At 43.2% G+C, this 233042-nt stretch overlaps 2 protein-coding genes and 1 non-coding gene across 9 annotated transcripts; 2 read left to right on the top strand and 1 right to left on the bottom strand.

Moving 5' to 3' along the window:
* Window positions 1–10621: 10621 nt before the first annotated feature.
* On the top strand, window positions 10622–44430 carry Ssr1 (signal sequence receptor subunit 1). 3 transcript variants are annotated; one of them, XR_007109378.1, is made up of 9 exons: window positions 10622–10790; window positions 12809–12921; window positions 15603–15690; window positions 16114–16376; window positions 18436–18512; window positions 19009–19087; window positions 20724–20817; window positions 27314–27562; window positions 43521–44429. XR_007109378.1 is itself a non-coding variant. In XM_047557437.1 (9 exons), the coding sequence occupies exons 1-9, from the start codon at window positions 10712–10714 to the stop codon at window positions 43543–43545; spliced, it is 882 nt and encodes a 293-aa protein (XP_047413393.1). In that variant the 5' UTR covers window positions 10622–10711; the 3' UTR covers window positions 43546–44430. The 3 variants fall into 3 exon arrangements, 2 of the variants coding, with proteins under 2 accessions (XP_047413393.1, XP_047413394.1); XM_047557437.1 differs by having other exon boundaries at window positions 27314–27377; window positions 43521–44430; XM_047557438.1 differs by lacking the exon at window positions 43521–44429 and having other exon boundaries at window positions 27314–29083.
* Window positions 39755–39858, top strand: LOC124989851 (small nucleolar RNA U13). Its single transcript, XR_007109664.1, has one exon. It is a non-coding gene; the product is annotated as a small nucleolar RNA U13 (small nucleolar RNA).
* Window positions 44431–59433: 15003 nt separating the features above from the next.
* On the bottom strand, window positions 59434–194967 carry Rreb1 (ras responsive element binding protein 1). Of its 5 annotated transcripts, none has more exons than XM_047557645.1 (13): window positions 194746–194966; window positions 133576–133694; window positions 130387–130507; window positions 129547–129758; window positions 124723–124812; window positions 123583–123746; window positions 96023–96167; window positions 95367–95503; window positions 80100–80289; window positions 76262–79199; window positions 68888–69049; window positions 63012–63833; window positions 59434–62234 (listed from the first exon to the last, which is right to left on the bottom strand). In XM_047557645.1, exons 4-13 carry the CDS (start codon window positions 129715–129717, stop codon window positions 61759–61761), a joined length of 5295 nt encoding a protein of 1764 aa, XP_047413601.1. In that variant the 5' UTR covers window positions 129718–129758; window positions 130387–130507; window positions 133576–133694; window positions 194746–194966; the 3' UTR covers window positions 59434–61758. The 5 variants fall into 5 exon arrangements, with proteins under 5 accessions (XP_047413601.1, XP_047413599.1, XP_047413600.1 ...); XM_047557643.1 differs by having other exon boundaries at window positions 194750–194966; XM_047557644.1 differs by lacking the exon at window positions 194746–194966 and adding an exon at window positions 194109–194433.
* Window positions 194968–233042: the final 38075 nt, after the last annotated feature.

Raw genomic sequence — 233042 nt, 5'->3', positions numbered from 1 at the left:
AATTAAACCACAAGAAACACAATGAGTTGCAGCTATCTATGGCAGTAGCAGTGTTTGATTTCAGAAAATTAAGCATTGGCGTGATTCAAGTTGTAAAAAGAAACACATGCTATTATTTTCATGGGTTTCATGGGATCCTCTAGGGAAAACAAGAACATGATAGGAGAAAGGCAACTATTAAGGTAAAGATAACTAAGTATAGTAGGGCACAGTGGCATACACCTCTAATCCCAGCAACCTGGGAGGCCGAGGTAGGAGGATTGCAAGTTCAAGGCCAGCCTTGGCAATTTATGGAGGCCCTAAGCAACTTAGCAAGACCCTGTCTCAAACTAAACAATTAAAAGGGCTGGGGATATAGCTTGGTGATAAATCACCCCTGGATAAAATCCCTAGTACCAAAATAAAAATAAAATAAAAAAACAGTTAAGTAGCTGGGATGTTACTCAGTGACAGAGTATCCCAGTATTTAAAAAAAAAGATAGCTAAGTCTGGAATCTGCACACAAATGGAATAAAACAGGTGGAAAGGAAGCAGTGTGTAGACAGGTTGTCTACAAACAGGGCTCTGTGAATAAATACTGATTTAATGTGTATTATGAAACATTTATATTCTCTTACCTACAGGTTATTTCAAAATGAACAAGCCTCCTTTGCATGACTCAAGGATGCAGAGTCTAAGCCAGTCTTTCTTTCAATAAACAATGACTTTCAAAAACTATGTCACAGGCTCTGTATCAGCTACCAAGGATACAAAGAAAACATGATGTGAACATTACAAGTAGTATTTAATCTATTGGGGAGATAAGTGAACTGTTCTAGAACCATGTGCAGTGTGATTGTTCAGGGTGCTGTAGGAGCAGATAGGAAATGGCCCTGAACCATGTGAGAAAACTTCAGGGAAGATTTTACAGAAATGATAATACCTGAGCCAGGTCTTCAGCGCTAACTAGATGTTCCCAAAATAGAAAGAGGAAAGCCACAGTTGGCACAAGGCCTTGAGGCCTGAGATACCTTGTGACATTCCCTGAACACAGGTAGTTTCTAAAACCCAAGTTGTTCATAGGGCAAAAGATGAGGATGATCATGAAGATCATTAACTACCAAACTAAAAAATTTGAACTTGATCCTGATGAAAAGCACTGAGGGATTTTAAGTGGAGAAGCGATGTGGTCAGGTGTGCATTTTTGAAAGATCACCCTAACAGTGACATGAAATGAAGGGTGTGGTAAGCCGACCTTATTTAGCAGAATCAGACTAGGTTGAGCCATGGGACACAGAGACCTGACTTCTAGGAACTGTCAGGAAGTATGTGGTGCTGTGTGGGAGTGGTTCCCTGTCTCCTCCTAGAATTTTCCTCCTAAGAGGATGACTTCCTCTAACTCCACCCTATCCTGTCCATCACAGAAGAAGTTCCTCTGGGTCCTGGCCCCCTTTACTTGTATATTATAAATAAAGGAGAGTTGGGCGACTCCATGTTGTTGTAAGAGGCCAGAGCTGGTATGACCAGACCCATCATGCCCCCTCTCTCAGATGAAAAGAGTATTGGCTCTTGTGTGTTCATTGAGTAGATAAGTTTTTTGGGTAGTAGGTAGAAAAACTACCAACAACCTCCTCCGGCAGTTAACCGTTTTCTCCTCCATGTGGGATGTGGCAGAGAGGCCCCCCCACAGAAGGGTAGGTTGATGATGGAGCTACTGGAATCAGGAGCATCCATGAGGCTGCTGGTATGGTGATCCAGGCAACTTACAAACGGAGCCAAGAATGAAGATTGTGCCGGGGACATAAAGAGGGAGATGTGGATGCAATGTGATTTCAGAGGTAAAATGAAAAGAATATGGTGATTGGTTAGCTATGTGAATGAGAAGATAAGGATCCAGGAAACCTGGCAGAGCTCTGGGTGGATGGTAGCCACCTTAACAGGTAAAGACAAGGGGAAGCCTTCAGGTTTGCAGGGAAAGGTCTGATGAGTTTGAGGTCGCTTCAAACATCCACGTGAATGTATTAGATAAGCAGATATTTTCTAAGTTTCCAGTAGTGGAGATGGGACTGAAGGTAAAGGAGAGAACAGAGATAGTTGATGAAAAAGGTCTCAGAGAAGAAAAAGGGACCAGGTTCCACAGCAAAGCCTAAGGACAGGGGCATCTCTGAGGTCGGAAGATAGGAAATGAGAAGGGGCATGTTCAGGGCAACTGTGAACAGCTGAGGTAAATTGAGGGAGCCCATGGCTGAAAGCTTCACTACTTTCTTGTAGTAAGGAGGCTCAAGGGAGAGGTGAAGATTGGAATGGCTGCTGCTGCTTCTTTCACAGAGCAAAGCTTTGGCTCTCACTGGAGATTACAAGAGGGCACAGTTTCTTTTCCCCTTGAGGTTCCTGTGTGCTTACTGGCTTTTTGATCCTTTTGTCCAGTCTCTTGTCCCCTTGATTCTCACTCATCACATCTCCTTAATGACTTGCTTCATGAAATAGTTTTATCCTCTCACACCTTTAATTTATAAATTTTTATTGAATTCTTATCCTAGTCTTATATGTTAGTCAGCTTTACATCCCTATTGGCAAAAATAACTTGAGGATTTATTTTGGCTTACAGTTCCAAAGATTTAGTCCATGGTTGGCCAAGTCCATTGACCTGAGGTGAACAGAACATCATGCCTGAAGGGCACGGTGAAGGAAAGCTGTCAGCTGATAGCAGCCAGGAAGCACAGAGGGAGAAAGGGACCCAGGGGAAGATTCACCCCGAGGGTATGTCCCCAGTGACCTACTTCCTCTAACTAGGTCCCACTTCTCAGTAGTCCATTAATAATGGACCTTATCTGATAAGGTCAGAGCCCTCATGATCCAATCACTTCCCAAAAGTCCCACCTCTGAACCTTCCTGCATTGGGGATCATGCTTTAAATACATGAGCTTTGGGGGGACACTCCAGACCTAAACCATAATAGCTTTTTTTTTTTTTAAAAATCCCTCCTTCAAGCCTCTTTTCTCCCAAAGATCATGAGTCTTCTCTTTTCACTCCCCATTATACCTCCTGAAAGACTTAGAGTTTACAAAGCACTTTGACATATTATCTTAAGTAAGGTATTTAAGCTCAGTGTACTTCATGACAACTATTGTCCTATCATTGAGTTATATCTGTCTTTATAACTTTTGTCTTAAAAGCTGAATGATATTTCATGGAAAAATTATTTCATGCACAGTTTTTACATCCTTACTCTATAATCCACCATTCATTGCCTTCCATGCTCTGGCTCAAATGACTTCTTGTGCCTTTGCCTATCTTGTTTCCTTTTTCTGGAATGCCGGTCTTACCTATTAAATGTCCTTTTCCACCTCCACCACACAGTTCCTAATTTTTTAACTATGTGTATCTTTTAAGACTTAGTTTAAATATTACCTGAGCTGGTCATTATGCCTTTAATCCCAGGGATTTGGGAGGTTGAGACAGGAGGAGCACAATTTTGAAGCCGGTCTGGACAATTTAGCAAGACCTTCAGCAACTTAGACCCTGTCTCAAAATTGAAACTAAAAAGGACTGAGGAGGTAGCTCAGTGGTTAAGTGCCCTTGGGTTCATGCCCCAGCATCAAAAAAAAAAAAAAAAAAAAAAAAAAACCTGAAAGTAATACCTCTCTTCTTTTTATCCTGACTTTCTAATGGTGCTTTGCACTTTTTCCTTAAATTAAAGTACATGGGAAATGGTATGGAATAGGAAAAAGAACACTTGACATGGAATTGTAAGATTTAGGTCTGCTGGAACACTTGAGGCATTGGGGCTACTACGTGGTAAAGTTTTAGTATTCCATTGTCATCTGCCATGACAGTAGGGGCCCACTGGCAAATTCAATTTGAATTTAATGGAGATCACTATCCTTTTGAGGGGTGACACCCACCTCTACCATTCCCTAGGAATATAGTTCATTCTCTCTCTCTTTCTCTCTCTCTCTCAGGCTGGAGATTTAATCTAGGGCCTTGCACATGCTAAGCATATGCTCTTCCACTGAGCTCCACCCACAATCCCTGATGGTTGTGTTTTCAATTTACCCTCTTGGCTGGGAGGGGAGTCATGGTAGCAGTTTCAGAAGCAAATTCTTTTTTTTTTTTTTTTTTTTGGTGCTGGGGATTGAACCCAGGGCCTTGTGCTTTCAAGGCAAGCACTCTACCGACTGAGCTATATCCCCAGCCCCAGAAGCATATTCTTAATAGGTATACCCACATAGCAGGGACTGGTACAAGGGTTCTTTTAATCACAAGGATGTCCTCTCATCCCATCTATACTTTCAGAGACCAGATGTGGGTGGGTGTGGTGACCTGAAGGGTTCACTGTTAGCTGGATCTGGGCTGGGACTCTATTTAGTGCTGGGCTGACATATACTCTCCCATTCTAAAAGGGGACCATGTTGGCACCTTGAGTCCAGATATGTTCATTCAGACTTGTGTTCAACAATCCTTACTAGGTTATTCAACGCAAGGATTGTGTTGTGTAAAGGACCACAGGTTCCTTTGAGGAAGTATGGGGTATTAACGGCTGAACAGCAATTATTGTTTCATAAGAACATGGCTTCTGCTTCAATTACTGGATTCTGGGACTGAGAACTTGCTTAGGCCCTGCTGAGTAAAGGAACTGTTATAGTCTATTCCTGCTGCTATAACAAAATACCTGAGACTGGTGATTTATAAAGAACAGAAATTTATTTCTTACAGTTTTGGACTCTGGAAATCCAAGATCAAGCCACCAGCATGTTTGGTATCTGGTCTCTGCTTCCAGGATGGCACCCTATTGCTTCATCCTCTGGAGGGAACGAACACAGTATCCTCATGTGTCAGAAAGGACAGAGGGGACAAAAGGGCCTAGCTAGTTCTCACCAGCCCTATTATAAGGTCACTAGTCCCATTCATGAGTGTTCTTCTCCTGTGACTTAATCTTCTTGTAAAGCCCTCATCTCTTAATACTATCACACTGAAGGTTAAGTCCCAACATGTGAATTTTAGGGGACATATTCAGACCATAGCAGGATCATAACTTTTTTACTGGAATGACTGCCATCAACCTGCTGGTATTCCTTGATTTCTTTGATTGTATAAATGAAGCAATACTCTTTTGGGGTGCCTTTCCATCTTGGCTCTAGGAATGTGTTTTGTTAACTACTATCCTAACTCTCTTCAGGTTACTCCCCTGCCCATTCCCTGTCATCTCCTCTTCTGACTCTGCAGCCCATTCTGACCTGCTGTGATCATTGTACCCACCTCTTTTCAGCTGGTCTCCAAGCCCAGTTCCCTAAAAGCATCTAGTGCTGGCCTCTGGAAGGCAGCTGACCCCTGACCTTCTTGGCCCCTCTCACCAGAGCATTCTTTCTTATCTTGGTAAAGGAGTGTCCAAGGCCTCACCCAGAACATACCTAGGTGGGTTTTCTAGCAGGTTTACATTGAGCAGCCAGGCAGGGGAGAGTGCCCACCGAGATGGAAGGGAAACCAAGGAATGGAGTTGTCATTGAGCCTAGAGAAACAGGTGTTAGAGGAGGAAGGGGAGGAAAGGTTTCCATGAGGATCATTAGATTTAGCAAGTCTTAGTGGAGTGTTAAAAATTAAAGCTCAGTTGGAGTAGGCAGAAAGAAAATTGAGAAGTAGGATAGCAAGATTTTACTGTGTTAGGGAGCAAAGAAATGAGAATGAATTGAGAGGCCAAGGGAGAGTTTTATTTTTTCAAGACAGGCAATATTATAGTCTCTTTGTATGTTGGTGAAAGTGATGAATTAGAGAACTTGAATTTATTGTGAGGTAAAGAAGAGAAGGCTATTTTCAGAGTCACTTGTCTTTGAGCAGGAAATGGGATTCAAACCACAAATGGTTGCTGGCCTTTGATAGGCCTACAACCAATGTTTTATTGTAACAGAAAGGAAGGCAGAGCCTGTGGGTAAGGAGGCAGGTAAGTGGTGGGTTTTGTGGTGAGCATCTGGTGGTGTGACCTGCCCTATTGAAGCATGAACTGGGGAAAGAATGAAGGCCCTCCTTCTAAATGGGGAGTCAGCCTGCAGAACCAGCACCTCCCCTTTTTTTAACCAGTACTCCTTTAAAAGTCATCCTTATTTTCTGTTTCCTTTTCCCCTTTATATAAGGATTAAAAAAGAATTTTTCCCTCAGAGGTATAGTACAAAAATTTTTTTTAAGCTTTTGCTAGGTGAAAGGACATTTAAGTCTTTGCTTAAACATAGTAAATGTAACATTTTTGTTTGGTATTTTTTCATTTCTCACTAGGTGTGTTAGTTCACTTTCTATCACTGTAACAAAATATTTGAGATAAACAACTTAAAAGGGGGAAAGGTTTATTTTGGCTCACAGTTTCAGAGATTTCAGTCCATGGTGGCTTGGCTCCATCACTTTGGGCCTTGTTGACATGTCCCTCTGGCTGCCAAGCCATGCAGCCAGCTTACGGATCCCCACTGAGGAGCAGCAGCAGAGCATTGCAGCAGCAAAGTGACAGAGGGGCACCCAGGTGGTTTGCAGGGAGGGTGTCAAGCACAGCCTGTGACCACGTGGTCCTGCAGAGCTAGCCAACACTGAGGTGAGCTGAGGAGCACCAACATGTCATCCTTCGGCGGCCAGGCCTGGGCACTGTACGGGATGCCCGCTGCCCTCTGCAGCTCCATCAGATGACCTCAACCTCCCACTTCCTGATCTGCCGTGAGAAAATGGAGGTGGGGCTCAAGAATTAACCAATAGCATTAGTGAGTTTCCAAGCCCTAATTAGCATAAATTTGGACCAATAGCAGTGGCCCATGCACTATATAAACCCCTAGACTAGCACATTTGGAGGGAGAAAATCTGCTATCAGGTATCCTTTTGCATTGCAAGAGTTCTGTTCCTCTGTCTATTCTTCAGGAAGTCCTACTCTTACATTCACTCATCCTGGTCTATGGATTTCATTCTTCGAATTCATGAGACAAGACCCCAGAATGAAGAAGACAGGGATGGCAAGCTGCTGCAGTCTGCTACAACACTGGAGGGTGTGGCCCACCATCCAGAGCTGCGACACTTCTTGGCTGCAACCTTACATAGACCCCACCCACCAGTGGAAGCAGAGAATCAGTTTCATCTCAAAATTCTAGTTTCACTGTGGTGATGAGAATATCATGGCAGGGAGTGTGTAGTGGAACAAGCTGCTTACCTAATGGCAATCAGGAGGCAAAGAAGGAGAGGAAGAGGCTGGGGGGTTCCAAGTCCCCTCGAAGGGCACACCCTCAATGACCTGAGTTCCTTCTACTAGACCCCACCTCCTAATGTTTCCATGACCTCACAGTACCACCGGTGACAGGCTGGCAACCAAAACTTTAACATATGGGCTTTGGTGCACTTCAGATTCAAATCTTATCATTAGGTCTACAATCAAAACTGGGTTGCAGATTCATGGAGGAAAGATGTGATTATATTAATATCATACCTTCATTGACTAAACAAGAATTTTCTGAGTTCCCATTGGGTGTCAGGCACTCTTTTATAACAAGGAGTAAGAGACGTACTGGTTGCCAGGTGTTCACAGGCAGAAGACATAAGAGACACAATGGACTATATATTGTATGGAAGGGTAACAAGAGCTATGAAAAGGAGGAGTGTAGTGGGGACCTGAAAGTGTGGGATGCAGGAGAGTTATAATTTTAAAGAAGGGGGTCAGGGCAGGCCTCAGTAAGAAGGTGACAAATGAGCAAAGATTTGAAGGTCATGCAGTTACCTGGGGGAATACAAAGAACAAAACCATGCTCAAAAAACACATTTGCTAATAATTCTCTGCTCTTACAAATTTTGAAGGAATTAAATTCCCAAAGTGGAGAATCAACTGTGAATATGCCTGAGATGTGAAACATTCTTGGGAAATAGATACCTTCAAAGAGACGGGTGCACAGGGGAGACCGAGGACACAAGGAGAAATATTCAAGAGGACTTAAATAAATTAGTAAGTGGAAGTCTTAATTTCAATTCCTATTGGAGTTCTCCAACAGCTGGGAAGAGTTCCTAGGTAGGCACTGAGGAAAAGTGCTTATGTGGGGAGAAGGTGCATCATAAAACGTAGAATTGGTGAGCACTCAGATCTGGGAGACTATTTTACTTCCCTGAAACATATGCTACTGTTTTTATATTAAGTGAACACTCACACAGGTCTCTTTGTTTCTGTTTGTATGTTTTCATTTTCCCCAAGTTCATCATATCAGTAACATCTAGAGTAGAAAACACTTTATTGGTACTCCTGCTGCATCTTTTGTAACTGACTGTCTAAAATCAAGCCCCAAGTTAGGCATAGTGGTGCACTTGGGAGGTCAAGGTAGGAAGATCACAAGTTTGAGGCCAGCCTCTGCAACTTAACAAGACCCTGACTCAAAAAGGGCTGGGGATATAGTTCAGTGGTCTGGATCCAATCCCCAGTACCATAACAACAACAAAATAATAGTATAAAAAATCAAGTCCCAAATAAAATCCACAAGGAATTATTGATAAAATCACTGGAATGAAGTTGCAGGGTAGGCCTAAGCTGAATTACCCTCACAGTTTCTGGGTGTGTCTACATATGTCCTGAGAAGTGATGAGACCTTCTATAATCTCTTTAACATAAGGAATAAGAAGTTCTCCCCACCTGAAGTCACTCCTCTGAAGAGAAAAAGAGTCAGGGGACACTGTTGGTATAGTGACGACGTGCAGAGGTAACTTTGAGTACAGCATGATGTCTCTAACTTTAGCTTCTGGTATAATCCCCATCTGTTTCTTTCTTGTGCTAGGAGAGAAGAGCAAGTTAAATAGAAAGATGTGTTTGTCAAAAATGAAAAAACAGCTGGGCCAGGTGGTGCACACTTGTAATCCCTGCTATTCATGAGGCTGAGGTAGAGGATTGCAAGCTTGACACCAGCCTGGGCAACTTACGGAGACCCTGTCTCCACAAAAGAAAAAAAAATAGGGTTTAATCCTCAGTACAAAAACTAACAACAAAACTGTCAAACCTTCTGAGCACACTGCAGGACTGAACCAAAACTTATAAAACAGAAAGTGCTTCAAAGCAGGGAGGGAGATTCTTCCTGTCAGTGGAGAATTCAATGAGAATCTGCACCACAAAAATCTGGGTCAGCAGCCTCAGGGTCTTGGCACAGAGTGGCAACTTTATTAGCTGTGCAAAGAGGCAACATGGGGGGGGGGGTACCCTAGTAGCAGCACCACCACGAGCAGTCAGTGACACTGGTGGCCTGGCAGAGTGGCTGAGTTGATTCAGCCCAGCACTATCAGGTTGAATTTAGCAGATGGAGATAGTGGCAGCAAGCACAAGCTGCCTTTACAAAGATCCCAGAATTGTGAGATCTTAGCTGAGGCAATGCAGGAGTAGAATAGCAGATGCCTTAGGGTTACGGAGTCTGGAACCAGGCTGTCCTGTCAAAGCTTGCATCCGCCATTTGCTATCTTTTTTTTTTTTTTTTTTTTTTTTTTGTATTGGGGATTGAACCCAGGGGAACTTTACCACTGAGATACAGCCTCAGTTCTTTTAACGTTTTGTTTTGAGATATGGTCTTGCTAAGTTCCTCAGGGCCTCGCTAAATTGCTGATGCTGGCCTGGAACTTATGATCCTCCTGCCTCAACCTCCCAAATTGCTGGGATTACAGGTGTGTGCCACCATGCTCAGCCCATTTGCTAGCTTTTTGAAGGCCCAATACATTATTAATTTCTTGCCTTTCTCCTCAGTAAATAATAATATCCAGCTCATGGAAATGTTCAGAAGATTAAATGAATTCATGAATGAAAGACATGTCTAAGGAAAAGTGATTGATAATAATAAACACCAAGAGCTAACATTCTTTTCATCATATGACATCTTACATTGGTCCAGTCCAAAACTACCTGGTATTTAGATTAAATGCAAGAAAATACATTGATAAAAAGAAAGAATAGATCATTGCACCAACCCAAAATCCAACACAGACGATAAAGAAACCAAAGAAAAGTGTACAGTCATGACTGTACCCATTATAAGTTACTGAATGCTTACTACGTGCCAGGCACTTTTCTAAGTAATTTATTGTAACTTTAGAATGTCACATAAGAAAACTTCATAACTGTCATTATTATTATTATTTTTTACGGTGCTGGGGATCGAACCAGGGCCTTAGTGCTTGCAAGACAAGCACTCCACTGACTGAGCTATCTCCCCAGCCCATAACTGTCATTATTTAACGATAGGAGAAGCTGTGGGCACATAGGGGACAGATTTTTCCACTGTGTATTTTTATTAATTCTTTTTGAACAATGTTATTTTCCTTTATTTTTAAATGCCACATAGGCAGTTCATGTTCCTACATCACCGTTACATAAAATTATGCAAAATCCTTTTCGTGCCGCGCAGCAAGCGAATCTTCATTCAAATAATTATGCACTGACTAATTGAGATCCCAGGCCTGGTTAAACCGCAGGGGGGCCGCCATAACTACCGCGGGCGGCTAAATCTCGCGGGAACCTGAGGAGCAGGCAACCGGCCACGTGACTCCGCGGGCGGCCGGTATTCCCCGCCTCTCGGTATCGGGCAGCCACGTCGGCGACGTTAGGCAGTCAAGATAGGGGCGTGGCGAAGGCCCGTGCGTATTACGTGCTCCGCCCCTCCCCTGACGGAGCCCGGATGAAGAGTAACGCCATTACCGCCGGAGCCGCCGAGAGCACTCGCGGACGGGGACTGGACACTGGACCGGCCGCGCCATGAGACTCCTCCCCCGCCTGCTTCTGCTTCTCTTGCTGGTATTCCCCGCCACCGTTTTGCTCCGAGGCGGCCCGGGAGGTGAGGCGAGGGGAGTGGGCTGCGGGGTTGGCCGTCAAGGAGACGCCAGCTACGACAAGTTTGAAGTTGGAGGCGGCGGTGCTGCGGCTCCCGGGGACCGCGTCCACCTCCCCAGCCTCTCCCCTTGCTCCCCAACCCCCGGCTCGTGGTAGGCGGCCGGCGCGCGTGCGGAGCTCACACCCCGCCGAAGCCTTGGTCCGTTCCGCGCGGAGGGCCGTGCCGGAGCAACCTTGCTCCTCCGGCCCGGACCTGCGCCTTGCAGAGGTGACCAGAGCTGGAGGGTCCGCGGCCCGAGCCGCAGGCTAGGAGGCAGCGGGCTCCGCTGTGCTGGAGAGGGCTGCAGGCAGCCCCGCTTTATTTCTTTCGGCCGCCTCCGGCGCCGCTCCACCCCCATCCTCTCGCTCTCTGGGCTGACGTGTCTTTTAGCTGCCACGCTAGGAGTCCGCCTTAATTCATTTGCTGAAACTCCTGTTTTCTGCACACCCATGCTGCTAGAGCATCTTTTTCTGGTCTTCTGTCTTCGCATATCGGCATCAGATTCCTGTGTGTTATCGGGAGGCTTGATTTCCGAAAAACTCCCATCCTCACCCAAATTGTCTGCCTGTGCTCTGGAGAATCCCTGCGGGTTGTCTGTCTGTAACCACTTTTTTTGATTGGAAATAACGTATTGTACTGGGGATCGGGGAAGTGGACTTGGAGCCTTACCTTTTTTTTTTTTTTTTTTTTTTTTTTTTGCATAGGTTTATTCATTCCAACAGTTAACCTTGGGTGAAAAAAACTTAAAATGTGGAACCTTGGCTTCTTGCCCTGGTATCATGAACTTCGGTTTTCTAACTTGTAAAGTGAAAGAATTAGTCTAAGTGGTTACTAGAATTTCATTCCATAAATTTAAGCTGTCTGTGTGGCCTAATGAATGATAATGACCAGCGCCCACAAGCTGTTTGGCAAAGAAGAGTGAAGTGACTGGTTTCTATTTAGTGGCTTGTATAACTAAATTACTATGGCCAGAGAGGTTTTGGTTTTTTTTTTTTTTTTTTTCTTTTTTTACTGAAAATGACTTGTAAATTTAGGAATGTACCATTTTGGTTCTTGTTAGCAGTAAGAACTCAAAAGAAGTGAAAAAACTTGAATGCTTAGTAATTTAATATATACAGTTTCTCCTGGGCTTTGCACATGCTTCTCTTCCCACATTTTTTCCCCCTCTTCTGAATGCCACATCATCATTCTTTCTGAGAAGAGTTGGAAGAGTTGCAGGAACTTAGAAATGCTTTTGAGGGTCTTGCCAGAAATATATTGTGACTTAGAACACTTTTGCCTACAAAAGTGATTTATAATTTCTTGGCATTATGATTATACATAACTTTGCTTATGCTGTTTAAAAAGTATCTTAAAATATGTTTGTATCCATATGCAAAAATAAGTGGACTCTTTATTTGCTCTCAGTCCTGAAGTTTCCAGTATGTTTTTACTAAACAATGTGTTTTGTGCAAGCTAGTTTTTACCATGGATAGGATACAGGTATTAGTCACTTTGAGTTACTTGCTATCAGATTCTAAGAGTTTCAGCTGTTGTCAGCTCTAATGTTTCTTGTCTAGATATTGAGAATGTTGTTTTCTTTCAGACCTAAGTGGTTTTCCTTTTTTTATTCTATATGATTAATGACAGGGATTAAATTTAGGGGAGTTTCCTACTTTTGTATCAAATTTATTTGTTTATTCGCTTAACCAAATCACTTGAAGTTCTTTATTTGGGATTCCGGGGATCTTTGGTTTCTACAGTCCAACTGTTGGATACTTTTAAAATTAAACAGTATTTCCCATTAAAATTAACAAGCAGTTGTTAGAACTACTAGTAAAATAATACAAGTATTTTTTAGGTGCAATGTAATTATTCCTCATTCAAGTGGCATGGGAAACTGAGTTACTCCAGTGTGAACATTCTGTTGCTTATACCTGATATTTAAAAAAAAGGGGGGGTATTCCAGATAAAGGTCAACTGCTTACTTTGTATTTTATTAGGCTCATTAGCAGTGGCTCAGGATCTTACAGAAGATGAAGAAACAGTAGAAGATTCAATAATTGAAGATGAAGATGATGAAGCTGAGGTAGAAGAAGATGAACCCACAGATTTGGTTAGTGTTATATACTGTTTAATACAAAGTTTGTCCTTTAGGTGGTTTTATTATTGATCAAAGTGGATTGAAGTTGGGAGAATAGGAGCTAGTCATTGAGGATAGAGCATGTATATTGAGTAGGGAAGGAGACATGATGCATTTAAAGAATGATTCAAGATCATACAGACAGGCATGAGTTTAGGAGGCTAGTGGTATAGTGGGACTGCCACTGGACCGGGAGTTGACAGGTTTGGGTCCATTGTGTTTACCCTGCAGCTTCTCTTTTTGGGTCTCAGTTTTCTCTTGCTTATTTTCTTTCTTTCATTCAACAAGCAGTCATCGAGTCTCATGTAGTGAGTGTTTGCTATTCTGGATGCTGGGTTGGACAGATGAGATATTTTCTCTCATAATTCATGTTCTTGGGCAGTGTGTATGTTGTCTTGGTGGGAGGAGGTAATGAACAGATGATAATAATATGTAAAATATGTTCTGTAAAAACTAAGGGAGTTAGAGAGGATCTCTTAGTTGTCCAGCCATGAAATTTTTTACTGTATAATTATAGTAAAACAGAATGGCAGGCTGGAATCATGATCATTGCAACTTGCTTCTAGATAATTTCATTTCCTCTTTGGGACTGCTGTCCTATTGTGAAGAATAGATGTTTTACATAGTTTTGTTTTTCCTTTTGGTACTGGGGATTGAACCCAGGAGTAGTCTACCACTGAGCTACATCCTCAGACCTTTTTTATATTTTCATTAGACACAGGTTCTTACTAAGTTGCTTAGGGAAGTTGCTGAGGCTGACTTTGAACACACAATCCTCCTGCCTCAGCCTTCCCAAGTCGCTGAGATTATAGGCCAGCACCCCTGTGCCCATAAGTTAAAAAAAAAATGTGTGTGTGTGTGTGTGTGTGTTCCTTTACCAGCTTCTGCTTTTTCATCTTTCTATTACCTTCTCATTCTCTGCTTACTCCCTTAATGTTGGTGAAACCTATGGTTTTAACCACTACCACTCTATGTTAGTGACTTTCTAGCTTCCTGCTTTATTGAGCACCATACCTATATTTCCATCTCTTCACAGGATAACAGTATCTGGGTGCTGCATTAAGTACCTGAAATTTTATGTCCACAAAGGAAGTCAACACTGAATCATCCATCCATCCTTCTTCATATTTCCTGTTTTGATAGACTCCAGTAATTTGAGCTGTTGTCTTGTTACTTCTTCCATTTCATTTAATTCTACAACCCATTAATCAAATCTTTGATATGATTTCTCTCAGTTTTTTTTTTTTCAGGTAACTCTTTCCACTTTATTCCTACAGTTTTGGGTTCTAGCCTTCCTTTCTCTGATCTTTTCCTACTTGAGGGTCTTTTTTGTTTTTTTCCCTGAGATGGGTCTTGCTATTTTGCTCAGGCTGGTGTTAAATTCCTGGACTCAAACAATTCTCCTATCTCAGCCTCCTATCTAGCTGGGACCACAGGGGTGTGTGGCCCACTGCTGTCTCTTAGAGCCCTTCTTGAGAGTCTCTTTTCCCAAAAGTAAAAACTTTAGTAAATGAATGGTATCATTAAGGATATTTAAAATATAATACAGTTTCTCAGTCATTGAAAGGTTTTATTGCCTTCTGTTATATGGACTGGGTCTGGAGAATTTTAAAAGTATAATACGGTCTTTGTCTGTTAGAAGTCTTATTTGTGGGAGAAAAGTATTTTACATATATAAAATGTTCAGTGCTAGTGAACAATGGCACCTATAAGCATCTCAGTTTATGATTATTCAACTGGAGAGATGATGCTTCTCTGAGGTTTAACATTTTAAATGTCAAGTTTGTTCACATTTTCATTGATATACAGTTTATTATAAAATCCCATTTAAAGTATACAATTTGATTTTTAGTAAATTTACCAAGTTCTGCAAGACAGCTCGTTTTAGAATATTTCTATCACCCCAATGAGATCTTTGATCACTTACTCCTTCTCTTCTCTCTCTCTCTTTTTTTTTTGCACTGGAAGGTTAACCCAGAGGTGCTTTATCACTGAGCTACATCCCCAGACCTTTTTATTTTTCACTTTGAAATAAGATCTCACTAAGCTGCTGAGGCTGGCCTTGAACTTGTGCACCTCCTTTCTCAGCCTCCCAAGTCACTGGGATTACAGGCTTGTGCCACCACACCTGGCTCGCTCTTTAAAACATTTCTTCCAAATTATGTGGCTGATTCTTATGGGGAATTCTTCCTGTTAATCAGAAATCAGAGTGGAAATCGTTGTAGACTTTTAACAAGATCCTTGAACAGGGGTGGGCAAAATTTGGCTCCAGGACAGATGCTGCCTTGCTTGTTCATTTATTTTCTGTTACCACTTTCAAACCTTGAGCATTTTCAAGAGGGATTTTATGGTTTGCAAAGCTGTATTTGCTATTTGGCATCTCCTAGATGCTTTTGTTAGAAATGCAGAATATCAGGATTCACTCTAGACCCTGAATCAAATCTGCCAGATTCCCAGGGAATTGGTATGTATATTTAGATGCACTGTTCTAGAAGTTTAATTTAACTGATGAGATACAGTGGCATTCATACCACTAATACTGACAAAGCCATGAAGAAGTAATATTTTCCCAAATCTGTTGAATTCTCCACATTTAAGTGATCTTTTTAAAAAAAAAATCTCATAGTAATGCCTTTTTAATGTCTTTATCTTAGGCAGAAGATAAAGAGGAAGAAGATGTATCTGGTGAACCTGAAGCATCACCAAGTGCAGATACAACTATCCTATTTGTGAAAGGAGAAGGTAATACAAAATTGCTAGTTTCAATTCAGATATAGGAATTTTTGAATGCCAAACTTGTTTTTATTTGGGTCGGGGATGCATCGGTGCAATATTTGGTCTTTTTCATCATCATCTTTTGTATAAGAAGTATTGTGCCAAAAGGGCCCATCTTTTTCTTAGAGCACAGAATTTGCATGTTATCTGAAGTTGAGATGCTTAGTTCAGCCCCTAAGTTGGAGTGCCCGAGTGTAGACAAAAGAGTTTCAGCATATACCTAGCTCCAGTCAGTTACTAGTTAGTATGTGACTGGAATGCTCTCTTGAAAAGGAGTCTGAAACCAAGTTCACATTTGGCAGAAAAGTGTGCCAGAGTCCATTAGTAATGTCTGTGTTGCATTTTTTACTCTGAATATGTTCTAATTTCCTTGTCTCTCTTGTTTCTCAGATTTTCCAGCAAATAACATAGTGAAGTTCTTGGTAGGCTTTACAAACAAGGGTACAGAAGATTTTATTGTCGAATCCCTAGATGCCTCATTTCGTTATCCTCAGGACTACCAGTTTTATATCCAGAATTTCACAGCTCTTCCTCTGAACACTGTAGTGCCACCCCAGAGACAGGCCACTTTTGAGTACTCCTTCATTCCAGCAGAACCCATGGGTGGACGACCCTTTGGTCTGGTCATCAATCTGAACTACAAAGATTTGAATGTAAGGCCTTCTAAACCATTTTAAATTTTAAATTTTTTTTTTAAGGTTAGAGATTGCTGGGGATAATTGACATTGTTAAACATTTTTTAATACAAGCGCCTGTTTTGTCGTTGAAACCTTGATAGGCACCAAGGATGTAAATGTAAATTGCACACGTCTTCAAGTTTATAATTCAGGGAGAGGTGGTTGAAAACAGCAATGAAACTGCTAAGTGATCCACACTAGAGCTATCTGTGTGATTAGGTGCTGTTGCCTCAGTGTGGAAGTGACTTGAACTGGATCTTAAAAGGAAAAGGAACATACGCCACACAGAGTCTACTGCTTATTTAGATGTTAATATATGTAATTTGCTCCTGCTGTTGCCTGTTTTTTTGCCCATTTTACCACTTCTAGACTTTTTGTAACTGTTTTTCCATCATTTTATATGCTCAGATTAAATAAAACCAGCTCTCTGCGGGGTGGGGAGTGGGTAATATAGGAGATTGAACTCAACTCAGGGCACTTTACCATTGATCAAGCTATGTCCCCATCCCTTTTTTATTTTGATTTCTTTCTCTCTTTTCTCTCCTCTCCTCTCCTCTCTTGTGTTCTCTTCTCTTCTTTTCTTTCTTCTTGGTACTAGAGATTGAGTCTAAGGATGTTTTATCACTGAGTTACATCCCCAGTCTTTTTTATTTTTGAAACACTAAATTGCTGAGGCTGCTCTCAAACTTGCAGTCCTCCTGCCTCAGCCTCCCCAGTCACTCAGATTATAGGTGTGCACCACTACATCTGGCTTATAAAAACAATATAGCAGCAGGTTTATGGGTTGACTTTAATTTATGAGAACCAAATGTCCTTATATAAGCTTTGATGTTTTATGATTTTTTTTTTTAATGTATATCCAGTGACTGAACGAGAGAATCCACTAAACTTTTACTTTCGGCAGTTGACCTCTTGGTGATACCTATTCTTCAGAGGAGAACACATCTAAACGATTTCCTTTTCAAAGTGTTTTTTCTTGGAAGTTGTTCGTGGTTTTCATCACCCTAGTATTAACATGTTTATTTCTGAGTTAAATTTCTTGTACTTACAATTAAATTTTTCATTTTTAGAGTTATTTAGTAGAAAGTAGGAAAGTTTTTTCATACTTTATATTTTCAAAATATGATATTAAGTTCCCTCAACTTTAGAGTTATGTAGTTATGTAGTTTCATTCTTATTTTCAAATAGAACTAATGAGTAGTTTTAGTTCCATTTTGAGTGCTATTTTTATCAATATATTCTGATTTGTGGGATTGTTCTCATAAAACACATTGAAATACCTTGAAATAAAATTTACATAATTACTATTTATCAATAAGTGGTGGATTTGAAAATGTAGAGCGTTAAACATTGAGAACAACTGTCTATGTCCCATTGATTTCTTCAAGACCATACAGGCAAATATTTTGATACTGAAAATCAGCAACTCATTTATTATGAAGGAATTGGTTTTCAGCCCATTGTCAGTTTAGAACATAAATTTGGGCTGAGGAGATAGCTCAGCTGGTAGAGTGCTTGCCTTGCAAGCACAAGATCCTGAGTTCGATCCCCAGTACTGCAAAAAAAAACAAAAAAAAAGAACATAAATTTGACTCTTGTTTAGGTCTGTATGACCTGCCACTGCAGCTACTGTTGTACATTTTCATGCATCCTTCCATGTCGGAGGATTGCAAGCAAACTCAGACTACAGGTATCAGAATGCTGTATGAGTTTTGTTTCTTTCTGCAAGTTTTATCTCATATTTACTCTCCTTTGGTTCTACATGCTACCTCCCCACTCCTCAAAGAAAGTGGAGTATAATTTTAACAAAGTTTGAGACACATTTATTTTATGGGATAAATTAACATCATAATGTTGAGTCCCTGACATTGAATAATGCAAGTGTATGACTTTGTTAAATTTCCTTCTACGTGATGGGAAAGATATATGAAATTTGTTAGGGTATCAGTTTTAAGAAATCTTATATAAAAAGAGTTCCTTTCTTCAGTGCATTTCAGATTTTTGTAATTTTTTTTTTAATTTATTCTTTAAACAGGGCAATGTATTCCAAGATGCTGTCTTCAATCAAACTGTTACAGTTATTGAAAGGGAGGATGGGTTAGATGGAGAAACGTAAGTGAAAGTTATAGAACTGATCTCTCAGGGTAGGACTAAAGGGCATGTTCTGATTTCACAGTATTGTTTTAAATGGTCAAAATGGAATGAGGTATACAGATTTGGTGAAATCTTTACTACGCAGATCCATACTGTATGTGATTCTTGTATGTATAATACCAAGCTAGGTAGGATGATTCAAGCTGACAGAAAATCCTTTAAAAAGTAGTAATTGACTTTCTGTCCTAAATTCTTTTGTACTCAGTGCTCTCAAACTGATCATTAGCCTAAAGCCGAGTTATATGCCTCTAAAATTACTAATTTTTGTAAATTAGATTTTATCTTGAAAAATGTGAATCATTTCTTAGTTCTTACACATGTTGACCTAAAGTAATTTTTAAATCCGGTTATACAGAATAATCTAAAATTATGAAATGTTGAGAATTATAGTTGTAATTAGCAGTGTTATTTCTTACGAATTAAAGCCAGTATGTGTTTTTTCCTTTTATGCCAGAATCTTTATGTATATGTTCCTTGCTGGTCTTGGACTTCTGGTTGTTGTTGGCCTTCATCAACTCCTAGAATCTAGAAAGGTAATTTGAACAACTCTTAGAGCCATTCTTTAAAAATTGTTACAGCACTAAAGTTAAGCTAGATCTAGTACTTCATGACTTATTACTCTCACTATAGGTTTCTAGACTTACAGCTTCATTGTACCTTTTAAAAATGAAACCCAAAGATGAAACCCTGGATATGTGACTTGAATTTGTTGAAACTTTGAGACATGCATACAATTAGTGTCCTTTGTCTACATCCTCCAGTGTGACCTCTGTACCTGTCTTTTCTTTTTTTTTTCCTCCCAATACTGGAGATTGAACTCAGGGGTGCTCTACTACTGATCTACATCCCTAACCCTTTCTTATTTTTTATTGAGAAAGGATCTTGCTTGCTGAGGATGGCCTTGAACTTGACATCCTCCTGCCTCAGCCTCTGATTAACTGGAATTACAAATATGTGCCACTGCACCTGGATGTTATTTTAACACTAGAATTTTTAATTCCTCAAATTCAGAAAGATTTGTTACATATACTTACACTTTTTCATGCTGTTTTATCTGTAATCCATCCAGCTTTTTATATTTACTTCATTATTCTTAATTATAGGGATCATTCTTAGTGAATGAGTCCTTTCATTTGAAAAAGAATGAATTTGACTGTGTTTGTCCTATTGGTCAAACATCTACTTGATTAAGTGGTAACACTAACGTACCTGCCACAGTCATGGTTCTCTCAGGACTTGGTGACTAACTCCTCCATCACATCTTCACTGCCCTCATCCTCTCCCCCTTTCCCTCCCTCCCTCACTCACTGTCTTGCTTCTTTCCACCCCACAGAAAGAAAAACCCATACTGTTCTAGTGGGAATGTATTCCATAAAATGTGTCAAATACTGTTATATAATCCTTTAGATCCCAAACAGTTACTCTCCATTTTGAGATTGTTTATGACTATCTTTGTCTTGATTTCATAACAGTTGGAATTTTGCTATACATTTACATATTTGGTTTGCTTTTTCATTTAAACAAATCCATTTTTTAGTCTTTGTATTTAGAATCTAATTTATGATCTAAACAAATAATTCTGCTTATATAGATAATGAATTTTGCTTGTTTAGTTGTATCTAGCTTACAATGTCAGGCTCTCTATTTGCAGCTTTTGAGTAATTATTCTGAATTTTATTGGCCAGAAATTTATTCTTTGATTATGATTTTGATTCCTAAGTGGAAAGAAAATCATTGTATGAGTAGATGTTCTTATTTGTCCACCAGTGGTATAATATGAAGTTTTATAGCAAAGATAAAAGGTCTTTTTTATTGTTATTTTTTGTAGTACTGAAAATTGAACCCAGTGGCACTTTGACACTGAGCTACTTCTCCCAATCCTTTTTACCTTTTTATTTTGAGACAGGGTCTCAATAATTTGCTGAGTTGATCTCGAGCTTCCCAAGTGGTGGGGATTATAGCCATGCACCACTCTATCCAGTTAATTCTTTATATTAATGCTAGACATGACTTTACTCTTCTAGTGGATGAAACATTTGTGTTAAGAGTAGTGTTTTAACTCTGGTAAAGAGCATAATTTATTTACTGAGATATCAGATTGAATTTTTTATTGTGTTTTAAAAATTAGAATAATGGAACTCTTTTAAAATACATATTTATTTCTCTTAGCGCAAGAGACCCATACAGAAAGTAGAAATGGGTACATCAAGTCAGAATGATGTTGACATGAGTTGGATTCCTCAAGAAACTTTGAATCAAATCAGTAAGTAGTCTTAATAACTTGGTGAGAAGTTTTTCTCTTAAATGGAAATTAAATATCTTAGATTTAGCAAAAAATACGTGGTCAGTACTTTTTAGCATTCATCTTTTCCATTTGTGTAGAATCTATAACAATGATTAATGAAGACTTTGAACATTTATTCTGTTTGTAGTATTTTTTTATGCTTTCATCTAGAAATGCCTCCAAACCTGCAGTTTACTTACAAATATGTGAATTCTTTACATTCCTAATCTTTTTTCTGTCTCTTTTCTTTCCTGTTGCTTCAGTGCAGAGTAGAAGAGGTGAGGCAATTAATTTTTCTAATAGTGTTTGCTAGAGTTTTGGGGGCTCTTGTATAGCATATGAATGCTTTACAGCAAATTTAATGAGTAATAGAACTAAATTTTATTGGAAAAATCACTCCCTAAACCTAAAATATTACCTGATCGTTTACCTAACATATCTATCTTGTATTATTACATAGGAAGTTTGTTAAAATATCAATTTATTTATTTATTTATTTTTTTGTAGTGCTGAGGATTGAACCCAGGACCTTTTGCTTGTAAGGCAAGCACTCTACCAACTGAGCTATATCCCCAACCCAAAATATCAGTATTTAATGTAGGATTTTTTTTTTACTCCAGTTGATGAACTTTTTTTAAAAAGCATTTATTATAAAGCAGTATAGCCTCATTGCATAATTTTAAGTTGTACAGTATTGAAAACATCAACTGGCTTTACAAATCCCATTTTCAACAAATGATTGGTGTTAAGTTTACATATGTATTGTGGGTATTTTCTGTACATCAGTTTCTTTGTGAGTATTCAACACAAATGGTTTTTCACTCTTACAAATAATGCTATACTAAATACCCTTATGTATAAATTCATATGATGACTCCTTGAATATAGAATCAGTAGGTCTTAGATTATATGCATTTTTAATTTTTGTGGAAAATGTCCCATTTCCATCCCAAAAGTTAGTGCTAATTTATATTTTCAGGAGTGTGTTCTCATTCTTAAGTATTAAATATTAGGAATGTTTAAATTTATCATATAAGGTGGTATCTTAGTGTTCTTTACATTTTTTTAAAGAATGAGGTTCAGCTTCTTTACACATGCATTTACTGACTTTAGTTTTTAGTTCTTTGTTTTTTTCCCTTTGAATTGGTATTCAAGCACTTCTTGGTTTTAAAAATTGAACGGTTTTCCCTATGACTTTCTGTGAGCTAGCTCTCTATTCAAAATATAATTACTGTTTGACAGGTACTTTAATAAAAGTGGGTACAAAGTAATGAGAGCTTTGCAGATCTTCTAGGAAAGTAGGAAATCACTCCCAGGAACAGTTGACCTTTGACTGGAGACTTGAACAGTTGGAGAAGGACTCTTCAAGGTTTTTTGTGCTATGCAAAGTACTTTTGAACTATCTTCTGGGTAAAAGGAGCCATCGGACTCTTTAGAGGAGTAACATTTTTATGTTTTAAAAAGAATTTATAATAGCTTTTGTGGAGGATAGCTGGCATGTAGGAATTATTGGAAGCAGGGATGCCAGTTGATGATTTCAGGAATGCACAGGAGATATCATTAGGGCCTAAAGTGAGGCAGAAGTCCTGAAAGATGGTGCAGAAGTGGAGAAATTAGGGCTTTTGATGATTTTTTTTTTTTTTTTTTTTTTGGGGGGATGCTGTGGGAAGGAGTGAAAGAGCACTCTGAACTTAGGCCGCTGGATACATGGGGATACCATTAATGTTCCATAATCCGAGGAAGCAGACAGAACACATAGAATGAGCAGGGATGAATTTGGATTAGGTGTGTTGGTTAGGGGTTTGGAGGTGTGGCTCAGTGATAGTGTGTTTGATTGGCATACACAAATACACAAGGTCCTGTGTTTAATCCCCGGGAAACACGAAAAAAAAAAAAAAAAAGACATGTTGAGTGGGAAGATCCTTGGAAACTCCTGAAAGTGTTTAAAAGTTGCACAAGTGAGTCAGGATTTGGAGACATTGGGAAATGATAGCATAGGTGGTAGCTCAGTTGTAGGAGTAAATAATTTGTATAAGGAGTGTCATTGTGACACTCAGTATATAGCTTGAAGTAGAGACCATAACCTATTTATAGTGCATCGGATTTACTTATGAAGTCCTTATATTTCAAATACACAGTTTTTAAAAATAGTTAAATTCTAAAAGTCTTATAGCAGAATTAACTATCTCCTTTTTTAAAAAATAAAAAAGTTATAATTAAAAACTAAAGTTGTTGGGTATGGTAGTGCATGCCTATAATCCCCGTTATTTGGAAGCCTGAGGCAAGAGGATCGCATATTCAAGACCAGCCTGGGCAGCTTAGTGGTAGAGCACTTGCCGTGCATGTGCAAGGCCCTGGGTCTATCCCCGGTACTGGGAAAAACAACAACAACAAAAAACTGCTAAAAGACATAGAAACAGCTGTGGAGCCCACCCCTCAAAAAATATATATATATTACAATAGATTGGGAAATTGATTTCATTCTACCTTTCTCCTGAACATATTCCATGAATTTAAAAGCCAAGAATTATTGCCCTATGAAGCAAAATTCAAATATTTTCATTTGGCAATATTGAGTATTTGCTGTTATAATACTGTTTATTATCATTCAGGTGCTGAATGATAAAAGTGTATGTTTAGAATATTCCTGTTTCAGTGATTTACATTTTTACTTAATGAAATAAAGTACATGTGTGAAATATTTGAATAGTCATGATTATACATGAGAATGAATAATATGGGTAACTTAACAGGAAAAGGGATCCAGTTAGAATCAGGGGAGGACTTGATGAAGGAAAGGATTTAACTACATTGGGTGCTTTCTGCTCATGTGTCATTTTAACTGCAAGGTGAGAAAGCTGTTACATATATATATATATATATATATATATATATATATATATATACTGATGAGAAAATTGCTCTCAAAAGAGGTAGTTGCCAGGAAGTAGGCAAAGTAGGTTTATTTCATTCATGTATTTCCCCAATGAGACATAATACTCAAAGATGGTTGAAATTATTTACTTTTTTGAGATAGAGTCTCGCTGTATTACCCAGGCGGGCCTTGAATTCTTGAACTTAAGTGATCCTCCTGTCACTACCTCTTGAATAGATGAACTGTACGTGCATGTCACTATCTGATGAAATATCACTTTTCAAGAACTATTTTATTTCATATAATACCAGTTTGTGTTGAGATTTCTTCACTTAATTCAAATATCCTTTACAATTTTTGTTATTGTTGTTGGTTTGTTTTCAGTTCAGGATGATGAATTGCATTGGTTGTTAAATCTGTTTATGTCCTTTTAAATTTATAACAGCTCAAGTGGTGGATCACTTGTTCATAGAAAAGTGCTTCTCGGGCTGGGGATATAGCTCAGTTGGTAGAGTGCCTGCCTCGCAAGTACAAGGCCCTGGATTCAATCCCCAGGACCGAAAAAAAAAAAAAGAATAGTGCTTCTCAAACTGTGTACATATCTCTGGGAAGTCTTGTGTGGAGGCAGACCTGGACTCAGTAACTCCAGGGTGGGGCCCCAGCTTTCCTGTGCCTGACAAGCTCCCAGGCAATGCGGTGTTGCCAGGTCATACTGAGGAAAGAGGCTTTGAGAAGCCCTGCCTTCCCGCGTTGTCTCATTATTTTCTCCTAGCATCTTTTAGCTAAAATTTGTGGAAGCTGGTAGCTAAATAATATTAGGTTTGGTTAGGTTTAACGGAATCATTTTTAGCTCATAAGCAGTTCTTCCTGAGTCTTATGTCAAAACATGGCATCTGATTTCCCCACCCTGAGTGATGCTAAAGTGAGTGTAAGCGCAGGGTGCCATCCTCATGATCTTTCTTGAAGAGATTAGGTCTTTCCTCTGCAGATTGGAAGTTAACTGTGTAGTGTTATTTTGACATCATAGAGATGTCCAGTTCTCTAAACTGCTCACTACCAGTTTATAATTCTTGCATAAATCAGCAGTGTGTCACACAAGAGGTAGAATTGATGATTTTCATTTGTAATTTCTTCTGTTTTTACTAATTGCTAAACTTTTATAAAGTAGCCCTTTCATCAGCTGAAACTCTTGTCACAAGTTTCCACTGGAAAGGCAGGATAAAACCTTCTCTTTAAATAATATTCAAAGTAAAGAGTTATTGTAAAAACCACCTAAACAGTGACAGGAAGTTTTTCTCATTTTCTCTCTTCTTTAAATTGCTGTATATAAACTTGCATTTTCATGAAGTCTGTACGTTTCCGTCAACCATGTACTTAAACTCAGATTATTAGTTTTTGACTGTTTGGATCCCTTTTGAACTGCCTCCAGTCTTAACCTTTTGACCTTCAAATGACTGGTTACCTACTGGAAATCCTGATCTGTACTTGTCTGCTCAAGACATGGAGGTGTCTTTGAAGACCTGAATGGTACTAGAAACTAAAACCTGGGCTCTAGGGATGTCATTAATATTGGGCTTCTTGTTTCAGATACAAATCTTTTTAAAATCACGAATTCATACTGATATTTTCCACTCAGTTTTAATTAATATTTTTATTTGATTTTGTATTCTTGGATTTTTTATTTTCTCTTATGCTTGATTTTTTAGAGCTCTAACTCTCAAACATAAGCATTCATCAGAATCACCTGGAGGACTTGTTAAGCACAGATTGTTGGGTCTCCCATCATTAGAGTTTCCAACTGAGCAGGTATAGGGTGAGACCAAGAAATTGAGCATCTAAGTTCTCAGGTGATTTTGATAGTGCTGCTCCAGACCATACTTTGAGAGCCACTGTGGTAAAAGATGGTTTCAGAGTAAAGAACTTGAGCCAAATTGCAGATGGCTTAGGAAAAACAACTTGTTTCTTTCAAAGTTGGGACATGAACTTTATATACTTGAGGATAGAAAAAAGAAAAATCAAAAGAAAATTGTGAAGAACTTGGAACAGAGGGTATGTGTGGCAGCAAGAGGCATCCTAAGCTTTTAGGGCTTAGTTTTACAGAGGAGCAACCTGACACCTCAGTATGCAAGAAGCTGGGAGGTCAGAGAACTCTCCTCTCATCACAGTGTAAGAGACTTTGAAGCAATTTGAACCCAATACTGAGGAGGTTTTACCTGATGGATTTATTTATTTATTTATTTATTTATTTATTTATTTATTTATGGTGCCAATGACTGAACTCAGGGGCACTCAGTAAATGAGCCACATCCCCAGCCCTATTTTCTATTTCATTTAGAGACACGCTCTCACTGAGTTGCTTAATGCCTCGCCATTGTTGAAACTGGCTTTGAACTCAAGATCCTCCTGTTTCAGCCTCCCACGCCACTGGGATTATAGGCATGTGCCACTGGAATTACAGGCATGTGCCGCTGTGCCTGGCTTTCCTGATAAAATTTTATGTTTTGGGTTCTTCCCCAAAACTTTTTTCTTTTTTAACTGTAAAGTGATGTTAACTAATTTTCATAAAGTATGGGGGTTTTGCTTAATAATTGTAATTTAAATGTCTACATAGAGAAACCTTAATCAGAAACATTGAGAATATAGCTTTATGTAATTTAACTTTTGTTTTTTGTGTGGTGCTAGGGATGAAACTCAAGGCTTTGAGCTTAGGCCGTGAGTTGGTGATACACACCAGTAGTTCCAGTTTCTTGGGAGGCTAAGGCAGGAGAATCATAAGTTTGAGACCAGCCTAGGCAACTTAGAGAGATCCTTGTCTCCAAATAAAGGCAATGGAATTTAACTCAGTGATAGAGTACTTGTAGGTTCTGTCCCCAGTATAGCAAAAGATAAAGAAAGATACCAATAGAAGATATGTCTAGTCTTTCTCTTTTTAAAGCAATTTCTACCCCCAGTACTTAAAAAAAGAAAGAAAATTCCAGATGATTTCTCTTACTGAATCAGAGTAGAAAAAACTCAAACCAAATTTATTTTCTGTTAAACCCTAAAAATCTAATATAAATAAATGAAGAGATTTTTAAAAATATGCTTATGTGCATGAAATGACTTTATTCAATGTACTAATTTCCTTTTATCTGATGGCTTATTCCAGATAAATTTATATAATTGCCAAAAATGCAAACCACAGGACTGCATTTATATATTTTAAATCTTTGTTAGGAGCCAACAAGTGTTTTTTTGATCTAGTCATATCATACTTTAAACTATTTTTGAGTTTGTGCATGAACATGTTAAATTGTAGAATTCAGGATTTTGCATGGTGTCTGCAATAATGTAGAAACCAAAATCAGATTTTTTTTCTCAAAAAAATGTTGCAGAATTTTATTTTAACTGTAGTTACCCTTAAGAATTATCTTATAGGTTATTTTAAAAGCCTGTAGCTAGATAGGAGACTATACTGTAGATGTCATCTTTGCATGGATGTGTTCTGAACTTGGTGATTAAATTGAAGGAAAATGCTTTTTGTATATCTTTTTGCATGCAGTAGGTAAACAGGCAAGCTTAAAATATTCTTTTTTTTTTTTTTTTTTTTTTCCCCCCCAGATAAAGCTTCACCGAGAAGGCTGCCCAGGAAGCGGGCACAGAAGAGATCGGTGGGATCTGATGAGTAAATGTTCCTTTGTGCAACAGTTCAGTCTGTACTTACCCTGCCCTAATGTTTTTCGGCCTGATGGGAATTAGTGCAGAGAAGCCATGTCACCATAGAAGGCAACTACTACTTATGTGTGGACTGAGCAATCAGAGTCTGTGGCGATAATATTGCTGAAAATGCACTGCATTCGTTTTTCTAAAGTAACAAATTTTGGTTTTTTTTTTTAAACCATTAAAATCTATGTGTGTGCGTGTGAATGTGAGCGGTTGGTCTTACCAGAATCATTGTTGAACTGCCTGAAACTTGCCTTTAGAATACTAAATATAATGCCATATCTCTTCCTTTTAGCTGTTTTTTGATTTTTGTGCCCAAATGCAATGAATATTTGCCTCCAATATGATTGTAGATATCCTGCCTTGAACTATTTTAAGGGAAGAAATAATTTGTTTTCTTCCTTGGAATTGCTCACATCCCAACTGATGGCACAAGTCAGCATTTTTATTATTGTTGCTCTCTCATAATTAGTATTCTAAAGGCACAAGCAGGAGACAACTGCTTTTTTAGCAGTAGAATTGTTTTTGGTATTTTGATGTTTACTGTAATGCGTACCTTCAGGAAACTTCCCATATGGATTCAAGGAATTTTGGTATCTCTTGAACAACAAAATTGTGAAACATGAAAATTCTGACATTGATATATAGATCCTAATCCTATCCCTTTTTTTAACAAAAAGAAAATAGTACATTTGTACAAACTGAGGAGTTGTGTGGGCCATCATTCTGTTGTAACCTAGGAAGAGGTCTGCAATGATCTTAGACCTACTTGGGTTTTTTGTTTTTTGTTTTTGTAGTGCTGGGAATCAAACCCAGGGCCTTGTGCTTGCTAAGCAAGTGCTTTACACTGAGCTATATCCCCAGCCCCTTGTTTTGTTTTTAGAAAGAAAATTTTGCTCTTCTTAATAAGAGTATCCTTAAGAAAAATTGCCTTGTTCTACAGACCACACAGATCAAAGTGTAGGAACGATATATTCCAACTAATCTTAATCTACAAAAACATGAAGTGGAAATTTTTAAAGAAGTCACACAGTTGTTTCTTATATAATATTTTGGGGATTTTGGTCATTGACATACCTTTTTTTGGTTAATCGGGGAAATTCCAAAAGTTTAAACACTTAAGACCTCAGAACCAAAATTAAATTGGACTTCATAAAATCCTCTTATGAAAAAATACCAAAATATAAAATCCTTATAGAGGGTTACTCTTGCCCTATGAGGTAAATTAAGTTAGCATTATTGTCAGACTGTATAAAGGATAAAAGTTAGTATGAAGGAGCCAGGCTCAGTGGCACAGACCTGTAATCCGAGTGGCTCGGGAGGCTGAGGCAGGAGGATCACAAGTTCAAAGCCAGCCTCAGCAAGAGTGAGGCGCTAAGCAACTCAGGGAGACCCTATCTCTAAACAAAATACAAAAAAAAAAAGGGCTGGGGATGTGGCTAAGTGGTTGAAGTGCCCTTGAGTTCAATCCCCAGTACCCGCCCCCCCCAAAAAAGTATGAACAAATAAGATGTTTTCCCTCTCTGTCTTTAAGCCACATTTTCCCACGTACATTTTGTAACAAAATGGTAAATGAAATTTTAGTGGCTCTTTAATTCCCGACCTGTGTTCACTCTCATCTTCCTTCAGTATAATTCCCCTGCACACACACACTCACGTCCACACATATAAAAAAAAAGAAACAAAAGAAAACACAAATATTTTCCAAGCTGTTTTAAGTATTTAAACATCTGAGCCAAAACGAGTGACATTAGAAGTTATTGTATAATTGTTGGTCATTTTGCAAGTAGGGACTGAGATGTCGCATTACCTATTTTGGCATTGCTGGCCTATAAACTTTCTAAACCTTTAAAGTGTTTGAGTTTTTAATTGGGATGTATGTTCAGTAGTTTATTTTGATAAGTTATGTGAGATCTAAGTAACTTGTAATATAGGAGACTATTCTTCCTCTTAAGGATCATTTTCCAGAATACTTTTGTGAATATCTTCGTTTGTGAAACAACTAGGACATAATACAGTAAGGTTTCATTACAAAATCTAAATGCCCTCTAGAGAGTATTATTGAATATATAGTCAGTACAGAACCATACTGAGTTACAGCTGCCAGCCCTTCTCACTCCTGAGTAATTTGCCTTATATACCAACCCTTCCATTTCTGAGGTTCAGATTAGTACCCCAGAAATCCAGAATGTATTATTTGTCATGTTTTATTTTTTATTATAGATTGGTAACAGTTGAAAACTCTTAAATCTCAGATGCCAGGGGTCTACTATAGCATCAGTAAGTATTTAGCAGAAACTAACTCCATAATGAATGGAATTCAATTCCACACATGGTTTGTTCAAGCACACTTAATAAGTAGCCTATTTTTAAATGTCTTTTTTAAATGTAAATACTTGGATGACGTTTTCTTTGTTTTAATATATTCATTTGCTATACCAACCATGGTTTCAGAATTTACTTTATGAACAGTTTGGTTTTAGAATTTGTAATATGAACGTAAGCATTGTGAGTGTCTAACCTTCTACTTCCACACGGGGGAATGTGCTCATAAGCATAGAGCTCGCTCTGGTTGTGTAGCTTTATCATTCTGTTCGTGGTTGTACCTAGTTAGGGACGTTTAGGGCCGATCCTACCCTCAGCCTGTCTGAGGAGAGGAGAGGGAAATGGGACCTCTGAGAAGCATAAGGGAAGAGCAGAAGGAAAGAAACATTGACATGATGTTAATGAAGTTTTTAATCTTCAGTAACTTTAGAAAATGTGACTTTGAGAGGCAGAAAAGGATTATTTAAACCTTAAGAAAATGTTAAAGAGCTGTTGCCTTAAAAGTGCATTTATGCAGGGTGTGGTGGTATACTCTTATAATTCCAGCAACTGGGGAGGCTGAGTCAGGAGGATCAAGACCAGCCTGGGCAACTTGGAGAGACCCTGTCTCAAAATAATAAATAAAAAGGACTGGGAGGTCACTCAGTGGTTAAGTGCCCCTGTGTTCAAACCCCAGTACCCCGCTCCCCACACCAAGGAAAAAACATGTATTTGTAGCGCATATACAGTGTATTTTGGCTAAGTTGAAGAAAAGTAAATAATATAACACTGAAGTCTTGAATGACTTATTTTAGAGATATAGTAGATAATATAATAATATGCAAGGCACATGTGTTATTATTTTGCAGTACAGTGATATCCAGACCCTGGGTATGAGGAGAGGTTTGCTTGGATAGTGCACTTAAATAATGAACAAAAAAATCTTTTTTGAGACAGGGTCTTATCATATTAATTCAGGCTGGCCTCAACTCCTAGGTTCCCCTGCTTTGACCTCCTGAGTAGCTGTCACTGTGGATGTGCACCATTGCACCTGGCATGAATTAATTTTTTAACTCCAGACAAACATATCCTCTCTTGCAAAGATTTTGATAGACTACGCCTTTGATTTTTCAATCTTTAGTTCCAAAATTAGATGTTGGTATAAACTTAGGGACATTTCTAGGTACACTTGAAGTTATTCATGTGGTTTTGAATGGCATTATTTATAGCTATAGAACTAAAGTCAGTACATTTTTTTCTAATTTTCTTTAATAAAATCCCACTTTCTTCGAACTACCATCTCCGGCTTAGTGAAGAGCCACCTAATGTATAACCAAGATCCTTGTTACTAGGGTATATGGAATGTTAGGTTTCATTGTTAGGCTGTTGAGAACATCACCTTCAAGGATTTCCCTGCCTTTGTTACTAGAGATTGAACCCAGAAGCATTCCACCCCTGAGCTACATCCCCAGCCCTTTTTATTTTTAATTTTGAGACAGAGTCTCACTACATTACCAAGGCTGGCTTCTAACTTGCTGTCCTCCTGCCTCTCAGCCTCCTGAGTAGGTGGGAATATTATGTGTGTGCACTACCCAGCTTCTTGGTGAATATTCAGGAAAAAAGAACAGCGGGAACTGACTCGTAGACATCTAAATAACAATTGCTTATGAATTTTGCTAATTAGTATTTATAGGATGTTTTTCCTTTTTTGTTTACACAAAAACCTGAGATCTTTTGGTACTGAATTATATTGTCTGATGTTCTGGGATTTTTTTTTTGATTAGTTGGGTTGGTTGGTTTGTTTTAGGTTTTGAAATTATTTAAGAACACAGCTTAAGGGCTGGGTTGTAACTTAGTGGTAGAGTGCTTGCCTATCACATGTGAAGCACTGGGTTCGCTCCTCAGCACCACATAAAAATAAGTAAATAAAATAAAATACTATGTCCATTTGCAGCTGAAAAAAATAAGACAAATACAGCATGGCTGGGTGTGGTGGTACATGCCTGTAATCCCAGTTTCTTTGGAGGCTGAGATAGGAGGATCACGAGTTTCAGCTCAGATTGGGTAACTTGGCAAGACCCTGTCCCAAAATAAATAGGTCTGGGAATATAGCTCAGTGGTAGAGCACCCTTGGGTTCAATCCCCGGTACCTCAAATAAATAAGTAAAATAGAGTGCTTAGGTTTGGGTACCATGTGTAGATGCTTTTTAAGGAAGCAGAAAGGGAACTTGTGAATTAAATGTCAGTTGTGTGCTGTGTTCTGTTGGGCCTTGCCAACACCATCTCTAAACCTTCATAGCTCACTAAGGGAAGCAGTAATGTTCATGTTTTGCAAAAATTCCTGAATTTAAATAACTGCTCAAGGTTACCAATTATTGATTCAGAGTTCTTTTTCTAAAACTCAGTGTTCTTTCCCTATTCCATGTATAAGTTGGAAATATTATAAAACCAAGCATTTGGACATCTTAAAAATACTTGTTTTTTCAGAGTCTAGCAACCAGAAAGTTTAAATAACCTTGCTACTGAATATATGTGAATGCTTGCTATACTGTATAGTAGTATACACCTTCCACTCAACTCCAGAACATCATAAAACCCTAGTCTTCTACAGTATTCTAAATTGATTTGTTCATGGTATGTATATGTAGCTATTTGAAAGTTGACATTTTATTGTTGTGAAAATTCAATTACAATACCCTGTTTAATCTCTATTATATGACATATCTCTAAGTGTAAAGACTACCTTCCTGGTAAACAGAATAGTAGTCTTTAAAAACATCTTATGCAAGATAGATCTTAAATAATTGATTGGATTTTAAGCTGTGTAGGGTTGAAAGATGTTTGCAATAGAAAAGAAAGGTATCTGCTTGGTTGGTACTACCAGATAGTACCAGATCTGTGGTTATAGTTTAAGGCTTCTTTCCAGTCTTCTTTTTCTTTAATTATTGATTTCCCTTAGGCACAATGGAATATTAAAAAAAAAAAAAAAAAATCAGTGTAGCTGGAAAGTAAAGTGTAGCTCTTATCTCTAAATCATAGTCAAAGATAATTTGTGTCTTGTTTTGTACCCCTGCTGGCCTTTATGCACACTTATGTAGTGCCTCTGACAATCCATCTCTCCTGATACTGAACTGAGCTCTGTATCTTGTTTGTTTTTTATCCTGTTTCTAGCTCACAATTATGTGGAAATCCGTTATAAGTGTTCAAAGAAAGAACAAGAATCTGTGGCCTAGTTTTCACTTGCATTCTTGCATGTGATTAATATGGCTTATAGATATATTCCTGGTGATAATCCAACATCATTGAGAATTCCACGAGGTTGAACAGGTGGTATGGTGTAGTCCGCTTACCTGGGAATTGGGAGACTTCAGTCTTGATAGTATGCCTTGGCAACTAGCCAAAGGGCAGTTTGCCCCCAGAAGTTCTGTTTGTTCTTTAATAAATTGAAAAATCTTGAAATGTCATTCATAAATTATATGGTTCTGTTGACCTTCACACCCCTACTTAGTACAGTATTATTAAATGAATATAGCCTAGCAGAGTGAGTGGTGCACACCTGTAATACTAGTGACTTGGGAGTCTGAGTCAGGAGGATCACAAGTTCAAGGCCAGCCTCTGCAATTTAACAAGACCCTGTCTCAAAATTTTAAAAAAGGGCTGGGGATGTAGCTCAGTGGCAAAGTACCCGCGGTTTCAATCCCCAGTATCCACCCACAAAAAAAGGTTATTTAATGGTTCTTTCTTTAAAGCTAGTTGTTTAGTAAAAGAAGAAAGTACTACTCACGTTGCACTGCCTTGATTCAAATCCCAGCTCCCCTCCTTAGGTGGAGGCAAGTTGTGTGACTTCACTGTGTCCGCGTCAGCGCTGTCTGGTGCCTGCCTCCTAGGGTTGTATGTCAAGTACTTAAAACCACCTGGTATGCACTAAGCCATGAGTGATTGCTCTTGTTGTAAAGTGCTGTATTAAAACAACATCCCATGAAGCACAGGAGTCAGGCGAGTATATGGTACTTCTTGGACTTCAGTGTGTGGTACATTTTACTAAGTGTGCAAGCTAATGTTCTTTTTTGGGTAAGGGATTAAAGTTGTGAGATGGGTATGTAATATGGCTAGCATTGTGGATTTCATAATGTGATAAGGCTGGCAAGGGAGTTTTGTAATCAATCTATTAGAACCTGTACATCTTGCGGTTCTTTTTCAGAACATTTGAAGAGACTACCTATTTTCCAGTGATGCTCTTGGTGTTCAAAGCACTTTTGAACTGTCAGAATTTTCAAGAAAGTCTTATTTCTGAATAAAGTTGTTTTCAGAAGTCTTCCTGGTCTGTTACCTGCCTTCCATTTGTCAAAACAGATACTTAAGGTCTAAAGGCCTTTTGGGAAGGAAGATGAGAGGTTCTTTAGGCAAGGATAGCAGGCAGGTTGAGTCTGTCCAGTACCTGCTCTGTGCTTTTTCTCATGATTTCACGTTGTCCTTACAGCTAGTGGACCCTCTTGTTCCTCATAAAGCCCTAGGAGCCCTGAGGCACCCATTCTGCATGGGTGCCTGTTCTTTCCAGCTTGGTTGGCGTAAGGTGGAAGAAGGAGTCATGCTTACCATGCACAGAGTAGACTCGCTGCATTCTAGTTGCAATGCTTGGGACTTGCCTGATACCTCATAGACCTTGAGTGGCTTTCTGTATTTTTTATCCTGTCACAATCCGAGTCAAGGGACATTTTTAAACACTTTCTCTGGATAAGTTTGTAAAGACCCATTGCCTTCATTGATGGTAGAAAATGGAAAGCTATTGACCCCAAGTACATCTGAGAATGGGATTTCATCCCCTGGGTCTCCTGAGCAGTTTGGTCAGAGCTGTGTGCATTTTAAGGTCATATATTTAATACTTTGTCCTGTGACCTTTTCATAACTGATGTATTTTGTACATTTGGCTCTACAGGTCAAGGGCACACTCTGCAGTGTGGGAAATCAGGTCTAGAGCAGGCTGCATGCTGCTCTGCACAAAGCCAGGTCCACAGGTAGGAGCTGAGGTGGCTGAGGGCCACTCTAATGGCCGCGTAAGTGTGTGCTCCTGGTTTCTTAGTTGAAGTTCACCTGAGTAGCAGATAACCGGTTTGTCCTGAGGCCTCTGCTAAGAAGTCCTCACATTTCAGGAACCACTAGGAAGAGTGATGACCACCCTTGTTGACAGTACCCTCCATCTGGTCTCGAGGAATAGCCCCGTCTGTGAGCACTCATGGTCCTGTCCGCACAGGGACTGTGCTGCGCTGCCCGCGCTCCAGGGTGCACAGAGGAGTTGATGTTGATGACTGGGCCTCCTCACTGTCAGCAATGCTGTTCCTCCAGGTTCCGAGAGCTTCCTTATCTTTATATGTAAGCCTCCTTTCCCTTGGTCCCCATCCAAGGCTCCTTTCCTTTGTGCCCACATAAATGGAAACCTTCCTAGTCTGCAGGATTCTCTGGCCTCCATCTGCATTCCTGCCTTGCCCCCCACCCCACCCAATCTCCTTACACTGTTGTCCTCTTTTCTTAAGGCTTTCAGACTTGAGGTTCCTTCTGATTCAGCTTCTGCCCCCAAAGCCTGCTCTCAGGATCTCATGGCACCCCACCTTCCAGAGCCTTGTTTACTCTCAGTATCCCGCCCTTCACTTGTGCATTTGACCTACCGACCACCAACCCTCAGCCTCACCCTCACTTCCAGGACCCTGATCTCAACCCCTTTTTCTTTGGGTGAGTTGTTGACTAGCCCCAAACTCACTCAGCCTCACTGTCCTGCTTAGCGGACTGGCCCTGTCAGCAGCCAGGCTTCATCTCGTCCGTGTTCATTGCTTCAATCCGCGTGCTTTAGCTCTCTTATTTTCCTTCATGCCATTCTAACCCCCCCCCCCCCCATGAGACAGTTTCACTTGGAGTCTTTATTATAACCCAAACAATAGCACAGATGTTCTCTTCCCTCCACAATCTCCCCAACCCAGCGTGCCGTCATTCCTCAGCGTATGGCTCTCTGCTTATGCAACTTTGAATCCTAGAGGCCTGAATATGGTGTTTTGCAGTAAGTATTTAATAATAAGTGGTTACTAATTTGAGCCCTGCTATAAATTAAAATTAGATTTCAGTTCTATCCACTTTAACAAAGAATTTTAAGGAAATGTTCAGTTTGGGCAAAATCTCTGTTCAAAATACCTTTTATCTTTCCTAATTCACTGCAGAGATCTTGGATTTGCTACTTTAATTTTAGCACTTGCATACTTAAAATGTGTTCTGGCAGCATGTTTTAATCAGGTTTATTTATTGTAAAACTTCTACAGGGTGAGGTTTCCTCTGGTAATTATGTCAGAAAATGTCATTTAGGTGTCGTTTGGGTCTTGTCAATGAAAGTAGGAATAAGGAATCCATAGAATTCTTGTGCAGCTTTGAGAAATATTCTTTGAGAATCTGGAAATGACAATTTTTTAAAAGTCTGATAAACCTAAGATGTAAGTGAGTGCTGTTCTTTCTTGGTTATTTCCATCAGTCTGACATACTGCTGAACTGTTCCATTGTTCCCTCAAAGGCATCTTTATATACATGTCCTGTAATTAAAGCTGATATTAAAAGTGTCCATGTGCAATATGAAATGTTTCCTAAAGTGCCAGCACATATTATTGCTTGGACTTAAAGTTGAAAAGCACAAAGGGAATCTAAAACACTAAACAAAAAGTTACAATTTAAATTTCCCCTTGGAAGTTAAAAGGTTTACACATTTTCTGCATATAAAATTTTGCCATTTCAAACAATGGTGATGTATAGTCCAGGTGACTCCAGACGAGTGTTCTGATAATGATGCTAAGTGACTCCCCTTGCTCCTCCCATTCATGTGGAGAGTTTGGGTTCCTCCTAATTGCATCGACCGCATACTCTGGCCAGTGAAGCATCTCTGAGCAAGCTGGGGTTGGGGGGCCCGGGATTGAGTTCTCTCACCTAGATAACCCAGTAAGGCAGTAGTACCCAGATTTCCTTCAAGAGTTGTTCTGAGCTGTAGGACTGTGCTCTTCACAGAAGAAGTAACTTTTGATTAGAGGCTGCACAAACTTGGGAGAACCTGTCTTTGTAACTCTGTAATGTTTTTGGTCTTCTGCAAAGAAAAAAATGCTCTGAAGAATAAAAAAAAAAATCAGGACAGTAAGAACCAGCATTTTTCTGTCTTCTCTAACAGTGCTCGAAACACTCAGTATTTCGGATTAATCCGAAGTCTAAAGAAATATACCAAAATGCTAAAGCAGTTTTTGTGCTAGCGTGGTGAACCTTTTTCCTTTTCAGAATGTTTGTAATGTGCTTATATTTTATAATGGAAGCAATAAATGAGAATGTTAAATTTATCTGAGCCTCTGACAATGAGTATAATAATCACAATGGTTGTGGGCAGTTTTCCTATAGCCCCAAAAGAAAATTGCCAGTCTTTAAAACTTGGACATATTGTCACTTTACACATTTCAAGAAAGTCAAGGTAGATTATTAGAAAACTCTCGGGTGTGTCCCCCCCCTTTCCTGTCTGTCACTCCTGGGAGTCATCTGCTCTGAGCCTGCTGGTGCTGGCCCCTGCTCCCTGGTCCACCCGGTCTCACCCAGCCTACCAAGCCTGAGCTGAGCCGGAGCTGGAGCCTGCCCTGCTGGAAAACCTCCACAGGCTGCCATTGGCCCCGTGTGAACGCAGGCACTCCCACCTCTGCAGGGTCCTTCCCTCCCTTGCCTCCCACCTGTACTCCACTCCTCACCCTCCAGTACACCACACTCTCCAGCAGAAGGCACCCCTCTGCCTGGGCTTAGCCCCTCTCCCTGTCTGCCTCCCTGACCAAGGTTCCTCATGGTGAGCATGCGCATCACACAGTCAGCTTCGTTGTCCTTATCCCCTTTCCTCCTCGTCCTTCCACTGTGAAGTGTTAGCTTTAGGACAAGAATTGTTCAAGTCATCAGGTCGTCAAGTCTTAAAACAGTACCTGGCACAGTAGTTACTGTTGAATAAATATGAGTTCTTAAACCATCACAGCTGCGCAGTGAAATAGGTACTTCCTTATTTTCAAAATGAGGAAGTTTTCCCTCATTTTGAAAATAAGGAAGTTAAATAACTTGCCAAACAAACCTCAGTGGTGGTAGACTGAGATCCGAACACAGGTATGTCTTGTCCAGAGCCTTCCCATGGTTAGGCCACCTCCCTCCTAACATGGAGGGTTCTTTGCCTCCCAGTCACCGTTCACTGAAAACCAGGAGGAAGATAGGAGTTGAATCCCCATGCCAGGACTCAGATGCACAAACCTCAGGCTGGAATTTCCAGACTCGCCAGTGCACCTTGAGGATTCTGTACAAAAATGAGATTGGAATGGCATTTTGGTTGTATATTGCAGCTTGGCCAAGAGGCATCTACCAAAACAAAAACTAAGAAAACTGGCAACAGAGTGTAGGAGTGGTTCATGTGCAGTTCTTCTGTGAGTTCTATAAAAGGAAGTTGACTGCTGATCTTGAACTTGAAATCTTCTGCCTCAACCGCCCCTGACTATAATTAGAGAAAGTAAAACAGTAGGAGGTAGAGAGCTCTAGCTTCAAAGTGAAAAGTTCCTAACTTGTGAGTGAATTGCAATCTCAAATATTTCTCCTTAAGTGCATAATGACAAGCTTACCAAGTGATACCAAGTGGAAACAACTAACCTCTCTCAGGTGCACAGATGTGCCCACTGACCATAGCAAGAACACCTGGGGGAGAGAGATCAAATACTTAGAGAAGTTCAAGTTCCCTTCAAGTATAGTTTGGAGTCAGAAGACTAACTACATCGTAAATATATTTTAAAATATATCACTGTTTCTTGTAAGGAAATAGTTATTTGTGTCTGCAGTTTTTGGTTTCATAATTTTGAATCAGTAGTCTCCACTGCAAGAATTCTCCACAGGATATGAAAAAATGTTAACTAGTATCCCAGGTTTCCAGTCATCCCAGTCAGGCATGGCTACCTAGGTGTGTTCTGCTGCCCTCTACTGCCCGCAGGTGGCACAGCATGGTGTTTAGTAGTGACTTAACCCATTCCCATGACTGTCTTTTGGTGTTTGCCAGAAAGCGGGAGAAATCCAGGAAGAAGATAAGGTGGTTAGCAAGTTTTAGCTCCTAAAATTTAACTGCCTCGTCCAGCGGTCCACGCCCACCAGCCTGCATGCCTTTGCTCCGGCCCACTCCAAACCATACATCACAGTAAAGGGGAAAATCCTGCTTTGCTGAGATGTCAAGGAAATGGTCTTGGATTTTTAAGTTATTTGAGTGGTTTGTGTCAGTAGAAAGACGAATGCTTTTAAGAGACCCTGTCCCCATGGGTCACCTTTAGAGCTGGTCAGCCACACTTAAAATGTGCTCTGTAGATTCATATTGTCTCCCCAAAGAGAAACCATCTTAGGACAGACAAAGCCAACCACCCCTCTGCCTCCATGTCCATACCTGCATGTGCACAGGCTGGCCCTGGATGAACAGATCAGATGTTTTCACTCATTGCACATTAGTGTTGTATGATGGTTAGTAACTGCGGAACTCAGTGCTTGTCTGAATCAGGACTCACCCACTTACTGCCTGGATAGAGTTAGGCAAGTCACAACGTGTCTCAGCCTGTTTCTTCCGCTGTAAGATGGAGATAATCGTATTTGGAGTTATTGGTTAATCCAACGAATATTTATGAATTGCTTGCTGTATATCAAGTGTTTTTGGTACCAGGGATTGAACCCAAGGGCATTTTACCAGTGAGCTGCATCACCACACCTGGCTAAGTGTTCACTTTTTAAAGGAACTGAATGCAAAAGAAAAACAAAACAAAACAAAACACCTGATACCAATGCCTGACCCTGCCCCCACCCAGCTTTCACTAGAAGGAACATTTATCTCCCTACATACGCTGGTTCATTAGTCAGCCTGCTAAAAACCATTATCACCCACCGACCCCCCTCACACCTGTGAACCTGTTTTAAAAGGTTTGCCCCCCTCTCGTTTTGCCCTACTCAATGGCGCCTCAGAATATTAGAGTGGGGATCCTTTTCAGTTCAAAAGCATGATGATTGGGCATTCACGCTGTTGTGTGAGATGTGCCTTCCTCCAAACTTAGTTATAATGTAAACACGTTACCTGTCTGATGTGGAAAAAAAATACTACAGTTGGAAAGAATCTTAAATGTCATCCAGTCCAGCTCTGCCTAGTGCAGGACCAGCTTCTGTTAACACCCTGCCAGATGGCTCATCCCATCTTTGAACAATTTAACCATTCGTTCGTTTTGTACCCAAATCAACTTCCTTGTTAAATCCTAGTTCTGCTCTGCAGATCTTAGGAAAAAGTCTCTCCCTTATGATAGCTATTTATGTGTTTGAGCAGAGTATCATTGCCTTTGTCAAAAATCATCTTTTAGGGCTGGGTGTATCCTAGTGATGGAGTGTGTTTGTCTAGCACATGTAAGGCCTTGGGTTCCATCCCCAGCAGCACCAAAACACAAAAAGAAAAAAGAAAATTTACAACTCGGTGTGGCCCACACCTGTTAATTCCAGTAACTTGGGAGACTGAGGCAGGATGATCATAAATTAAGAGGCCAGCCTCAGCAAGATCCTGTTTCAAAAAATAAATAGGTCTGGAGTGGTAGAGTGCTTATCTAGTATGTGTGAGTCCCTGGTTTTCATTCCCCATCACCAAAACAAAAAAGAAAAAAGAAAATTCATATTTTATCCAGGATAAAGTAAAAGGCAAATTTAGAATATATATTTTTTCTGAAATATTCAAGGAAACACTGCCATTATTAAGATGCTGGGAACCTTATGTATTTTGTAAAATTAGCTAAATTAAATGGTCTGCATGGCTTGGGATGAAAGATGAAAATAATCTCCACAAAATCATCTCTGCCCCCCAAATGCATTACTTCAACAGTGAGTGCTTTTTCTTAGACAGATTTGTAAGCAGAGTTGTCCATGACCTTGGGAGGGGAAAGGGCTGGGCTTGCTCATGTGCCGCGGCTGGGGTGCCATCCCCAGAGTCTGACTCTGTGGCTTTTGGCTGGGACCTGGGAATAGGCATCCAAACAGTCCCACTGGCCCTCCCACAAAAATTCTGCAGGTCACTCCGCAGGAGGCTCTGGGCCCCACCCGATGGCACCACCTGAGCTGCTCCGCCCTGCATGAAGCCCCTAGCCTGCCATGCAGGACAGCACACACACACACACACACACACACACACACACACACACACACACAGGCCACCGGCATGTCAACTTCCTTATTATACTAGGATTGAACCCAGAGACACCACCACTGGGCCACATCCCCAGCCCTTTAATTTTTTAATTTTGAGACAGTGTCTCACTAAGTTGCTTAGGGTGTTGCTATGGTGCTGAGGCTAGCCGCAAACTTGGCCATCCTCTTGCCTCAGCCTCCTGAGTCCCTGGGATTACAGGTGCGCACCACCACCCCCAGCATCAGCCTCAACCTTACACAGAACCCCTTTTCCTGATGTCTCTCATCCTCCTGTGAGAACATGAAATTGGCGGATGTGGGGGGCATAATTCTAAGCATTCCGCCCCCTACCCCCACCCAGGGAACTGGGGATGGAGCCAGGCAGCCCCTCCCACCGTCATTAGCTCTCTATTTGGGGAGGTCCTGATAGCACTGTTTGACTGCTGAGGAAGTTGAGGCATAGAGCAGTAAAATGACTTGTTGCGGGCCACCCAGCTTTAGGAAAGGAAGCTGGGACATGGACACAGGCAGGCTGACCCCAGGGGTCCCCCACGCACCCTGCTGTGGCACACGGCTCTCTCCAGGGAGTGCTGCCCAGGCAAACACCCCAGGGCATCTTCCACTCAGAACAGGAGCTGGTGGCTTCCTGTTCTCCACCACTTCCTGTTCTCCTCCCAGGTGGGGCCATCATTTCCACAAGGAACTCCTTTGGACAGGTCCCCTCACTCCTCCCGTTCTTAACTCTTCAGCCCTTCCTCCTGTTAAAGCATCCATGTGCTGTGATGGGGTGGGGTTCAGGGGATACATGGCGTGAACCTGCCGGCGTCCCCCTCCCAGCCTCCTTTCTTCCATCCCTGCCACCAAGCCACTGCAGGAACGGTGTGGGACGCACTTCGTCCCTGTGTGTTGAGGGAGCACTTGCCAGATGCCTGCAGCCCCTTCCTGCAGCGCTGGGAGAGCTGGGACCCACACTCGCGGTTGCCTGTCTCACCCCTCCAGGCCCCCTCAACCCACAAGCTGCCACTGTGTCACTAAATGGTAACCTGCTCCGTTGCTGTCCCCAAGAACCTTCTAGCAGTTCTCCACAGCTGGCAGGAGGAAGGCCACCAAACCCTGCTGTTGGCTTCTGCCTGCACTTTGAACCTGGGCCCTCACTAGTCCCAAGAGCCCCTCATCTAAACTTGTAGCTCATGTGATCGCCACCACCCACCCCACAGGCTGCCCTTCCCCTGGAGGGATGATCCCGACACCCTGCCCTTCAACACCCAATTTGGGGGTAACCTTTAATTTTGATACAATGTTAGATTTACAGAAAATTTGCAAAGTAGTGTAAATTCTCCTTACCCTTCACCTTCACCCAGACCCCTGTAGGCATTTTGCTATGTGTATGCACATGCACATGCACACACGCCACCTATTTTTTTCTTCTAAGCTATTTGATGGTGAAATTCAGACATATTGTGCCCCTTTACCCCAAATACATCAGCACGTGTCTTCTAGAACATGCGTTCTCTTACATAATCAAATTATAGTTATCAAAATTAGTAAACACTTATGTAATATTTTCTAATCTTCAGGCTATGAGCAGATGTCACTAATTGTCCCAGGAATGCCCTTTTACAGCTCTTTTTCTTCTGGTTCAGGATGCATTACATTGATTGTCACATCTCACTATTTCCTCTTACGTGACACTGCATTTTTAAAGAGTTGAAAATGCAGTTATTTTGCAGAAGGCCCCCTGGTTAGTTTGCGTGGCATCTTTTATGGAATTATACACAGTCTGAATGCTTGCCTGGAACAGCCCAGTAGCAATGCTGGGCCCGTCTCACCAAATCTAAGGGCCACATGCTGCTGCTGGGTGGTCCCACTCTTGGTGATAAGGACACTGATGACTTATTTTCTTTCAACCTCAGTTTTCATTTCACCTTCTAAGGAAGCCTTCTTGGTTAGGTAGGTGTTCGTTCCATAATGCCCAGGTGCAGAATTCTTCCACACCGACCCAGGCAGCCTGTGTGTCCCCACGCCCCTCGACTGCAAGGGCCACCTCTTGCCCACTAGAGCGGCCTCAGCTCTGCACCCGGTTCTGGCACAGAATAGGCTCTTAAAACGTATTTATTGAGTGAATGAATGAGTGAGTGAGAGAATATTTGGGAGCGGATTCGGTTTACAGAGCAACAATCTCCAAATGTCTCCAGCTGTGTGTCTGTCTGGGCTTTTTCTCTGCTTTTGTTCATGAAGCATGGTGCACTTTGGGGCTTTCTTTTTGTGCCAGATTGTCACTGAAAGCATGAAAGTCTGACTCTGTCTCAGTTAAGAGGCATGGTATTTACCCTTCCTTTTGGGAACGACTCGGCCAATTTTAGAAACTTTGAAGCCCCAGCCTAGAATTTTCCATTTGTCTCTTCCTGGGAGGAAGAGTGGGAGTGAGGGAGAACCTCTGGGTCTTTGATGGTGGGAAATGTCTTTTACCATGAGCAGGCCTGCGCTCCGCAGCCTCCGTCCAGCCGCACGCGTCACACCGGGAGGGAAGTGGCCGAAGGGACGTGCTGCAGCCCCTGGGTCACCGTCTCCTTTGCTCTTTCAGACGCAGGAGGAAGGAGACACACTGATGGCATCCGGGAGCCTCCTCTCGCTGCTCAAGTCCCAGGTGCAGGGCCGCACCCGCTGCCCCGGCTGCTTCTGGAAAAGCCCTGGACGCGCGGTTCCGGAGGCCGGGCCGCCTCTCCTGTACTGTTCTGCTCTGCGAAACTCGGGACGGCACCAGCCTGCTCAGCTGGATCCTCGCGGGGATCCCTCTGAAGTCACCGCTGGAATGGCTGTCTCTCGGGCTTCTGGCTGATGAATAACCGCTGCTGTGCTTTGTTTCTGGGCGGCAATTTCCCAGGAAGCCAGGCCTCTGCTGCCAGCCGGGATTGAGACATGGGTCCCCGTAAGCCAGGACTAGGTGACCTGGGCGGCCGCGCTGTAGGCTCATGCAGGGCAGCTCGCTCTCACCCCATGACACCAATGGTGGCTGGGGTCAGGAGACGGGGGCTCTGTGTGAAGCCAGCTAGCGCATCCCCGTGACGTGATGGTCACAGTACAGACCTTGGCAGCTTCCAGTTCCATCTGAGGGAAATGCTCACGATGCGTGTCCTCAGGGGCTGGCGGGGAGCGGCCTCGGCAGGGGAGTGTACCCCGGGCAGCAGGGCCTGCGTGGAGGTCGAGCTGGGCCCAGCCGTGCAGTGCTCCGAGTGAACGCTGGCTACATGCCTATGGACCAGCGGCTCCCGCAGGCCTGGTTTCCGTCGGTGCCCCGCATGGGCTCCTGGGGGCCTTTCATTCTGCTGACGTGAGTGGAGTTGAATTGCCTTGAATCAAATCAGACTAAAATAAATTGAATGGAAAGGCCTACAAATAGGTATGAATGCCCAGTCGAGTACCAGGCCCCAGGGGCAAAGCTGAAGGAGGCAGTCCTTGTCTCACACCAGCTGGGCCTGAAGCGCTGGGCTGGCAGCAGGAGCACATTCAGGGAGGACAGGGTGGGAACGGGGAGGGAGGAGTAGAGAGGCCCTTGGAGCCGGGCCTTTGAGTGCAGAGTGGGGATTTGACAGAGGAAGCAAAGGCAGGAGGAAAGGAAGGGACACGAGAGAGGCTCTCCACCTGATCGGCCACGCAGGCTTACCTGTGCTTGGGCGTGCCCACACCCAGCCTTGCCCCTGCACCGGATCACCGGGAAATGCCCCCACCACAGCTGCTCAATCGGAATCCCAGGCAGTTGGCACTGGAACTCGCATTTTGAAAGATACTGTAAAGTGAATTCAAAGATTGAGACGGCCTGGGGGGGCGGGGAGGTAACCAGGCTCCCTACCTTTGTCCAGTAACTAATCGTCCCACTTCCTTGCGCACCAGAACCACCGGGAGGGGCCTGTTGAAACCGCTGGGCTGCAACCCAAGATCCTCAGCTGGTCTGTCTCAGTGGGGTGCAGGGTGCGGATTTACTGATAAGGTCCCAGAAGGGATGCTGCCGCTGCTGCTGGCACAGGGGATTCTGAGAGGAGTCCAGACAGACAGAAGGAAGCCCCAGGGGCTCTTCTGAGACTCGGAGGATCCAGGACAGTGGTGCTATTAAGATCCCTTAGATTTGACCGGATGAACCTTTCCTAATGGCACACCCAACCTGGGTTCTAAGCTCTCTATATAGAAGGCACTCTGGACATGGAGCAGATGCTCAGTGTCCCGGATCTGAAGGCGGGTGAGCCTGGGTCAGTGGTTTCTTGGACCATTCTGGGGCCCCTTACTCTAAGTGATGCCCTCCCAAGCTATCCTTCGGATCCCAGCAAGCCTAGCTTCCTGCAACAGAAAGCAACTGCTATTCACTCTTGGGCTGGTCACTGCCTGGATCCAGAGCCGTTATTTATTGCCAGGCTACACAGAACTGAGATAAAGCCCCTTGAAATGGTAAGTCTGTTGGTACTAGTGTCCCCCTTCCCACCATCAAGGAGCGGGTACTGTGCTCAAAACAAAAGACGCAAGCGCACCAGTTCTCAGGTCTCACCTGGCTGGTCTCGCTCCTGGAGTCCCACTCTGTACCCGCTCGCAGGGCCCACTCTGTACCAGTCAGGGTCCTGTGCAGGGAGGAAAGCACGGGCCGATTTGACTAGGGACATGGATGTAGCTGTAGTGGCATTAGAGGAGGGAGGGCGCGGCCAGTAGGCAGTAAAGAGAACTCCAAATAACCAGGCAGAAGAGCTGTGAGGAGCAGCTGCTCCCTCTCCCCGGCTGAGCTCAGCCCTGCCTGAGAGCAGTGGAGAGACTCATTGGGTGACTAGTCGTCGCTGTTGGGCCACACGTGGGGCCTGCTGGGAGTTTTGTGGTGGGGAAGCTGCTGGGTGTAGCAGGGGCCTGGTGCTGGGGACTCCATGAGCCGGACCAGAGTGAACCAAGAGGGCGCATGAGAACCAGGAAGGAAACCCCTTCCTCTTGCAGTGCCTCATCTCTGTCCACTCAAAGGGAAAATATCCGAAGGGGCCGGATCCATTTTCTCAGAGCAGATCAAGTGTGAACTTGGAGCCATGGGACACTCAATCCATAAGGGGCACAATTCCCAAAGATGGGTTCTTCACTCAGGAGCTCAGGGTGTGGGAGTTTGTCAAAGCTACTTGAGTGCTCCTCTGTCAAACCCCTTAACCCTGTAGATACCAAATGACTTGCTCAAGGCCATACAGCCTGCTCTCCATACCCCCTCACTCTGTCTCTCAGGGAAGGCCTTTGCCATTAAATTGTGTGAGGAGACTAGTAGCATCCCCTTTGCAAATGGGCACCAGAGCTGAAAATCCTGTTTGGTTATTTATTCTGGTACCAGGGATTGAACCCAGGAGCACTTTACCACTGAACCACATCCCCGGTTCTTTTTATTTTTTATTTTGAGACAGAGTTTCACTAGGACCTGGCTGAGTTGCTGAGGCTGGCCTTGAACTTGAGATCCTGCTGCCTCAGCCTCCGGAGTTGCTGGGATTACAGGTGTGCACCATTGCTCCTGGCAAAAATCTCATTTAAAATGAATATTCCCAGCCAAGGAGAGCTCAGACACAGGGGTCTAGTATAAGGACAGGGAATTTCCTGACTTTCCCACTAACAAAACAATCCTTTCTCATTCCTTTGAAATCTGTGAACTTTTTAAATGAAATGTGAGGAGCAGACAGTGTAAGTAATACAGCCCTTCCACACCCAGCATAGCCACTGGAGGTACCTGGCAAAGACTGGTTGCTTTGATTCATAACTTGGCTGCCACAGTCTTTGGATCTTGTACCGTGTGTTCTCTTCCTGGGAACATTTCACAGTAAAGATGGTAACCGTCCCTAACCCTAAGCCTCGGCTTTGGGTTTTGCAAGCGGCAGCCCTCAAGACTCCAGAATGAAGAAAATCTTTTTTAGTACACGAGCAGAAAACCAAAGCAGGCCAGTGTTCAGTCAGCCACACTGCCCTGTGACAGGGTGCCACAGATCCAGGGACACCACACATTTATCCTCTCAGTTCTGGTGATGGAGGCGTGGCCAGGGCTGGTTTCTCCTGGCCTCTCTCCTGGACCAGGGACACCTGCTTTCTCCCTGTGTCCTCATATGGTCTTTCCTCTGTGTCTGTGTCCTAATCTCTTCTTATAAGGACACCAGTCATATTGTGGCATTAGGAACCACCCCTGTGAGCTCTTTTTAATATCTACCTCTTCAAAGATCTCTCTCCAAACACAGTTTGGAGGTACTGTGGCCTAGGACTTCAAGGAACAAATGGGGCTGGGCGGGGGGCACAATTCAGTCCGTAACTGATTGTATTTCCTTTGTTATAAAAACTTGATTATTTAAAAAAAATTTTTTTGCAGTGCTGGGGATGGAACTTTACAAATGGTAGGCAAATGCTCCGCCTCTGAGCTACATCTCCTGCCCATAAACTTGAATATATATATATATGGGCGTTAAATAATTTAAGATATACCATCTTTGGTTTAAGCTGCCCTTCTTAAGGTCATGACCCAGTTCATTTCGTATTCAAATAAACACGAGATTTGTAGTCTCTATGCACTTGAACATATGTGAAATCCCTTCCACTTTTGGAATTCTAAGCCAGTTGTTGGTGGGCCACACTCTAGTATCAATAAAAGGTTGAACTCAGAAACTGGGCAGGGTTGTTCATGCCTGTAGTTCCAGCTACTTGAGCCCAGGGGTTTGAGGCCTTCCTGGGCAACACAGCAACAACGCCACTTGAAAAAATTTTAAACAAATAAGCACCAAACATTGAATTCAGCACCTGGCACGTGGGGTGATAATGTAGAGGATGTATGCACACAACCCTGGGACACACATGGACCAACATTCTCCCCCCCCCCCCCCCCCCAGTGTCTGCTGGTGACTAATGGTCTGACGCCAGAGGGAGAAGGGCTGGCGCCACCTAATGGACAGATGAGAAATGTTCTGCGGGAGCCTGTGACACATCCACAGAGCAATTCCAGAGCAATTCCAGGAGCCACCATCAGAGGGCGCCAATACCAGGCGTCTCACCAAGCTGGCCACACCCCAAATTGCCTGGTGGGCTCCCCTGTGCCACAACTTCCCCTGCCCTTTAGAAAAGGACAAATGCAAGCGACGTTGGCCTTGCAGATGATCATTTTGCAAAAAGGGCAAACTCACTGATAGGTCAAGTTAGGGAGATCGTGAATCCTTTACTGTATACTCAGAAGTGAAAACTAAGACTTTTCCCAGCTCTGTAAAATGACCATGGATGATGACATTGTTGGAATCACCTTTTTTGGCAGGGACTGCATTGTCCCCATATATCCCTGGACACAGGAGATGGAGGGCCTACCTCAGTGAAGTGTAACGTGCCCCTGAGGGCCTAGAATGCTCCCAGGTGACATGAGCAGCCAGGGCAGAGCACCTCCCCCTTGGAGGAACGCCCTCAGGACCTCAGAGCTGCAGAACCTCTGTGCCACACAGGGGAAGTCTCTGATTGGAAACCCGAAGATCCACTTGGCTTGGGGGAAAAAAAACAAAAAACACCAGTCACCCACCACACTGGCCTGCTTTGAACATGAGCCAAAACCTGCTGTCCCCACCCACTGTCCTGTCCACACTCAGTCCTGTAGGGACTGAAAACTGGGCTTTGTCCCAATCTATGACAAGACGGAGTTGAGCTGCTAAAATAGATAAGGTGCTAAGTTTGGGGGGTGGGGCACAGAAAAGAATAATTGTGCCCTTGTGCTCCGCCAGGCTCTGTCTCTCTAGCTGCAGACACACCGCTTAAATAAATAAAGACAACTGTGCTCCAGGGGGTGGCGAGCACAAGCAGAGGGCTGGGGAGCCAGGGAGGGCCTCCGGGAGGTGGCGAGAAGACCCAACAGGCAGAACCAGATTTGGGAGAACAAGGAGAATTCAGAAGAGGGCTAAAGAGGGGACAGGTGTGTCACATGTGCCTGGGAGTGCCAGCCAGGTGGAGCCCAGGGTCCACTGAGGGTGTCCATCCTGAGCCCGGCTTGTGGAATGGGGGCTGGCCTGGGATGGGTCTCAGCCCTGGCCGTCTTGGGTGTGGTCATCCACGAGTGGGGTCCATCAGGAGACGGGCAGGCTGGGCCTCGATTGGGATCCTCCAAGTCCTAGAGGCCCCTGGAGGAGTTGGTCACGGAATCACAGGAGTGAAGAGGTTTCGAAGGATTCACTAGGTGGGAACCCACTTCAGTTTGTCCTGGTGTCGTGTGGCGATGGTGGACGCAGCCCGCATCCCCTGCCCCATGCACTCTGCCCCCTGCCCCCTGCCCCAGGGTGGAGTAGACAAACTTTTCTAGAGAAAAGAATGTGAGCGTTGTTTCCTGCTGCTTCCGGTTGCTCCGCAGGCAGCAGATGGGCACTATGGTTGCTCTGCCCACTGTGGAACCCCAAAGAGGGCTATTTCAGACCCCCATTTCTTTGAGGCAGGACTTGGGGGGAGGCCACAAATGAAACCATTCTCTGGATCCCAGGACTGTTTGGACCTCTGTCCTCAGCGAGGCCCGTCTGTGAAAATCAAGAGGCGTCCTTGGGACCTGCTTCCCACGGCTCTGGCACTCTCTGGAGCTTTGCTGTCACCCCCTGACCTGGGTCCCAGGCGTCTGCCCCTCTGGGGGCAGTTGACTTCCTCATAAGTCCCCCTTTTCTGGAAACATCTAAATACCCAGGAGCACTGTTTGGAAACCCAGCAAGGCCGATCAGAGGTGCTTGCCCAGGGATTCCAGAAGCGACAGGAAAGACCCAGAGCCCCTGGGTGCGACACTGCGGAGAGAAGGGGCTGTGCCTGTTCTTTCCTCGTACTTAGCCAGGGTCCTTCTGTCGTTTTGTGTTCAACAGAGCCTAAGCCACTGCACCGCTTTTCCTTGGCTGTGGCTGCTGCTCTGCCCACCCCTGCCATTTGTCCCCATCCGCTGCAGGCCGATCCCTCCTCAGTCCTGCCCTGCCACATGCCCAGCTCTGTGCCCCAATCACTGGCTTCAATCACTGTTCCCGGACACTGAGAGATGGGCCAGGGTTCCCTGGGTCCCACTCGTCACTGAGCTGCTTGTTGCTTTGCAAAGCTAAGTGGGTTTTGGCCTGCATCGTCTTGGTCCAGCTCTGGTGTCCGTTGGTCCCTTCAGGGCCACTCTACACCTGCATGTCCCCAGCCTCCTAAACCCTTGCTCTTTGCAGATTATTGCCCATTTCACAGAAACCGGAAGACCCTCCAACCTGACCTTCTCACCAACTGTCGGGTCCTATATTTCCCTCCCTTCCCGTGTCCCCATTTCAGAGGGCTGGGGCACCTGTTCTGAAGCAGGTCACCTTCCTGCCTTTCTCCCCCAGGACCTTGGCCACTGGTGCCCCTTCCTCTCTTGCTTAGGCAATGAAACTCTCCATCTGGCTCTCGTGCCCCACCCCCAGAATGTTCTTGCGTCCTTTAACCCTCAAAGTCTCTTTGGGACCCTGCATTCCTCTCCAAGACAGTCTTACTTTTCTCCTCCCTTCGCTGTCGAAGGCCCCAACTTCACGCCTCGGTCACCCTCCTGTAGGGGCTGCAGCCCAGCTGTCCAGCCCAGGGCCCATTGGCACGCTCGCCCTCAGGTGGCCGCAATGGCCTTTGCCTCTCTCTCAGGCCGTGTGTCCTCGCCCACTTTTCTGGGCTCCCAATTCCTCTCACCCTCTGACCCTTTCCTCCCCAGAGGACCATGTCTCTCCTCTGTTGCCCCCACTTCTCCTCCTTTCCTCTCACCCCCTCCCCATGTGTGAGCTCCTTCACTCCTAGGGCCCTACCTCCCACGGGGACAGGCTGCCTGTGGCTCCTCCCTGTTCCTGAAGCTTCAGACACCCCAGTGGATCTGCAGTGGACCCTGCAAACCTTTCCCTTCTCCCAGCAGCAACCCCGCGTTCTCTGGGGGAGACACCCTCCAGGCAGGTCAGGGAGAGCTGACGCCCCCTCTGCTCCAAGAAGGGCGTGTGACCCAGAGATGGGCACCTGGCCTCTGATGAGGACGAGCAGCGGAGGTGGCTCTGCTGGTTGGATGAGGGGTGTGCTGCTGGGGCCACCACCGCTGCCACATGGGGAACCCTAAGCCAGGAGCGAAGCAACACGGAGAGAGCGCAGGGGGATCGCGCGCCAGCCCCGGAGTATCTGGATCTGCACGCGCGGAAGGTCACCGTTTCTGGACTTTTCGGTGGTGTAGGCCAACACGCTCTCAGTTTCCGAGAAGCTGGTCTCAGTTGGATTTTTGTTACTTGCTAGCAAAGGCTCCCAACTGGCACCTCCAGCAACTTGGAACCTGCGGCCTCCTGACCCATCCACCCGGGGCCTGGCTTCCCGGGCCCCGCTGGCCCTCACCCTCCCTCTGCCGCAGGGGGCTGCTCCTCAGCTCCCACTCCCGACCCGCACTCCCTGCCCGGACGATTGTGATCATCTCCCCACAGGCTGCCTGTCTCCCGCTGCTGAAAGATCATTCTAGAGCTCGGCTGGAGCCTTCCCTGACGCCCCTTCTGCTGGAAACCAGCTCGTGTGTTCAGAGTCCTCGTGACGCCTGTGGGCCAGGCAGCCACCGCTTCCAGCCGCGCTCACACCTCCGCGGCCAGTCCCGCCCCGAGCCACTCCTCAAGTCCCTCCAGGCACCTTTCTCCATGAACTCGGGCTGAGTCCCTGACCTTCAGGGCCTTTCTCCTCTGACACCCTCAGGCACTGTGCTTTCTGCCCCGTTGAGCAATGTCCTTGTGTCCCAGGGTCACCTACCACATCTTTCCTTTCCGTGGCTTCTGGAGGGCGGAGTCTGTCCCCTCACCTTCAGTTTCCTCCCAGACTGAGCTTGGTACCTGCGTGTGTGCTGCTCAGCAAACGTGCTGGGTAAACGAAGGGACAGAGCCCAGACCTGGACACCTCCTGCTCCCCAGCCCTGCGCCTTGTCTTTGCTGGCCTCTTTCCAGGTGGTTCCAGAATGTTCCAGAGCCCTGCTTCTCACCTGCTGGCCAGACTCCCACCCTTCTCCAGGGTTACTTGCAAAGCCCACCTCCAAGGAAAATGGTCATTCTTACTCTGTCATCCTCCTAATTAAACATGTTTTTAAAAAGATGTGGGTAACAGGAAAATGGTCATGGTGTAACTTAGCTTTGGTGAGAAAACACTGGTGCTCTTCCTCTTTTTTTCCCTCCCATGACCTCTGCTTTCATTTCCAGTCCCTCACAGGTCCCCTCTGACTCCATCTTCCCCTCCTTCTCTCCCGGGCAGCTTCACCTTTCACTCTGCCCTTTTCCAGCAGGACGCAAACCTGCAGGAATCAGGACTTTGATGTAACTTGGGTGGAGGGGTCAGCTAGGAAGCAAGGCAGGTAGGAATGATCTGTTACTTCCAGAGGACAAGGGCAAGAGAGGGACAGGGAAGCTCTGCTCACCTTTCTGGCTCCTTTGGGGTCTGCCTGTTTGGAGCCAGAAGAAGGGAGGGTACCCTGGGGTGAGTGTGGCAGGGCAGGGGCGTGGGGGCGGCAGGGGGTTGAGTTCAGAGCCCCACTGAGCTTGTGGGCAGATCTTGGCACAGGGTTTGTGTGAAGTTCCCAGGAAGCGAAGTGCAATCCCAAGTGGCAGCCTGACAGAGCCTCACTGGTTCTGTTCATGAAACTGGAAGACCAAATAGGACTAAGGATCTCAGGAAGGGGAGTCTGAGCTGAGAACAGGACTGGCTTCATGCAGCGTGACCTGCTGTTTTGCCCAGTGCTCAGGCTGGGAAGCGGCTCCGCGTTTGAAGTGTAATGCTTCCGGGGCGCCATCTTGAAATTCTCAATGATGTTATCTTTGCTGGGCTTGGTAAGCAGAGTTGGATGAACAACAGAATGTGCACAGAGGCTTGGAGCACGTTTTTTGTTTTGGTACAAGGAATTGAACCCAGAGGTGCTCTACCACTGGGCCACATCCTCAGCTCTTTTTATTTTGACACAGGGTCTCACTAAGTTATTAAGGCCTTGCTAAGTTGCTGAGGCTGGCTGTGAACTCGAGATACTCCTGCCTCAGCCTCCCAAGTCATGGGATTACAGGCGTGCACCACCACACCTGGCTAGAACTTTTATGTCCTCAGCTCACTGTACTTGGGTGAAGACAAGAGACAAAAAACCTCAGGCAAACACTCTGTAGTGTGCGAAGTACTATAGAAACAACTTAGAGTGAGGAAGGAAAAGAGTCGGGCCCACCTAAAACAGCACCAGCCAACACAGAGAAACAGTATCTGAGAAGCAAGAGGAATATCTTCTTCTTCTTTTTTTCCTGTACATTTTTCTATCACCTCTACATTTTCCCCCACTGAGCAGGCCTTACTTTTATGTAAAAGCCCCATAAAAGAGCTGTGTTAGGCCAGGCGCAGGTGGTACTTGCCTATACTCTCCAGTGACTGGGGAGGTTGAGGCAGGAGGATTCCAAGTTCAAGGCCAGTATGGGCAACTTAGTCTGCCTCAAAATTAAAAATAAGAAAAAAGCTGGGGATGTAGCTCAGCGGTAAAGCACCCTGAGTTCAGTCCCTAGTCACACACACACACACACACACACACACACACACACACACAGAGCCATGCTCCGTCCAGCAGGAAGGCAGGGCTGGCGAGCCCTGCGGCCCCTCGCTGGCCTCCTGGCCTGGGAAGCAGACGCCACTGTGCCCACTAATTCCTGCCCTGAGGCAGGCGAGTCTCGGGCAGCCCCCCACCGGGGCCAGCCATATTGCTTCCCCGTTTGGCTGTGGCTTCCTTCCCTTAGAGTAAAACGGGAAAGGAGTGACCACTTGTTTCTTATTTCGGACGTGGACTTTGGCAGCTGAGACTTGGAGGGAACTGTTTTGTTGTTGTTAACGAGCAACCTTCAATTATAAGTTTAAAATAAACCCAGTCCCCTCCCTGGTTCCCAGCCTCCCTGGGGACCTGGTGATGGAAAGAGAAAGGCCTGGGCGGCCAAGGCCTGCGGCTCGGCACCAGGTTGAAGCCAGCAGGCAGCTGCGGCCCGCCGGCCAGCGGGGGCTCCTCTTGCTCGTTGGTCCCTTCAAAGGAGCCTTTGGAATCCATTAACATGGTGAAAATGCAGAAACCACACACAGGACTTCTGGGTGACTTGTGTGATGTGGCTGCCCAGGATCTGTGCTCGGAAACCATGTCAGGGTCCTGCGCTCCTCCTCCTGAGACAGTGCTACACTTCCGGTCAGGAATGTCCCCCAAGGCCAAAGGTGTGAAAGCAAAGTGTGGTGCCCAGTCTGTGGTGCTACTGGGAGGCAGTGGAACCTTTAAGAGGCGGGGCCTCGTGGAGGGAGGTTAGGTCAGTGGAGGTGTGCCCTTGAAGGAGATATTGGGACCCTGGTCTCTTCTCTTTTGCTTCCCAGTTGCCATGCAGTGAGCAGCTCCCTCATCACACATTTCCACTGTGATGCACTGTCACAGCCCAAAAGCCATGGACCAACTGAGTAGGGACTGAAACCTCTGACACTGTGAGCAAAAATAAACTGGTCCTCTTTATAAGTTGTTTTGTTTTCTCAGGTGGTTTGTTACAGTAACAGGAGGCTGACTAACACAGGTGGATTGGATTCGCTCTTGAAGAGCTGTCTCTGCAGCTGGCTGTTGGGTTCATCTTCTGTGAATCTCACTTTGGACTCTAGACCAGAGCTTCCCAAACGTCAATGTGCTCATGAATCCCCTGGAGCGCTTGTTAGATTGTGGATGCTGACTCAGCACATGTGGGTGGTCCTGAGGTTCTCATTTTTAACCCACTCCCAGGGGATGTGGATGCTATGAGTCTTCAGATCATACCCAGGACAGTGAGGTACCAAGAGGTGAGCCTCATCCTGGGTGCTAGGTCTACACAGGTGGTTCCTCCCACAGTGAGGCTGTGACAGGCCTGGCTGCAAGGAGGGAGGGCTGAGCAGGTGCCTTCCCTTCCAACTCCCAGGGTGGGGACATCTGATAAGCATCAAGGCCTGAAGCAGTCCTAAAGGACAAGAGGGAAGGTGACCAGGTTATGGAGCTAGAGGAGGCCAGAGAGGAGAGGCAGTGAACCCTGAGAGGTCTCAGAGGGCAGTGGCTGCATCTCCCACAAGCCCCTGGTCTGACTGCTCCCCCCACACATTTGTGGAGTGAAGGTGTCCCACGGAAGTTCAGGACAATGGTCGAAGCCTTCCAGGCCAAGACTCCACAGAAGTATCAGACACCTCCTGCACCTCAACTCACCTGATCTACGTGGCAGGCACTGCAACTTCCCGCTCTTAGGGATGGGGGTATGAGGCCCAAGGCCGTTCGCCAGGCCAGAGGCAGAGCTGGGATCTGCAGGCCAGCCATCTGGCCCTGCAGGCGGGCTCTTGGCCCTGTCCCCAGTTGCCCGGGTGCCTGCAGGGGCAGACTGCGGGCTGTGTCTTCAGGTTGAGCTTGGGATCCCTTTACCAGCGCAGGTTCACCTCCACCTGGACGAATCCCCAAGTCCACATGCCCCTCACCCGAGCTCCCGCCAGCCAGGACCTCAGTAAATGTTAGATTCTCTGTCTTTCAAGCGTGATGTTCTTCCCACTCATGAGAGGTCCCCAAAGGAGTCGCCTTCGCTGGGACAGAAAGCAGGGGTGGGAGGAGGGAAGGGGCATCCGTGCTCAGTGGTGCAGAGTGTCAGTTTGGGATGATGAGAACATTCTGGATTGGATGTATTTAACACCACCGAGTCGTACACCTGGACAGGCTGAGATGGTCAATTTTATATTACGTGCATTTTATCACAAACACAAAGACGTGCTGTTCTAACTTGAAATACCAAAGGACCCATCAGAATGGCTTGGCTTGGGCCTAAATCTGCAGGGCACAGAGGGGCTGGTGGTCGGTCACCCTGTAGGTCAAAAACACTGCAATGGTTTGGATAATGTCCTCCGAAGGCCCCTGTGTTAGAGGCTTGGTCACCAGCCCATGGCACTTTTGGGAGGTGGAGGAACCTTTAAGAGGTGGGGCCTAGAGGGAGGTCTTAGGTCAGTGGGGGTGTGCCTTGAAGGGGATATTGGAACCCCAGCCTCCTCCTTCTCTTCCTTTTTTTTTGGTACTGGGTTTGAACTCAGGGGCACTTAACCACTGAGCCACATCCCTAGACTTTTTTGAATTTTATTTAAAGACAGGGTCTCACCGAGTTGCTTAGGGCCTTGCTAAGTTGCTGAGGCTGGCTTTGAACTCGCAATCCTCCTGTTTCAACCTCCCAAGCGCCTGGGATGACAGGTGTGCGCTGCTGCACCCAGATCCCAGCCTCTCCTTGTTTCTCTCTGTTTCCTGGCTGCCATGGGGTGAGCATCTCCTTTACCTTGCACTCCTTCCATGATATTCTGGGCCACCACAGGCCCCCAGAGCAACTGGGGAAAGCAGCCAGACTGCAGCCTCTGACACTGTGAGGAAAAACAAACCTTTCCTCCTTATAAGTTGCTTACCTCAGGTATTTGATCACAGTGATGGAAAGCTAACACAAGTATCGGCCTGAGTCAAGCAAGCTAAGGTCAGCACAGGCCCACCATTGAGTAGTCGTGGTTCTTCCTGTAAGTCTGTTTCTCATTGTTAAATTTGGGGTTCTTACTTCAGGATTACTATCAGGGCTGAACAGGAGTGACCAGTACAAACAGGTGCTCCAGATGCTAGACGTAAGAGTGTGTGTCTGTTTCCTCTTGGGCATTCATTTTGCTCTCTGGGGAAGGACTGTCACAGAGCAAGGGCAGGGGCTTAGGGAGGTAGCTCGGTGGAACAGTGCTTGCTCAGCATATATGCAAGGCCCTGGCTCCTGGGCTTCCTTCCCCAGCATTGCAAAAGGAATAAATAAACAAAAATAAACACCCCAACCAAGTACCTACCTGATTTTTTTTTTTTGAATTTTCTAAATTTTTTTTGTGGCGCTGGGGATGGAACCCAGGAGGTGGGGCCTGCTAGACAAGCATTCGTTCTCCCACTCGGCTACATCCCAGCCTACGCAGATTATTCTCTTTTCTTTCTTCTTGGCTACTGGGACTTGAACCCAGGGGTGCTGTACCATGGAGCCACAGTCCCAGTTCTTTTTATTTTTATTTTGAGACAGGATCTCGCTAAGTTGCTTAGGGTCTTGCTAAGTTGCTGAGGCTGGCCTCCAACTTGCAATCCTCCTGCCTCCGTCTCTTAAACCAATAGAATTACAGGCATGCGCCACCATGCTCAGCTGGATCATTCTTAATGATGAGACTTGTATGAATCACTATCAGAGCCAAAAAAGTCTGCAAGAATTGCCTGCTCTGCACGTTCCAAGCTCCTTTCCTCCTCCAGCACAGCCGCCTGAACAAGGGGCGAGGCGTGGACACCTGTGGGGCATGCTGCCAGAGTGCCACTGTGTACCACTCCAGTGTGGCTCAGCCCTGGGCAGAGATGGGATGCCAGCTCCTTCCCCGAGGCTACGGTACAGCCTATCATCAGCAGCAGTTCCTCCCTGAGCAGAAACCAAGTAACATTTGCTCAGCATCGGGCTCCTTTTTAAGTAACAGGCAGAACTCTGTTGATATATTGTCTTTTCACTTCCTAAAGGCCTCTTCCCGGGGTCAGGGTGACCCCGGGGACTGTGCGCTCTCTGAGCACCAAGGTGGCTGGGTGTGTTGTGGGGCCTTGGGCTGCAGCAGCTTATTCATCACACCTCACAGGGGCTCACTGCTCTTCAGTGACCAGGTGTGCAGCCCAAACTCCATCAGGACACCGACTCCATGCTTGCAGCGGGGGCAAACGTCTCTCATGGTGGCCAGCGGTACCATCGCAGCTGGAGGGCTGTCCCTGTGAGTGCTTGTTCACGATCTTCATCCCCAAGTTCTGCAGTTGTCAGGATCCTCACTGGTGTCTCATCAGAGCAGTCCCTGGGCCTGCTGGGGGAGGGGTGTGTGTGGTCCAACAGAAGAGCCTGGAAGGCTTGGGGACCCCCGGGGCCAAAACTCTCGTCAAGCTGTGATTTGGCACTTAAGAGGTACAGGACACTCTCCTCTAATCCCAGCTACATGGGAGGCTGAGGCCAGAGGATGGCAAATTTGAGGTTAGCCTCAGCCACTTAGATTCTATCTCAAAATTAAATAAAAAGGGCTGGGGTTGTAGCTCGGTGGTAGAGTATCTCTGGGTTCAATCCCCGCCCCAAAAAACAAATAAAATTTAAAAAATAACAAGATGGTCAATGAGTTTGTAGCACTATCTATAGTCAGCTTCCCCTGCAACCAGCTTCCTTTGGGGTTGCGTTTAAAGAAACACTCCCTAGGTAGAAGGTACAGGACTTGTCGCTGTTCAGCGAGATGCCCAGCATGGGTTTTGACCAGCCCCGGGGTCACTGTCCCCTCCCCTGGCTAAAACCTGCTTGCACTAACATATTTTGAGTTACTGGAGTTCCCCTTCCTTTTGCTGTGGACTTGATCCCATACACCTGGGCTGGGGAAGGAACGGGCAAGTCACTGTGGCACGGAAAACAGGCTCGGCTGTGGCTAACCAAGGGTGCAAAGTGGCTGCAAGGGGTACCCCAACACTGGTGGTCCCTGTGGCTGTCCCCTGGGGTCCCCCCAGCCTGCCTCTGAAGCTGACTATGGTCTTCCCACCTGGTCCACCCCTGCTCACAGCAGTCCCCACAGCTTCAGACAGGTGTCTCTGAACGATGCTCCTATGGCAACAAAGCTTTCCACAGATGTCCTGTGGGCAGGAAGCAGCCTGCGGTTCCTGGAAGGCACCCGATACCTATGACCTGTGCGGAGCAGGCTGCGGGTTTGGGGACAGGATTAGAGTGAATCACAGGACAGTGTGACCGGCAAACTGCCATTTTTAAAATATAATATTTATTGCTTAGATGGTTTGATACAGAACAGCTTTCTTTTCATTCTGAATTTGGAAGTTCTATACAACTGAGTACAAAGAGGAACAAAAAGTACCAAAACCAAACTTGTGATTCTCTGTTCATGTGGCATAAACCAGTTTTGTACATAACATGTAGCAGCAGTTTTTAAGTTCCCTTTAGAAAAATATGAAATCTACACATTTATTATTGTTTCCTGTTTAATGCATGGGCTGAAATCACTAGGATCAACTTCCTTCTTGAAGAAAGAGAGGAGAGGAAAGAGACGCACGTATGATGAATCTGTCTGAAACTGGCATCCGGCTGCCACGTAGCTTCCCCAGAGTTGTGTAGAAAACAGCCCTCTGGGTATTTTGTTTGTTTTGTTCACACAGCCAGGTGTTTCATGTAGTGATTGAATCTCAGCACTGTGTCCATTAATTAAAGAGAAAGAAAAACTTGCACCTCAAAAAACTTTTCAAAAGATCCATATATATATATATATATATATATATATACATACATACATATATATGTGTGTGTGTGTGTGTGTGTATATATATATATATATATATATATATATAAAAGCCCTGAGAGAAGGAGAAAGAGAATCAAACAAAATGTATAGAAACAAATTAGCTGGACATGCAAACTAAGCTATGATTCACCCAGCGTTTAAACAAATCACAAATTTCACAGTTTAATATAGGGGAAGTGGGGACAGAACAACAAATAATACATTTGTCAACCTCACTAATAAAATGTGGCAAGACCTTATTGACTATGAGGGTACAGATCATGGCTAAATAAAGCTTTAAATCAATAGTGATTATTGCGAGCTGCAGCCCCGGCTACATCCGCGGCTGGGAGCGGATCCCTGCTACATCTCACCGCAGCGTAGAGTTTAGTCATGGCTTCTCCCCACAGTATTGCGAGTTTAGTGTGGAGAGTTGCAAAGAAAAACAAACACAAGGAACCCCCAATAATAATAACAATGAAAATAACAATAACAATTGTAATAATAATAAAAAAAAAACAACTAAGGGGTGCATGAACTGGTTTCAACTTAGAAGACCAAGGGATCATTGGTTCTGACCTGCATTCATCTCTACAGTAAATAAAACCTCATTTTTAAACTGGTTCATATATCCCAATACAGTTAAAGATCATATATATACCTCAACCTTTTTCCTTTCACATGCAAAGATATCACTTTTTATTTTTTCAAGAATATCTATCTTCCTTTGAAGTCAGGGCGGGAAACTGAAATGGAAAAAGGGGATACATGTGGCTCTGTGCACAAGTATAAGCAAAGGAAAAGCCCGTGGAGCCAGAAAGGGCCAGAAGGAGAGGCCGGGCAGAGGGGCGTGCTCCCTAGGGAAAGGTGAGGGGCTCCACGGGGGTGCAGCAAGCAGGGGCCCCCGGCAGCAGTCTGGCTCGGGTGTCCTTGGGGGCTCGGCTCAAGGGCAGGATGCTGGACACAAGGTCAGCTGCTGTAGGATGTTTTTCACTGCTGCTACAGTGAGGGAATCTGTTGCCTGCACAAGATGCTCACAAATAAAAGGAATCCTGCCTTTTTTGCACCCAGGGCTTCGGGCCACTTAAGGAACTAGTGACAGCACATTGATCTTTGAGCACCAACCCTACATCCCAGGAAGGTAAATAGAAACCTCTCATCTTCAACCTTGCACGTAGTTTAGTTACCAGTAGTAGTATTTCCTTACTTTTCAATGACAGTAGCACAGCCGGGGGCAAGGCTTGGACTGGGCTTCGCAGGAGGACTGGGATAACTTGCTCACGGGTGACACGCCTGTCTCCACCTGGCTTCCTCCAAAACCACCCCGTGGCGCCTCGGGCCTGGCCCGGGGTCTTGGACGCCTGCTCCCTGCCACACTTGCGGCCTTGCTCTCCCCACTCTGAGCCGTCCTCGGCTGTGTTCTGAGGCCCGGCCCCTGCTGCCGTCTGAGTACAGTAGAAGAGCGATCACCAGAGCGTGCGAGGAACCTGCAGGCACAGGTTATGCGGGGACCTGGGGGTGGCGCAGGTCTCCCAGGACAAATATTGTCCATTTGTTTCTGCTGACTGCAGAGCCCAGCAAACTGATGAACTAATAATAATAATAATAATAATATTAATAATAATAATAACAACATATACCAAATGGGAAGGGGGGAATCAAATAGATGACATCCAGGTATGTTTTCCATAGGCTAAGTGGTTGGGGAGGTAACTCTTCTCTGTAAATTAAGAATGGATGTCTTGGAACTTGAATAGTAACTATTTCTAACATGGAAAGAGTGGAAACAAGCATGAGGTTGAAGCTAGAGATCTTCCTGATTTTGGCTTGAGCCCACTGGAGACCTTCATCAACCACATTCTGTAATAACAAGGACCAGATCACAGCTCCTCTACATAGCAACAGAAAAAAAAGAAGGTCTAGTTGAGAAATCAGCATCACATCCATCTTCCCTCTGGTCATTTACATGAAATTATGAAATTCACATCATTTTCTTCCAGTTATTGGCTATGGGTATCCCAGGGTATGTTTTTTTCCTCCCGTTTCCAGCTCACAGAACAAACAGTACTATCACAGATTCACAAAAACAAGCTCACACACATCAATACGAACGGTAACATTAATGCTTAAATGAAGAGGCCCTCCCCATACAATTCGTTAAAATATCTGTTTTGTTAAAAAGTCATTCTGGGAAAACACAACACCCACGGTGACACAGGAGGATCCGTAAGTAGTTAAGGCACTGGAATCGGCACATGCTGCGGCCGGCGCGGCGCACGGTGAGGCTATGGCACAGAGCTGGTTGGCCACGCTCCTTTCGTCTCTCTTGCCCCCTCTCTCCCTCCCTCTCTCCCTCCCTCTCTCCCTCCCTCTCTCTCTCTCTCTCTCTCTCTCTCTCTCCGACAACTGAAGGACAATGAAGAAACCTCATGAAATATAGATCTGAGACGCTATGCTCCGCTGGCTTGTCTGTGTGCGAGGGACGAGGTGGGATGTCATTCCATCCCCAGGAGCTGAGAGGTACCGTCCGCAGTGGCCAGGACGGGGTGGGCAGGCCTCTTGCTGCACAGCTCCAGCAGGTCTTGCACGAGGGCATCTGGGCTTTCAGGGTCAGGGTCCCCCGGAGGCGCCTGCTCCTTGGGGCCGCTGTGGCTGGGCTCGGCAGCCCGGCCCTTCTCCTCCCGGTGGCTGCAGTCCTTCCCGGTGCTGGCCAAGCTCTCTTTCCGACTCCGGGTGACGGCGACGTGGTTGCTGGTGCTGGGAGCCGACTCGGCCTCATTCTCTGAGATAGGGTTGTTGCCGCTGTGGGTGGACTCGTCCTCGCTGTCCTCCTCGGCCCGCTCGTCCTTGTCACTGTCCTTGCTGTGGTGCTTGCCGTGCCTGGCTTTCTGGTGGATCCGCTGGTGCCGGACCAGGCTGTGCTTCAAGGTGAAGGTTCGCTCGCAGGTCTGACACTTGTATGGCCTTTCCCCTGAGTGATGGGACAAATAAATGTCTGTTATCCCCAAGGCCACTGGTCCTGCCTCCCCTGCTCTGCATGAGAGCAGGCAGAACGGAGCACCTAGGGCCAGGGCTCTCACCCACCCAAGGACAACCCTCCTCTTTGTCTGAAGCGGCACATGGAACAGATGAGTTCCAGGGGCCACATCGTCTCCTTCCCCTCAACCCAGGTGTTCTACAAACTCATCTTGGAAATCAAAATCCCAGAAGCAGAAGCCTCAGATACGCAGGCTGGCCTTGCCTGGAGACTAGGGAAGAATCTCACGGGAGGGCAGGCTGGCCCTCTCCCAGGGCTCTCCAGGGACAGCAGCGTCTCCTAGTCAAAAGCACGAGTTCTCTGTGTTCCAAGGTGGAGCAGCTGGGCCTTTCCCGATGGCTCACAGGCTGAGCTGCCAACAGCTGAGGACAGCACCTGTCAGGAGCCCAGAATATCTCCCTGCTGAGAGCCGGGAGCACAGGGCCCAGCTGACTGTGCCCGAGGCTGGCGTTAGTGTGGGGCCCGTGGGCCTGAAGGGGGCTGCAGCTGAGAGGGAGGGAAAGTCGAGATCTCAACAGGGGCCTGAGTGACTTTCTTTGGGAGAGAAGGGCAGAGAAGGGATGTCAGTACCTCTAGGCTTCATAGCTTCACCCAGGCTACCTGCACCCTGATACAGTCTCCAGTGGCCTCTGGCACTGACCACATCACTGCTCTGGAGGTGAGTGGGTCACCCTCGTCTCCCCTGGTGGCCTGCCCTGGGGTCCTCCTTACCTGTGTGGGACCTCATGTGCCTGGTGAGGTCCTGCAGGGACCAGAAGCGCTTGTTGCAAACGCTGCAGACCTTCTTCCTCTTGTCTGCCTTGCTGGCCACACTCTTGGGGGAATCTGTCTTTGGTTTCTTGTCATCGTCACTCTTCTCTGAGGACCTCTTCTCGGCTGTGCCCTCCCCATCAGAGGGGCCCTCTGTCTCCTCATTCTGCTTTTCCACTGAGGCCTCCCTGGTGCCTGGGACTGACTCCACCATGGGGGGTTCGGTGGGCTTCTCCTCAGGCTCAGGGGCAGGGACAGATGGTGGCCTCTCGGCTGCCCTGCCAGTGTCTTCTCCCTCCGGAGGCTGTGTCTCCTCTTCATCCTTGGGCTCCTGGTGGCCATGCGCCTTCCTGTGGCGGCTCAGGGTGCCTGGGAACTTGAAGCTCTTCCCGCAGGTGTCGCAGGCGTGCTTCTGGTCCTGCTGGTCTGAGCCTTGGCTGCCTGTGGGGCCTGCCTCACCCTCAGCCAGCTTGAAGTCCATCAGCTTGCTGGCGAAGTCGAGGTCCAGGCTCTTGTTGCTGGCCGTGTCTTCCTCTGGGCCATCCGCGTCCCCAGCGCTCACCTCCACACCACTCTCTTCCTCCGGCTCCTGCTTCTCCCCAGCCCCTTTCTCTTCCCCCTTCCCAGGGGAGGCTGCCTCTGCCTTGGCCTCCTCCACAGGAGGGTCCACTGCAGCCTGGCTGAGCTCCGTGGCTCCCTCTGATAGCAGTTGCTCTCTGTCCCGTGCGGTGAGGTCCAGCACCTCACCTGCCACCGCCAAAGTTTCCGAGTCCGACTGGCTGTCTGTGTGAGCAAGCACAGCAGGGAAGGGTTCAGATGGGATGCCACCAGGAAGGCTCCTGTGAAGGGCTGTACTGGGACTCGGCTGGATCCACCCTGGCAGCCTGGACCCCAAGCTCAGTAAGGATTTCTCATCCCCAATCCTCATCACCCCTGACATCCCTGAAGAGGGCCAAGGAGACTTATGGAGGGCAAACTAGCTCCACATCCCTGCAGGTGTTTCCCGGGGCTGGTTGTGCCTGGAACTCCTGGCCTCCATTGCCACACCCAGGACGCTCGGCTGCCCCGCCCCAGGAAGGTGAGTGACTCAGGCAGTGCAGACAAAGGGCTGCAAGATAGGAGAGGGTGCATTCCAGAGACTGGCGGCACCAGGGAAGCTGAGGAAGCCAAGTTGTAAGTTATCTTTCCAGTGCAAAGAAATCATACAAACATGCATCATACACAGCACCACCCTCCGAGTCCTCTAAAACGTGGTCTCTGACAAGTTTCACAGAGAACAACCCTAAGCGTGAATACTGTGTATAAAGTGTACAATCTTGCCTGACAGCTCATCTCCAGGTAGAGGTCAGAGGCAAAAGGAGACGCATGCACACCTGCAGCACCACATGGGTGGAGAAACATCCCAAAGGGGAGGACCCCCTTTATGCCAGGATGGGCAAGAGCCAACAAGGAGGGCAGGAGGCCCCGAGGGGCCATGAGTGTGAGTACATGTGGGGATAAGGAATTCTGGGTTGCAGGCATCTCAGACTCTGACTTCCTGCCTTTTGACTTGCGCCCATCCGTCCTCTCTCCAGAGCACAACTAGACGTGGAATGTCCCCTGGCTTTTAATAACCTTCTTAAAAGACAGCACTGTGGCAACATTAACGACTCCAAGCAGGTCAGGAGCACTGTCAGGTTGAATGAGGACTTAGTGACTTAAATAGTGCTGTGACAGTGAAGCAGAAGCTGGCTGGGACCTACTAGTTGGGTGTAGATTCAGTGTCCCTTACTGTAGGCATTCAGAGGTTCCTCTGACAGAGGAAATCCACTGTTTGACAGCACACGCTCAACATGTCCCATCTCTGATCACAGTGCTTGAACTGAGCAAAGAGCTGCACACCTGACCAGATTCTGCTTGCTGTGGCCAGCCACACCACAGTGTCACCCCATGCCCATCACTCCTCTTCAGTGTCACATGTGCCATTATCTTCCATCAAGGTGGGGCCAGGGTGCGGAGCTGGTACTGCCTCTCCTGTGATCTTTAGCGATCACACCTGCTCTTCACTCCCCTGGACTTTTGGGCTCATCTGCAACCACCTGTGCAGCTGCTATTGGGTATCAAGAGATTTCAGAGGGAAATGTGATTCATGGTGAGAATACAGAACTTCTGACAAAAGCATAAGATTTCTGAGAGATACATGCTGATGTCTAGGCCACATTTCAAGGAAAACCCAGATGCTCATTTTCTGGAAATATCTGAATAGAGAGCATCTACGGAATGGATTTTGGATAAACTCTACAACAAAAATGCCAAGTAATTTATTTGTTGGCTTTGTGGGTAATTTGTTTAAAATGGTTTAATCTCTAGTTATTTCCACTTTTCCCCAGTATATCCTAGGTTATTTATCATTATTTTTTCAGCAAAAAAACTTTTTTTTTTTTTTTTTTTTTTTTTTTTTTTTTTTTTTTTTAAGAAAGGGTCTTGTGGGGCTGGGGATATAGCTCAGTTGGTAGGGTGCTTGCCTTGCAAGCACAAGGCCCTGGGTTCAAATCCATATCACCGCAAACAAAAAAAAAAAAAGAAAAGAAAAGAAAAGTTCTTGCTACTCGCTATGTTGCCCAGGCTGGTCTTTAACTTGTAGACTCAAGGGATCGTCCCACTCAGCCTCCTGAGCAGCTGGGTCTTTGGGCACACACCACGTGCTGTACATGAATGAATTGCACAAAACATTGCAGATGATAAACCTAGAAAAAAATTAAAATAAATTCTGAAACACTAAAGACTATACCATTCCACTCTCAGGTCCTTCCTTAGGGTGGACAATGGAGGTTCTCCCTGTAAGTACAAGGACAGGTCTGCTTACTTCCTCTTTCAACAGAGTGTGTGGTTGTCTTCCACCAAATTTCCGCTAGGGGGAGTGTTTTAGCACTTTAAGTTCCAAGCACTCTTGACTTTCATTAGTGATTCTTGAGAACAATAGACTTAACCTGCTCACATACCATTAAAATCCACCTTGAAAGGCCAGGTACAGTACCAACCTCTGCCCTCTTCAACACCTACATTCCCAAATGCAGGGAGCTGAGTTGATGGCTTTTTATAAGCAATGCTACTTTTAAAAAGCAAGCACTGTCCCCATCAGTCCCTCACCCTATTGTTAACTCCTAAGAAAACTGTGGGGAAAAAGCAGGAGAAATCCTGGTAAGTAATGAACCCACAGTTCCTCCCGCAGGACAGCAGACACTTTCCCAGGCTGCTAAGTTAAGGGTCTGCTGCTCCTGGAAATGAAAGGTTACCTGACGGATGCAACAGACACGACCAACCTGAATAGTCACTCTGGGGGGCAGAGCTGCTCTGTCTGCGCTTCACCTAATGGTGGGGTCAACACTGGGGCCCAGTCCACATGGACACAGGGGATTTGGAGGTTGGTAAAGGTACCACCATCAAGGGAAAAGCTTAAAGAACTTTCACAGTTCACTGATTAAAAACAGTCTTATCCAGGTGCCTATACCATGGCTCTTCCAGGCAGCACCTGGGGAGAACCAAGGGCACCCTTCAACGGCAAAGTGGGCTAAAGCACCTCTGCCCAGCAGAGTGCAGTTTCAGCTTAAAACTTAACATTTAATACGGCCCCTTGAAGGGAGAACTGCTCCCCCCATTTTTAGCACCATTTTGGGCAAAATATCTGGGGTGCATTTTCACGAAAGATTTTATGGGACTGAAAAAGTTACATGGACGTTAGAAAACATGTTTAGAGATTTTAAGAAAATGCACAGCCTAGGCATATAAACCTAGAAACCTCAAGAACTTCCTAGGTCATTTCCTGGCTTTTTAAAAATAGTCTGTTTCTCTAAAGTCGCACTTTTAACTGCCCAGGAGGGCGCACCCCCACCAGACTCACTCCACCAGCATCATGCCCACTTGTTTGTAAACTTCTTCTTAAAGTCCCTGAACCATCTGCCTCCCTGACCTGCCTTCTTTCCCTCTGGAATCTCAGTCTTTTCTCACCATGAACTGTGATCACAGTTAAACCAAACCTATAACCTCTCTCTGCTGGCTTCACATTACAACATTCAGTGACTTTTCTTTCCCAGAAGTTTTGTCCCTTTAAGAAAATCTACACAATTTCCGGGGCAGGGCCTTGAAAAAACCAACTTGTCACTGCAAACTTAAAAGGCGAATGCACCCACAGGCTAACATCTGGTGCTCAAGCAAAGCTTGGACTACGAATTCTAATTCAGCTTTGTGTCTGTGTGAGCTACAGCTATCCCTGTGGTCATGAGAGTCCCCGTGTCTTCCTTCCATGACAGGGATGCTGAGTGCAAAATGAGTATCTGGCACACAGCACACTTAAGACTTGTGTAAGACACGGGACCCAAGCCCCGCTCTGCCCCCATTATCAGCTGTCTTCCCTCCTTCGGCTGGTGTGGAAAGGCTCACATGCTGCTTTGTAAACCAGGCTGCCAGAAACCATTCTGGGCCAACAGATGCCATGGCAGCCAGGGCTAAACATTAAAGGGCAGGTCTGCAAGAAGGTAGGCTCTGAGCCGAGCAGCAAGCAGGTCCTTCTTGGCTCACAGTGCTCTAAACCAGGGGCTGGGTAACGCGGGCATCATGCCTTTCTTTACTAAAGGACCTTGGTAATTTTGTGGAAATGGAATCTAAAAGATAGAGCCAGTAAAACCAGCACTTTGCTACCCTTATGGGGTCTGAAGTGGAGGGAAGGGCTGGTCAGTCAAGGGTATTCAGAATCTTTCATTCGGGTTTGGTGGGAGGTATACGGAAGGGCAGAGCTGGTTTCCCCCACTGGGGTCAATTCTCGTCCTGGAAATGGTACCCACTCTAATGTGACCCGTTCTCTCTGACACTGAGGTACAGACTAATAGTGTGGGGTGCCTCCTATACTATACAAACCCCATTGCACTCAAGGCTGAAGAAGAGGAGCCTCGGGACACAATTACAACTCTAGAAAAACATTGTTGGGGGAACCTCCATGGCTTGGCTTCAAGTAGTGGGAAATCTGGAAATGCCAAGCTTTTAAGATCTGCAGAACTGGACCCAGTACCTACACTACTCTAACTGTTCCTTGTGTATGCTGAAGTGACCTGCAGTAGCCTATTTTTGTTTGTTTTGGGGGTGGTGTACCCCAGCATCTGAGATGATGGAGGGTATGGAACAGAGGACTTGAGTCAGTACAGAAGCTGTAGGAAAAAGGTGGCAGAAGCTGCAGGGCAAAGGTGGCAGAAGCTGAGTGGGCTGTTAATCGCTCTGTAGGGACTGGAGGGAGGAAGCACACATCAGCAGAGAGATCATACCTGGGTTCAGGTCAGGCAGAGACGTGAATAAGAAAGGACATGCACAGTGCTTCCCAAACAAGGACAGGCTTATACTGGGAAGAGAGTTACTGAGAAGAAAAACACCCCACCTTGCCCTGCTTGGCCCCTCCCTGTTGAGGGCTCAGCACCCCCAGTTCCTGTACATGGTTGTCCCAGTAAACCCCTCCCTGCTCCAGGATGTTACAGAGGCTAGGGGTCCCCAAACTTTAAGGCTTCACATTCCTTCTAGAGTTGTTCATACCCAGAGCTAAAACTGTACACCCCCACAGATCCCACCTCCCAGCATCAGGAGCAAAGGCCATCTTCTGCCAGGAAGGTGTTGATCTTCCCTAGCAGCTTCGACAAGTCACTTAGGGGCACCGCCATTGTGTCCCGAGCTCCCTGGGCTTCTGGCTCCAGCCAGTCTTGCTGTCTAGGCCAGTCTGACCCAGGTCTGCTCCCAATCCTCAGCAGGGCGCCTGAGCGGGCTCTGGGCGGCCCTCCGCTCTCCCTCTCAGGTTCTCCATCACCTGGAGGCACTACCTGTGCTATCATGGGATCCAACATCACTCTCTTTTGGGGGGATAAGCCCGTTTCTTCTCAGGGAACAGGTGGTAACTCCGTGTTTGCGCAACTGGTGGCGTTCACAGTTAGATTTGGTAGAAAAGAAGGCATCGCATTTTTGACAAGGGAAGGGTTTCTGACCTGAAGCAGGAAAAAAAATATATATTTATCTGGCTTTCTACTGCAATGAAAAAGAAAAGTCGCTTTTGATTTATTCTCTTGGGATTGCTGGCATTTGTTCTCTCCCACCCTCCACCCCCCCTTTTTAAAAAAAAAAAATTTAACCTTTATTTATCTATTTGTTTTTATGTGGTGCTGCGTATCAAACCCAGAGCCTCACCCATGCTAGGCAAGAGCTTCCTTTTAAGAAAATAAACAAAATACATAAAAAAAACCCTGAGAAATACCAGTGACTAAAATGATAATTTTCCCTCAATCTGAGTGAAATGGAATGAACCTTTGTCTCCAAAACACTAAAAGAAATTTAACAATGAAACCAAGCTATGTATGTTGAAAGTAAAATGATAGCACTATAAATAAAAATATTAAATAATGACAACAAAAAAATAAGAGTGAAGGGATTCGAGAGCATAGCAAGACAACACCTATATTCAACCACAAGGAAAAGGCAGGGATTTCTAGCTTGGCAAAGAGTGAAGATGCTGGGGAATCAAATGGGATGAGTTGGCGGGCAGAGGTCTCCAGAAGGGTCCCTGGATCCCTGGGTCATCTCAGGGGCCCACAGAAGTCAGGGAGCCCACCATTTGGTGCAGCAGGTCCCCAGCATTGACCACGTGGCTGTCGCTTCCCATGGGGTACAGGAGCCGTGCGTCCCATCCTCCCTGGACCCCACCTGTGCGACTTCTGCCCAAGGCCATTGTGGTCCTCGTGGATGGAGACTGGAGCCTTCTTGTCCCATTGAGACTCTTTGCTCTCCCTGCTCTGAGCTCTGCGACCAGCACACAACTGCGTGTGCTTGCTCCACAGATGTGCAGCAGAGAGGAGACACTGAGCTGCCCCGCCCCACGCCAGTCCCACCCCAGCTCTACCAATGGGCAGAACGCTGAGCGCTGAGCGAGAGGCCCTCCCTCCCCAGGGGAGTCTTCAGCTTTGGTCTGCCTATCCTCTCCTTTTATTTGGATTCCTTTTGTACTGTAAACACCATGTTTCAAAATGCAAGTGAAGTTCCTCTGCAACTGGTCCTATGTTTGTGTGGACCAATGGGAGGGTAAGGACGGGTGGGGGTGGGGAGGGAGAGCTTGGGGAGAAAGAGGAGGGGAAGAAGGAAGGGAAGATGGAGGGGGGTCAGAGTAGGAAGAGGGAGTAGGAGGGGAGGACAAAGGATAGGAGGAGGAGGAGGAGGAGGAAGAGGAGTGAGAAGTAGAAGAGGGGGAGAGAAAAAGGCAGTGGGGAGAGGGAAGAGTGAGAAGAAAGAGGAGGAAGGGGAGGAATACAGCCAACAGGAAGAGAGGATGGGAGGGAGGAGGAAGGGGTGGAAAAGGAGAAGGGAAAGATGAAGAAGGAAAAAAGGGGAAGAACGAGGTGGATGAGGCAGGCTTCATGGAAGGAGCAAATGGTGGTTCATCAGGTCCATCAGTTGCTATATCACTAATTCTTTTTCTCCCAATCACACATTTCTAGATTCTAGTTTCCAATTTCACAGAGGGAAACATGTCATGTACTGAACCTTGGGACTGCCAGGGCCAAACACAAGGGTGCAGGCTTGCAGGAAGAGTCACTGGCACAGCTCCCTGGAGACACAAATCACGGACTTTTGGCCTTGGGTTTAGATCAATGCTGACATGTCAACGAAGCCTGGGCGAGGGCAGTGCCTAAGGTCAGGGACTTCTGCAGTGCCTGGGGGTGAGCAGGAGGGCTGCAGGGTTCCCAGGGCAAGGAACGGGCACAGCCAGGTTGCACGACTCCAGGTTGCACTGTTCACAGGGCATGTGGCCAGCAACACTGAAGCGGCAGTGCAGCCAAACTTGTGTGCCAGCAGTAATCAAAGACATGTATTCCTTTCTGAGCTCAAAGACTTTAAGATGATGCTTCCAAATCTCCTTTGGAGTTGTTTGTGAACAGAGACAGGCTGGGGGTATAGCTCAGTGGTGGAGTTCTACTTAGGATGCGCAGGGCCCTATGGGAAACCTGGAAAGGGCTGAATAGAAACCCAGAATCCTGGTATGTGTACTTTTGGGGAGACACACAAATAATGCAGGACCCACCAATTGCTCAGAAGAGTCTCTGACTAAGTTTTGTAGGTGTTTTCTGCTAAATGTGTAAGAAAAAATGCACATTAACTTTTTTTTAAAATCATGCTTTTCTGTGACTAGTTGTAAAGTACTGGTGCATCTTCCTATTTCTACTTTCACCAAGAATTGAACATAATATTTAATAATTACAAGTAGGAATAAAATACTTTTCCTTTAATATTTTATTATCAAAAGGCAACATGGAGTCAAGTACAGTGGTGCACACCTGTAATCCCAGCAACCTGGGAGGCTGAAGCAAGAGGATCACAAGTTTGAGGCCCTTTCTCAAAAATAAAAATAAAAAGGACTGGGAATGTAGCCTGGCAATATAGCACCCCTAGGTTCAATCCTCAGTACCAGAAAGCAAACAAAAATCAAACAAGCAAGAAAACTGCCTCACATTTCATTTCACTGCAGATGTCCTTACATTTTAAATAGCAGTGTTCTCCATGCCTTGCAAGGACTGTAGAAATAGTATTTTAGTATTTTAAAACAGGTTTCAAAAACACCTGTGACTGGTCACAAGATTTTATTAACCTGGTAACTGCCCCACATTACTGCCTTAGAGGGGGTGTTTGTAAGAGTATCTATAACTACAATGAATTACTCTTGTACCCAGGATCAATCACACCCCGCAACTCCAATGTGAGCATTAAAAGCATCAGCGGGCCAGTAATCATTTGCACAGACCAGTCAAGAAAGGAAGAGAGACATTTTATGTGAAGTGGTCTTCTCTGGAAGGCACTGGAGCAAAAATGAACAGTGAGAGCAAGTCTACCAAGGAGATCAGGACCTTGTCTGTCAAGACCAAGAACACAGACTGGAAATATTTCTGTTCATTTTCCAAAGAAAATCAAGGTTAGGATAGTAGGTTATGACTTGGATGGAAAACCTTGCAGTTGCTGTTCTTTTTTTTAACAAGACAACACAGCTCGAGCCCCTGGGCTTACTGCCATTGCTCCTCTACCCTTGAGGGGACGGTGTCTTCCTTTTGGTATTTTTTCCTATTTGGCAGAGGTATACACAGGGCTGGGTTAAAAGTGGCCAAAGTTGCCACTTAAGAAAGTTAAAAGCAGTCAAGTACAACTGGCACTCAAGGTGCTTTCCGCATTTACGTGAGGACATCTTGTTAATTTAAACCTTCAAGCTTGCGGCCCAATAGTAGTGGGAAGGAGGGTCTTGAATGGGAAGTGCCCTGAGCTGGCCAAGGAAAGGAGCTTGAAGCACCAGTGACAAAGTGAGCAAGCCAGGGACTCTCAGAATGTCAAGAGCTGGAGGGATCTTGGACATCACATGGTCCCAAACCCGTCACTGTGGGACGAGGAACCCGAACAAAGGGAAGGAGGAAGAAAGTGAGGACAGAGGGTGAAAGGGACTGGCTGTGTCTTCTGGCACACTGTCCTCCACCTGCAGCTTAAAGGTACAGGATGAGATGCTGACGAGGGTTAGTGTTGTCTTCTGAGGTGGCGACATGTTCAGGGAGGGAAAGGTTAAGGAACCAGGAACTGTCCCCATCGACAGGAAGCTCTGGGCTGTGAGAAAGCCAGAGAGGTGGATAGGAGGAAGAAGGCAGGTGTGTGTGCAGAACATGCCAGGGGACACGAAAGATGCCAGCTTCCTCATGAGACAGTTCCTGGAACCTGAACAGGGGAGAGGAAAGCTGAAGCCATGAAAGAGTGCTGGCAGCTGGCAGGTGGATCCCCCTAGTGGAACATCTTTCTCAAAATAAAAATAAAAAATAAAAATAAAAGTGAGACCTGATCCCCTTCTAGGTGCCCTTGTGCTGGGGTGGGCAGACTGGAGGCCGTGCACATGAGACAAAGGAGAGGCCTCGAGTTCCCATGAGAAAGCGTGAGAAGGCTGACCTCGGGGATACAGGCAGTTCGCTTACAGCAGAAAACTAGGCGCTGCCAGTGCTGTTCCCTGGAACTCAGCTAGGTTTTCTTTATTACTTACTATTTCTTTCTTGTGATAGGGTCTTGCTATGTTGCTCAGGCTGGGTTCAAGTGATTCTCTTGCCTCAATCTCCTGCGTAGCTATCAGCTAGATTTTAATATTACACTTAAAAAAACTAAAACTGAAACTAAAAAAAAATTACAAAACATCTTTCGTATTATGCCACCTTCGTTTACAGGTTGCTGTTGAGTCTTAAGTGTATGCCTTCAGTCATTTTTTCAAGTTTTGAAGGGAGCATTTCACAGAAGCCTATGAAGCCAGGGAGCTAAGTGACTGATGGACAGCAGAGCTGCAGACCAGGGAAATTTTAGGTCTGTGGGAAGATGATTTCCCAGGCTTTTGCCAGCTCTAATGCTTGATAAATGGAAAATGTTCTCATACTGCACCAGACATAGCAGAGTGCTCAACATGACAAGATTTAATCAAGGCAATGCCAAGGCTATCCCTGGAAGCTGAGGAGCAGTGCACTGTAAAGGAAGCTAATGGAAACCGGTGGGCAACAATATTTATATGGTGTACAATACAATTGTGCAGCCACTAAGATTTTAATCAACAGCATGCTGATGCCCAGCTGTGCTCTCCCCTAGTCTCAAACCACTTCCTAATCTTCTTCATGCAGGCATGTGCAAACACAGGGAGGCACAGGAAAGCCTCCCTTAGAGCACCAGCAGGCTATGATGGTCATGGGGCAGCTGCAGGGAACTTTGGCTCTGGCGTGGAGCTTTGGCTGTACCTCTTATCAGCCATAGGACTGCTGGTGAGTAACTTAGCTTGCCTAAGCCTTGATTTCCTCATGGCAACATCACCCTCATAGGAATGTCATGAATACTAGCTTTCAGAGGCTTCTCTACCAAGAACACAATATGATTGGATGCCAGGGACTGGGTCCAAAGAGACACCTCTAATTAAGGTTACTGGTAACTATGAAGGGAGAAGTAGCAGAATGTTTATATTTACAACCATCCTACCCCCCTGGAACAAGTCCCACATCTTCCTTGCTCAGGTTCAGATGCTACCAAATTTTATTTTATTCTATTTTCTTTTTTTGGTACTGGGGACTGTACCGGGGCACTCTACCACTGAGAAAGATTCCCAGTTATTTTTATTTTTATTTTAAAACAGGGCCATATTAAGGACTGGCTTGAACTTGTGATCCTCCTGCCTCAGCCTCCCAAGTGGCTGGGATTATAGGAATGCACCACTCCACCTGGCTCAGATGCTACCAAATTTTAAACCTATGATGACATTCTGGCATTCACAAGCCAGGCAATCACAATGTTGGATTCTCAAGTGGGAATGTGTATCAGGCATCTACTCTAGCACAACTCTTGAAAGGAAATTCTGGCTGCTCCAGCTTCTTTAGGGTAATTGCCAGTTTACTGGGAAAAGAAATGTCTGAAGATAAATGGTCTCAATACATTTGAGGAAAATGTGCACAATGTCTACCGAGCACAGGACCGACATCTGGAAAAAGATGGGAGGTTGTGTGATGGCAGGGGCAGAGGAGAGAGGGGAGGAGGGTCAGAACCAAGCTGATTACCAGAGCTAGATCATTTGCTTTCTGAAAAATGGTAACAGAAATACTCGCTTCTCCAAAGATTCTGCAGGCAACAAAGAGGTGTCACCCAAAAAGGGCAGCAAAAGACACTGCTGTGTGGGGGCACTGCTCTGAACAGCTGTCCTCCTGAGAACTGTTACTTTGGCTTAAATTATTTCAGCAGGAAGAAACCGAGGGACTGAAAAGGTAGCATGTACTTTATGAATCTAGAAATTCTGGTTCTACTGAATCGACACTGCGGACTTTCTGGATTTGAGGCCCTACATACCTGGAAGAGAGGCTGCAGCTATATGACAATCTCTGGAGACTGGCACCTCCGAGAGACCCCCATCCTTCTAGCCCTGACTTCTCAGCTTCTGCTCCCTCCCCACTACCATCTCCACACACTCTTGCTTTGCAGTGCTGCCTTATGAACTCCTTCCTGCTGCTCCATCTGATGTGTGTCTTAAAGCTTCCAGGGATACCAGCCCTACACAGTGCTTCCCCCAGGCACAGCATGGCTCACACCCAATTCCCACTAACTTACTTTCACCAGACTGTTGTAAACCTCCTAACTACCTCAGGTTGTCGGATTTAGCAAGCAAAAACACAGGACTCCCAGTTAAAATGTGAACTTCAGATCAACAAATAATTTTTCATCTACCCCCAAATACTTCAGGGAAAACCCCTTAAAAATCATTTGTTGTTGATCTGAAATTCAAACTTAACTGCTAGCCTGTAATTTATCCAGCAATCCTGTACCACACATACACTAGCATTTGGTTTTTGATCCTACTAATAGCTGGGCTGTAAACCCCAAAGGGTTAAGGACCTCACTCAATTTACTATTAGTTCAATAAGTCCTATGAGAATATTCAGAAAATTATAATTGAGAATTGTGTGATCATTTAAATACTTTGCTAATTTTACTATTATTTAGAATATTAGTCATATCTGGGATGTGTCCCTGGAATAGGTAACAATTTTAGTATCAATGAAACAAAAAATTCTATCACCATCCATCTCTGATTTTCAAAATAAACAGGGGAAAGTGCAACCAGCTTAGTGAGCTGAGAGAAAATGACCAATGTTGCCCTTTGCAGTACTTCCCTTTATAGATAGATATATGGCAGCCAAAAGAACTCACAGAATGTTCAAAATTTAAAGAGCTGCATCGAGGATGCCAGGATGGAATTTCTTGTGACAAAACACTGAGCTCATTGTGCCCCAATACCTTAATACAAAGTCCCACTTCTCTGGAGCCACCTCCCCTGCTTAACCCAGCCAGTAATCTCAAAACCTTCTTGGGAAGGGCTGAGAGGAGGGAGGTGAGGGGACCAATGGGCACATGACCACCTGTACTGGACACTTCTCACCAGCAGCCCTCAGTGGGTACTCGTATCATGGGCACAGGTCACTATGGTCACTAAGAACATCAGGGGACTCACAGGATCCCCAGCAAGCCTGTGGCTCCTACAAGGGGAAACAAGGAATGAATGGAGCATAAAAAGAGGGTCTTCCACTTCTGACTTCACCCCTTGATCCCCCACCTGGTCTCCCTGCCAGGAGGTAGGCCTCACCACCTGGCGAGTCCGGTGGCTCTCTTACCAGTGTGTGTGAGCATGTGCCTCTGGAGGGAGCTGGCCCAAGGGAAGACCCGCGGACAATGGGGACAGTTGATCTTCTGCAGGCAGTTGGCATAGGAGTTCCGCTTTGCCCTCAGCAGCTTGTCTTCTGGAGGGCTACCCTGCTCTTCATCACTGGGCCCGTGATGGTCAGAGGGGGCTCCGGCCACTTCATCCTGAGTGTCGTCCTCTGCAGTCTGCAGAAATGGACTGAACTTGTTGGTGTCCGTGGTGGCCAGCATCTTCTCGATGCTGGCAAACTCCCCACTAGAGTCCAGGTCCACCCCACCACTGTTGGCACGGGGCCGGTTTCTCATCCCCCTTCTCCGGCCCCTCTTCTTGGACGAGCCAGATGGCCCCTGCTCAGTGGGCGAGGCTGCCTCTGGGCTGCTCACTGTAGGGGGTGGGTCGTTGGATTCTTTTGGGCTTGTGGTGTCAGTGGGGGTGGCAGCAGCTTTAGGGATGGTGCCTCCTAAGTTGTCTGCAGCCACAGTGTTACTGCTGGTGCTCGAAGGCCCTGGCTCGGCCACCTTGGTTTTCAGCAGAGTGGGGGCTGAAGACACAGATGAGATGATCTGGGCAATGGAGGCCAGTGGGGGCAGCTCTTCCGTCACTGGGGGCTTTGGCAAGAGCAGGGGGGGTTTGGGCCGCAGTGGCCGCAGCAAGGCTGAGTTGCTCAGGAGGGTTGAGTTGCTTATGAGGGCAGAGTTGCCCAAGAGGGGAGGGTTGCTGACGAGAGCTGAGGAGTAGATGGGGACAGCAAGCTGAACAGAGCCCTGGAGGGGTTGAGCATGGGGTTCCAGCGTGCCAGCTGTGGTGGCAGCCACCACTGTGGTTGTGGGGTTTTCCAGGATTCCACTAGGCCCCAGAGTCACTGGCAGGGTAGGGCAGGGTGGTGGACAGGGAGAGAGCGGCTCACTGCTCCCCACTTCCTGCTCCGGCTTCTTGGCTTCATTGAGAGCACCCATGTCCTTGTCTCCTTTCCTTAAGTTCTTGGGGATGGATAGGTCAATAGGCTCCATGGAGCAGTCATAGGGGACCAAGGAAGAAGGGCTCAGGAAGGAGGACATATTTTCCTGCTTCACCTGGACCAAGGCCAGGCCCTTCTGAGAAAAATCCAGGGGCTCGTTGAAGTCCACTGCAAAGCTGCTGGTAGGCTCCAACTTGACTGACACGTGGGGAAGCGGGGGCTGGGCGGGGCCCCCATGAAGAAAGCCATTCTGGGGCTCCAGGAAGGCGGCAATGGGCTTGCAGTCACTAAAGGCAACACAGCCGCTCTCCTCTTCCCTTCCCGAGGCCTCGGCAGCCACGTCCGCAGAGCCCAGGCCGCCATCCACTGCCAGCACGTAGCTCTCAATGTCATGCTCTGGCACGTGTAGGTGCTGCTTGAGGATGTGGTGGATGCAGTTGCGCTTGGCTGCGAAGGCGGCGCTGCACTCCTTGCACTCGAAGGGCTTGCGGCCTTTGTGGCAGCCGCCCAGGCCTCGGCCGCAGTGCGTGCGCATGTGGATGCGCAATGCGCGATAGTGCTTCAAGTCCTCACCGCACAGCCGGCACACCGTGTCAGGAGCACAGAAGGCATCTACCAGCTCTGCTGCGCTGCTGCTCACATACTCGATGTTCTTTTCGATGTCCTTCCGGGTGGCCTTGAGGTGCTTCTTGCGCAGGTGCCGCTCGCAGTTGGCCTTGACCGTGAAGGGGTAGTGGCAGATCTTGCAGATGTAGGGTCGCTCCCCACTGTGCGTGCGCAGGTGGCGGATGAGAGCGGCCTTGTCCGCAGCGATGTAGTCGCAGATGTTGCACTGATAGGGTGAAATGCCCAAGTGGGAGCGCACGTGGGCACGCAAGACTCCCGAGAAGGCGAACACCTGGTTGCAGAAGCGGCAGGGATATAGCACCTTGCGCATTGCAGGGGTCTTCTTGCCACTGGGTCCCGTCATGATGGCCTTCAGATCCCCCTCTGTGATCTCCTGCTTGATCTTGGCCTCCATGCTCAGGGGCAACAGGGCCTCAATGATGCTGTCCTGTTCTAGCTGCGTCTTCATCTCAGGCTGGCCTGGCAGTTCTACTCGAGGCTGCTGCAGGAAAAGCTGGGTGGCTGTGTTTGGCTGGGCCCCCGACTTGGACTGCAGCAGGTGGGCATTGGAGGCTGCCTCCACTGAGCCTTTGAGGAGCTTAAGGGGTGGTGGGGGGAGGCTGGGGCTGATGCATCCTGGAGAGGCCTGCTGAGTGTTGATGAGAGGAGGGGGTGTAGAGGTGGCCACCACTGTCCGGGGTGTGACCAGGGGCTTTGGCTTCAGAGGGGGCATGTGCTTGAAAATTGCTTGCAGAGGGGTGGCAGGGGCCTTGGAGAGAGGAGGAAGACTGATTTGTGGAGGAGCCGAGGCTGCCATCTTCAGAATTTGCTGAATGTCTGCCAACTCGATGGCTGACTCTCCTGAGATGGGCTTGACCACAATACTACTATCTGGCTGGATGATAAAGCCCTTCTGGAAGGGTTGTAGAGACAGATGCTTCATGCTCTCCTTGGTAGCTGGAAGGACTGTGAGAGAACCACCTAGGGAAGCAGCTTCAAAAGGAGACAGACTGAGCACATTGGTGCAGCCGGGGTCCTGAGGTAGCTGACACTTGAGGGTCTGGAGCTGTATTGCTTGGTTGTCATCAGGCAGGGGCTCCTCAGTGGGCACAGGCTTGATGTCTTTGGTGTGCTGCAAGCCCAGCAAGGTCAGGAAGGCCTTCTGGTCCAGGACATCACCAGCCAGGGTCTTGGCCTGCAGCTTTTCCCGTCCCTGGTCTGAGGCAACGTGGGTCTGCTTGTGCAGAATGAGCGACGAGAGCATGGGGAACGCCTTGTCACAGGTGTCGCAGACAAAACGGTGCTGCTCGCTGATGCACCTTCGTAGGTTTGTTTCACACCAGGCCTATGTGGAATCCATCAGCAAAATCAACGGAACAAAGGTAAAGATTTAAAAATCATCACCGAAGGGGGATGCAAGAAGTATTTGTTGCATAATTGCCCCAGTGTGCGGTCTTTATTAATAGACAAGGAGCTGATCTCCCCCTGATGGCTAACCTGGAACTCAATCAGGAAAACTACAAAGCCCCTAAAGAATCATGTTTGCCTGACGAAAGACATCATCACCAAGGAGGTACCAAAGTATAGTGAAGTAGCACTACCTTGAAGGTAGAATTCTTTATCTTTTAAAAAATTGGTGCCTCATAAAACTAATGTGACAGAAGCTGGAGAACTGGCTACCTCTGTGTTTGTAGAAGAGGGAACACTGCTTGAGAGCGGCAGGAGGGAAGATCATCTGGGGGCACTGATGGGTGTACACAGAGCAACAGTCCACTAAGCTTGAGGCTCGTGCACTGAAGAGCCTCTCTACTGCTGCAAGCATCTCCCGTTGAGCTACACCCTCCAGCTCCTAAATCATTCCTCACAGAACCTACAATGTTAGAAATACTCAGTTTTAATGCAGAGACAAAGAATTAAAACAAATTTGAATAACAACAGGGCTTGGCTGGGGGTGGTGAACAATTTATAACTTTATATTTCAAAGCCTCAAGAATGGGTTGATGAAATAGACTTACACACAAGCCCACAGGAAACTTATCCCAAATAAAATATCACTACTTCTCTCCATCCAACCACCCAAGGAATACAGAAAGGGGCAAGGGGAATTTTAGGAGAAAAGATGTTATAAAAAAGATAAAATCCAACCGACAACACTTTTTAAAAAGGGACCCTTAGGATAAGGGAGCTTAATCCAACTAAGCAGACCTCAGAGGCAACGGCAGGTTCAATAGGCTGATCGGTATACCTGAGAAATGCGAGGAAACTTTCTACAGGAGAAGTCAGTGAATCCTAAGTCATGGAAGCCAGCAGGAATCGAAGGATTGTTCTGGATGAAAGGCCTTCCCATGGCGTCCCTGGGAAGCTGTTTGTGGACAAGTGCGTTGTGGCGCAGTAATCCTCGATGTGTTCGAAAGGTGACACAGCAAATGTCACATCTAGGAAATGGGAGGGATAAAGATATAAAGAGGTAGCTCGGTCAGTTTCCACTTGTCTGTTGGCTTTATTATGTCTTTTGTTGCTTCCTTTCAACTGAAAAAATTAAGACACCAAGAAGCCAGTGTGCTTGGGGTTAACATCAAAACACTCTTCTGTTTAGTTTATATTTTAAAAATTATATTCTACTAATCCTGGACACCAAATCTTTGCAGGCTGTACAAGATGTATCTATGACCACACATCTGCAGAAGACAGCTGGGATGTGAAGCCACTGCTACAGACCTACTGTTACCGGAGTCATGCAACCTCAAGGGATAACTTCAGAAGTAGTCTTCCCTCAGCTCAATGGATTCTAATTGTTGTAAATATTTAAAAGGCAAAAAGATACATTTAAGTAGTGCCTAGAGCAATTGTATCAGCATCCTTGGGGACAAGCTCCCAGCAATATTCCTGATATGGATAATATAATTCAATTCCCCCACCGAATTGGTAGCAAGTAATAATAATTACTTATTAAATTCTAATGTTACTATGATTATCTAAAAAATAACTGTAGTGCCCACATACTGAGCCACACTAAGTGTAAGATCTGCCAGGACAGTGCATATATCACAGCAAGGCAAATGGGTATCACAATCCTCTTCTTACAGATGAAAACACAGAGGCTCAAAAATGTTAATCAACTGACTGACATCACAGAGCCAAGAAGCAAGACAAAATGTAAGGCCTAGTTCTTACTCCCATCCTTGCCTATCACAAGGCTGTCTCCCTTCCTTGAAAGAGTCCCATGAATACAGCCTACTTAAAAACTGTGGACAGGCTGGGGTTGTGGCTCAGTGTTAGAGTGCTTGCCTAGCATTTGTGAGGCACTGCATTTGATCCTCAGCACCACATAAAAATAAATAGAAAAAAAGGTATTGTGTCCATCTACAACTTAAAAAGAAGTGACTGTTAAAGAAAAAAAAGAAAAAAGAAAAAAAAAGGTCATGATTCTTCACTTTAGAGATGATCTTCGACAACTTACAATGTTCTGGACCACTCAGATGTGAAGCAAACACCATTTTCTAATATGGTCTCTACTTTTCACACCAGTGTTGTTTTCTGGGTCTTCACTGAGAACCATATTAAAAATGATACAATAATTATATTATCAGCATCCCTTAGATCTGTACTAAATAGCCACTGAGACCTATGTGACTATTTAAATAAAAATTAATTAAAATTCATCATTCACCTTAGCCTCCTTTCCAAGGTTCAGTGGCTTGGGGCAGTCCAGCCAATGGCATATTTCCATGAACGCAGAAAGTTCTGTGTACCAAGCATCATTCCATGTATTTACATGTGCAGACACCTTTGCAGAACTTCTAAAGTAGGTCTTACTGCTACTGTGCTTACAGAGGTAAAGCGACTGACTCCCATTTACACTGCATACACTTTAATGGAAAGTTTTCTTGCTATGAAATTCTTCTCTGGAAATAAAGAGATAATGCAATCACCCATGAAGCAGCTGAGCTCTCTTTGATGAAGCGTTGAAAGAGAGAAGTGCCAAGTATGTGCAGCTCTGTTTGCTTTATCACTTGGTGGAGGTACACAGTCCTGTTGTATATCCACCTCTCTTCTCTCCTCTGTTAACTTGTGGACACCCCCCTAGCAAGATTCCTGTCATTGTTCAACTACATTTAGAATACTAGGTTCTCAGGAGCCATTCAAAGCACAATGCTCCCTTTGAGGTGAGTCTCTGAGAGGCGCAGTTGTGGTCAAGGTCCCCAGGGAGGGAATGAATTCAGATAATCCAAACACCTTTAGGGACTGAAGTTGTCACATCATGGGCCCAGATGGTGTGGCTTGAACCTCCAAAGTTAGGCATGCCCCGGAGGACAGGCTCTGATCCACAGGAACCATTCCTCATCCAAGTGCCCAGAAGTCTAAATCATAGGTTAGAAGACACAGTTAAGTAGGGAAACAGCATGGACACAGCTGCTCTGGGCCAGGGTCTCCATGGAACATATTCCATGTTCTAGCTGCATACACAGAGGGGACAGTAACCTTGGAGGTGGCTGAGACCTCTGTCCTATTCTACCACACTAGAAATGGAGCTCCCTGACTGCAGATCTTCCAGTTTCAAGTTCAACTGCACATGATCACCAATACATCACCTTGGCACTTGTCAGCTGAAGCTATGTACTGGACTGAGGATGAAAGAAATGTCTGAATCAGGGAAACTGAACTCTAACCAGACATTTGCTATTAAGAAATTACTGTTAATTTTTAGTTATTATGATAGTAATGAGCTATGCTCTTTTTTTTTTTAAAGCTCCTATTTTTTAGAAACAATGAAATATTTATAATGAAGTGTGGTATCTGGGATTTGTTTAGAAATTATCTGGGTTGGGGAAGAAATGACACAATACTGACTGAGTTGTTAATTCCTGAAATTGGGTGCGAGATACATGGGGGTTCATTACATTATTTTCTCTACTTTTGTATATGCCTGCAAAATCCCTTAATACATTCAAGAGAGAGAACTACCTTACGGCAAATAGCGAGTTGGCTGACTTTTTCTATTTCTTCCATTTCGACAACATCGAGGACACCATCTGCAACAGGTGTGTTTGAATGGGAGGTTCCATTGATAAAAACTGCAGAAGGGAAGTACCTACACTGAACCTTTGTGGCACACATAATTTGAAGGAGCCTATTTCCCCAGCAAGACCATGTTTCTTCCTGTATACCTACTAAACCACTGGAGCTATTGAAAGAAGTCTGTTCGTATGTGTGTGCGTGCACAGGGGTGGGAGCCAGGATCTCAAGGGAAGTGCCAAATCCAGGGGTCACGAAGGCTACACAGAACTTGGGATTCATACTTGGGGCAAGCTGGGCACTCAAGCCTCTGACACAATTTGGTCTGGTACTTTATGAACTGGAGATGCCAGGATGAAAGCTGGGCTTCACCCTTCCCAGAAAGTTGAGAAAATGAGGAGGAGGAAAGCAAGATGCAAGCAAGTGTAAAAGCAGTGGGGGGTCCTGCCACCCAGCAGATTCTGCAGGTGTTTCCACTTGCAGTCAGCAATATAACTTGTTCTTCCCACGTGTAGAAAATAGCATTTACTACAAATATTTTTTGTAGAATATTTGCAGTGTTTTAAATTAGGTTTTACTAGTGTTAGGCACTGTCCTGGTTGCTGAGATGCTGCAACACATATATAAGCTCATTTCAATGACAATGAGATAAACATTAGTAAGCGTCAGTGACTACTGCATCACAGCAGAAAGCCTTTACCTGTGAAGCCAGCAGGGTTCACACCTTGTAGAGAGGGGCTTTTTATTCAAAACCAGGTAAAGAGTTTATAAGATAATTTATACATACCTTAAAAATTTAACCTAATACACACACCCCCACAAATATGTCTGAAACACAACTATAACAACATCATAACATATAACAATCATAACAAAAGTGATTCTCATTATTTGTGTGTTCTGTATTTGTGAATATCTACTTTGCTAAAATTAATTTGCTAAAATTAATTAATTTTGCAAAATTGATACTTGTGATGCTTTTGTAGTCATTTGCAGACATGCACAAAGCAGTGCAAATTTTAGTTACCCAATATACATGTTCCTAGATGAGGTTGAAGGATACTACTTTGCCTTGTTCAACTCTCATGCTATAAATAAATGTCCTTTGTGCTATTTCATGCCATGTTCTTCACATTTTTGTGCTTTTTATTGGTGACTTCAGTGTTTACAATGGCCCCTGCTGTGGTCCTGAAGTGCTGCTTTGTGTTCTTAAGTACAAGAGGTTGTGATGTGCTTTATGGAGAAAAATGTGTGCATTAGAGAAGCATGAGTTGCTGTTATGTTGGCTGTGAGTTCAATGTTAATGAATCAATAATATATATTAAATAATGTGACTTTAAAAAGAAACACACATAAAACAGGGTACTGCATCGATTAGTTGATGAAAACGTGACTGGAGGTACCAGAGAACCTAACCCTGTATTTTCCCTAGCGAGCATGGTTGAGTATTTGCTACTTCTGTGTTTGGAGTGACCTTAGAAGAACCCAACTATTTCAAATAATGAGACTCAACTAAGTACCTGGGTCCTCTATATACAAAGGTTCTGCATACACAGATTAAAATATTTGGGAGAAAATGCATCTGTACTGAACACGCACAGTTTCTGGGTCATTACTCCCTAAAGAATACAGTATAATAAGTATTTATACAACATTTACATATGTTAAGTATTATAAGTCATCTAGAGATTTAAAGTATATAGAGGATATGCACAGATTCTATGTAAATGCTGCACCATTCTATATAAGGGACTTGAGCATCTTGGGATTTGTGGATCTTCAGGGGTCCTGGACCCAAGCTCCCATGGACACTGAAGGACAACTGCACATTCACTGGACAATCCTTCTACAGAGGGCCAAAGTTTTATGCTCAAGTCTAGTTCCATTTCATCATTACTGCAAGAATTATACTCATAATACATCTTTGATTTCCAGTTTTAGTTTCTTTAACTTGAGCAAGGACTTAAGATTTTTTTCAAACCAAGTTAAATCATAATCTCAAATTTCCATGATTATCTCTTCCAACTGTTTTTAAGTACTTGACTTCCCTAAATTTGACATTAGTTAAAAAAACACTGTCCAATCTGCACTGTTAATAAGTCTATTCAACTTGGATTCCACAGAAACTATTACTTCTTTAAACAATAATTCATTGGCATATATAAATAAAATTAAATTATAGTAAATTATGAGTATTATGCATGTAAGTAGGTCGGGAAGAAATAATAGTGGTTCTTGGTGGCATGTGAGCCAACTGCAAAAGGCAGACAGGTGAGCCTGGGAAGTGGGCTGCAAACTCTGTAACACCTTATCAGTAAGGCAACTTAAAAGGAATTTATTTTTAATTGACAAATAAAAATTGTATACTAGTAAGAAGTTTTTGGGCATGTACCCCACCTATTGTTTAACTGAGAAATATATACACACTGTAGATATAAAAATATATACATACATATATATTTATACACACATATGCATTTATATACACATATTTACATGTACATACAATGTGCTAGGTTTACCTAGAAATTCTTATGGGGGAAATAAAAAAAGTTTTTTTTTTTCCTCTCTATGCCCTTGAGATTTCTCTGAACACATCCTATTTTTGGGACTATGACATTAATGTATAACCCACCTATTGGCCATGAATATTCACTGTGAGTGGCATAAGAGGCAGGTTTTATAAAAGAAATGGAGAGTGGCTCTTAATGTGGCAGTGAGAATTTGCTGTATGACAGTCACCATTTTTTAATAACATTGCTTTTTATATAGGTCCCCTCCAGTCTCTTTCAAATCCCTCCCCTTTATGGACAGTTTCAAACAGTGGGCACTCAATAAACACAAAGCAAAAAATACCCAGCACCAACCACAAGCTCTGTGTCCCAGTGGAAGGCAGTGTGGAGCACTGGGGGATGGGCTCAGGGACGCCAGACTACAGGGATGGATAGCAGTGCTTCAGGTTGTGTGACCTTGGACAACTTATTTACATCTGCTTTTCGGCTGCCTGCTATGTAAAACTTCCCAAACATGCCAGAGATAAGAATGCCCTCATGACCTTGTTAAAAAAGCAGATTCCTGGATGCCAACCCAGACCTACTGAAGTCAGAGCATGAGCCCAGGAATCGGCATATGAAAAAGCACACCAGGTGATTCTTAGAGTTGGACCAGTTTGAGAAACAAATTATAGTAAGAATTCACTGCCAAAATGAAGAATCTGGAAACATCTTAACCGTTTCCCCTCTCACCTATGATAGCAGGATTTTGGGGGTTACCTTTGAAAAGGTCAAAGCACTATTTCACAGTTTTTAACTATTACTTTAACTTGTAAGGGGGAGAAAAAAAAATCAGGAAAAGGCAATGTGCTGGCATGTGTGGGCAAATATGAAAATGCAGGGAAAATTGAGTCTTAATTTCAAATGGATGTGTCCTTTCTTTTCACTCAAAAACTTCACAAGCTGCCCTTAGTGCTTCTGTTTAAACTTGAGACTTGTGGGAAGAAACAACTAAGTGTATTCTACCATCAGTCCTGTCCTATCCCTCCTGGAGTCACAGCTAGGAAGGGAAGTGCATACGCTCCAGCCTCACACTCACATGAAGCCTTCTTAGCGCAAGTCTAGGTCTAGGCCAGGCTTTCGACCTACATACTCCTATTCAGGTTTTTATTTTTCTTGAGATGGGGGTCTCATTAAGTTTCCTAGACTGATTTCCAACTCCTAGGCTTAAGAATCCTCCTGCCTCAGCCTCTCAAGTACCTGCTGACCACAGGGGTATGACACCCCCACCCCCCACCTATTTCACTTCTGAAGAGACACAGAATATTGGCTCACAGTAAAGTTGCTGAAAAATGGCAGAGGGGGAAAAACATGCTGCTTTGAAACCAGAAGCAGGCTGCCAGGCTGGTTAAAAGAAAGAAACACCCACAGAAAAACACTCGCCTCCCTGTCTCAGACTCTGCACCTGTTGGTAGATATTAAATAAAACCCATGCGGAAAACCCATCACCCAGGAACATGTGATAGGCCTTTATCAAGCAGACACTGCACTGGGGTTCAACCAGCCCTCCCAAGGCCCCAGGAAGAACATTTTGCAACCTTGTTTCTAAGAAGCACTTCAAGGACAATGGAGGTCATTGTAAATCTGTGGCCCCTGCTGCAGGATGCAGAGCCCCAACAAGCACAGCTCTTAGGATATTTGCAAACCTGGCTTGGACTTGTCAGTCTTTGTTAAGGCTACCACCATTGGCAGATGGTCCCCAAGACTCTGTCTTCACCCCACTCCCTACCCTGCTTGTGGAATATCTCAACTCCGTCAGGAATTCGTAAGAGAGTGATTGCAAAAGTATTTAGATGGGGTAGAACTGCACTTAAAGAACCACCACAGAGGGGACACGGGGCTGTGGGACAATTTCATTTTGCAAGAGATTTTGACAGTGTGCCAGAGGGAAATTTTACAAATCTGGTAGTCTGCCTTCTGATTTTCTGGCAATAGAAATGGCCTTATGCTGGAAACTAAGAGTAAATTTTCCAAATGAAAACCACTGGAAACAACTTTATTGCCACACAGATAAATGAAGAAAAGCATATCTCTTCGTAGGATCTAAGAAGCTAACAGAACCCCCAAACAAAACCTGTGTTTCCTTTTAAAATCATACTGAAATAGATTACTTCGAGGAAAAAGAAATCAGTGGAAAAACCTCCAAAGGATGGTTTGGGAACAGATTTAACCATTCCCCTGCTTCACAGTAGGGGTTCCTGCTGCTGGTGTGGGGTTCCAGCCACTCTCAGAGGAGGGCTGTGGTGTGGGGTGTGCAGTCAGGGGCTCTCTGGGACGGAGGAAGCAGCTGCCTGCAGCTTATCTCCTCTTCTGGCTTCCCTGAGCACCACTTGTAATATCACTGAAGGGTACTGGGTAGGTGTGAAGCACAGACAAGAGGGTCTGGGGGTCCCAAGGGCAGGAAGTGCCTCCCAGTAGTAGGAGGTGAGCCCAGTTTTTGATTGTGGCTCTGGTATATACCAACCCTTGAGGCCATGATCACAAAGAGCCTTTGATATATGCTTAGAGAAGTGTCTTTTGATTGTCAGGTACAGAGGGAGATGCTGTCACGGGGAAAATTGGCTATAGGAGCTGGGGGTACAGTCAGTAGTAGAGCTCTTGCCTAACATGCATGAGGTCCTGGGTTAGATCCCCAGAACTACAAAAACAAAAACAAAATCATATTCATAGCCTCTCCTATCTTTTCTTCTTTAAAAAAAAAAAAAAAGAATCAGAAAAACAAGCAAAATCCCACCGCACTCTAGTTCTGACTTTCACTGGGTTGGAAAGAACTCAGTGCCAACATGCTTGGAGAAGCCGAACTCCCACAACAGCTGAACTCTGCTCCATTCTCAAGTCGGAGAGACTCAACCCCACCAGCCACTCTTGGACCACGTGCCTCACGTCACCAAGGCAAGAAGTGGAGCCAGCCAACTCCAACAGATCTAGGAAATACTTATTTGTAAGCTGAGGTTTTGTCTTTCAATTATCAAAGGACTTTGATACAAGAAGTAATATTCTTGTTTGTATTCAGATTTTAGTCTTTAAAAAAAAGAAAGGTTAAATTTTAAAATTTGAATTTGAGAACTGCCATGTGTAACAACAGTATGCCTAATTAGGGAGGGCCCTGTGGTATCTGTCTTTTTTTTGACAGCAAAATGTCCTTGTGAAAAAGACATGATATCCTTCTTTCTTCTGTTTAGTTTTAAAAAAGAAAACAGCTTAATGCTGAGCTGGGGTAGAGAATGTGGTGTGACAAATGTGCTATTCTGGTGTGGACATTCACTGTAGAGAGTAAAGGTAAAAGAACAAGCCAAAATAGACCAGCAGTTTTGATGGTTCACAGTAGGGCCAACAGTTACTTATCAGAAATGACAATCACTATGAACAAAAGGCACTGGCCCTGAAATACCAACGCAGAACTTATAACCAGTGATTGGAGTGGTTTTCCAAATAACCTCTGGGAACACCTGAAATGGGAGAGGAGCATGCATTCTGGCATGGATTAAGAGCCAAACCTGAGGGCTGGGGCGCAGTTCTGTGGTAGAGAGCCTGTTTGGCACGTGAGGCCCTGTGTTCAATCCCAGGCACTGCTAAAATGAAACAAAAACAAACAATGCCCCACCCCAAGACTCAAGTTTGAAGGTAAATTGTCAGTAATATGATTTATGGATGTGGAAAACAAGGGCACTAACAAGTCCTTTTCTGCTTTTTCTTAACCTGAGGCTAAACAATTTTGGGATCAGCTTCCCTAGTGCCTGCTACAGTAGGCCAGTATTCATCTGGTCACCTTAACTCTCCAGAACAAGATCCTGAAGTCAACAGAAAAGGCTTAACAGAGCAGCACAAAGAAACAAACCACTTAGGTGTTCCCTTAGGTGTCTTCGCTGTTATATAACTCCACAGGGTCTACCACGCAGCAACGGAAGGACAAATGTTCTCCCTCTCCAGTCAGCAACAAAGGGTTAATTTAAAAAAAAATTTTTTTACTAACTACACAAAACACATTTTCCAAAAGACTATTGGCAAATTTCAAACATTGGGAAACTCATTTCTGTAGAATCTCAGGTTTCCCCAACAATCTAAGAAAAATGATGTGTGGTTCTATTACTTAAAGGCGTCAAGTCCCTTCAAGCTTCTAAATATCAGCCTTTCGACACAGTTTACAATGATTACAAAATCTGGGATGCAGGACTCAAACCAAATTTAAATAGCCACTTGGTTTCCCAATCTTTACAAAAGCGAAACTAGATAAAAGTGGCTCTTATGACAATAAAGAGTAAAGAACAAATTGCTTTCATGTTCTCTGTCAAGTCAATAGTACTTAGGAGAAGTCCTGGAATTTGACTCCTCAATTTCACTGGAATGGAATAACCAAAGAAATGCCACAACAAACCATAACTGTAATGTTGGAAGGCTTAAAATATTAAAAAAGACATGCAGCTAGTTGTGGTGGCACATGCCTATAATCCCAGAGTCTCAGGAAGCTGAAGCTGGAGGATCACAAGTTCGAGGCCAGTCCCAGTGACTTAGCAAGTCTCTGTCTCAAAATAAAAACAAAAAATGGTCGGGGATGCACATAAGTGGTAGAACACCCCTAGAGTCAATCTCCAATACCATGAAAGAACTTAAAAAAATTAAAAAGCACACATTCTAAATAACAGTATCAAAAGAAAAACTCATTTAGTATTTGGTACAGTTATTATCCCCCTTCGTCCACATACTAGTTTTTAGTCTTACTTAAAAAAAAAAAATGGGGGGCTGGGGCTGTAGATCCATGGCGAAGCACTTGCCTAGCATGCGAGAGGCACTGGGTTTGATCCCTACTACCACATAAAAATAAACAAATAAAATAAAGGCATGCTGTCCATCTACAACTACCAAAAAAATTAAAAAAAATTTTTTTTTAAATACTGGGGGATTGAACCTTGGGTTTTCCATGTATTAGGCAAATACCCTACAATGGCGCTACATCCCCAGACCCTCACAAGTTTTCAAATTTATTTTCTAGATGGGGAAACTGAGCCTCCACTGGCCTGAGGTCACAAGAGATGCCAGGCAGCAGTCTAGGATGGAGTTGTCTGCTACTCTGTTTATTCAGAGGACAGTTATTTGCCCCAGCTTCTTATGAGACCCACATCACATCACATCACATCCGCAAAGCCCAGACACTGGCCATAATAGCACTTCCTAAAACTCACACTCCCCACTCCCAGCAACCCCGGCAGCAGAACCTGAGAAATACCTGCTGGGAGGCTGCAAATCAACCAGAGCTACCTCCCTGCGATATTGAATTCCTTGCTCATTATAGTGTTTTAATCGAGAAACTGGCATTCCTTTAAAAAAGGGATTTCATGCTTCATTTTTCCGGCTCTGTCTCCAGAGGCCAGCAGGGGTAAGTGCAAACAATCTCTCCTGAGGAGCCCCACCCGGCTCAGACATTCTTCTAGAGCCTCAGCCCACCCTTCCCAGCCCATCCCAGGGCAAGGGAACTGACATCCACAGCTGCACTAATCTCTCCCAGTTGCTGTGAGCAGCAGCAATGGGCCTGGCTGGGAACCTCCCCATGTCCCAGGAACCTGCCCAGGCTGTCCTCTGGGACCAAGCCAGCTCAGTGTGAAGTATGGGGCAGAATTTAAGGGCTTTTACCAAGGGCAGTGTGGAGTGGGGGAAAAAAAGGGGGTGGCCTTCCCAGCTATAGCTGTGCTTAGTTTTCCCCAACACAGATCTGTGGGTACCTACCCCCTTGTATTGCTTCCAATGTATTCCCAACCTTAAAATCACCTTGGGACAGTGGGGGGAGAAATCACCTCAGAGACAACCAAGATCAATAATGTGGACCAGCCAGGTAGGGTGGCGCAGAATGTGATCCCAGTAACTTGGAGACTGAGGCTGAGGGATCATAAGCTCAAGGTCAGCCCAGGTAACTTAATGAGATCCTATCTCAAAATAAAATAAAAAGGGCTAGGGGGTGTACCTCAGTGGTAAAGCACCCCTGGGTTCAATCACTAGTGCCACCAAAAAAATAAAATTAAATTCAAAAAATAAAAATAACGTTGACCAAACTGAGAAGAGCCTTGACTTGGAGAGAAAGCAGTGAAGTATTGCAACACCTGATACACTCAAAGGAGAAACTTGAAACTTTATACCAACCTATCCCTCTGCTTGGCCGAGAGGCAAACGTGCCTTCTTGGTCCTGAATTCATCTCCTTGTTTTCTGACTAGCCCATGGCCTCTGTCTTGAACAATGTCATTTTCCTCAAGTCTGGTAGATGCCTGGCACTAGTTTGAGGATTCAGTCATCTGTTGGGTACATTTTAACTGAAACAATGTTAAAATTACTTATTACCTTATCTCTTTTAATCAAGAAGCCACGTGAGATTATACAATAACTCGGGCCAAGTTTCACCTTTGGCAGCAGCTTCATCAACATAACCATCCAGCTACTGCCCCTCCTGGCCCACCCAGGAGGAGAGAGTCATTCACACAGGAGGCCAGGGCTTCACTGCCCTCCCTACTAATCTTACCTGCTCTGCAGGCTGCTGAGCACTTGATATGTGGCTGGTTTGCCCTGAGAGGGGCTGTGACAACACCACATGCACCAATTTTGAAGACTTGGCATATGATAGGAAGACAGCAGAACGTTTCATGGAGAACTCTTACACCGATTTTATGTTGACACTGTCTCGACTATATGGGTCTAATTAACTAAAGCATTATTAATTTCACCTGCTGTTTTTTTTTTTTTTTTTTTTCCTTGATGCTGGGGACTGAACCCAGGACCTACCTCACACATCTAAGCACATGCCCTACCACTGAGCTACACTCCCATTCCGCTCTTTACTAGAAAGATTTCAAAGGACATGTGGGGCTCACATTCCACTTCTGCTGGATGACGATGACCTGGATGTTTCCTCAGCGGACTTTATTCCCAGCAGTGGACAGCCTTTTGCTTCACTCTATTCTAACAACCAAGCAACGTATTTGATGTCCGGCAATATCCTCACACAAGGGATGCCCCCTTCACATCCATTTGCTTTTGAACACCCAGTCCCTCACCTAGGATTCCAAATACCAGCACCCAGTAAGCTCTATGCCACTTCCTCCCCTGCCCATCTGGGGAGCTGTATAGAAAGGGTCACAAGTAATACCTCACCCTAAGAGCTAGAATCTACCATGGGTTTTGTGTCTTCCTTTTGTTCAACGCTAACACTTTGTTAATCTGAAACACAGCAGAAGGAGGGAAAATGGACTCAGTGTTTACATGAGTTTGGATTTCCAACACTTTATTAAGGAACAACAGGCACTTTGCCAGATTGGTGGAAGGGGAGGGGGGTATGGGTAGGAGAGAGAGAGAGACTAACAGCTGTTTTGAGTTACGGACCTTCTGTCTAAACTGGTAGCATCCCACTGTGGCTCTGTTGCCTTTGGGGTTTGAAAATGAAGTTGGTGTCTATTTTAGTTCTGGGTTAAAAAGCAGTCTCTCCCACCAGCTACTGTCACAGTTCACAGTCTGGCTGGGCCCCACTGGCCCATGCCTGCCCCCAAGGCCTCCTCTGATAGCAGGCTATTATGTGGAACAGCAGAGCAGAGGAGAAAAGGGAAATTAACAATGTTCTGTAATCAACTCCCTTTTGGTTTCCAGATGCCAACCCCACCCCACCTAGCAACAGTTACTAGATAGTACCACTAGGCAGGGGCTAGCCTGCTCACCCCCGACAAAGAAGTCAGGTCACCTCTTCTTACCAGCAACCCTAAGGACAGCCATTATGGGACCAGGGACAAAAGCCTGCCTGAAGGGGCCAAGACTATCAGGCAAAGAAACTTCTTTAGCCAACCCCTCAGCAAACAAAGGGCATTATCACTGAATAGGTGAGAGAATCCCCTGCTCCATTAGCTGGATCCACAGGGCTGGAGGTTCAACCTCACAGCCTGTCTATAACGCCTGCTTTGGAGACATAGTAGGTGATTATCCATCAAATTATGACTGTCCTGCACATGGACTACATGACCAGTGTCCAGTGCAATTCCCAATTCCACCCACTCTGGGGATGCCCACCTCTGCCCTGGGAAGGGGTCCTGGTCTAGCAGTCCACTCCACGAGACCCACACCCTCATCCACACCAGCATTTCAGCAGGGAATATTTGATCTTCCTCTGTCACTGCTGCACATTTGCCATGCAGGCCCTGGGCTGTCCAGAAATCTCTTGAAAGCCAGATTATTCTTCCTATAGATGGGGCAAATGGGTAGTTCCTAAGATGCTTCTAATTACAAAATAAAATAGGAAGTGAGATAAAACACATAGAGGAGCAGAGACAAGCAGTGACTTCACGGCTGCATGGCAGGAATGCTGAACGGGAGCTGGGGTCTCAAGCGCTATTCCTGCCTCTGCCCACAACTCTCCTTGTGAGGCTTGTCTGTCAACATCATAAGCTCACATCCTCCGTCTAAAGAACTATTTTAATATTCACCACTTACCACAAGCCCACATCCTGGGGATGCTATGGATATTAATGAAACTATAAAATCAAGTTCCTCAATCTCAGACTAAGAGGGCTTACAAAAGAACAAACCAGATGTGTTATCAATGATTAAGAGAGTTTTTAGAATTACAGACCTAAAGAAAACACAGGTTCATCAGCCTTCCTTCAATTTGAAGGATGAGGAAACTGAAATTTACGTGTGAGCAGAAACAGGCCTGACAACCAGCCCATGGTTGCTCCAACGCATTGGCCAATTTTCTAAGACTGGGGAGTTTCATAAAGACATTATATAGTATTCGAATTATTCTTCATAAATTCTTTCCTCTCCATCCAATGGTGAAATATCAAGCTAACACAATTAAGGATAATGATATTTGACCTGGCTTCCAGTTACCATAGCACGAGGCTTCCCTTCTAATACTGAAGTCTTTAGCACATCTTTGGCTTGTTTAGATCTTTTCATTCCTAGGTCACAACGTGACAAATGTGCTCAGGAAGGAAATCTGGTCCACATATCAGAGATTTGGGCAAACAGATGCCCAAATTCCTATACTCCCAAGCTTTCTTCTAAAACCCATGTGGGGACCTGCCCTCTGCTCTTAGATGAATATCTTCAGCTGTGTGTGACTTCCAGGATGGGCTACTTTCAAGTCTCTCTACTACAGAAGAGGCTCCCACACAACTCTTTTGTTCTTTTCAATGCTTAAAAATCAATGATAGTAACACAGGTTAAGGAAAAATTTCTAAACCGATCTGCTCATAAAAACACAGAACTTTTTGCCTGATGGAGAGTCATCAGAGATGGTAACAAAAGACAGACAAGTTTCCCCTGGATTTGGGTGGAAAATTACATCAATGTCCATGTTTTCTACTTCGCAAAGTTGAAAATCAGAAACCCTAGAGCCAAGCAAGATCTAAAACTGAAGCTGAGAACGATCACCTGACACTGTGTTATTGGGATGTGACAGGCTTCACTTCTCACATCAGCAGAAGTCTTTTTCAACCCATGATGCTTTCTCAGGTTTCTGTGGTATTGGTTTGAACTTTTCTGAGCACCTCGTATGTGCCAGCATTGTGCCAGGGGCATGTACCACATAACTGTCCCTGCCCTGACCACATATCCATGTACGGTTAATAATCATGTGGGTTGCAAAACATTTTGTGAAGAAAATGTCTGTTGTCCAAAAGCTCCTGTGACAGCAGACTCCCCAGTGTCTGGGGGGCTCAATGGATTGCTGAAGGGGCCTGGCTAGGAGCAAAGAGGCAGAGTGAACATACCCTGTGATTACAGCTACCTTCTCCCTGATGATCCTTAGTCCGACCGCTCCCCTACCCCTTACATGTTTAACTTAAACACATGTCTTCCTACGCAAGTTTAATCACTAAAATTCAGTTTAAAGTAATGAGAAATAAGAATGTAATATGCTATAGGAATGAAAAGCAGTCTCCCAGACCACAGTCTAGTTCACTTTTTCTCCTACCTTAGTGGGTTATCTGAATGGGTCTCCATATGGGTCTCCAGTCCATACTTGCAAACAAACTCCTTGAAGCATATTGGGCAGTGAAAGACTTCATCGGCCTTCTTCTCCAAGTCACCTGACTGCCCATCTTCTACCATCTTAGGGAAAAGCAGAAAGTGAAGTCATAAAGGTTCTCTCATGTGGGTTTGCTTCAGAAAAGAGGCCGTCACCAACCCAGTGACTTCTAAAAGGGATGTGTACCTCACACCAGTGTTAAGGATGTGACCCCACTGCTTCCCTCATTCACAGCAGACAAACTCACCAAACACTTCCACTCACCCATTCACACCCTCAATCTCATTCCTCAATCTTCTCATCTAATCAATAAGTACTCATGGAACACCTAGTATCTGCCAAGCACTTGGAATAAGAGTGGGGACTAGTGTCCCTGACACTGATAAAACTTCATTTTAGCTACAAAGATAACACAAAAAATGTGAAAATAATTTTGGGAGTTCTTTGTTTTCTTAGACACTTTAGAAAACAATTTGTGAAAACACAAGTCAAAAAGCCTAGCATGGAAGTCTGCCAAATCCCTAGACTGTGAAACTGAAGATGAGAGGTAGATCTGCCCAAGCCCCACGATGAGACACGCCCGTGCCAGGCGCCCAGAGGACCTTTTTAGCTGGTGCTGGGTCTTCTCTCTCTGACTCAGCATCGTGACTTAGCTTCCTCTTGGAGGACAGCCGCCTGCGCTTCAGAGGGGATGGAGGGGCTGTAGCGGTAGCACTGTTGGGGTCCTTCTCATGAATCTTCATATGTCTGAAAGGGACACACACACAGACAATGCGATATGATGACGACAACAACAGATATCTACTTCATTCGTTTCTTCTAGACTTTAGATTTTATATCTAGGCATAGGTCTTGGATTTTATCTTTTCTTGTGTGGTGCTGCTGATGGAACCCAGGACTTTACTTGTGTGAGGCAGGTGCTCTGCTACTGAGTTATAGCCCTCGTCCCTGCATTTTCATTAGTTAAGCAATGTGGAGTATAATTTGTACAGTGACTCCTATCTTTCCAAAGCTTTATAATCTCCTTGACTCTTTCTTCAAGCTCCTGCAAGTGCTGTCCAAAAGTGCTGCTGTGTCTCACTGCTTGTTGAAGACATTCATGAACATGACTGGCATTAGTGAGATGGAAACAATTAGCTGGTGACTTGTTCTATGTACTCAGGCAAAAAGTACTATTTTAGGACACATGATTCTGCAGAATGAAGAATTCACAGGTTCCAAAATTCCACTAGTTCGCAGGCTCAGCCATAACTCTTTATGACCCACAGAAGCCATCCTCCATACACTAGTTGTATTGTCTCTCTCTTCTGCCTTTGGAAGCATTTTGAGGATCAAATCTGAACTGTGACACGTCCATAGTGTCAACATAGCACACGTCCAGAGTGCTTAAGACCTGAAAGTTTTTCCATGTTGTTCAAGGTATTATGTGGATTTTAGATGATGAGAATAGGTGGACAGTGCAATAAACGACATATTACAACTCTGATATCTAGAGGACTAGAATACACATATAATATGAAAATGCTATATGTATGTATGTATGTGTTTGTTCCAGAAAAGTGAGTCTTATGGGTGATGTGATTTAAACGACCTTATCTTGGGGTGGGAGGGGTGGGGGGGAGAAAAAAAATAACAGAATGAATCAAAAACTATTACCCTAGGTAAATGTATGATTACACAAATGGTATGCCTCTACTTCATGTACAAACAGAGAAACAAGATGTATCCCATTTGTTTGCAATAAAAATGAATTAAAAAAATAAATAAATGACCTTATCTTATCAAGTTCTAAAACAAACAATCTAAGAAGAAGGTCCCAGATTACAGATAGTCTCAATTTCATTTTTTTGCAACACTAAAAAGGGTTTCAGTTTGCTAATGACAATCGTCATCACCACCACCACTGCCATCATCTGAGTGGGGTTAAACTGTGTCAGATGTAGGAATGCAGCTGTAGCTTTTTATACAAAACTATTAGTTAAATTTTTTTTTAGTTATAGATGGACATAATACCTTTATTTTATTTATTTATTTTATGTGGTACTGAGGATAGAACCCACTCGTGCTAGGTAAGCGCTCTACCACTAAGTCACAACCCCAGTCCCAAATAACCATTTTATAAGATGATTTTACTTGAGAATTTCTTTCTATTCCCTCCCCTGCACTGGGGACTGAATCCAGGGCCTCATGCACACTAGGTGAATGCTCTATTACTAAGTTATACCTCCAGCCCCCCAAGAGGTTTTTAAGAATATGAAAGACAGCAAAACTCTCATGCATTGTCCGGTCACACTTCTGAAAAGCATCTCAGCTCACTTTTTTGCTGTACCTTCTGTAGAGGAGTGAGGTTGTGGGGTGAAAAGGCCATGCAGCTTGTGAATCACAGGCAGCTACATGCAGAGGCTGCTCAGGCCAAAGATCAAGATGGCCAGGATGTTGTATTATCCAGACACAGGTGCTGCCCCACGGCAGCAGGACTCCCCTTTTCTAGAAGTTTGTGGATGAATGATGCTACAGACTGCCATGGGACTTCTCTCATTCTGCTCCACAGAAATACTCTAGAATGAACCCCTTGCCTAGACTCTGCCCTGACCGAACGGCACCAGTCCTACAGGTATCCGCCAGCTGGAACTGCTGAAGATGGATCCTGACCTTGAGGACAGGGGACTCAGGAAAGGAGACCAAACCTCTGTTCTCTTAGGGGGAATCCATGTGGTGGAGCAGAAAGATCTAGTGGGAGTAAATGGATGAGAATCACAATCATGCTTACAGCCACAAAATTCCTTGCCCAGATTATTAGGGAAGGATACTTTATTATTTAATTCTTGGCCACGTGAAGCCTTGAAAAAGTTAATAGATACAAATAGTTTTGTAAAGTATAAAAGCGATTGTGATTTGAGAAGAAAACCCCTTGACATCAAAGTTTGGAGGTAAAAAACTGAAATGGCTTTTTTCAGCATTTATTATATGGCTCATATGAATTTTAGAAATGTTAATTTAAGAAAAAAGCATCTAAGAATTGAGAAAGTATGCTAATACTAAAGGATGTAAATGAGTACCAAATTTGCCATTTCAATAGCTTATTCAAAATCAATTTAATTGACAAAATCAACATCCTATTCATCACCCAATGCACGAGGTTCACCTCCTGACCGATCGTCCGACAACAGTCAGCAAACTGATCCCCAACCTCCAGTAGAGCACCAACTGTGACAGTACCTGCAAGTTTGATTACACGTGGCTGAGGCCATTTTGAGACAACAGCCAGGCCCCGTAGGACCCCTGGCCAGACTGACTGAGCCCCATCTCCAGGATCCCTCAGCCCGACTGATCACTCTCTGCCTCTGGGACCCTCACATCGACTGACTGCTCCCTGTCGCCAGGACCCCCAGACCAACTGACTGCGCCCTATCACCGGGACCCCAGACCGACTGATCGCACCGGGCCTCCAGGATCCCGCAACCACACCAAACACACCCGAACTCCAGGACCCCTGCCTGACCAACCACACCCCACCTCCAGGACCTCCAGCCGACCACGTCCACACCCTGAGCTGCAGCTCCCCATTTGCCAACACATTTGGAAGCCAGAGTGGCCATCTTGGATAATCCTGGAAGCCGGAGCTCCTATCTTTAGGTGGGGCAAATCTCATCCTGAGACGCCTGCTGGAGACTTGAAGCTCAATGTCAGGTACCTCTCATGCATCAGCTACTGAACACTGGGAGGTATCATTACTATATGACTGTTATATTATAGATTTTCTTTTTTCTCCTTATTAAAAAATTTTAAGTTTTTATTTCTTTACTTTTCTTGCTCTCTTTTCCTTTTGTTTACCTGTTCCCTCAGAGTCTCTTTCTCCCTTTTTTGCATGCTAACATCCAATTTCTTTTGATAACACTCTCACCCTTTCTATTATCTAGAACTTCTGTATTTTTTTTTTTTTTTTTTTGGGTGCTGGGGATCGAACCCAGGGCCTTGTGCTTACAAGGCAAGCACTCTACTGACTGAGCTATCTCCCCAGCCCCTGTATATTCTTTTCTTATCCCATTAATAGCCACATTCTACATCCCTCTGCATCCTCTTTGTCCTCCATTAGAAACTGTAGACCTTACTGCAAACCTGTTTGTTTTACTGAAGATAATATTTGAACTCATTCTGTTTATTATGACAATTTTGTTATTGTCCTCATAGGGGCTATTTGGTCTAGAACTGCATAGTGTCTGAATTGGGCACTGCTAATATTGATCTCCCCTTAAAGAAAAGGTTTTGGAAACCTATAGGGCCACTATAAACCTATAGGGGGAAATCTGCAATACCCCAGACCGGCACTGCTAGTGGGGAAGATACGAGAACAACATGAACAAACAAGGGAAGAAAATGATCCAAACAAATCTAGATTCCAATGACGCTATGGTAGAAGAAATGTCAGAAAAGGACTTCAGATTATACATGATTAAGACGATTCACGAAGCAAAGGATGAGATAAGAAAGCAAATGCAGGCAATGAATGATAATACCAATAAGCTGACAGAGCAACTGCAGGAAGCAAAAGATCACTTCAACAAAGAGATAGAGATTCTCAAAAATAAACCAAATGGAAATCCTTGAAATGAAGGAAACAATAAACCAAATAAAAAACTCAATGGAAAGCATCACCAAAAGACTAGACCACTTGGAAGACAGAACCTCAGACAATGAAGACAAAATATTTAATCTTGAAAATAAAGTTGCTCAAACAGAGAAGATGGTAAGACATCACAAACAGAATCTCCAAGAACTATAAGAACATCATGAAAAGACAAAATTTAAGAATTATTGGGATTGAGGAAGGCACAGAGATATAAACCAAAGGAATGAACAACCTATTCAATGAAATAATATCAGAAAATTTCCCAAATCTAAAGAATGAAATGGAAAATCAAATACAAGAGGCTTACAGAACACCAAATGCACAAAATCACAACAGATCCACACCAAGGCACATTATAATGAAAATGCCTAACATTCAAAATAAAGATAGGATTTTGAAGGCCGTGAAGGAAAAGCATCAGATTACATATAGGGGGAGACCAATACAGATAGCAACTGACTTCTCAACCCACACTCTAAAAGCTAGAAGGGCCTGGAACAACATACTTCAAGCTGTGAAAGAACATGGTTGCCAACCAAGAATCCTATACCCAGCAAAACTAACCTTCAGATTTGAAGATGAAATGAAATCCTCCCATGATAAACAAAAGTTAAAAGAATTTACAAATAAGAAAGCCTGTGCTACAGAATGTTCTCAACAAAATATTCCATGAGGAGGAAATGAAAAACAACAATGTAGGTCAGCAAAGGGAGGAACTACCTTAGAGAAAAACCACTCAAAGGAGAAACCAAGCCAACTTAAAAACCAAAAATAAGCCCAAATGACTGGGAATACAAATCATATCTCAATAATAACCCTGAACGTTAATGGCCTAAACTCATCAATCAAAAGTCATAGACTAGCAGAATGGATTAAAAAAGAAAGACCCAACAATATGCGGCTGCAAGACACTCATCTCATAGAAAAAGACATCCACAGACTAAAGGTGAAAGGATGGGAAAAAACCTACTATGCATATGAACTCAGTTAAAAAACAGGGGTTTCCATCCTTATATCAGATAAAGTGGACTTCAAGCCAAAGTTAGTCAGAAGAGATAAAGAAGGCCATTTCATACTGCTTAAGGGAACCATAAATCAGGAAGACATAACGATAGTAAATATTTATGCTCCAAACAATGGTGCATCCTTGTACATCAAACAAATCCTTCTCAATTTCAGGACTCACATAGACCACAACACAATAATTCTGGGGGACTTTAACGCACCACTGTCACCACTAGATAGATCTTCCAAACAAAAACCAACCAAAGAAACCATAGAACTCAATAACACAATCAATAACCTAGACTTAACAGATATATATAGAATATTCCATCAATCAACGAGAGGATTCACTTACTTCTCAGCAGCACATGGAACCTTCTCGAAAATAGACCATATGTTATGCCACAAAGCAGCCCTTAGGAAATGCAAAAAAACAGAGATACTGCCTTGTGTTCTATCAGATCATAATAGACTGAGAGTAGAAATCAGTGACAAAATAAAAAACAGAAATTACTCCAACACCTGGATAACAAAAAATGTCAGGGAGGAGATAAAAAAATTCTTAGAGGTCAATGAGAATGACGATACAACATATCAAAATCTCTGGGACACTATGAAAGCGGTACTAAGAGGAAAATTCATTGCATGGGGTGCGTTCCAGAAAAGGATGAACAGTCGACAACTAAATGACCTAACATTACAGCTCAAAGCCGTAGAAAAAGAAGAACAGAATAACAGTAAAAGTAGTAGAAGACAGGAAATAATTAAAATCAGAGCTGAAATCAAAGAAATTGAAACAAAAGAAACAATTCAAAAAATTGACAAAACAAAAAGTTGGTTTTTTGAAAAAAGAAACAAAATAGACAAACCCTTAGCCACATTAACAAAGAGAAGGAGAGAGAAAACTCAAATAACTAAAATTTGTGATGAAAAAGGAAATATCACGACAGGCACTACTGAGATACAGAACATAATGAGAAGCTACTTCGGGAAAATCTGTATTCCAACATAATAGAAACTAACGAAGACATTGACAAATTTCTAGAGACATATGCTCCTCCCAAACTGAACCAGGAGGACATACACAATTTAAACAGATCAGTATCAAGCAATGAAATAGAAGAAGCCATTAAAAACCTACCATCCAAGAAAAGCCCAGGAGCAGACGGATTCTCAGCTGAGTTCTACAAGACCTTCAAAGAAGAACTCATTCCAATACTTCTCGAAGTATTCCAGGAAATAGAAAAGGAGAGTACCCTACCAAACTCTTTCTATGAAGCTAATATCACCCTCATACCCAAACCAGGAAAAGACACATCAAGGAAAGAAAATTTTAGACCAATATCCTTGATGAATATAGATGCAAAGATCCTTAACAAAATATTGGCAAACCGTATCCAAAAACATATTAAGAAAACCATGCACCACGATCAAGTGGGGTTCATCCCTGGAATTCAAGGATGGTTTAACATTCGTAAATCAATAAACGTAATCCGTCATGTCAATAGACTTAAGAATAAGAACCATATGGTTATTTCAATTGATGCAGAAAAAGCGTTTGACAAAATACAACACCCCTTCATGCTCAAAACACTAGAAAAAATAGAGATAGTAGGAACATACCTGAACATTGTAAAGGCTATTTATGCTAAGCCCACGGCCAACATCATCTTAATGGAGAAAAACTGAAACCATTCCCTTTAAAAACGGGAACAAGACAGGGATGTCCTCTTTTAGCACTTCTATTCAACATTGTCCTTGAAACTCCAGCCAGCGCAATTAGACAGACTAAAGAAATTAAAGGGATACAAACAGGAAAAGAGGAACTTAAGCTGTCACTATTTGCTGATGACATGATTCTATATTTAGAGGATCCAAAAAAACTCCTCCAGAAAACTTCTAGACCTCATCAATGAATTCAGCAAAATAGCAGGCTATAAAATCAACATGCATAAATCTAAAGCATTATTATACGCAAGCGATGAAACATCTGAAAGGGAAATAAGGAAAACAACTCCATATGCAATAGCCTCAAAAAAAAAAAAAAAAAAAACTTGGGAATCAATCTAACCAAAGAGGTAAAAGATCTCTACAATGAAAACTACAAAACATTGAAGAAAGAAATTGAGGAAGACCTTAGAAGATGGAAAAGATCTCCCATGTTCTGGGATAGGCAGAATTAATATTGTCAAAATGGCCATACTACCAAAAGTGCTATACAGATTCAATGCAATTCCAATTAAAATCCCAATGATGTACCTTACAGAAATAGAGCAAGCAATCATGAAATTCATCTGGAAGAATAAGAAACCCAGAATAGCTAAAGCAATCCTTAGCAGAAAAAATGAAACAGGGGGTATCACAATACCAGAACTTCAACTATACTACAAAGCAATAGTAACAAAAACGGCATGGTATGGGTACCAAAATAGAAAGGTAAATCAATGGTACAGAATAGAGGACACGGACACAAACCCAAATAAATACAATTTTCTCATACTAGACAAAGGTGCCAAAAATATGCAATGGAGAAAAGATAGCCTCTTCAACAAATGGTGCTGGGAAAACTGGAAATCCATATGCAACAGAATGAAACTAAACCCCTATCTCTCACCCTGCACAAAACTCAACTCACAATGGATCAAGGACCTTGAAATCAGACCAGAGACCCTGCATCTTATAGAAGAAAAAGTAGGTCCAAATCTTCAACTTGTTGGCTTAGGATCAGACTTCCTTAACAGGACTCCCATAGCACAAGAAATAAAAGCAAGAATCAATAACTGGGATAGATTCAAACTAAATAGCTTTCTCTCAGCACAGGAAACTATCAGCAATGCGAAGAGAGAGCCTACAGAGTGGGAGAATATCTTTGCCACTCATACTTCAGATAGAACACTAATTTCCAGAATATATAAAGAACTCAAAAAACTCTACATGAAGAATACAAATAACCCAATCAACAAATGGGCTAAGGATATGAACAGGCACTTCACAGAAGAAGATCTACAAGCAATCAACAAACATAAGAAAAAATGTTCAACATCTTTAGTAATAAGAGAAATGCAAATGAAAACTACAATAAGATTCCACTTCACCCCAATTAGAATGGCAATTATCAAGAATATAAGCAACAACAGGTGTTGGAGAGGATATGGGGAAAAAGGTACACTCATACATTGCTGGTGGGGATGTAAATTAGTGCAGCCACTCTGGAAAGCAGTGTGGAGATTTTTTAGAAAACTTGGAATGGACCCACCTTTTGACCCAGCTATCCCACTCCTTGGACTATACCCAAAGGACTTAAAATCAGCATACTACAGAGATACAGCCACATCAATGTTCATAGCTGCTCAATTCACAATAGCCAGATTGTGGAACCAACCTAGATGTCCCTCAATTGATGAATGGATAAAGAAACTGTGGCATATATATATATATATATATATATATATATATATATATATATACACAATGGAATATTATTCAGCTATAAAGAAAAATAAAATTATGGCATTTGCAGGCAAATGGATGAAATTGGAGAATATCATGCTAAGTGAGTTAAGCCAATCTCAAAAAACTAAAGGACGAATGATCTCGCTGATAAGCGGATGATGACATATAATGAGGGGTGGTGGGGGGGGAAGAATGGAGGAAGAAGGGACTGTATAGAGGGAAAAGAGGGGTGGGAGAGGTGGGGGGGAAGAAAAAACAACAGAATGAATCAAACATCATTACCCTATGTAAATGGATGATTACGCAAATGGTGTGCTGTTACTCCATGTACAAACAGAAACAACATGTATCCCATTTGTTTAAAAAAAAAAAGAAATTCTAAAAGATGCTTTATTATTTTGTCTTTGGGGTTTATGAGAGAGGCTAGTTTTACAGGGAGAGGAAGGGCTGAAACCAGTACTCAGTGAGGGTTTAGCAGAAACTTTACACAGATTGTTATTTCCATTTTACAGATGTGTTGGTTGATGTATAGAGGGGTCTGCCATTTCCAGTTAGAATGAAGTTTTCAACAATCAGGGCCTTTCTCCTGCTCCAGATGGCCTCCAAAGGCCACATCAGTCAGTCAACTCAGTTCTGGCTCACTGGTTGGAATCTTAGGGCCATAACCCAGGCACTTCCTCTACTGGTGACTGGCCCAAGGTCAAATAGTTGGTATTAAACTGACAAAATTCCACCAGGAGACAGAAGTGGGTGAAGAGTCCACAGGACTGCAGAAACTTGATCACAGTCTGAAGACCTGGGGTGGCCCTTGAACAGCCTGACTGCTGCAGGTAGAAGAAAGAAGGAAGGACAAGGCAGTCCTACTGGTCCCACGGAACTGATAAACAGAGTAATCTGCTCTAGCTCTCTGAGTCCTGCTGGAGCCTCAGGTTCAAAACACAAGCACAGCTCCAGTCTAGGATGAACTGTCTAGTTGTTGGCCACAACACAGGGAGTCCCACGTCATGTAGCTGTAGTCCCTCCAGCTACATGATGACCAATAGAAGCAAGCTGATTCAAGAATTCAACTTAGTCAGTGGCCTGAGAGGTCCACACAGGTCCAACACTGGATGTGATCTGCACTTACAGATTCCCTTTACCCCAACCGGTTCTGACTCCTTAGCCTCCAACAGCTTGGGCAGCAACTTTATCTGTTCATTTCCTCCCTAAGGCTCTCAGGAAGTGGGGCGAGTCATCGTGATGAGCCATTAACGACCCCTTCCCCTCAGGCTAAGCAGACAGAGAGAAGTTAGGTGTAAGGGAAGAGAGAATAATATTTCTGGTGATTAGAAGGCTGGGGTTTGTTTTCTTCTTAGGTTTTATTTCTAGGGTGAATCTGCCTAATTTCCATGCATCTGAGACTCAGTGAATGACAAGTTCTGAGCTGGAAGGGAGCTAAGATATTATCCAGTCATGCATTTGGCACAGAAAGTCCCTCTCCAAAGCACACGAGAGAGTGCATCACCTAGTTATGTTTGAATGCTTCCAACAAGGACTTCTCCATTTTGAACAGTTGTTCTCACTGTAAAGAACTATCTTCCTCATATGGAGTCAGAAATCCTCTCTTTGAAGCATCAGGGGTAACACGGCATGGACCTGTACCCTTCCATGTGTCTGCTCTTCCAATGGCACCGGAGGACCACTTCATTTCTCCCAAGTTCTCCTCTCAAAATTAAACAATCCCAGACTCCCAAGTGCCACCTGCAAATCCGTTGAAATATACAACTCACTAACCTCAGACTACTCTACAGTTTGCAGACCTCCTGCATCAGTATCTGGATCATAGTGGATCCAGCAAACACACGGTCTGAGAGCTCAGAGCACATGGGTGAGACAACGAGCTCCAGAGATAGTTCTGCCGTTATTTTTTAAATTATTTTTTAAAATTTTGAGACAGGGTTTCCCTAAGATGCTGAAGGTCTCACTAAATTACTGTGATTGGCCTTGAATTTGTGATCATTCTGCCTCAGTTTCCCAAGCCACTGGGATTACAGGTATGCGCCACCAGACCTGGTCGCCGAATGTGTTTAAAAGTGACATTACACCCCCAATTCCTATGAACTGAGTTTGTTGTCAACTAAGATGCCCATGATTCCTTCACTCAAACTGTTAGCAAATCACATCTTTTCATTTTCCATTTTGGCAAATATGATGGGGTCTTAAGATATGCAATGTGGTGGGAGTGAGAATTGCTAACCGTCTCCTGCAAGGTGACTAAGCAACAAGGACCGAACTTCTAAACGTATATATCCTCTACCCCAGTAATTCCACTTAATGAAATTTTTCTTAAGGACTAATAATTGGACAAGTCATTTTATAATGATAATTCACAGATAGATACCCTACACAAACACTGACTACTACAGGATGACTCACCCGCAGGTCTTGATACCAGAAACTGCTCCCAGTGCTTTTCTTCTTGCCCTCGTTCCCTATCCAGCAGCCAGTAAGCTTCTAAAACAGGTCACAGCGCATCATTCCCTGCTTAAACTCTTCCGGTAGGACTGTCTCAGCATTAAATCTGGCCTCAACTTATTTCCTGGGTCTCACTGCTGAGCATCCTAACCTCTTTGTCCCAAGGTCCTTTCAAGTTTTACTTCCTTCAAAACCACACAGCAGAAAGGGAAGAGATCATACATTTCCTTTTTTGACCCCTTACCCCCATTCAAGTTAGTTCTATTATCGTGAACCTGATCTATCTCTCTTGTTCTCTGCACTAGCCTGTAGAGACTCACAGGTAGTTGACAAATATCCACCAAATGGCTAGATGAAGAAACAAATGAATGAATGTTTATTAATTACAGAATAAAAAATGAAGAAAAGAAGAATGAAGCATATGCAGAAACAGTTCCAGTGGAGTACCACTACATCATACATTCTCAGGTTCCAGGGCATTTTAAAATTTACCTCACTGGAATTTAATGTGAGCAAACTCGATACCTGTGGAATAACTAGTAATATATCCAAGTATCCCAAAAACAAATGTACAGGATATAAGCTATTTTGTCTCTTAACAGAATTTGTGCTCATTCATTCAAAACAGTATCTATACACATAGTAGAGAGAGATCAACATAAAAATCAAAGTACACTTGTGCTTTTGCATAAAATTCTAAAAATTTCCTTCAGAGGCAGGTTACTTCAACAGTAGGAATCCTGCCACTCATGTTGGCACATGCCTATAATTCCAGCGCCTTGGGAGGCTGAGACAGGAGGAGGATCTTAAGGTTGAGGCCAGGTTCAGCAACTTAGTAAGACCCTGCCTAAACAGACAAACAAACAAATAAATAAATAAGCTGGGATGTGGCTCAGTGGTAGCATACCCCTGGATTCAATCTCCAGTACCTCAAATCAAAACCCAAAACTGACAGACTAACAAAACCAGTAGGAATCCTGCCATACCATGGTCTAAGGAAGGAATTTTATTAGCACTTTGGGAGTCAAGAGAAGTTTCCTGCCATCCGTAACACCTAGAGAGGCTTTTATAGTGATGAAAAAAAAATATTGCAGATATTTTTAAAACTAAGGAATAAAATCTAAATCTAAGTACCTTTTAATAGTGATAGTGCAAACTTTGAATTCAGGGGTGGATTTTGATATGACTTAAAATATTTCTTCCTTTAAATGTAATCATGTCTTCTAAAATTTAAGATTAATTTTATTTATTTATTTAAATATTTATTTATTTAGAGGTGCCAGAGACTAAACCTAGGGCTTTGTGCATACTAGGCAAACACTCTACCACTGAATTACATCCCCAGCCCATTCTGGTAAGGTGGGAAGTCCATGAGCATAATGAGGAGAGATCAGTGCTAAATCAAACAGACCCCAGAGCTGAATCCCAGTCCAGTAACTCCAGGGAGAAACATCAGCAAGTGGGAATTTGGGGTGGGGATGTTATAGCATAAAGAGAATGTGTGATGGCAGTGAAGTCACAGGGTAATCTTTGAGCTGTGATGCATTTTGGATGTTAGATTCTGATTCTGCCACCTGCCACCTAGTAACCATGGTGACTTGTTACTTAGTCTACCTCAGTTTCAGTGTGCACATCTGTGAAGTGGGGGGATGATACTGCCATTCTCCTACAGCACTGGTTGCCAACCATGGACCTCTGACCAGCAGCGTCAGCATCACCTCTTGCTTGTTACAAATGCAAAGCAGACAGACTAGAGGCTCTGGAGCAAGGTCCAGCAATATGGGTTTCCACGTCTTGCAGGTGACAGTGATGCCTGCTCAAGTGTAAGAGCCATGGGATCCAAGAGAAATTCTTAAGCCTTGATACTTACTGCAGGTTTTGGTTAACCATCTGCCTAGGATGTCCATAGATTTTATATTCATGCATCAAACCTCTTTCAGATTCATCTTCCAATATACCAGTAGTCTCTAAATTTACCAGGCACAAACACCTAACAAAGCAAGTTGGGAAATACAACTTTCTTAAAATTCCTTTAGGGGAAAAGTGCTTTAGGAAACTCTCAGCAAGTTTAAATGAAACCCAAACTAAGGATCACCTAGTTGAAGCGGCATTCTTTAAGCCTTCTCATGTCTAATTTACACACGAAGGTTAAAGCTCAGGAGAGATCTAGACATTTCCAGTACCTGCTAACTTTCCAGTCTTAATTTCCTGAGAGGCTTATTAATGGAGAAGTTGAATTATTTGATCCCCTGAGTGAATGGCATAAGAAAGGTCACTCCATCAGTACATGACTCTACACAGAAGACACTTGGTACTGCTGGGGCCATCAAACTGAAGGCAACCAGTTCAAACAGGTTCTGGCAGCCTGGTTATAGATACATACCCATATATACTGGTACTAGCTTTTCTAGTCCAACAATGCCTTGTGATAAATCAAGAGGGAATGAATAAGATTAATAAGCATCACAGCTCTACAATATACATTTCTGGCCAAAGAAAAGTACGCCTTCAGAAAGATTTGTGTTTATGTTTTCATAGCAAATGCCTAGGAGAGGAGTTTAGGGTAGAGAGTTACGAGTGATACTTCTTATGTCAATCAATTCTGTGCAAACAATGGGGCCCAAAGTCAGAGTGGAAGAGGGTTATGGAGAGGGATGGCAAGGCATCAACACAGCGAATCCCAGTGTGCCCCACCTGTCAGTGCAAAGGCACCTTCTAGTAATTCAGGTGTTGTTCACGTTCAGTCATGCTTGTCCAGGAGGCAGGCCATATCAGCTGTGCCAGGGTGTGGAGGAAAGTTTGTTGATGCCTAAGCATAAGCAACTGTGCTGACCCAACAGCCAACACGCTCAGAAAAGTCTAGAAGTCAGCCAGGTGTGAGGTACAAATCTGCTGTCTGCAGGCTTGCTGTGGGAACACCTTAGCTGGGCTGCTCCCAGGGATGCTTGTGTGAAATGCCCATGACACTGTACCCACCCCACGAGCGGCCAGTAGTGTTCTCTCACTAGGATGTTATGAACAGCAGAGGCTATGACAAAGTGGAGCCCTACACCCTAGTCCTGATACTGAAGTTTCTTCCTGTTGCCTCCACTCAGGGATACGTCTGTACAAGGCTCATCCTCCAAGGCACAGACTTCCTCCTGCAGACACACTTTCCCGTCAAGACTGGGGTAACATACCCAAGAGTAGAGGATTTCTCTTACCTATGACTGGCACTCTGATGGCACTAATGTAAGGAGAGAGTTCAATTTTATTCAAATGAAGAGATCTTAGTTCAGAGTAGGTGTGCACCAGGGTTCATCCTCACAGTCCTTGTTAACAAACACTTCTGGGTGCTTGGTATCTCCACTCCTTTCCAGCCCAGCGCTTCTCTCTAACCCCAGATTCTGAGGTCCTGGTCTTTCTGGTTGGACCACTATTTCCATCTCCTGTCTCAGGTTCCTTGCAGTGTTTGGAGAAAGCAGCTCCTTTTACTTATTTATTCTTTTTTTTCCCCCTTCTTAAGCAGTTCCTTTTCCATCTTGATCCTGGGTAAGATCCTCACGTATTCTTGGTACAAAGACGACCTCATTGATGGACTGAGCTGGAATTTCCAATACATAAAGAGTATTTTTTCTCAAGGTCCCAGCCATCCTTTTAGGGGCAGAAGGGCACCTTTGGCACCTAAATTCCTCTTTCCATATTGACCTGGAAGCTGCTGACTAAGGAACAATGACCTCTAGCTATTGAGTGTCTATTTAGGAAAGAGACTGCCACTAGCTCTCCTTCTCTCCTGACTTTCACATCTAGTAGGAGGGGCTTGGTGGGCAGCCCAGGTACATCGATATCAACCTTTAAATAACCTTTACTCTAAACACTACTCCTGTCAGACCTTTGAATCAGTATAGCCGGAACCTTCTTGCACTTTTTTCTCCTTTGCCTATGCTTGTTTATTGGAAATAATTTCTCGGTTGTTACACTCTGCATATATGATTTGATCTTTCTATGCCTTTATCACAGACTCAGCTGGGCATGGTGGTGCATCTTTGATCCCAGCAACTTGAGAGGTTAAGAAGGAGGATTCCAGGTTCTAAGCCAGCCTCAGCAATTTAGTGAGGCTTTGTTTCAAAAGAAAAAAAAATAAAAAGCAGGGCATGTAGCTCATTGGCCAAGCACCCCGGGGTTCAAACACAGCACCAAAACAACAACAGCAACAACAACAACAACAACAACAACAACAACAACAACCACAATCAAACAGATTCTTGAAAAGCAAATCAAAGACCTCAGAGGTTGGAATGAGATCGTTCATTTATGGTGACAAAGCTGAACCTGCCTGGCTTGTGCTTTCCCTATGTAAATCCAGAGAAACAGTCTACAAAGAATGCTACCTAAATATTGCAGAGCAGTCATCACGATACAATGAACTCCTCTTCCCCAAGTTAAACTCCCTTGATTTCTTCAATTGCCCCATAAATCCTGGGGTCCAAATCTCACATCCACAGCAAGTCCTGTCCCAGTGACTCCCACCTTAAGTGATGGGGCCCAAATGAAGTCACCACTCCCAAAGTGGCCTCACTAACCCAGAGCCATTACCTTTGAGGGAAGTCATCACCAGGCTCACCATGAAGAATGACTTCCTGTGGCAACTGCTAAAATAACAATGTCCAACCAACCCCAGACCTAAGCTTCATGGTAGAATGGAAATGCTGAAGTCACCAAGGCCATTTCTCACTTCAACCTTGCAGGGGTTCACTGTAAGTTTCTTCAAGATGGTAGAAACTTGTCACCCACTTTTGTCTTCCTTTTGTAGAGAAAGAAGAGATGAACATCTTCCTAGTAAGATAGTGCTAAGTCACTGTCAGTCCTGAGCTGTGGGTGCAGGGAAGAAACATTAGGGGCACCTTGCTATACTGTTTAGGGGCTAGTGGAAAACACCTGAGAAGGCAAGGGTAGCCTGTATCAGAGAGACAAGGCACAACACATGAATCTAAAGAGAAATATTCACTTGCCCAAACCAACAAGGCAATGGAGCCCTCCTCAAAGACCGCAGAGTTTACAGTCAGTCACTTCTCATCTCAAGTGGAATGGATGCAGGATGAGCAACTTCTGCTTATGGGAGACAACAGAATCAAACAAGGTGCACCAAGGGAGGAACTGCATACTGTTCTACCAACAGCAACCCAGGGAGGGAGGATAGCCAGGAAGAATAGCTTGGGATCATGGCTAGGACTACAGCATCTCAGACCTCAGTTTTCCTGCCTGTAAAATTGGAGTAACAATTCTGAGTGAGCTGAGTTATATAAGCATGAAAAATAATAACAAAGTGCTTACACCACATACCAAGGAGCCCATTATGCAACAGAATCTCTGGTTTAAGGAAACACAAAATCTCTTTCCACTGAAGGCAAACAACCTCTCCATGAAGGATCCTATAGCCCTAAAAAAAAAATGGAGAAAGACTCACAGGTGCACATGCACAGCAAAGAAGACTGGGAACCCGTGTCACAAACATACAGGCTAACATTTCTGCGATTATTGTTCACCATTCCTTTTTAGGAGTAATGGTGTGTGTTTGGGGGGGCAGATGTTGCTGCTAACCACCTTCTTTAACAAATCAGAAAAACGTTGACAGTGAGTGGGCACGTTTGGGTGTTTGCTAGCACCAGCTTGTTCAGCCCAAACAGGTTGGACAGGTTGGATATTTAAACAAAGGCGGAAAAATGCAAGGTATAAAGCCCAATGAAGTGCTGCCCGGGAAATCAGGTTCCTCCTTCTTGACTTTGCTAGTTTCATGTTATAAAACTAAACTAGATACACATTCAGGATCTGTTCAAAGTTCTAAGAACATCAGGTCAGTAACAAGGTAGGAGAGGAGATGGGGTGTGTCGGTAGTTCTCCATTTCTTCTGCCCCCAAATCCATCCCTGCCCACTGTGACCTAATTTTCAGCTCTGGTAACTACCTGGCTGTTCAAGTGTGGGCAGGCACGATGCTCCAGATTCTGATGCCATTTGCCAGTTTTACCTGGGAAGGCAGAGCTTTTGAAATATTTCAACAAGATATGTCAAAAACACTACACTGACTAGTTTTGCATTTGCTTCATCTTTAAAAAGAAATGAACAGACCAACACCACCTCTGCCAGAACAGACAGAAGCCTAATCAACATTAACATCTTGTCAGTCCAATGATAAACGAATTATGAACCAGACTGTAAATCTGAGAAGTAGTGATAGGACAAAAAAGGCATGATTGCTGTTTAACACACCCAGGTGTGTGGACAGTTTCATAAGTGAGCTCTTTCTTTGCAATGACCAAACTCCAACTAGTCTTTCAAAAGAAATAAGAAATAAGCAATAGCCACAAGAACATTTTTAACTGCTCTTTGAAAAATATAAAATAAGCCATGCTGATGGTTAAGGAGTAGTACAGAAAGAAAAATTCAAACATGAAAAAGAAAACAATGTTCTAGCAAACCCAAAACAGGCTACGTGAGATTGTCAATATAAGTCAACTTTCAGCTTTGATGTTTTCTTAGGCTTTTTTAGCATACCTGAACAATAAAATTATGTGACAAGTCACTCTTGCCTATGCCTACTCTTTTCTTTAAAAAAATACTGGTAGCTTTCTACTATTTGCAGATTTCTAAAATGCAAAGTAAAATTCTAAAAATGGACCTGAAATGAACCCCAGAATCTCATCTAAGAGTATAAATGCAAATCCACACCAAGAAAAAACAACCACAGAATCATCACATTAAAAGGGGAGGGGATATTCAAATAATAATGAAGATTTGCACAATTCAGAAATGGAAATTAAGGCATATGGCACACAGCTACTCTACAAAGTTCTTTTCTCAGCCTTGGATTCTTAGGATGTGGCCTATGTTACGGCCATTGTTAAAGGGCACAGAAGGGACTGCTGAGTTAAAAATCTTAAGGGAGAAGAGGAAGAATGGGAACCATTTGTTGAATACCTAAAGTGAGTTGGAGGTTTAGCATTTAATTCTCATAACAGACTGTGAGTAAAGTTATCTGCATTAAAGATGAAGAAATTGAGTCTCTCTCAACCATTCCGTGGAGTATCCTTTATCATTTATCGCCAGAAAGGAAGAAAAATGATCAGAGAGGCCTCAGAAGCATCACAGAAAATGTCACCTTTATTTAGATACTATTGAGGTAAAAATAAAAAAGCACATGGGTCTCAAATTTGACTAATGAAATATTAAAAAGGCTAAAAATGTTTATTTTAAATAAATAATCAAGCAATAAACATTTGGAAAAAACTTCATAATGCTATTAGGGGGAACTGGTAACAAAGACATTTTTCTGTGATTAACAGATTTGTAAATGTTCATTCTCTGGGAATGATGGGCCATTTAATGATGTGGACTCTCAAGAATATTAAGTGGAATGTTTATAGAATGGGTATTATACTTAAATTCTGTGTGTATACATACATACACACATCTATTTATTTATGAATTTATTTATTTATTGTGGTATTGAGGATTAAACTCAGTGGCACTCTCTCACTGAGTCAAAACCCCAGCCTCCTCGCCTACCTCGTTACTGACCTGATATTCTTAAAACTTCAAACTTTTTAGGGCTGGGGATATAGCTCGGTTGGTAGAGTGCTTGCTTTGCAAGCATAAGACCCTGGGTTCAATACCCAGCACCGCAAAAAAAAAAAAAAAAAAAAAAAATTTATTTTGAGACAGGGTCTTGCTAAATTGACTAGGCTGGCCTCAAACTTGTGATCTTCTGCCTCACTCTCCCAAGTTACTAGGATTATAGACATGTGCCATTGTTCCTGGCTTAAATGAGCTTTTCTTCTGGTTAAGAAAAAAATCTTTTCTTCTGGTTAAAGAATAGTCTTCTGAACTATACCAGAAGTAGGTCTACTTTAGAATACTGAGTACCAGATATGCTGAAAATTGCTTTGATACCCCAAATACTATCATTATGAGACTAACCAAGCATTCACTGAATACCCAATATATATAATGAGATACACGCATAGTGTATAAACAGTCAGCACTGTTCATGTTATGCTGTGTTCATAACATTAAAATCTCATTTACACTAACCCCTCGGTTTTCTCAGTACAGAGCTCCATGTGAGGTTATAGAACATTCACGATCTTTTCACTAGAGTTAAATGTGGGAAGATCTCTAAGTGTTCTTGAAAGATGTTTTCTTCTAGTTGGTCTTTTCCCCTAAAAATAAGACACCTTCTTTGTAGGGAACTGAATTTTTTTCCCTTCCTTTTTTTATAGAACTACTAGTGGGGCCCAATAGAGTGGCATGCACCGGTAACTCCAGCTATGTGGGAGGATGAAGCAGAAGGATCTCTTGAGCCCAGAGTTTGAAGACAGTCTGGGCAACAAAGTGAGACCCTGTATCAAAATAGAGAGCGGGTAGGGGAGAAAAATTTCAAAGCAAATAAAATGTTCACATAATCCTGGGCAGGGTAACCCACAGATTCTTATCCTACAACTAATTTCTTGCCACATTAACTGCTGATACCTTCCTTCCTGCAGCAGAAATATAGAGGCAGGGTGAACAGGCAACCAGGTGATTAAGAGACTCATTTTGAGATGGGCCTGGCTGAACCTTAAAGTGGTCACCTCCATCCCTGCGAAGCAGCAAGTACCAGAAGTTGTTACAGAATGTCCTCAGAAACTCAATAAGACCATGCTGGATGTTCACAGGGCTCTTCCTCTTGCTGAGTACTCAGGGTTAAGAAGTGACTGTCCCCTCCTCTTGGAGATACTGTCCTACCTCTGCTCCTTCTCTTGTTTAATACTGGCCACCTGTTCCAGACACCCAAGTTCAGTTGTGCATGCCAAGGAGTGGCTTAGCTTAAGCATCTGAGAGTAGCATGCTAAATTCAGAGCCCCCGGTCTCATTTGTCATGGAGTAGGTCACATTTCTGTGCAGCTAAGATTTTCTTCAAGCACAGTAAGAACACATAAGCCTCTGTTCCTGAAGTCTATCTGTTATCCAGCAGCATCCTCAGGGCCTATGTCTCTTATATTTAGCAACGGTAAAAACTATGCCCATCGCTTTAAGAAACAAAGACTGACAAAGCAAGTAGATGACGTTCCAGGGATATTCCTTCCTATTCTCACCTTTCTAATGACAGTTGAAATGAGAACATATTCCTACTTTAAAGAATAAATGGGCAAGATAATCATGAAAGCTTGCCCTATGACAGGGTCTTCAGCAAGTCCTTACGCCTAACACACACCCACACCTCTCTTTAAAGCTTCAAAGTCTGTGGTCTGCAAAATGAGGAACAAAGGGAAAATTAATTTTCTATTTTTCCAAGGCAATCATGGTCTGCCAAAATTTTTTTAAACACGTATTTTAGAGACAGGATTTATTTCAACAGAGGTCTGTTTCCATCTCTCTTTCAAGTATCACTTCTTTATAGCTCTGTAGCCCAGCACTTTCTGGAACAAGTTTTGCAAATTGCAAAGCTTAATGCCCTTTTTCCTACACTGAGCTCCCCCAAAGGGCGTGCTCTGGCTCAGTTTCCCAAGTTTGTTTTGGAAGACAAGCACCACTCAATCCAAATTTTCAACGTGAGAACAGCTGATAAAAAGTTCTGGAAAGTTAGAAGTTGGAGCTACACTGATGTTTCCATGAAACATGTTTTGTACTTGATGGGAACCTACTATAGTGCTCAGGAACTAAGCTGTGGTTAAAAAGGTTTGGGATAAAGGATTTTCAAACCTCAAAAACCTAAGAATCTGCAACTTGAAAAATTGCACCAGATATGGCAACGTATTTAAAAAGGTTTCTCATCGAAATTTCTCATAATGAATTGGAATTAACATTACTTTATCTTCCTGTTTACTAAAATATCTTTACTTTTAAACAATATCTTATGCCAGGCATAGTGGCACATATCTGTACTTCCAGCTGCTCAAGAGGCTAAGGTAGGAGGATCATTTGAGCCCAGGAATTTGAAGCCAGCCTGGGCTTTGCAATGAGACCTTGTCTCAAAAATAAATATAGAGATAGATGAATAAATAAAACACCATGTAAATTTACTTACTAAAAACAAAGTATAAGAAGTAATGGGCTTCATCGGTGCTTCAAAGCAACTGATTAGGGTTGGAGTTGTAGCTCAGTGGTAACAGTGCTTGCCTACCATGTGTGAGGCACTGGATTCAATCCTCATTACCACATAAAAATAAATACAATGAAGGTATTGTGTCCATTTACAACTAAAAAAATTTTTTTAAAAAGGAACTGATTACTCATAACATTTTGTGACCATTTATTTTACTTTATTAATATAACAATCCTACTGAGGATTCTCTTTTAAAAAGATAAAGGAGACTCTATAAGAAAGAGTAGTTAGCCTTAGAAACAAGGATGACCAACATGTAATCATCAAATGACCAGGTAATAGAATGGGGTGCTTAAGAGCACCTCAATACCAGCTAAGAATAGCCTGAAACTTGGAAAGAATGCAGTCATTGTAGTTTACATTGTGAACTGTATAATGAGGTCCTCTGAGCATCTCAGCAACAAAAATTCTGGGGTGTATCCTGGATCAGCCTCACACAGCAAACAGCAGAGGGCCAGGCTCAGAAAGACTGAGCTCAGGGAGGGTGCATCACATACGTCCATGTGGATGGTTTCCAGAACAGGGCTGAGCAGGGCTGAGCACAAGTGAGGCAAGGGTGAACTGCGTGGTCCCTAAGACACTGTGTCCAGACTTGCCTAGTGGAATCAAGTCCTTGGAGAGATGGAAATCTAGAAATCAACACTACAGGGAACCACGCCACAGCAGAGATTGTACCCCATCGGTACCCCTCAGAGAAGAGACTAAAAACCAGAGCATGGACCATGTCAGAAGAAAGAGGCACAGCTGAGGGAGGGACTAGAGCAAGTCACAAACAGGATGGAAGAGACACCTGGGTGTGGGCTCCTGGAAGCTGTGGCAAAGTTCTCTGCCACTGAGTTCAGCATCAGTTCTGCAGCCTCCCCCAAGGAGCTCCCAGGTACTCCTCAACACCAGCAGCTCTGACAGACCTTGGAAAGTGGCAGCAGTGGAAGGGAAGTGGGAAAAAGAACTTTGGTCTTGAGCACCGAACTCAGTCGACTGACTCCTTCCACGCTCATCAGAACCTGAGTGCTCCTTATTCTTTTCAATTCCTGCACACATGGCCCAGGGCAGTTCTGGCTCCTGACTAATGTAACGCAGGTATGTGGTAGGGAAAGATCACAGTTCACTACTGGAGCCTCAGATTCTGGAATAGATCCATCAGGGCAAATAAATCTAACTCCACTCTCTCTGGCACATTTTTTAAGTGTTTTCACATTTTTATAATTTTTCCAAAGGTACAGTTCTGCTGACAAAGGAAGGTGATAATGGCTTTACTGTGATTAACAAGAACACAAAAACCTTTCTTTTAACCCATTATTTGTAATTTTCTGCAGAAAAGAAAAAAATATAGTGTGATAGTCTCAAATAGTCCTAAATAATAAGTTTTTGTTAATTAAATATTTAGAAGAGTGAAAAGGAAACAAACTTTTTTTAAAAAACCTCTCATTTTCTGGAATTATATAAATGCTTCCTCAGTGTATTTTTCCATCTAAGCACATATAACAATAATATTAGTAACTATTTATACATACTAATTCAACAAGCATTATCTTAAATACTTTGCTTGTATTAATTCATTTATTTAAAGACACAATATTCCAACAAGGTAGGCATGGATAATACTAGCTTTTAGCGATGAAGTAACTTAGACAGAGAGGTCAGGTAATTTGTCTATAGTCACACAGCTAACAGAGTAATACACACACACACACACACACACACACACATTTTTAAAATAGATTGTCACTATAGTGTTTTCAGCTTTAACAATACACACTCAAAAAAGGTTTCTATTCAGGGCAGGACCACAGTATACTATAAGCCTTCAAAACCCTTTCACAACCATTATTTCATTTGTGCCCAAGTTCTAAATGAGGTATCACTAACCCATTTTGTTACAGTGTCAAAAAATTAAGAGATTTCCACAAAGTTCTGCAGAATTAGAACTAGCACTCAGTCTCTAACAATTTAGTCCTCTTTTTCCAATCAAGATGTCTTACAATAAATACAATCAGAACCCCCAATTATTAGGCATCCTAAGGCCTACTTTTTAAAAGATATTTATCAACAATTCCAATATACAATATTATGAATAAGAAATGCACCTTAGGATAATATCAAGGGCTATGGCATAAAAAATTCAAGATCACTTCTGAGTCCATCCATGTATTCAAAACAACACAGTAATAAAACTTGGTTAAAATGGTTGCCCCAAAGCTGTTCCATTTCAGACCACATACTAGTGGACCATGCTACCAGGATGACAGAAATAGTTTAACATTGAAAAGAGCACTACAGGGCTGTGGAGATAGCTCAGTCGGTAGAGTGCCTGTCTTGCACAGGTCCTGGGTTCGATCTCCAGCACTGCCCAAAAAAAAAAAAAAAAGAAAAGAAAATAGCACTATAACAGCATGATGTTGAGAATGGGGACCAGAGTGATGAAAGTGCTTTTTTCTAATAGGCAGTGACAGGAAAGTTTTATTCATTATTTCTCACATGGAAAGTAAAAGTGTGGCCTCTGAAGCTGGAGAGCCTATATTCAGCTCCCAGTACTGCATGTTGCTTTGATCCTTTCCTCTTCTAAAAAATGGGACGATCCTAAATAAATCTTCAAGGTACAGCACATAAAAATAAATGGAGATCAACAAGGAAATGGAAGACTTGAACAATGCTATAAACCAACTTGACCTAACGCACACCTATACACTCCACCCAACAGCAGAACACACACTATTCTCAAACAGACGTGGAACATTTCTGAGGATGGACCATATGCTATGTAACAAAACAAGCTTCAATAAATTTACAAGGATTGAAATTATGAAAAGTATGTTCTTCAAAGTATAAAGGAATGAGTCTAGAATCAATAATAAGAATTAGGGAAGTCACAAACCTATAGAAATCAAACATGCCTGAATAACCAGTCTGTCGAAGAAAACAAGGGAAACTTGAAAATATGTTGAGCTGAATCAAAAAACACAACATACAAAAATTTAGGGGATGTAAGGAAAGCCACAGTTAAAGGGTAGTGCACAGCTTTAAATGCCTGATGGAAGACAAAGTTCTCAGTTCCTCTACTCTCCGAGAGGACCCAGTATCTCCTCCCCCTTTCCCCTTTTCTATCCCTATAAATAAATTCATACCTATTACTCTGAGCGACATGACTGAAAAAAAAAAAGAAAGTTCTCAAATCAACAATCTAATCTTATTCTTTATAATACTGGAAAAAGAAGAGCAAACAAATCTAAAGCAAGAAGAAGGGGGAAAGAATGTTCAGAGCAGAAAATTAATGAAATGGAGAACAAAAAAAAACAACAGAGGAAAATCAATGAAAGCAAACACTGGTTCTTTGAAAAGATCAATAAAACTGACAAATGTTTAGCTAGACTGACTGAAGGAAAAAGGAATCAAATCACTGAAATAAGAAAGAGATACAATACCACTGACGTTCCAGAACAAAAGGTATTAGGAGCTACTATAGATACCTGTCTGCTAGATGCAATGTGATTGTTTTCAATGAAATAGCAAAATTTTCTAGATACAAACTACACAAATGACTTAAGGGGAAAAAAAAGAAGAAGAAAAAGAAATCTGAACTGACCTATAATAAGTAAAGAGATTATATTAGTTATTTAAAAAACTACCAAAAAAGAAAAGCCCAGGTGGTTTCACTGGTGAACTCTACCAAACACTTAAGAATTAATACCAACTCATCACAAACTTTCCCAAAGAGCAGTGGAAGAGGAAACACATCTTACTTATAGCTCATTGTACGAGGCCAGTATTATCCTGACACCAAAACCAGACAAAGACGGCACAAGAGAACTATACTGTCATGAATATAAACACTAAACTCTTAACAAAATACTAGCAAACCCAACCCATCAACATGTGAAAATAATTGTACACTATGACCCTGATAGGATTTATCCTAGGAATGAAATTAGTTTAACCTCCAGAACAGAACAGGACAGAACAGAAAGCAAAATAGCTGGGCACAATGGTACACACCTGCAATCCCAGGGTCTCGGGAGGCTGAGGCAGGAAGATGCCAAGTCTGAGGTCAACCTGAGCAACTTAGTAAGACCCTCAGCGAGTTAGTGAGATTGTCTCAATATAAAAAATAAAAAGGGCTGTGGATGCAGCTCAGTGGTAAAACACCATGGAGTTTAATCCGAAGGAAGGAAAAGAAGAAAGGAGGGAGGGAGGAAGGAAGGGAGGGAGAGAGGGAGGGAGGGAGGGAGGGAGGGTAAAAACCATAGATGGAAAAAAAAAATCATTTGATAAAACCCCACACCCTTTCATCATAAGTATACTTAAAAAACGAGGAATAGAAAGGAACTTCCTCCAATTTCTAAAGGGCATTTATGAAAAAACCCACAACTAACAACTTATTTAGTTGGGGAAGATTAAATGCTTTCTTTACCCTAAGATTAAAACTATGATAAAAGCATCCACACACTTCACTTTATTGAACATTATATTGAAGGTCCAGTTAGGTCAAATAGGCACACAAAAAAAATAAATACATCCAGATAGGAAAGGAAGAAGTAAATGTATATTTGTAAGTGCCATAATCTCATATATATAAAATCCTAAGTAATAACTATAGGAATGAATAAATAAGTCAGTAAGGTTGCAGAAAACAAAGTCAATATATAAATTTAAACTGTATACCTACACACTAGCAATGAACAATTGAGAAATGAAATTAGAAAACAATTCCACTTATAATAACCCCATATAAATAAAATAGAAATAATAAAATAAAATATAAAACTAATACTCTGAAAACCAGAAGACATTGTTGAAAATAATCCAGGAAGACCTAAATAAATGGAAAAATATCCCATGTAATTGTGCCAAAAGGCTTAATAATGTTAAGTGGCAGTACTACCAAATTGACCTATGGAATGAATGTGGTTCAAAGGGCAAAGAGACTGAGCCATCAGGAATGTCATTTACCTGGGGAAATCAAAAAAGCAAACCACTTTGTGAAAGTTCTTTAAAATATTCACACTTTTCATGAAGTCATACTATACCTCACTTCTAGCTTAGACTGAGAAATCCACAGGCTTTAAATTACTACAGTATTACTTAGAAATGAAAATATTTATCAAATGCTTACCAAGGGCCAACAATTGTGTGCTAAATTCATTATCTTCTAATCCCCATCTAACTGTTTTAAGCAGATACTATTAAAAACCTCATTTTAGGGTGGGGGGTATTGCTCAAGGGTAGAGAGTAGTACGTTTAGCATTTTGTGAGGCCCTGGGTAAATGAGGAGACTGAGGTACCAAGAGATTCAGTAACTTGCACAAGGACAGAAAGTTTACAAGTGGCATGGAGACTTGAATTTAGGTATGTGATTTAAAATCAGGAAACTTAGTGATATTGCAATACATCCCTCCAAATGTATTGCTGGTTAGTGGCTCTTAAAATGAGTTTAGGTAGAATAAATTGGATTATCTCATCTTAATAATTATAATAACCAAATATAACTAATGTATCAATTATATTATGGTCACATAAGGTTTTCCTTTGAAATAAGTACATAAAAATGTAATTCACCTTTTTAAAAAAGAAGGATGTTGATTAGAAAGGAATAAAGAAAAAAAAAGTTTTATTTTCTGAGAGAGTAAAATTCCTGAGTCTCCTTTTCCCCTTTTTCTTAGTTTCCATGTTCCTACAATGTTTGTATAAAAAAGATAAGCATTTAAAAATTCTTTAAATACTCAAAACAATGCAATTACTCTAAGAAGAGTCAGTCCACTGGATGAGTAATTTAATATGCCCATCCCTGAGTAAGGATCCTTCTCACTCAGGAAGTAATTTCCTGACATTCATCAGATTTTCTTTTTCTCCATTTTACCTATCTTTCCTGAAGCTCCGGGACCAGGACACTTAACTACTCCCTTAAAGGCCTCAGAAATTCTTTTGCAAAGAAAAAGATTTTGGGGGATCTAGTAGGCACATGCAAATACTTTTCAAAGGGCAGGGTTATGTGAATGTGTCTCCCTGGCAGTCCTGCTATATACATGTACGCTGCCCACCTGTGGTGCTCAAACACACTCCAATTGGCAGCAGGGTATGCCTGTAATCACAGCTACTTGGGAGACCAAGGCAGGAGGATTGCAAGTTTGAAGTCAGTATGGGCAATTCAGTAAAACCCTGTCTCAAAATAAAATAAGGGCTAGGGATATAGCTTGGTGGTATAGTGCTTGCCTAGCATGAGGCCCTGGGTTTTCCTAGTACCAGGGGGGTGGGAAAAAAAGAGAGAGAAGAAAAAAAGAAAGGAAGGAAGAAAATAAAACTAACTCCAAATGGCCCAGGGGAATGACTGTTTCATCCTGAAAGTTTCCCATTATCAGATTTGCTGATACCCCAAGATGGTAAACAAAACCATTTCTGGCTTTTCTCTTGGGCAACAAAAATTTAGGACTTTTTCAGTCCTCAGGTGAGTCCTCCATGGCTCAGAGGTACCAGCCATCTTTGAGGAAAAAGGTATCTCACCCACCTGTGCATGTTCCCATTGGTGGTGAAAGACTGGCCACACACAGTACATTTGTAAGGCCTCTCTCCAGAGTGCACCAGCATGTGGCGATCCAGGGAGCTGGCCGAACTCAGTGACTTCCCACAGATGCTGCATGAGTGGTCAGCTCCTCCAGTGTCCGTGTTGTGCTGCAGAAAGTACACAGTAGTTACTTTTGCTGATGGGCAAAACCTCAGCTATTAGGAAATGCAGATCTAGAGCTTTATAAAAACTAATAAAATTTCTTGGCTCTTTCTTTCTGCCTTTCTTTCTGCTTTAACTATCTTTCTAAAGGGTCCAAATGTATCAGGAACATGGACAAATAACTGTTTTGTATGACCTTCCTGTGTTCCAGTTTTGAAAAGCAGTTCTGGAAGGCTGAGAGAAAGGTGAAGTCTTTGCAGTCTTTCTTTGAAACATATAGATTAACTCACCACATATACTAACTTTATGGGCAGAAGGACTCAACTACACAGCAAATGTGTAAAATAGGGTCGTCTCACAGAGTCACTAACCCTTCTCAAATTCGATATTACAGGCCTGCTGTCAGAGAAAGAGAACTGAAACCTGCAGAGTGGAGTTTTGGCTTCTCAAACATGGCAAGGAGGATTTTTATACAAACCCAAGTCATTCTAGTAACTTGATGTTGTTATTAAGCAGCATGTTATGATCTTAATAGATTATCAATCCTTTACTATTCTATACCCAACAAAAGTCTCTTATAGCTCAGTCATGGCAAGTGAGGGAGAAGGATAAAAAGATAACTGAGTAAATTCGCAGCTATATGATATAAACTTAGAAGAATAAAGAAAAGGGAAAGACGTCTACAACCTCAATATAGCATAAGGAATTCAAATCATATTGACAAGTCACATATGATGAAAAGTCTTAATATAAGTGGGCAGTCTGCTAAATGCTTATTAAATTCTAAAAAGTTATTCTTTGCTGATCTGGGCTTTGCCAAAGTAACATGAATACACAAAAATTATTTCATAACTGCCTCAAGTTATAAAATATTAAATCAAAATTAGGCACCATTCACAATTCACCCATTAAAATCAAATCACCTAGTCACCTTGTTAATTAAGAATAATTTAAAACGAAAATATAAAAGTAGCAGCTAACCTGACGAATGTGCATAGTCAACTGGTGCTGCGTAGTGCAAATCTTTTCACACAGGGGGCAGTTGTAGGAAGACTTCTCCTCTTTCATTTCCTAAAAAAGATTAAAACAAAGTATGAATTTCAAATCACAGTAAACTAGTACCTTCTATTTCTGTCCTAAGCCCCTGCGTCTTTAGAGTTGGCTATGAGTAACTGAGAGCAGTGGACCAGAGCCTGTCCAGGGGTCAGCGTGAGCAGGTCACCTCCCTGCCTGCCCTCAGTTTCCCTGTCTGTAACTGGGAAAAATAATAGTATCAACCACATCATGATGTGATATGGATTAAATTTATAAACTTAAAATGAAATTAAAGCATTGAAACAGTGCCTGGTACAGAGTAAGTGCTTAATAAATAGTAGTGTTTTATTACATGGATACCATTTAATTGTCAGTGATGGTGAAAAAAATAAAACCCCACCCTAACAACAGCAGGAGCCATTAGTGCCTGGTTATGTACCCTATAGGCATTAACACAGTTCTTGGACCAATGCTAGCATCTGCTTGACATTGTATCTAAGAAATGAAAAAAAAAAAAAAAAATGCTGTCCCTGTCAAAACTTTGATAGGAATGACAGTGTAAACTGGACATTTCCACAGAGATGACAAAGAACCAGCTCACTACTTGGTGAAGAGTCTTGTTTTATGTTCTCTCAAAACACACGGGACAAGCTTCCTTTGAGGCAACTATTTTACTTTTTAAGGAAAAGGCCAAAGTCAATCAGTAACCCTTTGTTAGAGCTCCTCTTTCCAAGTAATTGAAGGAAAGCTACTGGGATGTGCCTGTCTATCATGGCCTCTTTATTCACAGTCCCTACGCACCATGGGTCTCTGCCTCTGTCTCCACAAAGTAAGTAGATCCAGACTTCTCCCAGGAATTGAAAATTGGGATGCTCAGGGAATGCCATCAGTAGGATCACCAGGCGGCTTTGTAAAATACACATTTCTAGATGAGACTCTCAACATAATAGATCAGAATCATTGTGGGGGAAAAAGGAGGGGAGGTGAAACCTAGGAATCTGTTTGTTTCATAAACTTCTCAGAAGATACTGACAGGTGCCTGGGTCTGGGAATAACGAAGTTGCTAAGTTAGGGAATCATGAGCACTTTGAGATTTCATGTAGAGCTGGGGCCACACAGAACACTGTGGCACGTTCAACATGAGAAAGCAACTGAGAGAAGATGTCAATGCTAACTGGAGTGAGTGGTCAGGCAGCCTTTGAGATAAAGATATTGGGCGGGGGGTGGGCAGCCCACATGCCAGCTCTCTAGGGAGGGCAGACACTCTGGCCAGGCTATGCGTCATTTCCTGTCCTCGAGCCTCTTTTAGTAGACCTCTTTTTACTTGAAGTGAGCTTCAGTAAGTTTCTGCAAATACCAATTATTGAGCACTTACTATGTGTAAACTCTGAATATACAGAAACATAAGGTTTCTTTTTTTTTTTTTTTGCCCTCTACAACCACTAGGAGAGACACCACTATTATGGACCCCATTTTCTAGATGAGGAAATTAGAGTACAGAGGGGCAAGTAACCTGCCCCAAACTGGAAAACAAATAAAAAGTAGACATAGGATTAAAACTCAGGTCAGCTGCTCTACAGCCCATGCCTTAAACTATATAAAGTCTGTCAAAAAAAAAAAAAAAAAATTAACCCCAAGGCACAGAAAGTAAACACCCTGTGGTTGTTCATGAGATGATGAAAATAAAAGTCACCCTTGTGCACTATAAAAACAAATGGTACCATAAACCAGATGGGTGGAGTGAATGCATGACGATGTCTAGTTTGTAGCTGCCTTCCTTCTCCCTTACTCCTTTTCAGAAACTAGCAAGTCTCATTCTAAGCAAGATGACCCGTCATCAATCTGTAGAAGTGAGTCTGAGAACTAGGTATGCCAGTCACATATTTTCTCACACTCACATTTAAAAAGATTAATGATATGAATTGTATAAAGAAGCTGAAAACCCCAGAAACCAAAAAATTCTTGGCTTCACCCAGTTACTCATGTACTTCTAAGTCCTATCAAAGGTATAACTGGAGGGGGAAGGGGGTCATATCTTCCCAGCCAGTTCTACAACCATTCAGATTGGAACTGGCCAAAGACCCCCATAAAAACAAACATCACCACCACCAACAAAAAAATAACTAGAAAAAAGAAAGAGCATTTGCTGTAATAGTGAGGGATGCCTCACATCTAGGTCAAAATTAGCCTCAAGTCCAACCACTGGGGCAGTTTTGTTAAATTATTAGATAAGGCAATTCTATATATTTAAAAAGTTTTTTAAAGATAAATTCACCAGTGTTATGTAAATATACATGAAAAGCCAACCCTCAGCCAGATTCAGCAGTACATGCTATAGTCCCAGCTACTGGGTAGGCTGAGGCAAGAGGCTTGCTTGAGCCCAGGAGTTTGGGACCAGCTTGGATAACCCAGTGAGAGCCCAGTTCAACACCAACACCACCACTACTGCCACCACCAGGAAAAAAAAAAAAAAAAAAAAAAAAAAAAGGCAGGGAAAAGAAAAAACAAACCAACCAGACTCTTGAGGAGAGAAAGTATTCTGAAAAAAATTTTCTTGCATTCGGCTTGAAACAGACACCAGATACACTGTGTGAGCCTTGTGTAGCTGACTGATAATGACTCTAAGGTTGATCATTAACTGCTGCCAAACCTGAGGCTGGCAATGGTGCCATGTAGACCATAATACATGTTCATGAAATCTCAGGTGGCCTGGGAGAAGGTCTGTGGACTCAGATTAAACCTTCAAAACTAAACTAAATAGAAGAGATCATTGAGATGCTGGAAAAGGCCTACTGGAGGATTTTGAATCCAATTATTATGACTGTGCTGGTGGAAGAAGCACACTTCCTGAGTTGAAAGATAAAATTAGCAGCTAATGTGATAACTAACCATTCCATAGTGAAACAATCTGGCACCCTTGTCAGCATCCGGCTGTGCCTAATCTGTCCTGGAACTCTGCTCAGGAGGATGGGACTTTTCCTGGCTCTCTCTCTCCAGCCTCCCTGTCCAGTTCACAAGTAAGGAGGCTGTTTCCTTCTCCCCTGTACTCTCTTCTCACTGCATTTTGTTTTCTTAATTAGGCACTGTATTTAGTAAGCTACCGCTGGCTCAGACCTCTCATTGAAAAATGAAGTCAGTGCACTAGATTTCTGGAGGAGAAAGGAAGTAGATGACAAGTGGTCCAGTTATACCTGCACGTTGGCTTCCTCCAGAGAGCAACCTCCACTCAGCATGCAGGAATGGGAGGAGTCCTGGGTATCTTCTATGGCCCTAACTGCTGTTTCTAAATAACTGGGAAGGAACTGGAGCCTGGACCTGGGCCAGCTCTGCCTGGCTCTGGGGGTGGGAGTGGGGATGCTGTGCTACTTAGGGAAATGTTCTGGCCTACACTTCACTCATTCCTGAGCACAGAAGGATAAGGACAGTGACCTAATCTGTCTTATTCATCCCAGAATGCCTGGCACCAGGCACAGCAGCTAGCTAGAAGAAGCTGGGTAAATACTGTTACATGAGTTGATGGATGGAGAGATGGACAGATAGATGGATACATGGACAGGCACATGAAAATGGAAGTAAACCTTTTCTTCCCAGAGCTAGTGCTCCTTCTTGACTCAGGCTGCAGTCATACAGGCTGAGTATTTTCTCAGGTACCCATAGGAAGAGAGGCACAGGAAGGCAAGGGAAAAAAAGAGAAAGAAAGGTATCAGCGCTCCAACTCTCAAACATCACTCAACGATGCCGAGTCTTCAGTCATAAACTAGGTGTGGAGAAATGGTCCCACATATTGCTGGTGGGATCTGGAGTTGGCTTCATATTTCCTGGAGGGCAAGTTGTATCAAAACCTTAATTAAGGTCTACTACTGAGAATTTATAGAAAACCAAAGAGGTGTGGTCAGAGGATTCTGTCTGAGGACAGTCATAGAAAGATTATTAATAAAAAAGAAAATTCGTGAAAGCCCAATGGGCTTGCTCTCTTGTTCATCCCTTTGTTCCTAGACACTCAGAAGACCTCCTTCTTTCTGAAAAAAACCAAACACTAAACATGAAGAAGTCAATCCATACATGAATTCAGAGAAGAACTGAGACTTATTTGCCCTCTGCCTCCCTCCTTAATCCACTTTCAAAAGTGTCCCATTTGTCCACTAATTAAAAAATTCATCTTAATTTCCAATGCTGGAGATAAGGACTTCTATAACAGTAATCATACCTCCCAATCTCTGTCTACTCATTTACTTTTTCCCCACTTCTCCTGATCCTGTGTCAAGAGGACTAAACAGAATCTTAAGTGGAATTCTCCGAGTCAAATTCTGTGCATTTTCAAACCTGGAAAGTTGAACAGCAGCCCCTATACAAATAGGACTTATTTGCCACCTAATCTGAAGACGTTTAAAAAAAAAAAATCAAGGAGTTGCTTTGAAAGTTCAATTAACCATGTGCGAATAAGGAAAGAAACCACATCACAACAGAGGAATCAGTCAAGTTCACTGCCTTGACCATCATGTGAAGAAAGCTTGTGTTTAAATCAAATCATGGGGCAAAGAATAAGGGTGCTTTCACAACACTGGCACCACAGCAAAGAAAATTTCTTCCATGAAAGGAAACTGACATAAGCTATGAAAAATTTGCTCCTGAAAAATGATTAGGCCTCTGGGTATATCTGTTCGATTCAGAAAACATTCAACGTTTTGTCTTAGGGAGCTGGGAAACTTCCTCCAACATTCTCACAGACTGAACCCACCAGATGCTACCACCCAGTGTACAGAAGCTTACCTGGTTCCTTCTGCCAATCCGATTTGGTCCTGGAGGCTTCGCAGGGGACTTGATGCCCTGGGGGCTCCCTCCATTCTCTGTGACATTCCCTACACTCATTACTGCTGACATCATGGTGTTGATGGAAGACAGGTCTGGGCCTTCCAAGCCAATAGGCGAACTTGACGTCATTGGGACAGGGTTTATGCTTCTAAGAAGCCTCCGTTGTAGAACTGAAAACCAGAAATTGCTGATATTATTAAGGAAAGTTCAGATTTCCTTCATAGCCAAGTGTAACTGGCCATGGTTACCTGAACTATAAGCTGGGTCAAACACAAACAGCCTCCTTCTAGTTCAGCTCAATCTCAGGATGGTGCCAATGATGTTTTAAGCTTTCATCTAATGACATCTTGGCATACTGAAGACAGACCACTGATCTTGCTTCCTTTCTGAGTGCATGTCACAGATAGGACTATGAGTCACCTGAGGCAGGTTTCTTTGTCTTTCCTAATCTTTGTAAGCAGAGGTAGGAAAGGCTAAGGCAACAGTGAGGAAACCCAACAGGCTCCATTTGGCTGGCTGGCTTCCTTCATAGAACCATATATTCATTTTCTGTGACATAAAGGTCTAAATACTCAGGATGAGAAACTTCAGGTTTTATTTAATTCCAATGCTGCAATAAAGTGAATTTAATGGGCAGCCCCCAAATTTTATAAGAGATTAGAGAAACCAACCCTGTCAGGATCATTACCAAATTTCAAATCAACATAAAATAGCCTATTTCTTAAAAGACACAAGTAGGTAATATACCTATACCCCAGAAAAGAGAAAGCAGAAAACTCCACTCCCATTATTAATTACCTCCATTTTTGCCAACTGATAAACTGTGAAATGTCCCCCTGCAAGAGCTACCATCCACACGCAGGAGGAAATGGCTCTATGTTTACTTCTTTTTTCCTCTATTGGTTATCACTGGTTGATACTGGAGGGAAACAGATATAGAAAGATTCAGTGAATGTCTATTTGTCACAGTTTTACTTTCTGAAGCTCATATTTATACACCAAATTTTCTTTCAAACTATGCCTCAGTTTCTTACAAGGAGCCTCATACCCATTCCCCTTGACCCACCTTGTGTCTCAACCTGAAACTGACCAAAGACAAAACAATTAAGAATTCACCAAAAGGTCAGAGTCTAGATGGTATTAGGCCGGACCTAAAAGAAGCATGATAACCTGAAAAGAATGACCAAAGGGAAAGTGATGGCCCATTTCACACCAGGATTTACTTCTGTAGGCTATATGCATTCTTTGCAAATAGAAGGACTATGGCTATAGGTGTAGTCAGTAATAAGTCCAGACATAAAATGTTTTCTTCATTTAATCTAGGAAAATATTTTATACTCTATAGCTGAATCCTTGTTGGTAATATTATCTTAGCATCCTATTATTCCATGATTAGCATTAATACATTTCAGAAAACCATGGCAGCAGCCTAAGATCAAGTTCATCATTTTAGCTGTAAAGAGGTTACTTAAAAACAACATAAGAAAGAACGTGATTTCATGTGGTTTTTTTCCACCAACATTAGCAGCTCTGACAGGTGGTCAGGTGGTCACAAATGACAGGTGATCTATCCAGAGCAGCTCCAGATGTGCAGCCCTCCAGCAGCAAAGCAGGAAAGGGGATAAAACATTATTAAGTAGATTCTAGCTGCTAAATCTCTAACTATAACCCTATCAAAAGGGACAAAGACAATCTTAGAAACAGAAATTTCCTTGTCAAGAGAAAAAATATGGGGCTGGGGTTGTGACTCAGTGGTGGAGTGCTTGCCTAGCATGTGTGAGGCACTGGGCTCAATTCTCAGCACCACATATAAATAAATGAATTTAAAAAAGGGTCTATCAACATCTAAGAAAAGTATTTTAAAAAGAGATAAAATGTGTTTTACTTGCTATTCTTTTAATATGTCCCCCAAAAGATCATGTATTGAAAATAATCTTCAAATTCATATGTTAATAGTATTTGGAGTGGGGCCTTTGGGAGGTAATTAAGATTAGACAAGGTCACAAGGGTGGAACACCCATGATGACATTAGTTGATTTATAAGAAGAGGAAGATAGAACTGAGCAAGCACGCTTGCTCTGTCTGGCCATGTGATATCCTCTGTCATGTTATGATACACCAAGAAGGCCAAGAAAGTGCCACGCTCTTGGGACTTCCCAGCATCCAGAATTCTGAGCCAAATAACCTTTTAGTCTTTATAAATTATCTGGTCTCAGGAATTCTATTATACCAACAGAAAATAGTCTAAGACAACTGTTAAGAGAAGTTTTGAAGATAACCAAATAGTTTCCCAAATAGTAGGAAAAAGGAGTAAATGCAAAAGCATACAAGACTCCTGATCCAATCTCACCTCCCACATCTTTCCCTATAAAGACAGGAAAGCCAGACTATTTCGACATGCCAACAGCCATTCAGATCTATTAAAAATTATGCTTCTTACTTCCTGTTTTTGTCTTTGTTTATTTGGGTAATTTTTCTTTAGGGAAAAAAACATGCAAACACAGTATGCACGTATAAGTATATCTATACAATACATACCACTCTTCTCTTCCCCGACCCCCCTCCCCATACTTGGGGTTGAACTCAAGGGCAGTTTACCACTGATCTGCATCCTCAATCCTTTTTACTTTTTATTTTGAGACAGGGTCTGGCTAAGTTGCTGAGACTGGCCTTGAATTAGCAACCCTCCTGCCTCAGTCTCCTGGGTTGATGGGATTATAGGTGTGTACCAAGCCTGGCAGACTTAATGAATTGTCAGCAAAAGTATCATCAGTTCCCTAGAATTTTTAAATTAATCAGCATAAAATTATGTATCTGGTTCCAAAATAGATGCCTTCAGTACTGAATTCACCACAATCTTTAAAATATATCTTCCCTATAATTTTACTATACAGAAAAACATAAAATAACTGCCTATAAATCTATCTTTACTGTAATTATGTTGTATTGATAAAAAGAAAATGAGTCTTTCTACCAATTTATATGAAGAATGTGGAAGATAATCTCACTTTTGTCCTAACACTAAATTTAGAGAAAAGTGGTAGAGCTGACTCAAATATGTCAAGTTCAAGTAAACACCTTTGTGACTAAATGGCCAATAGGTAAATTGACAAAAATATATTCACTAAGAAGATCCAATCTGTCAGTGGGAATTTTTTCAGTCATTATGATATCAAAGATACATTCTTGCAAACTAAGTCAGAAATAGAGCATGCCTAGCAGAGTCACTACGGTTAACTAGCATAAGAGCTGAAAGTTACAAGGACTTATCCCATTAGAAAAGGAGAAAAGCCATGCTTTGGGACTGACTGTAAACTTGTTTCCCATTCTTCTGGACAGGAAGATAATTTAACTAGATGCAAGTTGGCCAGTATTAATTGATTCTACCTACCCACTACCCCATGCCACAGACTACAGTGGAATAATCCAAACTAATACACCTGAACCTGCTGATACTTGATATCACAGAATAAAAGATATTTTAATAGCTTATCATCTTTTGATTAAATACTTTCCCTTTTATGAATATTTATAGCTCTAGAATTTTCATAAAAATAATCACTGGCCCCAATCTAGTACAAACCCCTCCAACTGGAATCAGAGAGGACTGGGATCCCAGATGAGGTTCCTGAGACACAAATGTGATCTGTATCACCAGGTAGACTAGCCTGGTATTCCAGTCTCTACCCCACAGAACGAACTGTGGGGTGGGGAAGAGGAGAGAAGAGAGGAAGATGGTGTCTGAGGTGCTGCTTCCTGTGAAGCATCCTTAGCATCCTCAGGTTTCTCATCCCACACCACTGGATCAACATATTAAGAAAAACCAGCAAGTTGCAATTTCAATTTTAAACGATTTTGTACCAAGCCTCTGGGGGTCCTAGAAAAGAGGGAGCACAACTGGGAAGGAAGATGGAAGAAGGGAGAGCATGGGAAGACTCAACATTTACCATTATTCAACTAAAGGAAAGTCTATGACGCTTAACTGACCTGTTTTTCTCGTCTTATCAAGTCAACCTCCTTATTGAGGAGCTGGCACTGGTTGGGCCCAAATGTGGGCAGGGTCACACCTCAAAGTCACCACTTCTAGAGCACAGAGTCGAAGCAACCTGTAAAAACAGAGAAGTTGATGTTAAAGGGGGCTAAGACAAGAAGTGATCCATTTTCTGCAAAATCTCCTCTATTCAATAACACCAGGAGTCACAAAATGGGACAAGAGCACATTTCCCATGCCCTGCCTGCAATTAAATGTGAGCTGTGAGGTGATTCCATCCAGAGTCGACCTGTTAGCATCTAAGCAAGAGTGGCTGGAGCTGAGCACAGGACCCCCCTATATCACCACCACACCAAGCACGTTCCAACAATGGCAAGGGCGACACCACAAGAGAAAGGCTTGGATGACTGGCTGTGACTGTTGGCAGAGCTGTGGCAATCCTAATGGCATGTTAATAGGAGATGCTGATGGTCCCTCAGCTTAAAGGAAAGAGAAAAACAGGATAGCAGTCAATGCTCTAGAAACAGGAAAAAAGAAGCAAGCTAAAGAAAATAAGAAACAGGTAATGAACAGTGCCTTAAGTGTTGAGACTATCTCATATTTTCCCAAGCAAATGTTTGTAACTCATGTCAAACAGGACCAAATGGTAGGTATCTTTTCCTTTCTGTAGGAAGATGTGGAAAATGTCTCTAATTACACATGCCCTTCATGAGGTTGAGAAAGTCTTCTCTGGGGTGCTATGGCCCTGAAAAGCCCCCAGCTGGGAGAATGTTGTGTCTGGACCTCAATACTGTCAGAGAAAGCTAGAATATGGCATTTCCTAGAACAGCATCTGGTATGTTTGTCTCTGGCTCTTAACACAGCATCCCTCAGCTAAGCTGAAAAGTGCCACACTGGGAGAAGATTCAAAAAGTTAATAAGGCTGGGGATGTAGCATATAAAGCACCTGCCTAACATGCACAAGGTCCTGCGTTCTATCCTCAGCACCACATTAAAAAGAAATAAATCTTTATGCACATGATACCCAGCACAGCAGAAAGGGGGGCAGAGTGAGCAGCAGCAGAATAAACCCATGCGGATAACACTTGTCTAAAAGCAATTGTGTGGCACATTTTTTCACTTTCATCCCTTTTTGAAGAGTCTGGAGACAAGTTGTCCAAGTGTGTCATACAGCTATCATCTTGACTCTTACTCGAGCTGCCCACAGATAGCTCCTTAAGCACCTTGGGCCCACAAAAGCCAGGGCTAGGCTGCTCTAATAGGGGGTGAGAAAGCTCACCAGCATTTTTTTTTTTATTAAATCAGAAACAGCTCCCAAGTGATTTCTGATACCATGATGCTCTCCCCAACTTTTGCTTTAATACCTCACTGCTTCAATTCTCCATCTTCTTTATGCTATTCTCTTTTGAAAAGTTACTTGGATTCTAAAGTATCAAGAAACAAGGAAGGTGGTGCATGCCTATAATACCAGTAGCTTGGGAAGCTGAGGCAGGAGGACCGTGAGTTCAAAGCCAGCCTCAGTAACTTAGCAATGCCATAAGCAACTTAGTGAGATCCTGCCTCAAAATAAAAAATAAAAAATAGAAAGAACTGGGTTCAGTGGTTAAGTGCCCCTGGGTTCAATCACCAGCACGCCCCCAAAACCCCAACAGAACAACAACAACAAAAATAACCAAAACAAATCAAACCAAAACAAGGAATAATTCATAGGGACAAGCCTCTGAATAGGACAGACATGAAGATCCTCCATACTACAGACACCCTGATAGTTCTCCATGTTTCCTGGGGCAGGACCCACCTTGAGAATCTGATGAAAATTATGGACTCTCCTCTCATTTATCTTCCTTCTCTAAGATACTTTAAAAAAAAAATGTATATACTCTAAGCTCAACATTTTCATTTGTATTCAAGAGGATCAGGGACCCTAGAAACATACCCTAAAAAAGCAAGGTAAGAATTCTTGTTTTAGTTCATATATGACCCCCCACTTCCTCTAAACCACGAATCAAGCTAATTTTGTTACGATTCTCATGCAGTTTTCAAAAATACACAAACCATTTTTTTCACATTATCTCTAACTATATAAACTTACAGATATCTAAGGAGAAATTAAGCATAATTTTCGAGGTTAATAAAAGCAAGCAAACTTTCCCTGTTTTTTAATTCATTTTTAAATTATTTGGGGGATGGGGGCATAGATCAATGATATAGCACTTGCCTACCATGTGTGAGGTCCTGGGTTCTAGTCCCAGCACCACAAAAATAAAAGAAAAATAAAAGGAAAAAAATACATGTAGTTTTAAAAAAATGGTAAATTTTATTAGTAAGGAAGTCTGGAAAGGAGTAGCTCACAGGTTTCCCCTGCCTAGAAACTGTCAAGATCTCCAAATAAGTTCTATATATAATTATAATATAGTTCTATACTGCAGTTCTATGTATAATTAAAATACACATACACATACACATGTTTCAGAGTTAAGAAACATGTTTATGGAATGAACATTCTCCAGAATATAATTAAGACGGTTATTAAAAGTCAGTCCTGAGGCTGGGGTTGTGGCTTAGTGCTAAGAGCACTTGCCTGGCATGTGTGAGGCCCTGGGTTCCATACTCAGCACCACATATAAATAAATAAAATAAAAGATTCACTGACAACTTAAAAAAAAAAAAAAAAGTTAGTCCTGCTTTCTCTTCTCATTTAAGATGCTTTAAAAAAATCAAATCAGTTTCCCCTCAAATATACAGGGAGAACCAATGGGAAAGAGGATCCTTTCAGAGCAAAAGGGCCAAGCTTAGACTTGACCTTGAAACTTCATCCTCTGATCTTGGATATAAATTATCTGAATATTGAGAATGTCCTGTAATTTAGTTGAATAAAAAGAGTCACTACCCTGTTTGCTCTGGGTTCCCTCAGGTCTAAGGGACTCTTAGAACTTGGAGAATGGAGAAGTACAAAAGAGTTTTTGGAAGAAACTTCAAGACACCCCTTACCTCCATCACATCTGCCTCAGGATAAAAAGAGAAAACAAAACAAACAAACACAAAAAGACCAGTATGTCCCAAATGATGACTCCCGTCGGTGAAAGATGACAAAGACAGGCTGGGATGTTTGGGGGATGGTCCTGGATGCTGGTTTTCTGGATTTTCACTCCCACAGGCTTTTTGCAAAGCCAAGGAAGCAGGATGTCTGGGAGAGGGCAGAGGTCCCTCTGAGAGGAGGAGAGGCAAGGGAAGGCCAGCCCCTAGTCCCTGAGGAGATAAGGGACAATGCTATGTAAAGCCAGAAAGAGAAGATTAAGGAGCCTGTCTCCAGGTCCAGTGAGATAGCAAAGAAGAGATGAAAGATAAAAGGGAAGATGGTTTAGAAGCAAAGAGCGGCATCCCGGTCTCTGAAAAACCCCAGGGTTTTTGAAGTGAAATCTAAAATCTGTCCTCAGACCCTCAGGAAATATGGAGTAAGTTGAGATACCTAAGATGATGGCAGAGGTCCTGGGATTCACAAAACTTGACCTGAACAGCTGCAGTGTGGAGCCTCCTCGATATTCATAAATGCTTGGGATGGCTGATGAGTTCAGACCAACCCAGGACAGGCTAAAGGAGTTTGAAGTAAGAGGAGCACAGACACAGAATGGTCTGGGCTACTAGAGCACTTGACCAACAGCCAAAGCCTGCTCTCTCCCTGCCTGCAAAGCCTGAGGCCAAACTGTCTCCTCTAACCAGGATGGCCTTGCATGTGCGCTGAAGGCCGAGACAGCTGGGATGACGGCTCTGAGTTCCAGGAAGTTGATGTGTTTCTTGGCTTAGGGTGCAAGCTATGCCTTGGATAGGGCGGCAACGCATGAAAGTCGCCCGCCCCTCCCTGCCCATGGCTGGCACAGGCTTTGGTAAAACGGAGTCTCAGAGTGTCATGTAATGCCTTCAGAATTTGAGCAGACCCTGCCCAAACGGGCACTGTGAACTGCTCCAGTTAGCTTTGCATCTTCTCCCCTTGGCTAAGGATGGACTGCTGAGAAGAGGTGGGAAAGGTACCCAAGGGCATAGGTCACGTTCAGGAGATAAGTATAAAAGTAAAAGGGTGGGGGGTGGCAATCCTAGAATTCAAGATATGTATGTGGACCTCCTTTTTGGTTGTATCCCAAGCTCCATAACACTTCCCCATTCCTATCCCAGACTACAAGAAATGGTCAGACTTTAACCTGCTACTCAAGGCTCTTCATGCTTTGGCTACAGTTTGTCTTTTGGCCTGAGGACCACCAGTCCCCATGGTTATCTCTTTACTCAGTTCTTTCCCCTAGAACTTCCCCCTCTTCTTGGTTACTGTGCACATGGCACTTCCCAGACTCCCAATGACCCAGGGCTCTTGATTTCAAACCCTAGGACATGATGACCTTTAATTCCACCATCGTACTTAGTAATATTCACAGTCAACACATTTTGTGCACTATGTACCACATACCAAGAATACTGCCTTGTTTAATCCTAATAACAACAATGCTATGAAGATAATCTCATTGTACAGATGAAAAAACTAAGTCACTTGTCTCCGAAATTGTGGGGTTATTACGTGGCACAGCCAAGTGAATCCTCTTTCTGAACTTCGTTAAGTTTCTTTTGAATGAAATGTGTGGCCCTTGGCACAGGGCTTGACAGCACAGATGTGCTTCTTTAGTTATGTTCTCTGGCTTCTCCAAATCTTGTTCTGAATAGTTTCTGTTCTTTTAAATGCTCAGCACCTGGCCTTCCATTCCTGCCTGTGTCTGAGCAGGAAAAAATACTCCTCTTACCCCTCACTGCTGTCCCCTACTCTTTGGCAAGAGGCAGGTCTGGACTTTCACCTCCATGGAAAAAGAAACATTCCCCTTGCCACTCAAAGGGGACAGGGAGAGGTTTTCACATTCTGTACCCTCTGGTTCTAGAAGTAGCCAGGCCAAGGAGGCAGGAAGAAGCCCTGAGGCTCAGCCTGAAATACCAAACAGCCCAGTCCTGTCCAGTGGTTGATGACACAAGCCCACCAGGTCACCTCTGCTTCCATGAAAATCATGTACAGACTTGAAGCAAGAGGAGCTGTGCCTTAGGTTCTGGGGTGTGGGAGAAAAGGTTTGAGATAATAGGCTACACGCCAACAAATTGCATATGTCTGAAGAAGCAGGGGACAGGAGTTGCGGGGTCAAGCACGTTGACTGCACAGATGAAAAACTAAGTAAACACATGCACGGGACACCTTGCCAACAGTCTTATCTGGTCAGCAAGAAGTAAACTGCAGCTGACCTGTCAATACTGCCACCCTAAAGAGCACACACACCCCTTGATCCACAACGTGGTCCATCCCAATAAACCCATTCTAAGCTGGAAATGCACTGAATGCACCTGCAGTGCTGAACATCCAAGCTCAGAAGCGTAGCATACAGTACTGTGCCAGTGCTCTCCTTGTGATGGCAAGACTGGAAGCCATGAGAGAGAGGTACCTCAAAAGAGGATTGGACCCCATATTGCTAGCCTGGGAGGAGAGTCAAATTCAAAATGCCAAGTGTGGTTTCTAATAAATGTGTATCATTTTCATGCCATTAAGAAATCAAAAAATTGTACAAGTATAAAAAATAGTTTTTAAGCTGGGAACCATCTGTAGTAATTTCATAGTCCTTCACTGGAAATGCAAATTCTCCAGCTCTACCCCAAATCTACAGAACCAGAAACCCTTCTGGGGGCAGGTCCAGCAGTCTGTGTGTTCACAGCTCTCCAGGCATTCTATCCAGCCCTGAGAACCAGCTCATGAAGGGTAACAAAAAACCAAGGATTTCCCTGAAAACCTCCCTTATGAGAGCTGAGCAAAAACCAAGGCACTGGAGATTCCAATTCCAGCTTTGCCTTTACTTACCAAAACGAAAATAAATTAATAAATATGAGAGGGGAAAAGGGATTCATCTATGCAAGACCTATTTCTATTTTCCTCAGGAACAAGGACATTGGATATGAGCTTCAGACAGGGCAGAACCAGTCTGCAGTGCACAAGTGGTCAATCCACCGAGCCTGGGCCTTCACAAGATCCTAAAATCCATCTCTCCAGCAAATGGCATTCTTTGAGCCTGTGCTACTCTCTGAAAAGCTCCTTTGAGGGTGCTGTGGAATAGCCTCCAATCTTGAGCCCTTTGGTCAAGATTTCTGGTGGCCCTGGACACCCTCCCTCTCTCTCTCTGCTGCTCCTGGGCAGTAAGGAATGTGCAAAACAAAGGACAGAGGGGTAGAAAGCAGTTAGGGAGGGTCACTCCCAGGGAAGGCAACCCTAAGCCTCCTTCCTTCAGCCTTAAATACAGCTTAAGATCTGCTGCAGTGTGCCTCCTCACAGAACCCAAGGAAGGAAGAAGAAGAGATCATTTCTACCCTCTGCGGCTACTGCTCCATACTATGATTAGATTTCAGGTGCCCCAGTGGTCTTGAGGGGGAACATTTCACCAGGAATAACACAAGGAGTGTCCATGGTCCTTAGGTAAAGGAACACTTGTTCTCCTTAAAGATTAAAAAAAAAAAAATCATACGGACATTTTAACTGCCACCTTAAATTCGATTTAGCAGAGAAGGGAGGTGTTGACTGGGAAGATGACGTCTGTGTCTGACAGTTTCATCTGTCAAATGAAGCTGAATATTTAAAGTGTGAACAGCTGGGGCTGGGCATTTAGCTCAGTGGTAGTGTCTGCTTTTAGCATATGTGAGACCCTAGGTTCCATCCCAGCATCACAAAAATAAAATAAAATAAAGATGTGAACTCCTGGAAAGGTGGATTTTCTGGTAGATGCTAAACCAAAGCATTCTACGACAGCCACTCTTCTCCCGGTACCCCTCTGCAGGGTTCTGTGCATCTTCAGAGGAAGGAAACAGGGCTGAAACCTGAAAATGGCCTCTGTTGGTCCATGAAGGCTGAGAAGAAGCTGACGCCACTTCTTACAGCTCTTCTCCTGGGAGTGTGTCTTACTGACAGAATCTAACTATTGCCAAATTCGAGAGGCCAAGCTGCAGCTGCCACCTGGCAGTCATTTGTCACAATGTGCCCTGATCCCCTGGGAAGGGTACACAGGCAGCTCTTGGCACCCAGCTATGGGAAGAGCAAGTCCCTGGCCCTTTCCACAAACAGGCCAGACTTCTCCTAAACACTGTTTTTCTCTTTGGCCACCACAACCTGGTATTTCATCACTTTCTTGCCTAACTTAAGCAGAAACCTTTATCATTCTCTGCTCAATGCAGTTGGTGGGGGGGAGTGAGTGACCAAGGTGACCTCCATCTAAACAAGGTAGTGCCCAGGCTGGGCAGAAGAGACAGAGGGAGGCAAGGTACCCTCACATATCCCCAGGGCAGGGAGTTAAATTTAGCATTCTTACCTATCCCACCTTAAGATCTAATCTGTTGACTTGCCAGGTAGATACAGGTATAGGAAAGAGCGGGAAGGGGCAGGGCCTCCACAACCAACTTGGGTTGAGGAATTTTAAAGATGAAAGAGAGTTTTAGTATAAGTAACAAAAAACAGGATTCAAGTGAGAACATATCAGATGTCTGGTATATCCAGTTATTTTTCTTTCAGAGAGTAACTAAAGGGCTTTAAATGTGGGACATAAACTCTTATGCCAGAAATGTGTTAGGGACAGTACATATATCTAAGCCTTTCACAAATCCTATAAGGTAATGATCAGTTTAGCTTCTGAATTCTACACTGTTCTTACAGGGTAGGGTCAAGACTCCAGCTAAGGGTTGTCTAACTCCAAAATTCTCATATCTGCCACTATACTACAAAGATCATTGAAAACCTTTCAGAGAAAGGCACCGGACAAAATAGAGGTTTGGGAAACCAAGTCAGGGGGAGAATAAGAAATGCCTGAAGTAACTGGAGAAGCTCCATTCATTAAGAGAGAGAACTAGAAACACACAAGAGCTGGCTGCAAAAGCTGCAGGACAAGAGGGCACACACATCCCATGGGTCCTCTGGGGCAGGAATGAGTGATGGGTGGGAGGTACAGAGAAGCAGAGCTGGGACTTTGTAACTCATTAAACCAGGACTTTAAACAAAGTAGAGCAGCCTTCAGACAGAATAAGGCCCAGTAAGGTGATGAGCTTGCTGCCCCAGGGGTATTCAAGGAGGGTGGGTTACCTTTAGTCACTGATGTTATAAAAAACAACAACAACAGATTGTAGTAGGTGGGAAACTAGGTTAAATGACTCTTCTATCTGCCAGATTCTGTACTTCTACAAGGATGAATCCTTTATCAGAACACTGCCAAAGTCAAAAGAATGTGCAGGGAGAATACACCATCATAGGGTAACCTAAAGAACACATGATGTGGAGTCTTAAATCTTGGCCTGGAAGCTCAGGTGGCAGGTCCTTAACTCTTTGAACCTTAGTTCCGCCACCTGAGAAGTGAAGTTGATTTATCAAAACATTTAGCAAACAGTATAGCACCATCAAGTCTGGGCTACTGATGTTATGCTACTTCCTTCCTAACATTCCAGGTTACACCCTGGATTGTGTCCCCCTCTTTCCTCAACTTGCCTACCACCAGCTTCCCCTATTGGACTGCCAAATTTTTGAGAGAAGGAGCCTAATTTGACGATCTTTGTAAAAAATATTCCCGTCCCAGCCCATAAGTCAGACAATTAAAAATAAATATATGTTGGCTTATCACAAATGCAATCCTACTGACAGTAGCAAGCAGAACAGCTGTTGACACTCTCCATGCTGCATGGTGAACAGGAAATAAAACCCAAGTGTACTGCTGAAACAAATCCTGGTCAGTTCCACATTTGCTTAATAGAGGAAGTACACACAAGGCTCTTTCTTCCTGGTATTCCCCAACACACTTCTGCTGTCCCAGCTGTAGCACCTGAATCTGATGCTCCTGGTACCCAGCAATGTGCCCCAGACTCTCAGGCAACTGGACTGTAATCATTGCATTGTTCTGGACACTTCCCCAAAGTGGAGTTAAGTATCTTCAGTCACATTTATAGCTTTTGGAAAGAAGCTGGGGTAAAGTTCAGTAGCAGTTTGCATAGAGTTTTGGGCAATATCCTGCAACTCTTTCACAGTCCCTGAGGTCGAGGCTGGCCTTTCTGACATAGTGGAGAAAGGGTGCAGCAGAAAGAAGAATCTCTCTTCATATCCCAAGGAGGAGCTGTGTGCAAGCTAAGCAACCTCAGGGCAGGTGGTTAACCTCCGATCGGGGCTACACACTCCCAGAATTTAGGGCAGCTGCAGGATGACACTCCTTGGAAAACCAAAATGACTTTGTGGAAGATAAAAGTGTTTGAATTGCTCCTCTCCTGACAGTTTTGAGAACACAGTGAAAGGGGGCGGTCACATCTTTCCTGGCCCATTGGAAAAGCGGTCAGCTGTGGTCACAATTTCACAGTAGGTAATCAGACATTACCAACTGTCAGCTGAGAATGACTACGCCTGGGGAACTGACATACCCCAGCTCCCAGAAACCTGATGGGTGGCCCTCTGTGCATGGAATGGATGACCTTTCCTTCCCCTAACTCCCTACTATGTCTGTGAAGGCAAAAGAATACTCTGTGATATAAGTGGTTGGTAAGTGTTTATTGTAAGTCAACCAACCAAAAACACTGGCAAGCAAATGGTTTTTCTTAAACTGAACAAACCAAGAATGACTACAGGGCAGAAGGTCATGCCTGAGGTCCATGGCCAGGTTGGCGAGAGTAGGTAGCATGTTCTGAGCAAAAATAGGCTGGACCAGCAGAGGCAGGGGCTTGCGGGGGATTAGCTTGCTTGGGCCCTGCTGGGGGGAGATTAGTTCATGACAACTGTACTCCCTGGGGAGTCTAACTGCACTGCTGCTTCACCCCCATAGGGGCCTAACTGCCCCTCCCCAGAGTCTGAAACAAGCCTCAAGTCCTCAAAGCACACTGGTTTATTTGCCTCGGGTTGAGCTCCTATCAGGCATGGAACATGCCCAGGTTCTTAAATGTGGATTCACAATTTACAAGACCTACCTAAAGAGACGGCCCCTTTGCAAGCCCCTAAACTTAACCCAAATGTTATAGAGAATAGGCAGAAAAACCAAAAAGGGAAGATAACCCAGTAGAACAAGTCCTTTCCCTTAAACCTCTCAAACCTGAGTAATAACTTGGCCAGCACCAGAAGCACACTTAAAAGGAGATAGGTACCCCACACTGCTCACAGAACTGGAGAGTTCCAGCCACCTGGGACACGGCTGCTTGCTTGCCTGTCTACCCAGTCTGAGGATGGAAGAAGACTTCAACACAGCTCCCATGGCCCAGACAAACTGACAAGGACAATCTTTGTGACAAGCAGATTTGGATGCCCAAGTCAGTGCCCATTTACCATAAGCAGTATGTAATGTGAGCATTTCCAGTCAAAAGGACCGGCCTCTGCCAGTATTCCCAAGATATGAAATTGTTTTAGCATGTTTATATTGCCCAGTCCTGCTTCTCAAATGAGTTCTCCAACACACTCACAGTCATAAAGCCAAGCCATCTCTTGCTCACCCTCTTTAATTTATTTGAATACATGTCAAATAAATTAACATGATAAAGTCAAAAACAACCTCCCTACTCTTTCCTTTTATCTTCCCTTAACAGTTCACCATCCAGCCACAGGACAGGCCTAGCCTCCAACAGTCCACACTTTTATCTCCTGCTGACCATTTGAAACCAAGGGTCAGACTTCCTGCAGCTCTCCTGGAGGGGCCATTTGACTTGTTTCAAATACTTGCCTCCATGGCTGTGGCACAACTACCCAGCATCCATTTCAGCTCCAACTTTTAACAACTACCCAGTCCAATGGACCAGCACTCCCTGGGCCTCAGTGTGAGAGAGGTGTGGTGCTTCCAAGAAAAGAACTTACTGTGCAGGATCTCTTATGTATTCACTTTCTGTCTGCAATAAACACAAGCACCATCTTCATCAAAATCCAGAAACCCAGAAATTAGTTATACTAATTCAAGTTAAGTATAGTTTATACTAATACACTTAAAGTAATTCAATATCATGTAATGATGTCCTTTAACACTGGGATGCAGAACAGTACAGCATAAGCTTGCTTACACGTGCATGACACAGAATGCCCTGGACCCCTCATCTGTGGGGTCTGTGACATCTCTCAGCCCTAACTGGGTGTTTTGAGGTCTGGGCTCAAAAGAACTTACATCTGCTCGTTGCTAGAACTTTCTTTTGAATACACGGGACTGAGGATGGTAGCAGAACCCGCTTCTTTATGCACAAAATCAAGGTGATTGTAAGGCTGTCTGAGTCATTTATAGGATGGGATGACCAGCAGGAACTCGCCCATCAGAAAACAGAGGCCCCTTACTCCCTGCCATATGAGGTAGGAGTTCATTTTCTGGTCATCACATCAGCACACATGAAGATAATGGGTTCAGAAGATGATAAAATTAGATGTTTACAAAAATACTTCCAGAGAGAATTCTTACTTGGGGGTATAAGGACTTGCTCCAAAAATCAACTAAAGGAAAGAAAAACTTCCTTGCCCAAACACCTCTTAACCCTCACAATCTCAGTGAAGAGGGCTGGGTAGGGCAAAGGAGATGGGACATAGGGAGGCCAGGACACAGATGGAGAAAGGGGTGGGGAATGAGTGAGAGACCAAGTTACTTATGGGTCGAGTCCATAACACCAATTTTTATGCTAATACTCCAGAATATAGCCAGTATTCTTTTAGATTTTTTTTTTTTTTTTTTTTTTTTTTTTAAATGAGACAGAATGTGAGGCCAGAGGAGCCATGCTGCTCCCAGCACAATCTAGAATACAGCCTGTCAGAGGCCATGGGAGAACAGGAGCCAGCTAACTGATTCAGCCTCACCAGCCAAACAGCAGACACTTCAGCATCCTCAATTTCCTCCCAGTCAAGAAGTCAGGAACAACCTGTACAGACAAAGAAAACAGAAAACTTGCGAAACAACAGCATCTATGATGCTCACTGAATATGCCTGAGGAAACTTTTTTAAAGCCCTTGAAGATGCTTCATTACGATTCTGGAAAGAAAACACAGTCCACTACACCCAAGTGCACACATGCTCACACAAACTCAATTTCATGCTTTGCCAGCACCACAACTAAAACGCAGAAGTCAAAATATAATGCAAAAGAATGGCATCAGTTACTTAACCAATTTAGAATTGTACCTAACACAGTTCCATAAAGTACTGAGAAGTCACTAACATTCTGGTGTGTTCCTAGTCTGGATAAAGAAGTTTCCTAAGGAAAATAAAACAACAACAAAAACAAACAAATGACAACAAAAACAAACAAACAACAACAACAAAAAAAAACCAAGGGTCTAAGAGATCATACAATTGGCTACCTGCAGGAAAGTCAACCATCTCTTTAATCTTTGCAGTTATCCCTTAATTCTGTGCTTTGGCTAAGGTAAGAATAATCCTTTTAAGGATCACTCCATGAAAAAAGAACTAACTACTAATTGTGATGATGACTTTATTTTTGTATTCCTCTAGCCAAGACTCACTTTTAATGGAAAGAGTTTAGAAGGTAGATATGCAATGGAAGTTTTAAAAAGTACCATAGTAGTGGTTCTAATAATATATTCTGCTCAATCCAAATTTATAGTCCAATATTAGTATTCACAATCACAATGTTAGGTAAACATTCCTATAGTTCTTTTTTTTCTTTAGATTGTAGAAAGAGAAAACAAAGGAACATATTAATGTTGTCAACATTGCCAGGCCTTAAAATTTCCAGTGTCACTGTACTTATGTATTGTTTCTTAAATCCCAACCACATATCTCACTAAAAAAAAGCCTCTTCAGTTTGCTGCAGTTGGAGTTAAACAGGTCTATTGTTGCTGAACTCAGAGCGTGTTTGATCCAAAACATAAGAGAAAGCACATACAAGTGTGCCTTCTCTGCAAGGTGTTAAAATTCATTGCTTAAAATATCCTACACTGTTTTTGTGCCCTAGATATAGGACAAGATGTGGTATCAGTGTAGAAACCTGAGATATGATGATGGTCATGCTCAGGCACTAGAGTCCACTGAAGTTCCAAAGAGGTGTAAGATGCTGAGCTCCTGGCTCAGGCTGAGAGACAGAGTAGAAACAAAGAGCAAAATTCCAACCCAAAGGAAAGAGGAGCATGAGCCAAACACTTTGAAGCCATGGGGCTCACCAGGGTAGTCATCCAGCTTAAGGGAAGTAGGGCAAAAGTAAACATGAGCTTGAGGAAAGGACACTGCTTTAAGCCACACGCAAAAGCTGGGACACAGCTTGGAGAGAGCATGAGTTCCTAAATGCTACTGGGCAGTAGTTCAATGGAAGAACATTTGCTTAGCATGTCTAAGGCCCTAAAAGAGAAAGAAAAAGGGAGAGAGTTACCTAGCACATAACAATTGCATTTCAATATAATTTGCTTCCCAAGTTCATTCTTAATTTTTTAACTTAAAAAACAAAAAGGCAACCCCACGTCTAACTGCAAACGTTTTACATTGTTTCTAGTCCATGGAAACCAACCCCTTGGGAGCTATCAGAGTATACCAGCACATTTTGAGAAAGAAGTGAGAGTGGACTGGGGGAAATGGCAAAGATGGGGCTGGCAGAAGGATACCGAGGTCAAGGTTCCATCAGAGAGGGATGAACTTTATCCTGCCACGGTGAACCTACTAACCCCACCCCCCTTAGAAGTTAGAATGAGCCAGGCACAATGGTGCATGTCTGTAATCCCAGCGGCTAGGGAGGCTGAGGCAGAAGGATCCAAGTTCAAAGCCAGCCTCAGCAACCTAGTGAGGCCCTCAGCAATTTAGAGAGACCCTGTCTCCAAAAAGGGGGAGGGGGGGGAGAGACTCCATGGTTAGGATGAATTAATCCTACCCAATTTTTAAAATCTCTTCTTTAGTTATAGATGGACACAATATCTTTATTTTTTTTATATGGTGCTGAGGATCAAACCAAGTGCCTCATATAAGTTAGGCAAGCGTGTTGGTGGAAGTTTTATAAAAATGGAGGGGCATATAGCCCAATTAGGAGGTGACTATGACAGTCCAAAGTGCAGACAAGAAGAGGCACTGACTGGGTGGGGGGCATTACAGAGGAAGAACAGAGAGGATAGAATATCCTGGCTGTGAAGGCCAGGACAGCATTCAGAATGACCCTGTGCTACCTGCATGGGGAGACACAGTGGATGACAAGGCAGTTAACAGAGATGGGAGGAAATTCCTCGCACAGGAGCGAGAGAAGAGCAGACAGCAGGATGAGGCTGGTTATGGAGCAGAAGGATTAAGAAAAGAGTTTTGTTTTAAAGAAAACATTCACAACCAGAGAAGAGCAGATGACAAAAGCAGAAGGTCTGGGAAGAGGTGGATAAAGGAGGGCAAGTGGGCCCTGGGACACAGGAAGATAAAATGCTGGTGAAGAAATGAAACATGAAACATGCGGCCCTCTAGTATGTGTACTGGGGCTGAGAGTGTAGCTCAGTGGCGGAGTGTGATGTGCCCAAGGCCCTGGGTTCCATCTCAACATGGCAAAAACAAATGAATTAAAAAAAGGAAATAATGTACTAATTGCTAAATTGTGTTCTACAAATGAAACTGACCATCATGAGTTGATGTGGGGGAAAGTGCTTAAAGAGGTATAACTTACAGAAGGTCACAAGCTCACAGAAAACTTCACCAAATATAAAACTCCCAAGGTGTCTCCTAAGAAAAACAAAAATCATCCCCTGCCACCCCACCCCCACCATTCTGTGGACTGAACCCAGAGCCTTGCATGTGCTAGGCAAGTACTAAGCTCATATTCCCGGCTCTTCTCACTTTATTGTGAGACAAGGTCTCACTAAGTTGCTCAGCTTGGCCTTGAACTTGTGAATCCCATTCCAAGTTCAAGCTTAGCCTTGAACTTGAATCCCATTTCCTCAGCTGGGATTTCAGATATGAGGCACTGGGCCCAGCAGATTCTTTTCTCTAAAGAGGCTATCAAATAAAACTAACAGGTTAGATCCTGAATCAAACATTTTACTGAAATAATACGAACTCTAGTGGTGCAGTTCAGTTGATGGGCATGTACATTATCTACGTTGTCCAATATGGCAGTCACTAGCTACTTGTGAAATGTGGCTTATGTGACTAAGGATTTAAACTTAAAATTTTAATTAAGACTAACTTAAATTTAAAGCACTGCATGTGGGCTGGTGATATAGCTCAGTGGCAGAGGAATTGCTTAGCATGCACAAAGCTCTGGATTCTATCCCTAGCACAATAAAAAAATAAAACAGCTACAGCCCAGCACAGTGGTGCACACCTATAATCTCAGAGATCGAGGAGGCTGAGGCAGGAGGATTGCAAATTCAAAGCCAGCCTCAGCTAGGAAGGCCCTAAGCAACTGAGTGAGATTCTATCTCAAAATAAAAAATAAAAAGGGTTGGGGATGTAGTTCAGTACTAAGATGACCCTGGTTTAATCCCCAGTACCATAAAAACAAAACAAAACTAAACAAAACCAGCTACACATGACTAGTGGCTGTTCCACTGGATAGCTTAGGTCTTTACTCCAGTAACTTTGCATTACTACACCGTAGTCCTTAACTTGTTTGCTTCTAGGGTTTTTAGACTCTGAGGGAGGAAGAAAGTCAGTACAGTGTGGTTTTACCTACGGGCATGTAGGTAAAATTGAGAATCACAGATTCTTTGGATAATCTGGTAAAATTTATAACTCTTTTTACAAAGAATGAATAATTTCATGTAAGGTTTCAAGGGTAGTTGAATTGGCAGTTCCCAGAAGTATCTTACTTTGCTCAATATTTTTAAAAGTTTCAGTGTATAGAGGGAAATAACACATGAAACCAACAAGAGAAGGACATCTCTTAAATAGGCTGACCTCTTCCAGATGAGTCATCCCCACACTGCCTCATCTACTCAAAACCTGCTTCAACATGGTCCCACCTGAAACATGAAGGTCAATGTATGAAAACACAGGAAAATGTTTATAATGCTAGGTCATGTTTAAAAAGCAGACTGGAATAAAATAGAAGTAAAAAGCAGGTTGGAGGCTGGAAATGTAGCTCAATGGTGGAATACTAACCTAGCGTACTTGAAGTTCTGGGTTCCATCCTCAGTACCACAAAAAAAATAAAATCAGGTCGGTAGGGCAGTATATTTAAAGCATGGATGAAGCCTAGGATTGGTCACCTACAATGAAGTATATATATATTTCTAAAAATAAAAGTATAATTTGATGTCTGTTAATCATGTGATTTTTAAAAAATATACAAGGAAAAAGATAATCAAGAGACAATCCTTTTGAAAATGTAAACTGCTCCCTGTCCTCCCTCCCCCAATGTATATATCTTTTGTCAGAAACATGCCTGACAGAGTGGGCATTAGTTTACCTCATTCTGTAAGTATGTACTGAAAGCCTTCTATGGGCCAGCTAAACTGACCAGATAGTGCAGATAGGTTGGTAACCACTGTTTTATAGACAAACACAACAGCCATACCCTTGAAACCTTACATGAAATTATTCATGCTTTATAAAAAAAAAGTTATAAATTTTACCACATTATCCAAAGAATCTGTGATTCTCAAGAAGTCAGAACTACAGCAGTGGTCTGCCTCAGGAGATTAGATCCTATCTTTGGAGAATTAATGTGATCCAAAGCCTTTTTTTTTTTTTTGGGTGGTATTGGGGATGGAACCCAAGGACTTAAGCACGCTGGGCATGACTCTATCACTGGCAAAAAATCTCCTAACCTTCTCTTTTCTTGTGAAGATGAGATAAATGATAGAATTCACCTACGGTAGTGTGGGCAAATAAATGACAATAACTCAACAAATGTTATTCAAATCAGTTTCCAAAACAATCCCCCAATACGTGGTACAAACATGATCATTTTGAAACAGAACTCCCCTTCCTGGAAAGAAAGGGGTGGGGAGAGATCACAATGGGCTCCATCTATGTCACTGCCTTTGTGTGGTTTTGTCCCCACCTCAGTTATTTCAGGAATGACTGCTGGAATTTCAGTTAGTTTCTTAATGGCAACTATTAGGTTAAAACTTGAGTGTGTATTGTGGCCCACTCTAGACCAACAAAGGTGCGAGGTTTTCTGAAATAGCACCTCAGGGTAGGTATAAATGAAGCCCCCACGCTATCAGTTGCTATGGATCTCAAAAGGGTCAGAGAGTAGATGGTGGTCTTATGGGCTATGTTTATTTTGCAATTAACAAAAGTTAACAGGGGACTTAGTGAGTCTTTTAAATAAAATCCAGGAATTAACACTGAGTCCCGCTAAGCACTGAACAGTTCCGTTTAAATTGCAATGCATAAATTGGCTATAATTGGAAAGAATTACATCAACTATAAAATTCAAGAGTCACAACAAGGGGAGTAGGGAAAGTGACTGATTCGTAGTGGGTGGGTGAGCTGGCTCAGTCCTTCTTTTCTCTGGTTTATCTGAAGATGAAAACTGACCAATTTTTTTCAAGCCTTCAAGCTTTCAAGAGGTTAAAAAAAAAGTCTGTTTAAAAAAAAAAAAAAAAAAAAAAAAAAAGGGACCTGATCCCCCTCCCTATGACCCGGGGGTAAAATACTCTACCTAAGACCCTCAAATATTTCTTGATGAGTATTGGGATACGTGTCAGTTACCTCAATCAGCAATTATTGACCCAGTACTAGATTGGTGGAAGGGGCAAGGAGAGCACCTATGAACTCATCATCTAAGAAGGAAAAAAACAAAACAAAACAAAAAAAAAAACCAGAAACAGAGAAAGCACAAAAAAGTAAGAGAATTAAGTGTTGCTCATGGAGTACTAATTTTCGGTCCAGAAAGAGCAGATACTAGTGTGGACTGCTGTAGTGCACATGGAGAGGTACAGAGGTAGAGACTGAGACCCAGAAAGGACCAGGAGCTGCGGAGGGCAGGGGATGATTACAGAGGGCGTGTGGGGGCAAATTATGGGGCACTGGGAAAGTTGGGGTTGGGTCTGGGCGCTGGGGGGTGTAGGCTCAGTGTAGACTGAGAAAGGTGACGTAAGAGTTTTCAGCGAACCTGTTTGAACATGGTGTGGTACTGCAGGGAAGGAAGACCTGACTAGAAAAGGGAACAAAGGAAATAGGAAGGGAAAGGTAAACCAGAATAACTTTCAAAGAAAGGAAAGGTCCTGGGGCAGGCTAAAGAGACAATGTAAAGAACAGATGGAGGAAGAGACAAAGTCTCTCTTGCCACAGGAAACAGAACTGGGATTGGGAAGAAGTTTCCAACGGTTAAGGGGATTAGGCTAAATTCTTTTTTTAGAGACTCTGAATGTGGACAAAATGAGGAGGGAGCCAGAAAGTTGATGAGTGTTGAGGATGGACTCCTGGAAGAGGAGGGTCCTGTGCCAACTGAGCTGAGCTAATGAGACTCAAGGATGGGACACAAAGAACACCCCTATTAAGTCACCGGGGTAGGAAGAAAGGCTGGCAGGAATGAGGTCCTCAGGAGGGAGAAGGTGGCATCCAGATAAGTAGGAACACATTAGCAGCCAGTGGGCGGAGCATTTTGCCCGAGTCAGGAAGATGAAAGAGCAAAGAGGAACCTTGGAGAGGGTGCCCAAGGATGGTCTTTGCTGCATGTTCTTAATCTTGAGCACACAGAAGCACTCAAATAGTTTACTCAGTAGTAATCCCCAGAAAACAGGCAGTGATCCTATGCTATGAGGAGGAAAAAGGAAAAGGGGAAATTGATGGTAGGAGCAAGGACCCCAGGAAGCCGGTGAGGCAGCCAGAGGCAGCCAGAGATAAGTAAGTCCTCTTTCCTCACTCCTGGTTCTCCAACAACCCCAGCTAGGGAAGCTAAAGGAGAGGGATGCCATTGGTTAGCTTAGGTATTTACAGCCACGTGACCACAAGGTTTTCTCCCTTGAGAACAGGTCCAGGGAGCAGTGAAGTGGCACTCTGATATCCCCTTCTTCTCAGGGTGCCTATGGAATCCTGTTTTCTATTCTGGATGGCTGGCCAAGGAGAGGGAAAGTTCATACCATGCCATTTCAAATGACTGCATCTTACGTTCCAGCTGTAAGAGGCAAGCCTATTACTTTTCTTCCAAAGGATGCCTGAGGATTCCACATACAAATACCAAGGGCACCAGGTCTCCCAGAGGAGAGAGTACAGTTTCCGAGTGCCAACCTGAAATGGCTTTCACATTCTGCAGCTCTAGCCCAGATGTGGCTCAGTGCAGAATGCACTAGGAGATCGGCAAGGGAAAGGCAGGTCTTCCTTGTTAAGAGGCCACCAAGAGCACTCTGTCCCTGAGTTGTTCTCACAGGTTCAGCAGGTCTGGGCAAAAGTGTGATTCAATTAGTGTGAGTTCAGTTGCTCTTTTTTAGGTCAGTTCTTTCTTCTTTTGTTTAGATTTGACTTGAGATTTCCTTCAATTATCTACACCTCTGTTGGAGTACCTAAGCAAATTAAACCATTTAAAGTGATGAAGGGAAAGGAAGTGGATGGAGCTTTAAAACAACTTATGCAAATAGCATTCTCTCTCTCCCTCCACCATCTCTGTTCTGGTCAATTACTAAAAAAACAAGACAAGAAACTGTGTTTCTCAAAGGAAAATTCTAAGCTTTCAGTCTGCATGTCAAAACCCCATGGTTAAGCCCTGGTTTGGAGAAAACTAAAAATTTTAGGAACTCAGGAATGAAATGTTATATTCAGGGCTATACAAAGCGTAGCAGCTGTTCCCAGCCAACATGAAACCCGAAAAGGGTGATGCTATCTTTATCCTCTACCTAGAGTCAAAGCTGGTACTGTCCTGGGCAGAGCTGCCAAGGAGCCTTCTCAGCTCTAGTCTGCTAAGCACAAGAGACAAAGCAGGCAAGAAAACACACAGGCCAGCAAAGGCCACCTAAACAACAGACATAACAGATTCACTTGGAAGACAAGGCAGTTAATAATTACAAATTTTAAAAAAATACAAGGAAACAAGCAGTTCTAAATGTCATTTGGAAAAATATTATTTGATCAGTTCAAAATTAAAATCAGTCTAACTCTATTTAGATTTCCCAAATGGAAGGTAGAGAATCCTTTTAACCAGTTTCTTGGAAGGAAAAACGCATTTTTCTCTAATAAAACTGACGTTCATAAAGACTTAACAGAAACCTTGTTCAGAACACCTGATGGAATCGGGACTCAGATGAGCATCTCAGGAAGGGCAGATGGATGAAGGAAAATGAAAAGTAAGAAGAATCAAAAGGGAAGGTGATGAGAACAGGGCCTCTCCCTCGAGTCTGGAGATTGCACATAGGTTAACTGAAGAAAATGTTCTTGTACTGCGACTATTTCACTGAGAAACCACTTCCCACTAGCTCCCTGGTTCTAACCCTAACAACCCTGTTCTATTTATTGTTCAGTTTTAAATGACTGGGCAACTGCTGCCTAGCTGTGCACCTCCAAGATTGGCCAACACTGTCACGAGCCCACCACACATGTAAACCACCAACGAATGAAACTCGTGGTGAGGGGGCTTAACTTAAAATGTGAACTGTCACCAGCATACCACACTTCCTGCTAATTCTCACAGACTATCTCCATTCAAGAAAAAGTGAAAAAATTACCACAGGTCCTAGTGGGTTGCCACCCAGAGATCAGCAGGTTGAACCACACGGTAGTTATGAAGTAGACTTTGGAGCCATATCACCTGGGTTCAAATCCTGCCTCTACTACTTGCCAGCTATGGTAAGTGGCCTGACCTTGTGGGCTCTGTCTTCAGAGTTACAGAAACTCTCTCTGCCTCAGTTTCCTAAGCTGTAAGATGAAGATAATAACAATACCTACTTCATATGGTTGTAGCAAACAATGAGTCATGTCTATAAGGTGCTTAAACATTGGGACATATAATACAACTCCCTAAATGCTTGCTATTATGTATGTTCTCCTGAGGACATGTTTCCTGCACATACACACTAACAAGTATGTATCATTATTCCAGACTTAATTCATCCACCCTGAGTTCAACAGATGCTACCGCGTTTGATTCACCTGTTTTTTGGAATGTAACTAGAGAGCTCAGGATAAGATATTTCTGGGTCCTACCTCCACAACTTTTGCATTCACGTGTGTGTGTGTGTGTGTGGTGCTAGGGATGGAATCAGGGTCTTGCACATGCCAGTCAAGAGTTTCACTGCTGAGCCACACCCCTGGCCCTCTAGGGTATTCTTTTTGGCGGGGTATCAGGGATTGAACCCAGGAGCACTTAACCACTGAGCCACATCTTTAGTCCTTTTTATTTTTTATTTTAAGACAGTTGCTGAGACTGGCTTTGAACTTGTGATCCTTCTGCCTCAGTTTTCTGAGCTACTGGGATTATAGGCAGGCACCACTGTACTTGACCCTTCAGAGTTTTTTTATGAAACCTAAGAAGGGCCTAAGAAAGTTTCCCACAAGTCCCAGGTGATGCTGATACTGCTGGTTTGGGGATCGCACTTTGAAAACCACTGCTGAATGGGATAGTTAACTCATTAAGATCTATGCTTTAGGCCTAAAACTTACCTAGTTTATTTAGGTGTACAGAAAACTTTCCAGAGATGCAATGAGAGAGTACAGTAAAGCAGTGGTTCACTGATCAGAGAATATTCTTATCAAGTTGGTTTTTTTTTGGTTCTGGGGATTGAACTCAGCTTTATCACTGAATTATGCCCCCAACCCTTTTTAATTTTTATTTTGAGACAGGGTCTCACAAAGCTGCTGAGGTTGGCCTTGAACTTATGATCCTCCTGCCTCAGCCTCCCAAGTTGCTGGGATTACAGGTGTGCACCACAGCACCTGGCTATCCTCATGTTCATCTCTATCTCCCATGACCCCTTTCCCTCTGGAGTCAGGCAGGTCACAAGTCTAGTTCTAAGCCAGTAGGCTGTGGGCACAAGACACATACATTACTTCCAGGCTGAAGCTTTTATGTGTGTGACCTGCACTAGCTCGTTTCTTACTGTGTCCACCTGGAATCATGTGTAATGGCAGGGGTAGCTGTAAGAGGGCAGCAGACTGAATCCCTGAGCCACTTTTTGTAAGGGAGCCCAACAAAAGATTTCATATGAACAAATAATGATGTTTTATGGGTTAAGCCTCTGAGATTTCAAGGTTTACTTGGTACCTCAGCAAAGTTTAACTTAACCTAACTTAGATAGTGCCTGTTTTCATCATTAGTCCAAGCAATCAAATGCATAGAAAAGATATTTTATAATCAGCCAGGATTGCTATCCTAGTCTCATTCACTTCCATTTGCCAAAACAGATTTTTTAACCTCCTTTTTTGTGTGTTTCTCATCAAATATAAAAGTTCCTCAGTACCATATGATTAGGAATTGTGCTAATAATTTAGGAAGCTCAATATGCTAACAAGTGCTAATAATGTGAATAGTAAATACACTGAAGAATTTGGAAGCTGGGCATGGTGTCACACACCTGTAATCACAGTGATTTGGGGAGGCTGATGTAGGAGGATTGCAAGCATTCATGGTGAGGGGCCCTGGAATTAATCCCCTGTGGATACAGAGGGACAACTATGTGTATGTATGTGTGTGTGCATGTATGTATGTATGTGTGTGCGTGTGTGTATTCCCACTACTGCAATCCTTTGACTTTAATTCAGGGTCTGTACAGCAGACCAAGAGTACAGAGTTTTGATTTCATTTAATCATGTGTGAATTGATAACCTATTTTGCCCAGAGAAGAAGGTAATCTCATTCACATGTAACTACTGAACTGCTTTAAACAAAAACAAACAAAAATCATAGTTTCTAGCTAACTCAGAAGCATTTTGCAATGTAACATGCAGGTAATAAGCTGTCCATAGTATACTATCTACCAGTTGGGCACGGTGGATAAAGCAGGTGGATCACAAGTTTGAGGCCAGCCTTAGCAGTTTAGTGAGGCCCTAAAAACTTAAGAAGACCCATCTTAAAAATAGAAAATAAAAAGGGTTAAGGATTAGTTCATGGTAAAGCATTCCTGGGTTCGATCCCCAGTACCAAAAAAAAAAAAAAAAAAGTATACTGCTTGCAAAAAGCAGGAGGACCTTTTGTACACACATAGGACTCAATTACTAAGGAGCTCAGCATTCTCTGCTCTCATCCAGCACTGGCAAAGCTTGGTCCTGAGACGACAGGATCTGGTTGCATCTGTCCTTTTTTTTGAGGGTCCCTTGAATGCCTCATTCTCTGAGTATGTCGTATTCTAGCTCTTTAGGTACTTGCATGTGGTACTCCCCCAAAAGGCCAATACTCATGTAATCCATCTGGTCACATATTATAAAATCAGAATAGAAAATAATAAAAAGGCCCCAATACTTAAAGTTGAATTTCTGTATTTTTTTAAATAGTAACATGAGTAGATAATTTAAGTGAGTGGATTTTCTTCTTTTCATGTCTTTCAGAAAACATTAAAAAATTACTTAAAAATAATGGTCGGGCACAGTGGCACACACCTATAACCCCGGCAACTTGGGAGGCTGAGGCAGGAGGATCCTGAGTTCAAAGTTAGTCTCAGCGAAAACTGCGGTGCTAAGCAACTCAGTGAGACCCTGACTCTAAATAAAATACAAAATAGGTCTGGGGATGTGGCTCAGTGGATGAGTGCCCCTGAGTTCAATCTCCAGTACCCGCCAACCCCGAAAAAAAAGAAAACCTCAGGTGGTGTAGTGGTACACTCCTGTAGTCCCAGGTACTCAGGAGGCTATGACAGAACAACTCAAGTCCAGGAGATCAGGACCAGTCTGGGTACCACAGTAAAACCCTGTTTCAAAAAAGAAAAAAAAAAAAAAAAAAATAGAACAAACCAACCCCTGAAATTTAACATTAATAAAAGCATACTTCAAAAAAAAATCACAATATATTACTTACAAGATATCTGGGAGACAAAGTCTCCATATATTCCCCCAAACAGGACTATTCTTTATTTTTCATAAGGAGCTAAAAGGGAGGACATTTCTCTTAAAATACTGGCAATAATAGGAATGATGTACAATTAGATAAGTTGATTTGTTATTAAATGCATAACTAAAGAAAACTTGGCATCACATCTTGTTAGTACTCTCCCATGAGGCCCTCAATTCCCCATTACTGAGTCAGATGATTTTATAACATTCATCCTATCTACTCAAATCAGAGTTCTGCAAGAGAAACATAGTCGGAACATACAATGTTCACAAAGTGAAGGCCATATAAAAGCAATGACATGCAGTTTTTACGATCTAACTTGCTCAGTTCATTTCTCTCACAGTCACGTTCACCACAAGAGAAAGTCAAGCTGTAAGTAAATTCCTGGGAGTTTACAAATGGTATCCTTTATATAGCCCAAATCTCCTTACTATTTACTTATGCCCAAAGAGGTTTGTGATTTTGTACTTCTACACGTGGTCCACATGCCAGTAACTTCTCTGGGAGAGCTTAACGAGATGATCCTGCTGTCCCCATCACCAACTGGCCAGGCCAGCTTCCCCTGTGCTCCATAGGAAACTGCTGATCCCCACTGGCATCCCTGCAGTTACCTCCTCAAGCTCCACCACCTTGACCCAAATAAATTGCAGACCATTCATGTTTCATGTCTCTGCAAAATGCAACTTTTATGCAAATGTTACAGTCATGACCAAAACCAGTTCTTGGCTAAATGATTCCTAAGCCCACACAACCCATCCACTTTAAAGTTCCTCCTCTACGTGGACTCCTTAGCATAGAGACTGCCAGCGCTTGCTGTTCCTGAGGGCTGGTTGGTAGATCATATGACTGCTGAAATCCCTAGGATAAAAGCAGCCATTGTCCACTTTTCCTTGAAATCTTAAAATCCTGGATAAGACCAGCAATCAAGTAACACTTCAATCCTCCAACAATCTTAAATCAATTGATCAAATTCTTCTCGTTGGGGTTCTGCTCCCATCCTTATAACTAACGTGATGTCTAAAATAAAAGTAATTTTTGTCAGCTTTTACAGCAGACCAGTGTTTACTTTAAATAGAAAAGATTAGGATTTTGTGAAGGGGGAAAGCTTTTAAACAAACAATGGATGTTATGTACTGAGATGCTAATAATTGTCCAACACACTTCTGCAGTGTCTTTAACACTTTAAAAGACATGACAATATTAACTGGAAGCGTGCATTCTCCTGCTCTCTCCACAATGACTCCAGAGGCACACAAGTTCTTGGTGCCTAATGATTCACAAAGGCTGATGTCCAGGTAGCCAGCAGCTGTTCTATTCCATGCCCACCACCTCCAGTTCCACCATTGGGATCTCTAACAACTGTCTCTGAGGCTCAGCCTACCTAGTAGATGTGACAAGCACATCAGCTAAAACTGAGATGCACTGTAACCAGCTGCAGGTCACTTGGGCACGGTTGTCACACATTTTAAAGACACACATCTTTTACAACTCAGCCACATACCTTCTGCAAGTTCCCTCTTCATCCCAGAGTCAGCTTGTAAACCTGCTTCTTGCTTCTTGCTTCTTGGGAAGTCCTGGTTTTTATTACTTTTCCATCTGCCTTGAGAGTCTAAATCTAGAAAACTAGTTCCTATTTCATATATGAAATTCATATGCATTTCCCCTGCCCAACAGTGTCAAAAACATGAACACTGTAAGAGAATACTTTCTACCATTAGTGGCAGCAACCAGGAGGTTCTAGTTTCTATGAATCTAGAAACTAGATTCAAATCTAATTAAATTCTCAGAGGAACAACTCTTATGCAAAAACAAGGGGGAAAAAAACCTCACCAAAAATCTATTTGAATTAAGAAGAAAAAAGTTTACATCAAGCTTATGTATATGTTAATGCATCACAGCAAATCTAACTATGCATAAGTCTTAAAGAAATCTGATACTATTAAAAGTTAATATTCAAACATTTAAAATGTTTCTATGAGTCTGATTATTAAAACCTGGGCCAGTACTTATGCAGATCAAATTAAAATGCTTAAGAGCATCATAAGCAGGTATCAGCAACTTTGGATAGTTTTTAAAACTGGGATTTCTATGAAAATGTCTATACTTGATACCAAGGGAGACTATGATGTACCACCATGGAGTGCTGAAGTGTTCTCTACCTATAAAATGGAGCTACAGAGAATAAAATTAGCAAATAAACTTAAAGCAAAACAAACTCCCCATAAACCTAATAACTTCTGCTGAGTAAGCATATTTTGGTTTCTCCTTAAAAAAAAAAAAAAAAAAAAGTAAAAAAGAAAACAGAAAACAGAAAAGCAAACCATGTGGACACAATTCCAGGTAACTTGTTCAATTTTAGGCGCTAGCCATAATATCTGGTAAAATGAAGACAAACATAAAAACAGACCGAGTGACAGCTCAAGTCCCTTCCAGCTCTAAAACTGTATCATTTTTAGAATGAGTCTATAGGTAGGATGAGGTGGGGGGGCAGGGACACTCTTTCCTTCTAATTCACATTATGGTTTAAAGTTAACCTAACGATGGCACTTGGGCATCACTTGAATCTATTAATGAACAGCTTTTTTTCCTACAAGACTAGGCAAAATTAATATTATTTTACTATATATCTGACTATACTTGAAAGAAAGATAATTCTAATACTTCGTGTTTTCTCATAAAGCAGCTTCGCATTGCTGAGAATAGGGGAGAGGGACTCAAATTAATTTTCTGTATAAAACCCCTAAGTGTTACTCACTTTAAAGAATCTTTTAAACTTCGTAGTCTCCTTAAGCAGAGTATGGTGAATCAATGTATGATTAATTTAACCTTTTGGGTAATGACTCAAAATCATCATTTCACAGTGAATAATTAGTAACAAGGCTGCCTTTGGAAACTAGTGAATATTCTTCCTATTTCAGTATTGCCCTTAGACACTCAGTTGGCAGTGCTTATATTTTTAATTGAAATTTTTATTGAGATCACTGTGGGATGCCCATGCAGTTATGAGAAAGAACACTGAGGGCTCCTCTGTCTGATTTCCTTAATTTCCCGCAGTGGTAACTAGCCATTCCTGTCTCATCCCCTGACATGCTTCTTGGTTGTTGTTAGTTTATCTCCTTCTGATGGCCCTTCTCCACTCTCAACCCCCAATTTTGGCCTCAAATTTGTTGACTGGGAACTGTGAGACATACGGTGGTCGGTCACTTGTGTAGTAGGCATAAACAGTGTTAGAGTGTAGGCTTAAAGGATCAACACAAATCAAGGGTAGGAGTATTAGTACCAGGATTTCCTATCACCTTTGTGACTTTTGAAAGCTTTATTTTACCTATCCCCCCAACCTCACCTATACCCCCATTAGCTCTCATTCACATGTACATTGGTTTAATATTCTCGACCTAAGAATGCCAAAGTAAGTGACCCTCGGGTAAGTGGTATAAAACTTGAGTCAACTGCATACTAACTAATCAACTGCTATTTTCATACTGGTTATTTGTCCTTTGGCAGGGATTAGTGTCTGATTCTGAATATTATTGATCAAATGCTCTTTACGGTTTGGAAATAAATACAAATAGCTCTGAAAAAAACAAAAAGTTTTCCTTCCTCCCAATAACTCACTGATTTTTTCAATAAAATTTTAACTTATCAGTCACTTGTACTACTCAGAACAATTCAATTATATAAGTTAAAGGAATAAAAATATGATAAAGAGCATTACAAATATGCTTGAGAGACTTTACTGAGTAAGAAAGAGTGTCACTTTGTTCTGCTGCATTAGGAACTTCTCAAACAAAGAGGCTTGATGGAGACAGACACAGAGAGGCTTATCAGCTTAGGAAAGGGGAAGGATGGTACAATTAACTGTCACACAGATATAATTCACTCTGCTGAGGCCACTGAAAGAAAAAAAGGCAAAGAAAGTACCCCTCTTGTCTTTTTACATAGTACCCAAATATCCAAGGAGTGAACCACCTTTTCCTTAAGGGTTATACATACATGGCCTAAGAAGGGGAGGTGGGTGGCCAAAGGAAGGAAAAGAAAATAAAAGGGGGAAAAGGAAGAAGACTTCTTATCTGAACCACAAATGCCTCACTCTGCTCACTCCCAGCTGAAATGTAGTATCCAAGGTATTGGGGCAGCGGGGGAACAAAAACAAAAACAAAACTGCATTTCTTTCTTATTACTGTCTCCTCTCTACTCCACAGACCCAGCTCTGCCAAGTGGAAACCAGCGACCATGGGTTCTCCAGAGAGTTGCATGCCCTGCTCTGGCCATCTGAAGGTAATGCATGATAAACACACTCAGCAGCTCAGAGAGGATTGAAAGAAGAAACACAAGGTACACATGTGCAACTTCTCCAGGGCCAGCAATAAATAATACACATTACAGGGAAAAGCTCACCCTCAAAAAGTTAGAAGATGCTCTAGTAACAGACAGTGGGAGACCAGGGACCATAAAACACAAAACATGTGTGATAATGATACTAAGAAAAACAAGGCTTGTATTCTAAAACAGATGCACACTGAGAATTCATTTTCTCCTCCTGTGACAATACAGTTCTTTGGCTTTCTGAGGGCCAGGCAAACTGAACAGTGTAAAGACAGAAAGAAAAAGAGCCCCTTTCCTGTTGCCTTCTGCCCTCCAAAAAGGAGAAAGCAAGGCAAGCACACTAGAAAGAGCCTATGTGAGTCTGCTTCTAAGTGCCAAAGGAGTGTGCATTAGAAATGGCTCCCTTGTGATGTGTGTTATACTGAGCTGGAGCATGACTATATATGGTATGTTTACGGAGTGAACGGACAAAACGCCATGCAGAACTTATATCAGACTCGAACTAGCTTTTAAAGAGTTTGATTCCTCCACAGTGAGGGCCCCCAGACGTCCCACAAGTCAGAGCTAACTGCTAATGCTTCAAACAGTGACATCTCCTGACTTACTGGCACTCCAGCGGCAGTGACTCCACCTCACCACCCTCCACGTCTGTCTGCGTGCCCACACTTCCTTCTCCATCCCCGCCTCCACTTTCCCCCTTCCAGGCCATCCACCCCACAGTCCCACAGAGGCATAAATGCACACTCAAGAATGCTGCTGCTGAATGGGGCCTATGTTACATGACAGAGGGCACCATCGACTACTGGAGAAACAGCTGGCAGGCTAAGTCCCACGGCCGACTGTCTGCCTGCCTTGCTCGTGTAGCCTCCTCATCTGCACAAGTATTTTATTCACATCAAATGTTCTGCCTAGGAGAGGGAAAGCCAGACACTGAAATGGAGGGGAGCGTGGAGGAACAGTCTGAAGATGTTTTAAAATCTCAGAAGTGGGGGGAGCAGAGGAGGAGGAAGAGAGAGGGAGAAAGACTTCATCACTGGCTTTAACAGTCTTGCCCAACCTGTTCTGCGGTATGTTCTGTTAACTCCTTTCTGGCAAATGGATGCAAATAGCAAGCCTTTCTTCTCTCTTCCTATCACACACCATACTGGCAATTAAAGGCAGAAGTATATAGAAAACTGCCCAAGAAAATAGCTAAACCCATTCCTCACTGAAATGAAACCCATAATTTTGACCATATAGCTGAGACCAGGATTCTCAGCTACTGGAGTCACCCTCTCACTGGAAACTGCCAATCCCCAACCCTCTCCTTCCCCTCTAAAATGGGTAACTCAGGGTTAGGCTGAGCTAGGTCTAGTTTTCATACACTTGAACAAAGCACTATGTGAGAAAGAATGACAAAAGTTATTTTTTTCTTCTTTTCTGTTTGCCACTAGGCATTTACAGGGTTAATGGGCAGGCTCCAGACCAGAAGTGTACCTGCTTAGCAACAGAAGCATCAACTAAGCCACATTGGTTGTTCTGACACAGGAAAAACTGTTTCCACCTGGTGAAAATTCCTGGTGATGTTTCAGTTGCCATTTTAAGCAACACACATAATTAATCACACAAGAAACTACAATAAAGGGAAAAAAGTCCAATGAGACTTTACATAGTTTAAAGTACAGGTCAAAACCAAGCATCAAAATGCAGGTCAGTCATCACATAGGCAAAACATGCTCTGAAAGTGAGAATGGATTCAGGGACAAGAAAACTGTTCCTGGATGATGCACTAAAAGAGATCGCCTACCTGCCCTCCTCCCCCCAACTTCTTCCTTATATCTACTTAGCCTTCGCATCAACTGTAAGGATTCCTCAGGTAGTAGGAGACCTAATCTCAACAAAAAGAGATTTTCCTCTCTACGCAGAAAAGTGAAAAAGATGGTTCGGATCTCAAAACTGTACTTTTTCCCCTTAAACATGTTTGTATGTGTCCATTTTAGCAAAAACCAAGTGCAACCCAGGGCCTCCATAAGTTCTTTGAAAGACAACAAATAAAGATTTAAGTATGGAAATCTTCATTTTCAGCAAATGACTGTTTCAGTTTTGGAAGCTCCAGTATATCAAGGAATGTGGAACTGGTTGCTGAAGGATATTTAGTGCTAGTTTAACAGAAATTCATCTCCTCAGCCAAAGCAGGGCCTGACAGTAGTTAAGAGTGGACAATTTGGCCCAGTAGAATACGGAAAACACAAAAGATTTTAATATACTCTTTTTAACTAAAATATTGTGAAATGAACTGTAAAGAAGGAATTATGTCAACAGAGACAATGAAAGAACACAATACCTATTATAATTAATTACACAAGATCAAAAATGTACATGTGTGAGAGAGAAAAACAGTAGTAAAAATTTAAATATTAATGGCATCACTTTGAGCAAACCGTGGTTAGGGAGGAAAGCAAAATGATAAAGTTATCTAAAAATATTTTAGAACTACTTGAGAATACCACATTACACAATTTGGTTTTTGCCAGCTTCCCTTAAATTACTTTTTTCAATTGATAATTTTCTTATTATGGTATAGTTGACAAATAATTTGTCAGGCTGCCAGTATAGCTCAGTAGTAGAGTCACTGCCTGGCACGTACAAAGCCCTGGGTTCAATCCTTAGCACCACCACCAAAAAAAAAAAAAAAAAAAAAAAAAAGTATATATGTACAGTGTACACAAGATGTTTCTGATATACAAATATGTTGTAAAACGGTTCCATCAAGCTAATTAACACATCAATTCATATACTCATTTTTTTGCTATGAAAACATTTAAGATCTATCTTAAATTCTTAACTGAAAACAATATTTGATGAAAAAGATGATGCATTAGGTCAAAAGAAAAGAAACGTAGACTTAGGAAACAGTAATAATAAAACTTCACAATTTCAAGCCCAATTTAAAATAAAACTACAATCACATGGCTGAGATTTTTTTAAAAAAAGCACATGTACAAAACTAAAGCACAAAATCAACCTCTTCCTTCAGTAAACGAAAATACTTGCACTTATTCAGGATTGCTACTCCAACAGTTTGAACAAATTAAAGGCTTAGTTCTGAAACTTACATGTGAAAATGTAATTGGGTCAAAGAAACTCTAGTGTGGACAAAATGGTGATATTTAAGGCAAAAATTTGGCCTATGCAAAAAAAAAAAGAAGAAAAGAAAAAAAAGGCCACAGCAATATTCACTGGTCTTGGGCAGAGTGGGCTGCAGAGGCCAGTTGTATCTAACAGTTGTGCTCTAAATAACAAATGGTGCATTCATAAACTCCAAAAGCAAAGGCTGTTCAGAGGCTGTAAAGTCTGTACCCGACATGATGAGCGGCTGACTTTCCTGTTGTTCCACAGTGAAGGAGGAAAAAAAGGACTGAATTCAGTTAGAGGCACAGGCTGTCATCTCAGCTGCAGGAAAAGGGTACAGATAAAGAGGCCCCAAGTACCATTTACTCTCTTCTAACAGGAGCTGGGCCTAATGATAATTGAGTCAACACCTCCACATAAGATAATACTGTAAGAGCCTGGGGGAGGGGGAGGGAGCCACACAAGAAACCAGAATGTGCACTCTCCCTTATCCTTCTTAAAGAAAACACTCAGTACCCCAAACCATAGCCTCGGATCGATGGATTAAACATCCAAAGCCCAATTACCTGTGACACTGCTTTTCCATTCCCTTAACAAAGGAAACATCTGGTACCAGCTACTGAGCATCCTTGATAATTTTGTAAGAGCTTCGACTTCTTAAAAAATTAATTAGCGGCACTGACATCTGCCAATGCCAAAGGCCTATCAAGGTCATAGCACAGGTAGCTCAATACCTCATTTAATAAGAAACAGCTTTGCAAGCAGGTTTCAGATGGGAGAATTTGGTGGTTTATCGTTTCTTAACCCTTTCAACAGTATTTTCCCAAAAAATCCAGGTGACTGAAATATATTCATTTGTTTCAAAAAAAGTTTCCAACAGAAATGGCAGGTTACCTGTTTCTAGCCTTCACCCAGACGAGATCAATTAGAATATCCTGGAGAGGGCCCTGGCTTCTGCAGTACTGAAAAGCTTTCACCCTGGTCAAGGATCACTGTTTTGAGAAAACGGATCACCACAGACAGCACAGCAAAATTGAGACAAGTTCCAAAAGTGGAGAGGCCAGGCCCTGCAATGTAAGCCACTAAAATGGTTCTAGGGTGCAACAGTGCCCTACAACGTGTGTGTGTGTGTGTGTGTGTGTGTGTGGTGTGGGGTGTGACTATCCTAGGGCAGTCAGTGACCCTGGCTTTGATGTGGTTCTGAGTCACATGACTGGAGAGATGTCAACTTACAGAGCACATGGTGGGGAGGGGGTCAAGGCTGAAGTCATGGACTGTCTGTGGGTAAGGTAGGGCACACTTAACAAGAAGACTCAGAGGCAGGTGGCCTGTGACCATGAGCAACAGTGCTGGCGGTGTCCCCACTTCAAGTACAGATCATAAGAGAAACGAAATCCCAGCTGAATGGGCTCATTTTTATAATTAAACTGATCCTGGAAGAGACTTGAACCAGAGCACTGAGACAAGCAGAGGACAAGGGGGCTCCACGTGGCGGAGAGGGGCAGGCTCATGGTTCTGATGGCAGTACAGGGCGGGAAGGGCAACAGCGTTGGTCTGACACCCCGGGAAGATGAAGATCCTGCGGCTGTTCTGCCGTTCTGGCCCTTGGCCTCCATTCTCTTTGGAAAGCAGGACGCATTGCCCAGTACTCTGATGGCGTCCCGCTTCCAGGCTCAGTCGGTGTCCCCCCGCGGAAGCGGCTCCCCTGGGCTCCTCCAGCGGTCTTTCCTTCCGGGTCCAGCAAGAGCGCACCACCCTCACCCTCGGGTCACAGGCCTTGCGCGCGCCTCTGAGCCTCATGCTGCTTCCACTCCAGAACAGTCGGCAGGGAGACCGAATGTTTCAACCCGACTTATTCTGGGAGATGAAAACAGAACACCAGTGGACAAGCTCATGCCCATGCAAATCTTCCGAAAACTGAAAAGTGGCTACGAGCTAAATGCCCTCAAATTAGCAGGTAATAAGAAAATAAAAAAGGAGACTAGCTCAGAGCACACATATTCTAATCTCTCCGAGGAGATTTTTTTTTTTTTTAAGTCCAGTGGCTAAATGAGCTCCTGGAAACTTTAAGCTGTCGTTAGGCTGCTGCTCCAGCGGCCACAGGCTGCGGCGCGCATCACGGCTAAGCGGAGCGCCTCGAAGATCTGCGGGCAGAGACACCGCGCAGGCGAAGGCCGAACGCGAGCACCGCCGAGCTCCGGCTCGCCCCGCCCCCAGCAATCAGCCGGCCAATCGGCACCCGCCGCCCTGACTGACGGCCCAGCTGCCCGCTCCCGGGAGCGGAGAAGGGGCGGGCGGTGGAGCAGGTCCGGCTGTTGCAGAGCTCACTGGCCCAGGCCGGTGCCCGCCGTCGACCGCTCGCTGCCTCTGCCCAAGAGGGCACAGACAAACCCTCGAGGGCCAGGGCACTGCGGCTTCGGCAGCTCTGCGAACGCATGCCTGCTCAGTGCCTTCTCAGCGCACGAAGGCTGTGAGGCCTGGCTCTGAGGAAAGGCGCCGATCGTCTTCCTCACGTACCCCCCCTGGAACCGGGTCGGGGGAACTCCCGGACACCGGCTCCGCCCGCTCCACAGGTCCCCAGCGCCGGCCTCAACCAGGCGAGCAAACCGGCCGATGGCACAGGACCTAAATGCACTTCTGAAGCCTACACTTGGTTGCTTTCCTGTAGAGGCGCCACCCTAAAGAAACTCCTGCCGCAGCCTTAGACCTGGCTCCCACGGCCACGGCAGATCCAGAACCACCAGCAGATCCAGAACCACCAACCCGCCAGGGGGTGAAAAAGAAAACAAAGCATGCCCAGGGCCCACTGCTTAACCTCAGTGCTTCCATACCTGCGGGACTGGAAGGGCACGCAGACAATTCTCACTGTCAGTAATGTCTAAAAAGTTGCACAGCCTTTTCGCTAAAAATAAGCACATTCCTATTTGAGAAAATGATACAGGCAAAAGTTGGAATATTACACGATACCCGAAACTTGCATGCTTATTCTATATTTGGCAATATTTCATTATAGCACTTGGTTTATGAGTTACTGTGCTAACTGCGGAACCCAAACTGACCAGCACAAGGAAATCCCGAATTATCTTTGAGAAAGGAAAAAAAGGAAATCCCTGTAACACTAAAAGGATTCTTCAATATTTCACCATGATAAATGTTACATTACTTCTTTGTGGGCCTTGAGAACCTTTCATCCTAGAAGGATGCCCTGAATAGATTTTTTCCCCCCTTACTGACAGGAAAGAAAAAAAAATCTTAAAATCACTTGCCTTGCTACTCAGATGGAGCATCTGAGCTCATCTGTGTTAGCCTCACTACACAAAAACGGAGGCAAAGAAGCCTTGTGGTAGGCCCGCATAAAGACAGGCTATTTAAGGGGTGAAACCTGATGTCTTTCTCCTAAGTTCTCAATAATTTAAAAAAAAAAAAAAAAAAAAAATCAACATCCATGTGACCTTGGACTCTCTCATTTTCATCTGTCTCTTGCAGTACACTCTCTTTGCTAACCATTCAGCACATTGCAAGCCCTGATAAAAGTAGTTAATGTTTACTGAAACCTGCGCATGAACTGTACTAAACCTGATAGGAGTGAAAAGGCAAAGTTCTGTTAACAGCATCTATATACTATTTAAAAAAAAAAAAAAAAAAAGTGGGTGGTGGACCAAGAGGGAATACTTTTTTTTCTAATTCAAACCTAAAATTTCTCACTGATATGAAATACAAATTTCCAAAGTTTAATGAATTAAGTCAATATACATCTCTATGAAAAGATGCTTTTGGTATATTTTGTTATCTCTGGAAGTATGACAAATTTACCTTTGATTTTACAGATTTTTAAGTTGTTTTTTTTTTTTTAACAGAACTTAAAACTAAAATGTTTGTATTTCATGTTCTCTCATACTTTTTTGAAGGCCCACCAACCTGATGAATAAGACTCTAATAATACTCTAAAGCATTTACCTGAATAGCTATATGTAGGTTATAGCTGAGGAACAATTTCGTGAAAAAATTTCAATGGTTACCATCTAAATACTATTCTTCCCTTAACTTTTTAGTTTTCCATATGTAAACAGTTAACCTCAGTTGAATCAGATTTTTAATTCTAACATCTTACCATTACATTCATTTTAAGTAAATTGAATTCAATATCAGGACTTCCCGATATTGTTCAATTACTGGTACTTTTCTCCCACTGCCACACTATCCCTTTTTCTCCAATAACTTTAGTTAAAATAAAATTTCAACTTACTCATATACACATACAAGAATGTATCCAGAACAGGATGCTCTCAGGTGTTTAAAGCCAACTTTCTCCCCCCTCCCCCCCCTGCTTAAAGAGTAGCAATAGAATCAGTCACCTTGGAAACAAACATCACCCAGTGTTTGCAGAACAAACAATGGTACCTTTTCAGCCAGTACCAGGCAGGCAGGGCAAGGGGCAGCCAAGCAATTCTGGGCCCTACAGCGGTGTTAACATATTGTGTTCATCCAGTGCACCAAAAAGTAGCTCAGTATTAAAAATGAAGTGCTCTTCAATGTGTGAGCCTTTGGCTAGAAACTCATACAAAATGAGGTTTCATTCAAATAAGGCTACCCCATGGTAGAAAAGTCTTTTTATTATTTTTGGAATCGCTTTAGATGCCTCATGAATAAGGTAAGCTACATTCCTGTCATTGAGGATTACCTTCTCCAGAAACTAAGAAGAAGTTGCTTTAAAAAATTTTTTTCATCTAATTACTCCTGCCAAACCATCATGCCATTTTTCTTTTAATATGCCACTATATATTGGTTTTAAAAATGTATATGTTGCTTGGTGCCTTAATCTACTTATGAATTTCTAGTATTGATAAAGAAGTCTGACTGTAACCTAGAGAATTAAATGACAATTTCCAGAACTCATAAAAAAAAAAAAAAAGTGCTAAAGATATATATATATATATTTATTTATTTATAATGGGCCTTGGATATAGCATTAACTACTTTTTTGACCTTGGATAACAGCAATGATTAAACTTTCTTTTACTGAAGACTAAAAAAACTAATCAATATTGAGTGGTTCAAGGTTTGGGGAGATTTTGATTGTTACTGTTTTTAAAAATCTCAAATGGGTAGTTAATTTAAAAAATATGCACGGGTTCCTCAGATCCTTCAGAATGAAATTTTTAAATGTCCAACGAAAGTAACAGTTTCCTCCCTAGTTTGGGTGTGTGCCGAAGTTTTCCTTCCCACCAATTAAGAAAGAAGGCTGGGCCCAACTGAATTATTTGGACAGGAGTTTGATGTCAGTTAAATACCACAATAACTGGCATTTTCTATCACCTTCAGACTCAGGCACAAATGCCTAATTAACATGGACCAACATGCAGCTTAAACTGGAAAAGTGCCTGTCCTTTTTCTCCGACCCCCCCCACCATCGAGATTTAGGTCTTTTAACATCCTTGAGTTAAAAGTGCATAAAGGGTGTCTAATGCCATCTGACTGAGGTGTAAAAGTCTAATTAACTAATGCTTTTTTGCAGCGACAGTAAATCAGTTAACATTATTAATCTTCCTGTCTGAGCATAAGAGAGTGAGGAGAGCTATTGAAACGGATCTAAGCAGTTACACTAGGTACCCTTGAAAATGAAAAGGAATTCTGCAAGTGATGACTGATGATACTGGAAACTACAGAGAAATGCTTAAAAATCCAGCCCCTGGGCCTTGCACCAGGCAACTACTCTGAATGCTGAGGTTACAACTCTAGAGGAGAGAGAGGAAGAGGAGGAGTCAGTCCAGGGTGTAGAGACTCTCATCTCCCATTCTTTCCTTCCAGCACTGCAGGCAAGAGAGCACAAACTGCAGCTTTCCGTGCCCTCATTTAATATCGCACCTTTCCAAGTCAGTTTTTAGTACCCCAAACAGAAATTACTACCTGGAGTAGTTTGAACAAATGACTCCAACAGCTGGACCAGTTAAGCTAGTTTCAATTCATCAGTAAAACAACTATCTTAGCATTTGGCATCTTAGTTTTGCTTATATATCCGGGACCTCAAAACATACATGCATATTATATTCACATTAGTAAATTTATCAGATACACTCCCTGAACGCCACAATCTGAGAAAATGCCAACAGCCAGTTTCTGAACCACGGCTTGGTCTGTACAGAGACAATGGCAGTTAACAGCCTTTGGCCCCTCCAGCCCTCCATTCAGGACTTCAACTCCCTATCCCTGCCCCAGGACACACTGCACCCCAGGGGGCAGGGTGGAGGCATCAGCAGGAGCAGGACACTCTCTCCTCCCTCCCTGCTCCTGCCAGTTCCTCCCAGACCCTGGAACATGGCTGTCCACCTCCTGACAGTGGCTAAATGTGACGAGTCAGCTCTGGGCTTTGGGGAAGGAACTCCCAGTGCTGAGCCACTCCTGGCCCTAGATTCAGGGTGATGACCCCAAGCACAGCAGCTTCCTCCCTCTTCTGGAAGAACATCTCAAAGGGGCAGAGGAGCTGAGAAAGGAAGTGAAAGGAGGAGCCAGGTGCCCTGAGGCTTTATCTTTTTCCCCTCATTATTTCTATCAGGTTTCTGTTTCACTGTCCCCTCATGAAGAGGATGTGAACTGAAGCAGACTTTTTAAATAAAATTCTAATGACAACACGTTTGATTAAGGACAGGCTTTTAAAAGTCACCTAGTAATACAGAACCCTTGAAAGCATTATGTTAAGAATTCAGTCCATTTTTAATAGATATTTATGTACTGTTCATGGATTTAAATGTGTTTAAGGCTGTTATTCATGATTTTGTGCACTACTGCCCCTAATAATCACCTTTTCTCCTGTTCAAGAAGGTACCTGGGCATGAATTTCAAGCAGCTAAGTACAAAGGTGAGGAGGTACTGGTCCCATTGTACAGATGGCCAGAGTCTTTAACAGAGACACCTGTCACCTCTCTCACCAGGTCCACTTCATTAAAGTAATTCTTCCTGCCTATGTCGTACTACTTGCAAAATATGCAATCAAAATGATCTTTTAAAAAGTGGTAGGGGCTTCCCAAGCTCTGTTCTTTCCTGAGCTCAGCTGATATATACTTTACTGTCTATCCTTGCTTTGCTAAGATACTGCTGATGATTCCCTAGAGCAACTTGAAAAAGCTATAAAACCTTCAAATAAAGGCAAATTAAATGTTTTGGGAAAATATACAGACAGTACCTAAACATGTAGACAAAATACCTGCTCCTAGTGAAGACTCAAAAAAAGGTAGAACTTTGGGATGCTTTCCCCGCAGACAACAGAGATATTAATGATGAGTCAGCTGCCTCCCCCACCAGCATCCTCCGGAGCTAAGCAGGGCAATGATGCTGTTGTAAGAAACCAAGAATGCAGAAAGAAGAAGCATGGCTGGTAGGTAACTGTAACTCTTTGTCCAGCACCTGGTTTTAACAAGAGGAACAGACAACCACAGGAGAATGAAGATAAGGTTTCTGAGAAAGGTCTCACTGGGTTAGATGGTCTTTAAGTTGCTACCCTGCCTTAAAGTAACTTTCAAGATGTCTAGAAATTCTCTAGATTTATGTGGAAGGTCAATAACTTCTATCCTCAGAATGGTTTTTCCATTTGCTGGTACTAATTAAAAAGAAAGGAATTACTGCCTAGGGGCATCATTATGTTACCTCCCAAGAATATGATACGAGAAATATATCTGCTCATTTTAGAGGTGGAAAAACCAAGGCACAAAGTACATCATTTTATTAACTGTATTCAAGGTGCAGCCCTCTCTAACAGGTCACAGTGGATAATTAAAAGGGCCAAGGGGCATATGTGTAGGGGCATGTTGAAATGTTTTTGACAATCTGGTTGATTCAATTCACTTCTCCAATTCTTTCTTCTGAAACAGATGAGGTGGCGCTGGGGCTGCGCTGGGAACTGTTCCATATACGAGCAGCTGGGAACGAAATGCCTCTTCCTAACATGTGGCATACAGTGGCCTTCAGCTCCTATGCCTCTAGTCATTCCTGGAGTTAGTGAATTCCACTTGTAGCCCAGCCCATAACTGATCTGATCCTTATTTTCCTAACATGAGACCTTCCTTATTCACAGGTAGGACCTGTCTTCCTCTAGGGCAGAGCCCTCCAGGGAGTTATTTCAAGGCATTCACGAGCATCTACAAACCAAGTAAATTTACACATTTATGGACTATTATCTTGCAAGTGTATGAGGATGCTGCTATAGTTAGTAAAAGATAAATTCCACTAAAATGTTATTATTTTATGATTGTTATAGCTTCCCAACAGATCCTACACATAATCAAAATTATATTTGGTCTAGACTTTAACGTTAAAAGAGACTCATATTTGGAGAGATTGGGAATAACTGCTCTAGGATATCCAAATAGCGTGACGTTGATTATAGCAAAAGATATCATAAAAATCACAACCAGAAGTAAGGAATATGTCGTGTCATTTGGAATGTCCACAACACAGTGCCTTATGTAAAATGAAAAACATTTTCCTCAAGAGAGTTTGACCCTTTATTTATTTGTTTATCTTTGCAGTGCTGGAGTTCAAACCCAGGTCCTCACTATATCCCCAGTCCCAAGAGTGATCCTTTAGAAGGACTTTTTTAACTGCTTTATTTATTGCTTTGCTGAGGATTGAACCCAGGGTCTCCTTCATGCCAGGCAAGTTGTCTACCACTGAGCTAATCCCCACTCCCATTATTCATTGTTGAATCTCATCTGTACCATAAAAGATCATATGCTATCCAAAATATAAGCACATTTTGTCAGTTCAGTGTTTTGTTCTTTAAAGTAAATCAATTAGTAGGATGGGTGTTACAATTCAGTAATCCCAGCAACTTGGGAGACTGAGGCAGGAGGACAAATTAGAAGCTAGCCTCAGCAATTCAGCAAGACACTGTCTTAAAATAAAAAATAAGAAGGTATAGGGATAAAGCTAAGTGGCAAAATGTCCCTGGGTTTAATTCCCGGCACCTCAATAAATAAATAAATTGCTAATTAACTCTAGAGTCATAATTTATAATAAAAAATTTAATCCTAGATTAGTTTCACTTAACCTAGGAAAATCTTTTCTCCCACCTCTCAATGAGTGCCCAGGGGATGTCAAATAATTAAAACATTAGCCTGAACCCCCCCCAATTGTGCCAAATCAAAATGTGATTTTCATGTCAAAGAATATTTGAGTACATCAGAAAAGACTTGTCATGTTCACATTAAATTTTGAAAAAACAAAAATTTAAAAACGTGTCTAAAATTTTTTTTTAATTATTCATACCAGATAGAAGAAGATACACAGTAAAGTATCAACCAGTCCTCTGAGACCTGTGGGAGTACATAATTCTACTTTTTTTCCTTTTAGTTCGTTTAGATTTTTCCTCAGTGAATGTGTCATATGTGCAACAAAGTTATAAAATATCTAATGGGGACAAAAGTTTTAATCCTGAGGACTATTTCCTTGGTAACCTCTGAGTAATGGGATGACATTCATTCTGATTTTCTTCATATGCCTTCTTATTATGTACAGCGAATACGGACATTCTATAATGGGAACATTTACACAATAGTGATTTTGATTTGTAGGCTTGAGGCAGATTATGATATAATCCGTTCACTAACATCCTAACAGGAATAACCATGGCCCTACCACACAAGTGGACAGAAAAGCCCACTGAGGGCACGACCTCAGGTTCCTGGCTTGGCAGGATGCAGACATCTAGGAGAATCCAACACTCAAGACCACCACTCCACACCCAGCTCTGCCGTCCCACCTACACAGGCCTCAACCTCCTCTCCTGTAAATTAAGGGGGGGGTAAGGAGAATCAATGAACCAGGGACCCTGAGGCCTTTTCCAGCACCATATTCTGGGATTGTAAACAAAGATGCAAATATAGCTTAATCAAATCTTACCAGTCCTAAACAGTGGCCAAGGGTAGATCTGAAATGATTTTTACCAATATGACTATTTGTATTGCCTAAGAGTAAACAAAGACAGGAACATTAAATTATTTAAATATGCTTTTAAGTTTCCATGGTTAGAAAATTTCCACCTTTACTAATCTACGGAGCAACTCTGCCCTAAATGAAGGCACATGCTGATGAATGGCTCTAAACGTGACAAATACAAAGCTTCTTACTGAATATTTACGCCATGCAGACCCTGAGTGTTCATGTTTTACATCATGCTGTGCAATTCCATAACATAAATCTGATTGCTTCCAGTTTACATGTATAAAAAGATCTATTTAGAAAAAAGACCTGTGGGGTGATGGGCAAGTTGTTTTCAACCATGGTGTGTGCCTGCTGGGTCACCCAACTGTTCCACCTCAGCCAGGTAAAAGGACCCCCGGCTCATTTATCCCCTCAGTGATGACTGACTGAGGACCCAGCATGTACCAGGCACTGTGGTAGGTGCTATGGATGCAGTGGTGAATATAAATGTTGAAAAAGAACAAAAAGCCTGCCTAGAGCTTATGGTCTAGTACAAAAACAAGAAAACAGATTTTCCTACATTTTAGGCAAAAAAAAAAAAAAAGTGCTTAATACTTAGTCGGTGCTAGCTAATCATTAGCTGCTTTCTCCTGACTCCCTTTAAAAATGGGAAAAGGAAGAGAAAACACAACCAACAAAAGCCATCAGCTTTGTCAGCCTCAAAGAAAAATTTCTGTGTAATAAACATATGCAGAAGAACAGAAATTAAGAGTACATGTATTGGGGAACCTTGGCCTGGGTTTGAATTTAGACTCACTAGCTGAAGTGACCTTGGGCTAGTAAAGTACACTATCTAAGTCCCAGTTTTCTCATCTGTAATATGGAAATAACAGTGACATCATAAGGTAGATGCAAAGATAAAATGAGGTGAAGTACAGAAAGTGGGGGTTAGGATGTCTCCTACACCTTCAGAGTACGTGGAATGGTTATAATGTACAATCGCCCCAAAGCCTATCTTCCACAGCTGCAAAATGAGGAAAATCACACTAACTTGACAGGGTTGTAGTGAGTGCTGCAGAGAAAATGCCCAGAAAGTGTTCCACGTGACTGCTGTATGATGGCGCTTCCAGACTTCATAAAAATGACTAGAGAATGGGGAGCAGGCAGGAACGGCATCCTTCACCAGTGGCCCCCCATGCCCAGAGCTCGTAAGTCTTCCCTGGGAAGAGCACTGTGTTCCTAGTACCAGGAGCCAGGCAGTTTCCCCACAGAACGGGATCAGAGGCAGGTGGTTGTGAAATGACAAATGCAACCGAATCTGAGTCACCAGGGATGACGTCCAGAGCATGTGGATTATGTGGGCCCTGGCTCTGGTTGCCTCTCTTTTAGGCACTTCCAGCTTTACCAGAGGGCTGAAGAGAGCAAAGGAGCAATGGAAAGGGATTTACTACTACTTTGCAGGTTTTTAGAGGAAGGAGTGTTGGCTGTAGAGGATCAAAATGATTTGGGGGGAATTATCAGTAAAAGTCATACATCCACACTTGCTCTTGTCCCAGTTAGGTCAGGTGAAGGGACCCTTCTCTACTTGTGGACAGAGGCAGAAACACCAACAGTCAAAATTTCATTGTGACTCTACAACTGGGCCAGGGAAGGAAAATCAGGAGATGAACGCAAGTGCTGCTGCTACAATATGTGGGACCACAGGCAAGTCCAGTGCTTTGGGCCTGGCGTCCCAAGGGCCAGCAGCTCTCCTCAACACCACAATCTAAGGACAGGGGTGTGCAGGGGAGTTTTCAGTCCTACCTTCAGGAAGGCCCTCCGCCAATACTGCAAACACGATACATCATTCAAGTGAATGAGCACCCAAAAGGAGTCTCCCAGACCACAGGGAGATGAACCCAACTCTTACTAGTAGGGGGCCAAACTGGAACTTAGGCATCCTGCTGCCTGGTCACACCTTTCCTACAACAGGACACTATCTCTCTCGAACGAAGGTGGCTCACCTGGAGCTGCAGCTATGAAGTCAAATATTAAGCCAGAGGATGTGATTCAGCTTTTCAACAAGTTTGTGGCTGTAAAGAAATAAAGCTTCCTTGTGTGCACATCAGTGCAGTGGCTTCAGGTAATTCAGACATCCTGAGCACTGCCACTCGGTTCATCCTGTACCAGCTGCCGTGGGATGTACTCTGCCTCAGGCCAAGGGCAGGGAGCGAGGGGGCCACTGTGGCCATCAAAGCACAGATGCCCAAACCACGCTCTTCCTTTAGAGGATGTCGCCAAGGTCTCCGCAAGCCAACCTGTCGCTTCTCTGCTCAGTAACAAAGGACTTCCTACCACTTACAGAAAGAAAGATTGACTTCTGCCCTACTCCACCCCGGCCCCACGTAACTCTCCAACCCTATCATCTTCTAGTACATCATCTTCAACACCACATTACTCCAACCTGCCCTCTCCGGTTGGGCCTTCAGCCCCTGCTTGTGCTTTTCCTGGAAGCACAGACCTAGTCCCGTGAGTTTCCGTGAGCCCTGGCCTTCCCACGGGAACTTGGCACAGGGTCCATGTGGGCTGCAAATTCCTTTCACAACGTAAACTCCCCAAAGGCAAGAACCACCATGTTCCACGTGCCTAAACCAAGTGTCCTGGATACGGCAGTTGCTCAATTAAAGATATTTCAAACTGAAGTTGGAGGCAATCAAATATCAAGGGATGCTCAAATCTAAACAAAATGAAAAGAATCAGAACAAATGAGTTGAATCAAGGGGTGGGAATTTTCCAGGTACCAAGATGGAGGGAAATTATCTACAACAAAAAGAACAATCCTTGGGCTGGGGGTGTAGCTTAGTGGTAGAGCACTTGCCTAGGCCCTGGGTTTGATCCCCAACACAATCCAAAAAAAAAAAAAAAAAAAAAAAAAGTTTCTTCAGATGGTGGAAATGGGCCACAAGGCTTCCTGGTCAACTTCAAGTGTATGATCTCAGAAATATTAAACATCTCACAGCCTCACTTCCTTATCTTTAAAAAGGGGAGAAATATAGCTAAGCCTCTGTCTGGTGGTTGTAACCATTACACACGGGCATAAATGGCGTTTTCCTCCCCGCAACCAGCAGATAACCAGGCAGGTCACGTGTGCAAAAGGAACCCAATGAGCAGCACTTCCAAATGCTTCCCCATCCCAAAGCCTGGTCCCCAAAGCCTCTCTTCAGTTTACCAGCACCTCATTTTCTCCTGCACTATTCTAGCTCCAATGAGAAAATAGGTTTAAAAAAATAAGCAGGAAAAAAATTAAAGATCATCAGGAATATGTAAGAATCATGAAAAATAGCAATCCATTTTAGGTGATGAAAATGATTGAAGTTTGTGTTCTGTCCAACCCACCAAATTTACAGGGGGCCCACTTACATTTTTCATAACCCTCTAAGCTGGCTCCTTCAGTCTATGAGATGTATAAAGTCAGGCCCATAAAAAAATTAATATTTCCTCCCCAGAGGACAGAGGGCCCTGAAAACCTCGGCGTAAAAGGAAATATTGTCTCTAAAATAATTACTAAGCCACTAATCATCTTTGGGGCCTGGTATCTGACTTCCTTCACATCCACCCCAATTTTTTAAGCCTTGGGCACATGCTCTCACCTTTACCTGTACCTAGGGAGGTGGATTCAAACAGAATATGGGAGCTTCTCCCGGGCAGGGTTGTTACCTGGGTGAGGCCGCTTTATGCTGGTGAGCAGGTTGTTGGCAACTGCTGTAAGACAGTCCCATCTTATGAATAGATTCTGTTTTCACCAGAAGCTTCCAGCCACCAAAGTTTTCTCCCATTAGATTATCAAGATTGCAAATTAGCTAGCTATCTGCTTGCTCCCACTCCTAGCCTGTATTCGCTCCAGCAGAGATTACAATGAATAAATCACCCTCATTTGATTCCCAGGGTCTGCCCACTAATATTTGAGGGAAAAGAAATGAGTTTCCTCTAAAGATTTCTGCTCTCTGACAAGCTGAAATAATTGCCAATTAGTAAAATACAATTAAAGAAGTTTAAACATTGTCTGATTGAATTCTATTTGGTGCAAATAAACATTCCTACCACCTTTCAATTATTCTCCCCGCCCTGCCCCCCACCTCGCCCCCAGGCTGGCAAGTACTCCACCACTGAGCTGAGCTACACCCCCCAGCCCTTCAATGATCATTTAACACTGCTTCAGAAGGCAGCTCACAAGCCTAGGGTTGGAAAATCTCTTGAAATCAAAAAAGGGAAGAAATGATTCCAGTAAAAAGGGCACCAAATTTCAAGTTTGTGCTGCACTTTGCCAAATGTGCTGTCTCCCAATCCTTAATTTTCCCTAATGGGTTATCAGTGCTCTCTCTCAAACACAGGGTTGCTCACATCATGGCTCTGCTTCACAACAGTCTATGCAATGGAGCTCCAGCCAATTTTTCCAGGGTCAACACCTTTCATATCCCAACTTGATGCAGCATCCCCAAACCCTACCCTCCAGTCATACTCTCTGTCCTAGCCTGTCCCCAAAGAAGTTCCTATTTTCATACTCCAGGTCCTATACTTAAACTGTTCTTTTTGCCTAGGAGAGTGTTTTGTTTTCCCTTTCCCACATCCTTCTCCATGTGGCACTCTTCAAAATGGAGGCCATTACTTCCTCTGTCCCCAGCCACCTCCCACTCTATGTGTCTTGCTGGCTGTGAGGCATCCGTGAGTTTTGAGGCAGGGACCATGTTTTATTCATCCTCGTGTCTCCGGAGCTATGAACCTGGGGGTTGGTGTCAAGGGCTGGTGACCAAAGGTTCACTGATGGGATCTTCCACATTTGAAAAAGCAAGAGCACAGAATTGCCTAATCCCAATTGCTTCTCACTATTCTGCTGAAATTATCAAACTGCCCTGAGCAAAATCACAATGATAGCAATAGTAGTAAATAGAGAACATAGGTCAGTTATGATTGAGCTGGTAGCTCACAAGGCTCAAATTCTGTTTTGTTACTAGTTTCAAAACAATCCTCATTCACAGACCCACCAGCAACAGGGAACAGACCTTCAAGTGTTTGTCACAATTCAGGATCTGCCAGTTCTTTAACTGGCTGAGACTTCCCCATAAGTAGAACAGGGCATACTGCTGACCCCAACCTCCAACACCCTACGAGAGATGGGACATCCTCCTTTCACCATCCTCCATCCCACGTGGCTCCTCCCGCTTAAAAAACAAAAAACAAAACAAAAAAAAAAAAACAAAGAAACAACACCCCCTAGAGATAATCTCATTTGAATCCACACAAATTTTTAAGATTAGGTTAGTAATTAAATTGATTCACTTGCTGTTCCTACTTCACTCAGACCATAGATCACTGAGTCTCTGATAATCACCAATTCCAGGGTAAAATTTCCAGTTTATACATTAAAGAAAACGACAATAACTTATTACAACATAAAACAACAACAAACCTGTTTTTCAAGGCACTGGTCCTGCAGAAATCCAAAGCCAAAATAAATTCCCCACTTATACAGCATGCAGTTTCCAGACTTTACAGAAGTGGCCAACGTGCCACTACTTTAAAACAAGGTTCTGGCACTTTCAGTGAGGTTAAAAGGGGGAGTCCACAATCGAGAGGAAGCTCCCTCCCCCAAGACACCACCAACACACAGAGGAACAACCTACTCTTCTTTCATTTCCGGGGCATCTCCTGCCACATGAAAGAATACCTCCATTCCACATGTGAAACTTTCCAAAGGGAACCTGGTGAAAACTCACTGCTAAGCAGGATTTATCTGTGGCGTCACCCTGCTCCTCCACCAGGTATCTCCCACTGTGCAGGCACTTGACGTTTTGCTTTAGTGTCTCCCTGATCTCCCTTCTAGGGGCACTCAAGACCTGGTCAGCCGGTTTGTGTACTAACACCACCTCTACATGCTGCTCACTCCAGGAAACACAGATCTCCCTTCTTGACCCTGATGGGGTCTAACTCACTGTGTCCAATACCAGACAGAATCAGCAATGGTTCATGGGTGAACTATGACTGGCTATTTCCAGAAACCAGAGACCCTCGTTCTTGCCATCTCTTCCCCTGATGAGCATCACAGGGAGGGTTCTGTGTGAAGAAAGTTCTCAGGGAATATTTATTTGGTGAGTAGATCATGTCATCACAGAAGGGAATTTAGCAGCATTTAGACACGCAGGCTCTGGAGTCCGACTTCACTGTTTGAACCCTGCTAGCCAACTATATCTCTGGGTCTCAAATTCCTCATCTGAATCAAGGAACAACTAATTGTACCCACATTATTGGGTCAAAGAGTTGTTGTGAAGCATGAATGAAACAGTGCATGTATATATAGAATTTAGGATGATGGTAACTATCATGGGCTTAATAAATGTTAGATTTCATTACTACTGCTCCTACTACTACCATGCTGAAAGTATTTCCACCCAAAAGTCTAAGAACCAAAAACAGGGTGCAAATTAAAGTTCAATCTAACTTTAGATTGAAGACTTGGCAGAGTGGAGTCATGGAGTAAGGGATGTAAAGTGCATAGAGACGGTCTTGCTCAGTGATGTTTTACCAAGTCGTCTATGATGCACACTCTGTTTGCTGGACTTATTTAAGTGTACTCTAGGCAGATTCATTTGTAGTATGAATAACCACCGTAGTTTCTGCTGTTTAAGAATGGATTTGTGTATTCAGCTTTCCGCAGAGAAACAAGAAGTCACAATAGCTTCCTAGAGACAAGTTGTCCAGTTGCCCGTCTAAAATTCCATACGCAGTGAAGATAAAAATCAAGTAAGTCACAGCCTCTAAAGACAATAATTTGATGAGCAGAAATGAACTACCTCCCCCACACGATACTCCCCTCCCTTTGGAGAGCACCTCAGAACAAACACATGATCACATACCATCTCCTCATCAGGGCAGCACGGAGTGACAGACACACAAAGCAAGCTGCAGAACACACGTGCCACTGTTATTTACAAACAGCAAAGCCAAGAGCTGCTTAAAAAAAGAAATAAGGGCTAAGGTGTAGCTCAGTGGTACAGCACTTGCCTAGCATGTGCCAGGCCCTGGGTTCAATCCCAGCACCCCAAAAACAGCAACAAAAAGAAACAGCAAAACTGAAAAGAGGGGTGCCACCCCCCTCTCAGTACTTCCTGCCACAACAGGACCAAACACACAGTTATAACTCATTCTAAGGCGTAGCATCCACTTTCCCAAGGAAAAAATCATTTTTACAGCATATATCCCAGTCACATTCTTAGTGGGAGAACAATGGCTTTGGGTTCACAAAGATGGGACGTATCACAGACACCCTTGGTCATATCACATGGCCTGGCCTAGTTGATACTGCCTAGCTGATACTTCTCTGAAGAAAGCTCACTAAAACGCCAAAGCATTTATTTCTTTATCAACTTATATCATGAATCTCCTCAGGAGCTTTACTCTCCAAAAGAAGCAGCTACAGATAGGCTATCTAAAAGACAGTTTTATATACATTTGTCACCAAAACGTGGTTACTGAATGGGTAACTGATACCGATTTTGGATATCTGTAAGACAATCATCTAGTAAGTAACATCCATAACAAACTTACTAGATGTTCAAATCCACACTTCTGCTTAGATCACAGTGAGATGACCCCTGAATTGTTAGTGCAGTACCCTAAAATTAAATTCTTCAAAATTTAAATTCCAAAATTTAAGCCACTTAACAAGTTCTTCCCAGCATCTTCTCATCAAGCTATTTCAATTTTAAAAGCAAGCAGGGACAAGGTCTCTGTCCTGCCCCTACTCCCAACCCCACTTAGTTCATTTGATCAAATATAGGACCAGAAAAAAAAAAAAAAAGTGAGGTCAGTTCTGATGGGCTGTATGATCCCAGATGATGCAGAAACATCCATGCTCCCAAGCACGGGATGGAAAATCATTTTCTCCCCAATGTGGGCACTGGACCAGCATTATGGGGCCTAACGGGATGTTCAGGTTACGAGTGTCAGGATTGATACAACAAAAGAGAAAAGTTTTGGGATCTGCTGGGGCTTGTACCCGAGCTTTTGATGAATCGTGTGGATGACGTCAGAGAAAAGCGATATACAAACCCAGGATCTCTGATAAGACTTTCTTGACAGACCATCTTAAAGAAGGGGACCCCAACTCATACACAAGGGGATGACTGTGCAGCCAGTGAGGCAGACACCCTCATCTCTGGGAAGCAGAAACCCTAACTAAGAGATGGCCACTGCTGAACAGCTCCGGCGCTGATGGAAATCTCGCAGGGACAGACCGCATACTGCTACCCTTCCTAGCAAAAAGCACAGGCAGCTGCTCTCCAGCTTCTATTTTATAACCACTGAGTGGAAAATACATCTCTGTTTCCAAAAGATTCTTTCTGCTATGAAAAGAAAAGTTAACTCTGAACCCCCAGGACTGCCTGGGAGTAGGTATCAAGTCTATCACCACCAGGTGTTCAAATACCAGATAGACAATCACTATTGGGACAAGTTCTACTCCTCACGGAAAGAGTTAAATCTGAGCCTTTGGCTGAGATCTAAGAGGGACCCCAACACACAGGTTTTTTTTACCGTTTTTTTTTTTTTTCTTTCTTTTTTTTCTGAATGAACTTTGTTTTCACACAGATTACTGGTAAAGCAAAATACTGATGTAACTCTAAGACATTAAGAGTGTCAGGTGACCACTAAGGTCCTTTATGTCGTTCTGGTTAAGAAATAAGTTGGAAAACCAGGTCAAGAAGCAATGTGATACTAAGTATGGGACCTGAGCAACTGCAAGAGTCCTAGCTTGGTTCTCTTCCTGTGAGCACAGGTCAAACACATAAAGCATCACTGAAATGAACAAATGTGGGTCTGGGAGTGTGGCTCAGTGGTAGGGTGCTTTCCCGACATGTGAGAGGTCCAGGGTTTGACCCCCCAACCACAAAAAAATAAATAAACAAAAACTTAAATGCTTTGAAGGTTCAGGTATACATTTTATCTGAAACCATTCAAAAGCTCAGGCCATCTGCAAGTCTTTCCTTTTTTCTTTAGCATCAGGAAATAATAACAATAGTAATAATAATTGTTATTATTATTATTATTTAGTGCTAAGGATAGAACCCAGGGACACTTACCACTGAACTACATCCCCAGCCCTTTTTCTTTTGAGGCAGGGTCTCACTAAATTGCCCAGGCTGGCCTTGAACTTGTGATCCTCCTGCCTTGGCCTGCCAAATTGTTGGGATTGTAGGCATGTGCCACCACGCCTGGCAGCATCAGGAAATTAAAAGGAAAGAAAGAAAAGGTAGGGAGAAGGAAGAAGGAAGCCATTCATTTTGCTCCCAGAGACAAGAATATAACTTCTGTTTCTCACTACTATTTTTTTTTTTTCTCACTACTATTTAAGTACCTTTCATGTTTCATCCATGCCAGGTACATACTTTTTAATCAAATACAACATAATACAAGCACGAAAAATGCTTTTAAAAAACTGAAAACATAAGCATGAAACTCAAGGGAACAAACCTCATTCAAAACTTTGCTTTTTTCTGCCTTGTAATCTCAGAGAGTTACAAAAGCCAGAGACCTGGAAGTCATCTCCTTCTTCCTGCATCCTGCCCCACCCAATCACCAAGTCCTTCCTCCTCTTAAATCTCTATCAAACCCACCTAAGTTCCCCACTGCTGCTGCCGCCATACTTCAGGCCACCAATGGTTTGCAAAACCCAGCCTTCTGACTGATCTTCACGTAAACAGAAGGTGAAGCAGCTGCTTCCTTTAAGCCTGGTCTATTCTCCACTGTGGGTAGGAGAGATCTTTAAAAAGGCAAATCTCCGGTTGGGATCAGAGCTCAGTGGTAGAGCGCTTGCCTAGCATGCATGAGGCCCTGGATTCGATTCTCAGTATCACATACAAATAAATCAAATAAAGGTCCATTGATGACTAAAAAAAAAAAAATTAAAAATGCAAATCTCATCATGCCACTTCTTGGCCTAAAAGCTTTCACGGTTTCCCAGAGTTCTTAAGAACTCCAAGCACCATGCTCTTCTTGCCCCTACCTACCTCACCATGCGTGTGATTTGTTCTTTTCTTCCTCCAAACACAATGTGCTTCTCTCACTTCCCTGGACTCATCCCCTCTTCCAACCTTGGGGACTTTGGACAAGATGTTCTCTGAAGTACTCTTTCCTTCCTCTCATCATCCTTCAGGCATTGGCTCAAATGTCACTTCAACAGGATGCCTTCCTTGAGCTGCTACCCAGAATCCTCGGCTGCAAAGTTTTCCTTTCCCTGCCTCCCAGCACTTTCCACTGGGATGCCTTCCTCTACCTGCTTCCCAGCATCCTCTACTCCTGACACAAGGAGAAGCCAAACTTCACTTCCTAAGTTCTTGTCATATTAACTTTTAGCACTTAGCACACACACAAGTGACCTGTTGTTCAACATGTCTCTTTATATGCAATGTATCCTCTATGAGGCTAGCAACTGTCCCTCCTTCCCTTACTAGTAAGTAGCCTTAATGCTTATTTTCATAATTTAATACAAATCAAAGGGGTTGGAGGGCTAGCTCAGTGGTAGAACACTTGCCTATCATGCATAAAACACTGGTTTCATCCCCAGCACCACAAAAATATAAATACAAATCAAATTCTCAGATGTATAAATTAAACCTCCTCTAAATTATACTTCATTTCAAACTTGAAGTAGAATGCTTTAACCAAATACACAGAGATTTAACTAACCAAGTCATGGGAAACCTGTTCAGGATGAACAGTTTTATAAAACTACCCAGCAAAACCACAATTCAAAGTCCTACTGTCGAAGAGAAAATGACTTTAAAAAAAAAATCAATTTTCTACATAAGAGAGGAAAATAAAAAACCTCTTAGAAATAAGATTAAGTTAAAATATCATATCTGAATGCATCTGCCAGAACTAAGCCTAAACTCTAACCAGCAGGTAAGTACTTAGTAAAGAATATTTAAGATAGTAGTGGGGGGGTAGTACTGGACCTCACACATTTTAGGTAGTAGTAGTAATGTATATTTAGTCAAGTGGGATTTCATCCTGTATAAAGAATACCACACATTTCTACTATGCAGGTTTTTTTTTTTTTTTTTTTTTAATTCTTGTTTGAGCATTCACATTGCTCACATAATGTTTTGAAACATCCACCTCATTCTCCTGGCATCTTCCCTATTTCTGAAAATAAATGTACCACTTTTAAAAGAAAGTTAAAAAAGGGTTTTGAGATGATTTTGTGTATTCAGAGACAGGTTTTACAACAAAATCTCAGTATAAAGGAAGTTCTAAAATCTATAAATGATTCTCTTTATAATACGATCTACAATCAACTTTCATCAAGTATGTATATTGCATGCACATACACATATAAAGGAAGATTTATACCCTGTAGGTTTTTGGTTTGGTATTTTGTTTTAAATCCAAAAAGTAATGGGGGGGGGGGGAGAGAAGTTAAATTATCCACACACCAACACTCCTATTAACTCATACCACTAATGAAACAAAACTCTAACTAAGCAGAGAAAATGGGCCCACACATTGGAGTTCTGAAATGATTCTGGTCTTTGATCTGCGTGCCCATCCCTCCTATTTAATGTAAACTTCAAACCAAGAGCCTTGAAAAGTGATTATAATTAGTAACGGCCCCAGTGTGACAGCTTTTAGTGCAATCAGGCATTAACAAAGTTTTTTCTCCTCCTTTAAATTAAGCTGAGCAACTTTTATTTTAGGATTTCTGAAATTCAAGTCTTTCCCACCAGTGTGCACCAAATCTTTGCATGATGGGTGTGCTGAAAACATTTCTTTACATCCATTTCCTTCGCTGAGTTTACAGTGCTATTTAGGCCTCGGCTTCCAAATTACATGTGGCTCTTCTCCAAAAGCTCTCGTTTGTGTATTAGAAATCAACACACAGGACTGAGCGGGCACCAACCATGCAGTCGGTGGGCTAGGTTCGAGGTCTGGATGGAAGAATGTTCTGCTCTGACCGTCGGGGAAACATGCTGGAGATGAACTGCTGCAGAGAGGCCTGGCAGACGGGGAGAAAAGTGATTCTGGAGGAGGACGGAATACTCCCCAGAAGAGGCGGTATGGGAGTTTTGAAAGAAGGGTAAAAAAGTTCTTTGCAAGGGAAGGGGACCAGGACACAGGAGAATGAATAATAAAAGCAGAAAGAAATTATTCAGAGTGGCAGTGGTGGAGAGGAGAGGGTGGCAAGGGCTGGGACTAGACATTGGGCTTGGAAGCAGCCAAGGAAGATCCTGTGTGACAAGGAAGGAGCTTGGGTTTCTTTCTGTAGACAACAGGGAGCCAAGAGATGTTTTTAAGTCGGCAAACAACATAGGCAGTTCTAGTTTTTGAGGACGAGGACTCTGGCAGAAGAGTGCAGGATGAACTAACTGCAGGCAGAGGAACCGGTGGCAGGAAATTAACTCAGGAGGCATTTGCCACACCAAGAGGGTTTCCACGGAATGCTGGGCTGAGCTGAGACAGTCAAGGACGGAGGTTCCTTGGCCTAGAGGACTGGGTGGACCCTGCGGTGCTTAAGATCACTTTTCAGAAGGGAGGGAGCTGACTTTCACTTTTACAAGTACCTGCAGGGTGAGGTACCTGAAAGTTCCAGCTTGGGAGAAGTTGTAAATGGAGACAGAGTTGGGAGTTGCCGGTATAAGGTGGGAAGAGAGGGCAGAAAAGCACCAGAACACACAAAGTGACACAGTTGACCTATGGCACTGAGCACTCCCGCCCCCCCCCCCCCCCCCCGCACAGTTAGTGCACTGGTGCAAGAGGTAGAGAGAGCTGTCAGCGAGAGCTACCCATGTCTGTAAGGTAAGTGGGAGTCCAGGCTTTTGGGGGGCAACAGTACCCAATGCAGGCGGCTTCCTTTTCTGGAATTCCATCCCCCTTTTCTACCACTGCTTCCTACCTATGTGAGAGGCCAGGAGGGGTGAAGGAGAGACCAAGGCAAGAAGATAAAAATAATCACTGTCTCCTTCCCTTCAACCCCCTCATTCCCTCACCATCCCTTCCAACCATGGCATAACTGTCCACCACGCTCTTAAGAGGAGACCACTGAACAGAAGACCCTGCTCACATGCCCTATCCAAAAGGGCAGATAGTTATGTAACTTTGCAAAAACTTGAGGAAACAAACTAAGGGAGACCATGAGTGTAAAGACATCAAGCAAGTAGGGGCTAGTTCAAACACTTAAAAAAGTATACTCCACATAACTTAAAACTCAAGGGAGAACTGGCAGATGACAGCACAGGAGCAAGTTTCCTTAATGACCCAAGGAGTGACTCGGAAAACTGAACCACCTAACAGAACAGCTTCCTGGTGCCAGTGAATCTGGTTTGTTTTAGAAGCAGATGAGTTCTAGAATTTTTATTTACTAACAGGGTTTTCAAACATTGTTTTCCCCATCCCCACAGTTCTCTGTGAAACCTTGAACTTGCCAACCAAGGTACCTTACAGGCATGTAATAAGATCTTACTTGCTTTATGGAATGTCAGACCTGGAAATAAAATGCATGCAATACAGGGAAAACACCAAGTCTACTTGTGCTCTACCACAGAGCTATATCCTGAGCCTGACACTGTACTTTTAAAGCAGAATTTCTAACCTTGGAGGACATCTGGGGCTTAATAATCTATTGGGGGTGGGGGAATGTATTCTGTGCTTCATAAGAGGCGGAGCAGCATCTCTGGTCTCACCTGATCGGGACACTCCATCGGGACACTCCAAAATGTCTCCAGACATTGCTAAATGCCCCCTAGGGAAGAGCCACCAAGTTAACAACCACTTCTTTAAACAGTGAGTTCTAAGTCTGCCACTGGCTTTTCCTTAAAACCCATCCCTAAGTGAATCTTGTTAAGAAGAATTTACTAGTTCTGTTTGCTCCCCACCCTGGAGGCAAAAAGAAAGTACTACATTTCCCCCATTTGAACACAAACTCCTGGGCAAATTCTGCCTAAGGTAAGGGAGTTGTGTAAAATTCTAGAAAGGAAGTCCAGAGTGGATACCCACAAGGCTTCCTGAGCTCAAAATACACCATTTTCTTCCATATATAGATTTTGACTTTCTGGAACATTAATTTTATCTTTCCAGCAATCCTGTAAAGTAGAAAAGCTACTGAATGGGCCGGAATGTAGCTCAATGGTTGAGCACTTAACTAGAATGCACCAGGCCCTGGGTTCCATTCCTGTACAGTGTGGGAGGCCAGGGGAGTAGAAAAGAGAAAAGCTACTGAAGTAAAGTGTATAATCACATTCATCAACAGCATGCTGCCAAAAGCCTACACCTTCAAATGCAACCAGAGCTGATTTCAAAAAGGTCTTATTTTAAAACAACACACACAGAAACAGAGAGCATACATATAATGCTAAGTCCTCTGATACCAAGCTGATTTTAAAGAGCAGCTGTTTGTTGTACAGTTAGGCTGGACTCAGGAGTTCTAGGTCCGGCTTGATTTCTTACCAGCCCATGGGTAGACCAAGGCATAGCAGTAAAATTAAGCTTCTCTGAGCTCAAACTCAGAATTTTTGCTAGTGGCCTTCACAAAAGCAAGTTGAAACTAACTCTGTTCAAGAAGGTACACCAAAAAGTAATTCAACCAGTAAACTCAAAATGTTTTTATAACAATCCTACTCTACAGTCTCGGAAGGGGGGGTATGTGGAATACCAAGCAAGCTCAGGGGAAAAACAAATAGAGCATTTAAAAGCTTTATCTAATTACCCCCACTGAGACTTTTTCTCTTCCGTCTGGCTGTCTGACAAAGCCAGTGGGGGTTTTCATTCTCCTCCTCCACCCTGTGAGTTCCACCCGCCCTCCAGGAGTCTTCCAGCCTCAGGTGAATCCCTGCAGGAGCAGCCAGTCCCCAGTCCTGGGACTTTACAGAGGTTTTCAAATTCTCTTGGCATTACTGGCTTGAATCACACAGAGCAAACAAGTCTCCACCCTCTCCCACTGCTTTGTCTGAGCAACTATTCACAGGCAGCCACCTTTACTGATGGACAGACGACGACATGCCCTGCAGTCCCATCAAAAGCAAGATGCACCAGTCACTGGAAGGACAGCACCCCTGTCCCCCCTCCTTTCCATCTCTGCCCCACCCGCTGCTGCCAAGGAGCAGAGTGCAATCTCCAGCCACGCTCGGCTGCCCTTCAGGCCACGTTGGACACCCAGGGAACAGAACGAGAGAAACTGGGGAAGCTGAGCTGATGACTCTGCCCAAGAGGGCTGCTAACTAGGAAGAGCTCCTCCCCACCTTCTTCATTCTTCCACCTCACTGTAAAGAAAACACCAGCAGACAGCTTTCCTTTCCGTAGTCTGCCTTCCATGTGGGAGTGAGGGAAATTAAAAGTAAGCGATGCATTTCAGAAAGCACATCATGTGCCTCCCTCTGGGTTTCAGATTGTACACCTTTTACCTCTGATTCATGAGGCTCCCCCAGGGTGTGGCAGACACAATCTGACCCCTGCCTTTTGAAGAAGGCCTGACTATTCCTACCCCCAAATCACTTTCTAAGTGGAGAGAGGGAGACAGAGAGAGAGAGAGAGAGAGAGAGAGAGAGAGAGAGAGAGAGAGAGACAGAGACAGAGAGAGATAGAGAGAGGGAGGGAGAGAGAAAAGAAATAGAGATCTTATTTACCAATTTCCTAATTATATTTGGATGTAAAAAAAAAAAAAAAAAAACATGACTCAACAATGCCCGTTCAACAGGTCAGATGTACACAAATGACCTTGCGGTAGGGAAACTTCTACCTCCAGACTGGACTGCCATTCAATCAAGGTGATGGTTACCAACCGTGGCTTCAGCTTTTATCTCAATGCAAAACTTCAAGATCCTTAAAACATACTTATGGTAGAAATGTAATGCAAACCACAATTATTTTTGTTTTCTAATATTCATTCAGTCTCTCTGAAGAGATTCTGAATCTAATACAATAGTTTTTAAAAGGTATGTATGAACTGAGCTGAATACACTGAACTAGAGAGGTGGGGACATATGGAGGCCTAATCTAAGAATGGTAATCTCAGGGAAGGGGGAAAGAAAGCTATTGTCCCCTTTTCAGGTAAGACTATATTGCATCGTTTCTATTGATACTATGCTGCTTTTCTTTTGACTGTATATCTGTTTAATGAAGAAAACGGGTAAGGGATCACTTTATGGATCACTTTTTGGATTATGTAGACTTTACTAAACGAAAGTTCTTATTAACATTTGAAAAAGGTGAAGCTGCATACATACATCCTTGGGAATGCTTAACCTGAACACATTTGGTAATCTGAAGTCATCTCAGACAAGCTGCCATTTGACACCAGGGGTTAGGTCAGAGAATACTGAACTTCAATTAAACACACAAAAGAAAGATTTAAATATGACAACAAAAACAAAACCAACATCAACCGTCTACCTTCCTGAATCCAAGGACCTGGAGAGTTCAGATATTAGTTAAATCTAGTAAATAATGTAAAACAGGGACGGACTCCCTTTCAAAAATGCTATGGTTAATTTTAGCATCCTTCTGTTTAGCTGCTTAGCAACCCTTATCCTATGACCTTCTAAGCACCACCTACTTTTCAGAAGGATAATGAATAGAAACATCAAAAGGATTCACTTCTGACTGCATCTAGAGAGCATGTTTAACCAATTTTTATAGAAGTCAAGTTTATATTAATTATGCCCTAAAAGGGTAGAATTTTTCAACTTCATTAAACAGGAAATTTTCTTAGCTGAAGTTGATGAATGATATTAGCAAGTGAGCATACAGATAGCAAGCAAAGACCTCTAAACTGACCCAGGAAGTGAACCCCCACAATGGTTCAAAAATGAGGAGTCCCCTATCAGTAGCTAGGTATTGCATGCCTTACAGCAGGTAACCAATAAACAGCTGTTGATCAGATGCAGGATGAATAAAGTTAGGCTGTATTTTCCTCCTTCAACATTCTGTACCTGTGTTGGACGAAGTAAGACTTTAGGAGTCTACCTGAAGAAATCTAAAATAAAAGACCCTTCCCGGTAACCGATACCCCCCCCCCCAAATATCCTTCAATCAAAAGGTCACTTGTTGGATGGTGTATATGCTTAGGAATGGATGTTCCACCTGTACCAGCTGAGTCAGAGGTATGCTCATCACATAACAAACACTAGTCTGCCATGAGGCTGGACAGTCTGAATTTCTGATGAGAAATAAAATGGTATGTAGGAAAACACAGAAAATGATATTCCATATACCAGCAAGCATCAGCAGCATTTCTTAAGATTATCACATATCCAGTAAATCCTTTTTAAAAAAAAACACAGCATCCTAAAAGCCAACCAGTCAGCAGTACTTTTAAGAATGATAGGACAGTGCAAGTTCATTAACCTAAAATGGAGAAAGAGAAATAAAGAGCTCCTCTCTCCCTTTCTTCTGTAAAAAGGGGAAAGGCATTTTTTTCACACATTTAAAACTTGATAAAAGTCACTGAAATGTTTAATTCATCAGTGTAACCAAAGCTCAAAACACATCAAAGCAGAACCCATCAAGGGGGTACCCAGAAGTCTCCCTACAAAGGGCAGAAGTAAAACAACAACAAAAACAAAACAAAACTAATGATTCACTTTACATATATTATTTAGAGTATTTCAAATTCATTCCTTCAAAAGTTCTGTGGATTCTTGAAGGAAGCACAGAATTTTTAAAGAGGTTTTAGCAAAGCCTCTAACTCAAACTTCCGGGTTAAATTATGTCTTGGAAACCATACCTGCCTACTCCGAAGAGCACCAAATCTAGAGGATGCTTTTCCCGGGTGTGAAACAACAAAAACACATTCTTTTCTTTGCCGCTCTCACTTCCCCACCTTTCACTTCAATTAACTTTTTTCAGAACACACTTGTGCACAAGCACACACATTAGCTGGTGAAAAAATGATCTAAAGATACGGGAATGCACATCAGCAAGACAGAAATACCTCGCCACTTCCAGCATCCCTACCCAACAGGCACTTTCTTTCCCTTGGCTTTTTGAGAACTAAGCTTAAATCTAGCCTGTAAAGAAGGAGGGTGAATTGTTCTACTGATGAAAATCCTTAGGCAGGTTTTTCAGCATACCAAAAAGTTACATTTTTATTCACCCCTTTATTTCTCTCCTCCACCAACACTACTTAGCATCCCCACCAAAAAACAAGAAAAAACTCTCCAAAGTGCCCCTAATGGGTGCTGCTGCTGGCTCTGAAGCCGTGTAGAATTTCGTAATGGAATGTGAACTGCTCGTCCGGATCTGGGCTCACGTTCTATCTCCTAACCAGTAAGGAGCAAGGGAGGGCAAATCTGCTGAGCAAGGAGAAATACTTTCCTCCTCTTTTATAACCCATCACGGATGCACCGCGAACCAGGGACGCTAGCTGCACGCGGCGCCTGTCAAGCGGCCCCGGAGCCAGCCCGGCCCGAGACCCGTGGGGTCCCCGCACCCCGAGACCCCCGCCCCGCCAGGACCCGGGCTCGGCCGCCGCACCCGACACTCACGCGCGGCGGGGGAGCGGGTCACATCCTCGAAGCGACCCTGGCAGGGTCCAGAAAACACGCCGCTTCCCAGGGAGGGGGCCGGCGACGGGAAGGACCTCCCCTGCTCCTTAGCAACCATTAAGGTCGCAGTTTCCTAAGAGACCGCGAGCGGGGAGGGGGCGCGGGGAACTGGGCTCGGGCGCGGGGGGGCGGGAGGACCAGGCCCCTGTCCCCGCACCCGCCCCGCCCGCCCCGGCCTCCCCCGCCCCCCGCCAGGCGCTGCGGGCTGGGATGGGAGGAGGAAGCGAAGCCCCAGAACTTGCGAAAAATTGGTCCAGCCGGCGGCGGACAAAAGTTTCCGAGCGCGCTCCACAGCTGGGCGGCGGAGCGGGGCCGGGCGGCGGGCCCCGCCTCGGATGCTCCCGGCCTCCTTCCTGTGCTCGTGACGGCGCCGGGCCCCGAGCCCCCCCCACCCCGCGATGCAGGCTCGCTCCTCACCGAGGGCTCCCACGAAAACATGTACCCCGCCAACGGAAGGACAAGGGAACAATACGCGCCCGCACGGCCCCGGTCCCCTCCTTCCCCGGTCCCCCGGGGCGGTGGTCTGCGTGACCCCCACCACGAGCGAGAACCCGCGAGGACACGGGGTTGCCCGCGGCCCCCTCCCGGCCGGCGCCGTCCGCCCGGGAGGATCAAAGTCCGCGGAGCAGGGCGCGGCGGATGCTCCCACCGAGCGGCCCCGAGCTAGCACCCCGGCGCCAAGCACCCCAGGCGGGCACCCCCAAGCGGGCACCCCCGGATACCTTGCGGCGGCGGCGGGTGGGCAGGCGCCGTCATCTCCGCGCTTCCCGGCCCGAGAGGGACTCGAAAGTATGTAGGAGAAAAGTTTCCCCTCCCACATGGGGGGGAGGATGTCGGGGGAGAGAGGGCGGAAGATGGAGAGCTGCGCTGGGAAGATGTTTCTGGCCGGCGGTGCGTGCACCATCCGAGTCCCCGCGGTGCTGGTTAAAAATAAACTAGGCGGCGCGGGTCGGGCCGGATTCCTGCGCTCGGACGGCTAATATGGATGCGCATCAGGTCCTGCTGGCGGGGCGCTGCGGCGGCTCGCGCTGGGAGCTGGTTGGCAGAGACGGCCGCTCGGGAAGGGGAAAGGAGCGGAGGAAGGGGAGGAGGGGAGGAGGAGGAGGAGCGGCCGGGCTCGCCGCCGGAGGGGAGAGGGCTGCCCGGCTCATCCCGCCGGCCCCCCCGCCCCAAGCGCGTGCTGCGCGGCGTGGGGTGCGCGGGTCCTCGGCCCCGGGAGACGCCGAGATTCAAAAGTACAACGCACTCTGCAGACTTCACCCTCCCATCCCCAAAAAGTTCTTTAAAAGGTCGCTCCGGCGGTGCCCCGGACATCTCGCTGCCACCCAAGGACCGCGAGCCGGAACCCGGGACGCGTACTTACGGCCCGGCAGGGCGCTTGGCTCCCAGGCATGATGCGGTGGGGACCGGTGGGCTTCGGGGAGAGGACGAAGAGAGATGCAAACTTGTTCCGGAAAAGGAATCAAAATGGCGTTTCTGGATGTGCAAAGTTCATCAACTCCGCAGTCACTTCCCCTCCTCCTCTTCTCCCTCGGGGAGGGAGGTGGGCGAGGAGCTGGCGACCCCAGCGCCCCAGCCGTCGTCCCGGCCCCCGCCTCGGCCCCCCGCCCCGCTTCCTCGCCCGCACGCTCGGAGACTCGCTCTCCCCCTCTCACCCTGATAAGTAGACACATCACGTGTTGCTCCTGCGAGTCTCCTGGGGACGTGTTACTGAGCGGCCGCGGCGGCGGCGGCCCGGGCGGGGGGTGGGGGGAGGACCGCGGTACCCGCCTGTCCCTACCGCCGCCCCCGCCCCGATTTTAGCGGGGTGACCGCATTTGCCATCCCGGGATGGATGGAGGTGGAGTCCCCACCCCACCCCCACCGCAGCCCCAGGTTTGCCCCACGCCCTCCGGAGGCGCCCGGGGCCAGGGGAGGGCCCGCCGCCCAAGGGGAAGGGTCTCGGCCGCCGCTGCTGAGCGCTAGCCCACTCCGCCCGGCGCTCACCCGCGGCCACCTTCTCCGGCCACCGCGCCCCCTCCCCTCCAGCCTTCACTGCCGGCGGCTCCCGGTCCCCGGTTTTCCATCACTTTACTTCATGGTTTGTTTCACTATTTTAACGGGGGTGGGGGGAAGGCGGCGACGCCCGGGAGGAGCGAGAGGGGCGCCTCGGAGGCCGGGGAGGGCAGGGTGGCGGTGGGGCGCCCCGCCCGCGCGGCGCCTGCTCCACGCGGTCCTCGCGCTGCATCCAGGTGGGGCGAGTAGAGGATGGGCAGGAGATTAAGGAACGGCGCTTCACCCCGCCCCAGCCCCACGCTCCAGCGCCCGGCCCGAGCTGCGCCCGAGCTGCGCCCGAGCTGGCTCTCCGTCCAACAAACGCAACGCGCCTAGCTCTGGTCACCTACCCTTCCCCACGCCCCACAAATGATGCTTCACTGGAGGCTGCCTGTCGCCGAGGATGGCGGAGGCGCCTACCGCCACCGTGTCCCCACCCCGCCATGGAACGGCTGATGCTGTGTCATCCACGTCGCCCTCCAAGGCGTCAGGGAAGCCACATGCAATATCTCTTTCTCTCAGAGGGCTCCTGTTTCAACTCTGAAAAACAGGGGCCCTCCTTCGAGGCGCTCTCCATCCCTGCGGCTCCTGCCGCCACCACGCACTTCGCCCTGGCTGTCTTGGCCCAAGTTATCACAGAGCCCAGGGAAACCAGGCCTTGGCTGTGCTTCCTCTATAATGCAGCTGACATGTTTCCAACTGGTAATACTTTTCCTACTGAGGTTTCTAAAGGGGCCAGTTCTCTCGGCTTTTAGAAACATCTTCAGAAAGATAAGGATGGTTGTGGTTGTTGAAAATAAACATACCCCACCCCACCCCGGCCAAAAAAGATGAAAGAACAGAGAATGGGACTGGAGAATTAAGCCTTTGAGACTACTGAGGCAAGATGATGTTAGGCATGCAGAAAGGTGGCTACTCCTCATTTAGCATGACCTTTGACCCTGACTCCACCCATCAGTTCCTCTGAGAACCCTTGAACATCACACAAAGTTATTAGCCCCATTATGGGTTTTAATTTGAGACCTTCTTTCAACTGAACTCTTGTTTTCAGGGCTGCAGGCAGAAGCGGCTGTCTAGGGATGGACTCATGGATGGGTCTTGACCAAGACAGAACTCTCTAGAACCAAAGAAAAGCAGTTGGACCATTACCCCTGACTTGAGATAAGTAGGCTAAACCACTGCCCAAGAGGGAACTGATTCAGCTGGCTGCTTCTCTGACTTCCAGTCATTAAAAGTAAGTTTTCAGAACCTGTTATGTTTCCCAGGGTCTACTGTTTACTAAGGCAAACTCTATTCTGAAAAATTTTTGCAGATTGGTTTTTCTAAGCCTTGCCCCCACCCCCAACCCCTGTTCCCAAGTGGTGTTATCAAATGGTTTTTTGAAGACTGGCCTGCCTTGGAGGAAATGGGCAGGTCTCTAAACAGGAGTCATAGTTCACACAGTCATCACAGAATTGGTGTCTTGTGCTTCCAATTTGTAACCTGTTCCAATGAGAGGGCAGAGGAAAGGCCATGTGGGCACTGTTGCTTTACTTACTTGCCTACCTCTGATTCGGGAATTAGCCTTTCCTGGTCTCCTCATTCAGTGATAAGTTTTGAGTAGAAACAATATCAAAGTTGGAATTTTACTTGTAATTTATATTCTGCAAAATATATTCAAACTGCCAAAGCTACATGATTTTTCATGACAAATCACCATCCCTATAAAACCATCTAGATAATAATGGCAGCTAAAAAAAGAAAGCTGTTTTATTAAAAGTCTACTTTTTTTAAAAAATTGGATTCCAATGTTCTGTGTTTCTCCTCGTTTCTAGCTAATTAATAAACCTGGAAGTCAAGCCACCTGTTCAAAGGTTTGTTTGTTCATATTTCATATAAACATCACTTATCCAACAAATATTTACTGAACATCCAATAGGTAAAGAGAATCATGCTATCAAAACCACAGTGAGATGCCACTTCACATCCACTAAGATGGCTATAATCAAAAAGACAAACAATAAATCCCAGTGACTTGGGAGGCTGGGGCAGGAGGATGGTGAGTTCAAAGCCAGCCTCAGCAAAAGTGAGGCACTAAGCAACTCAGTGAGACCCTGTCTAATTAAGATACAAAACAAGGTTGGAGATGTGGCTCAGTGGTTGAGTGCCCCTGAGTTCAATCCCCCCCACCCCCCAAAAAAGACCATAAGTGCTGGAAAGGATAGGGCAAATTGGAACCCTCATACCTTCGAGGTGGGAATGTGAAATGGTCTTTTGTGTGTAGGGCAGGGGCAGCACTGGGTATTGAACCCAGCAGTGCTCTAACACTGAGGTACATACCTAATCCTTTTTATTTTATTTTGAGACAAGGTTTCACTAAGTTGTCCAGGCTGGCCTTGAACCTGTGATTCTCCTGTCCAGGCTTTTCTAGTACCTAAGAATATAAGCCTGGACCACTGCACCTGGTAGGTGTGGCCATTTAAAAAAAAATCTCTTGGCAGAACTTTAAAATGTTAAACGTAGAGTTATTATATGACCCAGAAATTCCACTCGTAGGTTCATATGCTAGAAATTAAAATATATGTTCACACAAAAACTTGTACGCAGATGCTCATAGCATTATTATTAATAGTATTAGTATTATACTGAAGATTGAACCCAGAGGCGCTTTACCACTCAGTTGAGCTACATCCCCTGTCCTTATTTATTTACTTGTTTTGAGACAGTGTCTTGCTAAATTGCTGAGGCTGGCCTTGAGCTTGTGATATTCCTGCCCAGGCCTCCTGAGTTGCTGGGATTATAGGCATGTACCACCACGCCTAGCAGGAGCATTATTCATAATAGCTAAAAAATTCAAGACCCATTAACTGGTGAATGGGCAAAGAAAATGTGGTGTATCCATACCCATTATTCAGCCACAAAAAGACACAAAGTACTGACATATGCTACAACATGGATGAACCTTGAAAACATTATACCAAATGAAAAGTCAGGCCCCAAAGGGGTCAGACCCCAAATAATCTGATTCCCTTTATATGAAATATCCAGAATAGGAAACAGAAAATAGATAAACAGTTACCTAGGGCCAAAGGTTTTGGGGGAAATGGGGACAAACTGGTCACACAAATGGGGTTTCCTTTGAGGGTGATAAAAATGTTCAAAAACCAATCTTGGTTACGATTGCACAACTCTACATACACTTAAAAATCATGGATCACTTCAAAGGAATAAGAGAAGGCTGCACAGAAGAGAAAGTAATGAAATTGGACCGTGGAAAATGCTAGAAATTTAGGAGATGGAGATTAGGATTCAAACTATCAGATTGGATGGGTGTGGTGGTGCACACCTATAATCCCAGCAGCTCAGGAGGCTGAGGCAGGAGGACTGCAAGTTCAAAGCCAGCCTCAGCAACTTACTGAGGTCCTAAGCAACTTAGTGAGATCCTATCTAAAAAGGGCTAGGAATGTGGCTCAGTAGTTGAGTGCCCCTGGATTCAATCGCAGGTACAAAAGAGAAAAAATCAGGTTCATTGAAGCAACAAGATATATACATACACATGTACGTAGATACGTACATATCCTCACACATAATGAAAATAGCAGCGGCAATGGCAGGAATATAATTATGGGTTCTGTCGTGAGATCAGTAAGGGTTTTAGCATGGCTGGATTAGAACATATAAGGAATAGAGCTGGGGATGTAGTTCAGTGGTGGAATGCTTGCTTACTGTGTGCAAGGCCCTGGGTTTGATCCCCAGCAGCAAAAAATAAATAAATAAACAGTGATGAATGAGTGATGAGACTAAAGTGAGGACCACACCACGAGGCATTTTGAATATTGATCTCAGGTACCCAGGGTTGGGGGTAGAGGGAATAAAGAAGGAAAGACCAAGAATCGCTTCAGAGCTGGGAGGCTGAGGCAGGAAGATCTAGAGTTCAAAGCCAGCTTCAGCAGAAGTGAGGTGCTAAGCAACTCAGTGAGGCCCTGTCTCTAAATAAAATACAAAACCGGGCTGGGGATGTAGTTCAGTGGTCGAGTGCCCCTGAGTTCAATCCCTGGTACCAAAAAAAAAAAAAAAAAAAAAAAAAAAAAACCCACTTCAGAGAAAGAACTGACAGAAAGAAAAACAGCCCTGGTAGACCAGGGCTGGAGCTAGGAAAGGGGAGGTGAGGAAAGTAAGGCCTGGAGAATTCCTGTGTCTAAGCCAGGCATCCAAGAGAATGAGAAAAAGGAGACAATCACAAGTGGGAGCCCATCTGAGGTGGAAGGTGACAGAGCAGGTGGCACTGAGTCTTGAGATAGAAATAAATGGCTGTGCTGTGGAAGAGGATCACAAAGGAAAAGGATGTGGTGTTGGAGAAGGCTGCTTGGATGAAGTGACATGATCTGCTGAATTGCACAAGATGTGAACGTGTCCCCCAGGCAGAGAGGAGTGGGCAGGGCGTGCCAGACAGAGGGGGCAGGGAGCAGCCAGCACAAGGGCACAGAGGCATGAAACAAGGTCAGTTTCCTGGACTGCAAATACCTCCCTCTGTGGTGGCAGCAGAGCCGGGGGAGGGGAGGCAGCAAGAGATGGGCTGGAGCCATGGCCAGGGGGCCCGGATCGTCCTCAAGAACACCGCACACCTTGAAGTGGACTTGGACTTCATCCAACAGTGAGGCAATGAAAGGGCTTATGGAGGAGGAGAGAAGACAGCCTCCCTTGTGGCGCTGTGGAGAACAGTCTGGAAGATGACAAGATGAAACAGGAAGGCTCGTTAGGAATTAATAGAAGAGTTAGTTAAGAAAGAGTAAGGACGTGCTGGCTGTAGAGGTGGAGGCAATGAATGGATTTCAGACTGGAACACAGAATCAGCAGAACCTGACCAGTGGAATAGGAGAGAAGGGGAAGGAAATTCCTACAGAGCATTGACCAACAGGTGTGGTGCCACCAAACAATGAGAAGGCACTGCAGCAACGTTAGAGTGACAGGTGGCAGTGCAGGGATGAAGCACTGGGACATCTGGACAGAGGAGAAGTGAGAGATGGGATCTGGGCCTGGTCCCAGCTGACTCCTTAGAGAGCCAAGAGGGAGTTGAGAAGAGTGAGTCCCTCATCTTGGGCTGGACAGATTGTGGGCCCGTTCACCAGCAGCATGAATCTTGGGGACAGGGACTGACGTGTGGAAGATGAGAGAATGCCGTACTCAGGACAAGGGCCTGGAAGGACAATGGACAAAGCTGGCAACCCTGAACCCAGGGAAGTGCTTGTGATCCGGTGCGTAAGGAAGAAGCAATGAGTGACAAGAGGTTCCTTTCTTTTTTCTCAGGCTACAGAACAGCCCAGGAGGTAAGCATAAGCTTCCAAGGCAAAAGGTGGGCAACCTGTTAAACAGAGAGAAATCCAGGCAAGTAGCTGCCAAGCCGGTGAGAGTGGAGAAAGTGGGTTCACGTGAGCATGGACGCATGGGCCAGGGAGCAAGGGGTTAAAGAGCGAGGAGCAGAAGAGGAAGTGAAGGCAGTGTGCTCTGTTGAGAAGTTAAGTGGGAAAAGGAAGGGAGAGAAAGGAAAGTAGCAACAGCCATGATAATGATAATAGCAGCCAACAGTTACTGAATGCTCACCATGTGCCAGGCACTGTCAGGGCTCCACCCTCCAGGCAGGTAGGTGCTGTGATGGTGCCCAGTTTACAATGGAGAAACTGAAGCAGAGAGATAACTCGACTGCCCAGCATCCCACAGCTGGTGAGTGGGAGAGAGGAGATGCAGACCAGGCAGCTGACCCCGGTGGGGGGCACTTTTATTATTGCTGTCGTCATTGTTGTTAGCCAGCTGAGAATTAAGTAGTTAACTAATTTTTTTTTAATGCCTACTTGCCAGGCATGGTGGCACACGCCTGTAATCCCAGCAGCTCAGGAAGCTGAGGCAGGAGGATTGCAAGTTCAAAGTCAACCTCAGTCATTTATGGAGGCCCTAAGCAAGTTAGCAAGATCCTGTCTCAAAATATAATATAAAAGTGGGCTGGGGATGTAGCTCAGTGGTTAGGTACCCCTGGGTTCAATTCCTGATGCAGGGGAAAAAAAAAAGAAAAAAAGCCTTCTTGATTGTCTTGACTAATCTCAATAAAATGCACTGGATTGGAGTTTTGCAGAGGGTTATTATTGTCCATGCAGTTTATTTAGCAAGGTTTCATTGGAAAGATAAAAGAACACACATTTTTAAGTATTGCTAATTTGGTTTATAATCATCCTTCCCTCACACCGTTTCCAAGGCATGAACCTCTCTCTGTTCTCCAAGTATTATGTTCCATATGTGCAGAATAAGTGCTGAAGCCTTAATTGCATATTTTGTGAATTTCGACATACCTAGTACAGTGAGTTTAGAGACAATGAGCTGGCAGAATCCACACTCTCAAATGTCTACATTGGTGGTTTTGAACCAAGCAATTCTGATCCCCAGGGTATGTTTGGCAATGCCTGGAGACATGTTGGGCTGTCACAAGTTGGGGGAAAGGTACTCCCGGCATCTAGTGAGTAGAGATCAGAGACGTTGCTTAACACACTACAATGCACAGGACAGGCCCTCACAGTGAAGAATTATCTGGTCCCAAATGTCAGTAGTTCCAAGGTTGAGGAGCCCTGCTCAACAGTGCTTTCAAAATTATCCCTAAGAGATCCGAGTCTGGTGAAGGGATTTGAGAATGGATAAATCACCCAGGCCATTTCTGTCAGCAGGAAACGAATGTAGATCCAGAGAGGGAGTGAGTCCAGACCCAGAAACAGAGAATGGCTTTGGAAGGAAGGGGTGTGCGGTGTGTGGTGAGTGTGTGTGTGTTTGTGACTGTGGCAGAGAGGAAAGGGAGAGGGATCGGCCTGGGGAGGAAAAGAGGGGGAATTCTTATTCTAAGAAGGGAGAGAGGGTAAAAAGAAGAGAAGGAACATACCGAGAAATACTAGTGGGAAAAAGGCAAGTTGTGGGAGCCGTTATCTGATGGCCTTGACCACGTAAAGCAACCGTGCAGAACAGCAGGAGAGAGGCGCAGGCGGGGAGTGAGTGGGAATGGGTGGTAGGTAGGAAGCTCTCTGTTTAGCTTCCCTTCCATGCCATGGAACCGCAGAGGAGAAGAGCTAAGAATGAGGAAGACTAGAGAAATTTAAATGAGCAAGCCAGACAAACAAGCCACAGAAAGCTCTGGGTCTCTCGACATGGTTGGGGGTTGGTGCAAGCGCGACCAGGTCCAAATGGTCAAGGAGGGTGACAGGGGAAGGGAGCTGAGGTGGTGAGAGCGGGGAGGTGGTCACGGGGCCTGAGCTGGAGGAGAAAGGCAGGCCCGGGGCTGGAGGGCTGAGGCAGGGGCCAGGGAAAGCCGAAGAGCTGAGCCTGGGGGGATCGGGCCTGGCACCCTCAGGGGAGAAGAAGCCAAGGATGCTGGTGAGAGGAAGCAGGAAGCCTAATCACTACTCTGAGGAAAGGGAGTAGATATGAAGCAAGAACAGGACGTGGGGACTTCGGAGCGATGGTCCTGTCACTGAAAATGAGCAAGGGGACAGAGCTCAGAGGAAAATGATGAAGTGGCCACTCAGGCTGTCACAGAGGCAATGTATAGTGAAGTCGACGACAAGAAGAGGCAGTATAAACAGGCCATGCCAAGTGTGGAGGAGGTGCAAAGGCCTCAGTTGTATCCCCCGCAAATCTGCGTGTCTAAGCATTAGCCCCCAGTGCCTCAGAATGTGACTGCATCTGGAGACAGATCTTCAAGGTTAAAATGAAATCCTAGGGTGGGCCCTAACGTAAACTGACGGGTGTCCTTGTACAAGGAAGAGATCAGGGCTGGGCACGGTGGCATACGCCTGTAATCTCAGCAGTTCGGGAGGCTGAGGCAGGAGGATTGCGAGTTCAAAGCCAGCCTCAGCAATTTAGCGAGGCCCTAAGCAACTCAGCGAGACCCTGTCTCTAAATAAAATACAAAAAAAAAAAAAAAAAAAAAAAAGGCTGGGGATGTGGCTCAGTAGTTAAGCGCCCCTGAGTTCAATCCCCAGTACAAAAAAAAAAAAAAAAAAAAAAAAAAATCAGGACACAGACACACACAGAGAGAAGACTGAAGACTCAGACATAGACGGCCATCTACAAGCCAAGGAGAGGCATTATGGTCTGGGTATTTGTCCTCTTCCACATACATGTTAAGAACTTAATCCCCAGAGTCATATGTTGATGTATTCAGAGGTGGGGACTTTGGGACGTAATTAGGAATAGACGGGGTCATGAGGGGAGAGCCACCATGATGGTGATGATATTAGAGTCTTTATGAGAAGAGGAAGAGAGACCTGAGCTGGCATACCTCCTGTCGCCCTGCAATGCCCTCCGCCATGTTGTGATGCAGCAAGAAGGCCCTCACCAGATGCCAAGAAAGTGCTCCACCCTGCTTTTGAACTTCCAGAACCATGAGCCAAATCGAACTTTTCATCAATTACCCACTCTGTGATACTGAGTTATAGCAACAGAAAACAGACTGAGACCTTAGGAGAAACCAGCCTGCCAACACCTTGATCTGGGGACTTCTAATTCCCACAACTGTGAAAAACTCTGTTTAGGCTGTCTAATCTGAGGTGTTTGTTACAGCAGTCCTAGCTAGCTGATACAGGAAGGAGGGTGTTGGAGAAAGCCTGCTGTGAAAGGGACAGGAGAAAACATACTCCCAGGCTCTGCTTCCCGTGAACTGGGAGAACCAGTCTTCTTGAGGAAAGACTTGGAAGGAAGTGCTGTCTCTAAAAACAGACCACATTTCAGTCGGGTACTGAAGGCAGGGGAAGTGTTGCGGAGAAGACTGAGAATTTGTTTCTCAGAACAAGGGATTTGGTTCCGCAGCTTCAATGGATGGAACCTCTCTCAAGTGCAGGGGCTCATCTTGACTAATGATTTCTCTATTCTGGTGCAAACACAGGCACTGGGCATTTTGCAGGCTCTTAAGCATATCTTGCAAAGTGTGCAGAGGTGGTACAGTCAGGGAGGATGGTGGGAATGAGCTGGAAGGGGTGGGGGCGTTGAGGAAGTGACTGGAAGGAGGGTTTGCCCAGGAGTCACGAATGTGGCAGAAGCTGGGAGACTGGTGGTGAGATGGTATTTGGAATTTCAGAGTCTACTTAGTAATGCAGCCAATTAAACTCTGTCTGCCAGGCATCGTGGCAGCTGCCTCTAATCCCAGCTATTTGTGAGAATAAAGCAGGATTGCAAGTTCAAGTCCAGTCTGGGCAACTTAGTGAAACCTGCCTCAAAGTAAAATAAAAAGGGCTGGCGTGTGGCTCAGTGGTAGAGTGCTTGCCTAACACACGTGTAGCCCTGGGTTTGATCCCTGGTACTATAAACAAATAAATCCAACCTGTCTGTCTCAGACAAGCAGCACAGTCATAGGGATGGGCAACTGAGGACATCTTAATACAACTACTGTTGTCCTCAACACTTTATACCATAGCAACCCAGACGGCTTGAGAAATGCATTATTTCTGGCAGTTGAGGGATTTTCCTTTATTTATTTATTTATTTATTTATTGGAGTGCTGAGGATTCAATCCAGCGGTTCTTAACCACTGAGCTACATCCCTAGCCCTTTTAATTTTTTGAGACAGGGTCTTGCTAAGTTGCAGAGGCTGGCCTCAAACATGCAATCCTCCTGTCTTGGCCTCCCCAGCCACTGGGATCACATCCAGTCGCCACATCCAAAAGGGTTTCCCTTTAAATGTTAAATGTTTAAATTCGGCCAGGTGCTGTGGTGCAGGCCTGTAATCCCAGCAACTGGGAAGGCTGAGGCGAAAGGATTGCAAATTCGAGACCAGCCTCAATAACTTGGGGAGACTCTGTCTCAAAATAAAAAAATTAAAAGGTTTGGGGATGTAGCTCAGTGGCAAAGTACCCCTGGGTTCAATCCCCGGTGCCAATAAATAAATAAATAAAACAAGATGTTAACTATCTGAGGTGGCATTGTCTTTCTAAAATGTACTATGTACTGCCTTGCTTTCTATCCCTATTCTAAAAATTAGAAAGTTCATATATGAGCAAATCATTTGATCATGAATTTCTAATACTATACAATTGTCATTCAGTAACTCTTTTTGTTGTTTTTGTTTTGGTGCTAGGGATTGAGCCCAGGCCTGTGCATGCTAAGTGCACACACTACGTCCCCAGCCCAAAGCTAACTTTTTATAAACAGTATTTACGCTGGACCACAGGTGGTCGCATCCTCGAGAAGTTGCTCATCTTTGCGTGAAGGTGGGAGAAGGCTATCTGCTGGTATTCCCTAGGACTCCACGGTGGGTTCCAGCTGGAATGTGTTTGTCTGCTTTTGCTGTCCCTCCTCCCTCCCTATCTGGCTGACCCTTGTCACTTTTTTCTGAACTCCATGTGCCTGCCAATAGCAACCTGCTCTTCCCCTTAGAATTGATCATTTCTAATCTGCACAGTGGTTAGGAAACTGGCTAACCATGCTTCTTGTAAATGTGTCAAAAGTAAGCAGGAGGACCAGCATCTCCTTTTGCTGTCCAGAAGCCAAGAATTGCTTATGTCCCGATTCTGGGCTGGGTTTGATTTTTTATTCTCTTTTTTGCATTGCTGAGGGTACATGCCAGTGTCTCAGACATGCTAGGCAAGTGCTCTAGCACTGGGCTCCACCCCAGCCCCCTGCTGGGTTAGTTTTAGCATAATTCTAAACTACAAATGTTATTTAAATGTTATAAATATTCAGAATATCAGGGAAGGTTACACACCTCTTCTAAAGTCTATCTTCCCTCCATAATTGCTCACTACGAACTTTTAATTTGTCTTACTTCAGGGGACATATGGAAAGGGCCAGTCCCTCCTCCTGCCTTCAGACGAGATGACAGAAATTAAAAACGACTGCCCCCCCCACTAGATGAGGATTCTTTCTTTGCCTAAAGGACTTGCACTTACTCTATGTTTCTTTGTAGGATGAAGCACTTCATTCACAAACCAGGGTACAGATAAACGAACACTTCCTCAATAAGTAGCATATATCTCTTCATGTTGAGTGACACGCAGAACCAAAGTAATATCCCCACAACTTTATTTAAGTAGCTCCCAAATGGTGTTTGTAAGCAGAGACGACAGACAGAGCTTTACTATGGTAACGGCTCTGCCCATACTGCCTGGCCATTGGTCATCTTGCTCACAGAGCCCATGTGCCCAGGTCAGAGAGGATCAGTGCTCAGTTCTGAACCATGCTAAAGAAGTTGAAATGAATCTCACACTCTTCCACCATCATGGAAAACCTTGCCCCCTCCCAAACACTGAAAATAACGTGGATATCCCGTTGGGTTGAAGACTGTCCCTCTCTTTCTCAGAAAGAAATAAAGTCACATCGAGAGCTTGCATGTCATTTCACATTGGAAATGCATTGGAAATCCCTATTTGGAATGACTACCTCTGACTTCTATGAGGCATGGCTGAGTCATTTGAGATACTTTATCCTGTGCCTATCTCAGGAAGATATTGTAAAGTATGGACATTACTGAGCAAGTTGGACATCCACTTATTCACTGAAGCAGGAACTGACAGGCAGTGGTGACCCTCCAGGCTTACATACGACAGTAAACAAAGCACAGGCTTATGTTTTAAACAACAAATGCCACAAAAACTCTAAAACCTGCATTATTAGTTGCTTCCTTGGTGGGACCTTTTAAAATAAAGCCAGCAGGGGTGCAGCTCAGTTGTAGATCGCTTGCCTAGCATGTGAGAGGTCCCAGGCTCAATTCTAGGCACTGCAAAATAAATCAGAAAGTAAAGTAAAATGAAAAAAAATCTTAAAATAAAGCCAGTGTATGAGTGTTATGGGTTTAATTGCACCCTCTGCCCCAGTCCCCTGCCTAAGTCCACATGTTGAAGCCCTAACCCCCAGTGTCCAAATGTGACTGTATTTAAAGACAGAGCATTTAAAGAAGTGATCTAGGAAAAATGAGGACATATGGGTGAGCCCTAATCCAATGTGATCGGTGTCTTCATAAGAAGAGATTAGTACACAGACATTACAGAGAGAAAATCATGGAAAGGCAAAGGTAGAAGACGCCCACCTACAAACCAAGGAGAGACGCTCAAGAAGTCAACCCTGCCCACACACACACACCTCCAGCATCCAGGACTGTGAAAGGTTAAGTTTCTGTTGTTTAAGTCTACCCATCTGTGGTACTTCCTTATGGTAACCCACTAATACAGCCTCTGAAGCATAAAGTTGATCTGCACGAGCATAGGAAATATTGTGCAGGCTAGAACCATCTAGAACTCTAATTTTAAAGTCTTGGGATGTAAGTGCCTCTGGGTAGATCCACAAGAACTGAAGACCTCCAAGGGACAAGACAGGATTAGATAACATTATCATAAAATATATTTGTGATAATCCCAAATGTAAAGCCAATTGGAAGCAACTCGTTTAAAACCTGAACTTGACTGCTAAAAACTCTTGTGCATCCATGAAACAAAATGCTTTACCCCGTTAAAATGATCCCAGAGGAGAATACTTGGTTTCACTTTAAAAAGTCCAAGACATATTTTTAAATGAAAATGAGTTGGCTACAAATACAAAAATCTCATTTTTATAAACAAACAAAAAGTATACTCACATATACATAGGAAAAGTGGGAAAAAACACCAAAATGTTTATCAGTGGTTATTTCTGAGTAGTGTGGGATCATAAAGGATTGTATCTTCTGCCACTGTGTTTTATCTCTATTTTCTAATTTTTCTACAGTGAACACACAATCATTTTGTTATAAGGAGAAAGCTAATGGAATTCATTGTGTGTGTGTGTGTGTGTGTGTGTGTGTGTGTGTGTTGCTGGAGACAGAATCCAGCGCCTCCAGAATGCTGGGCAATATACCCCCAGCTGTGAAAGTGGTTATTTTTAATGTCATCAATATCTCCAACAAAATCAAGGATTTGATGCAATTAACTAGAGAATGCGACAGACAATATTGATAATGCAAATTAGAGAGCACATGACTCCACAGAAAATCCCTTCCTTTCCCCCACTATCACCTCATCAGGATTTATTTATTTGGGGGCTTTTGTTGTTGTTGTTGTTGTTTTGATACTAGGGATTGAACCCAAGGGTGCTATGCCACTGAGCCATATCCCCAGTCTTTTTTTTAATTTTAGACAGGATCTCCCTAAGTTCTTAGGACCTTACTAAGTTGCCAAGGCTGGCCTCAAACTTGAGATCCTCCTGCCTCAGCCTCCAAAATTGCTGGGATTACAGGTATGAACTACCATGCCAGGTTTATACTATGACTTTTGTCAGTTCTTCACATTTCTGATATAAGACCTGTATCTCTGACCATATTTTCTGTTTACACTAAAGTTCAAGTTTCAGGATACAGCTAAAAAGAATTTTTCTTTCTTCTCCAATTTTTCAAAAATTGTGTTTTATAAAACAAAACGAGGGTGGCAAATACACTTGGAAGCTGCAGAGCACAATGGGAGGAGCATGGCGACATCAGATAGCCGTGGCTCTGTCATTTACTGGCTGTCATTAGGCCAGGCATCCAACGCCAATGAACTCCAGTTCTTTCATCTATAGACAGTTGTGATTAAAACCCACAGCATTGTCATGAGGATTGAAACAGGGGACATGCATAAAGCATTCAAAAAAGGCATGTGTCCATGTAGGTGCTCTTGTATAGCTTAAAACTAGAAGCTGAGTAGTTATATTTCACAACCAAACACAGGTATCCTTACACCAATAAAAGTATCAGAGTCGCATTGAATTCCCTCTGTAATCTTTTCTTAAAAACAGTGCCACACTGATGTCATTAGTCCTAAACTGCTGCATCACCATCATTCATTTATGAGTATGTCTATAGAGCTGGATTTACATGTGTATGCATATGCACATAAAGTGCTTATAAAATGAAGTTGTTCAGACTCTTAATGCTATTAAAATTATAGTGACGATGGCCAAGATAAAACAGTTACAGGGCTGGGGAGATAGCTCAGTTGGTAGAGTGCTTGCCTTGTAAGCACAAGGCCCTGGGTTCGATCCCCAGCACCCAAAAAAAAAAAAAAAAAAAAAAAAAAAAAACAGTTACAACCAAAATACTGAGTTATAAACTTTCTGCAGTGATTAAAACTATACCTTGTTTTCTAAAAATCAATAAACCAGAATGATCTGACTCCATGATTAGTCAATTTGGTCTCATTTTTTTCAGGTGAATTTGGGGTAAGTGTTGACTTTTACATATTTACTTCAATAAAGAACCGTAGGCTCACCATGAACAATATGCCCAACTGAAATAGCTGCTGGGTAGTGGAGTCCAAGTCCTCCGAATCCACAGCCCAAGTTCTTTCTCCTATACTGCAGAGAGTGATAGAAAAATTAAATCTTGATCGGGTTGTAATCCAAGTAAGCAGGTACCTATGGAGACTAAGATGCAGCTCTAAAAACAATAGATGGGTTTGGGGAAGAGAGGATGAGTGTTTCCAGATATTAAAAATGCAATGAAGCTAGAAAATACACCTTGTGGCATATACAACATATATTCTATGGTAGAGTTAATGCCAGTACAATGATTGTTTAAGGAATCAAACAGAAAACTTAGAAGCATTGGGTATATGCTAACAGTGGCATTTCAAATCAAGAAGAAAGAAAGGATAGAAGAGTCAATAAAGTTGAAAACAATTTGAGGGGAAAAGTCATACTAACTTCACACTAAAGACTAAAATTTAATCCAAATGGGTTAAAGAGTTAAGTGTAAAATATTAAATGATAATAGAATTAGAAGAGGGCTGGGGTTGTGGCTCAGTGGTAGAGCACTTGCCTAGCACACAGGAGGCACTGGGTTCAATCCTCAGCACCGCAAAAAATAAATTTAAAAATAAAAGGTATTGCGACCATCTAACAACTAAAAAAGTTAAAAAAAAAAAAAAAACTAGAAAAAAAGTAGGCAACTATCTGATCTTTGGGACAATGAAAGGATTTTTGAGGGAAGAGGAAGAAATCATCAAGGAAAAGGTGCATATTTTTATTTGTATAACAATTTAAAATTTAAATTCCCCCAAAACCCCACTTTGAGTATATAATGTATACGTGTATTGAATTATCATCCCATGAATATATATCATTATTGTATGTCAATAAAAAAAGAAAGATCCACTATAGGCTGAATTGAAATGGAAATTACAAACTGGGGGTGAGAAGCATAGTTAAGAGCATTGAGGTAATAAAAGTTACACTTTACCGAAAGCTTATTTGGTGCAAGTTATGCTAAGCATTTTGCACATGATATTTTTGTTTTTTTAATTTTGGATACTGGGGATTGAAACCAGGACTCTACAACTAGGCTACATCCCCAGTTCTTTTTATTTTATTTTTTATTTTTGAGACAGGGTCTTGCTAAGGTGTTTAGGCTGGCCTTGAACTTGTGATCCTCCTACCTCAGCCTCCCAAGTCTCTGAGATTACAGATTTCACCACTGTACCGGGCACGCATGTAATATCTCATCCTAAAAGGAAGACACAATTAGTTCCATTTTTAAAATAAAAAAATGAAGACAATGAGTGGCTAAGACGAAACATGCCTAAGACATAGCTAACTCAGTAGCAGGCAGATTATTTGAACATGGGTCTTTCTGAGTTCCAGGTTTTTTCTCTTAACTATTAAATTCTATGGGCATGAAAAAGGAAGAAGAAGAAAGAAGAAGAAGGAAGAGAAGGAGAGGAAACAAAAAAGAAGACCTCAATTGCAAAATAGGCAAAGGGGGTGAAGAAGCAATTCACAAATGAAAACATATAAACATAATATACAACTTCTAATGTTCAATGCCTATAGTAACAAAATAAATGCAAATTAAAACGCACATTAAGATTTTTCTCCCTATCCAATTTGCAAAATTTTAACACACAGTTTTAGCAAAGCCCAAGAACATAGAACACATTCTTGTATAAATCATACCATTTTCAATTATCCTGAACAGAAACTTGGAAATTTAAGGAGGGACTGGGTTCGATCCTCAGCACCACATATAAATAAATGAATAAAATAAAGGTCTATCAACAGCTAAAAAAAATATTAAAAGAAGGAATTGTAGAAACTATCCGAAAGAGATATATACTAGGATTTGTAGAAGGATAATTCTCATTAGATTATCTGCCATCATGAAAAGCTAGAACAAGGTAAATGTTTACCTCTAGAGTTTTGGTACATAAATGGACATGTACCAGTGTACATGATGAAATAGCTTGTCTACCAACCATGACAGGTAAAGATGCATGAAACTGGGAAAATTTCAAAATGCAGCAAGAGAAAAAAAGCATCTTATAAAACTGTATGTATTTTTTTTTTTTTTTGCGGTGCTGGGGATCGAACCCAGGGCCTTGTGCTTGCAAGACAGCACTCTACCAGCTGAGCTATCTCCCCAGCCCCTGTATGTATTATTTTTAATCACTGTTTTTGTGTTTGTCCACCTTTTTCCAAATTCTCTACAATAAACACATATTTAAAACTTAAATCAGAAGACTACTACCTAGTTTACAGAATTTAACCCCAGTACCATCCCAAATTACACACACACACACACACACACACATACACACACAATTTAAACATACTTTCTACTAAATGTTCCAAGCTTCCTTATTCATCGAAATATAAGATAAAAATGTGCCTGTGGGTCTCAAACCAGACATAAAAGACAGATTTCTATAATATAAAAAATTGTGGGTAGGTCAATAAAAGGAAGCTGTTCCTCTAAACTCTCCCTAAGCAAATTAATGGCCTTCTATAAGTAGGCTCATAAAGGCTTCATACAGAGATGGGTCATTCTGGAGAAAATGATAGCTTCTTTCTTCAAGATAGGATTGACCCTTAATTTCTTTTATCCTAGATAACATTAATGTTATAGCTTGTAAATAAAATTGTTCAGATTGTGTAAATCTTCCAAGATAACTGATTTGTAATTTAAAAACACTTAAAAAGTAAGAACTGAAATGTATTTCTTCAACCTATAGAGTATCCATTTCAAACTATAGCCAATGTTATTCTTCATAGTGAAAAGCTAGAGGCATGCCTTTTAAAATCAAAATATTCTCCTCCCACCCCCAAAAGAATGTAAGATAATAACATAGTATTGTTCTGCAATTTTTTTCTGACCAATGCAATAAGGCACGAAACAGATGTAAGAGATTTAAAAATTGGAAAGAATGTTAAACTATCATTAATTATAGGTTACAGCATTGTGTAACCAGAAAACCCAAATAAATTAATGGAAAATCATATGAAAGAGAAAACTAATAATAATAGCCAAACTTTATTGAAGTCCTGTATGCCAAACGCTGCACAGTCTCTTAGGGTTATGCATCTGCTAAGTAGTAAAGCTGGGGTTCAAACTCAAGTTCACTGACTGCAGAGACTGTGTTTTTTTCAATATGTTATTGCTAAGTTCTATGAAATGGACAGTTATAACACACACAGAGAGACATATATTTCTTATAGCAAAGCAATGACCATCAAATAAATAAAAATTTTAAAACCTCATTCACAAAGCAACAAATTTATCAACGTCTGTGTGTAACCAAAAAAGAAAAAATAAACATAGACATAAATGTGAAGACAGATGAAAGAAGATTAAGGTAAAAAGACTGAAATTTTTATTCTAAAAATGGACATTTTAAATTAATTTATATATTAAATACAACTCCAATAAAAACCCCGACTGTATAAAATATTTTGTAGGGGGAAATATAACAAAATAATTCCCAAGTACATTGGAAGAAATAAACATGTGAAAACAGTAAATAAAATTTTGCTAAAGAACTACAGAAGGAGTACTAGATATTAAAATTATTACAGATCCATAATAAAAGAGTAAGGAGATCATGCAAAAAAACTAAAATGATATATCACCTCACACCTATTAGGATGCCTATTATTAAAGAAACCCAGGAAGTAATCACAAGTGTTGATGTGCATGTGGTGAAACAAGAACCCGTATACACTGCTGGTGGGAATGTAAAATGGTAGACTCTATGGAAACAGTATGGCAATTCCCCAAAGAATTAAAAATGGAATTGTCATATGAATTTAGCAGTTCTGCTTCTGGGTATATACCCTAAAGAATTGAAAGAAAGATCTGGAACAGACATTTGCACACCCATGTTGATAGCATCATGATTAACAACAGTCAGAAGATGGCAAGTTGTACCATGGCTGGTGTCCCTAGTTCTAGGTACCTGGCTGAGAGCAGGGTCATGCTTGCTTTTAGACTTCTTCCATGCCTCAAATCAAAGAACATGGGACACCACAGGAAACTGAATGTTGAAACCATAAAACAATGCAAAAGCAATTTCCTTATCACTGTCTCCTCAACGTAGAGTTCTTTACCAAAGTAGTTTGCAAAGGGCAAAGTTCTCAGCCCACAGAACTCCTGGGGTTTGGTTCATATAGCATGGAAAGAGCTCTTTCATGTTCCATAGAGCACACTTGAAGGCTTTTCTGAGGAGCCCTGAAGGATGATACCAATCATAAATTAAAGGTTAAAATGAGATATGGCGCAGAGTACTTGCTTCAATAGCTTGGGCTCCAGTTTCAGGGATTATTTTGAGAACTTAATTTAGCTATAGTCAAACACGTCAATTGTAATGTGCCTAAAGAAGTCACCTGTCCTTAAGCCAGGGTCCTGAAGCACCATTCAACTCCTCCAGCATTGTTTGGCATACAAAGATACAAGCACATTTTCTTTTTAAAACCAGGTCCAGTGGCTCTCTGAAGCTCCCTTTAGTCTTCTAAAGGCTGTTTGGCCACCTACTGGATTTTTTCAGTGCCAGAGCTAGGCAGAAAAAGAGCAACTTACTGCCCTTGTTCAAAGGAAAGCGAGAAGAGTTGCAGACTCAAAGCTAGACAGACTTTATTATTCAGTACCCACGGGGATTTGCAAGAGAATAGCTCAGACACAATCTCTGACTACCCTTCCCTCAAGGAAAAAGCCAATTATTTCTCCTACCTAAAGAGTTTAGCAGGAGTGTGCAATGTAAAAGCTTCTATGACATCTTTATCCTGGGCAAAAGGAGGGGGGAAATGGTGACATGATTCAAGTACCTTTGCTTATTTGTGCTGTTACCAAGGGGGAAGATGGTTTAAATGACTTGCTAGTTTTTTTTTTTTTTTTCATATATAAAAAAGGATTAGCAGCTACTTTCACTTTCTAATGAACAGTCCCAGTCTTCTAAACAAGTTCTGTGTAAGGCATTTAATTTAAATTGAAATCGATTTGATTCATAGAAAAGGAGATGTGGAGACCCTCCCACCCCCGCCCAGCACAACTTTTAAAAAACACCAGCGTTCTGTTAGATGTGGCCCTTGAGATGAGAGAGGGACGCTAGAAAAATGGACGTCACCACTCATTCAGGAAGAGCACACTGAAAGCGAAACGTTCATTGATGATGGGTTTCTCACTCTCAGATTGTGAGTGAGAAGATAAAGATAAGCAGGTGCAAAGACAGAAACCCAGGAAGGCCAGGCTGAGGGGTGGGTGTGCTGTAGCATGCTGGAATCCCAGTGGAGTTGTGTGCAACTTTGGTCATGGTTGTGCATGACGGGGTCCAAAACTACAATGTTTTCAAAAACAGATCAGGGTCTGAGAAATGCTGGTAGTTAGGGACCGTGCTGGCCAGGTGCTGATGCTGACAGGTGAGGCTACCACCAAGCAGAAGGTCTGAGAGCTGGGGTGGAAGATCAGCGGCTGAGTGCTTGCCTAGCATGTGAAAGGCCCTGTTCCATCCTCAGCACTATGGACAAGAAAGGAGGCCAGTGGGGAGGCGAAGGCTTGGAGAGGTGACTTCAAATGCCGACATGCAGGTGTGGGATGAGTTTAATACTCATTTAAACCAAGCCAGGCTTAGTGGTGCACACCTGTAATCCCAGCAACCAGGCAGGCTGAGGCAGGAGGATTACAAGTTTGAAGGCAACCTAGTGAGACTCCAAGCAACTCAGCGAGACCTTGTCTCAAAATAAAAAATAAAAAGGGCTGGGGATGTGACTCAGGGGTTAAGCACCCTGGGTTCAATCCCTGGTACCGAAAAAAAAAAAAAAAAAAGGGTTAAAGAAAAAGTTTTTAAATAATTGGGGAAACCAGAACTTTCTGAAAGTCCAAAGCTATTTAATGTAGCAAAGCTGGCCAAAGCTTTAGAGACTTAGATTGTGAGCTCCTGACCTCAGAGAGAAGAACTGAGTAGTCTTTTCATTCTGTGATATCTGAATGCATCCAACAGGGCTAGTGAGGGTCAGAAAATGACTTGACAAGGCCACGTGGCCTGTGCTAGCATCACTGCCCTTCACTCTGCCCTCAAAGAGGCGTGGCATTGGGACAGATCCCTGGAACTCCGCCAGTGCTCCGGTCTTTGGTTGCAGCCTGTTCAGGAGTAAAAGAACTCAGGGAAAAGGGGTGAAGCCCTTTCGGGGCAGCAGACTAAGGTACGAATAACCCACATGGGTTCCAGACTGGCATTCTCTCGGGGCTTTTCATCTGCCTCTGGCCTCCTAGGAGTTCTCCAGGGTCTCAAGTCATTCCAGGTATTGCTTTTAAAAAAGAAAATTATTTATTTACTTATTGTTTTGCAATAGTAGGAATGGAACCCAGCGTCTCACATATGCTAGGTAATTACTCTACCCCTGAGCTACATCCCCTACCTATTTTATTTTATTTTATTTTATTTTATTTTGAGGCAGGGTCTTACTAAGTCACTCAGGCAGGCCTCAAATTTGTGATCCTTCTGCCTCAGCCTCCCAAGTTGCTGGGATTAGAGGCTTTGCTTTTATTTGTCTCTCTGTTCTCTTTCCCCTTCCATCTTCCAAGCCCTAAGGATTTCTACTATGGACCTGATCTCCTTCCACTTTCTTCATTTCCTTTTTTCTCTTTTCTTCCGGTGCTGGGGATCGAACTCAGTGCCTTACACATGCTTAGGCAAACACTTACCACAGAACTACACCCCCAGTCCCCCATCAACTTTCTTAATGATAATTGTAGTGGGTTTCAAAGCAACAAAAAATTGGCACCATCAACAGATTTGGATCAGGAAGTTGGGTGAAAATAAAAGTTAACGTGTACCAGAGCCCTGGCTCCAATCTGAGCCAGGTGGTTAGGCTACATCCTACACGATCTCATTCTACCTTTCAAACTGCCCTTTGAGGCAGACGCCCTGTTTAGAGAAGAGAGGTTCACAGAGGTTAAATCACCAAGGTCACAGAGTGAGCCTGGGTCACTTCAAAGACCTCACTCTTATCACTCTGTTGGAGACAATGAAATGACAGTACCATTTACCAACATCCAGCAATCCCACCAGTCAGGTCCCTTCCATTCACAGAGCCCCTATTTGAAAGCATGATTTGACCCCCCTTAAAGGTATTTGTCATCAAAACAGTCCAACAACTTTCTAACTTGCATTGTTCAGACTAACTTGACTCCCAGTGGCTGGCTGAATTCCACCCTCCTGTCCCAGTACCTTACCTCAAGGTTGCCAAAATGCAAGGCTGGGAGGGAGAAGCTCTGATCTGCTGAGATGGTAGAAAGGGGAGCAGAGTCACATGACCTCTTGCTAGCTGAAAACACAACTAGTTGTCCATACCTGACGGGAATCGCCACCATTTTTTTTCCCACATGTGCACCAAGATACCAGTTACGAGAAAGGTTCTTATTTAGACTCTGGTGAACAGGATGGTAAGGAGAACTATGAAATGAAGGAGGGAGGACTGAGCATCCAGGTATTGCTTTCCTGCCTGCCCTGTCAATGTACCAAGTGACTTCACCAAGCGACCAGGACAAAAGTCAGGGAGAAGTTGAGAGACTGGGCAGGAGATCCACAAGCTGAGAACTCTGCAGCTTTGTGAATGCTCTGAAGAGAAGCCACAGGAAAGGGGAGGAGAGATGAGCATCCTGTGCCCAGGGAGAGGGCTTCGTAAGGAAGCTACCTAGGGGAAGGAAGAACTTTTCTTGTTTTGGAGGGTGGATGGGGGATGCTGGGGTTCGAACCCAAGCCTCGTGCTGCTAAGCACACACTCTATGACTGGGCTCCATCTCAGTGGAAACTGGGAAAATAAAATGTGCAGAACCCAGATGTTTAATAAATGGTCACCCCTTTCTGCTTATTCTACCATCACCAGCCACCTCTTTATGCTTTGTCTGCTGAATCAATAAGGGTGTTTCAAATGCCAGAATGATATCTGTGGAAGTAGAGTGTATTTCGAAAATCTGGCAAGCAGAAGTCCTCATTCCATTCAGAAATGAACATTTGCAAGGGTGCATGTGTGCTCTCCATTTGGAAGAGACTTATCTCCAGTTCCTTAGACTTCTGAAAGACATTGGAAGATTCCAGGATCACTCTGTGTTTTGGTCACAAATATCAATTGTATTTGGGGTTAATACACAAGCAGTCACCACACTGGGTACAACAGCAAGACATTGTGTCTTCTCATGGTGGATGGAGAAAGTTCTCCAGGAGGTGAGAAGTGGAGGGGAGATGGTACAGATAGCTCAAAGGAAGCTCCAGAGGATAAGAAATACCTCTCGGAGCAGGTGCCATAAAATTCTATGTCGCTGAAACTTACTGGCTAAGAATCTAAAGGCACAGTGTGAGGTTGGGTCCAAATTAAAATCACTTACAGGTCCAGAAAGGTTGCCTCTAGCAGACACTTCACAATCATCTGTCTTGGTAAAGAAAGAAGTGATCTTAAACCTGAACTGGCTATGGCAGAAAAGATGGCGTCAGACGCAGACCTTATTTTGGGGGTTTTCTCAGAGTCTAGTATCATGTTGGCACCCCTAATGGGGCTCTCCTGGTTAACCAGGCTCTTCACAGTTCCCACTTCACCCTTTCCTGCATTCAGTTTGGGCAACTCCTTTGTGGACAATGCCAGACAGGTTCACCTGGCTCCTTTTGCAGTGGAAGATTTCCAACCTGGACATGAAGGTTTCTTTTTTTTTATTATTATTATTTTTAGATGTGGATGGACCTTTATTTTATTATTTACATGTGGTGCTGAGAATCGAACCCAGTGCCTCACACATGCTAGGCAAGCACTCTGCCACTGAGCCACAACCGCTCCATGAAGGTTTCTTCACCATTATTCTCTGACCATGTGAAAACATGGTCCAAAACATACATTGCAACAGATAAGCATGGCAAGGTAGCCCTTCTCTAAAAGGCGTGTGGAGATGTTAAGAGGGAAGTCCAAAAGACCACTTAAAGCAAAGATGCTGTAAAAATGCACAAATCCTGGTTCTCTCTCTTTTGTGGTGCTGAGATCCAACCCAGGGACTTGTGCGTGCCAGGCAAGGACTCTACCCCTGAGCTACATCACAGTTCCTGGTTCTCTCTCATTAGCTGGCAACTCAGAAGAATTATCTAACCTCTCTAGTTTCCATTTCCTCATCTATGAAGATGTATGAACTTACATATTATACAGAATTGCTCTACAACTTAAATAACACACACAGGTATTCAGCAGTGTCTGGCCACAGCAAGGAGCTGGATCCAATCCCTCAGAGGTTCTCTTTCTACCAATTCCAGTCACAATTACCAGTTGTACATGTTGACCCTTTATATGCTGGAAATGCTTGGTAATTCCTAATTCTCAAATAACTCTTATCAGAAATAAGCTTCCACAAGGGCAGAGACCTGGTCTATTTTATTAACTACTATAATTAACTCCAGTGCTAAACAAATATCTGTTACATGAATGTATTAATAAGTAAAGTGGAAATGTCAACACTATTGGGAACAAACTTATATACTTATTCTTAAGTTTGATTTTAGCCCCCAAATGGTAGTATTTTGTAGATTTTAGGGACCACAACTGTTTTGTATACTAATTAGTGCACCATACTAATGAAGTCTATGATAAACATGTCTAACACAAAGTTTCTCAAACAGCTTGGTCTCAGGACTCCTTCGCACACTTAAAATTATTGATGACCTCAAACAGTTTTTATTTTCATAGGTTACACCTATTTTTCATATTTACTATATTAGAAAATAAAGCTAATGAATTTAAAAATATTTGTTAATTCATCTAAAAGAGCAATTATCCTATTTGTTACATGGTAACATAAATAACATTTTTATAAACAGTAACTTTCTACAAAGGAAAGTTAATGAGAAGAGTGGCATTGCTTTATTTTTACTTTTTTTGCAAATTTCTTTGAATAACTAACTTAACAAAAAGTCACTGGCTCTTCTGCACTCAGTTCATTGCAATATCACACAACACGTACCCTCTGGGAAAGCCCAGAGAGAAAGAGGGAGAAAGTAAATAATATCTTACTCTTGTTAGGAAGACAGTATTGACCCTATGTGCCCCCAGAAGAGACATCAGAGATTCCCAGAGATCCCCAAACCAACTTCCAAAATAACTGCTTTACCAATGATGACCATAAAATACCATTAGTTGCTTTGAGTTCTAATGGGAGTTTTATTTTGCAAACATTTGAATTTCACATTTCAAAACTGAACTCTATTTTTAAACATTTTTGTCTCTGGAATCTGCCAGATATTCTGGCTAAGAAAATGTGTGTGTGTGTAAATACATATATATGTGTGTGTGTGTGTGTGTGTGTGTGTGTGTGTGTACGCATGTGTGCACATATTCATCTCCCCAGATTAAAAAAATATATATATATACATATATATATATATGTGTGTGTACGAAGTCCCAAACTGATCTCCTCATCCTACCCCCACCCCCAGCTTGCTGGGTCAGGTGAAAGTGCTGGAATATTTTAAATTCTCAAAAAAGCCCATTTTTCACCTCTCCAAAGTCAAGTCTGGTGGTCTTTCATGGCACAGGCCTACTGCTTCTCAAAGGACTTCCTAAAAACTGTTCTTCCCCAGGGACTTCTCTGGAGCAGGAGTATTAAGGTTTTCCTTCCTCATTTGGTCTAAACACAGAATTCCCATTTTTGACACTGCTGCTTGGCAGGATTAGACTTTCATAAGGGAATTTATCACAAGTTTTGGGTAGCTAGTCTGTATGAATTTTCCTTGAATCAATATAGTACTGGAGAATAAAATTTAATCTCTTTTATGGTCATTTATCAAAATGCTGTTAGTCCATGAAGCATTGGCTTTGGGTTATCTCTGTACACCGAGGCACAGAATACTAATTCAGGTGATTTCATTTATTACAGGGAACTGCACTACTTTACAACAAGTTCTCTTTGTGAAGACCCACAGAAGGAAGGTCTCCACGTCAAGCAAAAACCTGAGTTTGTTCTGCACAATGGGCTTCTTTTCATTTAATCGTTTTTCCCACTTGCTTCGAGTGCTGTTAGGAAGCTCCAAGCTAACTCCCAAGTCCTTCACCTAGCAAATGAGTTAACTGACATACATTTTGCCTATTGACCTTGGGGAAGCTTTAGCCTCCATTCACCCAGGCACCTATGTATGTATTTGTCCACTTTTTGGTGCTGGGGATCAAACCCAGGGCCTCATGCATGCTTGGCACACCACCACTGAGCTACACCCCCAAACCTGACCCTTACTTATTGTAAATACAGATGTACTATGTGTATTTCTCTCATTCCTTTTTAGGATGAAGCTAGGTATTTAAGAATAAGTTAAGTAGAGCAAATCTTTAATCTACTGTTTTTTGCTGGGGAGAACACTGGAGATTTAACCCAGGGGTGTTTTACCACTGAGTCACATCCCCAGCCCTTTTTTTAAATTTTTAAATTTTGAGACAGAGTCTCACTAAGTTGTTGAGGGTCTTGCTGAAGCTGAACTTGGAATTCTCCTTGGAAGTGTCAGCCTCTTGGGTTGCTGGAATTACAGGTGTGCATCATGGCTTCCGGCTTCATCTACTACTTTAATCACACCAACTTTTTCAGACGAGTCCCAGAAGTGAATGAATCAAAAATCAAGGTAGGAAGTAGGAACCCTCACGCCATTTCTTTTCTATAGTCCAAGAACAAATGAACTGTTACTTATCATCACAGACATTTAGCTACGTATCTTCGAAGGTGTCCATTTGCAAAAGTTCTCTTGGAATTAGAGAAGAGGAAGAAGAAGGTCAGGTAACTGATGTGTGTTACCTTTCACTCCTCACAAATGCCTATGAAAGGTAGATATTTCTGCCCCCACCACAAGCGAGAAAACTCAGACCGAAAAAGGTTAAATAATTGTCTAAGGTTATCAGACAGAATGGGAAACAGTGAAGCTAGAATTCGAGATCATCTGTGGTACTCAAAACACAAGGGGGTTCATTTTGAAAATTCAGAAGTTATGCATCTATGACATAAATATTTTTCTGTTTGTATATCAAACTGTAAGAAAATACAAAAATGAAAGAAAAAGAGACAAAAACAAAGAAAAGGGGTACAGTCTTCTTCTATGATAGTTCAGTGTGAAGTCAATATGACAAAATTAAGAATCTAGAACAGGATAGAGTAGATCAAAGTAATGAATTGGAGCCCCATGTTACTGCCTTAGCTTTTCAACACTGATGGGGTTATTCTTAATGCACAAAATAGTCATTTAATGAGTGAATTTTTTTTTTTTTTGTACTGGGGACTGAACTCAGGGGCCACATCCCTAGTCCTTTTTTGTATTTTATTTAGAGATAGGGTCTCACTGAGTTGCTTAGGGCCTCCCTAAGTTACTGAGGCTGGCTTTGAATTAAAGATCCTCCTGCCTCAGCCTCCAGAGCTTCTGGGATTACAGGCGTGTGCCATCGCGCCCGCTATGAGTGAATTCTTGATTAGGTCTTCTCCACGAATACGTCCATTCTCCATGACACTGGGTCAGAGGTATGGCACAAGCTGTGCTCATGTGTTTGAGGCCTCAACAAGACTAGGTTTAAAAATAATGATAACAACAGGATGTACCTCATTATTTTTGTTAAATATTCCTTTTCTCCAATAAAAACATATATAAGCAAATGGTCCACTCGTAAGCGGGTTTCCAGCTGGGTGTGGTGGCACACACCTGTAATCCCAGTGGCTTGGGAGGCTAAGGCAGAGGATCACAAGTTCGAGGTCAGCTTCAGCAATTTAGCAAGGCTCTAAGCAAAAGCAAAACTCAACCAATCAATCAATCAAAAGGAGTGGGGATGTGGCTCAGTGGTAATGCGGCCTGGGTTCAATCCCCAGTGCCAATAAACAAACAAACAAACAAGTGGAGTTTCCATTTTGCTGAATATTAAGCTCTTCAGCAGGCCTGATAATATGTTAGGAGAATCTCCATCACCATCTTTCAATGTGTTTTTGAAATGTGAATTTTATTATTAGCCTAAGTAATACATAATTAGGAAGGTAAGCCTACCTCTAAAAAGAAAGCCCCACGTAGGAATCATTTTGAGGTGAAGTTTCTTATGGCTTCTTCACAACACGATTCTCTGGGTTAGCCCAGTGCCGCCATAAGACCAGATTTAAAGGGGCAGAAAGAAGGTCCTGTGTGGGGTGTCGGCACTGGGCTCTAGGCCGGCCACTGATGAGCTGGTACCTCGAAATAAGTCACCCAGTAGGTAGGTTTTCCTTCCCTTTTCAGTAGAATGGAGAAATTAAGTGAGGTGATTTTTAAGGCTGCTTCGTGAGCGAACACTCCACACTTTTGCAAGGACCTCCTCGATAATCACAGTGAATTTCCACTTGCATATGGCTCAACACAAAACACTGATAGCCTCTCGTGAAAATTAAGGCGCCCGAGTAGGGCACAAAGGTCATCTCACCTTTGTATAAGTGTATTTATGGGTAAAGCTACCGTGTTCCTTGAAAAAACAGTTGTGCCCATCCCCCACGGACCATAGACACCTGTCAATCTGCTTATAGACCATCAACATGACCATGATGAACCAGAGGGCAAAATGGGGAGGCCAAGTCAAAGATGACTGACATTATAAGCCGCTGAAATGATCTCTCTAAACCTGAGTGACCTAGTGACGGGGTCATCTGGGTCACCATCAGATGGATGGCAATTCTCTTCTAGAGAACAAAATTCATTTGGTCATACAGTCAAAAGCAGAAAATGCAGTGGATAAAAGTCAGGTTCTGGAGACAGACAGGTATTATTTTCCTACGACGACCGTGATGTAGTGTGCACAGGGGATGGTACGAGGTGACTGCAGAGCCCAAGAGCTCCCCTGTGCTCAGTCCTCTCCTCAAGGCATGGGGATCTGCAAAGAACTTTCTAGAACATCTGGCATAGTATAACTTCTTATGCACGCTTATTCTTTGTGGGATCCCTACTCCAAGCTGTGGGGCTGTTACATGCTCAGCAAGTACCCCAAAAGCAAGGAATAAAGCACTTAACACAACACCAAGACACCGCCATGACCCCAGGAGATGCTTTAGAAGGCTAGCAGTGTAGCTCAGTGGTAGAACTGCACAAGTCCCTAGGTTCAATCCCTGGCACCACAAAAAACCAACAAACAAACAACAACAACAACAAAAACCCAGGTAGACCTTTGGGCCCCTTTTGGCCAAAGACCAGTTTATTTTGTAATTAACAAAGGTCAGCATTTTGCTTTGAGGGCCCACAAAGAACATGACAATTCTGCATCAAGCATTTGACCCCGGGCAAGTTAGTGAACCTCTCTGTGCCTCAGTTTTCTCTTCTGTAAAAGGGGATTTATAAGAGCAGCCTACATTTAAATGTGAGGTGCCGAGCTGACGCTTGGCACCTAGAGGCAGCTGGTGAAAATTTTCACTAAGTGATGTGTAGTGATCAATGAAAACCCCATCCCATAATTCCTTCCTTATCGTTAACCAGTCTTGCTGGTGGACAGGATCACGAGGGGATCTTTTAAAAGACACGACTCTCTGCTTTCTCCTCCTACTCTGTGGTCTAGGTCAGGCCCAGGAATCTGCATTTTAGGTGAATTCCTTGAATGAGTTGGACACAGGTGGTCATTGAACTGGCAAATATTGAGAGGGAAAAAAACAACACTGACAAATACTGCCTTGGAAACACACGGAAGGAACTGGGCCAAATTTTGGGTGATTCCCCTCTCCCTCCAAGAGAGGGATTTATGGTTTGGGTAAAAACCATTAAGAACACATTGGTTTTCTCATTGGTTTCAGTTTGAGTTTCTGCCTCCTGCAACACAAAGCGAAACCATACAGGGCAGCTTTGGTAGAGCCACATGACGGAGCTGAGCACTGAAATGAAACCGGAGGAAGACCCAAGGCAAGGACAACCCAGATATATTTTCCTTTCCTTTCTGCCCCCTCCCCTTTTTCCCCTACAAATTCTTCCATTTATGATGTTTCAATTCGTTAACACAGACTTATACATATGCAGTGTTTTTGGTTGGGCTTATTTCACTTAGCATGATATTTCCCAGATTCATCCACCTTGTAATGTCCATCCTTTTTATTGCCAAATGCATTCCTGTGTACAGGCATACAATATTTTATCCACCCATTCATCAGTTAAAGGTTATTTGGGGTGTTTTATGAAGAATACTGCTATGAACTTTTGTGCACAAGTGTTTGTATCACCAGGTTTATTTTTCTTTTAAAAATCAGCTGTGGTGGAGCATGCCTGTAATTCCACCTACTCAGGAGGCTGAGGAAGGAGGATCACAAGTTTGAGGCCAGTCTCTGAAACTTAGTGAGACCTTGTCTCAAAAAAAAAATTAAAAAAGCTTGACTGGTAGAATGGCCCTGGGTTCAATCCCCAGCACCAAAAAAATTAAAAAATTCTAACTCCATTGAGACATGCATGACAGGAGTGACAAATGTTTTCATTGATGCAAAATCTACTTATGCTGGATGCAAGTCAGTGTATGAGTTGTGACTCTAATCTGACAGCACATGCCACCTGTAGTACCACATTTAGGGAAGCACAAGAGCATCAGAGAATAAACCTAAAAAGGGTTCCAATATTGCAATAATAGGCTCTCATAAGTGAAAAAGAGTGAATTGAAAGCAGCCTGCTATACAAGAGAAAATGAACCAGGCTGCCAAAATTCTCAGACAGGTTTCAACAACAGAAATCTATAGGATGTAACAGTTTAAAATCATCCAAAGTGGATAAAATGGTCAATCCCATTAGAACAGAGCAGAATCATGGTGAGTCATCTCGTAGAGGGACCTCTCCATATTTCTTGCCTGTTACAAGCAGTATCTCATGTGACACAAGCATTAACCAAAATGGATGTAATCAGCTCATAAAATAGACTAAATAAACACAACAGTATTGTACACACAAAAACACTTTAAAAGTACCATTTACAACATATCAAAAATTTGATACAATTAAAATATGTACACCTATGTTATATGTGTAGGAATATATATTATATACATATATGCAATATATACTACATATGTAGAATAATATACCCACAGCTGGGCATGGTAGCACACTCTATAATCCCAGTAACTAGGAGGCTGTAGCAGGAGGATTACAAGTTTGAGGACAGCCTTAGCCACTTAATAAGGCCCCATCTCTAAGTAAAATAAAAAAGGGCAGGGTGTACACCTCCATGATAAAGTGGCCCTATACTATTGAGTATAAAAAAATAAAATTTCTGTATAAATATATATATATATATATATATATTTACACATATATATACATATATATGTATGTATATGTGTATTTATATCTTGGGTACACTAGAATATATAGGAATATATATTATACATAGATTTTAGGTATAGTTTTATAAGAAGAGTTATAAGACTTTTTTGGGACATTGAAGAAGACATAAACAAGCACAGAACTAATCGGTTTTCATGACCTTACATAATTCTACTATGTGCCAGACCCTATTTTAAAGACATTATAATAATTTAGTCAATTAATCATTCAGTTCTCTCAATTATTCTATAAGGTAGGTTATACTATATTATGATCCCTATTTTATTTTTTATTTACATTTTTTTCATGTTGGATTGAACCCAGGGTCTCATGCATGATAAACATCCTCGACCTCTGAGCTCTATCCCCATTCCATGATCCCTATTATAAGTGAGGAAACTCAGACACTGTGAGGTTAAATATATCCTCCAGGGTCCCACGGTCCTGAGGTCCTAAGGACTCAGTGGTGATGCAAACCGTCATCCCAGTTATTCACAAGGTTAAGGCAGGAGGATTACAAGCTCAGGTCAGCCTGAGACCCTGTTTCAAAATAAATTAAGAAAGGGCTGGGGATGTAGTTCAGTGGGGTAGAGAACTTACCTAACACATGCCAGTGTTCAATCCCTGGTAGTGAGGAAAAAAAAAAAAAAAAGTTCTTCAAGGTCATGTAGCCAATGAGGAGCAGAACCTGGATCTGCACTCAGGAAATCTAGTACCATCCTTTTAATGATTCTGCAAGGGTACCTTTCCATGAGGTAGACTCTGTTGTAAATATGTCAGTTCTCCCCAGTTGGTCCACAGATTCAGTACAGTCCTAATACAAACTTTATCAGGTTCTATTAGGGAACTGGAACTGTTTCTAAAATTTATATACAGTCAGGAACAAGGGTGTGTGTCTATAATCCCAGTCACCTTGGAGGCTGCAGAAGGAGTATCAGAATTTTGAGACCCTGTCTAAAAATAAAAATAAAAAGAGCTGGAGATGTAATTCAGTGGCAGAACACCCCTGGGTTCAATCTCAATCATTGGGTGGAGTGGGGAAGGCACCAAGACACCCTTGAGGAAGAAACAAGTGGAAGAACATGCCCTCCCGGGTGGCGTGACTCACTAGGAAGCCGTAATAGTCAAGAGAGTGCAGAGCTGGGTCAGGGTGACAGAGTTTCCAGTGGAACAGAAAGGAGAGCAGAGAGAGAAGCAGGGCACGCGGGTAACGGGTGGAATTCCAAAGCGTGTGAATGCACTTCAGTGGACGCTTGGCACTTGGACAAATGGCCCCGTGCCTCCCAACAATCCCTTGGACAAATGTTGAGAGTGGACCCCAGCCACAAAACTCAACATCCACAAAAAATTAGTTCCAAATCAGTAAAATACAATAAAAAAGTAAAATGTGAAATTAAAAAAAAAAAAAAAACTATAATGAATACAGGAGGATAACTTTACAAATATCTTAAGGGACAGGAAAGAATTTCTTAAAATACAAAAGCTACTTCCCATAAGGAAAAAGATGGATTGATTCACCAATATTGAAGTTAAGAATTTGCATTTATCTGAAGGCACCATCAATCGTAAAAAGACAAGTCCCAAAGTGGGAAAAGATATTTACAACACATATTCAACAAGAGATTCATACTAAAATATATAAAGAAGTTCTACGAATCACTGACAAATTAGTAAGAAAAGGATAATCCATAGAAAATGGGCAAGCTTGAATAAACACTTAAAAACGGTATCCCAATGGCCAATCAGCCTTAATAGTAATCAGGAAAAAGCAAATTAAAATCACAGTAAGATTGCCATTTCATAATCATCGTACTGGCATGAATTAAAAAGACTAGCAGGATTAAGATTTGGTGAAGATGTAGAGTGATAAAAATTCTCATTCAGGAAAATTTTAACGATAACTACATGTGAGTGACATTTCTGTGAATTAACTTGAGTATGGAAGTCATTTCACCATGTGCCCATGCATCAAATCATCATATTGACACTTCAAATATACACAATAGCATCTGTCAAGTATACCTCAATAAAGCTTGACAAGAACTCCAAAAACATCTCTCATTCACTGCTAGACTAGAAACTGAAATGATCACTTTGGCCAACAGTTTGGAATTATGGCACAAGGTTAAAAATACAAATATCCTCTGACCCAAAATTTACCTTAGAAAAACTTTGGCATAACCATACTGGGAGTTATATAGGAGAATGCTCTTGATATTATCAAGAATGCTCTTGATAAGAGGCCAAAGCTGGAAATAGTTCAAGTGTCCATCAACAGTAAATGGATAATGGCTTTGGGGTACTACAGTGGAACACCAGGCAATGAGCATGAACGAACCCCAGCCACAGGCATTAAAATGGCTGAGTCTTGCAATCACATTGTTGCCAGAACTAAACAAGTGTCAGGCACAGTGGCGTGGGCCTGTAATCCCAGCAGCTCTGGAGGCTGAGGCGAGATAACAAGTTCAAAGCCAGCCTCAGCAAGTTAGAGAAATCCTATCTCAAAAATAAAAAATAAAAAGGGCTGAGGATGTGGCTCAGTAGTTAAGCACGCCTGGTTTCAATCCCTCGTACCAAAAAAAAAAAAAAAAAAAAAAAAAGAGAGAGAGAGAGAGAGAGAGAGAGAGAGCGCTAAACAAGCAAAGCTAATATACAGTCGTCCATCAGTATCCTCTGGGGATTGGTTCTACATATTTCCTTGGAAGCCAAAATCTACAAACATCCCTTGTATAAAATGGCATCATATTTGCATAGAACCCATGCACATCCTCCAGTGTACTTTAAATCATCTCTAGATGGCTTATAATACCTAATAATGATGTAAATGTCATGTAACTATTTGCTGTATTGTATCGTTCAAGAAATGGTATGCAAGGGGGAAAAGTCTATACATCTACAATACACATGGAATTTTTTTCCCAAAATGTTTTCAGTTCACCACCGGGTGCATGGTGAGATGCAGAACCCATGGATCCAGAAGGCTGACTGTACACAGTTCTAATTTATATGAAGTGTAAACGCTTGCAACCCTAGGTGTGGCCTCTTAAGGGGACAAATACAGTTGAGCACTCAGTATGGTGAGAGAGGGATGTGGTTTTGCAGCAGAGAAGATTCTAAGGCAATGTTCTACTACTAAACCTGGGTGGAGGTTAGGCCAGTGCCCACTTACCAATGATTCTTTAAACCCTCTCTATCTATTTTACGCACTCTTCTTTTGACAATTTCTGATTATCCTCTGAAGAAGGTACAACGGCCTCTTTCTTCCTCAATGGAAAAAAGGCTCACTTTCAAAACACAAAAGCATACCACCATTAAACCCTTCAGATCGAAAAATTCACAGATCTATTTCAGAGGATCATCCATGAAAGACATTCAGTTCTGAGGACCCTTAACAATGTGTCCCCCAAATCTGATTTTGTTCTCATCTTAATAAAATTTAAAAGATATAGACTGATAATTCACATAGATGTTAAGTGAACCATATCCTGGATCAACAGCCATACAAAAAACTGGAAGAGAGAGAAGAAATTTAGAGCAAAGCAAATAGCTGATGATGTTTTGGTCAAATTTTAAAGATGAACCATAGAATTTAAATATAGCAATATAACAAATATAACAAAACTTTTTTCTCCCCCTGTGCTGGGGAAGGAACCCAGGGCCTCACTCACACTAGGCAAGTGCTCTACCACTGAGCTATACCCACATCCCTAAAAATAATTTGAATTTAATAAATCTTCTCATTTCTTCATCTTTTGATTTTAAAAAGAAGTAAGGGCTCTCACTCAAATGTAAGGCTTCCCATCTGACAGCAACTAAGTATAGGATGATAAAGTACCAGTTAGTTCCCCAGACAGCTAAGTTCACCCTCTGACTGCAAATGGATTTCTGCTCAGCTAGTTTTCTGAAAATGGTTCAGGGTTTGTTTTCAGTAGGAGGCCACTTAAATCTTACCCGCTTGTTTAGCTGTGAGGATTGAAACAAAATGTTTGCTGGCAAAACAAACACTGGTTTTAAAATTCTCCACTCGGGCTGCCGGATAAACCACCTGTTTACTGAAACAAATGTTTTATTTGGAAAATGCCTGCCAGTGTGGATGCTTTCCAAGAAACACACCAGGATGTACCAGGATGATGATGTCACGCCCTCGATTGAAGCTGGCATTTTAGGGCAACTTCACCAAGTTCACTCCCAGAGACTAGAACAACAATGGGAAAGCTAAGTCGTTAAAAAAATTCAGCCCCCAAGGTCTTAAACACTCTCACTGGGTCATTAAATAGACCAATTTCACCCCCCAAAGTTAATTTCTTTATATAATTAAGTGAACTGTATAAATGACATCATGATCATTATAATTAAAAATAACAATTTTAGAGGTAAGCCACTCTCCTTAGATCCAATCCGTGACTTCTGGTGCTCATATATGACATGGCATGAAAACCATTTCTCTCTTTTAGAAAGATATATTAGCACCCTGAAATGTCACTGTGAATCCTTCAGTGGGCCTGAGCATAAGGCATCTAACTTGAAACCCATCCAAGAAGATTTGATTTCTTAAGCACCCAAAGGCAACGTAAGACAGGATAGCTTTGGGATCCTGTGGTTAATCTCCCATGGATGCTACAGTAAAGACCTAGTGTTTGACCAATTAAGAACCGCCCCCAAATAAAGTTTAAGAATTTTTAGCAATGTCCAGCACAGTGGCGCACCCTTGTAATCCCGGTGACTCAGGAGGCTGAGGCAGGAGGATCACAAGTTCAAAGTCAGCCTTGGCAATTTAGTGAGGCCCTAAGCAACTTAGCAAGGCTTATCTCAAACTAAGATATATAAAAGGGCAGGGGATGTGGCTCAGTGGTTAAGCACTCCTGGGTTCAGACCCTAGTACCAAAAAAAAAAAAAAAAAAAAAAAAAAACCCAAAAAACAAAACAACAACAACAAAAAACAAAAACAAAAATTTTTATCAATAGTTTCCTGCTAACATTAAGCTCTAAGGTAAAACAGATCATTCTTATTGTCCAAAATAGTGGTATTCTGTCTTTGAAAAAACAATTCTTCTATTGTAAAAAAAAAAAATTTGCAGAGACCCCAGTATCCAAATGTTTTTATTTATAAATTACCTGCTACTATTATACAGTATAAAGGATGAAAAAATAGATTATGCAAAGAACTTAATGGACATTTCTCCAAGGAAGATACACCTATGGCCAAAAAGAACATGAAAAGATGCTCAATCTTATCAGTCATCAGGGAAATAAAAATCAAGACCACAGTGAGATGCCACTTATATTCAAATAGGATGGCTAGAATTTTTAAAAAATGGAAAATAAAACTTGCTGTTAAATAAAAATAAAAATTGCTGTAGAGAAATGGGAACACCCAGACATTGCTGGTGGGAATGTAAAATGGTAAAGCCACTGTGGAAAACAGTGGTTTCTCAAAAAGTTGAACACATTTACTACATGACCCCAAAATTTCACTGAGTATGTACCCCAAATAATAGAAAACTGTGTGCCAAGATTCACAGCAGCATTATTCAAAATAGCCGAAGTGTAGAAGTAACCCAAATGTCCATCAACAGATGAATGGATAACCAAAGTGTGATATAAACAGACAATGAATATTATTCAGTGGTGAAAAAGGAATGAAGTGCTGATCCATGCTGCAGAGTACATGAATCTTGAAAGCAATATGCTAAACAAAATAAACCAGATTCAAAAGGTCAAACACTTTATGATTCCACTTGTATGAAATACCTAGAATAAGCATAGCGATAGAAGTAGATTAGGGACATGGAGAAAAGGGAAAGGGAGTTAATTCTTAATGGACATTTTTTTTTTTTTTTTAGGTGCTGGAGATTGAACCCAGGGTACTCAAACACTGAGCTACATTCTCAGCCTTTTTATTAATTAATTTATTTAAGACAGGGTCTCGATAAGTTGCTGAGGTTGGTCTCAAATTTGCAATCCTCCTGTCTCAGGCTCCTGAGTTGCTGGGATTACAGGTGTGTACAATCATTTCCAGCTGGGGAGTTAATTCTTAATGGTCTCTTCTGGGGTGCTGAAAAATTTGTTTGGGGTAACAAAATGTTGAAAATAGAGTGGTGATAGTTGTGCAACCCTGTGAATATAATTAATGCCACTGAATTATACACTTAAAATAGTTTCAGTGGCAAATTTTATGTTACATATATTTTACTACCCTGAAAAAAATAATTTTCTTTAAAAAGGACAATGCTAAAGGAAAAGGCAAAAATACAAATGGACTTGGTAGCATTTCCTTCTCACACACCAGTGGGTCACAGTGCAAGCTACAGGGTGTGGGGTGATGGGGGGCAGTTTCCAAAGACAAAGAAAGAATTAACGAAAGGACTGTGGGGTAGAGAGAATATTGGGAAAATAAGAGTCCGGATTTTGGTGATGCCACAACTCAAAAAGAATTTTATTTTTATTACTAATGGAAAGAGAACTTCTTGCTGTCATCTTTCCATAGAAATAAAGAGAGGCCGTCTGGAAGGTCTTAGCATCCCTCACCGTACAGACCTGGAGACCTGACCCCTCCAGGAAAGCCCGCCCATGAAAGTTGGTCCCCTCACCACAATGGCCCACGAGGTGCCTTACAAAACATACCCTGTGCCTTTTCAATCTTTCGTCTGGTCTCAGGTAAGACCCAAGTCCAACTTGAAATACTCTTTCTCCAAACTGTTTTCTAAGTCATTTTCAACACTCCCCCCGCACCCCAGCCTCCCGCCACCCCCAGCCTCATGAGCATCAATCATGGGGGGAAAATGACAGGAAATAATAAAAAGATTAACAGCTCACCATCAAGAGACGCCTATACTGCCCATACCGAAAGCGTCAAGAACCCGGCTGGCTGAGGACCAAGGTAATCAAAAGTAAAACACACGAGTTTGAGGGCTAAGCTGACATTTCAGGAGTCACAAAGTCCTGTTAAACACAGGAAGGACAAGGCAAAGGGGCGCAGCTACAGAATAATGCATTTCTGTACTAGCGTGTAGTCCCCAAATTTCCTGAGTTTTTTGTTGTTGTTTTGTTTTTTAGTTTTTTTTTTTTTTAATCATGGAGACTCACCCTACAAATAAGTCT

The sequence above is a fragment of the Sciurus carolinensis genome, chromosome 7, assembly GCF_902686445.1.
Source record: "Sciurus carolinensis chromosome 7, mSciCar1.2, whole genome shotgun sequence".
NCBI lineage: Eukaryota > Metazoa > Chordata > Mammalia > Rodentia > Sciuridae > Sciurus > Sciurus carolinensis.
Note: the sequence above shows the minus strand (reverse complement) of the source record. Positions and strands in the feature narration are given on the sequence as shown.

What these genes read in the sequence shown, in the direction of transcription:
- Ssr1 (XM_047557437.1), top strand. Translation starts at nt 10,712, where the DNA reads ATGAGACTCCTCCCCCGCCTGCTTCTGCTTCTCTTGCTGGTATTCCCC. An exon ending in AAGATGAACCCACAGATTTG is followed by an intron (nt 12,922 to 15,602) that starts GTTAGTGTTATA and finishes TCTTTATCTTAG; the next exon opens with GCAGAAGATAAAGAGGAAGA. An exon ending in AACTCCTAGAATCTAGAAAG is followed by an intron (nt 19,088 to 20,723) that starts GTAATTTGAACA and finishes TATTTCTCTTAG; the next exon opens with CGCAAGAGACCCATACAGAA.
- Rreb1 (XM_047557645.1), bottom strand. Translation starts at nt 129,717, where the DNA reads ATGACGTCAAGTTCGCCTATTGGCTTGGAAGGCCCAGACCTGTCTTCC. An exon ending in ACCAATGGGAACATGCACAG is followed by an intron (nt 96,168 to 123,582) that starts GTGGGTGAGATA and finishes TGTCCCTTTCAG; the next exon opens with ACATATGAAGATTCATGAGA. An exon ending in GCACATGAGGTCCCACACAG is followed by an intron (nt 62,235 to 63,011) that starts GTAAGGAGGACC and finishes CCCATCACTCAG; the next exon opens with GGGAAAGGCCATACAAGTGT.